General features: G+C 38.4%; 7 protein-coding genes across 16 annotated transcripts; 4 read left to right on the top strand and 3 right to left on the bottom strand.

The window, feature by feature from the left end:
- The first annotated feature begins 1,780 nt into the window (after positions 1-1,780).
- LOC125233139 (phospholipid-transporting ATPase ABCA3-like) lies at positions 1,781-48,288 on the top strand. Of its 2 annotated transcripts, XR_007177829.1 has the most exons (34): positions 1,781-2,462; positions 5,392-5,636; positions 6,336-6,688; positions 6,773-6,946; positions 7,404-7,651; positions 9,148-9,258; positions 9,984-10,128; positions 15,955-16,128; positions 19,387-19,602; positions 19,916-19,995; positions 20,074-20,203; positions 20,625-20,854; positions 22,415-22,580; positions 23,414-23,647; positions 25,684-25,825; positions 26,428-26,534; positions 28,341-28,456; positions 29,864-29,967; positions 30,541-30,706; positions 31,322-31,537; positions 32,424-32,528; positions 32,885-33,056; positions 39,440-39,565; positions 39,945-40,068; positions 40,569-40,696; positions 41,497-41,621; positions 41,974-42,154; positions 42,863-43,024; positions 43,335-43,492; positions 43,818-43,940; positions 44,507-44,672; positions 45,258-45,378; positions 45,491-45,749; positions 48,114-48,288. XR_007177829.1 is itself a non-coding variant. In XM_048139012.1 (33 exons), exons 2-33 carry the CDS (start codon positions 5,398-5,400, stop codon positions 45,678-45,680), a joined length of 5,232 nt encoding a protein of 1,743 aa, XP_047994969.1. In that variant the 5' UTR covers positions 1,781-2,462; positions 5,392-5,397; the 3' UTR covers positions 45,681-48,288. The 2 variants fall into 2 exon arrangements, 1 of the variants encoding a protein (XP_047994969.1); XM_048139012.1 differs by having other exon boundaries at positions 45,491-48,288.
- A 13,109-nt stretch (positions 48,289-61,397) lies between these two features.
- Positions 61,398-112,815, bottom strand: LOC125233697 (phospholipid-transporting ATPase ABCA1-like). 7 transcript variants are annotated; one of them, XM_048139794.1, is made up of 32 exons: positions 112,737-112,755; positions 112,568-112,621; positions 107,386-107,615; positions 105,626-105,885; positions 104,078-104,251; positions 101,215-101,459; positions 99,617-99,727; positions 98,630-98,771; positions 97,968-98,147; positions 93,690-93,902; positions 92,669-92,763; positions 87,848-87,980; positions 87,064-87,293; positions 85,899-86,064; positions 85,373-85,606; positions 80,277-80,418; positions 79,481-79,587; positions 78,679-79,070; positions 77,630-77,839; positions 77,122-77,226; positions 76,751-76,922; positions 75,643-75,768; positions 75,204-75,327; positions 74,720-74,841; positions 74,205-74,329; positions 73,561-73,732; positions 72,042-72,203; positions 71,497-71,654; positions 63,039-63,135; positions 62,374-62,565; positions 62,003-62,105; positions 61,398-61,597 (listed from the first exon to the last, which is right to left on the bottom strand). In XM_048139794.1, the coding sequence occupies exons 3-32, from the start codon at positions 107,595-107,597 to the stop codon at positions 61,405-61,407; spliced, it is 5,097 nt and encodes a 1,698-aa protein (XP_047995751.1). In that variant the 5' UTR covers positions 107,598-107,615; positions 112,568-112,621; positions 112,737-112,755; the 3' UTR covers positions 61,398-61,404. The 7 variants fall into 7 exon arrangements, with proteins under 7 accessions (XP_047995751.1, XP_047995749.1, XP_047995748.1 ...); XM_048139792.1 differs by having other exon boundaries at positions 112,568-112,815; XM_048139791.1 differs by having other exon boundaries at positions 112,608-112,815.
- A 2,451-nt stretch (positions 112,816-115,266) lies between these two features.
- LOC125233283 (ubiquitin carboxyl-terminal hydrolase 31) lies at positions 115,267-136,828 on the top strand. Its single transcript, XM_048139237.1, has 14 exons — positions 115,267-115,714; positions 115,806-115,997; positions 116,545-116,679; positions 117,928-118,062; positions 119,129-119,232; positions 120,514-120,634; positions 121,117-121,264; positions 121,861-122,007; positions 122,863-123,047; positions 123,667-123,773; positions 124,372-124,503; positions 127,277-127,372; positions 133,481-134,502; positions 135,091-136,828. Exons 1-14 carry the CDS (start codon positions 115,379-115,381, stop codon positions 135,129-135,131), a joined length of 2,901 nt encoding a protein of 966 aa, XP_047995194.1. The 5' UTR covers positions 115,267-115,378; the 3' UTR covers positions 135,132-136,828.
- Positions 136,829-137,589: 761 nt separating this feature from the next.
- LOC125233127 lies at positions 137,590-173,048 on the bottom strand. Of its 2 annotated transcripts, none has more exons than XM_048138996.1 (5): positions 172,993-173,048; positions 148,744-148,891; positions 147,349-147,542; positions 138,771-138,994; positions 137,590-138,168 (listed from the first exon to the last, which is right to left on the bottom strand). In XM_048138996.1, the coding sequence occupies exons 2-5, from the start codon at positions 148,888-148,890 to the stop codon at positions 137,885-137,887; spliced, it is 849 nt and encodes a 282-aa protein (XP_047994953.1). In that variant the 5' UTR covers position 148,891; positions 172,993-173,048; the 3' UTR covers positions 137,590-137,884. The 2 variants fall into 2 exon arrangements, with proteins under 2 accessions (XP_047994953.1, XP_047994952.1); XM_048138995.1 differs by lacking the exon at positions 172,993-173,048 and adding an exon at positions 153,134-153,205.
- LOC125233126 (protein yellow) lies at positions 157,149-214,101 on the top strand. The gene is made up of 8 exons (XM_048138994.1): positions 157,149-157,249; positions 183,177-183,449; positions 196,534-196,731; positions 203,113-203,257; positions 209,011-209,197; positions 210,014-210,208; positions 210,685-210,817; positions 213,614-214,101. The coding sequence occupies exons 2-8, from the start codon at positions 183,180-183,182 to the stop codon at positions 213,722-213,724; spliced, it is 1,239 nt and encodes a 412-aa protein (XP_047994951.1). The 5' UTR covers positions 157,149-157,249; positions 183,177-183,179; the 3' UTR covers positions 213,725-214,101.
- Positions 214,102-230,365: 16,264 nt separating this feature from the next.
- Positions 230,366-251,271, top strand: LOC125233125 (protein yellow-like). 2 transcript variants are annotated; one of them, XM_048138993.1, is made up of 7 exons: positions 230,366-230,520; positions 242,834-243,091; positions 244,267-244,436; positions 247,556-247,720; positions 248,099-248,270; positions 249,105-249,286; positions 250,705-251,271. In XM_048138993.1, exons 2-7 carry the CDS (start codon positions 242,866-242,868, stop codon positions 251,140-251,142), a joined length of 1,353 nt encoding a protein of 450 aa, XP_047994950.1. In that variant the 5' UTR covers positions 230,366-230,520; positions 242,834-242,865; the 3' UTR covers positions 251,143-251,271. The 2 variants fall into 2 exon arrangements, with proteins under 2 accessions (XP_047994950.1, XP_047994949.1); XM_048138992.1 differs by lacking the exon at positions 230,366-230,520 and adding an exon at positions 241,228-241,368.
- Positions 251,272-251,315: 44 nt separating this feature from the next.
- Positions 251,316-252,204, bottom strand: LOC125233067 (ATP synthase subunit O, mitochondrial-like). Its single transcript, XM_048138921.1, has one exon. The coding sequence runs from the start codon at positions 251,851-251,853 to the stop codon at positions 251,491-251,493; it is 363 nt and encodes a 120-aa protein (XP_047994878.1). The 5' UTR covers positions 251,854-252,204; the 3' UTR covers positions 251,316-251,490.
- Between the last annotated feature and the right edge of the window lie 1,488 nt (positions 252,205-253,692).

Genomic DNA, 253,692 nt, shown 5'->3' with positions numbered 1-253,692 from the left:
ATGAACCTATACATATAAAGTACGAGTGAAAAGTAAATTTAACTTTAAAATAGGTTACAGTTACGGTATTAACGTTGAATTTGTGGTCGGCAGAAAAACAAATACAAACATAATACGCTCTATATTTATTATGAATAAAAATAACTCTAAAAATGTGTTAATGGTTAATTATATTTATATATTACTAAAAGTTGTAACAAATAACATGAGGATAATGAAGTGAGTACATGGTCGATTTTCTTAAAAATATTACGAAATATTAACTAGTATTAATACCTACCTACTAAAATCTTTGTTCCTGGCCTTAGGCAAATTATATACCTACTAGTGAATTGTTTGTCATCACACGAATACAGTTATATACTTACTTCATTTCACAACGAAGATGAACATCCGATATTTTTAACTTCGGTGGGCATCCCGCAAGCAACCTCCACAATCGATCGAATGGGTTACGCGGCGACAACGTTCCCATCACTAAAGTACACTCGTGACGTCATATATAGGCTCGACACAAAATCGTTACACGCTCGGTTTCGCTGTTAATCGCCGAGCATTTCATACTCTATTATGTTTACAGCCTATCTTGATATAGTTCTGTGATTCTAGATAAGAGCTTTCAATGAAATACCATATTCATATCACAGATTTTACTGGACGAAACTGATTACACACCATAGAATACATTCAGCCGCTCAGGCGGTTACTCCAAGCAAACTGCCGGCTTTGGTTCAGGAACCCACTAACACCATATCGCCTCCCACCATCTCCCCTGCAGCTCGAATGACAGCCTTCCGCAATCAGTTCTTTTAGACAGCAGCGTCATCTATGCCATTTTGATAGTCCGAATCGAATACCAGCTAGGTTGTACCAAGTCGTAAAACCCTTGTTTGTTCTATTTGTAAAATATTGCGTGCTAAAAGTGTCTTAGACCATATTCTCGTTTTCCGACACATAATATTATAGGATTCTGATTGACGAAGCCCCACGGCAAGCTCTAGAAGGCTTGTGTTGTGGGGTGAGTAAGTACCTACTCAGACTACGATACACAGTATAATATAATAAAATTAAAATAAATAAAATTAAATTTGTTTATTTCCGAGAAAATACAGTCAAGTAACTCAAGTATACAATTAAACTGACCTCCACACTAGGCAGATGCCTGTCCCGTGGAGGAGATGATTCAGGCTTAGATATCAATTAAAATAATATTATAACTTCTTACATATAAAAAGAAAGACAAAAAAACAATAGAGGTAAAAATTACTAAGTGGTAACCAGCACTTAATAGTTATTTGTTTTACAAGGGGGCAAAGTAGTTGTTTAACCGCACCTGCCAATATTGATACCTGAGCAAGCGAAAGATTCCAATATTGAACCGCGAGCGTAGCGAGTGGTTCAAAAAGTGGAATCTTGAACGTTGCGAGGGTATCAAGGCACGAAGGTTAAACAAACTTTGCCACCGAGTGAAACACAAAATTTTTCACCACACCAACACGAACAAAATACTAACTATAAAACATCAAACTAAATTAAATCCATCAATTTATTCAATATTTATGATTCAAAATCATCATTTACAGGTAAAATCTAGCAGCCAGATTAAGAAATCGAGTTAAAATTTGTATGAAATGACTTTGCCTCCTTGTGGATAAAATGCAATTTTGCTATCTGTTTTCGAATAGCAAAGAAAGCCTTTACCAGTTGGTGCGGTGAAAAGTTTATTATATAATACTTAACTACATATAATATATAATACTTAACTATAGGTACCTACATAGAAAACATCCACGCCGCAGGAACAAAATATCTGTGCTCATCACGAAAATCAATGTTTTACGTTGCATCGATTTTTTTTTCGCAGCCGGCGCCCGACATGCTTAAAACAACCCTGACTGAGAAGCAAAAGATTGTATATTGATCTCCTTGTTCGTTTAGATAAAGTTGTACTAAGTTGATTGATATTTATTTTGACTGCATAAGATGCAACGTAATCAGATAAAATGTTATTGTTATTACAGTACTTAGATGCAAACAATATGGTTATATGTGTATACGCAACATCTCTAAAGTGCAAATACTTCTGTTTACTTTAGAATCTGCAACGGAATTGTTAGATACATAGGTACGAGCTAGATATTTTACTATTGAAGAGCATCTATTTGCGACGGTGTTTAATCACAGGTTAAGGTAGATAACGGGTGGATATTTGAAATAATCGTCATAGACATTAATCAGTCGTTATCACTACGGGAATTTATCAGCGAAGCCGCGAATAGTCCTTTCCTAGCCATTGTTCGCTTTAGTTCGCATTCACGCACCGACATTACTATAATCATTTTATTTATTTAAGTTTTAAATATGAAAAATGTTTAATTTGTGACTAATTGTAAAAGTGTATTGAAAAAGTGCAGTTGAACAAAATAGTGATACCTACATTTTTAGGGATACCCCATTAGCAGGTAAGAGCTTTTAATAAAATGCTAGATTAAAAAATGGGTAGGAGTTTTTTTTAAATTCGTTTACATATTAACATAATGTAGAAACCATCAATATAAATTAATACATAGTAGGTACCCAGTATTCGCTATCAAACGATCTAAACAACTTATTGATATGAATTGCTAATTATCAATTTATTGTGCTTTGACATCTACTTCTGTGACATAATTTAAATATATTTAGGCACAATGTATAAGAGACCCAAAATATTTTTGTCAATTTCAGATAATAAAAATATTTAATATACTATGTTACATACGTAATGTATGCTTAGCTACATAAAAAGTAGAGACGTTTAGATTGTAATAGACTAATAACTAAGTTTGATTTTGCATACAAAATTAAAGATTTATTAGATTGTATTTTATTTTGCAATACGCACTAGTGGTTGAAGCTAGGAACACACTACGCGGACGTCCGTCGTAAATCGACCGCGGACGGGAATCTGGACAATGAAATTACACATAACCGTGCAAACTATCGGTCGACGGACGTGGACGTGGCCTTGAGCGCACGGACGTCCGATCGAAATCTGGCTCTCTGGATGTTTTGTTCCGTGCACACTGATAGGTCGCGGTCGCGGTCGTTTTACGACGGACGTCCGCGTAGTGTGTTCCTAGCTTGACCCTAGTCTAGTGGTTGCCTGTTGACAGTTGCCTGAGCTCCGACTAACGTAACAAAAGATGCCAAATTCGGAACCCACTTCTTATAACCGTCCTAAAAGGGGGCTTAAAATATTATCGCTGCTTACGACATGATTGATTATCGCAAGTTGCAATCAGGGCACAGGCACTTTGTCTCCAAGGTTATAGAAGTTATTATTTATTTTCACCACACCGACTGGTCAAGGCTCTCTAAACTATATGAGAAATTTGTATTTTATCAACAAGTTGGAAAACAGTTAAATAGTTATTATACAAGGTTATTATACAACTTTGCCCAAGTTGTATTTTAACGCCGAGTGTGGAATTGAAAAACGAGCAAGGGAAAGGATTCTATAGTTGAACCACGAGCGAAGCGAGTGGTTCGAGAATAGAATCCTGAACTTGCGAGTTTTTTAACACACGAGAAGTAAAATACTTTTGCACCCGAGTGTAACACAAAACTTTTCCCCTTACTATAGCGAGGAAACTACAACGCAAAAAATGCGTTTATAACTGCTTCCACAAGTGGTAAATCATCTTTATTACTAGATTCACCTACTTATATCAATTTTAAAGCAGTTAATTTGACTTTATTCAAGGTCAAATTACTTTACCCACTTGTGGATAAAATGCGTTTTTACCCGCTGGTATTAAAGGACAAAACACGTGTTTCCGAGCTAGTGACGGGAAAATAATGTTAATTAATCGCGTTCGACCTGTGTGTGACTTTAAATATGTGTACAAAGCGCGAGAACTTAAAGTGGTTTATACCTAGTTAGCATTTTCTTCGTGTTGGTGTGGTAAAAATGTTTGTGTTTTATTCGGTGGCAGAATTTGTTTAATCTTCGTGCCTTGAGAGCCTCGCAACGCTCAAGATTCCGCTTTTTGGAATCTCTCGCTTGCTCGGATATCAATATTCAATTCAAATTTAATTCAATAATTTTTATTTCGAAAAAAATCCATAGTGTTAGTGTACATTCCCTTAAACCTATGTTAGTTACATTTACATATTATTTATTACATCTAAAAAACTATAATAAATTATACCCCACCTCTCCCTCTCCTCTCTCGGCCTCTGGATTCCATATGTACACTATCCCAGTGTCTCCAGATAGCACAAGCAGGCGATTCCAACACTAGGCGCACAAGGCTGTTGGAGCTGTCTCGCACGCGACGCATCAGGGAGGCAGTTCTTTTGCGTATTATAGCTCCGAAACTGTCAGTGCGGGACTCAGCGAACATGCCTGACGCACTGCAATAACGAGGCAGTCCCAACAGCATCCTGAACCCATTGTTGTACTGGATACGCAGGGCACTGAGGGCCTTTTTAGTATAATTTGTCCACAGGCTACACGTGTAAAAGGATTGGCAAAATGCTTTAAATAGCGTTATTTTGACATTCCCATTACACCGCGCAAACCTGCGGGACAGCATATTACAACGTACCGCCAATGCCCTGCGTTCCCTCTCTATATCTGTGTCGTCCTGAAGAGTATCAGTCACCCAGTGTCCGAGATACTTAAAACGCGTCCCCCTTTTATATTGGCACGTGCAGTTAAACAACAACTTTGGCCCCTTGTAAAACAAATAGGTAACTATTCAACTTAGGTAGATTATAAGATTACAGTTTAGGATCGAACTGAAAATCTATACATGTAAATACCCCTAGCGAAAGAGATTCTAAGTAGAATTTGAAAAGGGAACAGGTATATAAATTGTATGTACCAGTAATAAATATCGGTCTTGTTTAAATTAGATTCCATTGAAGTCTTAGGGCTTACTTTATATTCACCCTGGACACTTCGGTCATACGTAAGTATAATAAGTATTAACCAGTAAAAGAATTGGAAGAATCCGTTACGAATATGAAGTAAGTATACGAAGTCGTTCATGTTTTATGGATTGATGCTTATATTTTATTTTTCACGCATGACTAATATTAATACCTATCTATGTTCCGCCTTCTAATACAGGTGAGTGCGTATGAACCTGTCGACTGCATGAGATAATAGGAAAAGATAAAGAGTATATTGATTTTCGATAATAGAACAATAGATACGGTAGTAGAAAAAAATCTATCCAATGTAGACTTATTCCTAATAAGCTTTCAACAAAAATAGTTTGTTGCTCAAGCTGAAATAACTCGTTAATTGCTAAAAACAACAAGACTTTCTGCATGCATAGCCACCCTGCGCTTTGATTCATTCATTATTTTAGATGTTATCATTCGCTGTTGCATGTGTAGTAAGCAATGAAAGGACGAAGCAGAGCGCGCGTGACCGGCGCCGGCACCAAGTTCCGGTTGCTGATGTGGAAGAACTTCCTGCAGCAGTGGCGGCGCCGCGTCCAGACCTTCGTGGAGGTGTTACTGCCTGTGCTGACGTTGGCGCTGGTCCTCATCCTGCGCTCGCAGATCGAACCCACGGTGGAGAGCGTCATGACCTACCCGTCCTTGCCTGCGTGGACGTTGAATTATTCATTAAACGTTCTGTAAGTAACATTTAACACATAGGTAGAGTAAAACCGATCAGAATATAGAGAATAGAGAATATAACTGACACAATAACACTCGTACTTGAGCGGGTTTGCAATCTACAACAAAATTGTTTGAAAGAGTGAAGATTAATTAGAAAGAATGGCGATCAGAGATTCCACACTAGTTGGCAATGTAAGTGTGTAGTGGGTAATGTATGTATGTGTGTGTATTGCAAATGTTGCAAATACTACTCATAGTGTTGTGTTCCTGCCGGTGAGTAAGGCTGCCAGAGCTCAACGAGGGTGCGGGGTGCTGACGACGGGAGGATTTACGGAACTAATTTGTTCCGTCTATTGTTCTTTGAGTCGTCGACAGCCCAAACCCTCCTTTGAACTTGTACACTCCTTTTTGCTGTGTACTTATACTTAACACAGCAAAGGGGAGTGTACATGTTTCTAATGGGGTGGCAACGCGCATGTGACACTCTTTGAGTTGCAGGCGTCCATAGGTTACGGTGACCGCTTTCCATCAGGCGGACCGTATACTTGTTTGCCACCGACGTAGTATTAAAAAAAATAATTCTATCTTCCAGTTCCACTAATCAGAAGCGTATCTAATAGTCTGAGGGTCGTTCGTTCTAGAATTTGTAGAAGTTTATATTGCTTGCCTAATAGCTTGGGACCAATATCTCAAAAAGTTTTCTTATATTTCAGCGGAGGCATGGATTTCGGTCAGCTGTCCGTCGCATACTCGCCTGAGAGCCCTGTTCTAGAAAAAGTGATGAGAAGAGCGACCGCTAAATTAATAACTCGAAACCTACGAGACCTGACACGGTTCATATTAGATCAATATCCGGACTATGCAGATATGATACCACCAGATCTAGAATTACCCGATTTATCAGAACTTCCTATTAACGGAACACTTATTACTGAAATTATTGAAAGAATCGTCGGGTTAAGAGTGTATGCTTATAATAGCAGTGAGAGTTTGAGAGGGTTATATACGTCAGAAAACGTAACAAGGCATGTTATAGCTGGGGTAGAGTTTGATGACGAGCTTACGGGTGCGTATAAATTACTTTAACCAATATTTTTCATAAAACCATTATAAATAGTTATGTAGTGGTAAACCCTATAATGTTGAACAGGCGCCACGCAGCTCGGCAGTAACTTGCGGTATTCCCTGAGGTTCCCGGAAAGACCGCGGCAGTACGCGTTCTACTCGCAAGGGTCTCGGTCGTGGCAGACTGACTTGACGTTTCCTTCTTTTCAAGTTCCTGGGCCGAGGAATCCGTATTCTTGGGAAGGCGGCAATGCGCCAGGTAATTTAGATCGGTAACCTATTTCGTATATTTCTTTGATATATTTTAAAACCTAAATTCACGTTTAGAATGGAGAAACTATGGAACGTTAAAAATGAAAGCCTTTTTAAGAAACTCTGTATCTCGCATAACTTGGGAAACACATGCGATACAGTCACAGCGAATATGGTAGCGTAGATTAAGTATAATTAGGAGTTACTTTAAACGAAAATATTTTATGAAGTTATTACATCTATGATATGCTATTGAAATCGAACGTTGCTAACTTATCTTAGGAATGTGCACTTTGGCGGGTGACAATAAAAGTCACTAAGCTACCGTAAGTTCAGAGCCATTGTGAACCGAACTAGTATCAAAACAAAGTTGATTTTTCTTAATATTTTTAGTACGTAATTAGTGGCTTTTGCTTGTCATCCGACGATTTAATTAGCCCTAATAATAGTTTGATTTATTTTAGGATACGTAAACGAAATGTTCATAGCGCTCCAGCATATGATATCCATGGAGCTCGTAGCTGAAGTCACTGGACAAGACTTCTCCAATTTCAGCGTGGCTATACGGAGATACCCACACCCTCCTTACGTGCTTGATTTGGCCGTAGAAGCCTTGCAGTTCCTTATGCCCATGTTTATAATGATCAGCTTTAGCTACACGGCTATAAATATCGTCCGGGCGGTCACGGTTGAAAAAGAACTGCAACTTAAGGTAACGCTTCAAATATTGAACCTTTTAACCGTTTAGAATTTTACATCGAAAGTTCTTTTGTCGTTGGCGGTAGGACGAATTTATATGATTTGTCTTATTTATCAGATTTCGGATTTGAGCTGGATATATGTTTTTTTTTATACCTGATTACGACGGTTAAAAGGTTGAAACTTAATTAACGAAAAATACTTTAATATTTTCAATCATTAACGTTACTTTTGATACTGACAGTTCGCTATTGCATCGGAATGACATTTTCAGTATTTTATTTACGTTACAAAGATAAATACATTGTTTATCTAATAAAGATAATTAGTTTTCGGTAATTCTGAGAATAGAACTAATCTATATATATGTCGCAGGGAAATGGCCAAAACAGAGATTTGATCAAATCTCTAAGGGATTTGATCAAATCACGCAGGATGTCAAAATGGCGAATCCATTTCATCATTTCTCTAGAAAATTTCAGTCATTTGACTAAATCCCTGACTCTGTTTAGTGAGATCACAAAATCGGTCAATAGACACGCCACGTTTTGTCATTTCACTAGATTTGTTTAGGGATTTGATAAAATCCCTGAACCACGACAGTGAGTTGACGAAACGAACTCAAAAAGTCAACTAGTTATAACATTTCTCTAAACAAATTTAGGGAAATGATAAAGTCTCAACTGGTGATTTGATCAAATGTCTGAACTGGTTTCGTGAAATGACAAAACCAAGAATCTAATATATCCAATTAGATTTATTAGACTCTTGCCTTTGTCACTTAATAATAAAAATAGAATAAGTGAAGAAACAAAGCTAAAAATGTTTCATTTTAAATTATTTTCATATTTATTAAAAAATTTTGTCTTTTCACTGAACTTGTTTAGCGAAATGATAAAACTAGTTGACTTTATAAGCTCGTTTCGTCAACTTACTGACGTGGTTCAGGGATTTTATCAAATCCCTAAACAAATCTAGTGAAATGACAAAACGTGGCGTGTCTGTTGGTCGATTTTGTGATCTCACTAAACAGAGTCAGGGATTTAGTCTAATGACTGAAATTTTCTAGAAAAATGATGAAATGGATTCGCCATTTTGACATCCTGCGTGATTTGATCAAATCCCTTAGAGATTTGATGAAATCTCTGTTTTGGCCATTTCCCTGCGACATATATAATACGATATCTTTACATACTACAAGCATTTAAATATAAATAGCCTTGGACTTTGTGTTCTTATATATTTTTTGCTAAAATTTTCCTAGGATATGTGATTTTAGAAAAAAAAATTGAATTAGGTATTTACTATACCTATTGTCGGTCTTCAAGATTTTAGTTATTGAGGTACTTTCACGCACGCACGACGTTGACTGAAGTATCATGACTAATTCGTTCGTTACAAACAATGTGAGGTGTGCATTGTATTGTTTCCGAGAAAATTCTAAGGATAACTATTATGCACCACATCTGTATTTATATGAAGTAAAATTGAAGTAATTTTGTATTTTAGGAAACGATGAAGATCATGGGACTTCCCACTTGGTTACACTGGACAGCGTGGTTTTGTAAACAATTTATTTATCTCCTGATCATAGCGATTCTAGTTGTGATTCTTGTTAAGGTGAGACAACTATGAATATGTAAGATAGATGTATTCTGGTTGGAATAACCAATTGGACTTGTCAATTTGATTTAAGTTTGTTATGGGTGCTTAAGCTGTGACTTTCCATGTCTGTAGGGTCTTCGGGCAACAGGAGGATACTTTATCATAAGCGTTAAAAAGCCTTAAAACGAAAATTCTGATGAAAAAGTCGCTTTTTGCACACAAATATTTTTTACGCACCTTTAGGTATGGAACGCCACATATTCTGATGCCCATAACATAACGATCCTGCTTATTATAATCAAAAAGTGCTTATTATTCGGTGCGTACTTAAAATGGCATAATATTTACCCTTAGAACTCGTAGCGTTGCTACGAAGTGCTACGCCGTAACCCGTAGCAAGTCAATCGCGAGTAATACTATTATGGAAAATTTTCCTTACCTTAATTCAGCTGCACATCGTTGTTTTTTTTTCATAAGGCTATTGGTTTCATTGTATATGTATGTAGTACGGTAGCGTACATTATACATAATACATATTTGTGCTGACAAATTGCTACGCGCTACGAACGTAGTCGAAGACATGAGAAAATGATTATATAGCGATATCGGGTCATTTGGCTCCGAATGTGTTAAAGTTTGGCGTTCTGATGCATGACGACAAACAAAATGTGAATTGGGTTTAAACATTAAATTGTAAATATATTCAAATATTAATATAATAAAATTAATAATATTTTTAGGTAAACTGGTTCACGAACGAAGCAGGTTTCAGCGACTACGCTGTGCTTACAAACACGCCGTGGACGGTGCTTTTCTTCTTCTTACTTTTGTACTTCGCCTGCACGATATTCTTTTGTTTTATGATCAGCGGATTCTTCTCTAAAGGTAAGCTTATTTGGATATATAGCCTAGGAACCATCCGGTCTTGCTACTACTGGGAAAATAACTTAATTCTATAACAGTACTTTTTATGTCACCAAAAATTAAGTCTGGTAATTTGAAATAGTTTTTTTAGTTAAGCCACCAAAATTTGTGACAAAAAACGTATAATAGAATAAAAATAATATTATTTTAATTCACTAAAAATCAGGCGAAAATGGAATCAGGACTTTTGTTTTAAATTCGACTACTTTAATTTATGACCTTTATAACACATTAAGAAACCACCTATTTTTGTGAATGATACTTCGTAGTAGCAAAAAGCGGACTAATTAAATCAGTTATGACACAAGCAATAAAAGGACAAGTGAAGTTATGGTTGTTTTGTATATACATTATGTGTTGAAACACTATGAAAACTGAAACCACCCCAAAAACAAGACGGATGTTCAATATTTTACTAGCTCGGAATAACATTCACGGCAAAAATTACATAAGCAAAAAAATTGGAACAGACTTTTCGTTAGGATCATAATAAAGAAGAATAAAAATTAATCCACCTTTAAATGCTCGCCAAGAAGCGCTAAAACCACATACGTACGTACTGAAATAAGTATTTTCATATTCTTCTTACCTAAAAACTCTCTACCATTGACGATGTAATTTCCTGCATTATTTCAAAAGTGACTCATGTGTTCAACCGCATTTTCATTACATCATGGTATAATAATATATTTCGTCGCTACTACTATCGCTTAAATAGCTCAGGTTGTACTAGCGTAACGTAAAATGACGGACGGTCCTGATGTCGTGGGTTCGATCCCCAGCAGTCGAAATGAACTTTTTTTTTGTTTTTATTTTTATTTTTCTTTTACCGCCTTTTTACCCCCTTTATTTAAAATATTGTTTTTTTTGTTGTATATAACATTTTATTTAATTCTGTGAGTAATTTTGGGTACAGTCAAGATATTTAATTCCCTAGCCATTTTAAAATGTTATTAGACACATGTACCTAATGCAATAAGGTCGAAAACTGTATTTCAGTATTAGTATTGATTGAAGGTAACCTAAGGTTCAACATCGTTCCTCCCCGCAACCGCAATACTCTGTCTTAGCTAACCATCGCTAGACGTTATGCCCTTGTAATAAGGATTACAAATGTACAGTGACAGTTGTCCGGTATGACTCATAGATTTATATATTATTAAGCTAGATTGAGTTGTTAGGCCAAAAAGTGTGTCCACATGAGAGGGTAAAGTTGGGGCTGGTGTCCCTCTCGCACTTATTGCCACTGTCAAAATTATTTGAATGACGTCATCACTGTCATTATTTGGGGATACCAGTCAATATTCAAAGTTACTACCAAATCTACTAATACCGAATTAAAGGTTTTTTTTAATTGCGCAAATCTTTGGTTTTATGGCTTCATAATAATGACTTACCAATTCGCTACAAGGTATTAATATCCTTGCCTCGATATAATACAAAAACATTTAAGAAGTTTATTAACTTAGTTATCATACAGGTAAAAACACTACTACTATAGTAATCTCTTTAACACTGGTCACACGTGCGAGAGGGACACCAGCCCCAACTTTGACCCTCTCATGTGGATACACTTTTACTATCCTAATAAGAACGTTTTTCTGCACCGGTGATAAAGTTCAATTTATTATAGCAAAAAAAGTGTGAGCTCAGTCCCTATTGAAAGTCCATGGTACTTATGACTCAATGAAAAATTGGCTAAATAGTAATCGGAAAACAAGCAAAAAGGGTAGAATATATTTCTATAAGTTATTTCGTTGGATTACATTACAAAATGAATGTATAATACATTATAATACTCGTTGTAATTGTATAGATTTAAATAAATAATTTTATTAGTTCAAATTAATGACCGTCAGGGAACAAAAACTAATTGAGTCGCTATTAGACCGTTTTCACATTATCCGATCCGATAACGGATGTCGGAAGGATATCAATAGATGAATCCAAGATTCCGCCTGTAATGTATGGGATATCGGTCCGACATCCGATATCGGATCGGATAATGCAAAAACGCACTTAGGTCTACATTTTACACTTTTGAAAACCAAGATTAATTAGAGTCAGTTGTATGGTCGGTATGTAGTGTAAATAAAAAGTCGAAAAGTAGTAGGTTCTTTCTATACTTTTTGCTTTGTATTTTATATTTCAATAGGCAGGCTTCTGTACCCATATTACAGTACTTTCAATATGTGCTATCCTATAATTAAATTCGGACACTCGCGTAGACACTTCTAATATTATTTGAATGGCATTACCAACATTAATTCTCCTTTTGAAAATAAATTTTAAAGAATATCCCACTATCAGATCAGAGCCACTGGTATTTAATTTAAAACAAATGCCTATAATAAATAAATCCGATTAACCTTTGGGTTGTCTGCTGTCGAATTTAATTATTTTCATAGAAAATATTTTAATTTGTATCCTTCCAGCTCGAGATTCTTGGAAGCCCTGTAAATTTTTCTTTGTGACAAGATATGACATGTCAGGCCCCGTAGCCGAATGGCATTTCTCCGACGCCAAACGAAAGCGATACGCCGCTGGCTCTGTCGCGCCAATACGCAAGCGCGATAGAGATAGATATCTACTAGCGCTTCGTTTCGTGAGCGTTTCGTGAGCGTTTGTGCCATTCGGCTAGCCACCCAGGAAATTTACACATACATACATTTATTGTAATAAACGTAGTACAAGTGACCAAGATAAAGATGATACAGTAGGGTATTTTTAAAGTTTATGTAATGAAGAAGTAAAATTGCGGCCTTTTTTAGGTATTTCTATTTATGGAATAAATTGGAAATATCTAATACCTACATACTTATTATATATTAGTAGCGGCTCCATTCGTTCAATATTCGTTCGCAATTCATTTTGACATTTAAGTCATTTGAGCATATTATGACAAAAGGTATTTTGATAAAGAGTTTTTAGTGTGTCACAGTTCCATTTGCAATTTTGATACTTAGGTCTTTATACACTAAGTTGGTTATGGCATGAACGATTTTTTTCCTAAGCAGATAAGAAGTTAACGTTATTAGCATCAACAAGAATGTCATAAATGCAATTTAGACCCAGATTTTTAAAACATTTAATGTCATTGCAGTAGCTTGTACTTATCAACTTATAATATAAATAAAACATAAAAAAAATAATTAAAAAAGCTGTAACATCTACGACCTACGTATGCGACGACTGAGATTTGAACCCGTGACCTGTGGCTTGTAAGTCTAACGATAATCGCCGGGGCTATACCTGGCCGTGACAAATGGGTCGAAATTAGACTTTGCATAGCTTTCGCGTGTTTGTAACAAGCGTTGCTTCAACGATTCTGAAGAATGGAAGAATACATTTCACAAGATGACGGAAATCTGTCAAATGGTAGAAGAGAAAAACGTGAGATAGATGTATGTACTGACAAGTATATACTCTTTTCGACGACTGTCAAATCGCATGCCTAAAATAAATATGTAATTTTTTAAATTACTTTGGACTTTATTATCGGTGGGAAACGTCTGTTTTTAATCTACCTAAAATATTACTTATGTAGAAATAGGCATGTAATGAGGAGGAACACTCAAAGGATACGACAAATGGCGCCACCCTATTAGTCCGTGAGACGTGAGAGCGAGAAGCTGATAATTATGTTTTTTTCTCTCTTTCTCACATATGAATGACAGTGACATGCCTAGACTCTTGCATAGGCGCCGCCTGGCGGGATAAAATGTCAGTGTGCCTCCTCATTTACGTTAATGTGTAATAGAAGAACAGAATAAAAAGCATGCGACACGGCTCATCACCTACTCTCGGCCCAGCTCCACTGGCGTGGTGGTTTGCCATATGGATTCCTAAATGTAAGACACTAAGGTCCAAACCAAACCACGCAAAAAATGTAAATATATTATTAAATAAAGGTCAAACTTGTTTGGTGGATTATCATGCTGTTAATATTGTTAAATAGGGACAATTAAAGTCAACCTCGTAGTATTATCTGTTCCTAATTTGCCCGGTCAAATATTTAGATTTTTTTATTTCCATATAAATATATTGGTGGTTTTTATATGCTAAATATCTGAAATATTATGTGCTATTCATTTCTGCTTAAAAATATCTGTTGTTATATTTGCTCTAGAGCACGTTAGAAAAAATTCAAAAATTCTATATCATTAAAAAAAGACTTATTTCCCGTCATATATTTAGGTGGCTTCGGGTTGTAAACCTTAAAACTGATTTTTTTTTATATGTGTCCACCATTAAATTACTGTGAGGTATTTTGCTGAAAGAAAACGCTTATTTTTTGGGCGTAGTTTTTTTTAATATCTTCCATTCCAAACTATTGGTGGATTCGAAAATATAGGTTTTTTAAATTGCGATTAAACGCTGTATATGAAAAAAAACTACTGTTGTAGAATTATTTTCAAAAATATCGCACCGTTCTTAGGCTAATAATTAAGTTGCTACTATTGAAGATTTTTTTTTTAAATTAATTCTATCTGTAAGGTCTGTTTGATATTGATGGACTCTTAACGCACTTAATAGGGTGTTATAACAAATAATACAACATAGTTTGATTTGTTCTTTGTTGGAAGTTTATGTACAATCATTATTTTGAAATGTAGGGGGTCTGCGTCCATAATAAAAACTCAAGATTCGAGGAATTACATACTGAATATTTATTAAGAAAACGTATGGCTTATCTATTAAGGTTATACATCTTTATAAACTTAGCTTAATGTGTGAAAACTTTGGAAGTTATGGCAATGGGTAATAACCCATGCATACGAGTTTGTCAAGGTTTATGACTGTAATTAATAGCATCGTTAAATTATGATCTGTAAAAAGTATGTTATCGATTAAAATAGTTATTACAATTTGTCTACGTGTGCGTGTATCACATTAGCATGGTAAGCATAAAATCATAATTTTAATTTCACTAATTCTGCACACTCACAACGAACATTAAGTAATTGATTTTATAAACACCGACTTTACTATTTTATTTGAATACAGAAGAAAACCGTTAAATAAAATTATAATTATTTCCCGTGCCCCGTGGCTAGGATACACTTTAACCCACGGAGTAAGCAATTCAATTCAAGAGCTTCTCGATCATCTCTCTTGTATGTTAGGTAGCCAAAGACCATAACTCCGTATAGACAGATAACGTCTAAGAAAACGGTATACTCTTGGGACGTCTCGATCGTTTTTCGTCACGTTCCTAAATTTGTCTGATTCTGCTTTCGTTAGCCATTCTTTATTCGTCACGATCGTCGATGGTCTTTCTCAACTACGGTCAATTTCGCTGTTCATCTTTATTTTAATCCGTCTCGTTCTTAGTCGTCATAATCTTCTTTCGGCATGTTCGCTGTTAAATCAATTTGAATATGACCAAATACGAAATGACGAAAAACGACGGAGTCGAAATAAGAAAGAGGCCAACAACTCATTATGGTCAAAGACGATAATGACGGCAGATTATTTTGACGAATGAAGAATGGCTGACGAAAGCAGAATCGGACAAATTTAGGAACGTGACGAAAAACGAACGAGTTGACCCAAGAGTATACACAAGAAAACACGTACATCGGAACCATCAAGAGAAATGTATGGTCGCCTATATAGCGCTACACCTTTTGTTGATTTTCGACTAGATGGCGTTAATATTATTTTAACACATATCCGGGTTAACAAAACTGACAAAACTGCAGTAAGAGTGGCAGTCTATGCGCTGTGACTAGTTGACTACACATTTCACTTTGACAGTAATTCTATACTCAATCCTGTTTGTAGCTAGCACAGCAGCGTTGTTTTCCGGGGTGATCTGGTTCATCACCTACCTGCCGGCGTTTATGCTGCTCATGGACGTCCAGGTGTCGTCGGCCGTGCAGGCGGTTTTCTGCCTCAGCATCAACACCGCCATGGCGTTTGGGTTCCAGCTGATACTTGCTAAGGAGAGCGCTGGAGGTAATTCTCTATATACTTGGTCCTCTAGGCAGCACAGCAGCGTTGTTCTTCGGAGTGATCTGGTTCATCACCTACCTGCCGGCGTTTATGGTGCTCATGGACGTCCAGGTGTCGTCGGCTGTGCAGGCGGTTTTCTGCCTCAGCATCAACACCGCTATGGCGTTTGGGTTCCAGCTGATACTTGCTAAGGAGAGCGCTGGAGGTAATTCTCTATATACTTGGTCCTCTAGGCAGCACAGCAGCGTTGTTCTTCGGAGTGATCTGGTTCATCACCTACCTGCCGGCGTTTATCCTGCTCATGGACGTCCAGGTGTCGTCGGCCGTGCAGGCGGTTTTCTGCCTCAGCATCAACACCGCCATGGCGTTTGGGCTCCAGCTGATACTTGCTAAGGAGAGCGCTGGAGGTAATTCTCTATATACTCGGTCCTCTAGGCAGCACAGCAGCGTTGTTCTTCGGAGTGATCTGGTTCATCACTTACCTGACGGCGTTTATGCTGCTCGTGGACGTCCAGCGGACATAATTATACTTCCAATTTTATCACTTTTGTATGTGGATAAAGTATCCGTCACGCTTTGGGAAGTATGTCAGTGTGAAAGAGACAGAGTCTTATCCACGTGGATAAGTGATAAAAATGGAAGCATAATACGGCGGCAGTTGTCGTAGGCCATGCAGGCGATCTTTTGAGGCCAGTATCAACACCGCCATGGCGTTTGGGTTCCAGCTTATACTTGCGAAGGAGAGCGCTGGAGGTATTGATTCTCGAAGCTTATAAGCTCATAAGCTCTGACTTTCTAAGATAGCGGTACAGTCACCCGAAATACTATTCGTAGTACGATGTATTTATGTACGAGTGAGTACATGGCCGCCATATGACGGCACCGCTTTCCTTATCAGCTACTTAAATAAATTATTTGAAATAAATGTTAAATGTTAATAGTGTTTAAAACAACCACTGCGTTGTACGTTGTACCTTATGTACCTACTTATTATATTTGTCTGTTACATTTTTAAATTGTTGTGGTGAGATGTTTCGAAACTAGTTCTTTTCGGTTTCATTATGAAAATACAGTACGTAATTATATAAATATTATTGCAGTATCTACGACGTATATTATATTGATACAAGTTTTGTAAATGTCTACTTCGTGCTATTTTCGCAATATAGCCTTTAAGCCCTGATTATCAATCGACCGATAACCTAGAAAGGGCATGTCAACAAATATACATACCTATCATTTATTGATTTTTTTATCTACTTCCTACTAAATAATTATATTGCCTAATAAAATGTAACTTCATTATTGTCTTCGGTTAGCGCGATAGTTACCTATATTCCCATTACGAATTGAACGGAATAAACGTAAACAAACTGCTGTCACTGTCAAAGTAACACGTGCAGCTCAAGTCAGGGGTTCTCAAAGTAAGGGCCGAGAGAAAATTAAATTACTTTTAAGTTTTAACCAGTTATTAACGATCACTCTATTACATACTTAAAATCGTGAAGCGATCGAACACAATGACTGTTATATTATGTTATGATCCCATGCAAGATGTAAGTCAATATAAAAATCGGTCCAAAATTGACGAAGTTCTGCCATATCAGATACTTACAAAACCAATAATAATATTTATAACCACCTTATTATCACCATCGCATTTGAAGACGGTTTTAATTAGCTATTAAAATTCACTACCACCTAGTCTCAAAAGTTGCTGAAAAATAATGTTTAGCGGCCCGCTACTTAGTCGCCCAGGTACATTTCCACAGTAATACCAGTGAAATAAACGAACTACCCGACAAAAACGGCTTTTTAATTTCAATAAATATACCAAAACGTTTAGTGTTGAAATTTATTTTCGTTTAAACCGAGTCATTATTTGTGTAATGGAATATGTAAAGATTTTTAATAAACCTGTAAAATATCGGCAATTTTGATACCTCGAATGGTGCAATTTTTTTATAGCACTGGCCACACTTTTGTTTACAATAATTCCGGCTAGTTCAAAATAGATTCATGAATAAAATTATGGAAAACTTAGGTATCTTTAGAACCTTTCAGTGTCCGGTGTTCATTTATTTCTTGCATCTATGTTACATTTCTAATGTAGTTAGTATAGTTCGACATGAAATAAAGCACACAACCTTTTTTCCGCACAGAATGGTTACCGCTTGCTTGTTCAGCGACTTACAACAGAATAATGACAGATACGAAAAAACTATAAGGGTTCCGTTTTTGCCATTTTGGCTACGGAACCCTAAAAACCGGCCAAGAGCGTGTCGGGCCACGCTCAGTGTAGGGTTCCGTAGTTTTCCGTATTTTTCTCAAAAACTACTGAACCTATAAAGTTCAAAACAATTTTCCTAGTAAGTCTTAAAAAGTTCTACTTTTGTGATTTTTTTCATATTTTTTAAACATATGGTTCAAAAGTTAGAGGGGGGGGGACGCACTTTTTTTTCCTTTAGGAGCGATTATTTCCGAAAATATTAATATTATCAAAAAACGATCTTAGTAAACCCTTATTCATTTTTAAATACCTATCCAACAATATATCACACGTTGGGGTTGGAATGAAAAAAATATCAGCCCCCACTTTACATGTAGGGGGGGTACCCTAATAAAACATTTTTTTCCATTTTTTATTTTTGCACTTTGTTGGCGTTATTGATATACATATTGGTACCAAATTTCAGCTTTCTAGTGCTAACGGTTACTGAGATTATCCGCGGACGGACGGACGGACGGACGGACGGACGGACGGACGGACGGACGGACAGACAGACAGACATGGCGAAACTATAAGGGTTCCTAGTTGACTACGGAACCCTAAAAAGGGGCGCTCTCATTTGTACTATTTTATGTCGACCGGTCTGGCGACCGGTCTGGCGACCGGTCTGGCGCAGTCGGTGGTGACCCTGCCTGCTACGCCACGGTCCCGGGTTCGAATCCCGGTAAGGGCATTTATTTGTGTGATGAGCACAGAAATTTGTTCCTGAGTCATGGATGTTTTCTATGTATATTATTATTTATATATTATATATATCGTTGTCTGAGTACCCACAGCACAGGCCTTCTTGAGCTTACCGTGGGCCTCAGTTAATTTTTGTAAGAATGTCCTATAATATTTATTTATTTATTTATTATGTCGAACTTGTATTTATATATCTTGTTGTATCACGTGTAACCTAAATAAGAGGTAACAAATACCTACAGAAAATTTATCAATCAGGCTCTCCAATCTTCCCAATTTTTTTCTAGGCATGCAATGGGGCCAATTTTGGGAGGTGACGGATCTGGACTCAAACCGCTTCGAGTTCGGAACCGTGGTGGTGATGCTAGTTATAGACTGCGTGTTGTACATGCTGATCGCTCTCTACCTGGAGCAGGTGCTGCCCGGGCCGCACGCTGCACCCAAGCCTTGGTATTTCATGTTCCAGAAAAGCTTTTGGCTCCCTAACAGAAAAATTACCGCAGGTGAGTGGAAGGAAAACCGTAACAAGAACTCGACTCCCTCAAGTTGTTATGAGATCTCTTAGAATACGATAATTTTACGGTTAAAATTTACAAGTATTTCGTGAACATATTTCGGAGAGCCTATGTCTCCATTTCTAAGCTCAATGACATAAGTGAGAAGCGGTCACGATGTTCGTAAGTCGTAAACACACGAGTGGCTAACATGAAATGAAACATATAACTATCTTTAGAGGGAGATTGAGGCAGTTGGATTCTGTACAAAGTTTTAGTAGCTATAATATATTCTTAATTGCACTTCTGTACTCCATTTCAGTTGATATCACAAATGGTTCCAACGATGGTATCGTAATGGAAAAAGTCGCCGACGACTACCCCATCGGAGTTAAAATGACGGTACATATTTTTTTACTTCAAAATATGGGTTTTTAATGTATACTGTTATAACAGATAAAATCCTTCGTTATTTTACAGAATTTAACGAAAGTTTACGCGAAGAACGTGGCGGTCAATAATTTGTGTCTAGATATATATGATGGACAAATCACCGTGTTACTTGGACACAATGGCGCCGGGAAATCCACAACAATTTCCATGCTTACGGGTTAGTTTCCAAATTTTAACAATATTATAGGTATTTGAATTTATAATTTTCCAGTTTCATTAAAAAAAAAGTTTGAAATGAAGCTACTCATTTGTAAATACACTCGAGAACTTTCATCGATTTTATAATCTTACTGATAATGTTGATTATAGGCGATAGTGTTATTCACAATGACGCGCAGATTTGTAGCCCGTATTGACCCTGTCTGCTAAGCCGCGGTTCCGGGTTCGAATCCCTGTAACGGATTTATTTGTGTGATGAACACAGATATTTGTTCCTATGGATGATTTTTTAATTATATATATATATTATATATTATGTGTGTTTGCGTACCCACAATACAAACCTTCTTGAGCTTACCGTGGGCTGAGGCGTTGACTGAGGTCAATCTGTGTAAGAAGTCCTATATACCTTGCTTCAGGTAACACAGAAGTAACCAGCGGATCAGTATGGATGGCGGGATACGACATATCCCAGCAAACTGCCGCGGCCCGCGCCAATCTCGGCTTCTGTCCGCAACACAACGTACTGTTCAACGAGCTGACCGTCAGGGAACATCTGGAGTTCTTCGCCAGACTCAAGGGTTTCACGGGCCAAGACCTGCAAGACGATATCGATACTTTGATTACAAAGCTCGAGTTGGATGATAAGGTAGGCTGTTTCTTATACCCAAATACGATATTAATAATAAAATATATAACTTTGGACTTTAAGGGCAGGTAACGCAGAGCCTTTGTATTACTATAACGTACAAAACAAAGCGGTAAAATAGGTTTGTATGTATTTCAAATTTGAACACAAACGTTTTCTTATTACATCATGTATCAGCTCCATATTAACATTCTGTGCGAATGTGGCGCTTGTAAAGCCTACTTAAATAACTAGGTACTTCATTAATCAGTTGAAGTATTGAAGCTTAGGCACAGTATAATAAAGAGTACTATCGTACAGTATGGCCACTCCCGCTCCTCGCTGAAAGTGACGCCCACCCCTCGGTTCTCGGTTACCCCACAGTTACCGCCTGTCAAAACGCGAACAGTCGACCTGTCATATCTCACTCATACAAGCATGGTACGCGTTCACCTACACGAGCTTAGAATGTGTGCTAGGAACGCGCCTCTTTCATATATTTGATCGCCAGTGTCCGAGATGTGGCTTAGGTGTACTTACGAGTAGGTACGATTTCAAAGTATTGCAACACGGAAGGTGTTAGTCAGCATTATTGACGATTTTCTTGATAATTGATTACAAAACGTGACTGTATTAATAAACATTTTAAAATTAAGCTGCGTATCTTTTAAATTTGAAAATTATCTCGTCTGAAAAGTGAAAATCAGCTACACACTGTCTTCCATATTCATATCATATCACAATGTCATTTGAGCTGGTAACATCAATTAATTTAGGTAGAATATTATTGTTACACTGAGTGACCTTGGGATAAGATTGTTGATTGAAAATGGCTTAGGTATGTACGATAAGGTACCCATAGATTTTTTTTATTAACTACGGTTTTAAATCATACGTTGTATTATTTTATGGTTCCGTACCTCAAACAAATCAGGTAACCTTTATTGAATCACTCGGTTTCTATAAGGGTTCCGCTTGTCTGTCCGATTTATATTTCTCTATATCGGATCTATACCAGTAGTAGAGGAGATATAGCGTTTGGGGTCATAATAATTCCCACAGAACCGAAGTTTGGTTTTTTTAGTTCTTCGTGTGTGTCTTTTTGACATACTAAAAATATAGTAAAATATATTTCTGCAAAATGCGTTTTTTCGACCTCCAAGAGTTGTATGAAAAATTACTATGAAAAAAAAATCCTAAAATTTAAAAATCGTCTCTTGTATCAACTTATGGGGAATAAGACGGCAAAAAAAATTATAGCGTTAATGTTTAGTAAAAATATAACACTTTTCCTCTATTTTAATAAAATAAAAACTGATAAAACTCATAAATTAGTTATGAAAACTAGTTGCAAAAACTCACTTGAATTGAACACGTCTAATTATGTACTTAGTAGTAGTAGTAGTAATCACTTTATTGTGTACAACAGTTTATATACAATTTGTAGGAATAGAGATACAAAGGCGAGCTTATCCCTATAAGGGATCTCTTCCAGCTAACCTTGGAGTAGATGATGTTGCTGTCCGAGTTTTCACAACAAGCCTTCTTGAGCTTATCATTTATTCAATGTATTGTTTGCAGCGTGATTACCAGTCAGCCGGGCTGTCTGGAGGGCAAAAGCGGAGGCTGTCAGTGGGTATAGCCCTGAGCGGCGCGCCGCGGGTAGTGCTACTCGATGAACCCACCTCCGGTATGGACCCCGCGTCCCGGCGCGCTCTGTGGGATCTACTGCAGAAGGAGAAAGCGGGTTAGTTATCCACAATATTAAGATTACTCATGTCACAAAAATTGTATTCTACTTAAATTCATGAAGTTTTTCATGTGACAACGAAAACAGTGCCCCTTGCTTTTAACTATCGCGACATCTGAATAATGAAAAATCCATATTTTTAATATTATGAATGGGAAAATGTGTGTGTCTGTTTGTTTGTCCGTCTTTCACGGCAAAACGGAGCGACGACTTAACTTGATTTTTAAGTGGAGATGACCGGTCTGGCCTAGCGCGTAGTGACCCTGCCTGCAATGCCGCGGTCCCGGGTTCGAATCCCGGTAAGGGCATTTCGTCACTACTTTTAAAAAAACTTGTATCTTCGTCTGCCAATGAAAAGAAAATTGTAGTAAGTATGTATGGAATGCATATAGACTTACTGCGTTTTAAATTTGAGGAACAGCGTGAGATACGAGATTTTTTAATTAAAAGTAGTGACGATTTATTTGTGCGATGAGCACAGATATTTGTTCCTGAGTCATGGATGTTTTCTATGTATATAAGTATTTGTATATTATATATATAGTTGTCTGAGTACCTGCAACACAAGCCTTCTTGAGCTTACCGTGGGACTCGGTCAATCTGTGTAAGAATGTCCCATAACATTTTTTTTTTAATTTTTTATAGGCAGTTGAAGGGATGGAGAGTGACATATGCTACTTTTTGTCTCTTTCTAACTCCCCACATTCCTAAAATGGGGGATGGAATTTTGTATGGAGCATTCCGGTATTTTCGAATTTAACACGAGCGAAGCCGCTGGCAAAATGTAGTAAGTTATAAATATTAAATGAATTATTATTTGTTATTTATAGGGCGTTCCATGATCCTCACAACTCATTTCATGGACGAGGCGGACATACTTGGAGACAGAGTCGCTATAATGTCGAGCGGGCGTCTCCAGTGTGTCGGTTCACCATACTTCCTGAAGAAGCACTATGGCGTGGGATACACGCTTGTGGTTGTCAAGAGAAAAGGTTTCCAACTTGAATCTTGTACGGAGATCATTGGACGACATATACCGGGAATAGCAATAAAAGAAGATAGAGGTAGGAAGGTTTTCTATATTTTTGAATTTAAGAGGATACGGTAGCGAAAATGCTAACATGGAAAGGAGCCCCCCTTTCAACTTGGGGATTTTAGTTAAATATACAAGTGTTATTAACTAGATTTATCGAAAAAAAATTGTCCATTAAGAACAACTCAGTCAAAAGTATTTCAAAAAAATCTTTAAAATCGAGGTTCCACACTCTGAATAACAATGAAATAATCTATGTCGGACCGTTTAGCTTTTTTGGTTAATTGTTCCCAATCTTGAGTATCACACCTTTTTTTGCGCCACAATGAAAAAGGCTGTTTTTGGAAATTTTTGATTGGCTCTAGAATCTTTAAAAAAACCGGCCAAGAGCGTGTCGGGCCACGCTCAGTGTAGGGTTCCGTAGTTTTCCGTATTTTTCTCAAAAACTACTGAACCTATCAAGTTCAAAACAATTTTCCTAGAAAGTCTTTATAAAGTTCTACTTTTGTGATTTTTTTCATATTTTTTAAACATATGGTTCAAAAGTTAGAGGGGGGGGGACGCACTTTTTTTTTCTTTAGGAGCGATTATTTCCGAAAATATTAATATTATCAAAAAACGATCTTAGTAAACCCTTATTCATTTTTAAATACCTATCCAACAATATATCACACGTTGGGTTTAGAATGAAAAAAAATATCAGCCCCCACTTTACATGTAGGGGGGGTACCCTAATAAAACATTTTTTTCCATTTTTTATTTTTGCACTTTGTCGGCGTGATTTAAATACATATTGGTACCAAATTTCAGCTTTCTAGTGCTAACGGTTACTGAGATTATCCGCGGACGGACGGACGGACGGACGGACGGACGGACGGACGGACGGACGGACGGACGGACAGACAGACATGGCGAAACTATAAGGGTTCCTAGTTGACTACGGAACCCTAAAAACAGAATATCAAAAAAATCAAAACGGTCCGACACAGATAAAAATAATAACAATCTGTGTTGAAAAAATCATTGCTCTATCTTCAAAAACCAGGGAGGAAATAGTCGAGAGCGTTTGTATGGAGAATTGACCCCTACCGTATCGTCTTAAGCGCGTTGCCAGTATGTATGTATGACTTGTAACTACAAGAGTAGGTATTTCAATAAAAACGCGAGCGAGTGGAGCGCCCGCCTGGCGGGTTCCCGTCAACAAATGTAAATAGATAATCCTGTTTTGTATGGGCGAAAAAGAATCGCTATAATATTCTAATGTATCTCCGTATCCACTTATTTCGAACTAAATTGGTTTACATGTGACAAACAAAATTGTTTGCGCATTTTATAAGTATCTGCAATCTGATAAAATTATCTAGGTATGTAAATTAAATAGACCAAGCTTACTAACACTTGTTTGGTGCCATTGCACTTACCTATTAAATTTATGATTCTACTTTAGATATAGATACTCGATATCTATGTTTATCTAATATAAGTACTACTAACATACTTAGGATTGATCGATAACGAGTATGTGGATAGGCCAGCTGTATCATTCAAACAACAACATTTCTAATCTCTTGAAACTTGTGATCAGTATTATCTTGAAATCAGTATTATCATTATGATCATGTTGAAATAGTACATTACGATACAAATGCGTAAAAAAGGAAGTTCGAAACGAGTGGCGATCAATTAAAACACGACCGAAGGGAGTGTTTTAAATCGACACGAGTTTCGAATTTCATCTGTACTGAAAAACGTCGTACGATACACGTGCGAAAAGGAAATTCGAAACTCGTGTCGATTTAAAACACTCCCTTCGGTCGTGTTTTAATTTATCGCCACTCGTTTCGAACTTCCTTTTTTTCGCACTAGTATCGTAATGTACTAATCTATAATACTGAGTACCTATAATTGTAACAAGAGAGATACAACTCGTATTTATAGTTGTAACATATATAGTGCTTATCCCTTAATTTGGTACTTATTGGGTTTTAAAAATACATATTCGATTAGAAAAAAGTAAAAAAATATTTGATATACCTATGGATAATTATACAGTATAATTAATTTCAGGAACTGAAGTTACATACGGTTTAACAAACGACCAGTCGCATTTATTTGAAGCAATGCTAAACGATTTGGAGGCGAATATCGATACCGTAAAATTTAAAAACTATGGTCTGACGGCTACTACCCTTGAAGACGTTTTTATGTCGTAAGTATATTTGTAATAAGTACCTAATATAGGAAATTATAATTTCAGTTCAATTAAATGTATTTATTAAATTTAATTAAGACAGCAGCGATAATGCCGTGATGCCTTAATTAACCTTACGTCGGTGGTCTAAAAACGCGGATTAAAACTTCATTATAAGTACTTCAACGCATTGTGAACCGTTCCTAGAAATATGAAATACTAATTTTTGCCCGCGGCTTCGCTCGCGTTAGAAAGAGACAAAAATAGCCTATGTCACATTCCATCCCTTCAAATATCTCCACTTAAAAAATCACGTCAATTCGTCGCTCCGTTTTTCCGTGAAAAACGGACAAACAAACAGACACACACACTTTCCCATTTATAATATTAGTATGGATTATGGAATTATGGATGCTAGGACTACCAAAGAGTCGTTATCATTTAGTATTAAATGTGATGTGATGTGACACCAACCCACGATTATCCTTGTATGCATTATAGTAGTGCACTCAAAGATAAGCTTATACTCGTAATTTACTAAAATTAAGGACCTGGCTGGGCTGTTGAGTAAATCCTATTCTACCTTCAAAAATTGTAAACAATATTTGCTTACTTTACAGTGTTGGCTCTGATGTGGGCCCCACCGCGTTTGATGATGTGGAAACCAATACGTCTGGAGGGACTGACGATATGATAGCGGACATGGACATATTATCGATGGATCAAAGTAAGAGAACAGCCATACCTGAATAGCGACCTTCGCGCGTTTTGGTGCTTCCATACTGGCGGTTATAAATGTTACATTATATAACACGGTGTGAAAGGGACAGTGCGATGGCATTGACATTACGCTGTCCCTGTCAGCTATAACAGCCAGTGTCGGAGCACCATTTCCGTCGTTAGAGCGTGTTGCCTCGTTCGAGGCACGTTTACAATGGCCACTGGCGTTGTTCGCCCTGTGTGGACCCTCTGTGAGCTCTATGCTTAGAGTTTGCGCCCATGGGCGACATTGTCGCCGCAACTTTTTTGTTTCTTGGATGTGTTTCTATGAAAAGTTGCGTCGCTACGTGGGCTCAGCCACGACATTGGTCTAAGCGCGACAGCGGTGAGCGGCGGCCATACATACGAGCGAGACACAGCGATGGGACTTTTCATTCGCACGTATGGCTGTCGCTCACCGCTGTCGCGCTTAGACCAATGTCGTGGCTGGGCCGTGAGTGGCAAAAAAAGTTGCCCGTGAGCGCATACCCTTAGACTTGTAAAATACGCATCTCGAAAAGACTGATCGAAACTTTTATTGCGTTGACTACCTGACCTACCTGTTCAGTATCGAGAGCCACCATTCTATTGGTTAGTGTGATACACAAATCGGTATTTTAATTCTCTCCTTCAATCCAATCAAGCCTTTTTGTATATCGACCTGTACCTACCTATTTTCAACCTTCTTCTAACTACACTAGCACAGTATAATAAAGAGTACTATCGTACAGTATGGCCACCTCCGCTCCCCGCTAAAAGCGCCGCCCACCCCCTCTCGGTTACCTCACAGTTACCGCCTGTCAAAAACGCGGACAGTCAACCTGTCATATCTCACTCATACAATCATGGTACGCGTTCACCTACACGAGCTTAGAATGTGTGCTAGGAACGCGTCTCTTTCACATATTTGATCGCCAGTGTCCGAGATGTGACACTAGTCTATACATATTACAACGTGTTTCCGGTATCACTCAAAACCTCAGACACCCCAACTGATTTTCATTTTTTTAAACTCATCTAGAGTATTCATCTTTTAATCTGATGATTACTTTTTTTTAAATTGAACTTTTAATTTTCTGTACAGCTCTACTTGACTTTTAGCTCTACACTCGATAAAATAATTGCTAACTACCATCACAAACCATAAAACTATTTATTTGTGTACGTTACTCCAACGACATAAGGTTTACTAATAGACAGCTAAGATGTCACTGTAAAACACTTTAAAGCTTTGTCACAGTAAACTTCAAATTGGACAGGTAGTAGTAGTAAGCAAATTTAAACTCAATATTCAAAATGACAAGCTTGTAATTAGGTACGAGTTCAATTTGTTATGACTTATGATAAACCGTGTGATAAACATTAAGATTAAACTGACAAACAACGTCAAACTCGTAGCGAAAAAAAATCGTCCAAGTAACCAGCCAGTATTAATACCCCTAAATACTGAAAAAGGTAAACAACCTCTAGCAATGCGATATACACAATGTTGTATTAGGAATACAATAGAATAGGCACGTAAAAAATAACTAATAACACTAATTTAAATAAAAATATTACCCCCATCAAGATATAGCTCAATCGATTCTACTCTCGATTCTGAACAAACTGTTTTCAGGTTTTTAGTGTTAAGTGAAACACGGTGTATATTTATTACTATAAACTGAAAGTTTCCAAATAGCATGAAAAACAAATAGAGATAAGTAAAGTGAAAACGTATTCACAATTCTAATGTTTGCAAATAGATAATCACTAAATCAGCTATGTTTTTCAGTGGACAAGGAACAAGACATGCTAAGCGGGTTCCGACTCTTTGTGCAGCACGTCCTGGCCGTCTGGTATAAGCTGTGGCTGGTGTGGTCCCGTTCGTGGATGCTACTTCTGATGCAGGTACGAAAACTAAATTTTGTTACAATGCGAAAATTAAATATATAGCATTATCAAGAAATGATCCAATATTGTTGTTTGGCAAAAGAACACTCTGACAGATTATTCAAAGGTATCGTCTTTATTTAGGTTTCTAAACTTCTAAAGGGTCGGCAACGCTCACTTCTGGAGTTGTAAGTGCCCGTATACTTGAATGCCACCAACGTGGTATATAAAAAGCGACCATGTGGCACTTTTTCTAGAGAAAGTCGTTATGTAACCGACCGGTTTGACGACCGGTCTGGCGCAGTCGGTAGTGACCCTATCTGCTACGCCGCGGTCCCGGGTTCGAATCCCGGTAAGGGCATTTATTTGTGTGATGAGCACAGATATTTGTTCCTGAGTCATGGATGTTTTCTATGTATATAAGTATTTATATATTATATATATCGTTGTCTGAGTACCTGCAACACAAGCCTTCTTGAGCTTACCGTGGGACTCAGTCAATCTGTGTAAGAATGTCCTATAATATTTATTTATTTTATTTATTTATTTATTTATAAAGACTGTACACGATAAAATTCGGCCATGGATGACATGGAATATTTTTTCCCGAATCCACATTTTAAAGTAATTTTTGTATTTTTATTAACCAGTATATCTTAAACTATATCATAATAGTAGCTATTCGTTGTAATGCACGAGTAAGTGTGAGTTTTCGACGAATATAGTCCATAGTACATTTCATTTTTTGTCCAGCGTTTTTTGACAATCTTCACAGGCTTCCTATCCCACTTTTCACAATTGTAGTTATATTTTTAAAAGCCGTTTTACACGCATTAGAATGTCATCTTACCAAAAAAATTGTTATTGTAACTCATTTCGACATTTGGGAGTCAGGAACACTTTCTACTCCAAGCACTGAATGTTGTTTTTGTATGGAGAGCCAAAAAGTCGAATTCAGCAAAGTTAGAAAACTTCAGAACTTTCTTAATCTGATTACAATCTGAAAAATGTTTACTATTGTGAAATCAGTATGTAATCAGGTATATTTTGGCTAATATAATTAAACATTTTACAAAACTTTCCTGTTAAAAAGATTTTTTAGACTGCCAGAAGACAGTGGACAAAAAAATATTGGTACCATGAGATATACACTGCTAAAATTCATAGACCAACTAACGTTATGGTATGTTTATATCTTTAATTTGTAGGTTGATATCCACAAATTATATGGAAACGGTCCTGCTTGAAAATTAACTTTCTATTAAAAGATTTGCCATATTATGTATGGCCGGATTTTATCGTGTACAGTCTTTACATTCGGAGTCCAAGCATACTGTTAGTTTAAGATCTTTTTACTTATATCTCCCATGCGAATTTTTACTCAACTTATACTTTAACAAATACATTTACCATATATTTCTGCAGGTGCTAGTCCCACTGCTAATGATCAACATCACGCTTGGGATTCTCCAGTGGGTCATGTCGGTGCAGCCAAAAGTCATACCAAGAGCGCTGACACTTGGACAAGGGTAAATCTCAATAATTTCGTTCGAACCTTGTTTAATGTGTTTTACCTCCTTAAAACTCAATATGTGTCTATTTACACTTTTCAATTTGCAACTTTCAAAATTACATTATATTTTATACTTTTTAAAGGAACTTGGGTCTTAGGCGGTTAAACAGTGCCAGTTACCCGATAGCCAGTTACACTTTTCGCTACATACTTACTCGTATTTTCCTATGCTATTGGCTACGCTCGTAGCGTGTAGCACGTACTAGCACTGAAAGAGGCTAATTAACTTTTTGACCTACCTTTGAGCACCTCTGACGTTTCTTAAAAAGTCTCTAGAGGTTTTTTACCCCCTTATTCATAAACGTACTCTAAAGTTATCAAGCCGATTTTAGAGTACGTTTATGAATTAGGGGGTTAATGTTTAACAATTAAGGCTTCGATTAAAGAGAAATATAGAAATGCTATTGTTTAGTGATCAAATTTTATAATGAAGTTTAAAAGTTGCGGCTAGATTTGAGTCGGTCAAAAAGATGATTCACCCAAGTACGTACGAGTACATTGTGATTTAATGATTTGTTTACATTTACAGCTTCGTAGAAACGGAAACGGTACTATCTTACAATGGTACTTCAGAGAACTCGATTGGTGCACTCGCCAAGGTCGCTTACGAACACATGTTCAACTCGAGTAACGTTGAAACTATGAAGATTACCGTCGTGGAGAATCAAGCTGTCGATGACTACTATTTGTATAGGGTAAACACTTTAAATTTTGTTTACGCAGTTTAGATTAGCTAAAGAAAACAGAATCAAGTGTATCACCGATAGTACAGTCGAGTTCATAAATATGTGTACCTTAACTCGTTGCAATACGGTGAAAAAATGTACACATATTTATGAATTCGACTGTACATACTATCTGCGATACCTAGCCTAAGACAATCTTAATGAATTTCTATCGCTCAGTATGTTTCAGGTCCTGTAATTAGAAAAATAGATAAATGCAATGTCCGTAAACATGTACTATCAGCTGCAAAAGTGCATGAAGAAATTATGAATGAATTCATTGATAAATTCGCCATGCACTTTTGCAGCTGATAATACCTACAAATTTCTTAATGCCTGTATGCTATCCTCTTTCTAGCATAATTGTGGACGCTATGTCAATGTTCATATTCCCTTTCTGAGTGATTTTGACTGATCGTCCCGTTGAGCTCGCCAGAAAGTGAGATGAATCAGACGAACATAAAGCTCGGCTGCCAACCTCGATGTCATATAACTGCCTACTTCAGAACGTACAAGTCGCTATGGCCGAAATATGTCAGCAGATATGTAATAATCCCCTTATAAACATTTTTTTCCATTATGTAGACTAATGAAGCCTCACAAATGGCGTTTCTCCGAGGCCGAATGCTGACCGGGGTCACATTCGATGAAGACTCAGCCACAGCTTGGTTCAGTAACTTCGGGTTCCACGACGTGGCGATCTCTCTAAGCGCCGTGCATCAGGCCTTGCTCAAGGCTTGGCACCCGAACGCTACGCTTAGCGTGTTTAACTACCCGCTTGAAGTTAATTATATGGATCAGGTAAGTTGTTTTTGTGTACCTTTTCTGCATAAATCCGTAGAGCAATTAGTCATCTACGAAGGGCCACGTTCGACGAAGACTCGGTCACCGCCTGGTTCAGCAACTTCGGGTTCCACGACGTGGCGATCTCTCTAAGCGCCGTGCATCAGGCCTTGCTCAAGGCCTCGGACCTGAACGCTGCGCTTAGCGTGTTTAACTACCCGCTTGAAGTTAATTATATGGATCAGGTAAGTAGTTTTCGTGCGTTTTTTCTGCATAAAGCCTTAGGGCAATGGCGTATCTCCGAAGCCGGATGCTGACCAGGGCCACATTCGACGAAGACTCGGCCAGTCGGCTGCCACCTGGTTTACTAAGCCCTGCTCAAGGCCTTGGACGCGAACGCCACCCTTGACGTGTTTAACTACCTGCTTGAATAATTATATGTATCAGGTAAATTGTTTTTCTGCGTCCTCTCTGCAAGCCTTAGGACAATTTGGGTGGCCCAAATTATTAAAAAGCTAGCATGGATGCGACATTTACAAATGATGAACAATTTGCGCAAAAAACGTTAAAATGTATTAGTACTTAAATAGATTTAGGAACGGTAATCAATCATCATGGTAACTGATGAATTTCTAATATGCTTTGGAACATCGATAGACGTCTTAAAACGTAGCACTCTGACGGGAGATCGCTGTAGGTCTTCATATAGGCCCATAATTCTTGAAAAGAACTGAGATGAACGCTGGGCTAACGATCGAGTATCGAGGTACGATGTCTATGAATTCAAATATCATCCAATACAGTATATTTTTACACTTTTAAATTTATTCTACGTAATAGCATCGTTCGCACGTTCCTGCTTGTTAAACTATCATAATATGTTTAAGATTCCCATTTTTTTCAGAGCAACATGCAGTCCTACGTCGCATATCTCTCCACGCAACTCTCCTCAGGCATAGCAAGCAGTTTTGGCATCGTGAGCGCAGTTTACGTTATGTTTTATATAAAGGTAAGAGTCCGCATTTAATAACGATATCTGATTAAACTTATCTGATGAATTGGGTTTATTACTCGTAAATATCTAACGAAATCATATGCTTAATGAAGCTCGGGCGAATTCATATGTAAACAAAGTATTCTTTCAATAGTCAATACTATACTAATGTATGGGTGGGTAATAAAAATATCTATCGACTTTTTGTAAATAAACATGTACCTAAAAATGAATGGGCAACCTTACCTTCCTGTTGCCATTTTTATAATCAGCCCACAATTAGGTACAGGTAAAGTTACATAGTTTGTTCGGAAAGAGAAGTATTTAGAGCTTCTCTCTCCGCATAGATTCTAATAGTTTTTTCCTACCAGGAACGCATACTTCGAGCGAAGCTCCTGCAGAAGGCGGCCGGTATCCAGCCGATAGTGATGTGGGCCAGCGCGGCCGTCGTCGACTGGGCGTGGTACTGCGTTATATCCGTCACCATCGTCATCTCCTGTGTAGCCTTCCAGGTTATCGGCCTCAGCACGGCTACCGAATTAGGTAAATGTTGCACAATGTACTATTCCTACCAGGAGCGCATACTCCGCGCCAAAATCCTGCAGAAAGTCGCCGGCATCCAACCGGTGGTGTCACCCTACTTCTATTTACATGCATGAGCTTCGTAAGAAGTGGACAGAATTTGCAAGAGTTGACCGGTACAAACATATATAGCACTTACGTTACATTGCAAGTTAAACAAAAGCTTGTGGAAATGAGATCCACACCCTGGCTTTCAGTGATGTAAGTGACCACTGTAATGTAAGTGACCACTTCATTGCATGTTTTTTTATTTATGATGCAAATTGAAGTCTTAATTTATCTCTAGATAAGCCTACTTTTAATCCTTAGATATATTGATATTTAAATTAGCACCATGAATAAAAAAACATGCAAATAATTGGTCACTTACATTACTCTGTTACAATTCAATTTTCAATTCAAAATATCTTTATTCATGTAGGCCTAGTTACAAGCTCTTATGAATAGTTCATTACATATATATTATGATCTTAATCTAACCTAATTATCAGAGCAATTTATTGTTGTAAATTATTGTTCATAATAATATTGAGTCTATAATATACAATTTCATATAAAAATAATCGTTAAACAAAAAATATATAATTAGGTATATGTATATATAAAAATACATGTCTAGAATATTTCTAGGAAAAATCCAATGTCCAAAAAAATACAATATTAATTTCATCAACAATAATAATAATAAAAAAACGTAAAAATAAGAAACCATTTCGAATAACAATTAATCCCACGTTGTTTTATCATTCATGTAGTCTTGTGTTGTATAATAAGCTTTGGAAATGAGTACACGCTTTACATGATTCTTAAATTTATTAATTGACAAGTCAGTAATATGATTCGGAAGTTTATTATAAAATCGAACACAATTACCCATGAATGATTTTTTAATTTTACAGAGCCGTGTGAAGGGCACCGCGAGTTTATGTTTATTTCTAGTATTTATATTATGTACATCACAGTTTTTCTTAAAATTACAAATGTTTTTATGTACATACATAATATTCTCATAAATATATTGACAATGCACTGTCATTATATTAATGTCCTTAAATTTATCTCTAAGTGAGTCTCTATGGTTCATTTTATATATTGCTCGAATAGCCCTCTTCTGCAGAATAAATATGGTATTTATCTCTGAAGCACTGCCCCAAAGTAAAATACCATATGACATAATGCTGTGAAAGTAACTAAAATAAACTAATCGAGCTGTTTTCACGTCTGTTAACTGACGGATCTTGCTCACTGCAAAAGCTGCAGAACTAAGTCTATTCGAGAGGTTAACAATATGGGGACCCCACTGAAGTTTAGAATCTAAAGTTATACCAAGAAAAACTGTACTATCTACCAGTTCTAATTCCTCATCCTTCACAACGACACTTGTTTGCTCATTCCTTACGTTACTATTAGTGACAAACTTAATACATTTAGTCTTTTTTTCATTTAATAATAAATTATTAGCATTGAACCAGTTCACTACTTTAGAGATAGCATTGTTTACATCACTGTGAGCTTGTTGCTGTCGTTTGAGTTTGAAAATAAGTGAGGTGTCGTCTGCAAACAATACTATATCATGGTGGGTCTTTACAAGGAATGGCAAGTCATTTATGTAGATAAGGAACAGGAAAGGCCCCAATATTGATCCCTGTGGTACACCCATAGAGACCAATGACCCAGTTGATCTCTGTCCATTGACATCTACCCTTTGTATTCTACCATTTAAGTAGGACTTGAGTAAATCTAGTGCTGATCCTCTGACTCCATAATAATGTAGTTTCCTGATCAATGTTTCATGACAAACACAGTCGAAGGCCTTAGATAAATCACAAAAGATACCTAAAGCATCTTGTGACTCCTCCCAGGCATCGAAAATATGCTTAATTAGCTCAACACCAGCATCGGTTGTCGAGCGACCCCGTGTGAAGCCAAATTGCTTATTATGCATTAAATTATTAACGTTAAAATGTCGTACTAATTGAGAAAGAACTAATTTTTCAAATATTTTACTGAAAGTTGGCAGCACAGATATTGGTCTAAAGTTAGTGGGGTCAGAGTGGCTGCCGGATTTAAATAAAGGAGTTATTTTGCTATGTTTCATTAGATCAGGAAACTCGCCGCAGTCAACACTGTTGTTGAATATAACTGCTAAGTCAGGCGCTACAATCTCAACTAAGGATTTTACGGCATGGACGGAGACCCCCAGAGGTCACTAGTTTTTTTGACATTAATTGATTTAAATGCCTTTACTATATCTGAGGTACAAACATGTTCAAAATAAAGGTCTCTACAACACTCAGGAACGTTTTCCTCTAATAATGTGACGGCAGATAAGGGTGATGAATTTAAACCCTTAGTTGTGAATGCTGGTATCTCGGTGAAAAATTTTTCGAACTCTGTTGCTACTTCAAAATTGGAATCTATAATTTTGTTATCAATATTCAGTTTAATATCTTTTACTGCGTGTTTCGAGCGACCAGTTTCCACATTAATTACTTTCCACGTTGCTTTAATAATGTCAGAGCTATTTTTTATTTTATTACTAAGATAATTTCGCTTAGCGATATGACAATCTATCTTGAACTTCTTCGAATATTGCTTAACATGTTCTTTAAATTCATCACTCGTATTAAACCGCCGTTCTTCATACAAGGCATACAATGCACGTCTTCGTTGATGTAACTCTGCAGTAGCCCACTCACTAAAAACTGATGCACCACTAACTACGACCGATTTTGAAGTAAATATTGCATTATAATGTTGCAGAAAAGTGTGAAAGAATGAATTATACATACTATTAGGACTCATATCGGAAGACAGGGAGGGTAGCGCCTGAACCAAACTTTGCTTCATTCGTTCCACGCGGTCGGAGGTTACTGGTACAAAAGTTATTTGTTTTCTCAAAGTATTTTTCCTTAATGTCTCAAATACTATCAATTGGCCTAAATGGTCTGATTCTAAGTTGCTAATTACATCTTTAGTAGTAGGAAAAATATCAGTGAAAATATTATCTATACAGGTGGCACTAGTGGCAGTCACTCTAGTAGGCTCCATAAAAATATGATTGAGATTACATGATTTGAAAAGATTCAACAATCTGATACTTATTGTTGAATTTTCCAAGATATTTACATTAAAGTCGCCGCATATAAGTATTTTTTTACTAGAAGATGATATTTTAAGTAGCACAGATTCCATAATTTTTTCAAAAGTTTCAAAATTACTTAATGGCGGCCTATACACACAGACAACAATAAATTGCTCCAATTCTACAGCACTTAGTTCTATAGTCCGTTCAACAGACATGGAAACAATATCCTTACGTTCCTTAAATTTTAACTGGCTATTTATTATAATTAACGACCCACCATGTATGGAACTATGTCTGGTGAACGAACTTGCCACCTGGTGATTATTAAATTGAGGCATTAATTCATTGTTTTTTAACCAGTGTTCAGTAATACATAAAATGTCTACATAAAATTCGTTCATGAATAGTTCAATTTGTAAATCTTTTCCTCTAATACATTGAATATTTTGATGCACCAGGTGGATATACTTTCCTTGCTCACAGTATTGATTCTTATAGTTACTTAAAATTAAATTGCCAGAGACAGAATCTTTTGTCTTAGAAGCTAGTTTAAATCATTGGTTATGACTGGAACCAATTCCAAGTTCATACTTTGCTGCTCAATAGGAGCAGAGTTGTCTGCCAAATTCTTGGCAGAAATGTCAAATAAATAGGATAGCGATAAAGCTATTTGTCTTTTATAATAATTTGAAAGGTAACATTTACCTTTAGTCAAAAACACCATAGGCATATGGTATTTACTAACAAATTTGTTAGTGTCAATTATGCTAACCTTACTACTATATGTACAAAGATTATATAAAGCTACATTCAACTTATGTCTAGTGTTATTTTCTTTTTTTTCTGCCTCTGACATCTGGTTACAATAGGGGAATGTAAAGAAATGGAATTACCCAGTGCATGGTTTCAATGTGGGTCATATTATTTATATACCTGTCGGTGTTCGATTGTCCGTGGATCATAGAGTTGTGCCTGCTCGTTCACTGAAAAGATCGCTTCCAACTAGTACGATGTACTAGAGAGCAGAATCATTTGGGAGTAGTTCGGTCTAGTACAGTGCAGGGAATCGTGTCTTTTGTACTATTAGTTACATGTACTAATACCTACACTACAAGTATAATACTACACAAGCCTAGTGGATCACATTATTTATATAACTAGCTTTTACCCGCGGCTTCGCCCGCGTAATAAAAGTATTCATTAAGATTTTCATTTGGATCCGTAGGGACCGTAGGTTTCTCTGTAGGTATATTTATCTGCGATTATTTCGATTGCACATAATACTTTTGCTTGCAATGATTGTAGAAATATTACACATCGACCACAGCGTAGGTAATTCTATATACGCTGGGGAAACCTTTATAAACATCCCACATAGCCCGTATTTCGACACTATGATCGGTGGGTAAAAAGTACTTTTTTCTATTATCCCTTATAATTTTTTACATTTTGCTTATACTTATCGCAAACGTAATCTTCAAGCAAGCAAACAACGATCGTCTTAGAGCACATTGATTGTAAGAGACCGCCGACCGATTATCCGTATCCCGCTAACGATACCCATATTATCCGTATCCGTATCCGTATCCGTATCGCTATCGCTATCGCTATCGCTATCGCTATCGCTATCGCTATCCCTATAGCTATCCCTATCGCTATCCCTATCGCTATCCCTATCGCTTTCCCTATCGCTATCCCTATCGCTATCCCTATCCCTATCCCTATCCCTTATCAAGATGTTTAATGATATAACACTTTAAGTTATCGCGCTTTGTACACATATTTAAAGTCACATTCAGGTCGAACGCGATTAATTAACATTATTTTTACCTTTTTTAACCGCCTTCCAAATCTCAAAGGAAGGGGTTATCAAGTCGTCTGTATGTTTTTTTTTTTATTTATTTTTTTATTTTTTTTAATGTTTGTTCCTCGATATCTCCGTCGTTACTAGACCGATTTTGAAAATTTTTTTTTGATTGAATGTATATGCATACAGATTGGTCCCATTTTTCTCAGAACCCAGTTCTGATGATGGGATCCTGGAGAAATCGAGGGAACTCCTCAAATCTGAAAGGCATACATATGGTGATTTTTGTGTTTTTAAAGGAACAGCATGCATTTACGTACGGAACAGTGACATTTGGTGCAGTGGAACTCCTGATGATGGTCAGAATGGAACTCCTCAAATCTGAACGGCACACTTTTAGTGACTTTGGTATTTTTATAAGAACAGCATGCACTTACGTCCAGAACAGTGATATTTGGTGCAGTGGAATTGCTGATGATGGTCAGAACGGAACTCCTCAAATCTGAACGGCACACTTATAGTGACTTTGGTATTTTTATAAGAACAGCATGCACTTACGTCCAGAACAGTGACATTTGGTGCAGTGGAACTGCTGATGAAGAGTGAGCCGCCCCTGGTTAGAGTTCCGTTCTGATAATCATTCTCATCTGTAAGTACTTCAGAATCATCCAGATTTCAAAATTGGTTCAGAAATGACGGAGATATCGAATAACAAACATTAAAAAATATACAGACGAATTGATAACATAATCCAACATTTGAAAGTATTTATCACCAGAACCCCAAAGGAAAGCGGTTTTTTTTTTCTTAAAAATTATTCCCAACGTTTCGGCCAGGTTGCACTGGCCGTGGTCGCGGAAGACTGACGTCCCAGCAAAATGTCACCGGAGATGTAAACAACACAAAACTACCCGATATTAATTTATATAAATGTTCGGGGTAGACAAATAAATATAATCTACCCGCTTTTAGTTAATGTTTATTTCCCACCATGTTTATTTTAAAGGTAAAAATAATGTTAATTAATCGCGTTCGACCTGTATGTGACTTTAAATATATGTTTAATGATTTCTTATCAAGTGCTAAAATATAAAGTTTCATGGTTTTATCATTTAAAATTAAGAAATCTCATACAAACTTTCAACCTCTTTTTCAACCCCTTCATCCCTTTTTTTCGAAATAAAAAGTAGTCTATGTTCTGTCTCAGGGTCTAAAGATTGTCTGTTCCAAATTTCATCAAAATCGGTTGCGTGGTTTAAGCGGGAAAGCGTAACAGACAGACAGACAGACAGACAGAGTTACTTTCGCATTTATAATATTAGTATGGATTTTATTTAGAAGTGATTATTTTTCTAAAATTGTCAAAGTGTACTCCAGGCTCTCATGAGCCATGGCGAATGCCAGGATAACGCAAGGAGGATGATAATGATATTTTTCTAAAATTGCCAGGTCGGATGTACCTAGCTCTCATGGTGTACGGCGCGTCCATGCTGCCGCTGCACTACCTCCTGTCGTTCCTGTTCAAAGGCCCTGCGACGGGCTTCGTCGCCGTATTCTTCATTAATGTGTTGTTTGGTGAGTGTACTTTGCTATTGCTACAAGCCTAACCTTTTCGTGCCCTACAGTTTCTGTATTAATAAATACCAATTTAAGGTTTTGTAGGTACGATTTGGGTATGTCCGTAGGTGTTGGTCCGGCTCTAGTAAGCCAACTTATATGTATATGTGCAATACAATTTGGACTTAGTTACGCCAAATCGTTCCAATCCTCATGAAACTGTCGTTATGTTTCAAACTAGGCAGGCAAGTATGTTCGCGCGATAAATGATAAAACATCTGGCCGTCCCTATGGCACTTACAAATAGTGCGATAGGGATGGCCTGATGCCTTGCCTTGATTGCCTGCCTGGAATGGGTAACGGAAGTGTAGCATAAGTATGACGTGTCTCATTTTAGGTCAAATGGGAGCACAAATCGTAGAGGCGCTGCTCTCCCCTGCGCTGGGCACAGAGGACGTGGCGCAGATCCTCGACTCCATACTGCAGCTGTTCCCGCTCTACAGCCTCGTCAGGTCCATCACGTGAGTATATGCTCGACGAATTAGATCGGTGATTTGAGTCAAATCAAGCTTAAAATTGGGCGGAAGTGTAGATACTTGCAAAGTGCCAGAGAAAGCGGGGTAGGTATGTATGTAGCAAGGAGGATTGACTATTCCGTTAATGGTCGCATGTTTCATGAGTATGACAGGAGTCTTGGTAACACGTCATGGCCAATAAATGATATGGACAATTTGTATGTATGAATAATACCTGCGGGAAACATCTGTCCAAGTACTTTTACAAGTGATTGAGTGAATGATAATATCTATGCGTGAAAATGTAAATGTGGCCTACTGTAAACCTGTAAGTGTTACTCAAACAGTTAAAATTTTCTTCATTCCATTGTGTCAGCTTTCATGAAATGCTCCTCTTGCACTGATACAATTCATTTTTTCATTAAGGACGTGTGCTGACATAAAATGTGTAATTTTCCAAGGTATTATGTAGTTTGGATTACTTTAAAGGTAAAACTTTGTTCCAGGTTTCTAAGCCACATCGGTTTAACCGAATGGTCGTGCTTGCAAGCGTGCGACTACCTATCGGCCGTTTTGCCCGTCGGCGAGTGCACCGTACAAACCATGTGCGATCGTAACTTCACGGCTTGCTGTGGTACGTACCTTTAATTTAATACAGTATATAGAATAGAACAGAATAGAAAGAATAGAAAAACGTTTATTGCAGAAACCATCATACAGCATCACATACATTTAAAAAAAAGAGAGAAACAAAAAGAGATCTTATGAACTAAATACTTATATGGACATTGGACCTTCATCTACCCGCAAAATGAATTAGTGCAATTGGCTTCATGCATGAAATTTTTGAAAGATGGCAATCGAATCTGCTTCCCATGAAATTCAAATGTTTATAAAAACCTGACATCTACATATAGTAGGCACACCAGAAATTTTCAAATCCCGGACTGAAAACGTTCCATATAGAATATCTTTACAAAATGTTGAAAAAATATCGCGAATACATTCGTAGAATAGTTTTAGTACTCTGTAACAGTATAATAAAGAGTACTATCGTACAGTATGGCCACTCCCGCTCCCCGCTGAAAGTGCCGCCCACCTCCTCTCGGTTACCTCACAGTTACCGCCTGTCAAAAACGCGAACAGTCAACCTGTCATATTTCACTCATACAAGCATAGTACGCGTTCACCTACACCAGCTTTAGATTGTGTGCGTTCCTAACGCGGTTCTTTCATATATTTGATCGTCAGTGTCAGAGGTGTGACTCTGTAAGCAACACGCTGAGATGAGGCCATTTCGTGGCACTTCATTATTTTCTGTCTTATTGTTATTATGTGTATTTTCTCTTGCCTGTGTTCACGAATAAATGTTATTCTATTCTATTCTATTCTATAAGTATTTGGCCAGTCGTACATTGTATGAAATGATTGCAGTGCGCGACGATCCGTTCTTCGAGTGGGAAGAGCCCGGGATCTTGCGCTACCTGACCTGCATGTTGGTCTCCGGCGCTGTCTTCTGGATTGTGCTTCTGGTTATTGAGTACGATGTCTACCACAAGGTAATAATCTCTAAATATGTTTAATCACACATCAAACATGTGGCTCGCAATCTGTGTAAGAATGTCCTATAATATTTATATTTATTAAAAAAAAAAAAACATTTTAGCCCGAACATAGTAAACCGAACTAATTCCAACAAGGCCTATAGGTTGGAAGGTCAAATAGCAGTCGCTTATTATAGTTGCTAAGGCGGACCCCAGGCTCCAGTATACAAGCATAACAATATATAAAAGTTGTTAAATAAACTTATCTTCTACCTCGAAAAAAAAAACAAAATCAGAATAACGCGAAGCCAGGACGTTGATGATGCCTAGATGATGATGATGATGCTACAACTGTTGTTTTTTATAGATCTTTAACTGGACGAAAACCCCACCACCTCTCGATGAGAGCTCTATAGATCCAGATGTTGTAGCCGAGATGAAACACGTCGAGCAAATCAGCAAGGCCAACCTAGCGCAGCAGAGCCTCGTGGCAAAGGGCCTATCGAAATACTATGGGAAACATCTGGCTGTCAACCAAGTTTCATTTAGTAAGTGGCTGTAAAAGTGTATAAAATTAAATGAATATGTGCGAAAGGCGTGGTCAAATGTCGCGTCATGAAAAATACGTAGAAAACGTAGAGATGATATAGTACCTAAAACACTCATGTGTTCAATGTACCTTAGAATTCAGACTATCGCCAATCAAGCGAGTTATTCTCTAAGAATATAATTGCACTCTAATTTAGATGCAATCTAACTCGTAATAGTCGTAATTGACATGACTTTTTTCATACTTTTTGTGTAAGACAAGGTAAATAGCCCGGAGATATATTATATTTTGAGAATGAGTAGAATGACCATGATGATAAAAGATATCGCTGGTGACCTAGCGTTAAAAGCGCGCGACTTTCAATCCCGAGGTCGCGGTTCGAACCCCGGCTCATACCAATGAGTTTTGCGGAACTTATGTCATTTCATTTGATATTTGCCAGTCGCTTTTCGGTGAAGGAAAACATCGTGAGGAAACCGGACTAATTCCAATGAGGCCTAGTTACCCTATGGGTGGAAGGTCAGATGCTTTCATAAAACTAGTACGCCAAATCTTGGGATTCATTTTCACAGCAGACCCGAGGCTCCCATGAGCCGAGAACGCAAGAAGGACGATGAATGAGTAGAATGACAAAAGTATCGCATGTCAAGTCGATAATCAATAAATGCACACAAAGATGCCTTTCATTCGAGAATTTGTATTGCAGCGGTGGCAGATGGCGAGGTGTTTGGTCTGCTCGGCGTGAATGGCGCTGGCAAGACGACCACCTTCAAAATGCTGATGGGCGACGAAATCATCTCCAGCGGAGATGCCTTTGTCAGTGGCTACTCTGTGAAAACGGATATCAATTCTGTTCATGAGAATATAGGTGAGTTTTGGACTGCGTGAATAAGGATCTCTAGCGGTTAGGTACAAGTTACTCGAATATTATTATATACTAAAATCATGCCATACTTTCTGCTTCAATCGGTCAATCGTCGATCTTAGGACGACGACGGCGGTCTAACGCGAGACCACGTATTAAGGGACCTAAGTGGTATCGAAACCGAGTAACAGAATTCAAAGTCTAATCGAATGCGTATCATGTCAAATTATTTTATCAGAATCGGCACTCTAGATAGTAATGTGCTGCTAAATATATGTATCAGTCTAAAAGCTAACTTTATTTTTCGTCTCAGGGTACTGCCCGCAGTTTGACGCAGTGTTCGGTGAGCTGACGGGCCGCGAGACTCTTCGGTTGTTCACGATGCTGCGCGGGCTGCCGACACAGTACGCCTCCATGCGAGCGGACTTGCTCGCTGACTCGCTTGGCTTCACCAAGCATTTGGACAAGCGGGTACGTATCCATTGATTGTTTATTTGCAGATGGATTGCCTGATGGTATGAGACTATCGCCACCCATGGACACACCAGACATACGGTATTTTCTTTAAGTTTGAAAGCCATGTCGTTCTCGATACTCCGTAGGCGACAGCTTAGCTGTGTGAAGCAGAATTTTTTAAAGAAACGCAGTGGCGAAAATCGAAATATTATCGTGTTTTGTTCTGCACACTTCATTTTACTACACTTTTTATGAGGCGATTGCCGAGATATGATTATTCAAACTGAAGTGATATGGAGATGGTTATGTATTATGTTTGATTTATTGTATCGAATTACAGGTAGAACAGTATTCCGGAGGCAATAAACGAAAGCTAAGCACGGCTATAGCGTTGCTTGGATTCACACGGCTTGTATTCGTCGACGAACCTACTACGGGAGTAGACCCAGCCGCTAAGCGACAGGTTTGTGATTTCTTTTTATATTTTATTTAATACCTAGGTATATTTTTCCTTTTGGGGTTTAATGGCCTAAGACCCATGTAAATATTGTAAAAATTGTACATTTAATTAGATTATAAGAAATTATTTCATACGCCAAAAGGCACATAGCTGTTCTATGTATTATGTTACCACCTATTTATTATGTACCTGTGATGAACGAATAAATAAATTGAAATTGAACACTAGTAAAAATGATCTCAAAAGTAAATTAAATCTTAACTAAATATATAGCTGCTATTAATTTGACACATTTGTTTTTAAAATATGTAATATTTAACTCGTTTTTATAAAACCATTGTTCGAAACAAAAAAATCCTTGTGTCGCCGCTATAGGTTAAAACAAGCATGACATTATAATAACTGCTTACGGTTTGGATGTAGTCGCCAAATATCGTAATACAAAAAAAAATAAGTTTTGAATTTTGAGCATATCTCCGATTGTATGGTGACGAATTGACGATTAAGTTTTTGTGACATAAATTCTTCCCCTATAATCACCTAGTAATAATGATATTATTCCCTGGCAGGTATGGCGTGCCATTCGCGGCGCGCGGCGCGCGGGTCGCGGCGTGGTGCTGACGTCACACAGCATGGAGGAGTGTGAGGCGCTCTGCTCCCGTCTCACCATCATGGTCAACGGAAACTTCCAGTGTCTCGGCACCCCGCAGCACTTGAAGAACAAGTTCTCTGAAGGTGAGTGTGATGCTATCCAGAATGGTGACGTCACTGTATGATGTGTAGGTAGGTAGTACGATGACACATAATGGGGGAGTGAGAGGCGCTCTGATCGCGTCTCACAATCATGGTCAATGGCAACTTCCAGTGTCTCGGCACGCCTCAGCACTTGAAAAACATGTTCTCCGAAGTTAATGTTGGCTGGATTTAATGATAACGTCACAGTATAGACGATTGCAAGGCGCTTTGCCTATTCCCTTCTGTATATATTTATCTTTATCTTTGTGTATTTTTGCCCGTGTGGTGACGAGTTAAGAATTTCACCACCCCCTTTCTTCCCGTGGGTGTCGTAGAAGGCGACTGCGGGATATGGGTTAAATTGTGGCATAGGCGAGAGGCTGGCAACCTGTCACTGCAATGTCACAGTTTCGTTTTCTTTCAACCCCTTATTTGCCAAGAGTGGCACTGAAACTTGAGTAGTTTAATGTGCTCTACCTACCCCTTCATGGCACACAGGCGTGATTGTATGTATGTATATATTTTACAATTTCTTATTAGGATTGTTCACTTATAAGCATTTGCTTACATTTGTCTCTTTTACAGGATTCACATTAACGATAAAAATGAAAATAGACGAAGAAAGTGCGGATTCTATAGCTGGAGCACGCGGCATTGCGGCGGTCAAACGTTACGTAGAAAACAATTTTACTACTCCCAAGCTGATGTAAGTATTTTAATTATTCAGTCACATGCTTTTGACCCTAAAATTCGCAATTTCATATAATATGCTACTGTAATTTATTTTGTAATTGAACTTTTATTTAAATGTTCTACAGGGAAGAGTACCAAGGCCTTCTCACCTACTACTTACCAGACAGAAGCGTGGCGTGGTCCAGAATGTTCGGCACGATGGAACGCTGCCGGCAAGACCATGACGTAGAGGACTATACAATCTCACAGACTACGCTGGAACAAATCTTCCTACAGTTCACCAAGTACCAGAGAGAAATGTCCGAAAGGTTATAGTATTAGACTTGACATATAAAGAGAAATATACACACAATGCCAAAGATATGCTCAAAAAAACTATGACAGTTATGATCCATTGAAATCGTATGTTTCAGGGGGGGTTGATTTGCATCAAATGAGGTAGTTCTAATTTTTTATACATATTGTTAGGGATGAAATAGTGATGTCGAATCCGAGTTTTCCACCTCGAAAGCCCACCGGGTCATTATTAAATACTTGAAAAACCACCAAACCTTTTTTTGGTTTTTCTCATATTTCACCATCAAAAACTTTCTTAAGGGCTAAAGTCATTATGAACAATTTTAAGAATAATAAATTACCAATAAAATAGTATAAAAAGGATCTTTGTGGCCCCAGTAGTTTCTGAAATACACTTAGTTAAAGTTTTCACAATTTCATAAAAACACAGTGTATAGTCATATACTGGAGGGTGAGTTAATGTTATGTCCTTAAACTACTTAATAGGACACGGGCATGTCCTTAAACTACGACAACCAACGTTAGTAGGTCCCGCAAGGGGCCATCTGGTCTGCTACCACCCTCCCGCCGAAATCCAGGCACCAAACAGCCTTGCTGCGTTTCATCTATGTACAGTGCCAGTGCCTTTGGACGATGATTGGGTATCAGTTATGTTGCTTACAGCTAGTCATTTTGGATCCTAAAGTTTGCCGGACCTAGTAGCTCACGCTGGAAGGTAGTGAGATCCGAGGCACGGTCTTTTCGGTGGCCGACCGCAGGAAGTTGAGGTCCAGTTGTACGGCAGCCACATGCAAAAGGCTGCCCCGCCACCTAGTGAAAAATCCGCGAATAGCTCCACCGTGTCAAGATATGGCGACTGGATGGGAGGAGGAGGCAATCTCTGAGTGAGCTCCTCATTGTCCTGATTAGTTCAAGTGATCCAAGCAGTAAACGCAACACCTCGACAACCAGTTTTCACCCACCCCGTACCCTTCAACAACATGAAACAAAAAGAAAAAATAATACGAGTAAGTGTAAACACCAACGGCACTTTCTCTCATTGAAAGTGCACCTCACCAACGTGCACTATATCGATCCGGTTCTCCACCATCCTGAAATTGAAAAGCCGCACATATTCTTTTTGACGAACACGCAAATGAAAAACCCAGCGGACGCGGCGTACATCAACTACCCAGGCTACTCACTGGAGGACAAGTTCAGAGCAGATGCTGGGGTCTGTGTGTACATCCGCGACGGCATTTTCTACAACGCCTCTGTTTCTTTGAGGTGACCGGGTCCGCTTTGTGGATAATAATTTACTTGGGCTCTGAGAAAGCGATCGTATGCCTGTGTTTACCGACGTACAGCGGAAACCAGGAAAGTGACCTTCTGCTAACAACTGATCCAAATAGGCACTCGGTTTCGGTCTCAGCTCCACTGGGATCCGGCCACTGTCTGGTGAAATCCATGTCGATCCACTCTCCATGCTCTACAAAGCTCAACTCCGATCATATACGTAGTATTGCAGCCACCTGCGGGACGGCTCAGCTAAATACCAAATCGCCGCTTTGGATACATTGCAGAGCCAGGAGGATGATGTTTTGATGAGCTTTTCGATTTCAGGATGGTGGAGAAACAGATCGATATAGTGCACGTTGGTGAGGTGCACTTTCAATAAGAGGAAGTGCCGCTGGTGTTTACACTTACTTGTATTCTTTTTTCTTTTTCGTTTCATGTTGTTGAAGTCTACGGGGTGGGTGAAAACTAGTTGTCAAGGTGCTGCATGCGTTTACTGCTTTGGCCCCCAACTTCCTGTGGTCGGTCACCGACAAGACCGTGCCTCGGATCTCGCTACCTTCCAGCGTGAGCTACTGGGTCCGGTAAACTTTAGGATCCAAAATGACTAGCTGTAAGCAACATAACTGATACCCAATCATCGTCCAAAGGCACTGGCACTGTACATAGATGAAGCGCAGCAAGGCTATTCGGTGCCTGGATTTCGGCGGGAGGGGGGTGGTAGCAGACCAGATGGCCCCTTGCCGGACCTACTAACGTTGGTTGTCGTAGTTTAAGGACATGCCCGTGTCCTATTAAGTAGTTTAAGGACATAACATTAACTCACCCTCAGTATATGACTAATACACACTGTGTTTTTATGAAATTGTGAAAACTTTAACTAAGCGTATCTCAGAAACTACTGGGGCCACAAAGATCCTTTTTATATTATTTTATTGGTAATTTATTATTCTTAAAATTGTTCATAATGACTTTAGCCCTTAAGAAAGTTTTTGATGGTGAAATATGAGAAAAACCAAAAAAAGTCATGGTTTTTCAAGTATTTAATAATGACCCGGTGGGCTTTCGAAGTGGAAAACTCGGATTTGACATCACTATTTCATCCCTAACAATATGTATAAAAAATTAGAACTACCTCATTTGATGCAAGCCTAAATGTACGATTTCAATGGATCATTATAGACTAAACTGGCTTTAAGTAGTGAACACACGACCGCGCCGTCCTTGAAAGTTTTCACGTAAGAGCTAGAGTAAAATAACTCTTTCTCGCTCTCACTTACAGCATAGTATGTGGATGATCTTGGTGCGGTGCGGTCGTTTGTTAGCTCAACACAACAAGATGTGATTTCTATGACTTGTGATAATATAATTTGTTTACTCGATGCCACACATATGGTGCTATATTTCAGTGATTCTGGGTCTAAGTCTCATGGCCTAGTAGTGTTAAAGTTCTCTTGTACTTAATTATATCATAGAAAGGATAGATTCCTTAATGTAAGACATTCACTGCTAGCGACTCATTTGGAAGATTCTCTGTTCGTAGGCACTACAAACAGAAAACTGTGTCAGTTGTCGTTTTCGAGGTTTCAAACGCATTCACTGCCACTGAGGGCGTGGCCTAGGGACAAACTTGTATGACGGTGAACGCATATACGCTTCGGTGGCAGTGAATGCGTGGTTAAAATTCCATTGGATTAAATGTCGTTGCCAGATGCCTGGGAGCTCATAGCGAGTAGCTTGCGCTGGCAGTGGTATCTTGTAATTAGTCAATTGTGTTCAAAAATACCAACATTTTGTTATAGGCGCTAATTTTAGAAAATATTTATAGCAATCATGACAGCAAAGTACAAAATATTCAATATTTATTATTTATAAATAGATATATATAAAATGCCGCATATAAGCGACATAGTCAGTGCCAAGTTTACTTATAGTTAAATAATTTTGATTATAATCTATAATATTAGGTAAATTTTATTTTTATATCATGACGCATGACATTTATACTCAGATTAAGGCTATTATAATAAAATATTGCATTAAAATATAAATATTTTATTTTACGTCTATCAATACACATAAATAAATATACGGTTTTCCCCAAATAATCCAAATATCCTAATTAATCCATTTTAGGCAAGTCACACTTCTGGACAGGGTACGTAGCCAAATGGACAAACGCTCACGATAATATCAGTGCGTATTGGCGCGACAGAGCCAGACTGCATTTCTGTCGGCGTCTGGCGTCGACGATTGCCATTCGGCTACGCCGGCAGTACAATTTTATTTGAACCTTCAGATTGCTAAAGTTGAAATTCTATTGGCGGGGATGTAGTAGAACAGTCACGGCAAAATATTGAATAAATTAGTACTCTGCTACGGATATCGATCAGAGCAGTAACCCGGGAAATCGAGAGGTTTTAATAGAACTTGTCGCGATTGCAGAGTACACTGGTTCGATTCCAGCCTCGGGCACTGGAGAACTTGGTTATGCAGAACAAGTTCTCTGCAGGTTAGTGTGATTGGCTGGTTTTAAATGATAACGTCACAGTATGGAAGAGTGCCAGGCCCTCTGTTATTGTTCCACCATCATGGTTTCCAGTGTCTCGGCACTCCACGGCACTTGAAGAACAAGTTCTCAGGTGAGTGTAATTGGCTATACAGAATGATGACTTCACTTCACAGTATGATGAGTACTATGATGGCGTCACATCATGGAGAGTGAGAGCCGTTCTGATCTTGTCTCACCGTCATGGTCAACTGCAACATCCAGTGTTTCGGTATGCAACAACACAAGATCTCTGAAGGTAATGTGTAGTGGGTGGATTAAACGACGTGTGACGTCACAGTAAGAAGTGCGAAGTGCTCTTATCCTCTCACAATCAAGGTCAATGGAAACTTCCAGTGTCCCGGCACGCCGCAGCAGTTAAAAAATGGGAATGATTGGCTAGATCGAATGATGATGTCACAGTATTGAGAAGTACGAGGCGCTCTGCTCCCGTCTCACCAAACTTCAAACCCAAGTACCTAACTGAATAGTCTTGTAAAAATACCTACATATTCGTGAAAAATCCATCTAGGCATCTCCATGTACCTACGTGTTCCTTTTCGCGATCATTTGATCAAGGCGTTAATTAATTCATTAAAATGACCATCCATCAGTTAGTCACTTCGAGCCGAGCATCGATGTGATGCTCTCCAGCAACCCCACTTAGCATTTTGGGGTTTTTTATGATACGAGGATTTAGTACACAATAGGTGGTGAATTTGTACTTACTTGAAATAATTTGTACCCCTTTAGTTTAGGAGTAAAAACCAAATGAAGTTGGGGTTGCTGGAGAGAATCCTCCCAGCAACTCCTACTCAATTTCCTAAACTAAAGGGGTACAAATTATTTTAAGTAAGTACAAATTCAGCACCTATTGTGTGCTATTCCTCGTATATTAAAAAAAACCAAGACGCTAAGTGGGGTTGCTGGAGAGCATCACATGACCATCGTATATTATGTTTTACAGTTTTTTATTAGGATTGATTACTTACATATTTGTTCCTTTTGCAGGATTCTGAACATTAACAATTAAAATGAAAATGGACGAAGTACGGATTCTACGTATTAGCTTGGTCCTTTTATGCCATTTTTCGCTAAATGTTACGTACCTATTTTTACAGGCGCTAATTTTAAAAAATATAGCAATCGTGACAGCGAAGTAAAATTCGTTAATATTTATTATTTGTAAATAGATAGTAAGGTACAGCGGGACAAATCTCGACTGGGGGGCAATTGTAACTAATCCATTTTTTCCATTATTAACTATGATGTTGAGTTCTGCATGTATGCCGCATATGAGCGACATAGCCAGTGCCAAAAGTAGACCTATTATCAAATAATTTTGTTTATAATTTATAATTTTTAGTCTTATAATGACTCACATGATATATTATTTATACTTAAATTAAGGTTATTTAATGAAATAATAAAATATTGTATTAAAATATAAATATTTTATTTTACATCTATCACTACACACAAAGATAATACAAAATACATTCACATCGGTGTACATAAAGCTACCACTGATAATACTAAGTTTTAGTAGCAGTGGGTCTTATTTTTATCCCTCTTGGCTGAAAATATCTGGAAAGAGGACAGCTGCAGTAACTTTTCAACCTTTTTTCTAGGCAGCACCAATAGGTTTTCCCAAAAAAATCCAAATACCTTTACTTTAATTAATCCAGCTTTTACATGACACATTTTAAGACAAGTAAAATTTCACGACAGTGCAAATTAATTTGAAACTATTATCGGGGATGTAGTAAATAGTATCTTGCCTAGAAAAGGTTACCACATAGCGAGACGGTTCGACGAACTGACGAGGACGCACTTATGAGAGATGTTTGTTTTTATCTCGTTCTAACATACAGCGACCATTGGGACAGTCACGTCAAAATATTGAAAACAATGTAATGTCTTTAGCACACTGTATTGCCTTTCGTTATAGACTTAGGTTTTATATCTTAAATGAAAAAGAATGCAGGTGGGGAATAAATGTGCGATTTCCATCCCAAAGTTATATCGTAAGTCGTTGAAAAGGTAATTAACCCTTATTTAATAAAACCAGCACATAAATTTGCCAGAAACGTGAAATAGTGTATAAAAAACCTCTAAGACGACAGGAAATTAAATCTTATATCTATTCCATAAAGTAATGAATTCATGTACTTTGCTATGGATATCGATCAGAGCCCCAGTGACTCGGGAGGCCGAGAGGTTTTAATAGGAAACTCTGGTTCGATTCCAGCCTCAGGCACTGGAGACCTTGGTCGGTTTTTTGCATTATATCAGCTATCATTATAACTTAATAAATAAGAAAACATCTATGATCATATCGTCGAGATTATGCGAGGGATTCCATTTCCGAACATTTCATCTGAAATTCCAATCAGCAATCCTTCCTAATTTTAGATAGCCGGGTCGACACAGAGTTAGGCTCGCCGCGAGGCAATTTCGTAGCCCGGCAAACGTGCTATTAAGACGTGCCTCGGCCGAGGCAGTGCGCGCGTTTTCGTGGTCGACCAAGACGCGACGTGCCGCGCTCTGTATGGACTCAACTGATGAAGAATTTTGCACAAGCAAAATTGGAACCCCACATATTTGTACCTGATCGTTAGATCAATTTCATCAGAGCAAGAACGATACTTTTATGACAAAATTTCCGTAAAATAAAATAATTTATACCGAGGTATATGTATGGTTAATAAATAGATCGATGTACTTAAATAAATTTTAAAGTAACCACTGGTAAAAATTAAGTAACATTGGTAAATTATGGCTAATACATGGCAGTACCTAAAACTTACTTTAAAAAATACTTTAATTCGTTTCACAGATCAAATTGCATTAATCACATTATAAAAATATTGTGTAAATATAACAAAAAGGAACTGGACATTAGATTTTAACGGTGACCTTGTCACTTTTTTTTAAAACAAGTAGGTACAATCGATAGAGATTCTGCATTATTATTTCAAATTTGGTCTCCAAATACGTACATAAAAAAGTTGGTTAATTAAGTTAGATCAGGTAAAATAACCATTTGGATAAGAACAGCTCTTGTACCTAGCGAACTTCATACAACTTCATGCCCCGAGCAAGATGAAATTTATTTCTCTTATCCAACATAACCATAAAAATTTAAATATTTTATATTTGTACATGTAGATCTACGGATAACTACATTTTAAGTACAAGTTTAAGTACTGTAAGCTTTTTTCGGGTAAATATCACATTTATTACAAAGTCCCGTTAGATAAGTCAGACTTAATCTTTGTGACATATCCTGGGGATATTTAATAATGTTGTAAAAAAGTATTTTTCTCGGTTCTTTCCGAGGTCGTTAAAATGAATATTAAATTATAACTAGTGAAAACCAAGCACAAACGTCAATTGCCAGGTCCACACAGCGATCAGCGTCGCAAGGCATTTTCCTCGCGCGAAAAGCATGTCATATATATGTGCCTCGGCCGAGGCAGGTTGCTGTTGAACGCGCGCGCAGCCTCGGCAGGAGCACGTCTACTTTGGCCGTTACTACCTGGCTAGGAAGCCTGAAAATATCGTTCACGTCTATTCCTGTGAGAAAAGAATGCGTCTACATTTTGTACTTGCACCACTCTCTCACAAAAGGATTCGTTATGGTGCTTTTGAAGTTTGTGCTCAGTCCGTATTCATAGGACATAATTATATTATGTGTTTGGACATCAAAAATATTTCTTAATGTAAAAATAGAATAATAAAAATGTTCATCACAATAAATCACACGTGTACTCGTAGTTGAAGTGAATAATCGTAATTTTAAAAGATCACGAGATATTCTAAATCTAAGTTATAAGCGAAGAGAAGGATTAAATAATAAAATCTGCTAATCAACAAACAATTGTTTCCCCTTTTATACTAGTCTAAAAAACGTCTCAGTCGCACACTTAATTTGTATAATGTGGTTTTTATTTCTTATCGAGAAAACGAGAATATTTATTCATTTACACATTCATTTGACAGAATTATCAAATTTCTCGATGCCATTTCAAATAGGCATGTCTATACATTTTTAAACTGGGACGCATCTTTGTGGAGCCACAAACTATATTTTTGTCTCACTTTTATTGAATAAAATGTCGTCATCTATAACGAAGAGGAACGCCACTCTGACCAGATTGAGATCTACTGTATCGTCTCTGGTCCACTAGCCAAGCGTGCAATCGCTGACGCTTCGTATTGTTTCATTATCTCTCTATCGCTCTTCTGTACTGAGCTACAGAGCCAATTGCTTATCATTCGCCAAGTAGCGTCAACTATTGTTGTACGTTTGGCTAGAGGCCTTGGTATATAGAATAGAACACTTGTAAGGCAATATAAAACAACAACGATAACGCTACGATCGTCTAAACACTCACAAACATTTATACACGTATATGGTTATAAATACTGAATACAAAGTTTTACTTCTAGCTTGTATAAGGCGAGATGAAATTCACTCAGAACGATTTCTGGTATTTTCGATTCGAATTGTAGCTTTTTCTATTTCATTTGAATACGCTGGATTGGATAAAATATCAAATCGAAAATACCTTACTTGGGTCTGGTTAAAGCCATTTTAAGCAATCATCTTTAATTTTAGTACATTTAATAGGTAACTCGAAAATTTATCAATATCCTATGCTATACATATATAAATATCTTAATTCTTAATCTATGTTTCTTGGTATTAATCACTATATGACCACTTTTGTTTTGAACTTTGTATGCAAAAAGTTGGTCATAAAAATTAGTTATTATCAAGGTATACAGTTATCGGCAAGAATTGTGGTTTAGATATAAAAAACGCCTTTAACAGTGTAGAGAGAGACACAATTCTGAATGAAGTCCTAGATCAAATTCCACTCCTTTATCCCTTTATCTACCAATGCTACGCCTTGCCGAGTAATCTCTTCTACTCGGGTAACCTCATCCAGTCACAAGTCGGCGCTCAACAAGGTGACCCCTTAGGACCTCTTTTATTCTGTTTGGCCATACACAAAATTATTTCCGCAGTAAGCGCGCCATTGAACGTATGGTACCTTGATGATGGTGTCATCGGGGGTAGCCCAGAAGTTGTAATTGAAAACTTAAAAACTCTATTACCGGCCTTAAAAACAATAGGATTAGAAATAAATTCTACAAAATGTGAATTGTTCGCCTGCGGTAATGTAACTCCCGAAACACTCACCAATCTGGAAACAGTTCTGCCGGGATTGAGACAGATTGATAAATCCTCTTTCCAACTCTTAGGTGCTCCCATATTTTCCGAGGGTGTCAGCTCTGTATTACAAAGTAAAAGGCAGGCACTCGCGGGGGTACGTGAGCATCTGAATCACCTGTCGAGACACGTCTCTCTCATTCTTCTGCGGAACTGTTTCTCAGTACCTCGCACTACCTACACCCTTCGAACATCCCCAACCTGGCTATATATACAAGACCTACAAGCCTACGACGACACTCTAAAACTCATCCTGGAATCAGTGCTGAACGTAAGCTTGAGCGAAGATCAGTGGCTTCAGGCAAGTTTACCCGTGCGTTACGGTGGTCTAGGTGTCCGTCGAGTCCAGGATATCGGCCTGGTGGCCTTTTTGGCCTCAGCATTCGGTTCAGCTAATCTCGTCTCACGTATACTAGCTATAGATAGCACCGATACCTGTATACCATTCGCATCCGATGCTTTAGCCAAATGGGCCACATTATGCCCTTCCAACGACCGGCCGGAAAACCCGGCTGTTCAGAGGGGCTGGGACGATATCCTGTGCAGGCTCCGTCAAACTAACCTACAGGCTGGTGCCTCGGGATACGATCTAGCGCGACTCAAGGCGGTTTCCAAGCCTGAGTCGGGTGCGTGGCTGCATGCCTTGCCTTCTCCTCAACTGGGGACACTGCTGGACAACGATTCCCTAAGAATCGCAGTGGCCTTAAGGCTAGGGAGCAAGGTGTGCAATGTTCACCGATGCATTTGTGGGGCGTCAGTTGAGGAGAACGGCCACCACGGACTCAGCTGCCTACGTTGCGCCGGTCGTTTCCCCAGGCACCACTCGATAAACGAAATAATTCGTCGTGCGATGCTCTCGGTAGGTGTTCCGTGCCTCCTGGAACCGCCAGGTTTGTCTCGAACCGATGGCAAACGTCCCGACGGGCTGACGCTGGTTCCTTGGCAGAGAGGGCGGTGTCTTATATGGGATGCAACGTGTGTGAGTACATTTGCTGCATCCCATATCAGACACACAGTTAAGACGGCAGGCTCAGCAGCAGAGACTGCCGCCAAAAACAAACGCCTGAAGTACTCTGCCTTGGAAGCCACTTATGACTTCGTGCCCTTCGCGGTTGAGACAGCCGGGCCCTGGGGAAGGGAGGCGCGTGAACTCTTCCGAGAGATCGGAAAGCGCCTCAGGGAGAAAACAAAAGATCCCCGTTCTGAGTCATGGCTTGTCCAACAGGTCTCCATCGCCATACAGCGGGGTAACGCTGCTAGCGTGATGGGGACCTTTGGACCCGGCATGGCCCAGAACGGGTTCCTTTAGGTATCCTTCCTACCTTTTTTTTTTTATATATATATATGTAGTTATAAAAAGCGCTTTAATATAATTAATAATTATTAGGTTTACACCATAATATAAGTGCTATATGTATAGTATATATTCCGCCGAAATTTCGTAATGCTACCAATTAAATTATTTACAAGAAAATCAATGTAATGTACATAAATATTATGTTATTTATAAAATGTATATTGTCTCTTAAAGTATTCTTTTTGTATACTGACGTGTAATAATCCGTTGATGAAATAAACGAAAATTGTGGTTTTACCCGTAAAATCAGTATAAACACTTAAGGTGGCTCGCTTTCCATACAAAAAACATCTACCATTTATTTAGTCACCGCACACTACAACTAAATAAAAATATGCGCATACATCTACTATACATTATCCGTCGTCGCGGTAGTGAATGAAATACATTGTTTCATACAGAAATCATGGACAAATCCTTGTGAATTTTTTATTAATTTTACGTAAATGTGCGTGCCAAATTTTGTGTACAGACACAGAGCCGTCATATTTCGCGCATTTTTAGTTGACATTGTCATCAGTGACATTTGGCTCTTGACAGTAATTATTTAAAGATATTGGTTTAGTTAACTCAAGCAGACTCAGAAATAATGACGCATTTTGTCAACAAAGATACATATCGTGTATTTCGACACTGCTAATGTAAATCGAAATGGCGTCTCGGTCAAACGACCGACTATGATGCAGAAGATCGTGGGTTCGAGTCCGAAGTTTTTTTTAATCATTTGAACTTTTATGGATTTATTAAGTATTTTTTTTTTTTTTAATGGAATATTTGACTATTACTATATTGCTTTCCTATTTTTTATTTTCATACAAAAATACAATACAATCCTTTATTATGCCTTTGTTGATAAAATAAAATATTACACGTCTGGTATAATACATTATACATAGGTCATAGTGTGGGCATAGTATTAGTAAAGTATTGCATTTACTGAGCTGGTTGACCTATGTTATTGTTGTGTGAATGTTTTTCTTCAACAACTAAATGGTTATATACAAGAATATGGGTAGCTTTTGCACATTGTAATTTTTCCTCAGTCACCCGTTGACCACGAACGCTGTAAAGTGTTTGAAACATCGGGATGAATTTTAAACTCATTATACGCGATTTAATCCGTTTTCATAGTTTTTATTTCATGAGTAACTATCGCGGTAACTGAAGACAATATTAACTAAATGGTTACAAATAATAATTATCATCAATATAATCTGGTCCAGGCAGGCAATTATGGTCGCGCGATAAATGATAAAACATCTGGCCGTCCCTATAATCGCACTTACTAATAGTGCGACAGGGACGGCCTGATATTTTATCGTCTATCGCGCGACCATGCTACCCGTGCTGTACTAGCTTTTGCCCGCGGCTTCGCTTGCGTTAGAAAGAGACAAAAGTAGCATATGTCACTCTCCATCCCTTCAACTAAATCCCCTTAAATAATCACGTCAATTCGTCGCTCCGGTTTTGCCGTGAAAGACGGACAAACAAACAGACACACACCCTTTCCCATTTGTAATATTAGTATATTTAGTATGGATTTGACATTATTATTTATATTTAAATAATTATATATGTATAGCCCAATTTCGTCGGGAACAGCGTGTTATGTAATGGCGTCGTTGGTGTACAGTCGTCTGTCACGCCGTGAAGGTGCGTTCGATTCCCAGGATTCTATAAACTTTTTGTATTTTTTTGGATATAAATTTCGTATTTTTTATTGACCGAGCAAGAATGGAGAGCCGAAGGTATCAATTTTATCTTAGAGAACCTATTGATATTTTTATTGTCATTTTGATTTTCTATTTATTAAGTTGAGATATAAAACACAACTTTTAATACCCTCGCTAAATATAATATTTTATCGAAATTACTCCTTAGATAAAAAAAGTCCACTTGAGTTTTTAAAGCATTACGTTACTCAGTTAACTATTGCATTTTCATTTACTAATTTAAGGTTTCAAAAGCGATTTGAATACCCTTGCTCCATCGAAAATAAACAATTAGAAAAAAAAATCATTCGAATCGTAGTTTAGAAACGAAAATTTATCTATACTTTTTTGGAATTTTTTAAAATATCAGATTAGGATAATTATGTTAGAAATTCTGAGTTCGACGAACCCAAAAATTATTACCATGTAAGAGAATAGGTTTTTAATCTTTTTTGTGGAAAACGCTCAGTAACTACTGTACGAGTACATATGTATACATTTATGTATAATAATAAAACAAAAAATAGTGTCTCATAGTGTTGTGTTCCTGCCGGTGAGTAAGGCTGCCAGAGCTCAACGAGCGTGATACTCTGCAGCCGGACCACCACGCTTTATTTTGCTCAGATTACCATGGTGGAATGTACCTCTGACATACCCCTTGTACCTCGTCGAAAATTGCATGTACCTCAGTAGTTTGCCAGAAATATGCATTTAAAAGGGGTCCGGCTGGGGAGTAGTACTCCCCAGCCGGACCACGGCTGTACCCGCTCATATCACTGACTTCAAGATATAATTTAACTATCACAAGAATGTACCTGTTACATACCCGTGAATAAGTTGTTTATTCCTTTTAAAAAGTGGCCTTATACATTATTTTTCACACATTAAAATTTTTGGTTATCGCGGTTAGTACGCGATTTCGTTAGCGCCTGAAATATGTGAATAGCAATGTTTTGCGTTTATATGAAATTGCGGAAAAATCTCATAAGGTATTACATCGACTTAAATTCAATTGTATATTTAGTATACATAATATATGTAATATTTATTACAGTATAATCTTTGTGTTATAACTTTCACATCATAAATATGTATATTATAATTCCGAAAAACTCATCGGTACGAGCCGGGGTTTGAACCCGAGACCTCCGTATTGAAAGTCGCACGCTCTTACCGCTAGGCCACCGTTAGGTATCTTTATTTATTTTTTTCAAGTTTAAAGATGATACAGATGTAGTGTGAAAAGGTTTTCCTTCGTATTTTTCCGGAAACGTTCGTAAGGTGCATTAGGGTAATTCCGAATGATAGAAATGCTCGGATAATTCCGAAAGGGAAATGTAGATATGATGGAAATAATGGCGATTTTTATGCGACTTTCGTAATTAGATGACTTTCGGAATTACCCTAATGCACCTTACCTACGTTAGTACGTTTTATCACTCCTCGGACTATGGCGATGAAATATATGAAAGAGGCGTGTTCCTGATATCCATACAGTTGGTAAATGCGCACCATGCTTGTGTAAGTGAGATATGACAGATCGACTAGTCGCGTTTGTGACAGGCGGTACCTAACTTTGAGGTAGAACCGAAAGCGGGTGGGCGGCACTTTCAGCGGGAAGCGGGATTAGCCATACCTACTTTAAATATTATACTGTTGTTTCTGACACTGACCGAAATAGCATAACACGTTCGTACAGTCAGCAACACACCTATGAATACTTACTATGTTTTTTTTTTCCTGTCTATCTCCAACATGATCAGAGGTTTGCTACAGTTCTTCACTGTATGGATATTAGGAACACGCCTCTTTCATATATTTCATCGCCATAGTCAGAGGAGTGATAAAACGTACTAACGTAGGTAAGGTGCATTAGGGTAATTCCGAAAGTCATCTAATTACGAAAGTCGCATAAAAATCGCCATTATTTCCATCATATCTACATTTCCCTTTCGGAATTATCCGAGCATTTCTATCATTCGGAATTACCCTAATGCACCTTACGAACGTTTCCGGAAAAATACGAAGGAAAACCTTTTCACACTACATCTGTATCATCTTTAAACTTGAAAAAAATAAATAAAGATACCTAACGGTGGCCTAGCGGTAAGAGCGTGCGACTTTCAATACGGAGGTCTCGGGTTCAAACCCCGGCTCGTACCGATGTGTTTTTCGGAATTATAATATACATATTTATGATGTGAAAGTTATAACACAAAGATTATACTGTAATAAATATTACATATATTATGTATACTAAATATACAATTGAATTTAAGTCGATGTAATACCTTATGAGATTTTTCCGCAATTTCATATAAACGCAAAACATTGCTATTCACATATTTCAGGCGCTAACGAAATCGCGTACTAACCGCGATAACCAAAAATTTTAATGTGTGAAAAATAATGTATAAGGCCACTTTTTAAAAGGAATAAACAACTTATTCACGGGTATGTAACAGGTACATTCTTGTGATAGTTAAATTATATCTTGAAGTCAGTGATATGAGCGGGTACAGCCGTGGTCCGGCTGGGGAGTACTACTCCCCAGCCGGACCCCTTTTAAATGCATATTTCTGGCAAACTACTGAGGTACATGCAATTTCCGACGAGGTACAAGGGGTATGTCAGAGGTACATTCCACCATGGTAATCTGAGCACAATAAAGCGTGGTGGTCCGGCTGCAGAGTATCACGCGCTCAACGAGGGTGTGGGGTGCTGACGACGGGAGGACTTACGGAACTAATTTGTTCCGTCTATTGTCCTTTGAGTCGTCGGCAACCCAAACCCTCCTTTGAACTTGTACACTCCTTTTTGCTGTGCACACGCAGGAAAGGGGAGTGTACAAGTTTCTAATGGGGCGGCAACGCGCATGCGACACTCTTTGAGTTGCAGGCGTCCATAGGTTACGGTAACCGCTTTCCATCAGGCGGACCGTATGCTTGTTTGCCACCGACGTAGTATTAAAAAAAAAAAAGAGAAAAAGTCCTGGATTCGAACCCAGTACTTCCATGCAAATCATGCGATGGCACGTATTTACCGCAAGGCTATTTAAACAAGCTGTCGCCGCGTGAAATTATCGACTAGAAGGGATACAAAAACACTGTTTGTATGTGTGAGTGGTACTTAAAAATACTGTAAAATAGTAAATTTATTTACATTGATGGGATTAACGTTACAATGAGAAGTTGAATGTTTGTTGTAATACGTCAATTTTAATATTAAATGTTCGCGAAGCATAATTGAAAGTATATAAATGCCTGTACGACTCCACAAAAAAAATAAGACTGGTAATTTGCAGATTAACGCCATCTAACGCAGCCTGAGCTTCGGGTAACCTAAGCGAGCCACCTTAAGTAAAATATCGTAAAACGAACTGCTCGTGAGTAGTTAAGAGATTCATTCACCAATGGACTTTGTACTGAGTTGAGTTGACCCTACATGGGATTTTATTTAGCATTAGACTCAGACCTAGTGAAGCTAAGGACCACATGTTGAAGTCCTCCATAGACCAGCGAGCGTAGACCTTCACGTAGAATACTTGCCACCACGGCAGCGAAGGGTCTTTTACGTATAACGCTGTATTATTACATAGAACTACGCTGTTACCCTGGTGTTTGTTTAGCACTGGATTCAGACCTAGTGAACCTAAGGAACACCTGTTCGAGAGAGGTCTGCGTGACGGAGTAGTCCTCCATAGGGAGCTGCGAGCGTAGACCTTCCATCACGTGGAACACTTGCCACCACGGCAGCGAAGGGTCCTTTATGTAGTAAGTGTTGATGCCTAGGTAGGACTCTCTGGGAACATAAAAAAATAAGATGTAACGAATAATGTCAGTAATTCAGGCCTGCAAAGAAACATCATAAAATAAATATATATCCTAAATAAAATGATACATTAAGGCCCACTTGCACCAACCACTTAACTCAAGGTTAGTGGGCTGTCATCTGTCAAATTCCATATAAAATGGAGGCTCAACCCGAGGGTTAACCTTCCATTTTCGTTGGTGTAAGTGGCTCTAAAGGGTAGGAGAGCTGTAATTAGGAAAATACGGCATAGTCCAGTGATAATCTAGTTTAACCAAGCTATACATTTGTAAGTTGAACTTGAACAAGTATGACGCTTGATATATGGATGTATGGAATTGGGATAATTGCATAGTTTGTCAAGACTGGGATATGTTATACATGCTATATACTTACACAAGTGTTATTTCGTTGAAACGTTCTAATATTGCAGCGTTAATATTTTCCAAGTCTGTTTTTCTTTGTTGCCCACCTTGACACTTTACTACTAGAGTATATCCTGTTAACAAAATACATCATTATCTGAGTCAGAATTTAATAAAATTATATTACGCATATCTAAAAATCCACCACGGATACAAAAGCCAAGAGGATGGACAACCATACTAGGTTTTTCAAGGGATGTAGAATAGCGCCTCGCACTCCTCCATACTGTGTGACGTCAGCACCACGCTACGCCCAGAGCTTACTGCTGAGCTGATAGTCAACCAAACTAGTCGTCTGGAGAGATGTTCATCAAATGTAGACCTCAACTAAGTATATTTTACCTTGCGAGAATTTGCTCTTAAGATGCTGTAGTGATCCTAAACAATGCAAACTGCCGTTGACCATGACAGTGAGCCGCGAACAGAGCGCCTCGCACTCCTCCATACTGTGTGACGTCAGCACCACGCTACGCCCAGAGCTCACTGTTGAGCTGATGGACGACCAAACTAGGCGCTTTGAAGCTGGGTCCATGCCTGGCAATAATAGCTAGTGTTAATAATCTTAATTAATAAGAATTTATTTATTTATTTAAACTTTATTGCACAGTAAAAAAAATGTACAAAAGGCGAACTTAATACCAGATGGCATTCTCTACCAGCTAACCTTTGGGCCAAACAGAGATCAATAAGAGCTAATAGGTGCAAGAAATATAACAAGACGAGAAATTGAATATCTACTTAGTAAAACTAAATGGTTACGTATATATTGTTATACATCATACAAACGTTTATAAAAAGAAATCAAAAATCAATTAAGAATCTAAATTAGCTAGAAAAAAAACGACCTTAAGGACCCATTTAAGTACGTCCGGAATGTAACTAAAATCGTATGTGAGTTCGCACGTCGTGTAAATGGACTTTTAAACGTTAAATTTTCTTTTGATAAATGTAGGAAAGTGAGTATGTATCTATAAAAAAAAATGATATAAAAACTTGAAATGTCTTACCTGTGGTCGGTTCGTCTAAGAAAAGAAGCTGTGAGTCGCCCATGAGTGCCACTGCAGTGCTGATCTTTCTTTTTGTGCCCCCACTGCACTGATATACCTGATAAATAAATAAATATTATAGGACATTCTTACACAGATTGACTGAGGCCCACGGTAAGCTCAAGAAGGCTTGTGTTGTAAAATGTGTGTGATAAAAGTAAAATGAGGGGTTATTATGAGGCGGCACAGAGGTAGATACAATTATTAGGGCCACTTGCACCAACGAAAATGGAGGGTTAGCCTACAATTTTATATAGAATTTGACAGATGACAGCCCACTAACCCTGAGTTAAGTAATTGGTGCAAGTGGGCCTTAAAGCTATAGTAACCAGCAGGGACCGGCCCGCTATCCCTTATACGGGGTTTTGTATGGGTATTTCGTTAGGCTTAACTTACCCTACCCTTTTGACGCGATACCCTTTCATTTTGCTTTTAAAGCCCTAACGAAAGCGCTTACCTAAAATAGCCCAATACCCTTTCAAAACCCTTATCATCGGCTCAGCCTAACGCCATAAGGGTGAGCCTTATATTGGGTTTTATTTGCTTTCCCTTATAGATCATATCGTGCGAGTTTAAATCCTGTACCTCGCTCATAAAGCACACATTACTCCGAACGAAATAACATACGATCGTTACCTATGGCGGCACTGTGTGTGATATTTGCGCGTTTCTGTTTAATGGAAACGGCTGTAGATAAAATAAGGTTCAATTTTCAATACCAAATACTTATAGTTATGATAGGCTCCTGCTTTGCTCGGGTGTAACACAGGCAAACGCTGCTTTTTAGGGTTCCGTAGTCAACTAGGAACCCTTATAGTTTCGCCATGTCTGTCTGTCCGTCCGTCCGTCAGCGGATAATCTCAGTAACCGTTAGCACTAGAAAGCTGAAATTTGGTCCCAATATGTATATCAAATCAATCACGCCAACAAAGTTCAAAAATAAAAAATGGCAAAAATGTTTTATTAGGGTACCCCCCATGTAAAGTGGGGGCTGATTTTTTTTTCATTCCAACCACAACGTGTGATATATTGTTGGATAGGTATTTAAAAATGAATAAGGGTTTACTAAGATTGTTTTTTGATAATATTGATATTTTCGGAAATAATCGCTCCTAAAGGAAAAAAAAAGTGCGTCCCCCCCCCCTCTAACTTTTAAACCATAAGTTTAAAAAATATGAAAAAAATCACAAAACTAGAACTTTATAACGACTTTCTAGGAAAATTGTTTTGAACTTGATAGGTTCTGACCGTAGCCCGACACGCTCTTGGCCGGTTTTTTTTATCGGACTTGTCTTGATGAGTACCCGAAGTCTAGCTGATGCTGAACCCTGGCTGCACCTAGGAGAACTCGGGTTTAGTGTAACACAGGCAAACGCTGTTTTCGTCATCGGACTTGTCTTGATGAGTACTCGAGTGAGCAGTACCCGAAGTGCAGTTGATGCTGAACCCTGGCTGCACCTAGGGGAACTCGGATTTAGTGTTACACAGGCAAACGCTGTTTTCGTCATCGGACTTGTCTTGATGAGTACTCGAGTGAGCAGTACCCGAAGTCCAGCTGATGCTGAACCCTGGCTGCACCTAGGGGAACTCGGGTTTAGTGTAACCCAGGCAAACGCTGTTTTCGTCATCGGACTTGTCTTGATGAGTAATCGAGCGAGCAGTACCCAAAGTCCAGCTGATGCTGAACTCTGGCTGCACCTATGGGAACTCGGGTTTAGTGTAACACAGGCAAACGCTGTTTTCGTCATCGGACTTGTCTTGATGAGTACTCGAGTAAGCAGTACCCGAAGTCCAGCTGATGCTGAACCCTGGCTGCATCTAGGAGAACTCGGGTTTAGTGTAACACAGGCAAACGCTGTTTTCGTCATCGGACTTGTCTTGATGAGTACTCGAGTGAGCAGTACCCAAAGTCCAGCTGATGCAGAACCCTGGCTGCACCTATGGGAACTCGGGTTTAGTGTAACACAGGCAAAAGCTGTTTTCGTCATCGGACTTGTCTTGATGAGTACTCGAGTGAGCAGTACCCGAAGTGCAGTTGATGCTGAACCCTGGCTGCACCTAGGGGAACTCGGGTTTAGTGTTACACAGGCAAACGCTGTTTTCGTCATCGGACTTGTCTTGATGAGTACTCGAGTGAGCAGTACCCGAAATCCAGCTGATGCTAAACCCTGGCTGCAGCTAGGGGAACTCGGGTTTAGTGTAACCCAGGCAAACGCTGTTTTCGTCATCGGACTTGTCTTGATGAGTACTCGAGCGAGCAGTACCCAAAGTCCAGCTGATGCTGAACTCTGGCTGCACCTATGGGAACTCGGGTTTAGTGTTACACAGGCAAACGCTGTTTTCGTCATCGGACTTGTCTTGATGAGTACTCGAGTGAGCAGTACCCGAAGTCCAGCTGATGCTGAACCCTGGCTGCATCTAGGAGAACTCGGGTTTAGTGTAACACAGGCAAACGCTGTTTTCGTCATCGGACTTGTCTTGATGAGTACTCGAGTGAGCAGTACCCGAAGTCCAGCTGATGCTGAACCCTGGCTGCACCTAGGGAACTCGGGTTTAGTGTTACACAGGCAAACGCTGTTTTCGTCATCGGACTTGTCTTGATGAGTACTCGAGTGAGCAGTACCCGAAATCCAGCTGATGCTGAACCCTGGCTGCACCTAGGGGAACTCGGGTTTAGTGTAACCCAGGCAAACGCTGTTTTCGTCATCGGACTTGTCTTGATGAGTACTCGAGCAAGCAGTACCCAAAGTCCAGCTGATGCTGAACTCTGGCTGCACCTAAGGGAACTCGGGTTTAGTGTAACACAGGCAAACGCTGTTTTCGTTATCGGACTTGTCTTGACGAGTACTCAAGTGAGCAGTACCCGAAGTCCAGCTGATGCTGAACCCTGGCTGCATCTAGAGGAACTCGGGTTTAGTGTAACACAGGCAAACGCTGTTTTCGGCATCGGACTTGTCTTGATGAGTACTCGAGTGAGCAGTACCCAAAGTCCAGCTGATGCTGAACTCTGGCTGCACCTAGTTGAACTCGGGTTTAGTGTAACACAACACAGGCAAACGCTGTTTTCGTCATCGGACTTGTCTTGAGTACTCGAGTGAGCAGTACCCAGTACCCAAAGTCCAGCTGATGCTGAACTCTGTTTGCACCTAGAGGAACTCGAGTTTAGTGTAACACAGGCAAACGCTGTTTTCGTCATCGGACTTGTCTTAATGAGTATTTGGGTGAGCTGTACCCAAGATAGAGCTGATGCTGAAACCTAGCTGTACCTAGGGGAACTCGGGTTTGGTGTAACATAGGCAAACGCTGTTTGCGTCATCGGACATGTCTTGACGAGGACTTGGGTGCGCAGTAGCGCAAGACAGCGCTGTAGCTGAGCCCTGGCGGTATCTAGGGCAACTCTGGTTTCGGTACATTATAATATAGAAATATTTCATGCAATCTCAAGTTAGGCATAAAAACATAATATTAATTGAACAAAAATCTTACCAGAAGTGAATATTAACATCAAGTAGTTAGAACACATTTATTAATTTGCCATACATGAAACAATTTATTTGTGTCTAAAAAAATACGTATGTATATCCATTTGAATATCAAAATTAAGTACAGTCGATTTCACTAATAGTAACACAGGGAATAAAGAGAATACTGGAGTTCCAAGCGTCCATAGACTACGGTAACTACTTACTATCAGACGCGCTGTATGCTTGATTTCCACCAGAAAAGTATTTCTGTTTCAAACGATCTTCATAGAATTCACAACAATCAACAGAAATAGTTTGACAGATTCTATGGTACTACTCAACTCAACCAAGTACCAGTCATAAAGACGAGTCTCAGATATTTCACGATGACGAAAACAGCGTTTGCCTATGTTCCACCAAACCCGCGTTCCCTTGGGAATAGCCAGGGTTCAGCATCAGCTCTACCTTGGTTACTGCTCACACAAGTACTCATCAAGACAAGTCCGATGACGAAAACAGCGCTTGCCTATGTTACTCCAAACCCGCGTTCCCCTGGGAAAAGCCAGGGTTCAGCATCAGCTCTCTACTTTGGTTACTGCTCACTCAAGTACTCATCAAGACAAGTCCGATGACGAAAACAGCGCTTGCCTATGTTACTCCAAACCCGCGTTCCCCTGGGAAAAGCCAGGGTTCAGCATCAGCTCTACCTTGGTTACTGCTCACTCAAGTACTCATCAAGACAAGTCCGATGACGAAAACAGCGTTTGCCTATGTTGCACGAAACCCGAGTTCCCTTAGGAATAGCCAGGGTTCAGCATCAGCTCTACCTTGGTTACTGCTCACTCAAGTACTCATCAATACAAATCCGATGACGAAAACAGCGTTTGCCTATGTTGCACGAAACCCGAGTTCCCCTAGGAATAGCCAGGGTTCAGCATCAGCTCTGCCCTGGTTACTCCTCACTCAAGTACTCACCAAAACAAGTCCGATGACGAAAACAGCGCTTGCCTATGTTACTCCAAACCCGCGTTCCCCTAGGAATAGCCAGGGTTCAGGATCAGCTCTACCTTGGTTACTGCTCACACAAGTACTCATCAAGACAAGTCCGATGACGAAAACAGCGCTTGCCTATGTTGCACGAAACCCGAGTTCCTCTAGAAATAGCCAGGGTTCAGCATCAGCTCTACCTTGGTTACTGCTCACTCAAGTACTCATCAAAACAAGTCCGATAACGAAAACAGCGCTTGCCTATGTTAAACCAAACCCGCGTTCCCCTGGGAAAAGCCAGGGTTCAGCATCAGCTCTACCTTGGTTACTGCTCACACAAGTACTCATCAAGACAAGTCCGATGACGAAAACAGCGCTTGCCTATGTTACTCCAAACCCGCGTTCCCCTGGGAAAAGCCAGGGTTCAGCATCAGCTCTACCTTGGTTACTGCTCACTCAAGTACTCATCAATACAAGTCCGATGACGAAAACAGCGTTTGCCTATGTTGCACGAAACCCGAGTTCCCCTAGAAATAGCCAGGGTTCAGCATCAGCTCTACCTTGGTTACTGCTCACTCAAGTACTCATCAAAACAAGTCCGATGACGAAAACAGCGCTTGCCTATGTTAAACCAAACCCGCGTTCCCCTGGGAAAAGCCAGGGTTCAGCATCAGCTCTATCTTAGGAACTGCTCACCCAATTAACTCATCAAGGCGAGTTGGATGACGAAAACGGCTTATTTTTATGTTGGCAATTAACGTTTTCAATGTGTAATGATAATGGTTAATTGTATTGATTTTCGGCCAACACTGTATGCATGTAAATATACATGTATATTTACATGCATACATACATATTTACATATTTATATATTTATATTCATACATACATACCTACATACATTCATACATACCTACCAGTGGCGGCGCGTGAAAATTTTCGTTGGTAAAGCCGGAGGGGTTTTTGGCATCTGTTTTGTATGGACTTCTACAGATACTAGAGAATTTTAGGGAACCCGTTGGGAATCGAGTTGTATCGACGCTCCGCCACTGATACCTACATACATTCATACGTACGAACATACATACTGATCTATGGGCGACGATGATCATTTACCATCAGGCGATCCTCAGTCCCTTGTCTCCCAGTTCATTAAAAATAATTTCTAGCCGTGTTCTACTTCTATCCAACGAAAACATGTTTCGTTGCAAAATTAAAAATGGGGCGCATAGTGCGGAGTGGCAACAGCGCATTTTCCTTCCGCCTCTTACACTAGCTTAGATTCATAATCCTGTCTCTTTCACGCAAGGCTCGACTACGCTTCAACAAAAGGGAAAGCCTTATAAATAGCGCTTAAAATAAGGGTAACCCTTATTAAAGGCTTGCAAGCCGTATCGGATAGCGGTAAGCCAATGCACAGGGCTAGCTTTATTGTTTTGCTAAGTTTTTTGTAAGGGCTAGTTAAATGAATGGGCTTGCAGTTCGAAAGGGAGAGTCTCTCGATTGGGTCGTCCTTACGTTAGGGATTCCCAATGAAAGGCTTGTAGCGCGGAAGGGGTTGTCCGGTCCCTGGTAACCAGCCACGATTACTATGGAGTTATTCATGAACATGGATTTCTTTCAACCCCTTTTTAGGGTTCCGTAGTCAACTAGGAACCCTTATAGTTTCGCCATGTCTGTCTGTCCGTCCGTCCGTCCGTCCGTCCGTCCGTCCGTCCGCGGATAATCTCAGTAACCGTAAGCACTAGAAAGCTGAAATTTGGTACCAATATGTATATCAATCACGCCAACAAAGTGCAAAAATAAAAAATGAAAAAAAAATGTTTTATTAGGGTACCCCCCCTACATGTAAAGTAGGGGCTGATATTTTTTTCCCTTCCAACCCCAACGTGTGATATATTGATGGATAGGTATTTAAAAATGAATAAGGGTTTATTAAGATCATTTTTTGATAATATTAATATTTTCGGAAATAATCGCTCCTAAAGGAAAAAAAAGTGCGTCCCCCCCCATCTAACTTTTGAACCATATGTTTAAAAAATATGAAAAAAATCACAAAAGTATAACTTTATAAAGACTTTCTAGGAAAATTATTTTGAACTTGATAGGTTCCGTAGTTTTTGAGAAAAATACGAAAAACTACGGAACCCTACACTGAGCGTGGCCCGACACGCTCTTGGCCGGTTTTTTGGTAAGAGTGTCACTGAAACTTGAGTAGTTCATGTGCTTTGCCTACCCCTTTATGAGATACAGGCGTGATTATATGTATGTATGTATTATTTTGCTGATAACCGTTAGTACATTTGGGCCATTTTTTTCAAAGTTGTCCACCCCGTTTTTGGCTTGTCCCATACTTTTGATATAATATTTAGCGTATTTAAAGAGTCTAAACTAATGAAGACTATTTTTTATTCGAACCCAAATTTAGTTGACAGTAATTTACAATATTCATTTAAATTTTTATTATAGTTATGTATTTGTTAAAAATTATAATGTGATAAAAAATGGGCAATTTTTTGCTGTCCCACGTCAAATATCGTTTTTGTTATGGATTTTATTCTATAACTAATTGTACTAAATATTGATGACGGCATAATTTGAAAAGATTGAGTTATACGCTATTATGTTATAAAATATTTCATGTTAATAAATAAACGTACTATTTAAAATTAAGTATAATTTGCCGAGACGGAATCTGGTAATTGTGGAATTTTCCATTCCGAAACCGCAGAATGACTGTTAAAATTAAAAGAAAGTTCCTAACATTTGGTAGCATTTTATTCAGCTTGGCAAAATTAATTTAAAACTACTCAATACCGCTATCTTGCATTTGCCAGTTGCCGCCAAACACGCATCAAAGTAGCTCGTACTCAGGGGTAACTTTTTCTCATTCCACCTTCCGAAACCAAATTTGCGGGTAAATACGTAATATGCAACCTTTTAACATCGATTCCTAAAACAAAGCACTAATACTGAAACCAAATAAGCCAATTAAAAGCAAGATTTGTGATTATTTAATAAATAATTAAGTAAAATATCGCCGGAGGTAGCGTTCCGTTACTTCCGATCCGATACTAGATCGTTGGTTTCGTATAGGCGGAAAGAAAAACGTATCGGAATGGAAGTATAAAGCGGTATTCATGTGGTTTTAATGTGATGTTTTAGTTTAATTTTATTGCGGGAAATAAAAGAAAAACGTATGGAATTAAAACTAATTCATCTAAAATATGGTAATCAATCACGGATTACACACTCCGGTTGTTTTAGTCATTATGCGCGATATGCTTTGGAGGTCTTAGGTACTCACGTTCAAGTGTAGACGAGACCTTAGCTTTCATCCGTTACCAATACAGTCAGATCCGTTACTGTCCCATGTTTCAAATAGTTTTATTTGCAAAAATTAAATACAATTTGTTATTAAACTACGTTTCTGTTATTTTATATTGAAATAGTAACGTTTAAACTATTGATTACAAGTGATGGCATCCTATAAACTTTTGAAACAGTATAGTAATCTTAAAAATTCTCCTCTACTTTGTACTGAAAGTAACGGAACGGATATATATATGGGTTTAAAAAAATAGTAGTCCGCATTTATGTGAAAATAAAAGTGTAATTTCTTCATTTGTTATTTTAGAATGAATAATAAACATATTGTAAAATTCCCAAACCTTTTATATTTACATTATCTGCGACTAAATTTGGTTGCGGAACGGAACACTCGCTTTTCCTCAACTCAACAAAAACATATTTTTTTCATTAATTACTTAAAATTCAAGTAAACCTTCTATATTTTATATAAATTTATTTATTAAAGAATCTATAAAAATAGCTTTTAATAAATTTCTATCGGTTTCATTTTCATATCAATTTTTTTCGGGGTGGACAACTTTGAATAAAATGGCCCATTTACGACATGGGATTTCTGTTTGTCCTGACAAGAGGTAAATTGAAATATGTATACAAACCTGTTTGTCGTAATGTTTAGCGAACCCTAGCGCGTTGGCGAGTTGCCAGGCGCGCTTGGACCCGAGCTTCGTGGGTATGCCGCGGAGGAGGCAGAATATTCGCAGGTTTTCCCGCGCGGTCAGGTTGTCTAGGAGCGCGTCGAACTGAGGGCAGTATCCTGGGAAATAATAAAATGGATAACTTTAGATTTATACCATGTGTTTTCGGTGCGTGCCACAGTGTCAACATTGAACACTTGTGTGTAAACTAAACTGACCTCGAAAACACAAACACAAGTACCAAAATTACTTACTTGAAGAAAAACATGTTAGAGGGATGAAAATACGAGTATGACCTACATCTTCCATAATAAACATATGCGTCTCATACATTTTGGCAACGTCAAGTTTTCTTGAGAAATTTTCATGCGCATTTTTGACACATTTTCATTGACTCAAAATATTAACTTTAAGTACGGTCGTTACGCTACTCGAACATAATAAAATAAACCTGCATATGTATAACAACTATATTATAATGAATATCTTTAAATATAAATACCTACCTATCTGCCTGTAGACTTGCTGCAACTGAGTCTTGATGGATAGCCCAAGTACGAAGGCGTCTCCACTGGATATTCTCACGTCTCCGGTCAGCATTCGAAACGTGGTGGTTTTGCCCGCGCCGTTGTTACCGAGTAGCCCGAAGCATTCTGCTTTGTGTACAGCTGAAATAGAGAAACAGAATAAGTTATAATAGTGGCTCTGGGAGCTGTCGACCATCGCGATATGCTTAGAAAACGCAAAAGTGAAAAATACATAGTTTTTTTTAATACTTAGTCATTTTAGTTTAGTCATTATCACAGTCAAGTCACGATAGCCTTAAGCGCTATATATCCACACTGGCCACTCGCCCACACTTCTCATGCGTCACTGCTCGCCCGAGCAAACCCTTGCTCGGCAAGATGGCGGCTAGGTTGTTGCATATTTTATCAAAGTTAAAAAGTGCTATGTCTCACCCCCTCAAATTGTTCTCTGGTACTAAAAAGTTAATTGTAATTTTTTTTTAGAATTTTTCGATAAATTTTAGAGGTCGCTACTACACAATGAAAATTTTTATTTTTCATACAAAATGATTTTTTTAATATATTTTTTTTTTCGTTTTTTCTGTCTAAAACAATGTTTTAAGGTATTTAAAGCTATTTTTAAGGATATTTGATATTAAGAATAATTTCGTTTGATTTTTAATAATTTTTATTCCTGTACTGTTGGTACAAGTCAATAAAATCTACTAAAATCAGTGTTTAATACACCTAAAACACGAATTTTATGCGTAAAAAAAAATTAAGCTGTAATGTTATATCAAATTTTAGGTACATGAATACAATGATTCGTCATAAGTATCATAAAAAAAAGAAAAAAAAAGTAATAAAAAATCATTTTGTATGAAGAATCAAAATTTTCAACGTCCGACCCCTAAAATGTAACGAAAAATTCTGAAAAAAAATTACAATTATTTTTTAGTACCAGAGAACAATCTGAGGGGGTGAGACATAGAACATTTTAACATTGATAAAATAAGAATCACCCTAATAGCGGCCCTCGGTCAGCTGTTCAACATAGTTCTGCACATAATTGCCATGAATCGTGAAAAAAATTACTTTTCTCAAACATGCAATGAAATATTGTCTTTACGTTCCTTAAAATGGGCTGGGAAGTATCGCTTTTTGGGCGCAACAACTCGAGAGGACTGTAAAGGGATTTCATATTATTTTTTAGGCCTAGGCCTGCAAAGTAACTTTTTTTTATAAAATATTGTCCTTTAGAGCATTTTTTTTTATTTCATTGTATGTTTGAGAAAAGCACTATACATGCCTCGGCGTGAAAACGGATTCCCGGCCTCGTATCCCTATCCGTATATACCCACTTGGCCGGAAATCCTCATTTTTCCGGCCTCTGATGTAATGTACTATTTCATTTTAATCCTTATTAAAACAAAAATGCGAAAACCACAAACTCCGTGCCACGCAGGGCTGATTCCTTACAAATTACAACTGTAAACCCTTCTCTACAAATGTTACTTACAAAGGCAAAGTCTATTGACAGCGAGAAAGTCGCCGTAGTATTTAGTGAGGTCTCTGCAGATGAGACTGTCCCGCCCTGGGATGGGAGAGTGCACGTAGTCCCGCTCGCGGTACACGTCCTGATCTTCGTCGTCCGGGGGAGGCGGCGGAGGAGGGCTCGACTTGTAGAATACCTATGAAATATGCATCAATTTACAGATTGATCTCGCATATATAGGTATGAAACCAACATATCGCCAAAACACAAGAAAATTTTATTAGTGGAAAATACCATTGGTGACTTTGGTGAGAAGGTATTTTTAATTTAGATTTACTCCAAGCCTAGGGGCATTGATTACAGACATATCTACCTGTCAAAAAGTTAAACTAAGAAAATACTTAGAAACTTGGGACGCAACATTTTCAATAAAGGAGATAAATAACTATTGCATTCTTATGATTTCCCGCATGATTTTCTGTGGGATGGATGTATCTGAAGGTTAAACCAACTGTTGAGAGGATAAAACAAGTTTCACGCTACAACGGTGGCGGGTACTAATTTCTATAGAAAATGTCACGAAGTACCCAAAAATATGCGACAATTCTGTAAAAAAATGCACGTCGCCCCTTTGCAGTGTGAGTTATGCTTAATCGTAATGCACTGACCTTATTCATAACTTCGTATTCCATGAGAAGCATGATGGTGAAGACGAATACTCCCACGAAGGCCATCATGAACAGATACCGGCCGACTCCGGGCTCTTCCCAATTCAAAAACGGGTAGTCTTCGACTGAAATAAAGTAATACTACTTGGAGTTGTACCTTGAATAATCAAGTGTGATAAAATGCATTTACGTATCATCAGAGCATAGGTATGTAAACAGGGTAACCTTAAGTACCTACATTTTGGGCATTTGGTTTTACATTTGGTGTCGCCAGTGCGTATTATTAAGGCGTGCTTTGTCGTCAAACATGTCGTTCAAAAGTCCGCCATAGTCGTGTTAAGTCAAGAACGTTATGTGTGTCGTCAATAAAGATTAGTTATTTGTTATTTTATGAGTGAGAACCGGTAGTGAGTACTTGTCCCCCCCGCAAAAAAATGGACGAATGATTTATACAGTAATATAGCCTAGGGTCCTCATTTCCAACATTTATCCTTTAGTGTGGATTAAGAACTTACTGCAACACACGCTGATGTTCAACTTGCTGCACAAGGTATGTCGCGTGCAGTTGTTTATGTTCACGAATTGGTTGCAGAGCGCATCGCACGCTGTGAGCGCGAACCCTGACACGCTCATGTCTCTGAAAATAAAAAAATGCGGTGACTGTTGTGTCGTAATGAATACGATACGAATGTTTGGGCAAATCGTGATAGATAACCAACCACGAAATGAATTGGGGCCTTTATACAATTTTTTTTGAAAAAAAAAAAAGGTGTAGCAAGGGTAAATAAGATGGGTAAAGACAATAAATAAGTGAACAAAGACGTACACCTACTTGGCTGAATATCCAACACATTTCAAAAGTTTGGCTAACTTTGGCTAAAGGTTGGCTACCTTGGCCGCGATTCTGAATATTTATCTATAGTGTTAAATATTCCATTTGAGGGACACCGGTCTAATTAAAGTAGCGAAATATTATAAAACTATATAGGTGATGCTTACCTCAAGCTCCTACTTAAGCAGTAAAGTGGCAGTACGGAGAATATCCAATCGAACAAGTGCGCGTAGAACGGGCTGCCCACTTCTGGCAGTCGCAGCACCTCCGTTATTAGGAAAGGCATGCATCCTGAAATAATGGTTATAATATAATAAGAGGTCGATTTGTAGAGACTGGGAGATACCCCCTAAAATAGGCCATGTAATTGAACAAAATTTTAGTCATCTTTGACATACAGTAATTTGACTTATTTAAATATAAGTGCAAAACTCTGAAAGCAAGTCGGCGTAAATGAAATCAAGTTTCAAGCACGCCCAGAATAAAGTTTAAACAGCTCAAGTAGTATAACTCTTAGACTCAGCAACAATGAACTGCAACCGTAATTATGGATCCTCTCAAAACAGAGTTCTATTAAAATAAAGTAATAAACATTGAAACATTTACCCGTGAACACATTGAAGAAGCACATTTTTGAAAACCCTGTAGCGGCCGCTTCGAAGCAGAATGACGCTGCATAGTGAATAGGTATTATTCCTAAAGAAAATACCACCAGGACTAACAGAACTCTTCCTGCAAGTGAATAAAAAAACATTAAAGGTGTAGATGAAATCAACCATTTTAAATAGGTTTTTTTTTTCTAACACAATATATCAACAAAACTACATTTTCTCAAACATGGGGTAGGCAGAACACATGAAACTACTAAAGCTTCAGTGCCACTCTTGGCAAATAAGGGGTTGAAAGAAAACGAAACCGTGACATTGCAGTGACAGGTTGCCAGCCTCTCGCCTACGCCACAATTTAACCCAATTTAATTTAATTTAATTTTTTTTTATTCATGTTTTATTTTTTAATAACCCGATAATGTCTTTCACCGCTATTAATAATACATATTTAATTTACGTTACGTAGATCAGTTGCCGAAATAACTTAGATAACTGGTAGTGACTGAATGCAAAAAGTACGATACTACCGACTGCGCCATGTAAAGTGCATACTAGGAATCATAGAGTAAAAACACCTCAGCTGATTACAAACTGACTTATTACTTGTCGCTACTACCTAACTTAATCTACCCATCACATGCAAAATATAAACGTTTATTCGTGAACACAGGCAAGACAAAATACACATAATAATCCCTTCATCCACTTACTCACACACTCACATAAACACACATGACACATGAATACCTCTCACACATTCAACACACTCTCACCTTTTTGCGCGAGCTAGTTGTCAGTTTTTGGTTTTAGCTTCTCTTGCTGTTTATGGTTAAATATATTGTTATATTTACTTTTCCTTCCACCTAGTATTAAGTATTCAGTATATTCTTGTGGACATCTTTCATTGGCTTACTGTATTGTATTCTAATATGTTAAGCATTTGTTTGTTTGTATCGCTGTTGATGCCCCAAATATATATAAAATAAATAAAATAAAATAAAATAACAACAAGACAGAATATACATACAGTAATATACAGTGGCGAGTTAGTTTTTCTGGTGTGGAAAGTGCGAATCAGCTATATTACATAATAGAAGATCACTTGCCTAGTTCATCAGGTGTCGATAACGTGACCTCCTGGAAGCACGCCAGAGTGATGATGATGGTAAGATGGATGGAGAGTAGCCAGATCCACTCCCACACCAGAGCGCAGAACCACAGCACTGCAGGCCGCACGCCTGACACCCGCTGGAGGAGCTTCGCGCCACTTATGCGCTCCTAGTACATGATATTCGTATTCAATAAGTAGTCACACCAAAAATATATCAACACTACAACATATAAAAATATGTAAACATAAAGATGAAATTAGATGTAACTTACTACGTCAAATGGGACTTCTTTGCTTCATAATAATAGTTATAAGGATTATTTTAAATTAATGTCAAAAATCAATCCCACTATGCGACTTACCTACCTTAATCACAAAGAGCACCAGAAATGATGAAACGAACGCCATGCAAAATCCCATGTTGAAAGCGAATTGAAAACCCATAGTCCCACCAGTGGCCATTACTCTCAGCTGCAACAATTCAAACAAATATACATTAATACGATCTTCATTTAATTCTTTTATTTTTTGTCGAGTAGCCCTCTAACTAAGCATAAATCGTTATAAATGAAGACGCGCGCCTTGACTCGTATTACTAGTCGTAATAATGTCAGCGGTTCATTTAAAAAATCTGCGTGTACGAGTAGCAGGTGGGTTCACACAGAGCCTGCAGCGAGACGATTTCCTCGGGCAGCACACGACCAATGTAGACATGTCTCGGCCGAGGCAAAGCACGCGTTTTAATCTTCCGGGCAACCTGCCTCGATCGAGGCACGTCCAGTACACATTGTCCGTTAGCCACGCGAGGAAGTCGCGAGACTGCTTGCTTTGTGTGGATGTGTAACACGAACGAAATACGGTGGCGTCTACTTACAAGATTCTCAATGCTATACGGTAGCGGATGGTTAACGATCTTCAGAGAGCTCCCGGGTACAGCAGCGCGCATCATAGCATCGTCCACGTGTGCGAGCGAGATGGCAGAGTCGTGGTACCCGTAGTTGCTGAACCAGCAGGTAACAGAGCTGGGCTCGAATGTGGCGCCTATGACGTTCTCGTAGTGAACGCGCGTGGGGTCCTCTCTACTCTGAAAAATGGTAACCCTTAATACCTTAGACCCGAATTGTCAATGTTTAATTAGCCCAGGGGCCCATTTCTCAAAGCCGAAAGTTACAAACTACAAGCGGAAGTCTCTTTCCAACTTGTCAAATTAGACATTGACTACCACTTGTAAATTGTAACTAGTAGCTTCGAGAAATGGGCCCCAGGTGTGTTGAGTCACAACTGTATATGATAGGAATATGTAATGATGCATGCATTAGGCACTGGTCCCACCGCGAGCTAGTAAACTATCAATATCGCCGTGTCTCTTTTATTTGCACGGGAGTGCTTATCTTTTGTTCGTTTTATAGCCGATAGCTTACTAGCTCGCAGTGGGACCAGTGCCTTAAGTATAATAATAAATAATAAGAAGGAAAATAAATACTGAGGATAATAATAATAAGAATTTAACTGGTAGGTATGCAAAGGATCATCCTTAAGTATAAGTATTTATTGACAATTACTTAGAAAATGCACGCGATTTTAATATAGTTTACTTAACTATAACCAAAGACTTATGTAACTCCGTATAGACCGATAAAGTCTAAGAAAAAAACGCACTCAAAACCATACAGAAAAAGGTACGGTGAGCTAGATGGCGATACACCTTTGGGGAACGCTCGGCTAGATGGCGCTAATATTAATATTTGACATTTTAACACATATCAAGCTAAGAATATGGACCAAATTGTCAAAATGGAGGTTCAAAAGTTTTAAGCCAGTGTCGAGAGATGGCAGTCTATGCACTGTGATTACACATTTTACTTTGACAGTAATTCTCTATAATACTCGATCCTCTTTGACTATAACAATAAGACGACGTACCAGTTTCAGATAGTGATGTCCCATATCCATCGTCGCGATGTCATTATACGACATCCCAGGATACTTCGACTGCTTGAAGTAGTCTTTATACGCCTTGAAAACCTTCTCACCCATACTACCAGCTTCTATGTCTGGACTATAGGATATCAGCGTCTGTGTTCTCTTAAAACCGCTTTCTAAACTAAGCGTCAAAGGAGGTAACGAGCGTATGAAGTTCCATGACCTCGCTATAACCACAGATAAACAAATATTGATGATTGGCGATATTACTTGTATGAACATCACTAGTTTGTTCCTGGTGGAATTGTACGCTAGCTTAAGGAACATGGCCTTTATGTGGTTTTTGAGTAGTTTGAATCCTCTTTCTTTCTGTATCGGTTCCGTATCTAAATCTGAAATGATGGGTGTAGGTTAAAGCTATTTTACCAACTAATATTAATTAAAATAAGCTGAAATAAGTATAGACAGTCAGATGGGCCATTTTTTTCAAAGTTGTCCCCCTATTTTATTTGGATTTGGAAATTTTTATGTGGTTTCCACTCAGAATCGCGAGTTCTTTCAATCCTAATAGGATAAAAAGTGTCCCAAGGTTTTTTTTTTCCGTTCCGTTACCATGTTTTCATATATTTTGTAGGGCGGTAACGGAATGGAAGGTTTGGAAAGTGTATGGAAATCTTGGGATATTTTTTTTCTCCTATCAGGATCGACAGACCTTGCGATTCTGAGTATGAAATTGCGGGGACAACTTTGAAAAAAAAATTGGTCCAGATTACTGGTTAGGTGCGTGATTTTGCAGACTCACTATTTTGATAGTGTTGGTCCAAAGGAACTATAGCGTGGTCATTATGTGAGTTCATCAGATTTATAGCTGAACCTCCATTTTCTCCATCTACTTTTTCTGCTCCCACTCTGCAATAATTGCAATAGATTTATAATGTTTTGCTATAGGCATACAATAAAGTAAGAAATGGCCTGACTGTGGACTTATTAATTCAAATTAAAATAGCATTAAAATTACGAAGGTCTTAAACTCCTTTCAATTTCCAACTTATAAATGCACTCATCAGTATTTCTTTTTCTGACACAGTATACAGGGTGATTTTGTAAGTATTTTATTATGGGACCAATGCAAGAAACGCGCAATTTTTTTTCCTGTTTCATACATTTCAACTGGTGTGATGCCGGTCATTTCTATAGAACAGCCAAGTTTTTTGTCGATTTCAGTGATGGTCTCATACTTAGTAAACGTTGTTCATTATGGCCTCAAAAGTCACTATGCAGTTTGGCTAGTACTTACAAAATTACCCTGTACTTTTTACATTAGATCCAGTTGTCAAGTAGACTTCAGTGTTCATGCCTTATAGAACGGAGCAGTCACAAGCGCCAATGGTTGACTGTATATTTACTCCCTAATTCCAATGGTCCAATAAGTATTACATCGTCCTCCTTGCGTTATTCCGGCATTTGCCACGGCTCATGGGAGCCTGGGGCCCGCTTTGACAACTAATCCCAAGATTTGACGTAGGCAATAGTTTTAAGAAAGTCCAATAAATATTACAACTGTGTCGAATTGATTCTAATTTTTCTTTGCGACTTACTTCATAAAAACTTCTTCAAGACTGGTGACGGACAGACCGTAGCTAGAAACATGCAAAGCATCTCTTCTCTCTTCAAACTGTTTCAGCATTTCAGGGAACTTGCTAACGTTTTCATTTGGTAAGATGTATGTTAACTCGGAACCTGCAATGTTTATATGATACAATAAAAAAACACTATGTTCTCACGTTTTGAACACATATTTTTTAATGTTATTCATGGGCCGAAGGCGATTGAGCGATCGGTATCGGTACAACTTGGTCGAAACGTTATAAAAAAGGTTGTTATATAATCGTGTTCAACCCGTGAGTGAAAATGACAAACAATTAAATAGACCCCTAACGATCTTTGTTAACAGTCCGAAAAACAAATTTCTTAGAAGAGTAAGAATAAAAAGTGTAGGTATATTAAATAACATTTACGCATTCTTCAGAAAAAATGTACAGTCACTTTGATTACTCTGCACTCTGAGACGGAGTCAGTAAAACGGTACTTGTTTTCAAGGCCACGGGTGTATTTACTTAGGAATAAGTCACAGAAATCCGTTTTTGTGCCGTATATTTAGCAAAAGCAAATCGTCACTACTTTGAAAAAATCTCGTATCTCACACTGCTCCTCAAAGTTAAAACGCAGTAAGTCTGTATGCATTTCATACATACTAACTACAATTTTCTTTTCATTAACAGAAGAAGATACAAGTTTTTTTCAAAGTAGTGACGAAATGAATTACCTACATATTTTTAAATTAAAAAAAACCGGCCAAGTGCGAGTCGGACTCGCCCACCGAGGGTTCCGTACCTACAAAACTATTAGGTACTTTTACGTTACTCACATAAGTCTAAAGACTGGGCTAGGCTAGAAGTATAGGTTCTCTAATGAGCATAATTGTGTTTAGCGCCACCTCTCGACGAATTCGCGAACTAATTAGCACAGCTTGCGTGAGGTCTTTTATAATGTTAACCAAATTCAACATTTTTTATTTTATTTTAAAGTAGGTGTTTTATGTAAAATTTCGTAGCTATAAATTTTAACACCTTTATTCATAAACGTACACTAAAGTTATCCAGCCGATAAAGTTCGTTTATCCCTTTCTATCACACCAATACGTCGGAAAGGGACAACCGAACTTTATCGGCTTGATAACTTAGTGTACGTTTATGAATAACGGGGTGAGTATTACCGTACTGTAAAAATGTAATGTATAGTTGTATACGGATTAATGAATTTAATATAGATAGGTAATTATTGATATGTGGCAAAACGAAGGAAATTGTTTACACCTTCGCAATAAGTATCTAATGATATTTTTTTAATTTACCATGTTACTTCACGTACCTACTTAGGTACTTATTTTAAAAACTCTGAAAATGTCTATTGAGTTTCTGTCGCAGACCACCATGTGGCTTCTGCATATTCTGCGCTGTGATAGAGTTGCCATAGTAGGTAAGTATACCTATATTGTATAATAGGCAATAAGAGGCAAAAAACATATTGTGCTAAAATATTTAAAATACCTACAGTCATTTCCGAAACGTGTGAATTCATGTCAATACTTTCTTTTATCAGTATTACACGGAGTAGGTAAACGTTTCGTGGCAGCGGCAGCGCACACTGCAGAGAGCGCACGTGGACACCGGCGCGGCGCCACAGAATATATAATAGCACAAGTAAAGAAGGCCCACTGCTTTGATATTTCCGAAATGCCGCCTTTTTAAATACCTACAACATTCTTACAAAGAAACGAGCCGCACGTGCGCGGCGTCCGGTGATAGGGTTACCAATGGATCCAAACGAATTAATACTCACATTAAATGTTATATTATTATATTCAAGTCTTGAGTACTTTCTAGGTATATACGCTGTATTTATATATTTTTGTTCAAGGTTCCAACATCACAAGCCTTATTGAACTTTTCCGTGGGACTTAATCAGTAGTAGATCTGTATAAGAATATCGTTTGGTATTTATTTTATTCAATATGTCTATTTAATTTAGTATTATTAGCCATTCCACCCGCGGACATCGCTTAAAAAACCTCGCGACGTAAAGTAACAATAGAAAGTGCGAACGTGCATTTCGTGAGAATGTGCGCCACCCCTGAGTAAGCCGCGAACTCGCGGCCACAGCTCGCGGCCGCCAGGATATACTTGTAGCGCGGCGATAGGATAGCGGAGTGAGCCGCCCCTGGCGGCGCCAGCGGAGGCGTCTGTGTGCGTGAGCTAGGTATGCATACAACTACAACTGCTGTAGGCACCGCCCCCCCCTCAGCGCGTCCTCTGCGGCGCGGCGATAATCACCTAGCCCTAAGGCCCTGGTTTCTCTGGCCCGTCACACGCTCCCGGCGGCGTTTGGAATGTTTGGATGTGAGCCGCTGTACCACACGCTGTCGGTCGCGGGTGCGTGGGTTTTCTGACCCTTGGTCACCCGTCGTCGGCGACGGAACTCAGAAGCTCTGGTAGACTGATTTTTGAACTGTTGTGTTGTGCTCTGATCAAAATGAATGCAAAAATACTTACATTGTAATTCTTAGAGGAAGAAGATTATACGCGACTTAATCCGTTTCCATATAAATATTGATATTACCCAAAAAAAGAGACAGTCAAACGATATTTTTGTATGAAACCGGCAAAAAGAAAGTGAAATTTTTAACTTGGTACTCAAACACTTTCATTGTAGTAAAGAAAATTTTACATCATATATTCGATTAAGTATATCGAAAACAGATCACAGAAGTACAATTCATCCATTGAATTACTATGTACTAACATACTAGAAATTACACCCCAAACAAAGTCTGTGCTCCGGCCGGCAGCGCGCGGCGCATGCGTGGGGAGGTACCGTGTCATAGAGTAAGACTTGACCAATGACCACCTAGACGCGACACTCTTAGTGTAGACCTTTTTTATACTTTTTGTAAAATACTAACCCCTTATTCATAAACGCACACTAAATTTATCAAGCCGATAAAGTTCGTTTGTCCCTTTTCGGCGTATTGGTGTGATAGAAAGGGACAAACGAACTTTATCGGCTTGATAACTTTAGTGAATGTTTATGAATAAGGGGGTAAGTAGTTTAATTTTAGCACTATCATACATTGTGCTATGTTTAAGTTCTACTAAGTGAAACAAAAATACATTATTGATTTTTTTCATATACCTACTTTAATTGCCCTTGAAGAAAATCATAGGTTATTATTGTATGAAAATATCGATTACAACTCGTGCTAGAACTGTGTAGTATTCATAAGTATAACGTGAAATAAATTTAACATTTCTCTTTTATATATTACAAACAGAATATAATCACAATTACTATACTTCATTACCTACATGTCAAGTCTGTGCGATTATGATGCGATTAATCTATGATTTCGTTCAACAAAATGGCAGCGATAGCTTCGCGTTTGAGGAGCGCGTCCCTTCATTGAAATAATTACTTAAATAAAGATCGATTAACATAGCGTGTATACTAACCGATGAAATGTGACACGTCAGTTTTATTCGATTTTCTCGTATGGCTTAAACAGCATCTTGTTGCGCAGGAAGGCATTTTTACATTTTATTTGTGTGCAGGCAGAAACATAAGTCCAATGGACTTATGTTTGTAGCGCAAACGTTTTGCTCGCACTGTCCTCTCTAGTATTACCTCAATGAGTTCATCATTATCTTTAGTGAAGTCAGTCATTTTCCATATCAAGACGCCACCCGCCGTCCGTTGCTATTGTACAAAACGAATACAGACCGTCACGTGCGGCGTGTGACCTTCGCCCGTCGAACCACCCGCCACCGGCGACGTTTCAAAGAAACCACCCTCAAACATTTCCGAACAAAACATTCGAACGTCGTCAGTCGCGGACCCGCGTAAAAAACCACAACACGTTCTATGAACATTGGTCAAGTGCGAGTCGGTTTTCGACTTTTCCATACAAAGAACTCATGAGCGCCTGAACGACTATGATGGCAAAGTTAACTTTTCGCACTTTCAAGACTTTACGTATATATCTCGGAAACGATAAGAGATAGAGCAAAATGGACTTCAGATTTGGGCTGTCGTTGCCACAAATTCTATGTTTTCGTCAACAGAGACCTTTTTTTGGACCGATTTGAACAAAATTTTGCTCAGTCCACTTACAAACGGTCTTAAGCGCCTCCTTTTTAGTAGGAACTTAAGTCATTTTGGCAAATGAAAAAAAAAATTGAAAAATTTCTAAAAAGAAAAAGACAGAAATGAATTTCTTTCTACCTGTCCATCACGCTTACAAAATTTTAAGACGTTTAGTAACTGCTTGCAGCGTCAGTGAGTGAAAATCTTAATTTGAGTTTTTTTCTCGTAAGTCCGACTTACGCTTGACTGTAGATTTCTAATAGGTTTTCCTGTAATCTACAGGTAGAGGGCTATCTCGTGTATTTTTTTGAAAATTTTACGCTAAGTAGTTTCGGAGATAAGGGGGGGGAATGGTCATTTTTTGTCTATTTTCTTAAATTACTCCTAAAGTACAAAAATTAAAAATTAAAAAAATATATATTTCAAATGCTCATAAAATGCTCTTTCATTTGATATATAACACAATATAGTTTTAATAACTTTGATTTTTAATTTTCAAGTTTACCCCCCAAAAGTGACCCCTATGATTAAATTTCATTTAATTAAATTACATGTCCGTCTTTGGACCACAGGTTTACATATGTGTACCAAATTTCAAGTAAATCGGTCCAGTAGTTTCGGAGAAATCGGCTGTAACAGAGGGACAGACAGACACACGAGTGATCCTATAAGGGTTCCGTTTTTCCTCTTTGAGGTACGGAACCCTAAAAAAAGGAAAAAATTCACACCTCCGGCAGGACTTCAACCTGCCTTAGGCCCTAAGGCGTTTAAAGATTGAGGGAAAGGCATGGATAAATTCGCACACATAACCGGAAAAAGGAGTGTATAAGTTTCTAATGGGTTGGCAACGCGCACGTGACACTCCTTGAGTTGCAGGCGTCCATAGGTGACGGTGACCGCTTTGCTGTGAAATTTTCGGTTTTTCCTTTAATTTAAAAATATGCAGTATCGCTTGCAGACGTTTTTGCAAGATAAAAATCAAATTTTGAATTACCTATGTTAGAATTTTCCTTAATATCCGGTATATACTGCTTGAAGAACCTCGTCACATCGTCGACGTGGCAGTTCTCGGCCTTCACAATGGTGAGCTTGTACCCGATGCCGTAATGTTTCTTGAGGAAGTAGGGCGTGCCGTTGCACTGTAGTTTACCACCGGCCATGATGGCGATTCGGTCGCCGAGGACATCCGCCTCGTCCATGAAATGCGTTGTCAGGATTATGGTGCGTCCTTAAGGAAATATATCATTAACTTTATTGAGTTATCTATACGCACCATAATTTCGCGCAAGTAAAAAATAAATTCATTGTAACAAATATACACACGGGGGTATATTCAAGTGTCTTTTGAGTTTACCCTTTATTCTATATTTAGTTGTTTTCCGTAGCTAAGTTTTGAACATGTTTCTAAGATTAAAGGAACTAGGAATACTAGGAACATACTCGTATTTCTAATAAGGATTGACAAAATCAAGACAAATTTAGGCAGGCTGTCTTTCTCTTGATAATAGGAAAATACTGACCTTTCTTTTCTTTAAGCAAGAGGTCCCACAGACCCCGCCTGGCAGCCGGGTCAAGGCCTGAAGTAGGCTCGTCCAGTAGGACTACCCGCGATTTCCCACACATGGCGGCCCCGACAGACAGTCGACGCTTCTGCCCGCCTGATAGATTGCTTGAGAGTGTGTTTCTCTGTTGAAAAAAGTTCATTAATTATGTTTTCCCCTCACTAGCTCGGAAACACGAGTTTTGTCCTTTAATACCAGCGAGTAAAAACGCATTTTATCCACTAGTGGGTAAAGTAATTTGACCTTGAATAAAGTCAAATTAACTGCTTTAAAACTGATAAAAGTAGGTGAATCTAGTAATAAAGATGATTTACCACCTGTGGAACTACTGGAAGCAGTGATAAACACATTTTTGCGTTGTAGTTTCCTCGCTACAGTGAGGGGAAAAGTTTTGTGTTACACTCGGGTGCAAATGTATTTTACTTCTCGTGTGTTAAAAAACTCGCAAGTTCAGGATTCTATTCTCGAACCACTCGCTTCGCTCGTGGTTCAATTATAGAATCCCTTCACTTGCTCGTTTTTCAATTCCACACTCGGCGTTAAAATACAACTTTGCCCCCTTGTATAACAAATAACTATTTCCCCTCACTAGCTCGGAAACACGTGTTTTGTCCTTTAATACCAGCGGGTAAAAACGCATTTTATCCACTAGTGGGTAAAGTAATTTGACCTTGAATAAAGTCAAATTAACTGCTTTAAAATTGATAAAAGTAGGTGAATCTAGTAATAAAGATGATTTACCACCTGTGGAACTACTGGAAGCAGTGATAAACGCATTTTTTGCGTTGTAGTTTCCTCGCTATAGTCAGGGGAAAAGTTTTGTGTTATACTCGGGTGACTCTCTCTCTAACTCTCGAGAACTCAATTTTTCGACAAACAAACTTTATTATAAAACATACGCCGTACGCTTGATTGGTAAAAGCATAAGGAACACTTACGAATAGATCGAAACTCCGAGCTTTAATCGACTTAGGGCCACTTGCACCAACGAAAATGGAGGGTTAACCCACCATTTTATATGGAATTTGACAGATGACATGGGCTGTCATCTGAGTTAAGTGGTTGGTGCAAGTGGGCCTAAGTTGTACTAGACTCGAGGTTTTAAACTTCATGTTTAACCAACCTTGTCTTCCAACTCCAACAGCTTAACAAAATGCTCCACTTCGCTATCCAACTGGCTAGGCGACACTCCTTTTAGCCTCGAGTAGAATATGAGGTGTTCTTCCACCGTGAGGTCCGGGAACAGAACGTTGTGTTGCGGACAGATGCCGAGCGATTTGCGCGCTTGCTCAGTTTCCGTTACGATGTTGAAGCCGCTTACAGTGGCTACTCCTGACGTTGGTGGTACGGTACCTGTTCATTTTAAAGATTTGATTGACAAATAAGACTGGATCAAGGCCTGGATGCCTGCCTGTCCATTAATTATTTCAGTTATAAAGCTGCATACACCCTTGTCAAAAAATGCGTCGTACAAATGACTAAATACTTTGCTCGTTGCAATAAAGTTTGCGAATGGTAAAACTAAAATAGAAATAGTTTTATTCGTGAACACAAACGAGAGAATTTATGTATCAGAAAACGTTGCAGTATACTGCAGCGCTAAGGAAGATCACAGGTAAAATGACATAAAAAGTTGAGAAATGGCTAAATAAGGAGAAACTCTTAACAAAAATGTATTCAAAAGATCATACGTATGATCATAAATAAGTACGGAGGTTTTTTAAACTAAAGTGAAGCTACCTAGGCTAGAAAGTGAGGCTATCTTATACAATCACTCTAACTTAACATATTTGATGTGTACATAATATGTGATTGTGTACAAGTTCTATACTTTGTTTCATGCCCTTTGTTGTTACTGGATACGAGGAAAGTTTGTAATGTTTGAAGAGATTCTAATATTTACCTACCTGTCAGCATAGATATCGTTGTTGTTTTCCCGGCGCCATTATGTCCTAATAATACAGTGATTTCATTATCATATATTCGTAAGTTTAAATTGTCTACTGCTTTTTTTCGTCCTTTGTAAATTTTTGTAAGATTCTGAAAAAAAAAATTGACGCTGTGATGTGGTTGCGTTCAGATTGCATGGAAAATAATATATTTCTTGTCAAAAAATCTCGTAAAAAATAACAGAGTTTATGTGTTAACTCGATTCTTCATAGCTTATTTACATTTTTATAAAGTACTTTTTATTTCAATGTGTTCTAAATTTATTATACACCGTGTTTTTTTTGTTTTCCGTTAAATTCGACACGTTGTTAGGTTCATTATGAGGAACCACTCCGTATAAAAAAATATTTCATCATTTTCATACATAATAAATTAATTAATCAGTGTGAGAGACCCTTAAGGATAACATTCAATTTAGTGCCAAGTGATTGACGGCACATGTCAAAACAAATAATATTAGGAAGTGGTAAAGGCTGTCACACAAATTACATATTGCACCATAAGGACAACCGCCGAAGCTACTAAGCCCCTTACTATTTGCCTAAAGAAAGGAAACAAGATTACTCTTAACTCTGACTATGTTAGCTGTTTTGAAAAATGCAAAACTCTCCTTACAAATGATCCTGTGCTACAATACCCCGATTTTACCAGAGAATTTATCCTGACAACAGACGCCTCTAATGTCGCTTTGGGCGCTGTCTTATCCCAAGGCCCAATAGGGTCTGATAGACCAGTATGTTACGCTTCCCGAACCCTTAACGAGAGTGAGCTTAACTATAGTACGGTTGAAAAGGAGTTACTCGCTATAGTTTGGGCCACAAAGTACTTCCGACCCTACCTTTTTGGACGTAAATTCAAAATTCTAACTGATCACAAGCCCTTGCAGTGGATCATGAATATAAAGGAACCAAACTCACGTCTCACCAGATGGAGACTGAGGCTAAGTGAATATGATTACACAGTCGTATATAAAAAAGGTAAATCCAACACAAACGCCGATGCCCTATCCAGAGTGGAAATCCACAATGAGGAAATCGAATCCATCGTAGCCGACGAGCTTTGCTCAATACTACCCAACCCTAGAGAAATACCGGAGACGTTAGGCAATTCTTCCACAGAAACTGTGCATACCAGCGAAGAGAGCCCCATATTGGAAGTACCAATTACCGATGAGCCACTCAACAAGTTTCACAGACAGATCGTGCTTACAGTCGTAGATGATGTAAAAAGGAAACCGACCGTGACTAAACCTTTCGACACTCACACCCGCGCATCCGTCCAAGTATCAAATTTCAATTTAGAGACAGACGTTGTTAACGCTATCAAAGAGTACGTCAACCCGAAGGTCAAAACCGCCCTGCTTATACAGCCCCCACTCGCCATGTATAAAATCATCCCCATCATCCAGAGCAGTTTCAAAAGCTCCGCTATGAATATTGTGCTTTCCAAAGTAGAATTGGAAAATGTAAAGGATTATCTTAGACAACAGGAAATCATTAATAACTACCACGATGGGAAAACCAATCACCGTGGCATTGCCGAATGCTACCTAGCACTCTCCCGAAAATTCTATTGGCCTAAAATGAAAGATCAAATCACGAAATTCATTAACGAATGCACTACTTGCGGTCAGGCTAAATATGACCGAAATCCGGTAAGACCTAAATTCAATATCGTACCCCCGCGACTAAGCCTTTTGAGACAGTTCATATGGACCTATTTACAGTTCACAATGAAAAATACGTAACTTTCATGGATGTTTTCACCAAGTATGGTCAAGCATATCATTTACGGGACGGAACCGCAGTTAGTATTCTTCAAGCCCTTTTGAAATATTGCACGCATCATGGAGTTCCCATCACTATAATTACTGACAACGGAACTGAGTTCACTAACCAGCTCTTTGCCGAATTTGTCAGGTTCCACAAGATAAATCACCATAAAATTTTGGCTCATTCCCCAAATGATAACGGCATCATAGAACGTTACCATTCTACGATCCTCGAACATCTCCGTATACTAAAATTAAAACAGAAAGATGAACCTATTATCAACCTTATGCCCTATGCTATCATAGCCTATAATAGTTCTATTCACAGCTTCACTAAGTGCAGACCATTCGACTTATTGACAGGTCATTTAGACCCCAGAAACCCTCTCGACACTGACATAACCGAACGGCTCTTGCAACAGTACGTCCAAAACCATAAGATGCAAATGAAACAAGTTTATGATATAATTAATGATACATCCCTTTCAAATCGAACCTCCCTAATAGAGAGTAGAAATAAAAGCCGCGAACCCGAACCAGAATATACCCCGCAGCAACAAGTATTTATAAAAAACCCTCTAGCAAGCCGACAGAAAACCGCCCCTCGTTATACCCAAGATACAGTACTAGCCGATCTCCCAATACACATTTATACCTCGAAAAAACGAGGACCCGTAGCTAAATCACGCATAAAACGCGTCCCTAAAGGAGATCATCCCTTGTTACAGAGTTCTTTTGCTGCTGACAATTCCCCTGATGCAAGGCTCGGAGATAAAACTTGAGAGCCTAGATGATGGACCCGGAGTTCTGCCCTACAAACTTGGACCCATGCGACTTACGACTCATTACCATACCTACCTGCAATATATACAACTTGACGAAATAAAAGATAAAATTAGTTTAACCTTTGGACAGCTACAGATATGCAAAGCTAGACTAGTTAACGACACGTACCTTTTATATGAAAATCAAATAATATATCTAGTAAATAAATTACAAAAAGTGGCAAGTCAGCTTGAAACCTTAGAACCGGCACGAGTTAAGAGAGGTCTCGTGAACGGACTGGGGACAGTAATTAAAAGCATCAGCGGAAACCTAGACCAGTCGGATGCCATTAACTATAATAACCTTATCAAAAACTTACAACTAAACCAGAATAAAATAGTTTCAGAGTTAAATAGTCACGTGAGCCTAAGCAAGGATTGGGCAAGTCGCCAAGGCAGTATATTAGACACCCTGGTGGAAAATCAAAAGAAAATTAACGCCACCTTAGAGGTAATTTTAGATAGTAATGCTTACAGAGAAAATAGTTTAATTAAATATGCAAAATTTGCCCAACTTTTAATAATTTTAAGCGAAAACGTGGAAGATTTGAGCCAGGAGCTTTTAAGAATAGAAAATAGTTTAGCATTTATCCGTAGTTCTAGTGCTCATCATTCTATGATAGAGATTAGCGTTCTAAGAAGCATGTTAGACAAGTTAAAATTATTATACGGTAGCGATAGAGTCCTAGACTTAGAGTTGCGAGAATATTATGACATAATACGCCCGGGATCCTATTACACCGATAGCGAAATAGTTATTACATTTCAATTTCCTATAATAGCGTCGGAGGTTTTCGACCTATTTAAACTGTCCATTGTACCCAATCGAAACCAAAAAGTCCTCATCCCACCATATCCCTTCCTAGCAACACATGAGGATTCATTCATGTACATGGAGGCAGAATGCCCGAAGTTCAACCACCACTATGTCTGCGAGAAAGGAGCTAGCCTTCAACTTCGGACATCACCGGACTGCATCAACAGATTGATCAAGAACGAAGACACGGAAGGATCTTGCCAACCCGCTACAGTATCCCTATCAAGGCCAGCCATGGAGGAACTGGATGGTCAACATTATATCATCTCACTTCCGCGACCAACGAAAATACAATTATCCTGCAACAGAGAAGATTTCACTACACTACAAGGAAGCTATCTAGTTACTATCCCACTGAAATGTTATCTACGAACAGCGGAGTTCACAATCACCAACGACAAGGATGTAATAAAAGGACATCCTATAAAACTAGCCGACATCCCCCGCGAAGCTAACGATCAAGCTAATACGGTACGCCCTCACATCAGTCTGAAATCCATGGACCTCAAAGGACTACACAACGCCGAGAGTAACCTCATATTCGAGACCCCTCTCCAGTTGGATGCGAGTCCGTCAAACACGTTATACCACACAACTATACCGCTGTACGTCACCCTAATACTAGGTGCAGGCGCACTTACGTTCGCAATCTTAAGAAGATTCTACAGGCACCGTTCAACTGAAATCTCACCAAAACCAGAGCCAAGTAGCAGATCACTCAACGACGGAGCCTCAGTAAACTTAGAGACACACCGGACCCAGGATAAACTCCCGTCGATATTTTCACTAAACGTGGGAAAATAATCGCCGATCTGAGGATGGAGGAATTACATATTGCACCATAAGGACAACCGCCGAGTCAGCTGCGCACGTTCACCGACCTGCCGCACGAGGCGCAAGATCAGCATAACACGACTTTACCTAACTAATACAATTCTATTAGCACGCACTCTTGATTCAGACTTCGAACAATTGTCATCGCACTTAGGCTATAATTTTTGTATCTTTGATTTTAATTAAATTAGTAATAAAAGTTTTTGGTTTTTTTTCGGACCTCCGATTGTAGCTATCGTAATTCACACGTGTTCAGTAATTATTATTATTATTTTAAATAACTCGGTAACCGTAAGAGTTAAGACGCTAGGTTTCTTAGAGAAATTAATTGTATTTGATCTTTAAAGAACCTTCCCTTAAAGTTAACGGAATTCAATAAAAACAGGTTGTATAGGTATTTCTATTACGATAAGACTGGCAATAAAATAGTAAATAATATGTTGAGACACCAGAAATATATGCACAGTATGTTTTTTTTTCATTATGCTATTTCGCATTCATTGTTTAAAAAATACACAAAAGGATCGCTTACTTTAATATTAACAGCAGGTACTGCATCAGGTTCTTCATCGTGAACCACTTTCAGCAACGCATTCTTATATTCTGCATCCGCACTATTAGAAATATCTGAAAATACACATTTTATGCACAATAATGAACATTATCATTATCAACGGTTCTCAACGACGGCGACGGTTATAATTTGACTGTACTGAGCGTGACATCTCATGGAAAAATGTCAGTACAAGATGTACTGACATTGACTGAACTAGCATGACAAATACGAACGTTTCCTAAGGAAACCCTTTTCGCACTACATATGTATGTATGTAGGATATGCTGAAAAACCCCTTAAAATATTAAAGTTGACTACATAAACATTCAATGATCATTTATAGATTGTAATGATTATTTTAAATAATTTACGAATAAGCCGCGGGTTGACACATGTTTCGGTATTCAATGTACGTCACGTAATTGAACTCTGATTTATTATTGAAAGGATAAATCATGAACTTGAAGACTGACATTTTTGTATAAGTTAGTTTATTATAAAGGGTTCATTAAACTCGTGCGTGGATCACTATGTCCCATTTAGAGAGCAGGGAATTAAATTTAAATAAAATAAATATTATAGGACATTCTTACACAGATTGACTGAGCCCCACGGTAAGCTCAAGAAGGCTTGTGTTGTGGGTACCCAGACAACGATATATATAATATACAAATACTTATATACATAGAAAACACCCATGACTCAGAAACTAATATCTGTGCTCATCATACAAATAAATGCCCTTACCGGGATTCGAACCCGGGACCGCGGCGTAGCAGGCAGGGTCAAAGGGTCAAAATGGAAAGTATGCAAAATAATAGAAAATTTTGGGACCATTTTTTTGTCTCTCGTTTTTTATCCTAGATCGAAGGGGCTCGTGATTCTGAGTAGGGAAAACATAAAATTTACCTATCTTAAAAAAATTTTTTTGGTGATCCTTCTCGCGAAAATGCCCAACTATGAAAAACTTTACACAAGTTAGTATGTATGTTCTTACCTGCAATTTTAAATTTATTTGGCACCCAAAAACTTTTCGTAAAAGGAAAATACCAAGGCAGGGGCACTCCGTAGCGTCCCGGAATGATTTTCTCCACATACATGGCAACTAGCATGTACAATATTGTATCGACGACCAACATGATGGCCACATGTCCCGGCATGAAGTCATCGTGGTACGATATAGGTTTGAAGAATTCGCCCCATCGTAAACCTGGATAAAGAAAATGTAAATATTCATAAAAGGTATTTAAAAAATATCAAGTATTTTTCTGACCGTTTATCTATTACGAAGAAGCGCATGAGTGGCATGTGCATACGGTAGGAACTTTAGCATTTTTCTGTTCACAATGAAATATGTGATGGAGTGCATAAAAATTACGTACGTATACGTAGAAGTATTTATAGAATCCAGTACATGGAATAGCGATGTGTTGTCATTAATTTTGGAAACTATAGGTATAAGTAGTTAGATAAATAGATATCCATGTCACACGAAAAAGTTTCTTTAAAATAATTTTCTGACAACACAAATCAACATTTATAATTTACTAATAAAATAAGTAGTAAATAATCTCTTTCTCAAAAAAAATTATACTTATGAGATAAGGACGAACTGACGAAATAAAACTATTAAGGTTCCGTTTTTGCCGTAGGTATTGTTTAAGTAGTTGTTTACGCAGCTCTACATTCGATAACAAGCGAAACTTTGGTCATGTGTTGGATTGAGGAAATTGAGTATTCATATGACGATTTTTAGTAAACATAACGTAATTCCTAAACGCCAATTTATTTAGTTGCTTAGTAACAAAGCAACAACAAAAACGCGAAGCAAGGCCACTTAATATTTAGAACATAAATCGTTGACCTGAAGAAGATCCGGCAGACAGGGTGATTCGAACGTATACTCGTACATATAAGAACGATACTGAATTATGTTACTTGTGGATGTGGAGTTTCGTTCAAGCATAAATGTCCATTTTTTCGCTAGCCATATGGACGCTTGGACAGGCTCTATTCTTATAAGTTATAGAGACTCAAGGAAATGTCCTTATAGGAAGTAACAACCTTTGACTATATAGACTTTGAGTACTTTGACTTAACGGTCGTCTCGTAGAATTCATAATTCATTTATTTCTTGCTTTATAACTATTAGATATTAGTGCTTTTACCACAAACCCTGTTAGTGCGTTTTCACATTATCCGATCCGATATCGGATGTAGGACCGATAATTAGTTAGATGATGTTCTAGTAATCTCCGTGTACCGCGATAATTTTTTTCATTTGATTTTCTCGTACGCGGATCTGCGTTCCGGCATGAGTTATTAATAGCGTATATCTCATTCCATTGAATAATAAAATAAACTATTATATAGCGAAGTAACATTCATTATTCCTCAGGGGTACTATGCATAGAATTCACAATAAACCGATTCGTTGCTGATACACTGAATGTGGGTGTATCAAAGAATGACACAACATATTGAGGCTATCAACTCATCGTTATTGAGCGGTTCACAGGACAAAGAGTTTCTGATTGTAGAAGAAATATAATGTTAAATCTTGTTAGTTACATCTGAAATAAATAAATAAAACGTACTGTGGTGTGTGACAAAATCGTTGTCAACTTATCTTGGACTGACTAGATAAATGAAATGATGCACATTTTACAAAAAATGTTTAGTAACAGCTCATCATGGTGAATTACAAAGTTGTCTGTTTCATTATTGTATCATAAATATAAATATATATAAATTGTTTAATTTTATTTTTATTGTTCTCCCTATTATTATTGTTCTGTTTATTTTCTCTCTTTTTTGTTATCTAAGTTTCGTGACGCTGGTTTTACTGTAATGTCATGTAAACATGTTTTTTTCTAATAAATAAATCAATCAATCATAGAGCGGTAAAAAAACCTTACGATTGAAATGAGTGTCAAGAAAGTTGACTCGTCAACGTTCGTTTAATACGATCGATGAATCTTTGGCTGGCTGGCAGTGTGATAATGAGTGTCAATCGGGGGGTAAAATTTGATTAGTCACGTCCATCATAACACCATATCACGTGTTGTAGCACAGAAGTCAGCAAACCGCAACTCATTACCTGGGGGCGTAGCTACAATAAAAAGCTTTCGCGTTTTGTTTACGTTTTGGCAACTTGGTTAGGGCTCCAGGTGCATCTAAGTGTATAGACAGTAGTACCGAAACAATATTCGATTATTAATTGACACTTTTTTACGCGAAATGTTTTTCGATCTCAGAACCAGCGTAGTCATGTATAGAAAGGTGCTTTTCTTATTGCCCTATGGTATTATATGTATGTATATTTGTATTATATATTTGTGTATAAGTATATATGTATTGATATGATATTCTATGTATTATATATGTATCATATTGATTGGATTGTAAATAATAGTGTTAATAGTTGTCGTAAATTGCCTATACCTAGTTGTCATGCTCTCTAAATTATTTTTCTTACTGCACCCACATTCGCGAATTTCTGTTTTGCCCTATGGTTGACTGGTAGAGAATGCCTTAAGGCATTAAGTCCGCCATTTGTATTTCTTTTTTTATTGTGCAATAAAGTTTAAATAAATAAATAAATATCTTATGGCAATTATAAAATTAAATGTTATTAGCTAGCTATTAAAATTCATAAACAAAGTTGCCAAGTATAATTATTGTTAGCCTTATTGCATTCGGACCCCTCAGTAGGTTATACTATTCAACTCTATTGCAAGCTATTAAAGTACAATTTAAACAAATATAATCTTAAGTTGAAACATTGAACCAGTTAAATTAGGAATACAGAGGACCTACATTTCCTACATCAAACAATGTCTAAAGTTTGGCCTCTCTGTCGAACTTATACATTTGTACGTAAGTGTGATAAAGAGGTGGAACTTCGTTCGTGGTTCGCAGTAAGTGGAATTACTTAATGACCATGAGAATTCAGGCCAGATGGACTTCGGTCGTAGAGTAATTATGCCTATAAAGTGTCAATGACTTCAGTTTGAGTGTAAATTATACTTTACTGCAATGGGATAAGGTTGATTTTTATTTTTATTTGTTCCCTATCACATGATAAATATTAAGATGACGGGAAAATGCAAAAAACTGCGTCACAGGCGTATTATCCATTAATATTATAAATGGGAAAGTGTGTGTGTCTGTTTGTTTGTCCGTCTTTCACGGCAAAACGGAGCGACGAATTGACGTGATTTTTCAGGTGGAGATAGTTGAAGGGATGGAGAGTGCATAGGCTACTTTTTGTCTCTTTCTAACGCGAGCGAAGCCGCGGGCAAAAGCTAGTGGTATATACGTATCTAAATTTTATTATTTCTTCAAATTTTTGAGTTTTTTTATGTGAGCCAATCTTCTTTATTTGATAATTTTGTATAAGTATTTACATTTGATGTGTGTAGATAATATAATGGCTACATAAGATGATGTGAATAATGAAAGTATACATAGATCAGTGATAGTATACATCCAGAGGTTAAAGGTAAACATACGAATAATTTTAAATGTCATGGTCAACAATTAAATGTTAACTTGCGTGGCTTAACGTCACCTCGGAAATACCCTATTACTTTTTTGTTTGTTAACATCAAAATATTAGAGAGAGGTATCCCTATCATTTGAAGTTGAGGGTGAGATACAACAAATTTGAGCAGATATACTACATTTAATACAGATTTAAAAAATAGTTATTTGTTATACAAGGGGGCAAAGTTGTATTTTAACGCCGAGTGTGGAATTGAAAAACGAGCAAGTGAAAGGATTCTATAGTTGAACCACGAGCGAAGCGAGTGGTTCGAGAATAGAATATACGTACTTTATTCAAGGTCAAATTACTTTACCCACTAGTGGATAAAATGCGTTTTTACGCGCTGGGATTAAAAGACAAAACACGTGTTTCCGAGCTAGTGAGGGGAAAAGAATATTAAGATACAAGTGCCGCAAAGAAGAAGTACGAAAACAGTGGCGATAAATCAAAACTCGACTCGACCGAAGGGAGTGTTTTAAATCGACACCGGTTAGGAACTTCTTCTTCGCTCGTGTATTATACGACATTTTCCAGTACATATGGCTATTTAAAGTTTAGGGATATAAAGTTAAAAGTACCACTTCTCGCACGAGTGCGAGAAAGTAGCACCATCTGTACTGAATGTAATAGCATAGGATTTTAAACTCGTTTTTACAGTTTTGCTGGTGACTGTACTAAGTATACCTATACTATAATGGTAATGTTTACAAAAAAGCGATACTTTACCTCTCGAAGTACCTTCGCAAGTAACCAGCATCTGAAAGGCAAAGCCCATCGCCGCATTGGACACTAAACTCAGCATCATCTTTTTCATCCAATGAACGTCCTCATAAATGATTTGCGTCAGCATATAGACCGAGTATGTGGTGAACCAAGCCAGTCCCATGAATGAGGCGGCGGTATTTGCTGCAACATAATGACTCGTATAAAATCATTGGCGACTAATGAGCGAGTATGAAGAAAAGTACAAGGTCCATCGATTTAGTAATTAGTCTATGGAGTTGAGGTATTTCTAGGTCTTGATATTATAGGTACGGGTGGAAATATTAGTGTCTAAGTAGTTTAAAATATGACGAATATATTACGATATTGATTTCCAAGTCCTCGTTCTATTTTATTAAAATTACGATACTCAAAACTTTTCCCACTTATTCACAATAACTTAGAGGCGTGAATAAATTAATTTATATTTTATCCTTTTCTTACAAATAATTAAAATAGATCGAGACAAACGATAATCAACAAATTCATTGCCATTTGTCAATTACTGGCAACGTGACTTTACTCCGTGTACCTGTTTTACTTACACCTAAAATGGATAACTTATAGATATAGTTACCAGTTTTTATACTAAACTAGGTAGGTACTTAAACTAAAGTGCATTTTACCTCTAGTGAAGAACACGCTGACCATAAAAGAAAACGCTAACGAAGCTATGACGAATAGCACCATGAAAAATAAAAGCACCGACCAAGGCGTGAATGTGAGCACCGCGTATCGCACTCCAGTTTCGGTGGAGTTAAATGGAATCTAGAAACAAAATATTAATGGTTACCAGTTCAATTAATTGTGCATTATGCTTTTGCAAGAGCGACACGAATATAGTACCGTAAGTAAATATTAATAAGTTCGACACCAAGAACCCGTCTGGTGGGCACTCGTAAACTTTGCTCAGATGCCGGAGAACCCGCCGGGCGGGTTCTCGCCATACAAGCGGGGGGGTTATAAATTACGATCTGTTTCTGACATATACTGCACCATTTTTTGTCTGGTATTAAATGTGTTAAGTGACGGACATGGTATAAGGTACAGCGGGGCAAATATCGACTGGGGGGGCAAATGTAACTAGTCCATTTTTTCCATGTTTTACAATGTTTGCATTATTAAATAATGTCCACCGATTATATAAGGTAGGAGTGTTCAGTGGATACATGTAGAACTCATCATCATAGTGTAATATAATAATGAAAAAAATGGATCAGTTACAATTGTCCCCCAGTCGAGATTTGCCCCACTGTACCTTAGATAGTGTCATTCACGAGGAAGCATTCCTTCGCATTATCATGAAATCAAATGTTTCATTTGACAAATCGTTAGTTGACAGGTTAGTACAGTTATTTACTCATTTAAAGAAATACGCGGTCGCGGTACCTACAAAAGGGGGTGGGTCGCGATGTTAGCTTTCTTTAGTATAAATACAATCCCTTAATCCCAATCATTATGGTTAGTTACATTTAAAGAAGTGTAGGTAAACTCCATTCACTCAGTCAAATAACAATATTAATACCTTTAATTATTAACATTTACTGTATGTATTTCATAATTTGATATAAGTATCCGTGTCACCCTTAAGTTGTCTACTAGTATCTACGTACCTTTAATAAGATGGCCATAAGAATGACGGAAATGAGTACGAATGAAAATTGCTTGATGAACCATGCCAGCCAATGCAGCCAAGACGGCAAGCCCATTATTGTCATTGTTTCCTGAATAAAACATGTTCAAATAAAATTTCCAATATTTCTACTAAGTCATACTAAGCTAAGTGGACAGCTCAGCGTACACATGTCAAAATTTTTTGAAATTATGATGTTTACCTAACGATTGCAAGCGATTGCAGGCGGCGCTAGTTATCAAATTGGTTGTCAATTTAGCTTGGTACGACTCTAAATCTAGGTACTGATTTTTAAATTTAACGGGTTTTAGCATAACGAATACGTTTGCTCAAAAATATGACAATCGAATTAAATATTAAAGTGGTTAAGGTACAGCGGGGCAAACCTCGACTGGGAGGCAAATGTAACTTATCCATTTTTTCCATGTTTTGCCATGTTTGCATTATTAAATAGAGTGACCACCGGTTATATATGGTAGGCGTTTTCAGTGGAGACATGTAGAACTCAACGTTATAGTGTAATAATGGAAAAAAATGGATCAGTTACAATTGTCCCCCAGTCGAGATTTGCCCCGCTGTACCTTATAGCAATTACCGCGCAATTGAAATTGCGTGCAAAAAAACTACTAACCCTGAAAATTGCATGATATGAAGCTGTTGGTGCTTATTAGAAATTAAATAAATACTTGTATAATATTCAGCAGTCATTCGCGTTAACACTCGTCAATTGAGTCAGACATAATTAAGTGCTACGATTAATTTCTTGCGGTTTCAATCTTGTGAATTACGCACGCTTTGTACAGTCGCGTTCAGGGTACGTAAATAGTACGTAGTCAAATGCACAAACGCTTAGGGCCACCCCACATCTAACATCTCGCGAGCGTAGCGTCGGGCCAACTGTATGGCAAAGCCCACCATACAGTTGGCCCGACGGCGCGACGTCGACGCGGGGTCTTTTTCCATACAATACAATACAATAGTTTATTGATAACGCCAAGTTACATGTCAGTTGATGTCAGGTATAAACATTTGATTATAATTGTTTAAAAATACATTGGACATTACATTAATGAAGTATTTGATTCACATACACAGTAATAATTGTAATAATTGAATAGAAATTATACAGTAGGCAGTTCGTAAAACTCATTTACGGAATAAAAACTATGACAGAGAAGCCACTTCCGTAATCTAGCTTTGAAGACCACCGTAGAAGTTGCATTATTTGTTATTTGGCCCGATAATATTTTTACCATGACTTACTTACTATGTATCTGTATCGCTTTTCCGTATTGGCGCGACTGAGCCAGACTGTTTCGATCGGCATCTAGCGTCAACAATTGTCATTTCGGCTAGGCCGGCCGGTGCATCTACACTTACAGAAACCAAAATATCACCTCATTGTGAGCATAAATGCCGCCTGTTTAGATAATTTTGTTCGCGTATAATAACTGAACTTCCATGCTGATTATACTTTGCGGTTCTAAATCCGCAAGAAATTAATTGGATAACACGAGTGACATAACTTAATTAATTTGTAGATATGAGTGATATGACTGAAACTAAATGAATGCTTACCTTTAGTTGCAGCTCCTTTTCAGCAGTCACGACCCTCACAGTATTTACAAATGTATACGCAAAGCACAACATTATTATCATAGATATGAACTTCTCAAGGGCGACCAACAGCGGGTCGTCTCTGTACGCTAACTGGGGAAACCTCTGCAGTGATACTTTTGTGTCCAAGGACTTTCCTAACTTTTCCTTTATGACGGCTTGTGACACTGCGTGTTGGACTGCTAGGAACATCTCTAGGGAATAGCCTGTTGAAAAGTTTATATGGTTTAGTTGACTTAACGAAACACGCGACTGTAACTCTGTGGGTATTCAAAAGTGTGCAATATTTTACCTATATGTAGGTATAGTGTGGACTAGCTGTTATTACTCCTTTAGGTACTAAGGATAATACTCTTGGACCACGCTGTTTTCCTGCCAATTGCATCAAGTAGCCTATGGTGTGTAGGACATCTATTTATGTAGGTATGCCAATTTAGGGTGATCGTAGTGTACTTGTGACATTAATTTTCAAAAAATTGAGGCATAGCAAGACGACATTACATAATGTACTTACACAAATAATTAAAAATAACCTTGAAAGTAGTAGAGTAGAGTGGGGTATTTTGGAACAACATAATATGCACTTAAAGGACTTTGTTTATTATAAAGGGTGCAGCTAAAGCATCACTTTCTCATTTTCCTTATAAGTTCAATACAACAAATATTTTACCTACTTTCTATTACACCGAATTCTCTCGTCAACTCGAATTAATTGGAAAAATCATGTCCACATTAATTATTAATTAATAATTACTTATTCGTTACTTCATGTCATTATTAACAAAAAAATGATTCGTATCATTAATGTAGATTGTACTGTACTCACGTTATTATATCGCTATTGTTGCGACATGTTTCGGGCCAATTTGGAGGGCCCTCTTCAGGCATATAGGAGTTCACGCGGCGACTAAACTCCGGGGACTCCTCCGCCCGAACGTGAGTAGATTCATTAATTATTTGAATATTTCTCACGAAAGTTTAACGTGTAAAATAATTCGTTTTTACTTATTGCGCTCGACTATCATGTCTTATGTCACTATTGAAACTTTTAATAAAGACACAGTAAAAAATAAACAGGAACGTATTTTCGATTTCAGCACAGAATATATAATAGTACAAGTACAGAAGGCCCACTGCTTTGATGTTCACGAAATGCCGCCTTTTTAAATGCCTACAAAATTCTAACAAAGAAACGAGCCGCACGTGCGCAGCGTCGGATGATAGGGTTGCAAGGATTAAAACGAATTAATTCTCAGATACAATGTTATACTATATATTCAAGTCTTGGGTACTTTCTAGGTATATAATACAGTATTTATATATTTTTGTTCAAGCCTTCAGCATCACAAGCCTTATTGAACTTTTCCGTGGGACTTAATCAATAAGATCTGTGTATGATTGTCCTATTTTATCAATGATGTCTATTTAACTATGCATTATTAGCCATTCCACACGTGGACATCGTATATATGAACCTTAAAAAAACTCGCGACGTAAAGTAACAATAGAAAGTGCGAACGTGCGTTCCGTGAGAACGCTCGCCACCCCTGATTAGGCCGCGAACTCGCGGCCGCCAGCATGTACTTGTAGCGCGGCGATACAATCGCGGAGTGAGCCGCCCCTGATTTCAGTAAAATCTTATGTGAAGACGTTAATTTATTTTATAGATACAAAATACGCAGATAACCATAGCATTGATGGTGGCAAAATGATTCAATTTATATCACCTATAATTTGTGGGTAATTAAAAGTACCCCACTTTCCCCTATGCGATGCGTAACCTGATAGCTTTAATAAGATACTGGTATTTAGGGCAGCTCTAGACTACTACTAGAATGGTAATCCCACCAAAACAACACACGTAAAATGTTGTCAAGACGAACACTATAATTATCAGATCATATGTAGAGCCAAGCTTTTAACTCTACAAGCTCTATCTAAAACTGTGAGTACACCTTAGCTAAATTATAACGGCTTAACCGTTTCGGTACTACAAGGACTGTTGTAGAAAAATAAAAACGCTAAAAATAATGATAGTAACAACATTTTTTACCTGTCGACTATGCCTTATTAATTAAATACTTTCGCGTAAAAATATGCATAAGAAAATCTAGGTAGCTACCTACAAGACTTTTTATTTTAATTGATTTTTGTTTGATACTTAGCTAAAATATTCACATATGGTTTCGTCAATCTTGGCTTGTTATAATACTCAAAATCAAGATTCATAAATAGCTCGTAACATGTCCTATTCGACTTTAGCGAGTGACCTTTAATAAATATTATAAATAAATTGGCCACGTATTGTCTACGCCCAGAATACTTTTTTTTAATGTATAAGCTTGTTTCATAATTAATACTTGTAACGCGCGAACCGAACGTGTGAACCGAAGTCTATTATCGAGCGCGTAGGTCATTTTTTATAACAATTGCATAATGTGGCTCTAGTGCAAAGAGCTACAAGTGAAGCTCTGGTTTCAAAGGGCGTAAGGGTTATGCGAAATGTTTTGACTTTTAAATCAGAGCTAGCCCTACATATACTATCCATTCCATGCTAATATTATAAATAGAAAAGTGTTTGTGTCTGTTTGTCCGTCTTTCACGGCAAAACGGAGCGACGAATTGACGTGATTTTTTAAGTGGAGATCGTTGAAGAGATGGAGCGTGACACAAGCTACTTTTTGTCTCTTTCTAAAGCGAGCAAAGCCGCGGGCAAGTTCAAAATTATGGATAAAAAGGATCCAGATTCGATTGTTGTAGGACGTGTAGGTAAAGAAAGAGTGAGAAAACTGTAAGTAATTAATTACTTCACAAAGCCACATACCTGGTGTTTTCCCGCCATATTTGTCGTCAGGCTCTCGCGGGCCAGGTTTCGAGATCAAGGGGAATAAGAGATTCGTCCTCCAACTGAGCCTGATAGGGTTGTCGACCATCGGTGTCCTCATAGTGGCGGGGAATCGTATCGTGATCACTACATTGTCGGGCCATTTAGTGGCGTCTGAAAGATACATTTTAATTAAACGCCAGTTTCAGCCTGTTGTTCAATTAAGCTAGGAACATATTACGCGGAAGTCCGCCGTCGCGCGACCGCGGACGCGGATCTAAACAATGAATATACACTTAACTGTGCAAATGCAAACTATCGGTCGTCGGTCGTGGACGTGGCCATGAGCGCACGGACGTCTGATCGAAATCTGGCTCGCTGGATGTTTTGGTCAGCCGAAGCCACGTCCCGAAGACCGTGCACACTGATCGGTAGCGGTCGCGGTCGCGCGACCGCGGACTTCCGCGTAGTATGTTTCTAGCTTTATTGTGAACGGATTTTAATAGGACGTGACAAACGTGAAATAAATGTCTATTGTTTTTGACTTAGAGTTTATAATAGAATGACTTGTGGGTTTGTTGTTTGTGCATGAACTTAATGATGTCTTATTGTCTAATAATAATGACAGTTTTGATGCTTCATACAAAAACAGCAATTCTAAAGCGGTTGTCATTGGACCGCGTGAGTCGAAATCGCGGCCTAGTAGTTCTGATTTGTGAAACAAGGAGCTAGTTTATTTAAAATGTAAACGGTACGCCGGCACACATTCGCCGAGACACCCCGAGTGAGCTACAAAAGTGCCTGCAGAATTTATCAATGAATTCATCCATAATGTCTCCATGCAATTTCACAGTTCACTGTACTCTGAGAACGAATGTGCACCGCTCCATTCTCGTCTCGCGCTCTCTGATTGGATTGGAGCAATGCATACTTGTGGCGAGAGGCTCTCGACGAGTGTGAACCTACGGTTTACAACCTGCAATAAACCTGTATGCCAAGTAACAAGATTCAGGTCCAGATTTGTTTTATTTTGACGTATCATACCTCCAATTCGTATTGTGGTCGAGATCGTGGACGCAAAAATGCATGTCGTTTTTCTTATACTCTTACGAGTACCATCACGATTGCTGTCTTATAGTGTCTACACTACGTTATGTAAATGATACAGATATGGACCTAGCTTAAGATAGCAATTTTCGATATGTACATACACTCATGCCTGTTTCCTAGAGGGGTAAGCAGAGATCAAGGACTTCGGATTGCTACGATCCTGGCAAACCACTATCGCGTCAATCACTTTCATAACGTTCCTCATACACGCTCGTCGGTTTCGAGTGCCCTGGCCTATGTGCGTAGCTGAATGCGCAAACGCTCACGATAATATCTCTTTCGTAGCTATCTATCTCTATCGCTCTTGCGTATCGGCGCGACAGAGCCAGACTACATTTTCTGCGGCGTTTCGGTGGCGTTTCGCGTGGCAGAAATGCCATTCGGCTACGGGGCCTGTCTGCAATATTTGAGAGAATAAAATAAGATATGTAAACTTACTGGCCATATTATCTTCAAATTGCACTCCAGTAAGAATAGATTTCATGGCATTTGGCTGTGTCAGGGCCATCTCCATACTTTGAGCATCCTTAAATCCCTTAGGTTCTGGCAGCATTTTAGGATCAAACAGGAGCGCAAGTAGACCACTGAGGTTGTCCATGGCTACGAATTCTAGGGCATCTTTCAGCGCTTTCCTCGGTAATGCGCCGTCTGGTGAAAATGCTAAGGTACCTTGTTGTTTTACTGTTGTGATGTTACCACTGTGGAAATATATTGTTACTGTTACTTTGAACAATGCACATGCTTTTTTAAGTGACACAAAAAGCATGACACATATGTGTATCACTTACAAATCAAGTACCAAAATGTAAAAAGGTAAGAGATTGTTTAGAAGAACTTGTTCCTTATGTTTTTTTTTTTAATTTAGCTTTATATGTATGAATGATTATACTCAACACATACAGGTTATGTCAATATTAAAATGAATTCCATCAGTTATTTTTTTTTTGTAAAAATAAGAAACAAAAAAATTGACAAAACTGTTGTTTTTTATTACTAATAATATTTTTTATTACTAATAATATTTTTTATTAGTATATGCAATACTAGTGCTATTTCTAAAAAAAATATTTCTTTTGAATTGAAGAGCATTGAAACCATCTGCCAGTTCACAACCACTCATAATTAATTCATCTAAATCATTATACTTAGGTATAAATGATTCATGTTTATATGAAATTGTATCTAATTCAGTTACTATAAGGTTTCTTTTAACAATGAATGCCACTTAGGATATTCTCAAACTAAAGTATAATAATCAGAAAATAAAGATAATCCTGTATAAGTATGAATAGAATTACTCATGATTTAATATTTATATAGTAATTAGTATCTTTTTATCTCCTTTTTAGGGTTCCGTAGTCAACTAGGAACCCTTATAGTTTCGCCATGTCTGTCTGTCTGTCCGTCCGTCCGTCCGTCCGTCCGTCCGTCCGTCCGTCCGTCCGTCCGTCCGTCCGCGGATAATCTCAGTAACTGTAAGCACTAGAAAGCTGAAATTTGGTACCAATATGTATATCAATCACGCCAACAAAGTGCAAAAATAAAAAATGTAAAAATATGTTTTATTAGGGTACCCCCTATACAAGTAAAGTGGGGGCTGATATTTTTTTTCATTCCAACCCCAACATGTGATATATTGTTGGATAGGTATTTAAAAATGAATAAGGATTTACTAAGATCATATTTTGATAATATTAATATTTTCGGAAATAATCGCTCCTAAAGGAAAAAAAAGTGCGTCCCCCCCCCTCTAACTTTTGAACCATATGTTTAAAAAATATGAAAAAAATCACAAAAGTAGAACTTTATTAAGACTTTCTAGGAAAATTGTTTTGAACTTGATAGGTTTAGTAGTTTTTGAGAAAAATACGAAAAACTACGGAACCCTACATTGAGCGTGGCCCGACACGCTCTTGGCCGGTTTTTGTGAATAATGTATGTGGCTTTCCACACAGAAGACAGAAGTGTCCTTCAATTAATCAATGTTTTAGATCAGAATGAAAAATATATTATGGTTATGGTTGACTGGTAGAGAATGCCTTTTGGCATTAAGTCCGCCATTTGTAAATTTTCGTGTATTTTTGTGCAATAAAGTTAATAAAAATGAGAATTTTATCAGAATTTCAGATTAAAAATACACTTGGAGCATATGAACCATTCTGGATGAAAAGCTTAAAAAAATTTCATTGTATACTTACATGTCCCTTCCACTAGAATTATAAAACATTGGTTGAAATGGTGGATAAGCAATTTCCGGTTTTTCTTTTGGATCCACAAGACATCTTATTAAAATTAAAAATAATGAAAATATCACAGGTGAAGCAATTTCAAACAGAGTTTGAAATTTATGTCTTTTCTGAAGGAGGAAGTTCTTCCACACCAAAAGCTTTAATTTTTCAAATGCACCCATTTCCTCTGATTTCTGTGCCTTAAATAAAGCGGGAGAAATAAATTATGAAAGTTATCAAAACAATTCTGGTGAATTATTCTTGTTTCAAGATATATAAATGAAATTTCTAAGTCAGGTGCACTCATGTAAAAAATTAACCCAATCTTGTGTCTACAGGGATAGGAAAAAGTATTATAATAAATTTTAATAGAAATAATAGTCAATATTTGTTTCAAGTGGGAAACAGCCCATAGTTTCCAACTTTTACCTAAATAATTTTTAAGTTGCAGACTTGTGGCGCATCACTACTACGACGCGCACATCACTAGTCGGATCTGCGCGCGCATGCGCGCTCCTGCTCCGCTGGGTCGCCAGACGCAGCCTCCGTGAGCAACAGACCGCTACCAGCTGCCTACCGAGCCACACCTTCCCGTCTCTCCGCCCGAGTCTTGTTTATCCGTTGCTATGACGATTTTCTTGTAAAACAATATAATTAATATATCTAAAATATTCTGTTTAAGTGGAGTTCGCATTTGATTTATCATCCGTATAGGAACACCACATTGGTGACCACATTGGTGACCCGATTGTACTGATTTATTTATTATTTTTTTTCGCGTTTTTTGTTCATTATGGCGGACGAGAACGGTGGCGGTGGCGGTGCGATAGCGCCGGCGGCCGCGCCCGGCGCGGCGCCGCCGCGGTCGGCTGAAGATTTCGCCGACGCCCAGGAAGGCGCACCGCTGACAATCAGCCGTGTTGCAGTGCGGCTGCCACCTTTTTGGCCCGACGATCCCGAAGTTTGGTTCGGTCAAGCGGAGGCGCAATTTCACGTGTCAGGTATTAAGGACGACGCCACAAAATTTTATTGCGTCGTCGCGCAACTGGATCACAGGTACGCTAAAGAAATTAAAGGTATTATTAAAAACCCCCCAGCTACTGATAAGTACAAGAAGCTAAAAGCTGAATTAATTAAATGCCTGTGCGTTTCTCGTCAGCAACAGATTACCCAGGTGCTGTCTAATGAGGAACTGGGGGATCGCAAGCCCTCACAATTTCTACACCATTTGCAACATTTGGCTGACGGTGGCATGAATGATGACTTTATGAAAAGCATGTGGATGAAAAGGTTACCGACACACGTTCAACCTATTTTAATTTCACAGGCCTCAGCCAGTATGGAGGAGCTAGCGGACCTAGCCGATAGAATTTGCGAGGCTACGTCACCGTCGCCGCCATTACACGTTGCGGCTGCAACGTCTGATGTGACCGGTTTGTTGAAACGCATCGATGACCTGACACGTGTTCAGTCCGAGATGACTAAACAACTTGCGCAGATGTCCACGCATGAAGGCCGAAGGCGCTCAACATCTCGTCGAAGAGGCAACGCGAGATCGAAGAGCAGGGGTCGGAGCCGTTATAGAACTGCAGGTACGTGCTGGTATCATTCTATTTTTGGTGAAAAAGCGAAGAAATGCACTACGCCCTGCAACTACTCATCGGGAAATGCCAGCGGCTCTCAGTAAATGCGGCGACTGACTGCCGCGCCACAAGCCGCCTCTTCATAACCGACAAAAGGTCAAAATTGCAGTTTTTAATTGATACCGGTTCCGACCTCTGCGTGGTGCCACGTGGAAATTGGCCCGTTGGCAAACCGACTGAGTACCGACTCACCGCTGCCAACGGCTCTCCTATTCAAACGTACGGGACCGTCACGCTGCACCTTGACCTAGGCCTACGGCGAGACTTCGTGTGGAATGTCGTGGTAGCTAGCGTTGGCAAACCAATCATCGGAGCGGATTTCCTTGCACACTATGGACTGCTTGTGGACTGTCAGGATGGTAGACTGGTAGACAAGCTTACCTCTCTTTCCACAGCGGCGATCCGAATGAAATGTGACATCTCTAGTATCAAGACGATTTCCGGCGACAGCGAGTACCACACTCTGCTTTCAAAGTATTCGCAACTTACCAAACCGTCTGGAATTACACGTCAAGTGAAGCATAATACTGTTCATTTCATTCGTACCTCACCAGGGTCTCCAGTATTTGCCAGGCCACGCCGCCTAGCTCCTGATAGACTGAAGGTGGCTAAGGAGCAGTTTGCAGAGATGTTGCGGGATGGCACCGCTCGCCCTTCCGATTCACCATGGGCTTCTGCACTCCACCTCGCCCCAAAGAAGGACGGCTGGAGACCTTGTGGGGATTACCGCGCGCTCAATGCGCGAACGATCCCGGACAGGTACCCTATAAGGCATATCGAAGATTACGCTCATAGCCTGGCAGGCTGCAGTATTTTCTCCAAAATTGACTTGGTTAAAGCTTATAATCAGATTCCGGTTTTTCACGAGGATATTGCCAAGACTGCCATAACTACGCCGTTCGGACTATTTGAATTTCCTTTCATGTCTTTTGGCCTCAGGAATGCTGGGCAAACCTTCCAGCGTTTCCTTGACGAGGTTCTCCGTGACTTGGATTTCTGTTTTTCTTACATAGATGACATTTTGATATATTCCAGAAGTCACAGCGAGCACTTAGAGCACCTCGAGCAAGTTTTCAAACGCCTGGCGGAATACGGCCTGCTTATCAACGAGGGGAAGTGCGCGTTCGGTCAACGCGAGGTAACATTCCTGGGTTTTTACATATCGGAGCAAGGCACGAGTCCTTTGGATACCAAGATCGAAGTTATCCGAGATTTCCCTCCTCCGAAGACTGTAAGCGGCCTACGCAGATTCCTAGGCATTTTAAACTTTTATAGGCGTTTCATTCCGCACGCTGCTGAAGAACAAGCACGGCTGCATGACCTGCTGGCCGGTCCTAAGGTGAAGGGATCACATCCCATCAGTTGGACTCCTGAGCTTCTCGAAGTCTTCGCCAACTGCAAAGCAAGTATTATTAGATGTACCCTTCTCGCTCACCCTGTAATGAATGCACCGCTGGCTCTCGTCTGTGACGCTTCGAACTCAGCCTTGGGTTCGGTACTTCAGCAACTTGTGGACGAGGAATGGCAGCCCCTCGCATTTTTCTCAAAGAAAATGAACAAGGCTCAGTCCCGATACAGCGCTTACGACAGGGAACTACTAGCAGTGTACGAAAGTGTCAAACACTTCAGGTTCATGGTTGAAGGCAGACATTTTGTGATCTACACCGACCATAAACCAATCACATACGCTTTCCAGCAGAAGGACCGCCACTGTTCACCTCGTCAGTTAAACCAGCTCGATTTCATCTCGCAATTCACCACCGATATCAGACACATATCTGGTAAGGATAACATTACAGCAGATGCCCTTTCTCGTATCGAAGCCATTTCGAAACCACCAGACGTGGAGACCCTGGCTCGCTTGCAGAAAGCAGATCCGGAGACGCGAGAACTGATGAGCTCGAACAACACCTCCATTGTCCTTCGGGAAGTTCCAGTACCAGGGACCCTCATCACGTTAGTCTGTGACGTCTCGCAGCCCAGACCTCGTCCTTTCGTGCCACAGGAACTTCGACGTCAGATTTTCGACTCTATTCATTGCCTTAGTCATCCAGGTGTGAGGCCTACAACCAAGCTGGTCACGGAAAGGTATATCTGGCCCAACGCACGGAAGGATTGCCGTGCCTGGACCCAAGCCTGCGTCGCGTGCCAAACGTCGAAAGTACAGCGTCACACTTCTTCGCCACTCAGCCACTTCGCACTTCCTGGCGAGAGATTTAGTCACGTGCACATCGACCTAATAGGACCTCTTCCACCTTCTAACGACTACAGATACTGTTTCACAGCAGTGGACAGATTCACACGCTGGCCCGAAGTGCTGCCTCTTCACAACATCACCGCCGAGTCAGTGGCAAGGGCACTGTGTGAGACATGGGTTTCGAGATTTGGTTGCCCTCAGGTAGTAACAACTGATCAAGGACGCCAGTTTAACTCCGAACTTTTCCAGGCGTTGACGCGCCTCTGCGGCGTACACCTGCGCCATACAACGGCGTATCATCCGGCGGCTAACGGGATGGTCGAGCGCCTCCATCGGAGCTTGAAGACCGCCATCATGGCGCACGACGCGGAGAGCTGGACCGACGTGCTCCCCGTCGTGCTGCTGGGGCTACGGACGGCCTGGAAGGAGGACCTGCGGTGCTCGGCTGCAGAAATGGTTTATGGTGAGCCTCTACGGATCCCGGGTGAGTTTTTCACTTCTAACACACACCCTCATGACATGTTGCAGCCATCTGACTTCGTGTCACGGCTTAGAGAGCACATCGCTCACCTTAAACCGCAGCCAGCATCCCATCATACACCAAAGCCTGTTTTCGTTCATGACGACCTCAAAACAGCAGCATATGTTTTCCTTCGCAAGGACGCCCTCCGCCGTTCCTTGGAAAAACCATATACTGGACCTCACAAAGTACTGTCAAGAACCGAAAAAACTATTACGGTCGAGTCTAGTAGAGGGCCTTTGACAGTCTCTATAGACAGGGTGAAGCCAGCTTACACATTAGCCGAGCGAGACGCTCGCCTACAAGTTAATGTCCCATCTTCAGAAGCTAAACAGGAAGACAACGTCAAGAAAACACGTTCTGGTCGCATTGTCAGATTTCCTAATTTGTTTTCCCCAGATGGACCTTAACTCTCCCAGGGGGGTGATGTGGCGCATCACTACTACGACGCGCACATCACTAGTCGGATCTGCGCGCGCATGCGCGCTCCTGCTCCGCTGGGTCGCCAGACGCAGCCTCCGTGAGCAACAGACCGCTACCAGCTGCCTACCGAGCCACACCTTCCCGTCTCTCCGCCCGAGTCTTGTTTATCCGTTGCTATGACGATTTTCTTGTAAAACAATATAATTAATATATCTAAAATATTCTGTTTAAGTGGAGTTCGCATTTGATTTATCATCCGTATAGGAACACCACAGACTAAATCTTATAATTGGGTTGTAGAAGTACCTAGTAATTTGTGTCGGAAATAATTACAGATGAACATAACACCCAAATACTATATTTACTTACCTCTCAAATAAATAAATAGAGATTCATTATTTAGGTTTACCTAGACTGCAGTTTCTGTAAAAAAATCCTTTAATTGAGGAGAACACATTTTAATAACTTAAACGCACGCACTTTAATCATCGTAATCCCGCAATATAAACGCACTACGCCTACACCTTTCTGCACTTACGTACTAACTAATCTAGCAATTTTCCGCAATTTAATTTTCCTTCTCATGTTCCACTTCCACCACTCCCATGACATCACACGACTAGCTCCGTTTTGACAATGACATTGACACTACAGTGACAGCCGCTGTCACCTAGTTCCCATATTTAAATAAGGCCTGCCCATATGGTTAAATTAGGGGCTACTACATCTACCCTTTGAGGAACTGTGCAGACAGTAAGACAAAAAAATTGGTTGTCTGTAAAGGCGTTTTACGGACGGTAGTTTAACGTGATAACGTCAAACATTACAGTAGTATAGACAGGGGCGGTCAGAGTATAGCAAAAGGGGCCCGATTCTGGGACTTTTTTCACGTTTATTTATTTATTTATTAAAAATACACAAAAGTTAACAGTATTTCACCAAAGCACTTATGTGGTAATATAATTATGTACATGTTAAATTGACATAAATAAAAGCAAACACACTTAAAAGTTAAACTATGGTTATTACATTAATCACCTAAGGAGTGTAGAGTCTATGAACCTTAAGAGTTTTCTGTAAAACACACCAACACTATCAGCAAATATGTCAATATCGTCTGTCTCCAACATGATGCGGTTAAGAGCAGCTCGGGCCCGAGCGGTGCGCCGGCCGCCGCGAACAGGCGCCGCCGCCGCCGCGCCGGCACCGCGCCCGGCATGCCAACCACCACATTCGCTCTTGGCACTTGCAGCCCCATTCTCTCAAGCGCGGATGCGTCATCTACTCTATGGTGAAACAGTTGGCGGTAATGCATAATATGCAGCAGTTTCCGTCTGGTTTCTAGAGTTTGAAGACCAACCATTCCTGTTACGAATAGAGATGGATACATATATGGGTAATATCCGTACAGTCGTTTGTAAATGTGCCTACAGAACTTCCTCTGCACTCTTTCTAGCATAGTGTTTTGTTCTTATTAGAAATAATGCATTAAAATAAGCATCTTTTATAAATTAAAGTTTTTTTTAAAACCTACTAATTTAGGAGTTAGAGTGGTGCAAAGTTGCAAAATTTTCCCGTAGCATTACTAAGGCGCCAGAGACAGAAAGCGATATCGACGGAGCCCCGCTTATTACAGAAACTGCACAGAATAGGAGCCTTCGGCCGTTTGAAGATACCTAACGAACCTAACCTATACCTATATAAAAGTCGTCATTTTGTATCCTAGACCGTTTGCGAGACACGCGTTAATTTTATTAAAGTGCTAGTGCCATTTACTAATCTTAGAACCCTAATATCTCAGTAAATATTAATGGAGAAGAAAAAGTTTATATAACAAAACATCCTTATTTAAACGTGTTCTATATGATTTATCAATATTAACATAGGTTATATTGGTAAAAAAAAATCATCGTAAATTTATTAAGTCTCTGGCGCCTTAGTAAATACTATGGGAAAATTCGCAACTTCGTACTGCTCTAACTCCTAAATAAGTAGGTTTTTCAAACAACTTCATTCTATAAAAGATGCTTATTTTAATGCAATCTTTCATGTTTTTAAATTACAAACACTCAAAAATAATAAACATGGGCGCGCCATCTGTCGCAGCTATGGTGCTTTACTCAGGCCACACGCTACAACCATACCGAGCGCATCGATCAGCCGCTTAGTTCCAACGCGCGCCAATAGATGGCGCTTAAGCTATATTGGGAAACGGGACAATGACGTCATCTTTTTCGTGCATGCTGCCCGTAGTAACGAGTTATTAGACGTTATCACGTCAAAAAAGCCAACTTTATCGTTTTAAAACGAATCGCGTGCTTGCCTCCTTAGTAGCTCTAGGCCCCGTAGTCGAATGGCATTTCTGCGATGCGAAACGCCGCAGAAAGGTAGTCTAGCTCTGTCTCGCCAATATGCAAGAGCGATAGAGATAGATAGCTACGAAAGAGATATTATCCTGAGCGTTTGTGTATTCGGCTACGCACACAGGTTTGGTTCAGGTCTGTTCAATCGTATCCAAGGTAGCCTGCTGCACGCCTGTCGCTGGACGTAGCTGTAAGCAAATACTATATACTATAATACGTGCAGCTTCTGACGTTTCCCATACAATTGAGCGGCAACAATTTTACTAGCGCCATCTAGCGGTTCGAGTTGATCAAAGTAGTTGTTCAGACTTTTATTTGAGTAAATTAAAATAGAAAATGCTATTACTTGATCTACTTTAACATTTTTAGACGGAATAAAACAAAAAAATAAGAATTTGTAATTTTTTTTTAATTTTATGCTGTATGAAACTAAACTATTTTGATCAACTCATGCCGCTAGGAGCGCTAGTGTGCCTGTTGCCAACTTTGGCACCGAGCTGCACGTATTAACTCGTAGAGTTTACATAGTATTTGCTGTAAGTCTGTTTATTCTCTGAAAAATAAATTAAAACACCTATTTTTTAAAAAGGTATATGTAGCCCCGCCATAAAAATACAGACTAAACATTTCATGAACACGAAGTTTTATCTGTGGACGAGCACTCACCATTCACTCATTCATTCCTTTACATTCGATCGAATCAAAATGGCGCTTATGTCAGTGACATATCTATTGCAATTGCAATGCAATGTTTTATAATCAGATTTCTTTTTGTTATAGCCCTTTTCAAGTATAATTATAGAATAAAACAGTGATTATGTCGTCTAATAATTTGTCATCAGTTTTAAAATCATGTTCGGAGAGTGAATTAATAAACGAAGTTGCGGATAATAACATGACACCAAAACAGGTGGAAGGATCCCGACTAAAAAGGACCTTTACGTTGCCTCGCAATCCCTTTGGTACCTCTAAACCAGGATCCAGCAAAAGTAAGAGCAATGATAGCGACAATAAGCAAGTCAGTGCCAGCTCTACAATCGCAGAATCCGCGAAGGACGACGGTGTAATAGAGAGGAAGTTGTTTAGAAGGCCATCATGGAAGCGATTTCTGAACAAAATAGCTCAACATATGAGCACCGTTAATGTGTCCGGGGTAAGAAGTTCTAATTAGTTTCTGAGCGTAATTCTATTATGCTCATTTTATTAACTATTGACTAAATTATTAATGATATGTTTCTTTACAGGTAAAATCAGCCCCAGCAGTATTGAATGGAGAGAGAGTTCCATGCAGCGGTGACCCTCCATGGCCCCCAGGCTCCACTCCAGCTGCTACAGGCATCAAAAACCATGGCAACACTTGTTACATGAATGCTGTACTGCAGTGCCTTTCACATACTGATGTTATTGCGGAATATTTTGTGCTAGATCATTACAAGGTATTTTTAATTATGATTACGAACCATTATGAGGGACTATGCAGGTTTAGTTTAGTAATTATTTTAATTTTATTATTATTATCTGAACATTATATTCCAATAGGAATATTATTAGATTGTTTAAGACAGGGATGTCGACAAACATTGGTAACATGCATGGACTTCCACTAAATTTGCAATTTGACAGTGACTTTGTGGCTGGTTAAGATCATGCTTGTTGCATGTTTGTTTGCTGTTGTTAAAAAAATACTTGAATAATTTAATATCCAGTTTTGAGATAGCTCAATTTCATTGAAGATTTGTTTACATAGTCACTTTGTCTTTTTGAGTGACAAAGGTTATAAGGTTACCCTTTGCTTAGGAAAAACCTTCAATTTTAATTGATTTTCAGAAAATTATTATCTCAATAACTCTAAATGATGTATTTCACACAAAGGGCTATAATCAACATAACAAAGGCAGATTTGCATCTCATAATAAATAAATAACATATTCATAACAATGCACTACTTCTAATACTAACTATATTTATTTGTATTGTTTACAGGTAGACTTACAAAAAAGGAATAAAATTAATTCTAAAAAATATGGCACAAAGGGTGAGGTAACAGAACAACTGGCAACTCTTCTGAAAGCTCTCTGGGCTTGTAGGTACACGCCTGACATGAGTACTGCATTCAAGGTGAGTTATTGTATCAGCAATTTAAGTTCATTAAAACATGTTTTACTTGTTACTGTTTATCAATGCATGACATCACACTGATGTTAAGCTTCCATGGATTGACACACGCACATCAGACATGGGAGAATGATGTCTATAGGTGTCTTGCATGCCTAGACATACAGAACAATGTCAACCTTTTGATTTTTAATTAACATACTAGACCAGTGGTGGGCAAAGAGCTTAATTTTCCGGCAAAGGATTATGTCTGGACCACTACCAGTCCTTCAAAATAGTGGGTGATATGGCCAGCACTGTAGTTAAAACGCATTTTTGGGTGTAAACCTAACCCGTCTCTAAAATTCCTTCAAATTTTGGCCCATAATTAAAAAAAAAATCCCTACCACTGTACTAGGCTCTCAGGTATGCCAAGACATCTTCAGTCATGCTGAGGTGTTCTAAGAGTATGCTGACCTAACAAGATAATTATGCCTGAAAATACTAGAGACCTCTCAGGCATACAAACATACTAAGCTGTATTAGCTATGCCTAAGGAAGTCTTAGACAGTATGATAAAGGACCACTTGTCATGGCATGCCAATAGTGTGTGCAAGGCCTTAGCACAAGGTCACAGAGCAATTTATATTTATGTTGATAAATTAATGCTAATGGTGATCTAGTTAAATCCATAATGGTATATAAATTGCTTTTAATTACCTTGACAGTAATATACAGTTTTCCAAACAATGAATCATTGTGGTAAATGACATTATCAGAGATAGCAGTTATGTTGTTCTGGTGAATGAATTTAAAATTGTGTTTAGCCATGGACATTTAAAATGATTATTATAATTTTAATTTTAAAGGATGATGTCAACCATTGTCAACAATAATTACATTCAGTTTGTGTAAGAATTAAAATATATAATGGAAACAAAATAAATGAAACAGGAATATAGTTACACTCTTCCCATAAAAGGTTCAAAAACTACAAGAGAAAGCACCACCATCTGTTTGCCTTAATTTTAACTATACTTTGGCACAGCCACCGTGTCAGCTGTCAGCGGAAACAGGAAGCAAATTAGAAGAATGTAGAGAGAACAGTTGTCTTCCCATAAAATATAGAATTTCTTACTATTTTTCCTACTATTAAGTTCTGGGTTATGTTTCAGTATAGATTTCATGTGGTTGCAGAAGCTTTTCTTTAAGATTTTGTGTCAATTGGTGAAAATATGACAATTATTAATACGATTTTTCATTTTTTGACAGGGTGCAGTGGAGAGGCATGGCATGCAGTATAGAGGGAACAGCCAACATGATGCACAAGAGTTTCTTTTTTGGTTGCTAGATAAGGTTCATGAAGATCTAAACACTGCCACTAAAAAGAAATATAAAACCATTAAGGTAATAAAATCTACAATACTACATTTGTATGATTTGGAGAATTCATAATTTGTGATTTAGTATATCATTTCAAAAACATTTTGTCTTAAACATATTTACTATCAGGGTTTCCTTATGCAATGTTCATAGACAATCACAGCAATATATACATAATCATAGGATACCTAGGTATCCCACCTAAAGGGGTAGGCAGAGCACATGAACTTGCACATGACTTCTATGACACCCATGGGAAGAAAGGGGGTGGTGAAATTCTTAACCCGTCACCACATGGGTAATCACAGCAATACATTTTATAAAACAGAACTTCTTTAAAAAATGAGTAATAAAATTTAAGTAGGAAATTGAACGAGTCCGTTTTTTTATCACATACTTGGCGTAAGTGCGTTTTCACATTATCCGATCCGATATCGGATGTCGGAAGGATTTCAAAGGCAAAAATCTAAGATGGCGGCTCACAGACCAACCCCTATAGACATCCATTACAAGACGACTCGCGGTCACCAGCCTTACTTTTATTTGCCATGATATAAGCGCGGGCGCTCGCCGTGCCCGATCAGTAACGACCAAGTAACCGACCCGAAAGCAGCTCGTGTTTTTCGCAATAAAAAAATTGAAAAAGGGTATTTTGATGCCTTAAAGATGTCCACCTGTAGTGTGAAATGGTGTGAAAAGGTAACAAGAAGATCAAATTTAAAAACAGACGGTATTACATTCCACAAATAAGTCATATTTATAATTTATTCAGAGCCGGCATAGGTCAACTTACACTGGCTACTTACGCGACCCTTTTCATCTGGCGCGACTACCTGCCGTCCTTGAAACGACCAATCGCAGCGCGCTAAACACATTCCCCTCCCGCTCCTCGCGCCTCAAGCACTGGTGATTTGTAGCGCGCACAAAATTTACAATATTGGCACTATAGGAGGTTCTCTGTGTGGCGGCTTAAATGTATGGGATATCGGTCCTACATCCGATATCTGATCGGATAATGTGAAAACGCACTAATTTACACTGTCAGTTCATGATTTAACACATGTTTTAATATGTATGTTGTATATTCCAGAACACGTGTGGTAAACCTGACGAGGTGGTAGCTGCGGAAACATTAGCTAATCATGCTAGACGAAATAGTTCATTTGTCCAGGCAGTATTTCAAGCTCAATACCGGTAATCATTTATTCATATTCATTCATATAGTGTCCATGCACTTTCACAGGTTCTAAATCATGGTAATGGTACCGAATTTCCTATGAAGGTGCTAGTGATAAATAGAAAAGAAACTATGGTAGAATTATGCAGGCTCTGCGTACCCCGTGTGTGTATGGAGCCCCGTCCATCCGCCGAGCAAAGGGTGTATAACCGCCCGGCTCATAGAAACCATTCCAAAAAAAAGGTAGAATTATGCTAGTCACTATTAATAGTAACCAACAATGTGGTACTTTTTGCCTGAAAATGTCACATACATCATATCGTAAACGCGTACCTTAATTCGTATTGTCAAGACAAATTTGCTCGTCATCATGAAATGACACGGCCCATACCAGAAATGGGCAGGCCAGTAAAAATCGAGTTATAGGAATGCCCTAATGTGTGCTAAAAAAATATTAATGAAAGCCAGTCATATGCTGCCCGCATTTAGTAGCACTATTTATAGCACATGTGAGATAAAGATCAAGGCCACAGCAATCTGATACAGATGAGTCACAGCAGTAATTTGTTTTGTACAGTTTTAACTCACAATGCATATGCATATAGGCTTAGGGTGAATGGCTTTGATTTGATGTTTGTTTTATTTAATGAAGCCCCCAAATAAATTATTCTCATTAATTTTAAAACGTTCTGGTCGTTTTGAACAACGGAATTTTGAATATAATGCCACTCATTAGCATTGTAACAAGTTATTTTCTTTAGGATAAAATTAGTGTTAGTGCTCTTACTTGAACACATTCAGTGCTGACAACCTGGGTCGCTCCCAGGTTCCGATAGTCTGCCGGAGGGCGCCGTGGTGAATGACATACATCGATCCCAGCGCGCCCTCACGAACGGCAAAGAGGATGAAACGCTGGAGTGGGTTTAGTTGGTAGGGCCAAGTTTCCCCCCTCTCGCTAGGGGAGGGGAAAGAAACGGCGAGTCCCATACAACTGCATTCCCACTCCGTCAAAAATAAATGGTCCCGATAGTCGTCTTTGGTACTTGCTTGGTAAAGGGCACATCAGCAGTCTTGATATTGGGCACTGTTTTAGACGAGCCATATACACTACCAAAGACATATGTATATAATACTCAATCCTCTTTGACACTACTGTGTATGCGACTGGCGTGTAGTATCGACTCGTTTGAAAAGTGTGCAAAAGAATCCCAGGCTGTAGGTTGCAGTAAAATCTTGTATTCGAAACAGCATATGTATAGTGTGATAAAAAGCCATATTGATGTGAAATATGTTGACAGGTCGGCATTGACATGCGCGAAGTGTGAACGGACATCGTGTACATTCGACCCTTTCCATTGCGTGAGCGTTCAGCTACCTCCCAGGCCGGCCGCTGCACAAATCTCCCCCTTACCTGTTAATGTGAGTATATAATATTTTAACGATTCGCGACCTCGTCCATATATAAAAGTATTAGTATTTTTATATTTTATTTGCCCATGGCTTCGCTCGCGTTAAATTCGAAAATTGGGGTATTATCCATACAAACGTCCCCCCGCCCCCATTTTAGGGTGTGGGGGGGGGGGGGGGGAACTAAGGGGCTAGAAAGAGACAAAAAGTAGCCTATGTCACTCTCCATTCGTTCAACTATCTCCACTTAAAAAATCACGTCAATACGTCGCTCTGTTCTGCCGTGGAAGACGGGCAAATAAACTGACAAACACTTTTCCATTTTTAATATTAGTAGGGATACATATATAAATAATTCAGGCTTTATAATAATTATGTTTCACTGCTGAGCACTGACCTCTGAGCGAGAGTCTCTCGAGATGTTGTTCGAGACTCTTCGCTATGAGACCGTTAATGTTTATTATTATTATTTTATTATTATATGTTATTTTCAGGTTGTATATGTGAACCAACAACCCCGCCAAGTCCGCATCGGCATAGAACTAAAGCCCAACTCCACAATGGAAGACCTGCGAACAACCCTACACACTGATACTGGCATCGAACGTGATAACATAATTCTGGCTGAAATCAATGAAACTGGTATGAAAACCCGTGTATTGCTATGGTACACTGATTTAAACTTTCATGATTTTTACACATATTCAAAATTGCAAACGGGATTAAGTCCCGTGTAAGTAGTAATACGCGATTAAGTCTCATTTGCAATTTTAAATATTGCTATGGTATTTCATGCTCAATAGGGCGCGAATCCGCAATGTTATGTTCTGAGACGATTGTCAACAGGAAATTGGTTTAAGATAATTTGTACAGATTTGTTTATCCTTTTCTATTTTGTTACTTACTTCAGATTTCATGGACTTACGAGTAACTATACAGGGTTGACACTCTTATAGTTCAAGCGTCATAGGACAGACTAACCCATATATGCCCATAGGGTCGTTTTCGACCCACTGCTGAAAACACACTACTACTCATTAAAATAAGTAAAAGAATAAGGTCACCTCAAAAAATAGGGGAAAAAAATGTGTTGGGCACATATGGGCTAAGCTAAGTTAGCAGCAATTTCGGAAGAGCATCCTGAACAATCAAAGTTACAGTCAACTTATATGACTCTAATATGACAGTTTCAACCCTCTACTATTAAAAACTGAGTCATAATTATATTTGTGTGTCAGGCTGGTGCGTCGCGCGCGCGGGGTGGGAGCCGGCGGGCTTGGATTTTGGCGCGCTGTATTGTATGGAGGCGCCGCCACTACTTCAAACACCGACCACGCCTTATCTGCTCATACTCTGGGTCAACTTACTCGACGGGGAGCGTTTCGGTAAGTGATTCAATGTATTTTTCTACTCGTCTACTGTAATCTGTCAATTAGGACACCACAGACTAAACTATAAGTGCTAACTTTTCAGTGTTGGATACTCTATGGCAGTTCCGACTCAACTATAATAATCTCATTATAGTTGACTTTAGTTAACTTTAATAATTTCAAAAATAGAACTTCATACAATTTCTATACTAATTTGCGATACCTGGCAATTTTTTTTTTATCTGTCGCGTTATCGGCCAATCAGAGACGGTTATTATAAATAATTGGTTGCTAGGTAATTCGATGTTGATACAACGGTGAACGACGCTATTAACATTAATTTTAACTTGCATAAATGATGATATTTCCGTCCATTGATGATGAAGATGATGACTCGTAGAAAAAGTATTGTATAAAATAGTGATATAATTAAGCTTTTCACTCTCGTACCGTACTATTAGGCCACTCAGCAAGCTTCGTGGCCTAAACATGGTACTCGACTGAAAAGCTTTGTATTATATCACGATTGTATAAAATACTATTAGGGCTGCACCTATTAGAGTATATTCGTTTGTCTTCGTACTCGCTTCGCACACTGAGCGTAGATAATGAACTGTGAGCCGTAGGAATGAGCAGGAACGAGGCCGAGACGGTAGGTAGGAGGAGGCTCTATGCACTTCTGGGTGTCTTAGGACGAGCAACAAATTAGCTCAGATTTTACACTTTTCGATGATAATCTGGAAGTTTGACTTCTACTAGACGGCCAAATACATTACCCAAACTCAGTCTCCGGCCAAATACAAACTCAGTTTTATTTTTTTGCGTCCACACCGCCGTAATTATGATTTACACCAGTTTGTATTACCACAGGGTCACCATACGCGATGCAAGTGCCCCGCGAGACGTCATACGAAGACCTACAGAAGTTGCTACTTAAGGAAATGAGCGCGGTGGTGGCCGAGCGCGTGCTGGAAGGTGCGCAGGGCGCCGACATTTTCCGCGCGCGCATTGCGGAGGCGCACCGACCCAGGGACCCCGCCTACTTGCAACCCGAGGTACCAACACATTCATTCTTAAACAGTCAATGACGTCACTGAGGCACGCTATATTCTACAGTCTCGACTAGAAGCCGGAGATACTACTGGAGATGAGCGCGGTGGTGGCCGAGCGCGTGCTCGAGGGTGCGCAGGGCACCGACATTTTCCGCGCGCGCATTGCGGAGGCGCACCGACCCAGGGACCCCGCCTACTTGCAACCCGAGGTACCTACATATAAACTCTTAAACACCTGATGACGTCACTGAGGCACGCTACAGTCCAATGTTAATCTACATTCCAATATACGAAGACTAGTAGCGGAGCGTTATAGCTCTTCTTTTCTGACGCGATGCTGGTCAAGCCGAACTTGTTTCAGCCGAAAATCACTCCGAAGTTTTCTTCGCCGGCATCGCAGGCAGTGAGGCAATAATGTGTATCTTACGTAACGATTACCGCCCTAAAAATACTCATGGTGGCAATCGTTTACGCTCCGCAGCGAAAGAAACTCCAATTCACTTCGTCCCAATAATACGGGAGAATGATAGAGAGAGACTACCATACGCTACGAAGCGGAGCGATGTTATCCTTTACATTTACCTAAATGAATGTAACGTTTAAAGCGAATGTTTTGTTCCAGCTTCCCCACCCCTTGTTCGCGCTGGACGTGGAGCAGGCGCTGTGTGCGCACGACAAGCACCCGCACCTCCGACTCGAACTGTTGTGGGACCCGGCGCACAGAGACAGGTACAGACACGATAATATTATTACAGTAAACGGCGATAAAGAATGCACATCGGTCTTTGGAAAGAGATAATTAACGTCACATAAGCAAGAAAGAGACAACGCTCTACGAAGACGAAAAACCGATGTGCAATCATTACCGCCGGGTAGGTACTGTATATTATATTAGCAATGTACACTATAATAAAGCAGATAAAACTGCAAAAATGTTAGCAAATGACAATGGGATATCGGACTCTGACCTTCATTCCTTTTAAAAACTACCCAGTCCTTTGCCAGTAGTTGGACACCGTAGACTAACAATAATAAAAACAATAATTTCTGCCCCTAATAATCCTTTTTTGTGCTATCCAACATTCGTGTAATTTTAAAAACCCTTACAAGCAAATTGCTTTTTTGTGTTCTTCAACATTCGTGTGATTTTAAAAACCCTTCCAAGCATATTCACTTGACGCTGACATGTCATTGAGGACAACGAAAAGTCGTGCTACCATTTGCAATGAACATTACGATGTATTATTTTCGTGGGTCTCTAAGCACGGTCAGTTGTCCAGTGGAAACCAAGTAACAAGCAGTCTTAAACATCTCAATGTCGTTACAGTATAATCCGGGACCCACTAGAAGCGTGCGAGGTGCACGTGTCGGCGCACAACTCGGCCGCGCCGCTGACGCTGCACGCGTGCCTCGCGCACTACACGCGCGCTGAACAGCTGGCCCAGGAGGACGCTTGGCGGTGAGTGTTACTCCAGCATAGTTTACGGGATACCCTAGAGGCGTGTGCACGTGCACGCGTTGGCAATAACTTTGCATGTTTCACGCGTGCCTCACGAACTACACGCGCGCTTATAAACTGGCGCAGGACGGCGACGGATCATTTTTCCTTTTGAAATCTTGGAAAATATTTATTGAAATAAAAGTAGGTTGATTGAAACCAAGGCTGCACGATACCGCTAGCGTTTATTTTCAACGAGACCATACACGTAATATAATCGTAGCCCTTACTCTTTCTAGTTTATTTTAGAATTCAGTGATATCAGAAGACTGATTAGAAGGTTTCTGAAAAGTGCATGGCGAATTTATCAATGAATTCGTTCATAATTTCTCCAATTTCGCAGCTCACCGTACATTCGAGTATCAAAGTTCTTGTAAAAATCAATAATTCTGTAAATAACAACACATTTTCAAGTTATAGTTATAGCTTGGCGGCTGTCTTTGTATTCATTCCAGTGGTCTCTGTGACGTCGTAAAGACAAGAAACTTATGTGACCCACACCAAAGAATACTAAACATATTATCTGACCAATACTGTATGCAAAATCACTCGACTGAACCATTTCTAGTGTGAAAATTAAACACATTGATATAAGATCTAAAGGGACACTCAAGCCATAATTACATAAGATTATTTGCTTGCATATAGTCGTCCAAGTTGCCTTATGCGCTAGCATTAATTTAGCAATACTACGTAATACTGTACAATATAAAATGAACGCTATTAGCAGTATTAACATGTTCAGTCCACAATTCAAATTCACAAAACTTATCTTACAGAAATATTCGATAGCCTTAAATATTAGCAATTCAAATAATGATAGTATCCAACAAAATGTACTGGCCTTTAAATATTTCCGCCTTATTTCAACATTATATACCATTAGAATTTTAAAGTAAAACATTCCAGTGGCCACAAGTAACCAATGGCTCATTATGAGATAAGGCAACATTAATAAAACTGCTACAAAATCAGCAGTAACATCATGTACACTTATATTAAAACATATCATAATTATAACACTAGTGATAATAAGATTCATACACACATAGTTCTGGAACAGTCTCGATTTTGGTATTAGAGTCCATGATATTCCTCCAAAGCTAAGACAGATGACGCTGAGTAGTAAGTCCACAATGAACAAGGTTTGGTGTACTGAAGGCAACACTTCGTCTAATGGACTGTATGTTAATGTCATATTCACACAAAGTTCAGTTATAGCGTTCGAAGCTTCGGTATTATTTTGAATCATTGTTTTGTAGTCTTTTTTCTTAACTTCTGCACTTTAGGTTTTGTCCTACTGTTATGAAATCTTTAATTTTATAATTTGGTATATTTTCATATTTGTAATGTAGGTATTTATTCTAATGTTTTTATTTTACTGTTTTGTTTCTGTAGTTTCTAACACGGGCGTGTTTGCAACTAAGACAAGACATAAATAAGCGTATCTTATTTAAAACACAAGTGCAAATAAATCACTATCCACGGTTACACTAATTACTCCTTAGCAATTGCCCACAAAGAGGGTAATAACCGCAACTGCCTCAATTTTCCTTAAGCACTTGAAATATTTTTGTAGTCTATTTATACATTAGCGTATTTGCAATGTAATAATTTTATTGCAGACAGACATTGACCAGTCATAAATAATTAAACGTTATCGTGGTAATGAGCCCTCTCGGCAATATTTTTGTTATCAACTCCATTGTTGCAAAAGTAGTTTGTATATTTATGAAGTTCTTACAGTTTCCTTCCCACTGTTAAGTGGTCAATAATGACGTAGATGAGATGCTAAAAACTTCACAAGAAAGACACTTGAATTTTATTACAAATTTTCATGATTTTTTTGTTCCGGTGTATGTCTGTAATCAAATACTGAAGCGACTATGACTCATCTCGCTCTAAACGCACTTTCGATGACACTGAAATCTTACATAATATAATATAGTAAACCCAGTCAGAGTACTGATTTCAACTCAATAGAGGTTCACGGCTTTGTTCCACTATTGAAGTCACTGTATTGTAAATATACTAGTACGATCACTGATATAAAGTAAACATAGCGTACTACTGCGTAGTAATTCTAGTACGTATACTAGACGGGCAATCCAGAACGAATGGAGGCCGTTATTTTCGGCGTTTGACGTCAGTCGCCGAATGAAAGAATACGTATAGTAATTAGAGACGAAACTGCTATGCAACAATTTTTCGCATTTGCTGCTATTTATACATATGTGAGTGTGCACGGGAAAACGTCCCACTTTGTCGATTGCTATAAAGCCGCTTTGTCAGTTTATTCATATAAAGATACAAGTAAATCTCGCCTTAATTGTAACCGACAAAGTGGGACGTTTTACTATAAGTAAACACACTCACAATTATTATAATTCAATAGTTGTTATTAATACATTATATGTATTTAAATTGCGATAAAAAAATAATAAGTTAAAAGTAGTGCAATGACGGAATCTACTACTAATATTATAAATACTATAATATTATGGGAAAGTGTGTGTGTCTGTTTGTTTGTCCGTCTTTCACGGCAAAACGGAGCGACAAATTGACGTGTTTTTTTAAGTGGAGATAGTTGAAGGGATGTAGAGTGACATAGGCTACTTTTAGTCTCTTTCTAACGCGAGCGAAGCCGCGGGCAAAAGCTAGTCCTTTATAAATGAACGGATATCAGATACGACATTACGCTAATTATCCATTATGACTTTTGTTTCGGTTGCAGGTGCCCCCAATGCCAAAGGTATATGCCAGTCGTTAAGACGCTCGGCCTCTGGTCGCTGCCTGATATCTTGGTCATTCATCTCAAACGGTTTCGGCAGTAAGTACCTACCCTACCCACAGAAATATATTTGATAACCACTTGACAGTCCTACGATAGCATAGTATCCAAAAAAAAATTCCCGTAGACAGTCCTACGATACCTTACTATCCAAAAGAGGGGATGGAGACACAGTTGATTAAAGTGACATCTAGCGAAATATTGCGGCATTATTTACTTATTTTCTTGATACAATAACGTAGCCTAACTACATAGTTTGCTACAAAAAGTATAGATGGCAGTGTACGCTCGTTACTTAGTGAATGAAAAAATAAATTCGGCAGTGCCTTGTCAAACTCCGCGTGTTTGTGTTTGATTTTGAATTTGTTTAATTTTTTTTGGATATCTTCATGAGAACTGTATGCGTTGGTTGTGGTATCATTATAAAGGTAAAATAGTATATTTCTCTAATACGTAATAAAAAAAGGGGGTCATCGCTCAAAATTTCCTGTAATTTAAGTAATAGTCAAATAAAAAATTTCTTCATTTTTTTCGATTAGATAAGTTTAACCTTGATTTATAGTATATAATCATACATATTTTACTATCACTATAATTTTATTTCAAGTACTGTACGTTCATTTATACCGAAGTATTTTTTTTTGAACTATACCTTGTGTAGTTTAGAAGATACAGACGTTTTTGTAAAAAGTTGTGAATGCGCAGCGCGCTGCGCGCGTCGCTTTAAAAACCAGGACGGTTGACCGGAATATGGTCGCGCGGGCTGGACTGTCAAGTGGTTAAGACACTTATTTTATTGATTTTTGTTGTATAAATAGACCCAGAGCCCAGGCCCGCCAGACCTTCCTCAAATTCTCAAGGATGAAACTTTGGGACAATGTAGAGTTCATATCGGCGGTTAATGTGTGCATATTTTCTAGTTCGGCCCATCGGCCAATTTTTTGCTATCAAGTGATGAAGGTGAAAAAAAAAAGTGCTTACTTTCCTTAAATTCTCAAGGCTGATTTTTATATATGTGTTAGAGCACGTTGTTAGAAATTGGTTATCATCAATGCCAGACCGTTTCCGCCGGCCATAACTTTTGCCAGACGCGACAAAGTTGGCAAAAAACGACTCTAACTTACCTCATTTTCTCAAGCCTGATTTTGATATATGATACGCAGGGACCTATAACTAGACCGTTTGTAAGCAGCCAGACCAATCGGATGGACCCAACCATCCGCCAGACCGACTTAAAGTTTCGATATGAGCATTAGTAGAATTGAAATATTCCGGGTCTATAAAAGCTAAAAACTTGAATTTTCTACATTAAGCTACGTGTATATTGTATACTTGACGTTATAAGCGACTTTCAAAAATTTTACTTCTAAGGAAATAAAAAAATGAAAGTTTATATGTGGTGCAAGATTAATTTTAAGCTATGAATTTTATTTACACTGCGTAAGTACATGTGTATTTTATCATAAATATAACTTTTACCAGACGCGACAAAGTTGGCAAAAAACGACTCTAACTTACCTCATTTTCTCAAGCCTGATTTTGGTATATGATACGCAGGGACCTGTAACCAGACCGTTTGTAAGCAGCCAGACCAATCGGATGGACCCAACCATCCGCCAGACCGACTTAAAGTTTCGATATGAGCATTAGTAGAATTGAAATATTCTGGGTCTATAAAAGCTAAAAACTTGAATTTTCTACATTAAGCTACGTGTATATTGTATACTTGACGTTATAAGCGACTTTCAAAAATTTTACTTCTAAGAAAATAAAAAAATGAAAGTTTATATGTGGTGCAAGATTAATTTTAAGCTATGAATTTTATTTACACTGCGTAAGTACATGTGTATTTTATCATAAATATAACTTTTACCAGACGCGACAAAGTTGGCAAAAAACGACTCTAACTTAGGGTAAGGTGGGCAACAGAGAACCAGTGGTACACAAGGAACCAACGGTTTTATTCGAAAATGCGACGTTGCCAAACTACACTGCGAACATAGGCACGCGCCGCTAAGGTTCCCCCGCTCGCTCCCCAGTCGGCGGCCGGTCCGCGTTGAAATTGCACGTGTAGTGAAGTATTTTGTGATTTTGGACAAGAAAACAGAAAAAAATTAAGTATTCAGTTTTTTTATTTTCTCAGAATGTAGTTATGTTTGATTTATCTAATTAATCAGTTGTGCGGAGTGACTATTTCTCTATCTTTTAGACATTCACTGATGCGGCTTTCTTGTGCCGTTTATTTTTTACCGAATTTAAAAAGTGAAAATGTATATCTAGCACACATTGAACCACAAGGCTAGAGTACTCAATGAACCAGGAGGTTCTCTAGGTAATTCTCTAGTTAGCCTTTGGAAGGTCTATTTTGTACAACTTTTGCCATGTTTAAGAGTTAATATAAATATATCTAATATAACGTTACTATATAGTACAAAAATATATGATAATACATATATTATTTAAGTTTTTTGAAGTGCAAGACTTTATTTTTCATATAACGAAGAATATTATGACGATTACATTAGTAAACTACTCTTAGTTTAAATAAATAAGCATTTTTGACATTGTAAATGTTGTATTTATTAAATTGCCCCATATTTACCTAAATCAGTTTGTATATTTTGCAATTATTTATCAAAAATTATGCAATTATATAATGGTAGGTTCATTGTGTACTAGGCCGGTTCATTGAATACATAGTACCGGTTCAGTCTGTACCAGAGATTGTACACAATGAGCCATTGTTCATCTTTTAAAAAAACTAAAATATCTCGACTTCTATTCAGTTTTATTAAAAAATAATGATGAAAATTTAGAGCTAGATAAATAACAAATGCACTGAATAAAAAAAATTGAATTTGGACCTATTATGACTGACTTATTAAGATTTAAATTTTTGGTGGCTCATTGTTGGCAACCTCACCCTACCTCATTTTCTCAAGCCTGATTTTTTTATATGATACGCAGGGACCTGTAACCAGACCGTTTGTAAGCAGCCAGACCAATCGGATGGACCCAACCATCCGCCAGACCGACTTAAAGTTTCGATATGAGCATTAGTAGAATTGAAATATTCTGGGTCTATAAAAGCTAAAAACTTGAATTTTCTACATTAAGCTACGTGTATATTGTATACTTGACGTAATAAGCGACTTTAAAAAATTTTACTTCTAAGGAAATAAAAAAATGAAAGTTTATATGTGGTGCAAGATTAATTTTAAGCTATGAATTTTATTTACACTGCGTAAGTACATGTGTATTTTATCATAAATATAACTTTTACCAGACGCGACAAAGTTGGCAAAAAACGACTCGAACTTACCTCATTTTCTCAAGCCTGATTTTGGTATATGATACGCAGGGACCTGTAACCAGACCGTTTGTAAGCAGCCAGACCAATCGGATGGACCCAACCATCCGCCAGACCGACTTAAAGTTTCGATATGAGCATTAGTAGAATTGAAATATTCCGGGTCTATAAAAGCTAAAAACTTGAATTTTCTACATTAAGCTACGTGTATATTGTATACTTGACGTAATAAGCGACTTTCAAAAATTTTACTTCTAAGGAAATAAAAAAATGAAAGTTTATATGTGGTGCAAGATTAATTTTAAGCTATGAATTTTATTTACACTGCGTAAGTACATGTGTATTTTATTATAAATTTAAAGAAGAAAAGTAAATTAAACTTTTTTTTCGGTCGTCGAACAAGGTGGTTTAAAATTAGTTTTAAGATCGATCCTTTTTAATTTGTGGGCGAGGGACCTCACACTATGTATAAAGGCACTATGTGTATGTTGCATATAATGTCAAATCCCTCGCATACTACAAAAGTTATTTAAGCATTTATATAAGTTCAGTTAAAATGAGGTGGAAAGTATAAGTGTATATGTTGTGTACACACGTAAAGTATTCTAAACTTTTTATAACGGCATACATGTATTTGAAGAATGCCAAAAATTTATTCGTGTCTGAAAATTCAGCATCTCCGACATGGGTTATAACGGGGTTGATGATGTTCGTATGTTTAACACTTTCGCTACCAAGAACCCGACTGTCGGGCACACCGCTCGTAGAAGCGTAGCCGATTACATGGGTTTCCCCGTATGTAGCGAAAATGTCGTAGCGCCGCGTAGAGCCCGGTTTAGAAAGTGTTAAATGTTTAAACTTCCTAAACTTGTAATTCTAAAGTTCGTCACTTAGGTATGTTACCATGTTTTGTAGGAGAAAGGAAATTCGTTTAGTTATATACCGTTGTAACATTGATTGTTTACTTCTTTGAATTGAATATTTAATTTATAATGCACTGCACCAATTTGTTTTTTCCTTGTTTACGTTATTTATAATATAAAATTCAATTCGTTATTCAAGTTTTTAGCTTTTATAGACCCGGAATATTTCAATTCTACTAATGCTCATATCGAAACTTTAAGTCGGTCTGGCGGATGGTTGGGTCCATCCGATTGGTCTCGCTGCTTACAAATGGTCTAGTTACAGGTCCCTGCGTATCATATATCAAAATCAGGCTTGAGAAAATGAGGTAAGTTAGAGTCGTTTTTTTGCCAACTTTGTCGCGTCTGGTAAAAGTTATATTTATAATAAAATACACATGTAGTTACGCAGTGTAAATAAAATTCATAGCTTAAAATTAATCTTGTACCACATATAAACTTTCATATTTTTATTTCCTTAGAAGTAAAATTTTTGAAAGTCGCTTATTACGTCAAGTATACAATATACACGTAGTTTAATGTAGAAAATTCAAGTTTTTAGCTTTTATAGACCCGGAATATTTCAATTCTACTAATGCTCATATCGAAACTTTAAGTCGGTCTGGCGGATGGTTGGGTCCATCCGATTGGTCTGGCTGCTTACAAACGGTCTAGTTACAGGTCCCTGCGTATCATATATCAAAATCAGGCTTGAGAAAATGAGGTAAGTTAGAGTCGTTTTTTGCCAACTTTGTCGCGTCTGGTAAAAGTTATATTTATAATAAAATACACATGTACTTACGCAGTGTAAATAAAATTCATAGCTTAAAATTAATCTTGCACCACATATAAACTTTCATTTTTTTATTTCCTTAGAAGTAAAATTTTTGAAAGTCGCTTATCACGTCAAGTATACAATATACACGTAGCTTAATGTAGAAAATTCAAGTTTTTAGCTTTTATAGACCCGGAATATTTCAATTCTACTAATGCTCATATCGAAACTTTAAGTCGGTCTGGCGGATGGTTGGGTCCATCCGATTGGTCTGGCTGCTTACAAACGGTCTAGTTACAGGTCCCTGCGTATCATATATCAAAATCAGGCTTGAGAAAATGAGGTAAGTTAGAGTCGTTTTTTGCCAACTTTGTCGCGTCTGGTAAAAGTTATATTTATAATAAAATACACATGTACTTACGCAGTGTAAATAAAATTCATAGCTTAAAATTAATCTTGCACCACATATAAACTTTCATTTTTTTATTTCCTTAGAAGTAAAATTTTTGAAAGTCGCTTATTACGTCAAGTATACAATATACACGTAGCTTAATGTAGAAAATTCAAGTTTTTAGCTTTTATAGACCCGGAATATTTCAATTCTACTAATGCTCATATCGAAACTTTAAGTCGGTCTGGCGGATGGTTGGGTCCATCCGATTGGTCTGGCTGCTTACAAACGGTCTAGTTATAGGTCCCTGCGTATCATATATCAAAATCAGGCTTGAGAAAATGAGGTAAGTTAGAGTCGTTTTTTGCCAACTTTGTCGCGTCTGGCAAAAGTTATGGCCGGCGGAAACGGTCTGGCATTGATGATAACCAATTTCTAACAACGTGCTCTAACACATATATAAAAATCAGCCTTGAGAATTTAAGGAAAGTAAGCACTTTTTTTTTTCACCTTCATCACTTGATAGCAAAAAATTGGCCGATGGGCCGAACTAGAAAATATGCGCACATTAAACGCCGATGTGAACTCTACATTGTCCCAAAGTTTCATCCTTGAGAATTTGAGGAAGGTCTGGCGGGCCTGGGCTCTTGATCTAAAAAAATCGACAGTTTCAATTTCAATGAAAATAATACAAAATAAGAAGTAAAATAAAATCAAAATATGCTCTCGTTTCTTGAATCGGCACTGAACGTCGCATCGTTTGTCGCAGGCAAGCCAAGTGTCGCACGAGTACAAAGTTGACGACGATGGTGGAGTTTCCCCTCAGCGAGCTGGACATGACGCCGCACCTGGCGGCGCGCGGTGGGGGCGGCGCGGGGGACTCGGCCGGACACTCGCGCTCGCCCCGCCGCCGCGCCTCGCGGCCCAGCGCGCCCGCCGACAACACCTACGACCTGTACGCCGTCTGCTACCACCACGGCGACGACCTCGAGACCGGCCACTACACCGCCGCCTGCCGCAACCCCTACGACGACACCTGGTACAAGTTCGACGACTCGCGCGTCACGCCCGTCGACCGCGACGACGCGCAGGCCGAGCTCGTCAACAACACCGCCTACATGCTCTTCTACCGGCGCAGGAAGCCCACCGTCGCGCACGCGCGCGTCTCCGACGACGGCGGCCACTGGGCGCTCCGGATGCCGAGATACGTGAAGCGCCCGAGCGAGACCTTGAACGAGATCCCCGAGGTCCGGGACGAAGTCGCCGACGACGCGAAGATCGAGGCCCCCGGCGACGAGCCCGAGTCCGAGTCGGAGGTGACGCCGCCGACGCGCAGCCCCTCGGCGCGCAGCGTCGCGAGCCTGCCGGACGACGCCGCGGAGCCGCGCCCGGCCGACCCCGCTCCCGTCGCACACGACACCCCCGGCGTCCGGTCCCCGACCCTGCAGCGCCCGCTGATAGTCGAAGTGAACGGCAACCGGCCGAGCGGCAGCGCGAGCGAGTGCGACAACGAACCTAGCGCGTCCGCCGAGCCGTACATCCACAAGGACGTGCACGTGAACCCGAAGATGACGCCCGTGGACGGGCGGCGGCCGCGCTCGGTGGACTACCCGGGCGGCGCGCGCGCGGCGCGCGACGCCAACCGCAACTACGACAGCTCGCCGCTCGTGGCCAGCATCAACGGCGTCGAGTACCACCCCACCACCGAGGACCTCGTGCTCACCATGTTCCAGGACTCCAAGTACATCGTCCCGCGCCACGCCAACATCGCCGGGGAATCTCATAGAACAGGTTAGTATTCTACTATTCAAACTGATATATTCCTCTCTGAAATTGGAGGTCTCGGGTAACGTTATAGTACCAAAGCTGAACACTATACGATTTCGTAGGATTGTAAAGTGAGAGAATTGTAAATCATGCACAAAAGCATGATCATAATATTTGTGTCATATTGACAGCTTTTGAATGAATATTGATTATTTCAAATGTTTACAATAATTCTATATAGGTATATTTACAATGACCTATTCATGTTACGTGAAAACATAAATGCTCTTACGTGAATACATCAGTTGAATGCACTATTTTGTGGAAAAACAATCCTAGAAGAAAGACAATTCAACGCGTCAACGTGAAATATTTGTAACGTGATATCATGATGTGTTCATTACTTACACCTAAACATGGAAATGTGTTCATAATATTTTTGATAGAAAATGACCAATTAGGAACTTAGTACTGTTTAGATTTGTTATTACTGATTTGTTTGTTATGCCGTTCATACATTTACATAGCGATATTTTTACACAAAATAATTAAAGACCCTTAGTGTATCATTTTATTACTCGTATTTGAACTGTAATTTTCGCATTCTTGCAGGTGAAAAGTCTTCCGTTTGGAAAACTCGAATATCCACATGAGAGCAACAGGTACCACTGAAGGGTCAAATGCGGTCCTACCCATTATTTATTTCCTATTTAACCATAGATCTGATTGTTTTTTGTAGTTGACAGTTAATTTATTATGTTTTATAGAGTTTGCTGTAAGAATATGTAACGAGACATTAAATATTGATTACGAATTACTCTGCAGCAAAGTTTGTTCAGTAAATCTGGTCGTTAATTACATACTAGCCAACTCTATAAATTATACAAGACTACAAGATTATAGAAGAATACAAGACTTTATAAATTGGAGCAAGGCTCAAATCTTGCCGGAGAACAGATATTGCTGCAGAGCACTTTTAGGTCTATTTGGCGAAACTACAATTTGACCAGAAGGAAGACCAACTTTTCTAAGCTCTTGTTGAACGTACTAACTTTGCCAATTGAGGCTAAAAAGATCATGTAGTTTCGTAAAACGGACCAATGAACTTTTTATTATATTTAATTTTTGAATAACGATATACAATTTGGAATCTTTAATTCGTTGATTACACATGCCAAAGATTTACTAAAACCGCATAATATTGGACCAGTTTCGATAATTACATAACGTAAAGCATTGTTGTGGTGTAGTGTCGTGTATAGGCTGTAGTTAACAGTAATACCGTAGGTAGCGGGCGTTATCAAATTTTCATAACAAATACCACACTAGTGCCTTGGCCCTTGGGATGTTGTGATTTTAAAAATATAAAACACCATATTTGCTGATTTACAATAGGTATCTAGTAGGAGTTAATAGTTCTATATGGGTCTCACCACATGTGTCAACACGGAGATTCTTTCGGCACGTTTCGGCTTTCCTCTTACCAGTATGGGGTTTTGACGAATCCGCGTCGACATATATGGGGAGGCCCAGGTCGTTTAGCATACGACCGGTACTATCCAAGTGATATAATAGTGGAATTGCAGCAGGTTTCGGTCGGTAAAGGGAATATTATTTGGGCAGCAGCCTCCACCGGGAACGACTTGCAAGGTATCATGTGATTTATCAATAATTATAATTTATTTACGAAATATTGTATATATTGGCTTTTATACTTTGTTTCTACAGATCACAAATTACTTATTGAGTTAAAAATGTAAATACTGAAAATAATATTTTCATATTTGCACATAGGTTAGATTATGTAAGCTGCACTTGATTGTGAAGGTTTTGTTTATAATTTATGTTGAAATTGATTTATTTAAAAGACATTGTTATAAGCGTACAAGTATCAGACTTAATGGCCTAAACGGTACCTGTGATCATCTTGTCAGGGATGCATTGTGCTTCATTTAATCATTAAAAGTAAATCTAATAATATATTTGACCCAATACTCTGGAAAGTGATTCTTGCTGTGTAAGGCTGGCTCTCATTATTAAATATTATAATTTTATTTTTAAATGATTCGAAGGTATACGACCAGTGTCATAAATATATACCCATTCAAGGTTTGTTATACAATAGCAGCTATTGATATTAGGAATTGTTTAATCAAATCTGCATTACATATAAATATTGCGATAAATATAAAAACATCACATACATTCATCAAAATTGAAGATTCATTCTCAATCCATGCGATGGTCGTACAATCTCCGAATATGTATTGTGTTATTTGTTTTAATTTAAAGATGTTTATTTTACTTTCACAACGTTATTTAAAATATAAGTGTTATGTACCTACACGAATATCTGGTTTCATTATTTCTAAATCCTTCCCACAGAAATAAATACCAAAACTAGTTATTTTAATCGATATCAGTTACACCATTTAGTTTATGGTCTTCTCTGCTAAGTATATTACGTAATATATTCACCACTTAAACAACACACGTACATGCCGTACATCTTTAATGTGAGGTCAATTTAGAGTTGGATTTTCTAAACTTTCTTTGGCTATTTTATTACTCCATTCACCTAAGGCTTGCTGATGTAAAAAATATGTTTGAGTAAATAGGTATGCTAAATTACTACAATTTCAACATCCCACGTTCAGTTCAGCCAAGGAGCAGTTAATTATACCAATGCCATCAGCACACGGCCTAATTTATCCAAACATGTATTCGATCTAATTCCTCAACCCCGCAAATCTTTAAGAACGCAAAAACCATTCAAGTACTTACCTTAGAGAAAATCAAATTAGGCAGGCAAAATACGCCTACTCCTTTATTTAAAATTGAAGTTTGTTTTTGTGACTCTGGTGTGAGAACAACTTTTGTTCGTTACATTGTGTTTCGGTACTTCAAGTAATTTCGAAAATTTTATAATCAAGGGGGAAACTGGGAAAAGCCGGGAAACTAATAAATAAACCGATTATCAATTCATACAGTTATTGGTGACAAAAGATGGCAATATTTCAAAGGGCCTTCCTAAATCGAAGTAGGTAAGTATTAACGGAGGTTTGTAGTACAAAATGGACATAATTAAAGAAGAAACTAGCTACAGCGATTTTATCTCATTTATTCACACTCAGTGGTATAAGTAACATCACAATTGACCCACACAAGATAACATCGGTACAGCGGTGTAGTTAGAGTCTAGTAGCTAGGAGCGAGTTTCAAAGCGGTAGGAGCGAAGGTCAAAAACCGAGGTAGGTAATAAATAAGCTTGTGCCTCGGAAATGAATGCTGCTGAGTAAGGATTTGTAGAACCCCCATAGAATTAACAAGATATAAGAAGGGATGTGTTAATTAAAAAAAAACATAGGATAATTGTACTTATGATCAATGTTACAAGCGATATTAGTTACAACTGTCCTACGAAAGAAATCCTCTGATAAGCCGGCGTATTACTATTAATCACATCGCCATAGTTCGAGTCTAATATAAGAAGCGAGTGTTTCAAAGGGTCCGCGAAGACTGAGGTAGGAATGAGCCTAGGTCCTGGGGAGTGGATGCTGATGAGTTGGGTCATGTTGTAGCCCTCACGGAGGTCCCAGGAGAGAACGTCGGCGCCGTCGGCGTGGCGAAGGTAAATGTGGTGCGAGTCGGAACCGAGGATGAAAACTGGTCGAGTGTGCTCGCCAAATGCTGGAAATAGAAAAGGTATGATTCGTTTAGTTTACACGTTTTACGACGTAAGAAGAAGACCTCTCACATGAAGAACGGAATTAATTTCCTTTTGTTTATTTTTCATTCGGCACTTAGACTTTTTGTTTAATATATGACGCCTTATTTTCACCACGACTTTGCGTAGATATCGCCAGTCTTTTTTTTTATTCGTCTCTCCTTAGAAAGGTTAAGGTCTGACGGGATTTATAAAGCAACTTGCTGTTTGCTAGAACTAATTAGTGTGACAACGACACATGTTATAATGAGACAATCATTCACGTCGCATAGTTGCGACTGCGTCACTAAATGAATGCAAGGTAAAGTTGGTAGTAAATGCTTTTCTCTGTGTATGAAATTAGTGCTGCCCTTTTGTATTAGGTATGTACCTACTTAGGTATAATTGGATACCGGAGGTCAGATAACGTGTACCTTAATTAGCGTTCTAACCGCATAACTTTTATGATAGAAACCTATAATAGGGTTTTATGAATAAAAGTTTTGTAAGTTCTAACAAAAAAAAGTTAACCTTGCTTTGGGTTGTTTATATTGGATTAGGTAGGTATACTTTTGACTCTACTCACCTCGAAGTGGTAAAGCCGAGTTCCGTCTCCGTAAAGCCGCACATTCTATTTCTATCAACCCCGGCTGGTGAGCCCTGACTGCCATGAGCACATTGTGCGCGGGACCTCGCTTCCCGAGCGTGATCTGTAGGCCGGTGCCCGGGGGGCTGAACAAGACTGTCCACTCGGTGTTTGATGTGGCGTCGCGAACGAGAATCGCTCCTCGAGATGCGTCAGAAATGTATCTGTGAGAAAAACAAGTCTTACAGATATTTCCTACTTATTAGGCTCATAGCATAAACTTCGCTTGAAATGACACAAGCATCGCGTACCCATCTGGAAATACTCTTACCATATTGCGGCATGCTCTGAACCATGTTAAGAGGCAACAGGAGCCAAAATGCTAAAATGGAGAGGAGCCTCCTACCAATTTGGTGGTTTTAGATATACTCGTGTTATTACCTAGATTTATAGAAAAAAATGTCCATTAAGGACAATTCAGTTAAAAAATATTGCGAATAAATCTTTAAAATCAAGGTTCCACTCTCGACTGTTTCCTCCTCCAAAACTTAATCAATCGTAACGAAATTTGAGAATCTGAATAACAAAGAAATAATCTGTGTCGGACCGTTAAGTTTTTTTGGTTAATATTAGTTAGGTACCAATTTTGAATACCACACCTTTTTTGCGCCATAATCGAAAAGGCCATTTCTGGAAATTTTCATTGGCTCTAGCGCCTTTAAAAATAATAATAAAAATATTTAAAAAATCAAAACGGTTAAATAAATCATTGTTCTAGCTTCAAAAACCAGGGAGGAAGTAGTCGAGAATGTTTGTATGGAGTAGATATTGACCCCTCCTGTTGCATCTTAAGCTAAATAAAATAGGCAGTGTTTTTGACAGCCTCGACGCTTAGGTGATTAAGTAGGTACATATATACCTAAACGTCACAATTTGCAACGTCACGTCGCAACTTGCACGGCCAGGGCTATCAAAATTGCTGCCAACTTACCTTGGTCCGGCTAATATTTCATTACAGTTAGATTGATTCCCAAGAATTTAAGTAAAGCTCCCGTACTAAGGCGACTTACCTAGCCTTCAATTATCTTAACTGTACTTGTAGATTTATTGATTTAATTGATACACATATTTAAACATTTTGCAATATTATAGTGTACGAGTAATTTGTCTCGCGACCTTACTAAGTTTATATTATCCGCATGTAAATTGCATAAAACCAGTTAATGGTCATGTCTATATTTAACTGCACTGAGAGATATCGATCTGCAGTGAATAGATATTGACTTTGGGAATGCCTGCAATTTGAAATGTGCATATGAATTCAACAGGCATGGCCTTGTTTTATGCGTTCAAACATTTTATTTATTGTGAGCTAAGATTGTTTTCCCCTCACTAGCTCGGAAACACGTGTTTTGTCCTTTAATACCAGCGGGCAAAAACGCATTTTATCCACTAGTGGGTAAAGTAATTTGACCTTGAATAAAGTCAAATTAACTGCTTTAAAATTGATAAAAGTAGGTGAATCTAGTAATAAAGATGATTTACCACCTGTGGAACTACTGGAAGCAGTGATAAACGCATTTTTTTGCGTTGTAGTTTCCTCGCTATAGTGAGGGGAAAAGTTTTGTGTTACACTCGGGTGCAAATGTATTTTACTTCTCGTGTGTTAAAAAACTCGCAAGTTCAGGATTCTATTCTCGAACCACTCGCTTCGCTCGTGGTTCAACTATAGAATCCTTTCACTTGCTCGTTTTTCAATTCCACACTCGGCGTTAAAATACAACTTTGCCCCCTTGTATAACAAATAACTATTAAAGGTACAATCGGATTTAGAAAACGTCACATTAACGGCTATGTAGGTATTTATCGTATTTTTCTTATTTGAGTTTCAAGTAGGTAGAAACATGTATTCGGCCTGTTAAAAAAGCCCAAAGATTTACTTTACATTTCGTTAACTTTTGTCATGTCCACAGGAGAGATATAACCAATAACCGTACAATAAATTCTCATATTTAAGCGAATAGTATAATGGCCTACCCATTATACTATTCGCTTAAATATGAGGAAATACGGGAGCTATTTTACTACTCGTCATTTCACTTTTAAATTAGGTAGGTACCTAATCTATGAAGAAATGTGGACATAATTAATGGTAAGTGCATGCTAGGTACCTAAATATTTATGTACAATTAGTTAATTACAATAGTCTTCAGAGATAATTGACCGCAGTGAGCTGCAGACAAGTTTTTACGCGGCTTGGAGTTCGTTAAATTAAAAATAATACCTTAAGTAGTTTCCAGGACGGGACGTTGGCTTAAATATTTATGTATTATATTTATCCCTACTTTGCCAAAGACATTGAGATGCTAGAGAAAGTCCAATGTAGCTTCACCAAACTGCCAAGACAACTTAAAAACAAGCCATGTTGGGAAAGGCTGAAAGAACTAAAGCTTACTACTCTAAAAGACCGCAGAGGACGCGAGGATTTAATAAAGATATTCAAAATACTAATTAAGTGGAAATTATGACCTCAACGAATTTCAAGAGATGTTCAAGCGTAATTTTTGAAGTAGCCAGGTGATTTTATTGGGCAAGTATTATAATATGTATCACATGGTGGTACACAACCAGTCTCGATTACGCAAGGTAATCGCTATTGGCGCCTCCGTCCGTCTTTGGTAATGTTTCCTTCGCATAATTGATGCGTTAATGTGTAGTTTTTAAAGTACCTATTCAAATTTTTGCATAAATTGGGAGTGCAGTAAGGAAACTGTGGCATCTATCGACCATATCTAATTATAATAGAGACGATTTTTCGCCGGTCCTATTAGTAGTTATATTTGTACGTTTAACGTTTAGAAAACTTTTCCATTTGCGAGTCAGATTCGCCAACTAAGACTCCGTAGTATAATAAAGAGTAGTATCGTACAGTATGGCCACTCCCGCTCCCCGCTGAAAGTGCCGCCCACCCCCCTCTCGGTTACCTAACAGTTACCGCCTGTCAAAAAGTCGAACAGTCGACCTGTCATATCTCACTCATACAAGCATAGTACGCGTTTACCTACACGTGCTTAGACTGTGTGCTAGGAACGCGCCTCTTTCATATATTTGATCGCCAGTGACCGAGATGTCTTATCTTATCTTAAATCTGCGGGGGCCCTTACGGATACACTTCGACCCATCGGGATCTTTTGTGCAATTACCCCCTACGATCCTAAGATCCTTCAGCTATTCAGGAGCTTCTCGACCATCTCCACGTATCGGATGATGAGGCTCATGGGTAGCTCTCTGAAGTCCTTCGGTGCCAGGTAGCCTGCTCCAAAGTTCTTCATTCTTTGTCTGGCGAGGGCGTGACATTCACACATTAAATGTCTGACGGTCTCTTCCTCTTCGCCACACATGCGACAATCAGTGTTGTCGGCGTGTCCCATCTTGGCCAAAATTCCTTTGACCCCGTAATGGCCTGTGAACACCCCCGTTATAATTTGGAGTTGTCTTTTGCCTAGCTTCCCTAGCTTTTTGCTCCATCCAGAGTCTACCCTCTGCATAAAGAGCTTTGAATGCTTCAGACCAACCAGGGCATCCCACTCTTTTTGGTGACTAGCCTTTGTTTGGTCTTTCATAGCCATTCTGATGGTTCCTTGTGAAAGGCCCACATAAGGTTCCGGACCTATGAAGTTGTCTTCAGATCCGGCCTTGGCAAGTTCATCAGCGTTTTCATTGCCAATGAAGCCTTCGTGTCCCGGTATCCATACCAGTTGCACCTTGTTTTGCCTTCCAAGCTTGTTAAGAGCTTGGATGCCGTTTAATACCAGTCTAGAGGTAACTCTGGGCGATGTGAAGGCTTTGAGTGCCGCTTGACTGTCGCTGAGTATATAGATAGTCTTACCTTGGATTTGTCTAACTATATTCTCATGTACACAGGCAATTATTGCATATGTCTCGGCTTGGAAGACCGTGGCATAATTACCCATGCTGATACTACCACTGTAGTCATTTGCATAAATGCCTGCGCCCGTACCAGATGCCATCTTGGACCCGTCTGTATACCAGATGATGGTGTTGTCATCAGGGGTGGGTGTCTCCAGACCCTCCTTCCATTCGGCTCTAGTATGGACTTTGGTTTTGAAGTTTTTGTGGAAGATGAATTTCGGTTGCATTTTGTCGCAGCCCATACTCATCAGCCTTCCCATAGAATTGTTGTATTCCATGCTTGTGTGTTTAGTCTTCGGCATGCTATCGCTCCAGAGGCCTGTTAAAGCCAGCCGGTGTAGCGATTTCAGTGCCTCAGACTGTATCACTAGATGTAGCGGCGGGAGATCCAATAGTACCTCCAATGCTGCTGTTGGCGTCGTTCTGAACGCACCCGTTATAGCCATGCATGCTGTCCTTTGTACCTTCATGAGGACATCCTTGCATGTGCTCAGTAATGTCCTTGGCCACCAGGCCAGGCTTCCGTACAGGATTATAGGTCTCACCATCATGGTGTAGATCCACCTTAGTACCTTTGGGTTTAAACCCCATGTTTTGCCGTAAGCTGACCTACACATTCCAAACACTCTAAGTGCCTTGGCTGTGGTCAGTTCGACGTGTCTTTTCCAGTTCAGTTCTTTGTCTAGTGTTACCCCTAGATATTTCACTTCATTGGAAAGTTCAAGTACCCTTCCATAGAGCCTTAGTTGCTCCATGCCAGTAAGGGCCCTTTTCCTGGTAAACGGTACTACCACTGTTTTGCCTGGATTGATGGAGAGTTGTTGGTGGTTACACCACCTCTCCACTTGCCTCAGTGCTGTATTCATGATTTCTGACACCGTTCCCGGGAATTTCCCGTTTATGAGTATCACTAAATCATCTGCATAACCCACTGTATATACTGGGCCCCTATTTAGTTCTTCCAAAAGTGAGTTCACTACCAGGCTCCATAGAGTCGGAGAGAGAACCCCACCTTGTGGACAACCTTTTGTTGCTGTGGCTAGTAATTCTTCCCCCATGAGGGAGGACTTAATTAGCCGGCTGTTCAACATATTACCTATCCAGCGGCAGATGGTAGGTTCTATGCCATGTTTGAGTGCAGCATTATTGATTGCACCATATGTGGTGCGATCAAAGGCACCTTCGACATCCAGAAATGCAGCAAGACATAGTTCTTTGTTTTCTATGGCCTGCTCCGCTCTAGTTGTCACCAGGTGTAGTGCTGTCTCCGTGGACTTGCCCGGCTGGTATGCACATTGCAAGCGGTGTAGTGGATGTCTCTTGAGCGGACCATCCCTGATGTGTCTGTCCACCAGTTTCTCCAAAGTTTTAAGGAGAAATGATGATAGACTTATGGGCCTATATGATTTGGCTTCTGTGTAATCCTCTTTGCCTGGTTTGGGCAAGTATGTTACCTTTACTAACCTCCATGCACGTGGTACATGTCCGAAGGCAATACACGCTTTGTACAGTCTACTCAAGTGGGGTATAAGTACGTTAGCGCCTTCTCGTAGTAGTATGGGGTAGATTCCATCTGGCCCCGGGGCTTTATATGGCTGAAATGTCGATAATGCCCATTGTATTTTGTTGTGGTCTACTACCTTTTTCGACGTGTCCCAATTATGCCTGGTCGTGCGAGTGCACTGTTCCGTAACACTAATTGGTTCATCGTCTGGTACACTCTGATTTATTATCGAGCCTGGAAAATGTGTGGCACACATCACCTTGAGGGTCTCTAGCCCCGTTTCAGTCATTCCACCATCACTCCTTCTAATAGAGGTGAGTGGGACTGACTTCGTTGTGGCTAGTGCCTTCGTGAGTCTCATGCCTTCCGGAATGGAACCGATTTGATCGCAGTGGTTTTTCCACGCTTTCCTTTTCGCTTTCCTCACTGCCTTGCTATACTCTGTGAGTTTTCGCGCGTAGAGCTCAAAATCATTACTTCTTTTGGCATCGTTGAAGACAGCCCTAGTTTCTTTCCTGAGTTTTGCTATCTCCGGATTCCACCAGGGTACCTTCTTCGCCAGGATTTTCTTTTCCGGGCAGTTATTTGTCCAAGCCGTATGGACGGCTTGCCCTATTTTGTCAGCTTCAAGTTCTATGTCAATAATAGAGTTTAGCTTACCATTGGGGTTTCCCAGGTCCGCCTTAAGGTCATCCTTGAACGATAACCAGTTGGTATTCCTGGGATTCCGTTTTAGTATAACTTCTACTTTGATTTTAGTGGTATACCTAAAGCATATATATCTATGGTCCGATAAAGAAATCTCCCCAGAGACATGCCATGAACTAACTTTATTACTTGCGTTGTTGGACGCTAGCGTTATATCAATGACCTCACCTCGCCTAGCATTGACGAATGTCGGCTCATTGCCTTTATTTAAGAGTTGTAGTGAAGAGCTTACCAGGAATTCCAGTACCTTCTCTCCTCTTCTGTTGACATCCGAGCTTCCCCAGATGACGTGGTGTGCGTTCGCATCGCAGCCGATGATCAGGTCAGTGTTCGCCCGGCTGCCGTAGTCAGCAAGATCCCGCAGTTGTGTGGTGATGGGATCCGCCGCCTCGTAGGGAAGGTAGGCTGATGAGATGACTAGTGCCTTACCCCCTTTATTCAGGATCTTGACCGTGGTCAGATCCCTGGAACAGAAAGCATTTAGAAGCATAGCATCAATGCCGGTTTTAACATAAATACATGTCCTCATATTACTCTCGGGGCAGATATACAGTATCGTCCCGCCAGTACCATTTAAGCCTCTTATCTCTCCCTTGTAAATATATGGTTCTTGAATAAGAGCAATGTCGAACTTGTCGCTTTTTAGCTGCCTAGCCAGAAGGGCAGTGGCGGCCTTATTGTGTTGTAAGTTTATTTGTACACACCTTAGCCCCTCCATTACGGCGGTTAGTGTTTGGCGGTGCTGAGATCAGCGGCCGCCTCCTGGACCGTGTTGTCGCAGGACATGGGCGAAGTGGTGCCCTCCAGGTAGAGTTCCTCCAGACCGCGCAGGTCCTCCGAGCCCGCCACCGATAGGATCGGTGACGACTCTCGGGTCCAGCGCAGCCCGGCGAAACTCTCCCCGACTAGCACCACTTCCCCCGCCTCTGACCGGTCCCGAGCCACCTCCGCAGGAGCGCCAGGCGGCGCGTCCCGCTCCGGGGCCTCCCCCGTCGCCGCCCCCGCGGCGCCCGCAGCCTCATTGGCCACCGAGTCCCCCTCCCCCCCGTCCGCGCCGGGCTCCACCCCAGCCTCTTCATGCTCACGCTCCTTCCCCGTCTCCAGGAGCTTGAAGTGGCTGGTGTCGAGCCCCGAGTGAAGAACGTAGCCGGCCTCCCTGATGACGTCAGCTGACACCTGGTCCATCAGAACGATGCGCCTGGTGTTCAGCTCCGACATCACGGTGTCGACCACCTTCCACTCGTCGGTGCGGAGTTTAGGGTTGCGCCTCTGCATCACCCGCAGAGCCAGCGACACGTCCTGGCTGCCATCGATCGCCGTACGCCAGGCCATCTTGACCGGCTTCGGCAGATCTTTAGCAGCCACGACTTTCAGGCGCCGCCCGCCGATCTCTCCTCTTCCGATCACCGAGCGGAGCCATCCCACTGCGTCGCTTCCTCCGCAGGTGATGTGAAGCGCACCCCCGTGACAGCACCTAGTGTGATGTCGGGCATAGGATCGGCCGCCTCGTCCAAAGCTACGAGCAGGACGCTCACTATGGCCGACCTATGCTCCAACATCACCTTTTCCCCAGGAAAGGCCACTGGGACGATAGCCATCTTCTCGCTCGCCGCTACCTCAGCAAACGTCCCCCCACCCTCGTTCGCTTGTGGTCGCCAGCGAGCAGAGAAGAGTCGCCACTGGCCCCCAGTGACCTCTTGTTAGGCTGCCTCCCCGCCCCACTAGTGGAGGGTCCGGCCCCCACTTGCGCGTCCCTATTCTCCCGCGCCTTCGCACGCCTCTTCTGCCTCCTGGTTGGGGCTACTCCTCCACCCGACTGCGCATCCGCACCCTGGGGTGCAGTAGCGTCGTCTATGGCGCCCGGAGCCGCCCCACCAGAATTTGGAAGCGGTGCGTCCCTCCCGCAGTTGGCCGTTGCTCCGCGGCCAATCCCCCCAGCACCAGCGCTAGTCGGCTCCCCGAGGGGTGCTTGCTTTGCGCCCCCACTCTTCAACCCTAAGGGAAGAGACGGGTTGGTGCTGTTGGGATGGCCAGCTCCGCCGTGGCCCCTACGCTTCGCCCCCGTCCTTGCGGACGTCCACGTGTTGCCGCTGCCAACGCTCGTGGATCTGTCACAGACAGCCCCACTATTCGACCGAGATGTGGTAGCGTTTAGATATTTTTTTTGTGTATATGAAGTATGTACCTATAAAATAATAATATTATTATTAACCACCCTATACGATATTTATTATTAGACAGAACTCAAAATATTAGTTTCTTCATACCAATATCTCATACAAATACCTGCAGGCATAATAAAAATTTAAATAAAAACCATTAGAAATCGGCACGAATATATTTTTGTGATTTTTGTAATGGAAAGGTATCGCAGTCTTTTACACATATGGCGTCTAAACTACAGGTGCTACTGGTAAGTATTTTAAAACTCACACAAAAGGTTTCCCGGCCAGCCCATAATCGACGGCCAGGTTCTGAAGCAGCGAGGAGGGTTCCGCGGTCGTCAGGTCGAGGAGTTTGGTCACCGTGCGGAGCAGCGTGCTTATCACGACCACTTTGGGCTTGCACGTGCAGCGTGGCGCTTCGAGCGTGTCCACTATACCACTGTCCAGTATCCAGAGATTACCCTGCGAAATGGAAGACTTTTTTATGAATGTTCGATGTTATACAGGCTGTTTATGAATTTATAAGCAAGTAAGTATCATATAAATCATACTGAGGAACTTACAATGGAGTCAACCACGATATGGCAAAAAAAAAACAATTTCTCATTTTCTGTAGGAGAGTAATTTTTAACCCCCGACGCAAAATCGACGGAGTGTTATAAGTTTGACGTGTCTGTCTATCTGTTTGTCTGTGTGTCTGTCTGTGGCATCGTAGGTCCCGAACGGATAAACCGATATAGATTTTTTTTGTTTGAAAGCTGAGTTAGTAGGGAGTTCTTAACCATGTTTCATGAAAATCGTTCCACTACAACGGCGGTTTTTTCAAAATTTTAATTTTGTGGTTAGGTTAGTATTCAGATATCGGGGTTAGTCCCATAGTGTCACCTATATTATTCGATCCGTTAATTAAGGATTTTTATTATACATGTATTTTGTATATAACTCTAGTAGCGTCATTATTATATTTCCCTACATTATATGCTATACATATACTTCCCATTGCACACGAAAAACACGGTGTATATTACTTCCCGAGTGAGGCCTTCATCAGTTTTACATAAATTTACCGTTCTCTTGAGAAAAGAGTGGTTACCCATCTTAAAGGCTCGCAATTAAAGCACCTCCGTCGCCAAAGCATCGCTTACCATCAGTTGCCTCCTATCGCACTAAAAAACGAACATGATAGGTAGCGATATTTCAAAATCGGTGCAAGGCGTGAAGAACTTGTTAAATCTCTCGTAAGGACGGAACAAAATCCACGCCATGCACCTAAATGTGAAAAGCTTCAAATACTTATAAAAGTCTTACAATATACTTAGTCGAGATGATAATCGACGGCATTCTGTATGCTGCCGCGTCAGCCATTGCCTGTGTTGGCAGGCTGGGCCCTGCCGTCCGGAAACCAACAGCCATACCGTGGCCAGCACACCGTGCTTCATTCTGTTAGTATTTCTTACAACCTACATAATATATCTAATCACAATGGGGCTTTTGCCTTGTGGGGCAGCTATATATCAATCAAATCCGTAATGCTCGAGAATATACTGCCTATTGGTTGTCAGACACAACTTCGCTTTCTTAGCGTCTTCAGAAGTATTTGAAGAATTGCATGTCGTAAGCGACATTCTCGTGGAATGCCCTCAATAACTTAAATCTGTCTTACAATATAGTCCAGGTGGAAGTCAACGGCGTTCTGTATGCTGCCGCAGTCAGCAAGTGCGTGCGCCGGCAGGCTGGGGAAAGGCTCCAGTGCTGGGCCCTGCCGTCCCGAAACCAACAGCCATACTGTGGCCAGCACCCCGCGCTTCATTCTGTCAGGAAAATATGTAAGTTTCATTTCTATTTTTAACTCTTGATTACCTATATATAAGATAAAAAAATGCACCTAAAACAAATTATGTAATGATATAGATAACATTTATTTAAAATTATAATAACTATATCGACGTGCCTTGTGGCATAATCTACTATTTCCTCAAATTCTCACTTTTTAGGGTTCCGTACCAAAAAGGTACAACAGGAACCCTTATGGTGCGACTCTGTCCGTCTGTCACATTGTTAAATATCTCGAGAATTACTTATGCTATGGATATGAAATTTGGAATAGTTATAAACATTGTGAACCTCTACAAGTTGAAAGATTTTTTTTTTTAAATTAATTAATATAAATGATAGAAAATGGCCAAAATGAAAGGGGGTCAAACTGAAAATTTCAAGTAACTAGGTGAAGTGGGGTATCGTTAGAAAGAGCTCAAACTGTACATATCAAAACAATTTTTTATAATTTTTTGGTTGTGGAAAAAAAATGTTTTTTGAAGGAAAATGTAAAAAAAATACCGTCCCCCCCCCCCCCCCCCCTTATCTCCGAAGTTTACCAACATAAATTTATGAAATTTTCACCAAACATGGCTATTATAATGAATATTACAGGAAAAATAAAATCGTACACGTATCTTGAAAACTTTTTTTTTTAATTTATAAAAAACCTTTCAGATTTACATTTTCAATTTCAACACCCTTGCGGGTGTTTATTGTACCTGTATTTTTTAAAAAAATAACAATGAAATTACCTGCTCACGCTATCGGTTCACGAAATAAACAATTATTCTATAAATACTAGCTAATATACTAATAATAATATACTAGCTCGCGCGCATTAGTTTACTCAATTTGCCGATAGATGTCGCTGTACGTGGAACGCTCATTTCCTACATCGCGTTTTTCCTGATATAATGAGGTCGGTTCAGGAGCGTCCTTGCGACATGTCGTAAGTCGTAAACTATTGAAGTCGAATAGTCTTGATTTTATTTGGACGTTGTCTAACAATAAAATTGTATATTAAAATATTACTTGTTATGTGGGAAATTGAGTCTTGAGGGATTTAGTTAAATCTGTAGAGTTCTATGAATAACATTTTGATGATTCAACTATTGAAAGTTTGTACGGAACCCTCGATGAGCGAGTCCGACTCGCACTTGACCGGTTTTTTTTTATGAACTTTCAATAATCAATGTCAAATTGTCGATCTATGTAGTCTAGTCATAGCTCGTAGGAAGCCTAAGCTAAAAACTAGTTAATTAAGCACATAGCCTGCAGCCCCGTCTACACTTGAATTTACAATTTATCTAGATACAACTGGTTTTGTACATTAACTATTGTGTAAGACTGGTTTTTTGGATTCTTTTGGGATTTGATATACCTACAATATTTGTTTTACAAGGGGGCAAAGTTTTTGTTTAACAGCATGTGCCAATATTGATACCCTAGCAAGCGAAAGAATCCAATATTGAACCGCGATCGCAGCGAGTAGTTCATATTTTGTAATTTGAGCGTTGTGAGGGAAAACGAGGAATATATTAACAATGAAACATCAAAGTAAATCAAGTTCATATTTTTTTAAACATTTATGATTTGAAAACATCATTTAAACTTCAATTCTACCGACCGATATATCTCATCACAATACACCAATAACTTAAATTTTCTTTCAACAGCTGCTCTAAAGCCTAAACAATGGTTATCCTAGATTCTGTTATCCTATATCCTAGATGTAAGCAGTGAATGGTGAAGATGCACTTTTTTTTCGGCAACGCGCACGTGACACCCTTTGAGTTGCAGGCGTCCCTAGGTTACGGTGACCGTTTTTCATCAGGCGGACCGTATACCTGTTTGCCACCGACGTGGTATAAAAAAAATGTACTTATGCGATTTCTAAGTATATTGCAACCTTTTTTAAGAAATCCTGGGACTTTTTTCCTCGTAATTAATAACATGTACTATAACGAAGCCTGCGCTATGGATTTATTTTGTATGTAACTTGATACGTTTAAAAAAAATATATATTTCACCACACCAAATGGTAAAGGCTTACTTTGCTATTCGAAAACAGATAGCAAAATTGCATTTTATCCACAAGAGTGCAAAGTAATTTCATACAAATTTTAACTTTATGTCTTAAGCTGGCTGGTAGAATTCACCTATAAATGATGATTTTGAATCATAAATATTGAGTAGATTGATGGATTTGATTTAGTTTCATGTTTTATAGTCAGTAGTTCGTGTTGGTGCGGTGAATTTTTTTGTGTTTCACTCGGTGGCAAAGTTTGTTTAACCTTCGTGCCTTGAAACCCTCGCAAAGCTCAAGATTCCACTTTTTGAACCACTCGCTGCGCTCGCGGTTCAATATTGGAATCTTTCGCTTGCTCGGGTATCAATATAGGCACGTGCGGTTAAACAACAACTTTGCTCCCTTGTAAAACAAATAACTATAATATTTTAAATATGACATACCTACCTATACATATTTTAGTGCAAAATAATTTGATGCGGAACCTTTGTATGTACTCGTAGCATAAAATATATCAATATAATTATACCTAAGTCTAGTTTCAGGCAAACACGTTTCAGCATTATGCAGCAGGCATGTTAGGAATTATGATTTATGACATGCCAATCTAGTCTAGACTACATTTAAAATGTGGTTGTCTATTGAATTAGAGACTTGAATAATTGTTCTGGCACAATTATATTATTATTTAATTTTACATTTAATTTTAATTTTATTTGTTTGTGTTCTTTGTTGTATTTTAATATGGGCCCCCAAGGTCTGAAATAAATTATGTTTTTTATTTTATTTATTATATAGATCCATAGGTACTAATATTATAAATGGGAAAGTGTGTGTGTCTGTTTGTTTGTCCGTCTTTCACGGCAAAACGGAGCGACGAATTGACGCGATTTTTTAAATGGAGATATTTGAAGGGATGTAGAGTGACATGAGCTATTTTTTTGTCTCTTTCTGACCCTCCACTTCCCTATAATGGGGAGTTGAAGTTTGTATGGAGAATTCCGCAATTTTCGAATTGAACGTGAGCGAAGCTGCGGGAAAAAGCTAGTACCTACATATATGTGTAAAGGAATACGGCGAATCTAACACAATCAGTCTGAAGGTATAACACCATACTAGACTATTGTGTTATCATAATTGATTAATACATCAAACCGTTTAGATTTATTGAGATGTGTCACACGTGCTTACCGAACAGATCATAAACAAGATCACTAACTGGTAATATTAGATCAAATATAAACTCACTCCTCTATTTCCTAAAGGGGCAGACAGAAGACATGAAGGTGCTCAAGTTTCAGTGCTACTTTTAGCAATTAAGGGGGTTGGAAGAAAACGAAATTGTGATCTTATAATGACAGGTTGTCATCCCATCGTGCACCCCACAATTGAAACCATATCCCACAGTCGATTTCTACTGCATCCATGGGAAGAAAGAACGTGGTGAAATTCTTAACCCGTCAACATACGGTATATATATTTAGTACAAAATTAGTTATAAAGATACACCTCTTCTCACATATTGCTCGGTATGGGAAATTACTTACCTAGGAGTCATAACGTACACGTCATCGTTAATCGACACAGCTTTAGTGGCAATCACATTTTCTTTTACATACTGTCCACTGCCAGTGAAAAGGGTCAACGCGTGTTCACACTCTACGTGCATTGGCCCACCGTACCACGCCACATTGTTAGGGTGCGCAAGAGCATAACAGAGAAATGGTAAACTGATCACGATCGGAAATTGAATCATTGTGTTCGCTTCTAAGAGAATGATGGTACTGTAATCGGTAGGAAAATTTGTCGTGACAGTTTATTCTAAAAATTAACAGTAAGCGCGAGCGTACTTAGAAATGTTGCATTGCATTATACTTATAATGCTTATGAAGTAGTTATGTGCAGTTGTAATGCAGTTTAAAAGAAATTACAAATATTTTAAGCATAGGTATATGACAAATTATGGAATATGAGTTAGGTAAAACTAATTTTTTTTTTACTTATTTAAAAATGTTGTCTCGAGAGAAATCTATAAGATGAAAAAATGCAAACTCAAATTTTTCATAAAACTGCTTTTCCAGGTCAGTCTCTACAATATGCATCCAAGTTTTCTTCTCTATTTTTTCCGTGTCAAAGACCACCTGATTATACTTGTACGGTGGATTTTAAAGTGATCCAGATTGATTGGTCATTTTTATATACTTACACATTTTCTGGTACTTTCACATTACGCAAAATATAGATCGATCATCGCCATAAATTGTCACAAAAATTGAAATAGTTATTTGTTATACAAGGGGGCAAAGTTGTATTTTAACGCCGAGTGTGGAATTGAAAAACGAGCAAGTGAAAGGATTCTATAGTTGAACCACGAGCGAAGCGAGTGGTTCGAGAATAGAATCCTGAACTTGCGAGTTTTTTAACACACGAGAAGTAAAATACATTTGCACCCGAGTGTAACACAAAACTTTTCCCCTCACTATAGCGAGGAAACTGCAACGCAAAAAATGCGTTTATCACTGCTTCCAGTAGTTCCACAGGTGGTAAATCATCTTTATAACTAGATTCACCTACTTTCATCAATTTTAAAGCAGTTAATTTGACTTTATTCAAGGTCAAATTACATTACCTACTAGTGGATAAAATGCGTTTTTACCCGCTGGTATTAAAGGACAAAACACGTGTTTCCGAGCTAGTGAGGGGAAAATAAATGTAGTCACCCAATTGGAACCCTAGGCTACTCTACAACCATGTCAAAATGACAATTGGTAAGAGATTTCTTACAATCTGATTCATAACGTCACTATGACATAGTTCTACAGTAGCCTAGGGTTCCAATTGGTTGACGTACATCATTTGAAAAATATTTAAAACTAGCTTTTGCCCGCGGCTTCGCTCGCGTTAGAAAGAGACAAAAAGTAGCCTCTCCATCCCTTCAACTATCTCCACTTAAAAAATCACGTCAATACGTAGCTCTGTTTTGCCACACCTTGGACACTGGCGATCAAATATATGAAAGTGGCGCGTTCCCATAGCTGGGCACCGTTAATCAAATAGTTAACTTCGTTAATCGCTAATCCGTTACTAAAAAAGTTAACTTCGTTAATCGTTAATGCGATACATTTCGACAAATTTAACGTAAGTTAAAGTTAATCGTTAATCCGTTAACACGTGAAAAAAAATTAACTTTTCTTTAAATATTTAGTTGCATCAGTATCCACTATATTTATAACGTATTATATTTCTGTAAAAGGCCGAAGTACAGCTAGCCTATTGAACTGTAGGCTGCACGTGGAAGGCAGTGATCGTCTGAGCTACTGCCAAGAGCTGTGTCAGGAGAGATGCTGGCGGTGACGGGACTGTTGTGGCACTTTGGGCGGTAGAGGCTAGGGAAGCGAGTGTGGTCGTAAATAGCGCTCGAATTTGCTGCCCTATCACTACAACAGTCGCCATGGTAAAGCTTAGGATCCACCGAATCAAAGTTAGTAAAAGCACATCCACGTGAAGAATACTTTTTTAGGTAATATTTCGGACTTTTAGCAATCGACATCGGTAAAACCTAGGATTTACCGTACTTCGGGCTTTTATAGTAGCGTTCAGAACGTGTTTTTCGCAGCGCAGATGGCGCCTGTGCCCTACTAGATTAACGATTAACGGGCTCGGAGAAATTTAACGGAAGTTAACGAGTCCGTTAACATTTTTTCAAGTTAACTTAAAAGTTAATCCGTTAATCGAAATGTTAACTTCGTTAATTAACGATTAACGGGTTAACGAGTTAATGCCCAGCTATGCGCGTTCCTAGCACACAGTCTCAGCTCGTGTAGGTGAACGCGTACTATGCTTGTATGAGTGAAATATGACAGGTCGAATGTTCGCGTTTTTGACAGGCGGTAACTGTTAGGTAACCGAGAGGGGGTGGGCGGCGCTTTCAGAGGGGAGCGGGAGTGGCCATACTGTACGATAGTACTCTTTATTATACTGTAGTTTTGCCGTGAAAGACGGACACACTCACTTTCCCATTCATAATATTATGTAGTATGAATACAACAGATTGTCAAAGTTATGATATGAGAATGAAAGGTGTTAGTATGAAAATGACGGCTGATAGAGAGGAATGGAGGAGGAAAATCTGCTGCGCCGACCCCAAATAATAGGAAGAGGACAGAGAATGACGATGACAACACATTGTCAAAGTTCATGACGTTCATGTTTAGGTTATACTCTTCATTCAGTTGAAATGATATCGTTTCTACATGCAATGCAATTTTGAAATCAGAGTAACACAATACCATTACAAGTTAGCAAGTAAACAAATCAGTGTACGAAATAAAGGATCAGAATACCGTTTCGGTCTGATTGTTTCAGGAACCCGAGCTCTTCCGACATCGGGGATCGGCTCACGTTTCCTCTCGGCGGGTCCCACCATTCATTCACATTGAGGACAAAAATCGATCGTTCAATGGCTGGGAATGGCATCTGGCTATTCATGAAGTACCATGTTTAATGCAGGTAAACCAGTGTAAGTGCGTTTTGACATTCTCCGATCAGATAAATGTAGGACCGATATCCTAAATATTTAAGACACCATATTAGACATTAATTTGCCTTTGTCATCTTTCCTACATCCGATATCAGGTCGAATAACGTGAAAACGCTCTGTGATGCAACGAACTTGAATATCTATAGAAGTATACATAAATTGTTTATTGTACATAACACAGATAAAGAGAGTTTATTCGTACTTCTATAGCTGTTTATTCTTAAATGTTTGATTAGAATTCATAAATAGGTAGTCCCATCTCATACCAATAAAATTGTGCCTAGAGCGTAAAAGTTCAACAAACATTCTCTGAATACCAAACATACACACTTCACTTTGAGTACTACGTCAGCAATCTCCGTAGCCTATGGAAGTCTACAATTATACTTTATATTACACTTCGCACGCCTCGTTGAGCTCTGGCAATAATGGGTGAAAACTGCATGAAAAGCTGTGAGTAGTTTTTGAGTTTACCGTGAATACACACACACGGACGCGGCGGGTAACTTTGTTTCATGAGGTGTAGTGATTTACAATTGTTTGTGAATAACATTACATTACTGATCGAGTGGCCTAGCGCCCTGGGTAAATTATAGTGGCGCTGTGAACTAGGCAGGTATACTACAAAAAGTAGTGTTTACGTAGTTACTTATGAGTAAATCTACTCTCAATACGGCAGCTACCGTGAGACCTATTTGATGCCAGTGGTTAATTGCGATTTCAATGAAATTGTTATTGATAGTCAATTAAGTATGATCAGGTAAAAATGGGTTCACGCAACTTTATCAAAAATATGTCCCAAAGCTCTAAATCCATCAAAGAGCAACGTCGTGCGTACCTATTTTTTACGCTTACCTATTATAAGTATTTAACTATTTAAAATACCTATATAGGCTATATACTTAGGTAGTATAATATTGTATTTTTTTAAAGACCGCAAAAGTATGCTGTATAACCGTGGATGAATGTATGTAATAATTATGTCTATAAATATCTTCGAATTTACCGAATACCAATTAATAACTCGACGTAAATGGAAGCATCCTGTTACTCGTACGTAAGAAAATAATTATCAATCTTCAAATTCGCAATTACTTAATAGTTCAGATACGTTGAATTTCATAGCACTTTATTGGAATTTAGACTTGAGACTCGTCATATCGATCTACGAACTGGACATGAGTAGATATATATAATTACATTATTATTGTAGAGCAGGATTTCTTGAATTCTATGTAGTCATTTTCCTTTCTTGTGAAATGTTTTAGGAAAATAATTACTTTTAGTTCTCATCAAGTCCAGTAACTGACCTACTGCAGACCCCCGAAATACATGCTATCAGCTTGAGAATCGCCGTCAACATGACAAGTTCAAAAGATCTTCGCATACGCTTTGAGATATGTAACTGACCTGCGCACGCTTGCCTAATTAACTTTCTAATCTTGGCTGAAAAGGCGCCCTTGTCAAAATCAAAAGTCGACCTTGAGACAGAAGTTCCGGACTAACGTGACGTGAGTTATCTATGAATTGGGGCCACGCACCTTGATAATAAGGCGTCGTTTGGCGTAATAATCGAGTCACGGCTGTTGTTGCCACGCCTCCGGGATCAACCACTTTTACTTTTAAGAGGGGCGAGTGGCGAGTGTTCTGTGGCGTAGTGTTTTGTTCTTCCAGTGTAGTTTGACCGTCGGTACGTAACGAACGCCGGTGCTCGTTCGGTTTCGCGCGAAATTCAATATTGGATCAATCTCACCGGTGACTTGTCTCGTGCTTGCCGAACAGGTAGGATATTTATTTGTTTAGTTGAGAACTCGTTTTTTTTTTAACTAGCTTGTTTAGATTGAAACTAGTGCCTTTTAACCGACTTCTTTAGCCAGGAGGAGGAGGTTCTGTATTTATTCGGTTGAGGCTGTGTTTTTTTAATGTATATTGATCGTTTAACCTGTGATCGGATTTCAACAATAAATTTTTGTTTGTAAGAAGATACCTCGATGGTGGTTTGGTTACATATAAGTTTGATGCTGTTCTGATGATGGGATCCATGAAAAATTCAAGGAATTTTTAAATTTTTTAAATGCGAATTTATGGTGATTCGTGTGTTTTTTCAAGCAACTCGAGCTTTTTCTCTCTAAAACTATTTATTCGATATAGTGAGTATAGTGACCCCGATGAGGATGAAGGTATTTATTTCCCTAATGTTTTTGATTCTGATGATGGCATGGCATGATACAACTATGAGGACTTGAGGGAGCTCTTTTTTTAATTTGTATTGGTAGACGTGTACAGTGGTTTTGGTGTTTTTAAAGCAACTTAAGCATTTCCAAATCCACCACCACATATTGATGAAATTCGACTGTAGCCTTTACCATGTACTCTCACGTCTTTGTGGGTGGGTTTGTTAGGTTAGGGGGTTGAGAAGGCGGTGAGTTCATAGGTTGGGGACTGAGGAGTTGGGTGTTGAGGGGTCGAGGGTAATAGGGTTCGGTTAGGGGAAGAGGATCTGGGGTTGTAGTGTCGGGGAATGGCCATTGAAGGATTGGTGGTTCAGTGTCTAGGAGTTCAGTGATCAGGGTACCTAGCTAACCTCACAATCACTTACGCTTCGTTAGCGTAACGTAGCTTTATGTATCTCTCTTCCGTATTGGCGCGACAGAGAGAGCTAGACGATGCTATACATTGCAGAATTTTTGGGCCAAACCGCACCAATATCATAGGTATGTCTTAAAATTTTACTTGGCACCGACTTCAAATAGGTATATTGACTGAACTACGTGATAAAATATAAAAATAATCACGAGTTAACTACCGTTTCATTTTTATTAAAAAAACAGCGTAAGAAGAGTCTCTACAAATACCTATATTAGTTGTTTGATGTCACTTATATTATACACCGTGCTTTTTTATTTCCGTTGAATTCTACAGGATGTTATTAGGCTCATTAACAGGATGTAACCGGTATATTCATTTTTATTAAACTCGAAATATCTTGGGTTCATACGTAATAAATGAATGAATAAGTGTGAGTGAACCTTAAGAATAATATAAACTTATATGCTATTCTTAAGGTTCACTCACACTTATTGTGTGATTGTGATTATTGATGTTAAGCATAGGTATCTGACGGTACATGTCAAATTAAATAACATTAGGAAGTAGTAAAGGTTGTGATTCACTTGTTCTGTAATTACATTTATTTATAGAATAACTCATTAGAATAACAGTTAAGACCCTTAGTTTCTTAGATAATTCAATTGTATTTGACCTAAATAACCTTCCCTTAATGTGAACTTAAGAAGGAGTGTACAAGTTTGTAATGGGTTGGCAACGCGCATGTGACACCCCTTGAGTTGCAGGCGTCCATAGGTTACGGTGACCGCTTTCCATCAGGCGGACCGTATACCTGTTTGCCATCGACGTGGTATAAAAAAAAACTGATATCAGTAAAATCAGGTATCTCAAAATTTTGAAAAAAAAAACGCCCCTTAGTAAATGAATAAAACAATCAACTCATTTTCATAGAATGTACTATCAGCTGCAAAATTGCATGGAGAAATTATGAATGAACATACATACATGTATATAGGGTAGGCAGAACACATGAAACTACTAAAGCTTCAGTGCCACTCTTGGCAAATAAGGGGTTGAAAGAAAACGAATGAATTCATTGATAAATTCGCCATGCACTTTTGCAGCTGATAGTACTTTTCTTCAGCTTCAGCTTCTACTGGTTACAACCCGGTTTGTGGAATTTCACACAAACGCGCCAACAAGTATTTTTAAACAATACCTACTTTGGAACAGTGACCAACATTTTTGGTTTCAGCTATGCGGTGTTTACAAAATATAACAACACTTAATGAAACAAAATATTACAATACTTAAAATGCATTCATAATCAACATAAGATTTTATAGGAAATTACCTACTAAGAAAACGCTAAGATTAAAAACCGACTTTCAAAGAAGTTCTTTTCTTGGACATTATCAGTACCGTCATTTGGGGTGAGTTGGACCCAAACTGACTTTCAAACCTCGACAGTATTTTATTTTTGCATATGCAAACTAAACCTAGATATCCCTAAATATCATATGCAAACTAAACCTATCCCTAATCTATGCATAAGTCCCATCTCACCCCCTATTCATCCCTTCTCTACCCTTTCATAACCCAATTTCCCCCGTGAACCCTACTCAAGTACTCACTCACCCCAAATTACGGTACCCTATACTTTAATTTACTCCACCTTACTTATGCTGAGTTTACACGAGCTTAGTAGCTAATGCTTAATGTGTCTCACTAATACTTGTCACATGTGTGTAAACACATTATACAAGTGCTTAGTATTAGTGCAACTGCGAGTGCAAGTGAATAAAAGTCAGTTCTATTTACTAAGCGACAAGTATGTATCGTCGTAATAAAAACTACTAATACTTGTCACTTTTCTAGTGGTGTAAACATTAGTGACAAGTGAAGTTCAACTACTCCAGTTCGTTACCATGGCAATATCTTGTAACTAATACTATTCTCTAATACCCATGTGTAGACGGCTACGTGCTACTTGTCACTTTGCTGACCAGCCCCTAATCGCTAATACTAATGACAAATAACTAAGCCCGTGTAAACCTAGCATTAGTTATATTAAAGTCAAAGTCTAGAGCCTATACATATAACCTAATTTTGTTTGTTGGTTTTATTTGCATAACTAAGAAATCTAAACATTTTCGCTACTTTTAACTGTTTTTATCATAGGAAATTAACCTTAACATAAGTTATCAGTGCATGAACATTTCGAAAAGGTCTTAGGTTTGTTTTACCTTTGTAATTTGGTACTTGACACACATTGAATGACTATTGTGGTAAAATTGAGCCACCAAAATGAATACAAAATTAACCATATTTAAAGGTAATTTTAAAAGATATAATTATTAAGATTACATATAAGAAAGTAAAAGACCTAAAAGCTAAAATAAATTATACTATAAACTATAACGTAGCGTACATTTCAGTGAATAAATCGTATGACAAACGGACTTTCAGGGTACCAAAATAGCAATACACCATGTAGTGCGAAAAGGGTTTCCTTCGTATTTTTCCGGAAACGTTCGTATTTGTCATACTAGTTCAGTCAATGTTAGTACATCTTGTACTGAGACTAACTGAAATAGCATGACACGTTTGTACGTTTCCGTAACAGTTACGAAGGCAAATCTTTTTGCACTACATCTGTACTCATATTGGTCCTTTATACATTTAATTAGGCCATATCGATGTAGTGGGACGTCACAAAACAATAACATCGCACTTTTTGAATATTCTATGAATTTATGATGACCATTTGGCTATCAAACATATAATTATTGTCGTAATTGAAAATCGGTGACACGATGACGTCACGTACGCTACGCGCACATAGGGGTATTTGTCGTATTTGACAAAAAAAGCTGGCCAAAATTATTTATATACATTTTCATAAGTAGTTCCATTGTGTCAATCCAAATATGCTATTTTAATTTATTTTTATTTTTACTTATTTATATCGACTAATGGCCAGCTTTTTTACTGAAATGCTCCTATGTGGTACGAGTATACGTCATCATGGGGTTTTATACAATCTATAACTTATCCTTATACTCGTAGTTATTCGATTTTCCGAAAAAACTTGACCGATTAACATTATTTATTTACGGAAAACTGCCATCATACCTAATTTGGTTGTTTTTGTTACTGTTAACCCAAGATTTGCCTTCAGTTTCGGTTTCGACAGGCCTTGTTAGTAAACATAGATTATTGTTAATTGGAGAATACTCATCATGCCATGTAAACAATAGTGCATTGTGTGCCGGCTTTACTCGCGAGTTTACTAACACGGCCACAATACCAGTACATCGCAGGGCAGGAAGCCAAGGATTATACACCTGCATTTCATTTGAATTAAGAGACATAATTCCGAGATAATGGATTATGTATTTAGTGGTTCGAGTGATGCCAAATTCACAAAAACACATTTTTTTAAATCTTATTAAGTCACTTGAACCTCCGATCGCACAGAAAGTGGCTCAGCGGAAATGGAGATGGGTCGGTCATACCCTTAACCACAACAGCGCCAGTATCGCGTTTGAGTGGCAGCCTCAAGGAGGAAAGCGAGCCCGCAAACGCCCCGTACACACCTGGAGGCGGGGCGTAGAGAACGAGCTGCGGGAGTTCGGACTGAGTTGGAACGAGGCCAAGGCGGTGGCTCAAGATAGAAAGGCGTGGAAGGATCTTGTGGAGGCCCTATGCACCTATGGGGGAATCAACAACAACAACACATCATGAATCAATTAGGAAAGAATTAAAAAAGCTCGGAAACCCTTCGAAAACCTCAAATACGTTTTGAGCCCATGCAACCAAAGAAAGAAAGCTTCGTAAGTGTTACGAGTATAATGTACGCCACTCTGAGTACAGTCAGCATCAAAAGTATGAAACAATGCACCAAAATCTTCATCCTCACTAAGTTTTCTAAATATAGAAAGATACAGAAAACTGTAGCACATGAAACTGCTCAAATTTCAGTATCACTCTCAACAAATAGCGGTTAGAAAGATACCAAAATCGTGGGATTGCAGTGATAGGTCGCCAGCACATCGCCCATACAATTGAACTCAAATCCCGCATTTGACTTGGTGAAATTCTTAGCTCGTCACCAACCGGGCACACCGACGGGAGGAAAGGGATTTCCTTTTCCATCCGAAGCCAACAAGTCCCTTTTGACAGTAACTAATAAAATGAGAGCCAGTGAGAAGGGTACCTTCACAATCAGATGTACCTCTATATCGGAGCTGCCAAAGCCCTCACAAATATTTGAACACGCTCTTCTAACGTCTTGACAATAGTTAGAGCTGTGTTCCGATGCTTGTGAGGGCTTAGGCAGCTCCGATTCCGATATATTTGATGGCGACTGCATCTTATGGTTTATTTTTAGTTTGGGTGAATACTCTTTTTGTGTTCATGACATTTGTATGCGGATATTATGTATTGAGACAATCATGTTACCGTAAATGGAAGCAATAAAATTCGGTTGGTTGAGTTGAGATGGTCGACGCTCGACATAATCGTCAGTTGTAAACTTTACGACTTTGAATCAACCTGTATAGTTACGTTGAATTAATACTTCATGTAGGTTGTGTATGTCTTCGGTTGACATGAGTATCTATTTACGATGTACATTCTTTGAATGCATATTAGAGATGGGCCGAATATTCGGTAAATATTCGGCATATTCGGCAATTTTTTCAATGTTCGTATTCGGCCGAATAATTCGGTTGCATTGCCGAATATTTACCGAATAAAAAAAGTAAAATAACTAATGAAGATCTTACGTATTCCATTGGATACCTTAATAAGCTCCTATTTTAGTAGCTTCCTAAGGAACTACTAAAAAGAGATAATTACCTATGAGTCAAAATATAAATATAATTGTTTTGTAAAAAAGTTAAATAACCGTAGTTTAAGAGTTGAGAAAAGTTCAGAGTTGCTTTAACTAAGTTTTAGTTAGCCACTAAATCATAAAAACATAGTTGTAGTAACATAATATGTAACCATGATCAATCATTTAATAGTTTTAATTTTATGAACATCCCCTTTAAAAAATGGCGTAACCGAATATTCGGCCGAATGTTCGGTTCGGTAAGAGCTGAACCGAATGTTCGGCCGAATATTCGTATTCGACAAAGTCCATATTCGGCCCATCTCTAATGCATATTGAAGTTCAATGTTATTTCGTAATTCCTGAACGTAATCCCATGTTTTACAGAAGTAAGGTGTACTTAATGTGAACCATAGGAAGTTCACATGTAGCCGACTTAAAAAAGTGATGATCGCTTGCGCTTTGTTGCGATCGAAATGCAACTGTTAACGCCGCACGAATATGGAAGAGTGATAGAGACACACAAAGCGTTTACTTTCGTTATCGAAAGCGATTGTGACTTTGGCTAGGCCAGCTGTAAAGTAGTACGTGTATAAACGAAGTCTACTCGTTTTTTGAGTAGAAAGAGATTTATGAGAAATGAAATGAAATATATAAGGTGACTAAAATTTGGTCAATATCACTATCGTCTATCACCAACCGAAAAGAGGTTATAGTTTTTTGTTTTACAAAGGGGAAAGGTGTTGTTTAACGTTTCACGTGACAATATTGATACCCGAGCAAGCGAAAGATTCCAATATATAGGGGTTCAAATTGTGGAAACTTGAGCGTTGCGAGGGTTTTAAAGTTTCAATGCATGTAGGTCAAACAAAGTTTTTTCACCACTCCAACACGGTGAAAATACAATATATAACTGTAAAACATCAAACTAAATCAAATTCAGATCAATTTTTGTTAACTTATATGATTCAAAACCATTATTTAAATAAAATAATAATAAAAATTTGCTTGAAATTGCTTTACACTCTTGTGGATAAAATGCAACTATGTCATTTGTTTTTGCAATATGAAGAGAGCCTATACCATGCAGTCGGTGTGGTGAAAAGCATTTCACATTACCTCTATTATGTGTAACAACAATTTAAATGCATTGATCATAAACAATAATGCGGTGCTGAATAATGCATGTCAGTAGGATATTATCGGCTTCCGATTAAAAAAAAATACAAATAAACGTATTAGCATAACATGAATAAACTGATTAACAGTGATTATTGGAACTTACGTAAAACAACAGAGGTTAATGTTTACATTTAGAGAAAAATGCGCTGCTTTTAAAAACAATGAAAGGGTAAAAAAACAATCTATCCTGAATACAAGATCAAACTCAGATAAGGTGGAAGTACTAATGCTTAAAATGACAACAGAAAATATTTATTGTCATGTGTTTTGGGACAGGAGTTTGTGTTTATTTAAATAGTATTTATTTTATAGGATGACAATATCGAAATTTCTCAAAATTATAAATTTTCTTAGGCAATCCGATTGTACGAGTAGATGAGTGTGCTTTTTCTGGCAGTCCCAATTTTAGATGTCATCTTAGTACAAATTTCAATGTCACATGTTGGGACTCTAAAATATTAACTGTCAGTCTTAATAAATGTCAGACTATATTAAAAATGGTATGCACATAATTTAAAAATAAGCTATTTAATTTGAAATTGGGAAATGAAGTATTAAAGGAACCCACATTTTTCATCGTTTAAATGTGCTAATACTTGATTTTATCTTATCAATGGCAATTCAAGCTATGAGGACGAGTATTGGTTTAGCGCCGGGTTCTAGTGCTTCCACCTGACAGCAAATATAACATTTCTTAAAGGCTAAGGCTCATGTATTATGCATCAGAAAATTGTTACTAGCGCAACAGGTATTCATGGATCAAAGCAAGTCTAAGTATAGTGTAGACGACATGCTTGATACATTTCGACTGGTCGTGTCTGTGTCGTGCTGTCGTGATGGCTCATTAACATGCCGACATTAGGTCACAAAGTTAGGTAATGTACCTACTTGATTAAGTTTTGAATCGATTAATCAATGCCATGTTATATAGAGATTCTATATCAGCACGGGAAGCATGGTCGCGCGATAGACGATAAAATAGCAGGCCGTCCCTATCGCACTATTTGTAAGTGCGATAGGGACGGCCTGATATTTTATCGTCTATCGCGCGACCATGCTTCCCGTGCTGATCCGCATAAAGCAGCTTTTTCTTACACTTTCATGACCCTATAAGTAATACTCACGTGAAACGATAATTACCTATTACTCGTTCATACAGTACTAGCTTTTGGCCGCGGTTTCGCTCGCGTTAAATTCCTAAATTGCGGAATGCTTCATACAAACTTCCACCCTCCAGTTTAGGGAAGTGGGGGTTAGAAAAAAAAATAGCCTATGTCACTCTCCATCCCTTCAACTATCCACATCTCTCCGTTTTGCCGTGCAAGACGGACGAACAAACAGTCATTCACACTTTCCCATTTATAACATAAAACAATAAATTAGTTGGATAAGACTATATCTAAGACTATATATGTTAATTCGCTTCTACTCATTTCCTCAAAGGTTGACTGGAAGAGATCCCATTAAGGGATAAGTCCGCCTACATTGTTTATTACTGACTCTGTAACTGTGTCTCTTTTGTTTCCTTTATGTACAATAAAGCTTATACATACATACATACATACTATCGAAATAAGGTTGTTTTAAACATTGGCTGATACCTTCACTGTTCATCATTAAAAAGGCTAAGAAAGAGATAAAAAGACAATAAAAGTTAAAGAGATAATTATGTACAATGCCATATTACTACGAGTAGTAATAATAGTTACTACTAAAAGACACAACTTACCTAAACAGCTTATCGTTAACAATTCTCATACATAGAATCGCCTATTGTTCGCCCGTTGTTTCCAAAACTTGTCTATTTCTTACTACATCGCATACCAAGATAATGTCTATTGCATAGGGCTATTGAATTTAACCAGGGATAATTATGAGGTAGGTCGTGTGTTGGCAGTGCCTAGCGGAGTGTGAGAAGCTAATTATTGGGTCATGTGGTTGAACCGAGGAGTGGGAATTTATGAGTGAAATCAGAACATTATTTGTCATTGATAATAGTGGCTTGTTTCTACACAGTGACAATTGTCGCCCGACACTGGCACTTCGCCTTTATTTGCCTATTAAACAAGGAAATACAATACAATACAATACTCTTTATTGCACACCTCACATAGTTTACAAGTAATACACAAGAAACAAAACAAATTAAACAGAGGTAACAACAGGCGGTCTTATCGCTAAATATTGACGATAAACTTGTCAATCCAGAACTAAACACAAAATTGTCAGTGTCAATGTCACTGTAGTGAAATAGGCCACTGTAGCCATTGATTTCTATAACACTATATAAGCGTTTGATTTAAATATGTACTAGTAAATAGCTATCGCGGATTTTGAGGCTAAAATCTACATAGTAATGCTCCCCTGCCTCATCCTATTTGCGTTATATGCCATAGTTCATGGGAACCTGGGATCCACATTGACAACTAATCCCAAGATTTCGCGTAAGTACTAGTTTTACGAAAGCTACTGCCACCTGAACTTCCAACTCTTCACGATATTTTCTATCACTGAAAAGTGACTGGCAAATATCACATGATTTTTGGCACATAAGTTCCGAATAACAAATGAGTTCATTGGTGCGAGTCGGGATTTGAACCCGCGACCTTCGGATTGAAAGTCGCACGCTCTTATTGCTACCCTACCAGCGCTTCTAGTAATGTTCACCTCTTATTTAACCTACTGTCCACAAATACTACAAATTACACCTATGTAGACACCTCAAAATACATCGTAAAATAGTTGTTTGTTTTACAAGGGGGCAAAGTTGTTGTTTGAACGCACGTGCTAATATTGATACACGAGCAAGCGAAAGATTCCAATATTGAACCGCGAGCGTAGCGAATGGTTCAGAAAGTGGAATATTGAGCGTTGCGATGGTTTCAAGGCACGTAGGTTAAACAAACTTTGCCACCGAGTGAAATACAAAATTTTTCACCACACCAACACGAACAAAATGCTGACTATAAAACGTCAAACTAAATTAGTCAAATCCAGAAATCTACTCAATATTTATGATTCAAAATGATTATTTTTAGGTAAATTCTACCAGCCAGCTCAAGGCATCAAGTTAAAATTTGTATGAAATTACTTTGCACTTTTGTGGATAAAATGCAATTTGGCTATCCGTTTCCGAATAGCAAAATTGATCTTTACTAGTTGGGTGGTGAAAAATAATTGTACAAGTCACTAAAACCCGATAAAAATCAAGATACAAAGATAGGTAAATCGTTTCTCGTTACTCCCTCAAGTAGGGCGTACTTATCACATCAACAAACGAGTATTTAGATCAAATCTAAAGTACCTGTTACGTTAGCACCATTAGTGCAGCCGCGAATAATGACGGGTGCGTTTACAAATTACATACTTGTGGTTGGATGCAAGTACAATACTAAGTGGGTATTTTTGTGTTTCCACGTGTTGCGCGTTAAAGTCTTTTATATGAAGAATGCGAACCCTAGGCTGTAGAAAGCCAAAATTTCGATAATATGATTTGTGTATGAGATTATCTATAATTTTGAAGCTCCAAAAATATATGCTACTCTAAAATATAGTCCTGGCAAATTTTTCATAAAATGTTAAGAGCATAAAAAGTTAAGTATCCCGAATGGTTGGATGTAATGATATGATACTGATGATAGAGACGTACCCCCTTATTCATAAACGTACTCTAAAGTTATCAAACCGATAAAGTTCGTTTGTCCCTTTCCAACGTATTGGTGAGATAGAAAAGGACAAACGAACTTTATCGGCTTGATTACTTTAGAGTACGTTTATGAATAAGGGGAATAGTATCCAGAGAAAAATACGAATTCTGTAAAATAGGGATTATTATTTGGGGATGTAATTATTAATATACTATCTCCAATGAGGGCGCCACTTGACACTTGACGTAAGTTGCCTCTTAAAATCCTCAAACTTGCTGAATTCGAACTGACGTTTATTAAAAATATTTGTTACAAAACGTGTTAATTGTTTAGTAATCTAGGCTTGGTTTGTTTTCCATTTCATTAATTATTTACTAAATATAACATAGGTATTTCATGCATTTAAGTACACGATTCCTTTGTCACAGTTATCAGTTACGCATTCGTACATGATAACTTGATAAGAAGTCGACGACCTTCGCCGTGTTGTTTTGTTTTTATGCAACAAATATCTGGACAAAACAACTTTTAAAAATATAAAGGTCAGGTTACCTGAGATGAATGCCCTTTCACGAACTGCTATAATCGAAAAGGAGCAAGATATTTCAGACTATAGACCTGTTGCACTAGTAAGTATTAACAAAGAAACAAATAATGAGTAGGTATAAATACACTAATTATGCTTTACTTGGTCATACATACTGCATGGTGGAATAATAAATGAAAAATGTATTGTTGTTATTTTGTAGTTTTTGGGCCGTTTTCGTATTTTGTATTATGGGGATGTCTACCGTCTCAAACTCTCCCTCAAGTGCTCAAAGGTTAACTGGAAGAGATCCCTTAAAGGGATAAGTTCGTCTTTGTATTGAAACTTTTTATTTTAATTATTACGTGTTGTATTCTTTACTGTTAGCTACAATAGTGTTTACATACATACATACATTATATCAGATACAGGCTATTAATGCGTTTTCACATTATTCGATCCGATATCGGATGTCCGACCGATACCCCATACACAACGGATCGGATAATGTGAAAACGGACTCACGAGTATAATATATAATCGATATTTATTAAAATCACTTAAAAAATGTGGTACTTAAACTAAAAAAGCGTAAAAACGAGGGCTGTGTTTTGTACGTGTTGTGTACGTGTACCGTACACGTACATTTTTTTGAAGGACAGGAATCTGCATTTGCATATTTAGGTTTCTATCTTTAGCTAAAAATAAACTGCTTATCGTGAAGGTTTTGACATTCAGATCGAATTCCAAAGGTTTTGTAAATAAAACATATTGGCTGTATAATAAATAAATATTTACATGAACAAATTTACATAACTATCTATGTTAACCCCCTTATTCTGAAGTATTAGTGTGATAGAAAAGGACAAACGAACTTTATCGGCTAGATCACTTTAGAGTACGTTTATGAATTAGGGGTAAGACTAGGTATAAAACTTAAAAGCTGTATATTTCTATTCGCAAGGTGCAAGACTAGTGCTGCCCTCCCTTTGTGGGTAACCTTAATATACTTATAAATCTTATGAAGTCAAATTAGTCTCAAGTTTCAACGGCCGCCATTAATAATGTTGGTAATGTTTGACACAATATATCTATAAAATTTACGTGTATTTGTGACAATCAGCACCACTTCTTCATGCATGTTGGCAATACACGTTTTACGATCCGCATCACATCACGAGTTCACGACATCTTGCAAACCGCGACTTGCATCTAGCGTCCACCGCGCACGCACCGGCAACTTTCGGTTTCATTGCCAAGCTAATGCCGGCTCGTGTTTCCGTTATCATTTGGAAAATATACACGCTAATGATGTCTGTTAATGCTCCTACGTCACCAGGATTCATTGTATCAAGTACGCGGTTTGGTCTTTTCAACAAAGAGAATTGTAGTTTATTTAATCAAGGTAATAAAAATTAAATAACACATAAATAATAAGCTAACTCTAAAATAATAAAACAACTTAAAATTATATTAAAAACGAATCTAAATGAAAATACATCTAAATAGGGCCCCCGCGGCATTGTGCCAAAGAGAATTTAGTTATGTCAATACTGGGTAACATTACGGCAACATATATTAGCAACCACGCGACTCGGCTCGCATCTCGCATGCACCGCGCACTTAGCGGCAACTTTCGATTTCATTGCCAAGCTAATGCCGGCTCGCGTTGACTTGATGAGTTGCCGGAACGTTTCCGTTACTATCCGGACCACACGGAAGCTATACATGCTAATGAATGTCTGTTAATGCTCTTACGTTACCTGGTTTCATTGTATCGAGTACGCTGTTTAATGTTTTCAGCAAAAATAATTGAGTAAGGCCAGCTGTCAATACGCGTAAGTGGGCCTTACGAGAGTGTGTGAGATTTATTGTCAAAGTCAATTTGTATCACAGTACATTTGTTGCCACACAAAATTGATTGAAACAAAGTATTTATAAAAATATCTTGTTGACATAAAACATAGTGCAATATTGAAGTTACAGTACGTTTGTACACAAATTTTTTGTGGCGTTGTACATAGTTATTTGTTTTACAAGGGGGCAAAGTTGTTGTTTAACCGCACGTGCCAATATTGATACCCGAGCGAGCGAAAGATTCCAATATTGAACCGCGAGCGTAGCGAGTGGTTCAAAATGTGGAATCTTGAGCGTTGCGAGGGTTTCAAGGCACGAAGGTTAAACAAACTTTGCCACCGAGTGAAACACAAAATTTTTCAGCACACCAACACGAACAAAATGCTGACTATAAAACGTCAAACTAAATTAGTCAAATCCAGAAATCTACTCAATATTTATGATTCAAAATCATCATTAATATGTAAAATCTACCAGCCAGCTTAAGACATCAAGTTAAAATTTGTATGAAATTACTTTGCACTCTTGTGGATAAAATGCAATTTTGCTATCTGTTTTCGAATAGCAAAGAAAGTCTTTATCAATTGGTGTGGTGAAAAATAATTTACGTCAACGTTCGTTTCTGTAACTAGTGTAAAAACACACGAATAGACATATAACATTATGTATCGACAGTTAATGTGCCTGTAAACAAATGTGCCCTGTCAAATGTGATAAAGTACATACGTAAATTTATGGCACAAATTATGATCGATAGCGTTGAAGGTGTTAGCTTGTCACTTGTCACTCTATACATCTTATTCTCAAGTACTCAGTAATCAGTGTCAAACATAGTTAGCAGTCGTCTATGGTAATATACGTGCTATTGTTTTATATATCAACGACAAGGCCAATTTAGGTAGATACATATTAATTTAACCTTGTTTGCGATTGTTACAGTTATTTTCGCAAGCTTATGATAGGTGCCGATTACCAAATTAACTATTAACGCGTAAAGACGCTCAAGGATAAATGGTTTAAAGAGTTTTAAGTTAAATATGAGATACGGCACATTTATTTAGTCACCTGCAGTAAAGAAGGAGGCGAAAACAATTGCTTCTCCCATAGAGAATGTCAAGGTCAATTCCATGGTAAAAGTTGGTCAGTAGGTAGCCTATCCCTAATTTTTTTCTGTATTAAGGATCTACATTAAAAAACCACTTTAAAAAACCAATAGAGCAATGCATTTTTTCTAAAAAACCGGCCAAGAACGTGTCGAGCCACGCTCAGTGTAGGGTTCCGTAGGTTAGATACAATAAACACCTGCTTGATACGGTGAAATCACAAACTTACTTCAGAAATAGTTATATACATATTTTTTATAACTTTTGGAGCGTTTATTCCGACAATATGAGTAACTAATATTTATCTCCTCTAATTAAATTAATTATAATTGTATCCGATCGTAGTAAAGAAAATGTATTTAGTATTTAGTCTAATGACTGTAAAATTTCTTAAATATTACCTACTGTTCATGATTTCTTTTGCTTACCTATTAGCTTACATACCTAATTTTGTTTGTATGTTAACAATCTTTATATTCAGTAATGAACCTCCAGGTCTTTTTTTATCCAAATTACTTAGTACCTACATTGTAGTACACCAACTCATTTTGTTTATGTGACTGTTTGTGTTCTAAATAAATTAAAAAAAAAAAAAATATTAAACATTATCAAAAAATGATTTTAGTAAACCCCTATTCATTTTTAAATACCTATCCAACAATGTATCACACGTTAAGATTGAAAGGAAAAAAAAACCCTCCCCACTTTACATGTATCCTAATAAAACATTTTTTCTCACTTTTTATTTTTACACTTTGTTGGCGTGATTGATATACCTACATATTGGTACCAAATTTCAGCTTCCTGGTGCTTACGGTCACTGAGATTATCCGCGGACATACAGAGGTTGCGAAACTATAAAGGTTCCTATTCCTAGTCGACTACGGAACCCTAAAAACAAACATTCAATACTGCAAAAACTGTTCTAACTTAAATAAAACTGGATAACTGTAAGCGTGCGGATCAATTATGTTAAACACATCGGCATTACGTAATGGACTATTAAGTAAATCGATTTCCATCTCATTGCCATAAAAAAAACAAGATTATGATATGCAAGGAAGACGCTTTTTTAGTCTCATCATACACGCATGCACGTTGCTGTTGCATAGATCTGGTACGTGGTGGTCTAGGCTACGAAATGAGGAATTTCTACCCTCATACGTTATTTACTTAGATATAATAAGATATTCATTATTGCTTAGAAAAATTACATCAGAGAATAAATAAAAAAACAACATTTTTTATGATGTTTTTGTTGCGTTATGTCATAATATACATACTAGGTTTAACAAATGAGATATCCTTAGTTATATATGTATTTTTGTATAGTTGAACGAGTTCAAACAAACTTTTGAATAACGCAACCTAATATAACTTTTTAATTTGACAAATTAAATAATAAAAGTAAGAACAAAAATACCTTCCAAAATTGTATATATGGAATTATTTGTATATATGAAAATATTTTACATGACAACCTGTAAAGTGCCAATGTAAAATATTTTCTATCAATTGATTTCTTATCACAAATAAAGTACGAGGTTAAAAATTCCCTACTCCGTATCTCCTACTATACGCGACCACTTCCATTCTTTACGACCTTGCTCGTCGCGTGTGATTCCACAAGATGCCATTATGTAAATAGTTGTGAACAATAATGCAATGAAATGCGTGCCCTAGTTACACTATGTTTAAATAAGCAGGTACATTGGAACTGTCAGCATTAAAAGTTGGAACTGTCACATAAATAACTATTTCTACACGGACTTATTTGCCAAAAAGATGACAATAATACAACTTACAATTTAATTACATGTAATTAACCATAGAATGTCGCTCGTCGCTCGCTAGTTGCAGGTGGTACAGCGAGATCTAAAGAAAAATTTGGACATCAAAAAAAACTTATACATTTTACAACAAGTCATTACCCAGTTTGCGGGGGTAACAGTGACATCTAGCGAACAACTTGCACTACGGCATAAAATTGTTTTTCACGCCCTGTATCGTTAATTTTCCTAAACATATCCAAAGTACATCTGATTTACTATTTCCTTTGACTGAAAACACCGTGACTGTTCCTACAGACTTACCTATATTTAGAAAAGTTATTCAGTATGTCAGATACCTTTAGTGCGTTGTTTCATCCACTACTATTGATGCTGACTGTAAGTATAGGCAATATCACAATTTCGTGGATTGAACGTGTATGCACGCCTGTATTCCTAAAAAGAGTAGGCAGAACATATGAAACTGCTCAAGTTTCAATTTGAAACTTGAGCAGTTTCATATGTTCTGCCTACTCTTTTTAGGAATACAGGCGTGCATACACGCGGACATACTTGCACAGATTTAATTTTTAAATCCCAACGCTAAGGCCTGTGTTGCGGACACTTAAACACGATACAAATACTTATCAGAGTGGTTATCACACAAATAAATACCCTTACCGAGATTCCCGTTCCGTTGCCTTAAGCAAGGAACATACTACGCGGACGTCCGTCGTAAAGCTAGGAACACACTACGCGGACGTCCGTCGTAAATCGACCGCGGACGGGAATCTGGACAATGGAAATACACATAACCGTGCAAACTATCGGTCGACGGACGCGGACGTGGCCTTGAGCGCACGGACGTCCGATCGAAATCTGGCTCGCTGGATGTTTTGTTCCGTGCACACTGTTCGGTCGCGGTCGCGGTCGTTTTACGACGGACGTCCGCGTAGTATGTTCCTAGCTTAAATCGACCGCGACCGCGACCGATCAGTGTGCACGGAACAAAACATCCAGCGAGCCAGATTTCAACGGACGTCCATGCGCTCAAGGCCACGTCCACGTCCGTCGACCGATAGTTTGCACGGTTATGTGTATTTCCATTGTCCAGATTCCCGTCCGCGGTCGATTTACGACGGATGTCCGCGTAGTATGTTCCTAGCTTCAGCACCCACTAGGTCAGACCGGTTTAAATATGTTAAGGATTGATTCTAAAACTAGCTCTACATACGATAAGAACCAGATATATATATGTGTCAAAAATTCTGTTATTGTTTGAAAATTGCGGAATTTGTTACCCTCTTCAAGTTTTCTCTCTCATTTACTCAAAGGTTAACTGGAAGAGATCCCTCAAAGGGTTAAGTTCTTTGTACTTCACATCTCAATGTATGCTATTTTTTTTATTGTGTTTTTGTACAATAATAATAATAATAATAAAGCAAAGCTGATCTGCTTCAGAGGGGGTAATAATCGCCCTCGAGTAATGCGTTTTGTGAACCAGGCATTCGCGGGGACGGACATCAGGCCCCGCGACTATTTGGCCAATGTCACAGAGCGCATCGACTTCCTGAAGCAGAAAGTCTATGCATGGGCAAGCCGTATTCGCCGCTACAGAAAGCGTGTGGACCGATTCCAGCAGAATCGTCTTTTTCAAAGCGACCAAAGGAAAGTATACCGAAGGTGGGAGGAAACCGACCCTCGTGTGTCTGACGTGCAGCTGCCGGATGCTACTGCCATGTCTGATTTCTGGCGTAGCATCTGGTCGGTGCCCGTCGAACACACGGAGAGTGAGTGGATGACCGTTGTCGAACGCGAGTGCGAGAACATCGAACCTATGGGGGCTATCACCATCAGCCCCGACGACGTAAGTTGTGCTACCCGTACGACCCAGAACTGGAAAAGTCCTGGACCGGACGGATTGCACAACTTCTGGCTAAAATGGTTTCGATGCTCGCACTCGCGTTTGGCAACGCAATTTCAACAAGCCCTCGATCTTGGTTCTCTCCCACCTTCCCTAACAACTGGTGTTACTTTCCTGCTCTATAAGTCCGGTAGTACCACGGAAGCAAAAAACTACAGACCCATTACGTGCTTGCCTACACTTTACAAGCTCCTTACATCCATTTTGAGAGCAAAAATTAACGCGCATATTGTCGCTAACAACATTCTGGCTCCCGCTCAAAATGGATGTAGGGTTGGGTCCCGTGGTACTAAAGAGCTCCTCCTCATAGACATGACCATCTGCCAACAAGTTCGGCGGAACAAGGGAGCCATCTCGGCCGCTTGGATTGACTATAAGAAGGCCTATGATTCGGTGCCTCATTCATGGCTGAGAAGGGTATTGGAGCTGTATAAACTTGATGCAGCTTTAATATCCTTCCTGGCTGCATGTATGAGGCAGTGGATCACAGTCCTTCGTCAACCAGGAGGCAGGGATGGCCCCCTGGCCCGCAGGACTTCATAAGGATTGAGCGAGGAATATTCCAGGGTGACAGTTTGAGTCCATTATGGTTCTGCCTAGCTCTGAATCCCCTCAGCACGCTGCTGAAGGATTCTGGGCTAGGTTGCCGGCTTCGGAGAGAGGGTGAAGTCATCTCTCACCTTCTGTACATGGACGATCTCAAACTATTTGCACCGAACACCCAAGACCTGATGGTGCTATTGAAAACCACAGAAGTTTTCAGTACCGCCATCAGAATGGAGTTTGGTGTCGATAAGTGTGCGGTCATGCATGTACAGCGGGGGGAGGTTGTAAATTCAGAAAATTTACAACTTTCTGAGACGATGTCGTTCAGATCTATCTCTGAATCAGAAACCTATAAGTACCTTGGTATGTCACAGTCGTTGGGTATTGAGGATGTTGGCATTAGACGGTCGGTGAAGGAGCGCTTTTTCAGTCGGCTCACAAAAGTCCTTAACAGTCTTTTGTCAGGAGGCAACAAAGTGCGCGCCTTTAACGCCTGGGTAATGCCTCTACTCACATACTCCTTTGGCATACTACGGTGGACCCAGACTGAGCTGGACGCCCTGGATCGGAGGGTCCGTTCACTGCTTACCACACATCGTATGTTACACCCGCGCTCGTCTGTTATGAGATTGTACATCCCACGGAAGTGCGGAGGTCGAGGCTTCCTAAACGCCAAAGATCTCCACAACCGTGAGGTGTACAATCTCAGGAATTACTTCCTTAACAACGAGTGTGGGATGCATCGTGATGTGGTGGCAGTTGACGGAAACCTCACGCCGCTCTCCTTGGCGAAAGAGAACTGGCGCAAACCTGTGGTACTAAGTACTGCGGACCGCAAGGCGGTATGGGAGAGCAAGCAGCTACACGGGCGGTTCTACAAGGCCCTCACGGGACCCGATGTAGACCTGCTCGCATCGGTGAACTGGTTACGATTCGGGGACCTCTTCGGAGAAACCGAGGGTTTTGCCTGTGCAATTGCGGACGAAGTTATGATGACGAACAACTACCGGAAATATATCCTGAAGGACGGTACGGTCGACATTTGTCGGGCATGCCGCCGTCCCGGAGAGTCACTCAGGCATATCATTTCCGGTTGTTCTCATCTTGCTAACGGCGAGTACTTGCACAGACATAATCTCGTAGCCAGGATTATTCACCAGCAACTTGCTCTTCAATACGGCCTTGTGGACCGCGAAGTACCGTACTACAAGTACTTGCCTGCGCCAGTTCTTGAAAATGGTCGTGCCACGCTCTATTGGGATCGATCTATTATCACTGACAGGACTATTGTAGCCAATAAGCCTGACATTGTGATAATAGATCGACCGCAACGCCGGGCCGTGCTCGTTGACATCACCATCCCCCATGATGAGAATCTCGTGAAAGCCGAGAAGGACAAGTCCAGTAAGTACCTAGACTTGGCTCACGAGATAACCGCCATGTGGGATGTTGATTCAACGATCATTGTTCCGATAGTCGTTTCAGCGAACGGTCTCATAGCGAAGAGTCTCGATCAACATCTTAAGAGACTCTCGCTAGGTGGCTGGATCAAGGGCCAGATGCAGAAGGCGGTGATCTTGGACACGGCGCGGATAGTCCGACGGTTCCTCTCTCTGCAGCCCTAACCACCGGCAGCTTGGGCCCTGCCCCGCTGCTGGCGGCACCCTAGGTTAGGTTTTTTATAATGTGTTTATATGTTTTTTATATTGTTTTGTATGTGTTTTTGTATTTTACTTTTATATTCATATTATAAAAAGCTTAACCTAAGAAGCAAAATAAATAAAGGAAATAATAATAATAAAATACTTTATTGCACTACTACAACGACAACAGCTAAACAAACAAATAAAGAACTTAAATAGTAGGTAACAACAGGCGGTCTTATCGCAAAGACAACAAACAATAAAGAGTTACTACTGCTACTACTAAAATTCGAATCAACCAGTTGGAATTTCTAATAAATAAGTAGGTTATAAGTATATCAGTTTCACTAAAATGCCTTTTATACAATTTGGCATGCTTCAGTTGAAGCATACTCGTAGCTATAATTAGGTAGTTGTAAATATTTATCATGGATTTGCAAGTTTATGGAATGCTGTAAGCGAAAGGCAAAATGCGGAAATGATATTTACGAGTATAATACCATGTGCCGTAGCCGAATGGCAGTTCTGCGACGCGAAACGAAAACAAAACGCCGCAAAAGGTAGTCTGGCTCTGTCTCGCTAATACACAAAAGAGCGATAGAGATAAATATCTACGAGCGTTTCGTTTCGTGAGCGTTTCGTGAGCGTTTGATTGTGCCATTCGGCTACGCATCCTGGCAGTTTTAGTAGTTACGAAGTCTAATACATTAGTGTGGCACTGAAATTTGAGATTCGTCTTAGTAGTTATTTTTAAGCTATTGTTGTTGCAACAGAATTATTTTCAAAAATATCGTACCGGTCTCGGGGTACATTCTGAGCATAAAATTATTTATTTTTGTAGGTCTAATAGGAAACAAATGTGACGTTCGTTAACTAATATTCTCGCTTTCCAAAAGGGAAAAATTTGCTCATATTGATACGAATAACCTGTTAGAGCGTCCTTAAACGACAATGTGGTATCTTTTGCTTGAGAACGGCATAAATTAACACCAACTAAACGTTTTCTTTGCGACCGAGGAAATGACGTAATACATCTTAACCAATATTATGATACATTAACATTATATAATCGTGTTCACATGCGATTAAAAATTCCAAAACAGAACGACTGCACGTGAGAAGAAATTACTTTTTTGCACACTTTATAATATTTAATTGTTTATAATCAGGAGGGCGATTTTTGAATCTCGCATACGGGATTTTGTCACTAAAATACCGGTTGAAAACGGACTTGCCTATTATTTTCAGTGACAATTTTCTGAATTCGAACGCGTGAGAGTCAAAAATCGGCCCGTAGGGCCCGTAATTTTCATGCCGATGACTTAAATTTGACGTCACGCTGCATATAGGTGATTCAAGAGTTTTATTTAAAAATTAATCATTATTCGTTAATCATTTTAATCATGACTTCAAAACTAGGCTATTCATACGTGAAATAATTAATACCTACTTGATACGTCAAAAGGAAATTAAATTATTTGTTTATTTTTTATACATACATTATTAATATATAGTTTTGTTACCACATTTCAATAATTTATAAAACAAAACAAATTGTTTCCTTTTGCGTTTCACGTATCAAGTAGGTATTAATTATTCCACGTATGAATAGCTTTACCATTGAAGTCATTGCACATGATTAAATTGATTAATGAATAATGATTAATTATTACAATAAAACTATTTGAATCATCCTATATGCAGCGTGGCGTCAAATTGATGTCATCGGCATGAAAGTTACGGGCCCTGTTTGTAATAAATAATAAATATAAGTCTCGTAATTATTATCATTTATAATTATTTATATATTTATTAACTATTATAAAATATATATGTAGTTACCTATATTGGATAGAATAATGAGCAAAGTAAAAGAGTGAATGATGTCTAAAATGCAAACTTTGTTCAGCTTGATTCCATACTTGTGTGTCTTGTTTATAAATATTTACCTCTTTAGATACGTGTGATTGTGCTGGCGTAGCCGAATGCACAAACGCTCACGAAACGCTCACGATAATATCTCTTTCGTAGCTATCTATCTGTATCTCTCTTACGTTGCGTACACTACATTTATGCGGCGTTTCGCATCGCAGAAATGCCATTTGGCTATACGGGGCCTGATCTTGGCAAAATTGCAGTCGATCGGTGTCTTGATCGGTGTTAATACTTTTCGTCAGTTTTATTTCATTAAGTAAACATTATCAATATAGGTAATTATCTAATTTTCAAAATTGTTTGATTGAATAAATTCCCCCGAGGGTCGGTAGGAGGTTGGCCTTCAAATTGCAAATACATATCGACATTATGCAATTCGTATTTGCCACCTGCGGCGCTTTCTGGTATTTTAATAATAATTAGCATCGGCCTACAATTGGATTTTGTTCTATTTACTTATGGTCGGACATACATACACATACATATAGTCACGTCTGTTTCCCTGAGGGTGAGATCACGGATTCTCACTTGCTAGGATCTTGACATAGTGACCTCTTTTGCTTCTTTCAGTCATACATGCTCGTTGGTTTAAGATGATCCTGACATGACCTTTTTAGCTTACGGACATTACTTACAAGTTACTGCTTTTTAAATCATATTTAAACATAACCAACCATGAAAGAGACCGCTCAATTTTAAATTCTAGCTGGGGCATACTGTATGTAAGTGGTTTACTTTTTACTTGGTATAATTGGTATGTACATACCTTCTTGTAACGATAATTGTATTAATAATTAGTCGTAAATTATTCAACACAACATCTGTATTTTTAAAGACAATAAGATAAGATAAAATAGACATGAATATAATAATTTTATGGTCCTGTGTTCTCTGAATAAAGGTACCTACCGACTTGCTTAACTTGACGTTAACCTGGTTGGAGTTGACATGTTGACAGACAAATTGGCCATTCTTCTCGTATTGCGTAGGTACTACGTAGTAGGGATTGCAGCCCGGTCCGGCGGATCCGGCTCTTTTTATTAAATACCGGATCTGGACCGGATCCGGGTAAATAAAAACATACCTACATTTAAACACAGCACGATCAATTGCGATTTAGATGACACAATGGCGACAAATTAAAGCCTACATTTAACATTTAAATCATTTAACCTACACCGTGTCCAATAAGTCCGAATACTCACATTTTACCTCAGTTCTAAAGATATAGGGATCACAGGCCATCAAATTCTTATTTAAACTAAAGAGTATATTCCTCTTAATAAAATACAAGCACAAAGTACATGAAATTTCCGAAGTGTCTAAGAAAAACAAAGAGGTAAAGTGCCAACAAAATACTTGCTCGGCACGCAGGTGACGAGTTATTTTTTATAAGGAGAATCTGTATGTGATAAAACAGACGCCACGTGTCCAAAATAAACTATTATGGGTACCGAGGATAGATAACGTTCCGGGCAACTAGAAAAATGTGCCTAGGTTCCAGAGCTCACCATCGGCCCAGGTGTGGGATGCAGTATGTAAGCGAGGTAAACTACCTTCAGTACTTACAGATAAAAGCGTTAAAATCAACGTTTTTTTCTTTAAAACCAAAGTTTTGGAGAAAAAAATGCCTTAAAGTTAAAAAGGATGCTTGGGAATGAGTATCATGTGTCCCAACAAGACGCACCTCCAGCACATTCGGCAAATGGTATTCTAGCGTAGTTTCAGACTAATTTGGCAGTTTTTTATCCGAAACATGAGTGGCCACCCAGGCCTCCAGGTTTAGGCGTATTAGACTATTTTGTATGGTCATACATGCTTTGAAGACTAAATTTTTATAAAATCATAAACCTAGATCATTTCAAAAAGGTTATCGAGAGTATTTGGGATGAAATGTGAAGAAAACGGTGCGTGCCGCGTGTGATCCGTTTGAGAAGCGTTTGAGGCTGGTAAACAAGTTAATGCTGGAGTTATTCCAAAACATTTGTTGTGAATGTAGTAAATAAGAGTGCCATTCATAAAATATAATAATAATGTAGTAACTATTTGTTCATTTTGTTTTATTGGCTATTTGCGCTGTATTCAAACTTATTGGACACGGTGTATATCTCTTTTTTATTTTAAATCTAGTTGAGTCTTATTTTACTAATTAGAATTACAGTCGTAAAGTGTGTTGGTAATCAAATTAAGTCTCAGGTGTAAATTATCTGTTACTTCGCAGTTTATTGAATTTATTTACTAGAATAAGCCAAGCCTAGCAATTGTGACACTGGAATTATAAAGCAATGCAATAATAGTAAAAGGCCAGACCAGGAAATCACAGTTGGCAAAAACGTAAGACCTACATAATTATTACCTAGATATTTGCATATCAAGTGCATGGAGATTAAGTTTAAAAGAATAAAAAACCAGATCACGTGTTTAAAAATACATTCTTGATATGGTAGTTGAGATGAAAAAGTTGGTACTACACGACATCGATTTTTTATTGGCACGTTAAGGTTGAGTAAGTTCCTTTTTTTAGATTTACATGGTATTTTTATAGCATTTAAGACGTAGAATCTACGCAATTCAAACTGTTGACTACGCGACTTGACTTAAAGAAATTTCAGTGAATTTGGATGTACACCAAAAATTAAAATTTTAATACATTGATGGCTATCCATACTTATTAATATTATAAATGGGAAAGTGTGTGTATCTGTTTGTTTGTCCGTCCTTCACGGTAAAACGAAGCGACAATTTGTCGTGGTTTTTCAAGTGGAGATAGTTGAAGGGATGGAGAGTGACATAGGCTACTTTTTGTCTCTTTCTAACGCGAGTGAAGCCGCGGGCAAAAGCTAGTATGTGGGTACATACTATTAAAAAAATTCCACACGAATAATAATCAATAAGCGCAGTGTTCTAAATTGATGTTTATTTTCTCTCTAGGTCAGCAACATTATACGGGCACCTTATAAACAGTTTGTAATCACCATAATAAGATGATTCTAATGACTTAATGAGACATGGTCTTGTAGCCACAATTACAACCGTTGAAGCTCCGTGGCGAACGATACGCAACTGACTCTGTCGAACCAACATGGAAGAGCGATAGAGGGAAAGATAAATAACTACGATACGCTACAGAACGTCATCGTCAGTACTCTTGGCTAAAGGCCCTGTGTCTTCATCGCGGTCACTTTGACATTCATATTTACGCACTTCCGGTTTCTAACATTTGTAGATCAGCATGTTAACTTATAAGAATCAGGCCTGTGATATAATGAAGAACTGGTTTACACCACTTATGTAATCAATGTTGGTGCGTACGACACATTTTGGAACACAGCCATATGATTGATCGTTAGAAAACGAAAATTAATAATCCAGTTTAAAGATTGGTAGTTACGCCTATCTACACAATAGTTTTACGTAAGCTAAAAGATACAGAATACGAAATGGTTAAATAAAGAGCTGTGGCCATAGTTATTATTGATTAATTAAAGTTTATAATTTTATTGCGAAGACATTGCGAACGAAACGCCTAGGTAGATATTTTTTGTTTTTCTGTTATAAATCTCCGTTGACTGCATGGTAACATAGGAAATTATAAATACCTAACTAAATTAAAATAGGAGTATCTAGTTCATCATCACTATCAAAAAAAGTTGGTTGTGTTGGCCTGACATCAACTTTTTATGTCTGAAATAAATTGATTTGATATTAGATTTGGGGGACCAAGCTGATTGGCAGCGATTTTGATAAGTCTGTGCCATGGACTTAAATGTTAAATATTTTAAACGTGATATTTCTATGATTATAAGCCTGCGTCTAAGCCTCTTTCGGAACAGTTAAGTACCTGTAAGCCTGAGTCTGAGCCTGTGCTATCAAAATCGTTATTAACTAGGTCTTATTCTATTTGGTTGTAACATTGTTAATGACATAAGTAGTACTATTCTACAATATCTATTTTCAAACTGCTCATAACGTCATGACTGTGTTTCTAAATTTGGAAAATTTATACATAAAAGATAGAAAGCGATTTACCTACATCTTAACATCTCTACACTTCCCTATGCATTATAGCATCTCGTGGCCGGTCGGAAGCGTCCTTGAACTATGAGTAAAAGTCGGTCGTGAGGCGCGTCTGGGTCATTGCCGCAAAAACTTATATAATCTTTTGTTTTCAGAATATGGGGTACCGCGTGTTGTTGCTCTGCGCGTGGCTAGGCTCAGCCACCGCGATGCTGGAAGTCATCAACCAATGGAACGTGCTGCAGTTCGACTTCCCGCCGGATCCGGTGTTGCTAGAAAAGTTCCAGCCGGAGAATACGGTGGCCACGGGTCTGGAGATCGGGTGGGATAGGATCTATCTGGGTATACCGCGGTTGCGCGCTGGTGTGCCCGCCACACTTGCTTGGATACCTAGGAGCTTGCCGCTTGGTGTCAGCCCCGTTCTTCAGGTAAATAATTCTGTACTACGATACAAGTGGGGGGAAGAGAAAAGTACATAATATTCGGATATGTAGTATAGGGACACGGTTGCAGTAAGATAATTATGGCTGTTCAAAATTTCGACATAGTCAAGTAAAGTACTCCTTTGCGTCCCTACTGTGACGGTTAAATAGCGCCACAATTATGTACTATAAAAGCGTCTTATTATTACAATCTTAATCCAAATGGGGACATCGAATAAATTTAAATTGGTTTACATTCCTATGCGTTTATAGTTTCTATCGTACTTTACGATTTTATTATATCTATTGACTATATTAGGCGATTTTATTATCAATTGCGTTTGCTTGACCAGTTACCTAATCGTAATTCTGTCCTGAAACCTTGAAGTAAGTATATACCTATTGATAACATAAAAGTTCTTCATTTTGAATATAGTTAACAAATTTCTTGTTAAATCTTTTTGGTTTATTCATTTAGTCAGAAAACGTGTTTAATATGAGTGCATGTGGACTCCTAAGAAGGAAAGTCTGCAGCTATCTAAGATATTTACAATTTAAATTCTATGTTGAAACGTTTAACGTTCGCGACTCGATGCGCAATTTTTAACAGCGAAATGTTTATGGGGTCAAAGGAGTTGTGACTTTTATTAGTATAATTTCAATTAGCTTAAAATTAGGAAATTCGCATTACTGTTTTAAAATTCCATGTAAAAAGTGTTCTAGGTGGCTAAATTAATTCATTTATATTTGGAAATATTATTCATGATGGTATTTAAATATGTCACTAAGGTTCCAAAAACTAGTACTTACATAAATAAAATAAATCGTACATAACCCACCACATCATATAATATTGGTTCTAAAATAGAGTAATTAATCCAAATTTCCTCCATCTCAGATTTTGTGGATAATTTTTGGGACCAGAAAAATATACATTTGTGTCGATGTATACGAAAGAAGTGTGGCTCCCTTGTTTTGACATGTTTTTCAGAGACCATAGAGCAAACCAATCTAAAAAGTTCTTCTTCTGACCTTCAAACCGTTTAATATGTATTATCTGTCCATTAGGTATTTAATGTCATTGATTTTGTTTATTTACCTAAGCAAATAAGGCGCTAGTTAATGAGAGCCATTTTTATGTTCTGGTTCACCTAGTATCGAAAAAATATACGTTCAAGTCTTATTTAGCTGAATCGCTCCATCGTTAAGAAAATTGACTAGAATTAGCACATTGATTAGGTGTACCTATGTTAATTTTCTGATTGATTTATATTGAGTATTAAATTAATCCGAGATAAGAACACGACTGAGGGCATAAGTATGGGTATGTTGCTTTTGAAATAATGTTCTCAATGGCTAGATGGGTAGAGCTTGCAGATAAATGAAAATAAATATTTCAGTAGGTACGAACAAGTTTGTGTTTCCGTGATTCAAATAAATTATTTAGTTAAAGTTAAAGAAAATAATTTCCCCGCACCTACCTACTGATTAAAGATTTTCCAGAATGTATTTTTTTTGAGGAGATATTTTAGGCAGGCATAGCAAATATTGCGAAACCTAACATAAGAGAGGCAGTAATCAATAAATCTTCCCTATATGCCAACAACGCATACTCTTACAATTCTGACACACATTGATTGATTCTGACAAGCGGCGACGAAAGGTTGAAAAACGAAAAGTAGTTGGAAATACAGAGGGGAGAAGATCACACTATCGTATTACCAATAAGATGCGGTGTGGTCAAGTCAAAGACTCATCGTCCTGTTTTTCTATATGGTTATAAAAGACGCGCTGTACAGCAAACGGTAAAGGCAGATCATTCGAAGCGAAATGTTTCATGACTGACCACGATCTTCAGATATGAGGATCTGAGCAGTGAGAAACAAAGTTCTCCGTGATCTTTCTATGTTGATTCCATTCAGTGACGCTTGTCGTTAACTACGTACATTAGCTATTATAATGTAATTCTTAATACCGACTATTGAGGCATATCAATTTGTCGCAGTATAAAACCAATGGCGTTGTGTGCACAAAGCGTTATCGCGAAAACGGTCGAATTACAACAGCCCCAGATTGCTCAACTTACCTACGAGCCTGACGCACGCTTAAGGTCCATTTGTGTCCGACTGGTTTGCACTGAACCCGCGGGGACCCTATTCCATATTGACACCGAAAACTTCTCACACCACAAACGAATGAAGTCCTAATTACTTGTCATATTATCCACATATTCCACATTCTACACATGGCGATGATTACATTTTTGAACGCCAATAAAAGTGCAGCCTTATGAGTACGTAGCCGAATGGCACAAACGCTCATGAAATGAAACGCTGGTAGATATATATCTCTATCGCTCTTGTGTATTGGCGCGACAGACTACCTTTCGCGGCGTTTCGCTTTCGTTTCGCGTCGGAGAAATGCCATTCGGCTACAGCACATGGTTTCTATGTCACGAGTTACCAGTAAACAAAATGGAATTCACCCTACCTTCAGATACCGTTTAGATACCTTGCCGATAAGAAGTTCGTTGGCTGCTGGCACCACGAGCGGCTTGAGTTGAAGTGTGCCTAAGAACTTAACTTCAGAATTCCATTGCCATGTTAGGACAACGTTAGCGTAAATGATTGAGTACTTGAAGTAAGTGCCAATTTAGTAATTTCCTGTTACAGTTGGGCAGAGTTATAAAATGCCAGCTTAGAATTAAATGCCATTTGTGAAGTGTTTAATTCTAATCGAGCTCTTAAAGGTCGAGCTATAAATGTCGTCTGTCTAATGGAACATAATGACCCGGCTCCGGTGTAAACTCAGAGGCAATGTCACATTCAGTTTTCAAAAGATTGTTATAAGTACATATTTAATTGTACATTTGATCGTATTAATTGTATGTGTAAATAAGGAAATGCTATTTTAATACTAATTACTTATTTACTTAAGTTTAATTATGAAAAGTCAGTTTTTATGAAGAAAAGTCCAGGATATAAATATTTGCTTGATTTATATACAGAGACAGTGCCGATGCTTATTCGGCATATATCGAAACTAAAGTACGTAAATAATGTAACGTGATACAAACTACATTACTGCAAGGAAGTAAATGTTAAGGACACTTTTTACAACAGTTCCATGCTCGTCAGAGATTGTTTTCCTCGCAATTACACTGATGCCCTCTTTTCGAGCGGCCTGCCTTCGTTTACTTACAAATTGGATGGGCTTAGCAATCTTACATGCTTAAAGTTGTAACATCAACAATGTACCTACTCGTGTATTTGCTCGCGTTTCTTGTGAAAGCTCTAACAAACGGCGATTTCACTGTTACGCAATTTATTTACAGTCGAGCCTGTACGTGTAGGTTGCTATAGTTTACGTACTCAGGAAAAGCTATTTAAAGGATCCGAGAAGGCAGAATCGTGACACGGCCTTGGCAGAACGGGCTCGCAGGCAGGCCATGGCATTCTCAATCGAAATATGTGCGAGTTACTGTCAAGTGCCCGTTCCCCTCTCTTATTTTGACACAGTCGACGTGCGCATTCTTTGTTGATTTTTTGCACGATTATTTTTATTGGTTTATTTTTGGAGGTGTGAAGTTGTGAACGCAACACGCCGTGTATCGAATTCTGTTGCGCTCGGGCTTTTCATAGTACTTTTGCGATTTTGTGGTTACTGCGCATTGTATCGTGAACGTTGAACATATATCGGTATTAATACGTAATAATTGATCACTTTATGATTTGTTTTAAGTTTCTTATACGTGCTTTGTAAATTCCATATTCATTATTTAGGTACATAATATATTTATTTTATGAAACATACAACACAGATACTGCAATCAATGTGCAAAATCAACGGCAAACTAATTTGCTGACATTGTAAGTGCGTTTTCATATTATCCGATCCGATATCGGATGTAGAACCGATATCCTATACATTTATGCCGCCATCTTTGATTTTTGCCTTTGAAATCCTTCCTACATCCGATATCGGATCGGATAATGTGAAAACGCACTAATAAAGACCGACAGCAAAAAAGTGCTACAAATAAGCCTGGTAATATAGGTACAACCCTCTAGATATATCTTGTCTTGTTGAAGTTCCCAAGCTGCAAGGGTAATTAATACAGAACTACATATGTAGCGTTATAGAGTTAGTTACTTCATGTGGAGTCAAGTTATTGATACTTGTAGGCGAAACAAAATAAAGTCGCTCAGCAAAATATCGATATCAAGCAGTATTTTTCAATTTCATTTATTTAAAGATCGATTGAGATATTACTGTTAGTATAAAAAAACCGGCCAAGAGCGTGTCGGGCCACGCTCAGTGTAGGGTTCCGTAGTTTTCCGTATTTTTCTCAAAAACTACTGAACCTATCAAGTTCAAAACAATTTTCCTAGAAAGTCTTTATAAAGTTCTACTTTTGTGATTTTTTTCATTTTTTTTAAACTTATGGTTCAAAAGTTAGAGGGGGGGGGACGCACTTTTTTTTCCTTTAGGAGCGATTATTTCCAAAACTATTCATATTATCAAAAAACGATCTTAGTAAACCTTTATTCATTTTTAAATACCTATCCAACAATATATCACACGTTGGGGTTGGAATGAAAAAAAATATCAGCCCCCACTTTACATGTAGGGGGGGTACCCTAATAAAACATTTTCTTCCATTTTTTATTTTTGCACTTTGTTGGCGTGATTGATATACATATTGGTACCAAATTTCAGCTTTCTAGTGCTAACGGTTACTGAGATTATCCGCGGACGGACGGACGGACGGACGGACGGACGGACGGACGGACGGACGGACGGACGGACGGACGGACGGACAGACAGACATGGCGAAACTATAAGGGTTCCTAGTTGACTACGGAACCCTAAAAAGCTTGTAAAAGTACATAATAAAGCGTAAAATGAAATACTTATTAATACAAAAAACATAAATTTATTAACTAAATATGTAGGCAGGTAGACAGGTATATCTGTCTACCTATAAATTACATGTATTCACCAGGAAAGGGGTTTAAAGCTAATTTAAAAACTCCCATACACCGATATTTTATATCCCATATAAAAACCGATATCCCATACATTTATATATCCCATACAAAAACCGATATCCCATACATTTATATATCCCATACAAAAACCGATATCCCATACATTTATATATCCCATACAAAAACCGATATCCCATACATTTATGCCGGCATCTTTGATTTTTACCTTTGAAATCCTTCCTACATCCAATTTCGGATCGGATAATGTGAAAACGCACTAATTAAGACCAACAGCAAAATAGTGCTACAAATAAGGCTGGTAATATGTTATGACCGCTACCACTTTAATTATTCAGTAACGCAGCTGATCGTGACCTATTGTGTTAGGCTGCCACGCTCGTGCGCAGTTAATTGGTATTTAATTACTCTAATCAGATATGCGTATTCGATTACGGTAGATCTACCGCTTTCATGGGTGAAAACATTAATCGTGTTCCTTGAACATGAAGTATTTGCATATAACTTGAAGACTATATAACTAGTCGAATGTTTTTACGAGTAATAAGTCATTGTATTGTACCTATCGGTTTTTATAGAGTAAAACTTCATTGCACAAAAAACACACATACATATAATGGTAAATCATTTTATTTAAATAATCGATTTTGATTTATTGATATGAAAATTACGAGGTGTTTTAAGTCTCTTATTACTCGTAGGTACATGTAAGTTGGCAATCTTTAAAAAACTGCGATTCAAAGTTTCAAACTGAAAAAGTATTAAGAATAACACATGTTTAAGAAATAATAAAATGAGTAGTCATCCAATCTTGATAAAAAAATATTTTTATAAATTATGATTTATATTGACTTTAAAAGTACGAACGGGAAAATCCATTCTTTGTTTTATTTTGCGTCTCTGCACTTTGTATGCAGACTTCGCACCACGGGGTCTACGGGCGATATTCTCTAATGCAATCACGTCGGAATGTTTTCACGCACATCCATATTTAATAAATATGTCTTTGTCATTTATGACGACTGATTTGTACGGGTATTTGTCTGGATGCGGTTATTCCTAAATAATTTAACCTTGCATACCAACTTCAATTTTTAAATTTGTAGCTAGCTATCGAGGGCGGCAAAACACCTTTCCTACTGAATACATGTAATTTGTAGACAGACATACGTATCTACATGCCTACATATTTAGTTAATAAATTACCTAATAGTTTTTATATAATAGGTATTTTATTTTATGTACATACTTTTACAAGGTTTTTTATACTAACAGTAGTATCTCGGTCGATCTATAAATAAATGAAATTGAAAAAATAGACTGCTTGATATATTTGGCTTAGCGACTTTATTTTGCTTCGCCTACAAATATTAGTAACTTGACTCCACAATACTCCACATGGAGTATTAACTAACTCTAAAGCTACTTAATTCTATATTAATTACCCTTGAAAGAAGTTCTCAAACTGTTCTATACAATACAACAGCTTGAGAACTTCAACACGACAAGACATATTATTATCTAGAGGGTTGTACTGTGAAGGCCCAGTTTGCAGCCACATTGGTCATCGCAGCAACGAATTGTTACGCTCTAGTAACACACGAAATGCAAAATTACCCGCGAATGCACTTTTAATCAGTTTTGACATCAAACTGGCCAATTTGCATACTTACTGTTTAAATATTGGGTGAAATAGCCTGCCAGATTGGTTTAAAGTTATGCCCGCGGCTTCGCTCGCGTTGAATCGAAAATTGCTGAATACTCCATACAAACCACCCTCCATTTTAGGGAAGTGAGAGATTAGAAAGCTACAAAAAGTAGCCTATGCCACTCTCCATTTCTTCAACTATCGCCACTTAAAAAATTACGCCAATTCGTCATTCGTGCCGTTAAAGACGGACAGACAGACACACACACTTTCCCATTTATAGGTAAATATATAGTAAAGTATAGTATGGATATTCAGAAGCCGTATTAGGTAAGTAGGGTCAAGTCGGACCAACACTTTGTAAATATTATGTTACTCTTTCGTAGTTAGTGAAATTGAGGTTAGATAGAAAGCAGAGGCAGCTCCCGCGAGGGTGCAAGGACTGCCGAATTTAACTAACTAAACGATGGACATTACCACAATTTAAAATTTTAATTTTGACAAAAAAAAACTCCGACGGCCTCGACATAATTTGTGAACCGATTTCTATCAGAAGTGGCTAAGAACACTCCCGACTAATTCAGCTGTCAAGCAAAAATAATTAAAACTGAATTGTTTGAACTGAGCCGTTCGGGAGCCAACGATGCCACAGACCTACACACACACACAGACAGACATCCAGACAGACAGACAAACACGTCAAACAAAGTGGTCAAACCAAAATAGCCTAGTATACTAAACCCACAAAAGTACAAATTTCTAATATTGGGTACTGAGAAACAAAGGCGAAAAATTTTAAGTCACAACCCTACGATTGAAATCGGAGGTCAGCGTATTGAGCAGGTAGCAGAAGCAAGAAACTTAGGTGTGCTCATGGATGGTAACCTTAAGTTTCACAACCATGTAGTGGAGACTTCTAGAGTATGCTTTTATAGACTCAAAATATTGTATAGAGTACGTAGGTATTTGAGTACTGATGTGAGAGTATCATTGTGAGAATCATTAATATTGTCAAAACTCAATTATGCAGACACTGTTGTAGGTGGCTGTCTGTTGTCAAAAACCAAAAAGTTAATACAACGTGTACAGAATGCATGTGCACGTTTTTGTTTTTACATTCCATCTCGGACTCATGTCACTCCTTACCTAAATAGTCACGGTTTATTGAATATGGAGTCACGACGTTCAATGCATTTTGCCTGTATGCTTTTTGGTATTGTCAAGACAATGAGGCCACAATATCTATATGAGAAATTAACTTTTTCACAGAGACATATTAGGGGAGCTGCTCGTTTGCTTTGTCCACGGCACAGCACCGCCGCATTTCGTGGCAGCTTTAAATACTCTGCCACGAAGTGCTGGAACAATATACCGCCTCCTATCAGGAACTCATTATCAGTGTATTCGTTCAAGGTTAATTTTAGAAAATATATTTTGAATTTACAGAAAAACTGTAATTAAGTCTGTGCTAAGGATAGGGTAACAAAAATAATTAATTGTATATTTTATGTCCAGGTTACGCCAATCATTTGGATCTAATCATATCATTTCTATGCGATTATTTTGTAAAAAAAAATTCAGTATGACTATTACAGGTGAATAGTTCATAGCATTAAAATATTATTAAAATTATAATTATATTAAAATTTATATAAATTTAGATACAAAAACTATAAAATGATTTGTTTTGTATAGTTTGTAGCTGCGCTCTCTCGGAAGGGTCTCCACGGAAGACCAGCGTCAGGGTCCTCCAGGGTCCCTTGGCATGAAGCTGAGAGGAGAGTAGGAGACCTTTTCAGTTACGCTTTAATACAATAATATTTATTATGTTAGTGTTATTAGTTAAGTTTAAATTAAGCGTTTTTGAATAAAGTTCTTCTATTCTATTCTATTCTATTCTAAACTTATAACACCCCGTCGTTTTTGCGTCGGGGGTTAAAAGTAGAGAAAGTCCGATTCTCTCTTTATTGTTGATTCTATCTCTGATGTCCTAATAAAAATGTATGTTGAGGGGTGAAGGGTAGATACGTCACTAAACTGTAAAACATGAAACCGATGTGCCTCATAATGTTTCTACATTCCACACCAACCCTGAAGAACGATCAATGATAATCGTTTAAAATCAGTCTTGTTTTGTAATCGATGTCGACTGTGATTTCAAAGAAAACGACTGCGTGCAATTAGTGGGTAATTAAGCAGATTATACCCCCTTTCCCATACGTCGGCATACGTTATAAGTTACAAGATACATTGTGTTTCTACTACTATGTCGGCATACGCCATCACCATTACGTAGCGCGATAAACGGGATCAATGGAGCGATAAATACATCACACACTGTCGAAACTGTCACGGTTACATATAAGCTGTTAACATCACAAATACTTGATTATAAAAAGTCGTGAGTCATATTCATATGTTTATTTACTTAAGCATATGGCGTTACATTGAAGTAGGTAACTTGTAAAGTCCTATAATTTATCTACTACACCCAGGTCACGCTCACGCAGTCAGGAAGTCACGTTAGGCATTTATTTGTCACTCTCGCGATATGTTTCGTATAACCAACCCCATAATAGTACATTGTGCAACAAGGGGAGGAAGTTGAATATTACTAACGTGAGTAACGCCGTGTCTTGCGTGGGCGACGCGCCGTCGCGTCTCATACTTCCATATCGATAAGGTTTGATTTCGTATGCGTCGCATCGCCGTCGGGCGACCATCGCGCGACCGTCGCCCACGCAAGCCACGGTGCCGGTGTAAGTTAAATCGCGACGGCTTGGTACTGAAGATTAAGCAGTTTCCTGGGATCTGCCTACCCCTGTTGGAAAAAAACAGGTGTGAATTGTTGTATTATGTATTTAAGTACTTACAGATCGTTTCATTCACGATGACGCACAGATTCGTTAAATCTAACCTTCAATTACATGACTATACGAGCCAAAGCACGCGTCATCGTAAATGAAACAATCGATATTTTATTGAGTATAAAGACTATAAAGCATATTAGCAAGTAACAAGGACCATAACATTCTGATGACCATAAATGTTACTTATATGTGTGAGACTATAGGCGTGTCCATACAAGATATTTCATAGACAGGCCGATACGTCTAAATGACTGACATTACTTATAGCCAATTCTGTGGTTACTCGATTACATAAGCTCGATGGAAAATCGAATCGAAAATAGATATATCGGCTTTGATATATAACTAACCTTAATTGTTGGTTACATCCTACCTTAAATGAGTTATAGCTGACGGAAACTACATCGAGTTATGAATTTAATTGAGTACTTTTAATCTGTCAATCTAGGGAAACAATTTCGAACGGTGGGTTAGTTTAACTACCTACTTAATAGATTTTTTTGCGTTGTAGTTTCCTCGCTATAATTAGGGGATAAGTTTTGTGTTACACTCTGGTGCAAATGTATTTTACTTCTCGTGTGTTAAAAAACTCGCAAGTTCAGGATTCTATTCGCTTCGCTCGTGGTTCAACTATAGAATCCTTTCACTTGCTCGTTTTTCAATTCCACACTCGGCGTTAAAATACAACTTTGCCCCCTTGTATAACAAATAACTATTTTCATATTTTACAATTGTACCATTATATAGTGTCCACCGGCACCGGCCCGGTGTTAAGTGGATACACTATGTAAGTGTAAAACCACAGAATATATAATAGTACAAGTATAGAAGGCTCACTCCTTTGATGTTCACAAAATGCCGCCATTCTAAATTCTTACCTACATTAACAAACGGACCGCACGCGAGCAGCCAACATTGAATTTTATTGCGCCGCGCGAAGGCCGTCGCCAATGAATGGGCCGCGAACTCGCGGCCGCTGACATGTACTTGTAGCGCTGCGATAGAATCGCGGAGTGAGCCGCTCCTGGTAAAACATGGAAAATATCTCGACTATTTATTACCGTCCCTTGCGGACTAGCGGGCCTAGTAGGTCACTAGTGAGCTTTTTGCGTCGGTGCGTCCCTTTCGACTTACTAAACGTGCGTAAAGATCACGAGACCGTACTTCGCCCGGAAAATTCGTCTTATGGTGCTCCCTTACTGGCTAACTATAACTGCCAGTGTAGGAGCACCATATTATCATAATATGTAATAACTCTTACTTATTCTATGACATGGTGCAACATGAGTTAGTCGTCATAATAAAACAAATCAATTAATTTGCAAAATGTTTTCAAGTTTATAATAGTTCTTCACGCTACACATTGAGTATTAATTGCTACCTTTAGATCTACAGAGTGGGGCCTGTAACAAAGGCGAATATTTGAACTGTAGGCTATTCTCCTTATACTGATCAACATTTGTTCAGTGACTTTTAAAAATTATGAAGTCTTTAAATTTTTAATTTTTCATACAAAATAAATATTAGCTTCAATGTACGCCATTATTGTTGTCATTGACGTTGTCTGTCACACTTTAGATTTAACAGAATTCGCAATACATTACCTCTTAGAAAAAACTTTCAGGGGTGATAAAAATCAAAATACAATTTATTTTTAAAAGTCGCCGAACAAATGTTGATCAGTATAAGGAGAATAGCCTAGAGTTCAATTCTTCGCCTTTGTTACAGGCCCCACTCTGTATAACAACCGACTACTTATTTGCAAGTTGTAAATTAGACCAGTAACTAGACCGATCATTGATTTATCATCGAGGCACACGGCATCATCGGAAGGATGTAAACCGTTAAGTACATTTAGGGTAAGTATCTATTTTTAACTTACGGTTTATTTTGTGTTGGATATTGTTCTTACATTATATGTACATTATATGTGTATAAGGTCTAAGTCGTTAAGGTCTAATCTATATGCTGGAAGCTGGAAAGTCTCGTTGGATATGACTGAGGTCTTGGTGGTTCAAACGACAGAAAGCTCGAGTAATCTAGTGGCCGTGAGTCCAAAGTCTCATCCAGGGCAGTAATTGTCCACTTTTCAATTTATTCTAAGCCTATAGTGGCATCAATTTTTAACATTTTGATATGCTGCTAAGTTGCGTTGGCGCTTATTCAAAAATTAAAATTTACTAGTAATTATGTTTGTTTAGAAAGTCGTAAAATATTTTTTCAGAGACATAATTGCCAGTCTTCTATTCTTATCGGGTTCACTGACTATAAGCTTGTCGGATGGCAACTGTCAGCTACTCGGCGGCGGCGCTGTCACTTTTTCCAACCGACTGGCCGTTACCGTCCGGTGAACTGTTAGTTAGTGAGCCCCTGTCTATTTGTTCAACAATCCTTATAAATAATTATTTTTAAATCGGGACTTTATCACGGGAGTTTATGACCTCCAACGTTTCAGGGACGGCTTTGTTCCCGTGGTCTCGGAGAAGACTGGCTTGAAATGACATCAACACTTTCTGTAGGGCAATCATGGTCGCGCGATAGATGATAAAACATCGGGCCGTCCCTATCGAACTTACAAATAGTGCGATAGGGACGGCCTGCTATTTTATCATTTATCGCGCGACCATAATTGCCTGCCTGACAAAAAAAAATGTGTTTGTGTAATAATCGTGAAAGTTTATGTAAATCAGTGAATCCTTATTAACTTTCCTGTCTTTGTAGTTACGTGATTTTTTTTCTTATTTGCTGTTTCAAGTTAATTATACTCGTAGCATTGATCAATACAAATCGATATATTGCATGTACGTAGTATATTTGTATTATAGGTGCATAACTATGTAGATTAAGCAAGTAATTATGTTGGACAGTTGATTAGTACCTACCGTTGTTTCGCGCATGCATTCTCTAATTCTGTTATGTATTAAAGAAAGTATTTTCACAACTAACTAATAAATTGAATCTAATAGGCCTGAAAAAACTAGGTAGCGACAAACTTATTCTGGCACCATCTATTTTTTTTAAAGTTATGCCCACATGTGGCATTGGCTTACTACAGTGTGCGTAGCATTCGCACAAACGCTTCACGAAACGCTCACAAATCGTGAGCGAATCGTGAACGAATCGTGAGCGAATCCTGAAGCGTTTGGGCATTGCTATGCACGCAGGACTACTCACCCGGTCTAGTGACCCATTTCAGACTCTGATATCATCTTTGAAGGACTAGGCGTCTTTGAGCAACTCTAATGGTCTGGCTACATTGGCTATCGGCGGTGGTGGTAGCGATATCCATAGGTTGAAACGAGAGAGACGCTCGCCAGTCCCCTTAAACCTGTGAGTGTAAGGCCTGAGTGGACGCTCGGTGCGGAATTTTCGCCAGGCGTGCGGCGAGGCGGGCGAGCATGCATATAATCTATGAAGCATCGCCTCAGGACACTTGCATGAACTTCCATTGTTTGATATTCACGCCGCACGCCCCGCCCCGCTGCACGCCTAATATGAGCGTGCACTAAGGCCTAACACTAACGGCAAGCAATGTGTGCTTAATATATGTTTTCTATCCACAGGCCTACCCCGACTGGTCGTGGCACACAGCCGGCCGCGGTGACATCAACTGCACGGGGCTGGTCTCCGTGTACCGCATCAGGGCCGACCGCTGCAACCGGCTGTGGGTGCTGGACGCTGGCGTCGTCACCAGCCTCGACGACTTCCGCCGCGTCTGCCCGCCCAAGATACTCATCTTTGATATGGCTACCGACCGGCTGGTGAGTGATACAACGTTGATAACAATGACATAATGGTATCAACTGAACCGGGGTGGTCTGTGTGTACCGTACCAGGTTGATGCAACCTTTGATGGGTCTGTAATAGACAGTATAGCGCCCCATACAGACCACGACTCTTCTTCTTCTCTTCTGCTGCGTGTGTCTGTGTCCCCCCGCTTCTCTCCCTCAAATACTCATCTTCGACATAGCCGCCGACCGCCTGGTGAGTGACGCAACGTTTGATAACAATGAACCAGTTATTTTGAAGGGCGTTGTTAGAAAGCTGCGAAATTACTGTGGTTTTATGTTGGTGCGCGAACTTACACGGTGTTATGCTGGTTTGCAATAAGTTCAATATTTAACCTATAAACTAATAGACTTTGATGAATAGGTACCTAGTAAACATTATTTTTTCAAACACTGATAGGTATCGATATGTTAAAATGACGTAGAATAAATGTTTATTAAATCTTGATTATAAATACTATAGTATAGGGTGTTACCAAATTAGTCACGGATATTTTAAGGGACGTTAATTAACATCAAACAATTAACTTTCAGTAGAAATTAAAACAAAATTTTCATATGATTTTTTGTTTTCATTTCCTTAGCAAAAAAAATATTTTAATTGATTTTCTTAATAACCATCCCCTATAATGTACTTGCCTGTTAGGATGTTTAACACTGTCTCTCATGTCACGTTAACAGTGTCTACAGAGATCTCGTTTAATTATTTTATTAATAGGGTGTTTAAACACAGCACATTTGTTTCCTAGTTTTCTCCAAAAAAACATAACAAAATCTATGATGTTTCATACATAAATATACTCCAGGAGCGGACTACTATCAGTCGTAAAAACATCCGTGACTAATTTGGTTACGCCTTATAGACAGGAATGGTTTTCGCGATTTCAGCATTGGTCTCATAATAAAAAAACCGGCCAAGAGCGTGTCGGGCCACGCTCAGTGTAGGGTTCCGTAGTTTTCCGTATTTTTCTCAAAAACTACTAAACGTATCAAGTTGAAAACAATTTTCCTAGGAAGTCTTTATAAAGTTCTACTTTTGTAATTTTTTTCATATTTTTTAAACATACGGTTCAAAAGTTAGAGGGGGGGGACGCACTTTTTTTTCTTTAGGAGCGATTATTTCCAAAAATACTAATATTATCAAAAAACCATCTTAGTAAACCCTTATTCATTTTTAAATACCTATCCAACAATGTATCACACGTTGGGGTTGGAATGAAAAAAAATATCAGCCCCCACTTTACATGTAGGGGGGGTACCCTAATAAAACATTTTTTTCCATTTTTTATTTTTGCACTTTGTCGGTGTGATTGAAATACATATTTGTACCAAATTTCAGCTTTCTAGTGCTAACGGTTACTGAGATTATCCGCGGACGGACGGACGGACGGACGGACGGACGGACGGACGGACGGACAGACAGACATGGCGAAACTATAAGGGTTCCTAGTTGACTACGGAACCCTAAAAAATGTTTATCATAACCTCCAACGTCATTAAGGAAAGTAATACCTATTTCAACCTACATACTTATTTCACCAAAAGTGTATGAAATGCGACACTATTTTCTGTCACGACGCGATGTTATCAAACGGCTAACCAACATGTTGCATTTGCACCTTTGCGTATCTCGTTCAAGATCAAATGCGAGTTCAGTACTGCCAAGGTCGCACTCGTTTCGTTCGCACTGTTACGCATCACGCACAATAGATTCGTCGCTCTAATTTAATGCCTTTAATGACCATTATGTTATTGCTTCATTATGTTAGCCTTCAGCTTCACTATCAGGAACCACCTGTTAGGTATATTATCACTTTTTATGAAAAAAAAAAAACATCGTTTTAGAGATAATAATAAATTCATTAATAAGTGTCAGTGACCCTTAAGAATAAAAAATACTATTATCATTAAAGTTACTAATATTGTTCCTCATTTCTCTACTGATTCTTATATCAATGTATTCATAATACTTACACACGTTTCAGTTTCATGTCGGAAAAAATGAATGGTTATTTCGTGACAATCGTGACCAAACAATTCCGTCTTGAAGCAAGATTAATTTTGACCGTGATTCATGTAAGTAATTGCATAAACAGTTTATCATTAATTTGATCTGTGGAGTGTTATGAGATTCTGAAAGTGGTCTATATTTAAGACAATGCAGTCTTTGGGGTGTCCTTGGTAACATAATAAGCAGTAACAGTGTAACCAAAAACCGGCCAAGAGCGTGTCGGGCCACGCTCAGTGTAGGGTTCCGTGGGTTTCCGTATTTTTCTCAAAAACTACTGAACCTATCAAGTTTAAAACAATTTTCCTAGAAAGTCTTTATAAAGTTCTATTTTTGTGATTTTTTTCATATTTTTTAAACATATGGTTCAAAAATTAGAGGGGGGGACACACTTTTTTTTCCTTTAGGAGCGATTATTTCCGAAAAATATTATCAAAAAACGATTTTAGTAAACCCTTATTCATTTTAAAATACCTATCCAACAATATATCACACGTTGGCGTTGGAATGAAAAAAAAAAATCAGTACCTTAACAAAATATACATATTGGTACCAACTTCAGCTTTCTAGTGCTAACGGTTAGGCGTCATCCATATATTACGTCACAGTGTAAGGGGGGGGGCATACTAAATGTGACAATCCCTGTTAAAGGGATACAAAAAAGCGTGACATGGGGGGGGGGGGTCCAAAAACCTAACGGTTACTGAGATTATCCGCGGACGGACGGACGGACGGACAGACGGACGGACGGACGGACATGCATGGAAACTATAAGGGTTCCTAGTTGACTACGGAACCCTAAAAAGGTACGGTTTTTTAAATAGGTTAGGATTGCAACATAATACGTCAGCGAATCGGAAATAGTGGAAATGCAACATTAATAAAGTAAATTTGTGGTTTATTATAAAATACAATCCCGCCAAAAAGAGCGCCACCGAAATGTCTATTACAGACTAATCAAACAGTGTTGAATTTGACCTATGTAAAGAATCTTCCTCTGAACTTAACGGCAATCAATAAAAGCAGGTTGTAGGTACTTTGTATATACATATATAACATAACAAGAAACTTAAAAGGGTCCGCTAAAGCGTGGTGAAAGGCACCGCTCGCGACGTTGGAATCCTGTTCCTATTAGGTATCTATTAATCATTCATTGTCCAACTACTTCTGGTAAGAGTGGACCTAAAAACAGGAAAAGGAAACATCGTGACTGTAACTGTTACAACCGACGCGGTAAAAGATAATATCGCGTTTGAATATCTCTGGTTATCTATATACCTTGTAAAACAATTGTAAAACAATTCTTCTAAGCACCGCTGGCCTTGGTGTGCCTGGTGTAATACTTACGAGTATATATTGCCATTTGCCTGGCTCATTAATACAAATTTAAACTATTCAGGCGACTTTATTCTAGTACTTAAATTTGGAATTCCTTTATATCATTAATTAATTAAAGCAGTGTGCTCATTAAAGTTACTTAAGACCTACTTAAGGCCTTTTATTTTAAAATACATCACATATTAGGTGAAAATAGTATGAAAATAGTATTAATGAGACATGCCATTGTCAAATGTTACATTTTTGTTGAAACGTCATTCATTGTTAACAAACGTATCCGATCCGCATCATATTTAGCATACCATAAAGAGCTAATCAAGTCGTTAGTTTTGTAAACCTATGCTGTTAGTAAATAAATAAAAAATCTGATTACACGTAGCTTATTGAACGTCCGTGTTTTCGAAATTGTCGGCAGAAGTTTCCGTAAAAAGAAATTAGTTATTAAAACGAATACAATGGATAATAAAATAAAATAGGTTTACCTTCAAATTCGAGCCTAATATTTCCTCTATGACTGTAGGTATTAGCTAAGTTTGTTATATCGGTACAAACTAAGCAATTGTGCAATTTCTTCAGTGCTCAAAGTAGATCATAATCATTCGTGACTTTGCCATTGAATGGTCTCCTCAACTTCAAACAATTGGTACCCGGTACGAGTAAGGTCAGTTAATGGCAGATTGTTTCAATGTCGCTGACATTGCTCCGTAATAATTACATATTTTTTTGTAGTGCCACATTGTTAATTAATGGGTAACCTGATCAGACATCGTAACTTTTCCAGTAATTTCAGTGCAACATGGTATAAATAAAGGAATTCATTTTATACATGTGTTTCCTAGGTAGATGATTAATTAAGGCTCATTTTACTGCTATTAATCCTAATTAAATAACTATTACAACTGGCTTCGGGCATATATGTATATTCCTTTAACGCGATAATACTGCACCAAAATTACTGGAAAAAGTTACGATGTCTGATCATGATATATGAAGACCATACAAAATGAAGACCAGATTCTTTGATTCAGTAAATGCTTTTTTTCGTGTTTGGAAAAATTTGCGGAATTTGCAACTAATAAGGATGGAGGAGGGAGGACTGAGCGTTAATGGCATGAGTACCTACCTAACAGTTTAACTATTATAGAGAGTTACTGTCGAAGTAAAATGTGTAATCACAGTGCATAGACTGCCATCTCTTGACACAGGCTTAAAGCTTTTGGACCTCAGTTTTGACAATTTGGCCCATATTCTTAGCTTGATATGTGTTAAAATGTCAAATATTAATATAAGCGCCATCTAGCTGAGCGTACCCTAAAGGCGTAATGCCATCTAGGCCACCGTACTTTTTTCTGTATAGTACTGAGGTTTTTCTTAGACAAATCTGTCTATACGGAGTTATATATGTCTTTGGTTAAACTTAAATGTGATAATGACTGGAAGAACCGTTTTTCACACCACATTTTCTAAGCATATCCTGAGGTCTACAGCTCACACAGAGCAACTAGTGATAAAAATGTTCTAAATAGCCTGTGGTTATTGCCTTTACTGTATCGACATACATAGTTGATGAAGGTGATTACTGTCAATTCGGATCTAGCACAGGACACGCATTGCTGGCATACTTGAAGGTGATCGCAATATCACGCGTGGTGCCGCCGGCAATCATTCCTAATCATTATTTTTTGCGAACGTAAGATAATGAGCAGGGCTCGGACTTTACATATAATTAAGTATGATTAAATTGTCAAGTATACAAGTTTGCACAATTAAGTAGTTAGCCAACCATTAACATCCTAAAGCTTATAGGAACTTTTCAGTTATTGTATGATCATCAGCCCCTCTAGCACCACTTGCGTTGTCGCGCGCGAGTCCATTCTTGAAGTCGCGCTTGATGTAGGTATGGACTCGCGCGCGACAAGGCAATTTGTGCTAAAGGGTCAGAAATGGTTTTGTTCAGCTGAGGTGTCAAATTTCATTTTTTGTTTCAGTTAGGTAGGTATTGAATTAACTTAAGTAATTCTTTATTTTGTAAATGAAAACTAAATAAAGACAATATTTAAAAGCTGACTGCACAGTTTACTTTCAAGTTAAGTCGGATTAGACCGTCTGTATGTAGAAATCGTACTACACTATTTAAATTTATTTATAACAATACAATTTCAAGAGCAACTAACTAAAACATAGATTATACCTAGGTACAGTCAGATAAAACGACCTTATGTGTAAGTAGAGTCGAAAAGTGTAAAACCACTTTCCTGGCTGACCCTGTACTCTTCCAGTCTCTAATTTTGTTCACAAAATCAATCGTTATTTACAAAGCCATTCGCTATTCATTGCCTAAAATAAAACTAGTGGTGATAACTATTTATGTCGATACCTATTTAATTACAATACGGATGTAAAAATGTGTTGACTGAAAGTGCTGGTCAGTCCGTCCCACGATCGACAGCTCACGGCCGCCGAGGCCGTATTCTCATTATATGCAGGGCGTGGCATCGGATCGCATTGCAGTGACCGATAGCCGTGATTACACGGTGTGGATTGTGGCTGCTTTGATTGGGCCCTGTGCCCGGACGATTAGTGGCTATGGAGTAGTTTTGGTTACAACAGGTGCAGTATTGGAAAATAATTGCGGTTGCGGTGCGAACATATATCTATTCAAAATTATCATCAGCATCATGTATCAAAACTGTCTCAACTGTCATAATTAAGTTTTTTTTTCATAGCAATTCCCTTGAGCTTAAAGTAATATTTAATTTTACTTGCCGTCTGATAAACGTCAATAATTAATCTAGCAAACAGAACTATAATTTACACCATTATAGTCCGTAGTAGTAGTAGTAGGTAGTCCGATTTACTTAATAATTACAATAATCCCAGTTTTGTGAAAACATTAGTTGATTTAGGTTCATTTGCTTACCACAAAAAGAACCATCACAACATTATGAAAACGTAACATATTCCTATGTTTTGAATTTGTTTCTCAATGACTGTTTCATCGGTTGCAGGTGCGAAGCGTGTACTTCCCCCGTGAGCTGTTGAGGCCGAGCTCCCTGCTGACCAATCTGGTGCTCGATGAGACTCGCTCCAGCTCTCGGCTTGCCTCCAACTGCGATAACATCTTCGCTTACATTAGTGACACTGTCGCACCAGGTATGTTGTCTTCTTAATGCAGAGTTTCATTTGTTTCGTGAGCTGCTGACCAAGTTCTCCGCTGACCAACCTGGTGCTCGATGAGACTCGCTCCAGCTCTCGCCTCGCATCCAACTGCGATAACATCTTCGCTTACATTAGTGACACTGTCGCACCAGGTAGGTATGTTGTCTTCTTAATACAGAGTTTCATTTGTTTCGTGAGCTGCTGACCACTCTGGTGTTTTAGGAGCTGCACTGCAGCGCTCGCTTCCTTTTTTTATCAAATTACAGTAACATCTTTATCTACATGATATTAGTCACACTATCACGCCAGGTTGCCCCTTTTGTAGGAGAATGTAGAGCTTCTTCCTGTTCAAGAGCTGTTGATCAACGTCGTTGCTATCTTATCTGTGTGCGTAGCCGAAATGAAATGAAATGAAATGAAATGAAATGAAATGAAATGAAATGAAATGAAATGCATTTATTTGCTTAACATTATGTACAGATAAGTTGGTAATATCATTAGTGTTATGTCCAGATAATGTCAATACCTTATACTAGTAGGCATGCAAATGTTATTAATTAAAGTTATTTACATTATATTACATATTTATACCATTCATTAAAGTTAAACTATTGATTCATAATAATTTCCGAATGCACAAACGCTCACGATAATATCTCTTTCGTAACTATCTATCTCTATCGCTCTTGCATATTGGTGCGACAGAGCCAGACTACATTTCTGCGGCGTTTGGCGTAGCAGAAATGTCATTCGGCTACGGAGCCAGGTGCCGGTTCACTTCCCATTTATCTTATGCAGCAAATATGATGGCATTGCATTGCACCAGATAAGTATCTAAAGAAATGTTATTTAATAGATAGGCAACTTTTTGCTAGAATCGTGATTGAGTATAAACATACATACAACATACATACAGTCACGCCTGTTTCCCATATAGGGGTAGGCAGAGCACATGAAACTGCTAAAGTTACAGTGCCACTCTTGGCAAATAAGGGGTTGAAAGAAAACGAAACTGTGACATTGCAGTGACAGGTTGCCAGCCTCTCGCCTACGCCACAATTTACCCCATATCCCATAGTCGCCTTCTACGACACCCACGGGAAGAAAGGGGGTGGTGAAATTCTTAACCCGTCACCACACGGGTTGAGTATAAAACACATTAAAAATAGGTATAGGTACTAATAATCATGATTATTAATCTGAGCGCCTGCCATTTAAACAGGGCTTCAAAATCTTCATTGTGGTTTTGCGCAATGATTTTATTCTAAACGTTCTAACAGTGCAAACATAACTGCAAAAATAAAATCATTGAACGCGACATGTGTTTCTTGTTTTATCATTATTTATCTGATCAAGTTGTATTAAGATTACTCTATTTAAGAAGTACTTACCATGATCATAAGTGATTAAAGAGAAACGATGCTAAGGTTAACGTTTATATGCGTGCCATAAGCAATAACGGCGATCATTTTGAACTAACTTAATGATTGATTACATATAGTTTCGATAACAATCATTGCATAAATATCGATTAATCTTAATATAGGATTATTGAACTGGGTACGTAGCCGAATGGCACAAACGCTCAGGCGACACGCAACGAAACGAAACGAAACGCTCGTAGATATCTATCTCTATCGCTCTTGCGTATTGGCGCGACAGAGCCAGGCTACCTTTCGCGGCGTTTCGTTTTCGTTTCGCGTCGCAGAAATGCCATTCGGCTACGGGGCCTGAGCTTCTAACATGAGTTTTAGATGTTTATAATTCGTTACCCGGAAGCGTAAACGTCATCTTCACTCGCTACCCTCACTTAGTGGTTAAACTTAATCTTTCGCTTGCTCGGGCTCAATATCATATTAATAATCAATATTGGCGGTTATACAATTTTATTTGCTCCCTTGTAAAAAAACGTTGTTGTTGTTGTATGAAAAACAACGCCTTTAAACAGTTACATACTTTTTTTATTAGCCTCTTTTAGTATAATATAATATAGTATGGAATCAACCTGTATGAGCAATAATTGGCTTGAAATAAATGATTTTTTTTTTTTAGTGTCCCACCTGGGCAAACCCTCCCTTCGTTTTTTCCACTCGACCCTGTCGTCAGCGTTGTCCCACCATTTTGGGTAGAATGCGTCCAGGTCGTCCCGCCATCTCCTTTTTGGTCTGCCCGAACCCCGGCCTGCATCGGCTATGGTATTCCGCCGGTCCCAGTCTGTTACCGTTTTAGCTCACCTTTCCGGGTGCATACGGCAGGCATGTCCAGTAGGGCAATCATGGTCGCGTGATAGATAATAAAACATCGGGCCATCCCTATCGCACTTACAAATAGTGCGGTAGGGACGGCCTGCTATTTTATCATTTATCGCGCGACCATAATTGCCTGCCTGATTGTCCAGCCCAGTCCCATTTTAATTTAGCGGTCTAATACATACTAGAACCAAAAAAATGACATTACCTTTCCGTGTGACGTAATTTCGATAATTTCGAAAGTCGTCTAATTTCGAAAGTCACATAAAAATTATTATTATTTCCATCATATCAAGATTCCCCTATTCGAAATTACCAGAGCATTTCTGTGATTCGAAATTACCCCAATGCACCTTATATACTAAAACGTCAAAAATTCTTAGGGCACTGTTGTCTATTCAATCTATCAATTGACTGTTATCTTTTAATCCATATGATTTTTTTGTCATACTTTTCTCTGATGTAACACCGTAGTCTGTAAAAGTAATAAGTTCCCACAGTAATAATGGGGGTACACAATACACATTCGTGTCACCTGAGGTGATGTAACGATTGTTTAGGTATCAAGCAAACGATATCATTAAAGATTATGGTTGCTCCATAGACCCAAAGACACACTTTATACAAATCAAGTGGATTTAGCATTTACCCATGCATCTACATATACTGTAGTAGTAACTTGATAAGTTCAGTAGTTTTTGAGAAAATTACGGAAAACTACGGAACCCTACACTGAGCGTGGCCCGACACGCTCTTGGCCGGTTTTTTTTAATTTGTGCAATAAAGTTTAAATAAATAAATAAATATACGATACATAATATTTCCTTAAATTAGCTGAAGGTACTTTTAATTTAACACATTTATTGAACATGAACACTACCTATCTTTTAGTGTTTCACATGTGTTCATTAAAATCTAACCAACACAACGTGGTTCGTGTCAGATTTGACACATTCAACTTTTAATGTCTCATATATATCATATCATATGATATCACGAAAATAGACGGAATTTTTGTCCACCCGGCTATGTATACGGTAGTCACGATATTGTGCACCACAGTATAAGTATGATACTCAGAATATTGACTATCTATTACACATTAGCACATTACTATAAAGTGTACGAATATAAATACGACCACGGTCAGATACCTACGGCTAGACATTATTGGCCCTGAATCGTTTGGAACCAATGCAGAATACGGGACGGACCGAGATTTGTCGCATATTTGAATAATGGTGATTGGTGAAGTTCCAATAACCCGATATTGACAAATAAAGAACGTACACCCATAGAAGAAGAAGAGCGTACACCCATCTTAAAGGCCGGCATCGCACCTGGAGGTTCTGCCTGTTTCGGGTGTCCATGGGCGGCAGATCATCGTTTACCATCAGGTGACCTGTCTGCTCATTTGCCTCCTATCCCATAAAAACAGAACAATTTTTTCTGGTCCATTTCATCTTATACCTTTGGTGACGGAACGATTTTTTTTGTTACAAATTGTTTATTTGCATTTTAATTATATTTAAAATTTGTATTTTAGACATCAATGTACTGTATGTTACTAAAAGTACTGTGTAACTCGGAAAGCACAAAAAGTTAATAACAAGAGGTGTGAGGTCACGGCTCGCGATCAAATAATTTTCATTCTATCAATGCACCGATTGAAAAAATGGAGTGTTAAGAAACTTTTCGCAGGTTTGCATAATAATAATAAAAAAATATCATTTGCGACATTAGGTACATCGCAGAAGGGTCCTTTTGGTTTGCTTCAAGTGCAATAAGGCCATTTTTCAATTTCAACAGAAAACCATAGTTGAATTAGGTTTCATCGTGTAGGTAATATGTAGGTACTTACCTAGACAATCTAGTATAGAAACAGATAAATCAACTTCGAAAATTAAGCGTGATATTCTTTATTTATCTTGTACCTAAGTATACATTCGCAAGTTGTTTCATGCTAAATTGGCAATTCATATTCATATGAATATTTGTTAACGGTAAATACAGACTTATTTTTAAGAAATATAATGTGACAAATTTGTTCCGGTGTATCGTATTGAAATTCTGGAAAAATACTGACTAGCGACATAATTAACTTTTGATAACATAAGTAGCACGAGTCTAAAGTTTAGAGAGTTCAATAAATAATAGGCAGGTACTTCATTCCATGGTAGACCTAAAGCTAGGAACATACTACGCGGACGTCCGTCGTAAATCGACCGCGACCGCGACCAATCAGTGTGCACGGTCACCAAAACATCCAGCGAGCCAGATTTCGATCGGACGTCCATGCGCTCAAGGCCAAGTCCACGTCCGTCGACCGATAGTTTGCACGGTTACTTAAAAGTATTTTACTTAGGTATATTCATTGTCCAGATTCCCGTCCGCGGTCGATTTACGACGGACGTCCGCGTAGTATGTTCCTAGCTTTATGAATGAAATGTTTCGTCCAAGGGTAAACGTGCTTTGGTGGTAACTACTCAATACTTGCCTACGTGACTTGAGCATAGGCATAGGTACCTCTTGAGGTGCTTTTCTCGCTTTGTTTAACCTTGTTTGTACCAATATCCAATACAACACCACTGAGAGTTCAGATTTATTTAATCAAAAGAAGATAGGTACTTACTAGTAACAGTAGTAACTATTGTTATCGTCGTCGCGATTGCATTTAACTAATAGGCAATTAAGAAGGTATTGTATTGTATTAATGCAGGTAGGTATTCAAATAATGTTGTTAAATTTTTTACTGACAATGAAGTAGGTGACTCCGTGAAGTTGACATCGTAGTATTTATTGGTTTTATTAGTCTACTTACGAATAGTAATCGAGTACCTAAGTAACGCGAGTACATTCTTCCTACAGAAAACGTCTACTTTTAGGCCGCTGTTCTAAGTTGCCATTTTCCAGTTCCATCGAACAATAGTTATTTGTTATACAAGGGGGCAAAGTTGTATTTTAACGCCGAGTGTGGAATTGAAAAACGAGCAAGTGAAAGGATTCTATAGTTGAACCACGAGCGAAGCGAGTGGTTCGAGAATATTATAGAATCCTGAACTAGCGAGTTTTTTAACACACGAGAAGTAAAATACATTTGCACCCGAGTGTAACACAAAACTTTTCCCCTCACTATAGCGAGGAAACTACAGCGCAAAAAACGCGTTTATCACTGCTTCCAGTAGTTCCATAGGTGGTAAATCATCTTTATTACTAGATTCACCTACTTTTATCAATTTTAAAGCAGTTAATTTGACTTTATTCAAGGTCAAATTACTTTACCCACTAGTGGATAAAATGCGTTTTTACCCGCTGGTATTAAAGAACAAAACACGTGTTTCCGAGCTAGTGAGGGGAAAAAAATATGCACATCTTGAGTACTAAATCGGAAAGTATTGTCACATGGAATGGTCGACCGATTAGGATTTCTTACTTTACTGGAAACAAGTAGGTATACTATTGAACCAAAAATCTTATGTTTCTCACCCTTATTTCTAGGTATCATCGTATACGACGGGCACCGCGACAACGCCTGGCGCGTGACCCACGCCTCCATGTACCCCGACCCCGACATGGGCGAATACGACATCAACGGAGAGAAGTTCACGCTTATGGACGGCGTCGTCGGGCTTGCCCACTCACCAGCACAGGGGCTGCTCTATTACCAGCCGTTGGCCACTGACAGGTGAATTTGACATTTTGGCTGTAAGCAATGTACCCCAACATGGGTGTCTGAGTAGGTATGATATCAACGGAGAAAAGTCTACGCTGAAGGACGGCGTATTACCAGCCGTCGGCCATCACTGACAGGTGAATAAGCAGCTAAATGTGTAAGCTAAAATGCAGAGTAACACATGGGGGGTTACCATGACGTGCTAAAGCCGTGCAGTTTAGGTTGAGAGAGAGGGACGGAGCTATGTAACTGCTATAGCTGTGTCCCTTTCTCTCAACCTAAACTGAACGGCTTTAGTACGTCATGGTAACCCCCCTGATGTGCCTTGATATCGGTGAGAACACATCAACGAAGAAAAGCTCGCGCTGATGGAGGGGGCTCCGGCCTAGCGGACTCACCGGAGCCACAGTATAATAAAGAGTAATATCGTACAGTTTGGCCACTCCCGCTCCCCGCCGAAAGTGCCGCCCACCCCCTCTCGGCTACCTCACAGTTACCGCCTGCCAAAAACGCGAACAGTCGACCTGTCATAGCTCACTCATACAAGCATGGTACGCGTTCACCTACACGAGCTTAGACTGTGTGCTAGGAACGCGCCTCTTTCATATATTTGATCGCCAGTGTCCGAGGTGTGCCGGAGCAAGGAATATTCTATTATTTATTAACTGTTGGCTACTGACAGATGAATATGCTTTTTAACTGTAAGCTATAAAACATACCTAGAGTGACAATTTCATACTGTAGCCCATCATGGAAATCTGAGTACCTACGTCATCATTATACCAAGTATTATTTGCCGATATTAAATTTTGAACGGTTACTTTTCAGATTGTTCAGCGTGTCAACGGCAGTCCTGGCGGCCGGTCCCCCTGCCGAGGGCACCGACCTGCCCGTGAACCTCGTGGGCCGCAAGTCTTCCCAAGGTCTAGGAATTGCCGTCGACCCTCGCGACGACACCATCATCTTCAGCCCCATCGTCGAGACGGCCATCGCTGCTTGGAATCCTATTAGCAACTCGCATAGGTTAGTTCGGAACTTTTATTAAAGGCTAATCCAAAGTAGTAGAAAAAATATAGCTATTATGAATAAGAAATCAACCACTGAAACACAACTACTGTAGCTGACGCTAGCCTAGTTCCCTGTACCTATTTGTTCTTTGATAAAATGAATTAGCATTCATAGCGATGCTGGTTTGATTACCATTATCAAGATTTTATTACAATTTTATACCTCACTAAGTCACTACTGACATTACTTGAGGTAAATCAAGCAAATAACGTAATTACCTAAGATCATTTTTGTGTTTAGTCGTGTCTTGTACAGGGCCGGATTTCCCCTTAAGTCCAAAAGGCCCGGATCTAGAGATGGTTTTAAGGTGGAGAAGGGGGCCCTAATAAATTTAGGGAGGGCCCTGGAACTCCATATGCCCAGTCTTTAACTCCAGGCCTGGCTGTGTGATGGTTATTTCTATAGATTGAATAAGTTATTCAATATTTCAGAGTGCTCGCGCAAGACCCAGAGAAGCTGCAATTTTGCGCGGAAGTGCGATGGGCGGAGCGAGACAACGGTGCCGTGTGGGCCCTCTCCACGCGCTTCCACAAGTACTTCAAGAGACAAGTCAACAAACATGAGGTACTAATATATGTATGCCTATTAATATGAAAAATGATACTTGTTACTTGTAGAGATAGATCGAGGAACAATTGGAATATAAAACAAGGTTGGGGGATAATTTTAATTAAGTAGGTAGGTACTCAAATACATAAACTGCAACAACCAACCGTCGAATGTAAGCCTAATGTATTAAACCATGGGCCTTATTCGAACCGTTGCCTAACTGTCAAGTCGCATCATTTCAAAATCAACTGTGGACAATGGTCGCATGTGAGATCGGGTCGCATGTTGATTTTGATCCAACCAAAACGCATTAATTAAAAAAAAAATGAATCTAAAATCAGCTTTATCTTAGTACAATATTAGGGTTTATAGTTTTTTACATTAAGCAAAACGGTACATGCTTCTTATGTCCTTTTTACCGTTGATCGCTTTTGGTACGTATGGATATGGTTACTAAGACTTTTTGTCTATGGACATGCTGTGTACGATGCGGCGGCGAGTAGCGGAACTAAACATGACATTTACCATCTATCAAAAAGAGGTTACACTGCTGATGGTCGATAAAGGAGCAATGAAGCTTTATTGACAAGCGTTATTTTTGTGAAACCGACATCTACACGTCACATAATGCTTGCTCCACACATTATGCTATAAACGCTACAAATTAAAAACAAATAGGAGGTATATACACGTCACCCAGTCTCAAGTTGCTTCTAAACCACGCTCACGGATCAAGTCGTAATTGAATTTTTTTTGTTTCCTACAGAGAGCGCCAATCATAGATCAGAAAGTGAAGACTCGTGAAATGTATGGGGCTAATACATTCCACGACTCTTCACTTCTCTTCATAATCATGTCAAACATGTTAACAATTGCTTCACGTAACGGACATATTTCTGGATTGCCACAATGGCTCGAATATTTGTGCCATTATTACTTCATATTTATTTTTTCGGCTTCTTATTAAAATAAGGTAATTTTAATAACAAAAGTTACTCTTCAATTTTACATGGAATAAATATTAAATATGACTGGAAAATATTGATTTTATTATTTTTATTATGCTTATTTTTTTTTATATTCTTTATTCAAATAGGCTTACAATAAGCACTTTTAAATTGTCAACAATGTACAAAATTCATCTTATTCTAAATATCAGAGCAATTTATTGGTGCAATAAACAATATACAATTATAAAAGTTATAAAGATTGTCTTCTTGTTATTTCTGCAATCGAACTAATTTCTAAATACCAAACTGAGCACATATTTGATGCAGCTAATAGGTCACGGGTCAAAGTTTATGATTACAAGTCAAGGCGTAACTATTATCATTATGAATAACTACCGAGCTTAATATTATCTTTATCAATTAATATTGATGTTATACATATTACAATGATTATTCTCCAATGACAAAGCGCGTACTATCAAGAACTGCAAGTGTATGCAAATTGCAAACCATTAATTATCTACTGTATATTAATTTGGTTGAAAGAACGAACGGGCCAATTAATGAATAGAAGTAAACACGCAATTACCAGATTCTATGTATTTCACTCACAATGAATGCCTGAGGAATAAGGACTGTATCGTTAATTATAGGGACAAAACAACCAAAATGTTGACATGTGCATAATTTTGTATTATTATGGTCCGAGAGTATGATCTGAAGGTATTGGTAAGTACTATTTGATATAAGAAGGTCTGATATTTTTTTTATTTTAGGGACTTTATGGTACTTTCATTAAGGTCTAGCAAATAAATTTCGGACAACCCTTAATCTGGCTTAATTTGAGAATATCTCAAAGACTCTTTGTACGATTAATATGCTGCCAAACAAAGGTTAATATGCTGCCAAAATATATTTTTTAAGAGTCCTCTTCATGGTTGTTCAATTGGGTACTTGCTGAATAAATGCGGTGAATTTATATAATTTTAAAAAACGCATTTCTGAGCAACGTTCCGGATTGCCGTAAATTTTTGATACAAGCAGGATGAGAAAAATAGATAAAAAAAATTAGGCATAGGCCAATGTCCAATAGACATTCATGGTGTTTGAACAGTGCCTAAACCAGATCGATATAAACAGTGTATGATAGTTAAATTCGACATCAAAGTCGGAGTTAGCGTAAGCGCCATGCCACATTCTCTAAATGACCGCCATACACAGATCATGAACTTTATTTTTTAAAAATAACAGTGGCTAGACTATGTCTAGATATTCTGCTTTGTGGATCATGTGTCGTTGAGGTTCGCACTGTACAATTTTTTTCGCAATTGTGTCGTCTTGTACGCACTTTGTGAATTTTCTAGTAGCATTTGTCCGAAATCGTAATTGGTACTCGGGAGGATTAAGTCAATGCTGTCTAAACCACATGCTTTACGTCGAGTTTCTAGGACAAAATGCGTACCTTATTATGTGCCTTATTAAGCCCATGTCTTCTTATAAGAAAAAAATATAATAGCAAATAAATACGGCTACTCAAAGTTGTCTCCATATTTAACGATACAGTCTTTAAAAGTATAGTCAACCGTAAAAGCTTTTAAATTTGAACTTTAAAAACAGTTAATAAGTCGCGTGAATGAAACGGAACGGCGTCTAACAAAGCAGAAACGCCTAATAAAGTCAATTTAGGTTCGAATATAGTTAGAATGTTTATGAATCTTCAATAGTTTTCGTTCGTTATTTGTTCTTTTTTTATCGCCACTGTGTCGTTTGTTCCTCGTGCGGGAGTGTCATTATTCACTCGTCCCGAGGCGAGTAATATGGGTATACCATAAAACTTATTTGGTCTTTTGCTTTTTTTCAGATACACATACGTATCGTCCGCGTCGTGGAAGGGGGTTTCCCCGTTCTGCAGCCGCACGTCCTGCGCCGCTCCGCCCGGCTTCACAGAAACCTCAACACCACGCTGCACTAATAAAAATCCCAACTGTATAACTAATATAAGTATACTAAATTATTTCAATACTGCGCGCAGCAGAATACTCATCGGAAGTATAAACAGAGAATTATATAAGTAAGGAAAGAGTAGTACTCCATACGTCACTTTTCTTGCCGAAATACGACTTATTTCGTAGTCGACATCTAGCGTTGAGTAGCGGAATTATCAATAGGTACCACTAATCGACAATAAGACGTATCAAGGGTGTTGAGTCAAGCAAAAACATTAATATTAAAACAGTTTAGAACTTATAGTACAAGTAAGTTGGTTGAAAATATAATACCGATTAATCCGATTGTAATATTAGCTGAAAATTGTTGAGCATTAGGCTTTTCGTTCACTGTGACATCTTTTGACAATATATTGATTTAAACTAACACGATCTTCACTCATATTATTAAATTAAAACGGGACTTAATCGCGTAAAACTTACGTTTTATATTTATATTTAACCCGACGTTTCGGACATGACATTACGTCCGTGGTCACGGGTAGACTGGCTGGGAGTTGTATCAACATCTTCTAGCTGTACGAGTTTTTCGAACTACCCGCACTTGATTGTCATCAGTCACTTTTACGCTAGGGTTGCCACTCTGCCTACATACAACACTCACGACATCCGATGGTATGGGACGGGAAGTTTTCTCACGTTTACACTTGCCAATCACTGGATTCCACGAAGATGAAATAACTTGCCCTTCATTTTGATTGAAATTACGATGTTTCCTGATTTCAATCGCTTCACGTACTTTCCTGCTATAGTAAAGACGTTCAGTTGAAAGGACTTTGGGATTATGCAGTTCAATCCAGTGGTTCGGTCCTGACTCTAGCAAATGCTCGGCAACCGCAGACTTATTTATTTGTCGTTTTTTGACCTTTTCTTCTTTTGACAAGTACTAGTACTGATAATTCACGCTACTTGACGCTAGATGTCGGCTACGAAATAACTCGTATTTACTTATGTACGGAGTTAACACTCTTTCTTTAATTATATTTCTCTGTGGTATAAAGTACCTAATGGTACTTTTCGTAACAAGAGACGTAGGTTTAACGTCAGCGATAACATAATTTGCTGCACGAAAGAAGACCAATGTACAACAAAACGTACACTTGCATATTTGAAGGTGAGCCGACTAAGTAACTCGGAGCTGACCGTTTAAATATGCACTACAGATTTTCATTTGTAAACGGTAAACTTTGAGTCAGTAGCATAACCGCAAAGTAAGTCGTTACAGTTTCATCGCCACAATTTGATCCTCATAAGTTAGGCACTGTGTGCGTAGCCGAATGCCCAAACGCTCACGAAACGCTCACGATAATATCTCTTTCGTAGCTATCGCTCTTGCGTGTTAGCGCGACAGAGCCAGACTACCTTTCTGTGGCGTTTCGATTTCGTTTCACGTCGCAGAAATGCCATTCGGCTACGGGGCCTGGTCCCACCTAAATAAAAGAGAGAGCTAGCGATTTAATAGTTCATTTGCTCGGCGACAAACTAATTATAACTTGTTCGCGCTATCATCGCGTCTCTTTTATTTACACGGGAGCGACAATCTTTTGTTCTTTTCTATCGCCGATAACTCATCATTTATTCGCTTTTGGTGGAACCAGTGCCTTAAAACAAATATAAATACTGAACAGAGAAAGAGATCAAACCAAAGTATTAAATCTGGGGTCAAATAAGCGATGAATGACATAGTACCTACTTAGGGCTTAGCGCAAGAGTGATCATGATGTACAAGAAAGATTGTGACAAAAATCCAAACTGTATTGAATCAAGATTATTTTATTGGACATATAATTCGATAGACCAATTTACCACTGACGTTGTTTTTCCGCAGAGGCTCTTTGACAAATTAGAATATTGAAATGCTATATTTCAGCTTGGATTAAGTAAGACTCGGCTAGTTTTTTTTTATATGGAGGATGTAGTTATTTATATAGAAAATATTATTAAATTATATATTGTTTTAATTTGTAAAAAAATAGGAGCTTTAAAATTTCATGAGAGCATATAAATTAAAACCGAAATAAATTACACATATGAAAGAAAAGGTGACCAAGGCCTCCAGTGCCTCAGGCTGGAATCGAACCAGCGTACTCTGCAATCACGGCAGATGCCTGTTTCCGCTCGGCCACCCAGGTCACATCTCTCATATGAGTACCTAATTTATACAAGGACTCGTAGCGCCCTCTGATCATCCCTAGGGTAGAACGGTATGGTTCTTGCCCCCCATGTGAACCAAACTCAGTATATAACTTTATAAAAATAAACTCATAATAGGTTCTTGATAATACGAAAAGAACGCGAATGCGAAAAGAATCCATGGATTTCATATCTTTTACAATGACTTTCAATGTTAAAAATGAATATTCGACTACAGCCTTTTGTCATTGTATTGTCATTATTGTATAAATAAACAGCCGACCCTTATTTAATGCAACCAGGAATGTAACAAGGTATAAATATAGTCGTAAATGTTCTTAGTATTTTCGACCTACTGACCCAGAATTAAGCAAATGAGGGCTATTTATTTGGAACTAACTATTTCAGTACTTTAAGGTATCCGTTACACTTATTTCTGATTTAATTTGTTTGGGGATATTTTGTTTTGGGATGTATGCAAAATGTCATATACTTAAGTGTGTTTTTGTGTGGCAGCGTATTTGAGGCGCGATTGACAGTAAAAATGATAACTACGTGTAAATATACTCATAACGATACCATTTATTTATATCGAATCATAGCGAAAAACGAAAAGTGATATTATACACAAAATAAATAGTTTTGATAAACTATACCTAGATAAAAATCAGTATTTATTGTCACAAGTATCTATACTAGGTACTCGTAGGTACATTACCTTATTTCATTGTACCTCAACATTAAAACTTATGTTTTTTTTTATATCACCATTTCAAAATTGATACCATTGTAATTGATAAGTTCTATTATTTTTAAGTTTTCCAGTGTCATTTCTTTATTCAGCTAGCTACTTATTTTTGAAATCTACGTTTACTTTTCTTTTATATTACCTACGTAAGTATTTTGTAATATGTATTTAAAGTTTTTTAACTTACTTTTTTCATACCAGACATACTTGTAAATTCACTATGTAGGGTTTGAAAAGACATCATATATAACTTTTAACACATTAAAAAAAACAAAAGTTAATCTTATCCACCAGTAGCGCCTAGTCTATCTTATTATATGTTTTCGCTTTTACTATAACTTTAGCCAATAAGAAATAATTAATTAGGTATACAAAAATACAAAACCTTGTGTGTCTTCTAAAAGGCGCACGTAGTGAAGATGGGCAGAGAATTTTGTGCCATTCGTAATCTATACCTAAATTGGACTAACTTAAGTTCTTTTAACAAAACACTTCAGTTTTTCTTGTCATAGTATTATTTTAATGCTTAAACTATGTATCTATTTTTTGTAAATATCCATTAGGTACCTAGTACCTAATAGTATAGCCAGATTCTCAACCAATTTTATATACGGAAACAACTCCCGATTGAAGGGTCAATTATTGGTTAGTTTACCATGTATTTTTATTGTAAGTTTAATAACTTATCACCGACATTATCTACCCGCAAACTGTGATGTGACTAACCACGGGTGAAATTGTTACCATAAAATTACGATTTGTGATCAATCAGGTTACCTTATTTATAATATGGAAAACGGGGTGACTTTAGCAAAATCATAATTCTTTTAAATAATAATTAATAAGTCATAAAAATACCTAGCTATTAAGGAAAATAGATAGTTACAATCTATGCGAATATGATTCAAATTGATTTTTACTCTCTTGGAGATCCGCTAAAATTATTCGATAGATATATGTACATCAAATTAAAATTTCAGACCCTGGGTTATTATTTTAAGTGGATATTATATATAAATTTCTTAACAGCTTCAGCATTTTCTATATTTTTATATAATAAAATACTGATTGAAATCATACAAACTGTTTTATTTTACATCTTTAATATGTATGCCTACTTGTAATCGCTGAGCATAACAAAAAACGTGGCAAAATTAATTAAAACTTGCATGCTTGTAAGTATAGTGTATATTCTAAACTCTTTATTCATAATAATAGCGTTTATAGGTTAGGTTAGTACACATACGTGGCGTTCCATACCTAAAAGGTGCTTTTTCTGCAACAAGCGGGAACTTCTGTTTGAACCATTAGGCCATTCAGTGCGGGAAAAACACCGCTGACCTATTTAACAATATTGAAAATTGTCCGACAGTGACACTTCGCCGTACATTGCCTGTTCAACAAGGAAATATTGACGCTGAGTAACAATGTTACTTATAAACTTCCAAATAGGTACAGAATTGTCAGTGTCAAGCTTTGAGTAATTATGTTAACTAGAGACGGCACCTCAACTTGATTTTGTGTAACAACACTTAGAGCCGATCGGCACAAACGCGCTTAGTCTGTGCCGAACGGCTGTGGTAGATTGACGTATCGCAATGAAAAATATTTCGTCTAAATAATGTCGTCATGTGTAGTGAGGTACTGTACAAACTGCTCAGGAAAATCTAACAAAAGCCAAGGAGTGACTTTTCATACGTAGGTTTACTGCATTTTTGTTTAAACACGCTTACTTTTGAAAAAATGTATCAATATAAACTCATGCCGAAGCGCCATGTTGCGGCGGCCATGTTTCGTTGAAACCAAAGAGTAAAAAAAATGCAACAAAAGCAGACGTGACACGCAAGTTACTTCAAGTTTCCTATCATACATTAAATTATAACTATCGACGCAAAAAAGGTTATTTAATTATTATTGTCAGAATTGCACAGTTTTCCGACATGTCATAACAGATTCTCAATACGCGTGTCGATTTTCATGTGAGTATGTAAATGTAAGTGCAGTACCTAACCTGCCTGAATGAATTTGGGTAGATAGACGGTCAAGCAAATTATGAGAGTATAAAAACGCGCGAAATTCAAATTTTCTATGGGACGATAAACCCGCGCCCATACATACATGGATGTAGATAAAGTTATGTATGCGACTATACATAATTAGGCATTAAAACACTCATGTTATCTTATTAACACAACAAAAACAACACTCATGTTTTAATGCCTAACATTATGCAACAGTCACATTAATAACTAATATCCAGTTGCGGCTACGTGTACACATGTACGCTCAGTCCATATGCAGCTTTCTATGTGAGCATTTAAAAAAATTGGGACTCACAGAGGTGTTAAGAAAAAGTTAAATCGCTGTCAGTTTTGCAACGATAATTAAGCATGGAATTTCAATAATCACATCGTTTTTGTTTTAATTATGTAAATTATACTAAGCTATAATCTAAATTCAGAACGTGAAAAAAGTTTAGTTTTAAATACAGATTTCAAGCTTGATTGTCGTTACAAAAATAACAGCGATTTATGTTTTTTGTTAACAACTCACGCTAATTGAGAGTCATAAATTAAAAAATGCCCATGTAAACCCATGTCACTTCTATACTACGACTTCTAATCTATGCACTCTATGCAGGGCTTATCATCGCGACCGAAACGTCGTAAGCGCCGAGTAAAATCGTAGCGCTTGTGACGTTACGGAAGCAGGCCATTAGTTCACACCCCGCCCCCTGTGTCAAGTGTCAATGTCACTATGGTGAAATAGCCTAGGTACATGTCGTCACTACTTTAAAAAAAACTTGTATCTTCGTCTGTCAATGAAAAGAAAATTGTAGTAAGTATGTATGGAATGCATATAGACTTACTGCGTTCTAACTTTGAGGAGAAGCATGAGATACGAGATTTTTTCAAAGTAGTGACGATGTGTAGGTACTGAAAATGTTATTATTTATTATTATTTTTATTATCTATTATTTATTATTTGGAGAACCAACAGCTTACAATTCAGAATAAATTATATAAATAATATAACCCTAGTAACAAACAGCCAATTATAGGTTCCCACCAGTAGTAACAGGTTATCAAACAAATGGTGGCTAGTACTAAATTACTATCTATGTACGTGTATCTCACTAACACGTAATGATTATTACATGTCTTGGAAAAGCAAAACTTAGAACTAAACTAATATATAAGTACATCAACAAGTTATACCTATATAGTATTCTACATTAACAATCTATATAATATGTTGTCGCTCGTGGCTTGCTCACTTAAGTAACTCGTCTGTCAAGATCCGTCTTATGGTAGTTATGTTGCTATTAAAAACGTCAATATCACGCTTCCTCAATAATTCATTTAAGCCTTTACCAGCCCGTAATAGAAAGCTATTTTTCCTATAATTACGTGAAGTAAGTGGGATTGATAAGGGAGGGAAGTGTCTTTTAGATCTAGATGGAGTATTGAAGGAAAGCTTAGCGAGCAATTCGGGACAATCAATGTTGCCATTTGAAATGCTAAGTAAATAGGTAATATCAGCAATATGACGACGTTTATGTAATGGAATAAGGTGATGTTTTTTGCAAATATTTTCATAATTTGATGAATTATAATAGTACATTACGATACAAGTGCGTAAAAAAGGAAGTTCGAAACGAGTGGCGATAAATTAAAACACGACCGAAGGGAGTGTTTTAAATCGACACGAGTTACGAATTTCCTTTTCGCACGTGTATCGTACGTCGTTTTTCAGTACAGATGAGCCTCCGAAGTTTCGACCTGGCATATAATGAACCACTTCTCGCACTAGTGCGTAAAGAAAACACCATCTGTACTGAAAACGGTGTTTAGTTTAAAGCAGAGATATTTAACAAACTTTTTCTGTATACGTTCTATTCTGTACTACTATAAAATATGCTCTAAAAAGTATATTTAAATTGGGAATGCGGTTAATGCGGCACAATGCCATCTTAATACAAACGGGATGCTCGATACATGTGGTCGACTCGCTCTTGGCAGCTTTTTACGTATTGCTACCTATCAGTTTTGATGAGTTTTAAAATCCACCTTCGTCATGCCGATTCGACTCATGACTGGTATAAATCAGTCATTGGAACATTTGACAATACCCGGTACCGCTGCCAATCGTTAGGTACACGAGAAAATGATATTCTGTTACATATGTACCCACAACAGGAAGGTATATATTTTTGTGAGGGCATTTTGTTATGCTCTTTCAGAGTATTCTTTAAAGAAATATATAAATCTATTAAAAAATCAGACCCCACCATTCTACGTACAGGGGGCGCTTTTTTAATCTCACATACGAGGTTTGTCACTAAAATACCGTCAATAAATCAAAATATATTCCAATCAATTTAGCTTCGACACTGATGATTAATTTGAATGAAATTTCACATTATCCGAAAGTGTTGATTTAATTAGAATATTAACTAGCTCTTGCCTTCTTAGGGCCAGTTGCATCAACCACATTTGACAGACACATCATCGTCACGCAGCAGACGTCTATGGAACTTCCCGATTCCCATATAATAAAAATAAGTTCAAAAACTAAAACCCGACTACTATAAAATGTGCTCTAAAAAGTATGAAACAAGATAGAATTACTGAATTAGTTTATGAAATTATCATGCATGATATTCACAGATGTGTATTATTTTCAATACGTTAATTCATACTTGCAGAGGTTCCGAAGATAACCGTGGTCGTATGCCACAATTATAAAGGTAAGTACATAAGTGGCATACGACCACATCATGCATGATAATTTCATAAACTAATTCAGTAATTCTATCTTGTTTCATACTTTTTAGAGCACATTTTATAGTAGTCGGGTTTTAGTTTTTGAACTTATTTTTTATTTTACTTACTTTGGGGTTACAATTTATTTATCAAATATAAGGGCGCTGAAGGCGCCCGGCTTAAGACCGCCTTGGGGTTACATTTTTTTTTATTAAATATAAGGGCGCTGAAGGCGCCCGGCTTAAGACCGCGTGCGTCGGGCTTCGCCCGACTCTTTAAGTTAGTGGGCGCCAAAGGCGCCCGGCTTAGGACCGCGTGCGTCGGGCTTCGCCCGACAATTTAAGTTCGAGGGCGCCTTCGGCGCCCGGCTTAGGACCGAGTGACTTTAAGTTAGAGGGCGCCGAAGGCGCCCTGCTTAGGACCGCGTGCGTCGGGCTTCACCCGACTCTTTAAGTTAGAGGGCGCCGAAGGCGCCCGGATTAGGACCGCGTGCGTCGTGCTTCGCCCGACACTAAGTTCGAGGACGCCTTCGGCGCTCGATTTAGGACCGAGTGCGTCGGGCTTCGCCCGACTCTTTAAGTTAGAGGGCGCCGAAGGCGTCCGGCTTAAGACCGCATGCGTCGGGCTTCGCCCGTCACTTTAAGTTAGCAGGCGTCGAAGGCTCCCGTCTTAGGACCGCGTGCGTCGAGATTCGCCCGACACTTTAAGTTAGAGGGTGCCCGGCTTAGGACCGAGTGCGTCGGGCTTCAACCGCCACTTTAAGTTAGTGGGCGCCTTAGGACCGCGTGCGTCGGGCTTCGCCCGACTCTTTAAGTTAGAGGGCGCCCGGCTTAGAATCGAGTTCGTCGGGCTTCACCCGCCACTTTAAGTTAGTGGGCGCCGAAAGCGCCCGGCTTAGAACCGTGTGCGTCGAGATTCGCCCGACACTTTAAGTTAGAGGGCGCCCGGCTCAGTACCGCGTGCGTCGGGCTTCACCCGACACTTTAAGTTCGAGGGCGCCTTTGGCGCCCGGCTTAGGACCGGGTGCGACGGACTTCGCCCGACACTTTAAGTTTGAGGGCGCCTTCGGCGCCCGCCTTAGGACCGCGTGCGTCGAGATTCGCCCGACACTTTAAGTTAGAGGGCGCCGAAGGCGCCCGGCTTAGGACCGCGTGACACTTTAAATATGAGCCTATGAGGGCGCCGAAAGCCTCTTTAAGTTGGTTTAGGACGTGACTCTGTAAGGACTCTTTAAGTAGATTTAGGACCGCGTCTACGGTGTGTACACCCTCATGAAGCATATTACCGTATACTGAAAGAGACAGGTATAGCTGGCAATCAGTATCGTGGTACCGCATTTTCTCTCTCTTTATGAAAATTATAATAACTATAGATGATTAACTAGCTTTCAATAATAATTATATTGTCGTAGTAGAAAGTCATTCTGGCACGATGACGTAACATACCCTTCATATAGGGTTTCCTGCAATCTATGATACATGTCAGAATGTCAAAACAGCGTCAAACTTCATCTAGTTCTTATTATGACAATTTGCTGTACGAAATTGAACTTTAGGTCGAAAAAATATTGCAAATCTTTAATAAAATTATTATATAAAGCAGCCAAATTTGTTTCTTTGGCAAAAGCCTTCTTGTGTAACCGCATTCGGATAATGCGTGGATCTATGTCAGAGCGCTTGCGGATTTGCAAATACTAAATTTTTTCGAGAAATCAAGAATTATCCGGTGTAATCAAGTAAGGCACTGGTCTGACTGGTCCCACCGCGAGCTAGTAAGCTATGAGCAATCGGCTATAAAAACGAACAAAAGATAACCCCCTCCTTGCGAATAAAAGAGACACGGCGATATTTACAGCTCACCGCTGGGCGAGTAACTATAAACATCGCCGTGTCTCTTTTATTTACACGGGAGTGATTATCTTTTGTTCGTTTTTATAGCCGATAGCTCATAGCTTACTAGCTCGCGGTGGGACCAGTGCCTAAAGCTGGGAATAAAAGCTAACAATATATACATATTTAAAATATGCTAATCAAGCCCTTTCAAATGATATACAATATGTCTTTCTAACTTCATTTTATTTTTTTGCTTCGTTACTTTATGACCTCTAGAGGGCGCCATGTTTCGTTTGCGGTGACGTTGTATAGCCTATAACCAGCGGACGATTAAGACGATTCGAATGACATATCGTTTGTCAAATTCTAATAAGTACTTTAGAAGTTATGAGGGAACAGATGAACATACATACATACATACATACATACCGGTCAAAATCATAACCCTCCTTTTGCGTTGCCGTAGTCGGGTAAAAATTTAACGAACGCTTTAACGATGACAGACGATTTGATGCAACCGAACCATATGTAGAGGTCTTAAAGACTGTATCGTTAAGTATAAGGACAAAAAAAACCTGGTCTAAATGTTGACATGTGCATAATTTTGTATTATTATGTTCCGAGAGTATGATCTGAAGGTATTGGTAAGCAACTAAGCACTATTTGATATAAGAAGGTCTGATATTGATTTTATTTTAGGGAGTTTATGGTACTTTCATTAAGGTCTAGCAAATACATTTGGGACAACCCCTATCTGGCTTAATTTGAGAATATTTCAATGACTCATTAGTACGATTTCAAAAAACAAAGGTTAATATGCTGCCAAAACATATTATTTAAGAGTCCTCTTCATGGTTGTTCAATAGGGCACTTGCAGAATAAATGCGGTGAATTTATATAATTAAAAAAAACGCATTTTTGAGCAACGTTTCGGATTGCCGTAAATTTTTGATGCAAGCAGGATAAGAAAAACAGATAAAAAAATTAGCCATAGGCCAAAATCTACTAGACATTCATGGTGTTTGAACAGTCCCTAAACCAGATCGACATAAACACTGTATGATAGATAAATTCGACATCAAAGTCGAAGTTAGCGTAAGCGTCATGCCACATTCTCTAAATGGCCGCCATACACAGATCCGAAACTTTATTTTTTTAAAATAACAGTGGCTAGACTATGTCCAGATATTCTGCTTTGTGGATCATGTGTAGTTGAGGTTCGCACCGTACAATTTTTTTTCGCAATCGTATCGTCTTGTACGCAGTTTGTGAATTTTCTAGTAGCATTTGTCCGAAATCGTAATTGGTACTCGGGAAGATTAAGTCAATACTGTCTAAACCACATGCTTCACGTCGAATTTCTAGGACAAAATGCGCACCTTATTATGTGACTTATTAAGCCCATGTCTTGTTATAAGAAAAAAATATAATAGAAAATAAATACGGCTACTCAAAGTTGTGTTTATACTTAACGATACAGTCTTTATTAGCCAGCTAGGTAACTACGATAACGATATACCCTGGGATTACCTCGCTCCCTGTGGCGTGATCGATGCACGCCTTACCCGCATTTTTTCTATCATGCCGTGTGGTTTAGGAAAATCCGTTTCCCAATGAAGGTTAAATTGATTATTAGAAATCGTTATTAGTAAGTCGTAATCGTAAATCTTTTCACGAGCCCATTTAAATAACGTACCATCATCAGACCCTCTAGCACAACTTGCCTTGTCGCGCGCGAGTCCATACTTGAAGTCGCGCTTGATGTATGGACTCACGCGCGACAAGGCAAGTTGTGCTAAAGGGTCAAGTATTAAATTAAGCGACACTTACTTAATTGGGGAATCCCAAAAAAAATTTATGCACGATGTTTACGACGTGCCCGAAACGTTAAATAAAAAGAAATTAAACTAAGTTTATTTAGATACCAATTCGAGCCGGCTCCGACAAATTATTACTGGCAGGTACATTGACACGAAGCTATAATGAGTTTGAAGTTTTAAGCGCGAAACACACAGACCGCGGGCGCGGGTCGGGCGCGGGACCTAGCAGGCGGGCGCGTTTTTCAAACCCTTCACACCATCGCCATCGACCGTCGGCAGGAAATGCACGCGCCCGCCCGACCCGCGCACGCCCGCTGTGTGTGAGCTGATACGCAAACCAAGGAATAACGAAAAAAGCGACCGCCCGTTACCCGCGTCACCCGCTCTCGGTCTGTGGCGCGGGCGCGTGCGCCGACGGGCGCGTGTGGCTGATACTCTGTGTGCATTTTAAACTGGCTCACAACGAGCGGCGGACCCGCAGACGCCCGCAGACGCACGCACCCGCCCGCGCCCGCGGTCTGTGTGTTTCGCGCTTTATCTAAGCTTCATTTACATTGACGCACAGGACGATTAATCCATACACAAAAACAGCACCAAAGGTTCTGGTTTGGTGGCCACGAGAACAATCTGTTTCATTAGTATTATCTAACAGTGTCCATTTTAAATTCAGTTTTTTTTTTTTATTTATTTATCTAAAAACACTTACATACTATTTTTTTACATTGGAACAGCGAGCGAAAACCGCTAACGGTTTATCTGCCGCTGTTGTCGCTCGTTTACACTGTAGGTATTTTTTATTCGAAAGAGGTAAATTTATATCTAAGTAGGTAATTAAACAGTTCTTATCTAATTAATAAGGAAATAAGCATTCAGTTTAGCTGGTCGTTTGCAAACAACCCGAGTGCGCAAGGTGGCTAGCCGAATGGCACAATCGCTCACGAAACGCTCACGAAACGAAGCGCTAGTAGATATCTATCTCTATCGCGCTTGCGTATTGGCGCGACAGAGCCAGCGGCGTATCGCTTTCGTTTGGCGTCGGAGAAATGCCATTCGGCTACGGGGCCTGTACTTGGCAACAATAGGTTTTTTATAATTGTTTTTGTCTTGTGTATATTATTAATTATGTTACGATTTACATCATTAGGCCATGAGTTTAGAGTATTAGGTAACATGAATTGCCATATTCTTTTCCCATAGGTATTCTGGTAAGTAGGTAATACATACATTGGTATATTGATATTCCTTAATGTTTGTGACCTAGTTCTATTTTTAAGGTTAGTCAGGTTAGATATTTCGTCACATACTAGCATCATCTTAAACTTATCGTATACATTAATTATTTTACAGTACTCAAATAGCTTACGTTCATCTTTTTTATACATTTTCCTTATCGAGTTAGGTACAATTGTTTTTACTAATCTTAGCTGCGTACTTAGATGCGTACTCGCATCTGTTTGTTATTTATAATCTTGTTTATCTAGGTTATTCGCACAACCTTGCTTTGTCAAGGTGATAAAGGGAATAGGGTATTGGAAAATTTCTACATGACGAATAGCAGTTAGATGACGCACGCTGCAAGTGTGTGAGCAATTGAACATCTTCATGGCAAATGAATCGTTAGTGAAACCAGGAAAATAGCGTCATTAAAAACAAGTTTGATGCGCAAAGTACTCACTGAATCTTGTTGGTATACAGATAAATCAGGTTTAATTAACGTAAGTTCACTTTGAAACTTCAAAGAGTTTGGGGTCAAAATTAAGTTTGCACACTACACCTTTCGGCTGACATTGAACCAATTTTTATTTTATTATAAATTGGACATTTTAGTGCTGTTGACCCTTATTAGTTTGGCAGACAAATCAAGTGCCAATGGGAATTTGTGGTTTCATAAGGCCTACATCCGGTCATTGTCGACAATGTCGACGCACTTGATCGGTTCAGCCGGGACCAGTCAATCAGTTTGTGGACACCCGTGGCCCGTGGCCATTGATATTGTGTGCCAATATTTAGAGGATCTTGTTAGCATTTTAAAAATCAAATTATGATATCTGTTAGCTGGTAGAGAATGCCTTTCGGTATTAAGTTCGCCTTTTGTGCATTTTTTTTACTGTGCAATAAAGTTTAAATAAATAAATATATATATAAATAAATAATAGTGGTATAAAAACATAATTATATATATTTTAAATGTATCTTTGATTGGTAAAACATACTGTTTATTCGGCAAGACGTAAAACGGAACGTTATAATTATTGTAATCTGTGGGTGGATAGAGAAACGACAACTGTGGAGTGAACGGACGTTAGCGATTAATTATCATAAAAACATATATAAAGATTCTGATTACATGTTGTTATCTTCAGTAAGTGTTTTATTGTATGTGCTAACAATCTGTTTTAAAATGTGTAAAAACTTTTGAAATATTAGTGTATCCGCCAAATTTTTTAATTAGGTTATCGTGAGTGAAGGATGTATCCTTTAGGAACTATGAAGAGAGCGCTAAAACTGAGGACATAGTCGTAATCTCGGATTTGATTGTAGTCTTTGAGCGGAAAGTGGCTATGTAAAGTAGTAGTCCTTAGTGATCGAAAGGTTTGCTAAACCTTTGCCTTTTTCTCTTGCAGATCTGTAAAAAGAGCCACTGTTAGGTAGATGAGGCTATATACCTACCTACATAAATTTAAGTATTGAGAACGCGGTAATATTATGTTAAAACTCAAAATAATGATAACGTAGGTGTTTAAACCAAGTGAAAATGGCATCACAATTATTGAAAACTACTGTTGGCATAAAAGGATATGTTGTGATTAAATACGTGTTTTACAAGTTGTCGATTAAAATGCGCATTTCGATAAGAAACGCAGCCGCCCTAGCCGAAATGACAATCGTTGATGCTAGACGCCGATCCAAATGTAGTCTGGTTCTGTCGCGCCAACAAGGACGAGCAATAGAGATAGCTAGCTACGATAACGATATTATCGTAAGCGTTTGTGCATTTGGCTACGTACCCTACCCAGGTCTATTAATAAACACAAAGGTTAAATAAGTATTAATTTTAAATTCATTAGATGCCATAAGGACTCATTTTACTGTATATATCGCATATAATTATGTCGCTATCAGAGACAATCAAAGGTAATAAATGCATGAAGGTTAAGGGACATAATTATTTTAGAAATATGTGCATGTGAGATATTCAATAGAAAATAAATTATAAGTAGGTACTTAATGCTCGCAAGCGATATTTAAGTGGTTAAACTGGTTAACTGTAATCATAAAATTGTTAGTACGTTGCTATACTACAGGGTGTTCCAATACAAACAAACAGGGTGTTCAATAGGAACGTAATACAAAATAAGTGATTCCGGCTCTATTTACGACGAAGAATATATTGAGGGCGATTTTTGAATCTCGCATACGGGATTTTGTCACTAAAATACCGGTTGAAAACGGTGAATTGCTTATTATTTATAGTGACAATTTTCTGAATTCGAACGCGTGAGACTCAAAAATTGGCCCGGTCTTAAAAAATAAATTCTACGTGTCTAATTAAATTTTTCTAATTTTCTAACAAAATAAATAAATCCAATTCTTGAAGTGTGGTCACTCATTGTGTGATAGGTGTCTTATCAGTTATCAAGGTGTTGATTATTGTGACAGGTACGAGTAACATGTCAGAATGCATTTTATTCATAAAATGTCAGTCTAGATAAACAAAAAGGTGAGTTTATACTACAAAACTAGGCTGAAACACCCTGTATTAAAGCCGTGTTACTATGCAGCAGTCGTTAGCTTAATTTTATAACAATTATAACTGACGATTGAAGTGTAAATGCGACAGGTTATTATAATTGTAACCATATGTATTTAATAAATGAATGTATTATACATACATTTATAAAAATCAATTAAAAAAAAATATTTCCACGCAGAGCAAATATGAGAAGAGTACACATCCAGTAGAAATCTTTATTAACCATTACTTTAATTTCGTCGCTAATTCTAGTTGTTTGTCGCTAGTTGTGAATTAAGGGGTTGTGTTCCATTTCCATTTTACTAATACATTATTTTTTTGTATTGTGGTTCATAATAATAATTTCATTCGTTTACTCTTTTTCTTCGTTTACTATCCTACGTTTTTGTCACTTCGGGGCTCACATATTATAAATTCATGTTGTTACTTAGGTAACTCAAAAGCTCAATCAAATTCAACAAGTGCGAGTCGGACTCGCCCACCGAGGGTTCCGTACAAACTTTCTTTTAAACTACCTAGTTAAAATAATCTCATATTTTCATATAACTCTAATGACTTGACTAGAAGACAAAAGTATAGGCACTAATGAGTATTATTGTGTATAGCGCCATCTCCCGGTCAATTTGATAACTAATTTGCGCGACCTGGATTTTCAGGGATAATTCTTTATAATGTTAACCGATTTAAACAGTTTTTACTTTATTGGACAGAAGATGGTTTACGTAACATCTCGTATTAATTTGAAGTACGATGTTTTTTGTGAATGAAAAAAAAGTATTCAAAATACAAACACGATTATATTTTTCCTGTAATATTTAGCATAAAACCAATGTTTATTAAAATTTTCATAATTTTTCGTTGGTAAACTTCGGAGATAAGGGGGGGACGGACGGTATTTTTTTTTACATTATCCTTCAAATTTCTTTTTTTTTCACAACAAAAAAATTATAAAAAATAGTTTATTTACGTTCAATTTGAGCTCTTTCCAACGATACCCCACTTGACCTAGTAACTTGAAATTTACAGTTTGCCCCCCTTTCATTTTGGCCATTTTCTACAATTCAAATTAATATATTTAAAAAAAATATACTTTCTATTTGTAGAGGTTTACAATGTTCACAACTATTCCAAATTTCAAGTTGATGGCATTAGTAGTTCTCGAGATATTTAGGAATGTGACAGACGGACAGACAGACGGACAGAATCGCACCATAAGGGTTCCTGTTGTACCTTTTTGGTACGGAACCCTAAACATAGGTAGGTAATGTTGGTAAGCTTTGCTTTTTATTTAAATAAAAGTCATTATTACAAAAATAGTACATTACGATACAAGTGGGAAATAGTGGAAATTCGAAACGAGAAACTACTTTGCGAACTAGTGCGGAAAAAAGCACCATATACTCATGTACTTAGAGGTACATACTGTAACAATAAATTACATAACCGGGTCGTTTTTCTATGAATACCATTTACTCGTATCTATTATTATAAAAATAATACGATTAGTTACCAATCCATCATTTTAAACACATTGTTGATGCCGCTACGGTAAATAAATCGAGAATGATAAGAGGATGGTGCCGGGTTGCACAAGCAGTGTGACCGCGGGCCTCCGACCGGCTACGCGTAGTACCACCGCTGCCAAAAATATTCACGGACTTGTGTCAAAGAAAAAATAATCAAGTAGTTCTGAGGGAACATTCTTGAAGGTATGTTTTTTTCCTGATTTGAAACAAGGCATAATTATGCCTGTGTATGTATGTGTATCGTACATGCAGATGCAAATTAATTACTTAATTTAAAATTTGGCGAAACCGGTAGTTCCGTTCGGAGGAACTTTTGTTTTAGTTTTTCTAATTTATTTACCGAACACAATAAAAAGTACATAGTATTCTTAGGTCCACTTTGTAGAGGGTGTATATTTTTTAATAACACTAATATTATAAATGTGAAAGTGTGTGTGTCTGTTTGTTTGTCCGTCTTTCACGGCAAAACGGAGCGACGAATTGACGTGTTTTTTTAAGTGGAGATAAGTAGTTGAAGGGTTAGAAAGTGACATATGCTACTTTTTCTAACGCGAGGGAAGCCGCGGGCAAAAGCTAGTTTTTTAATAAAACAAACGTTAGGTATGTCCCTATGTTTAATGTGAAGTGTTTCAAATTCATTAGTTAATTTATAGTTTCGCCAAAACCGGTAATACCGTTCATATTGAGGTGCTGACGTTTACGTTGTTGGACTATATTATCAAACATATTGCTGAATGTCTGGCTCTAATTTTTAAAAATAAATTACCTACCCCCCTTTCAACGAAAAACAAATAAATACAGGGTGATCCAGGAAACGCGAGCAGAATAAACACAGCATTATGCATGTACCTAATAAATTATGCGCAACTGCTTAGTTTGTCAATTTGCGTCTACTTATTTTCAAATAGAAATAAAACCGGCCAAGTGCGAGGTGTACTCGCGTTGCATGGGTTAATTACTCGTAGATCACAAGAAGGGCTTAAGCGCCTCCTGTTTTGAAGGCACTTAAGTAATTTTTGCGAATAATCGATATTTATTTCAAGAGGTTTGGTAACGCCTTGCAGCGGCAGTGAGTAAAATTCGTAATTTGAGTTTTCTCTTTAATGCCGACTTACGCTTAACTGTAGATTTCTAATAGGTTTTCCTGTAACCTATATGTAGATTAAAGGCTATCTTGTGCATTTTTTTTAATTTTACACTCAGTAGTTTCGAAGATAAGGGGGGAATGGTAATTTTTTGCCTATTTACTTAAATTACTTGACTAAAAATTATTTAAAACTTTTTGAAATACTTATTAAAAGCTCTTTCATTCACGATATAGTTCAAAAAACTATGATTTTCAATTTTACTTCCCAAAAGTGGCCCCTATAATTAAATTTTCTTAATTTAAATTAGTAGGTGCATGTCCGTCTTTGGGTCACAAGTTTTAACACAATTATGTGTGCCAAATTTCAAGTTAATCGGTTCAGTAGTTTTGGAGAAAATTGGCTCTGACAGACGGACAGACAGACGCACGAGTGATCCTATAAGGGTTCCGTTTTTCCTTTTTGAGGCACGGAACCCTAAAAATAAAATTTTCTTTATGTATGATCACCCTGTACTTGGAATACCTTCATCAATTACTGTGTAGTTGCGCACTTCAGTTAATGGCTTATTCTTTCCGTTAAAATATTTTTGGGAATGAAACAACGAGAGTATGTGAAATGGTGACTGTATAGTGATTGTGATGGATGACGAGGATTGTGTTCATAGTTGTTGTAGCATAGTTCTCTCGAGAAAGCTTGTATTGCCGATACTCAGGCAACGACATAATTATGAATACATATATAGATGACTAGCTTTGTCCCACGGCTTCGCTCGCGTTAGAAAGAAACAAAAAGTAGCCTGTCACTCTCCGTCCCTTCAACTATCTCCACTTAAAAAATCACGTCAATTCGTTCCGTTTTGCCGTGAAAGACGGACAAACAAACAGACACACACTTTCCAATTTATAATTTTAGTATGGATGTAATCAAAACTTTTAAATCGCGCTAAACTACATTCTACGGATCCATAGGATTATATGTGAATGAGATCTTTTAAACCTTCGTCCCCATTTAAACTGCGATGTATTTTGAAATCAATGGATCCTCGTACCTATACTTACTTACGTTTATACTGCCCGCTCCTCTTCCTAATGGCATTTCGTGGAAAGAACTTTAGGTTCATGCAATTCTTGGAAGGTCTGGTCTTCACTCTAATAAATGTTCAGCCACGGCAGACTTGTTCACCTGACGATTTTTGATTCCGCGATGTACAGTACGATTAACATCATTTAACGATTCGGGTTTTATATCTATCGTGCTCGCATTTATGCGATCCCGATAAGAGCAGCTGAAGCCGAAGGGTAAAAGCCAAATCGTTAACTGATTTTAATCGCACTGTACTAGAAATATGAGCCAGAAAGCGTGCAATAGTCATTGAAATCAAAAACATCGCAATTTTAATGTGGACGAAGGTTTTAGGACCTCAGCCACATGGAATCCTGTCTTAAATAAATGTAAGCGGAAAAGAATATACACAGTCGATAAATGAAATATCGGTAGTGTTGTCTGTCGACAGAGTAACGTCCCTATTCCCTAGTGTGAAAACAGTTAAAGTTGATAGACAGGATACCAAGAGCGGGTTGTTCGGAAAACTCGCGCGGATGTCAGAAGGTACTGACGAAGGATGTCATTTCTAGCTAGTATTCTCCGAAACCACGGGGAGGGACAACGTCCCCCCCAAAACGTGGAGGTTAGTTTCAATGTATTTTTACACGAGTAAAACACCTGTTACCAAAGAAAAGTCACCCAAAGTAAGGAGTGTTTTTCCAAAGCAGTTAGTATAAAGGAAAAACAATTTCAATGAAGGAACGTTACAACACAGAGATTTAGCAGAGAAGTAGCATTACTTTTTGTATTATTTTTATATGTATTACATATAGGTGATCCATCTTGTGTATTTTTTTTTTCTGTATGGTGCACAATAAAGAATATTATTATTATTGTATGTCTTTCCCATCACGGAACAATGGTATTCCGGACCTTTGGGAGGCGTGCGCGGGGCCGAAGCCAACGCGTAGAGGCCCTTTCGACACTTTAATGAAATGTAAGGGGTACACCGAGCGGATGTTGCCCTTGCCCATATCATGGGACACACGCAGAGGCAACACCCGCCAGGGTGTAAGGACTATTTGAGAGTTAATGGAATCTAAAATGAACTGGTCTATTTTGATGAAAGTGATGGACTAAATACTGGGCTATGGATAAAAAACCGGACGTCTGCCTAATAAAACGGTATCCAATTTTATTTCCGGCAGACGGTGACTCGTCCCCACAAGATGGGCCCCCACAAAAAGCGACATCCAAGATGGCTCAAGGGCAACACCGGTGTGAGAACTCAAGGGTGTCGAGAGGTGTACACCGCTTTCTGCCCAGTGGATGTTAAGCCACTGTACCAACTCGCGTCTTATGCAAATTTTCACTTCCACCCCTGGGGCATGTAGCCCTAACGACTCCACTCTGGACGGCCAGCCAAGGCAAGCCAGAGGTAGAGAGTACTGTCCCACCCACCCGCCTTACGGGTAACAGAACTCCCCAGGAGCACTCGGGTACGTGGGGTCGCTGTTCCCCAACAGCTCGCCACAAGCTGCCCTGCGTTGACTGATTGCACATTGCGTCGTCACATCCCTATTATTATTATTATAGGTACCTATTCGCCAGATGTAGAATTATATCTGGATATCCAATAAGTATCCATAAGTATCCATAAATCTAATTTGTACTGTAATCATGTTGTGAAATAAATATATCTAATCTAATCTAAGATAATTGTTCATTTTGTTTAGTTACTTGTATTAATGACGACATTATTAATGTGTTTAAAAATAACTAACATTATTTACTGAACGGGTCCCAGTGTGCGTTACTGCTTCTTAGCAAACGAGACAATCGTTTTCGATCCATAGCGAACGAAATGCAACTGTCCCTGTCACAAAAAAACCGGCCAAGAGCGTGTCGGACCACGCTCAGTGTAGGGTTCCGTAGTTTTCCGTATTTTTCTCAAAAACTACTGAACCTATCAAGTTCAAAACAATTTTCCTAGAAAGTACTTATAAAGTTCTACTTTTGTGATTTTTTTCATATTTTTTAAACATATGGTTCAAAAGTTAGAGGGGGGGGACGCACTTTTTTTTCATTTAGGAGCGATTATTTCCGAAAATATTAATATTATCAAAAAACGATCTTAGAAAACCCTTATTCATTTTTAAATACCTATCCAACAATATATCACACGTTGGGGTTGGAACGAAAAAAAATATCAGCCCCCACTTTACATGTAGGGGGGGTACCCTAATAAAACATATTTTTCCATTTTTTATTTTTGCACTTTGTTGGCGTGATTGATATACATATTGGTACCAAATTTAAGCTTTCTAGTGCTAACGGTTACTGAGATTATCCGCGGACGGACGGACGGACGGACAGACAGACATGGCGAAACTATAAGGGTTCCTAGTTGACTACGGAACCCTAAAAAACGGTAGCGTAATAGATAGAACAAGAGATATGACTAAGATATGCTATGGGGCGTGGGCCAAAAACGGCCTTTTTCATTGTGGCGCAAAAAAAGGTGTGATACTCAAGATTGGTAACAATTAACCAAAAAAGCTAAACGGTCCGACATAGATTATTTCATTGTTATTCAGATTCTCAAATTTCGTTCCGATTGATTAAGTTTTGAAGGAGGAAAGAGTCGAGAGCGGAACCTTGGTTTTAAAGATTTTTTTGAAATATCTTTTGACTGAGTTGTTCTTAATGGACATTTTTTTTTTCTCTAAGTCTAGTTAATAACACTTGTATATTTAACTAAAATTCCCAAGTTGAAAGGGGGGGCTCCTTTCCATTTTAGCATTTTCGCTACCGTATCCTCTTAAAATATTTGTATTACGCACTTTAAAGTACAATTAAACTTAATGTTTCAGTCATAGTCGTTTTATTTAAAAATATTTATATTTAAATTTTGATCACGCTTATATGCCAAAAACGTATTGTTACATATAGTTATTTTATGGAGTAGGTCTGAACTAGTGGTTGTGAGCTGTTGACCTTGCGATGAGCTTCATAAGCTTAAAAGATGTAAAAATAAGAACATAACTTCTACTAATGGTCTCTACAAAACAGGATGGCTTTTGTAAAAAGTAAAAATAAACTATTAAGAATCAACGCATTTGGTCCAAAAAATCGGTAAATTAACTATCAGGAAAATATATGTATTGAGAGGTTACCCACTTTTCGATATTTCAAATACTTTAAAGAAAAATCTGGATTTCTGGACTCGCTCACAAAAAAATACGAGAATTGGTTGACAAATGCAACAGGCAGAAACATCCGGACCAACCAACATTGTACAAGCAATCCGAAACAGAGACCTTCGCTAATGCCAGATGTCAGATGTTTAATATCGTCTGAATTTTCAGCACGGTCATTGAGGCCGCATTTATAAATGTAGAACTCACGTCCTAAGCAATATAAAGGGACCGCAAGGTTACCTAGTGCGTTACGCAAAACACTGATAAAATGATTTTTTTAGTTAGTATCTGTAAGTGATTATTAGTACCTTAATATTTGAGCCAAATTTATTCTCATCATTTTATATCGTTACTTAGATCATAGATTTTAGTTATTTCGTGATACCTGAATGAACTATTACGTTAGATTAGGAATTAATAAAAGGTGAAAGTCTAATTATAGCCGGCCTTGCGATTTTTTACGAGAAGTGAGTGAACGCGGATCTCACGGATTCCATACCTTCGGTCTCTTTTTAGAAAGCCCTATAGCACAAGTAAATCGAGTTTTTGCCACGAAATGCTCTGATAAGCATAATGGATTAGTTACAACGTCATTTTCTTTTTCTGACTTTAATTTCGATTTGCATAGATGTTGTTCAAAACTTTCTAGATTTTAGAGACAGATCAAATTGATCTTAGAAAAAATTAAGTACTTAAATGGATTGTTGGCTCCTAATAATTACTTAGGCTTTTAATTTACCGTCAATGGTTTTTCTTTTTAAGTCACACCTCTGACTTGAAATATAGTTTAACGAAGCTTAAATATCTGTATTAACAATTTACGGCTTGCAATGCGGTGCGTTCCACAATAAAAATAGAAAAAATCTGTACGTTTAAGTATAATTAAACATTGTAAGATAATGTATTAATTATACAAACTAACTGCCACTAACTTAATACTGAGGTAGGTAAATTATTTAAATATGCACAATATCAAATATTTTTTGCACATACGTTATACAAAAAAAATGCTCACAACTGGACATAGGTAAGATGGATGTATGTAAATTGTAGATGTTCTGATGTTACGAGGATTCAGTTCTATTATAATTGTCAGTCACGACCGGTCTCTCTATTCACGACGTAAACATCGGGTTGTATTGTAATTGGTTTGTAATTATTGTTTGATGACGAACACAATACAGACGAACGAACTAAACAAGTATTAGGTACCTACATATTAACATAATACCTACAATGATATGTAAATAGTCTTATTTTAATCACTTTATTATACATAATAATAATATGAGTACTGGATATCTAAACCAAAATATATAGGTACCTAGTATCTACTATATATCTCTTATGGACCGACTGTTCTACGTAAGCAGATTTATTCTAACATTTCCAATCGTTTACCCTCATTCCTCTTGTCACCAAAAGCAAGCAAAACTCTAACCACCACCACATTCTACATACTGACGTAAACATTATGACATTAATCTATGAATGTACTCATAATGTCTTTTTTTTAATTTGCCATTTGTGTAAAAAATAAGTAACTACGGATGACGTAATCATCCTCTAGACCCCCCCAAACCCCCCATGTCATCAATAATAGGCAAAGCAAAGATCCCACCGCTCCCCCCGACCTTCCTATAGAGCCTTTACCCACGCGGGGAATTTTTAGCCAGATTTGGCTTGTTTTGTATCTACTGAAATAAAATATGTTTTATCCCGATTTCCTGTTTGCTATTACAGTATCAAATACAATGGAGATTAAAATACTTAGTTTGAATAAACATATATGTTCTCATTTGACTGAGTTTAGAAAAACAGGGTCATCAAAAATGCATGGTCACGATCAGTGTCGAACACGGCGAAGGTCAATGTCAGCTTATCTCGAGTACTGATTGGACATCTGTAGTTTATTATACTTAATTTATGTTATTGTTCATCTGTCATTGTTCGCCAGGAGTCACGCACAGCTAATAGCCACAAAAAGTGCGATAATGGATTTGGAAATCGGGCATTCATTGAAGTGGCTGATGTAAGTTAAGTGTTAAGAAGAAATCAAGTACCTAATATTGTCTTCGGTTACCGCGATAGTTACTCATGAAATAAAACTATGGAAACGGATTATATCCCGTATAATGAATTTACAATTCATCCCGACGTTTCGAACACTTTACAGTATTCGTGGTCAACGGGTGACTGAGAAAAAATTACAATGTGCAAAAACTCCCCACATACAAGAAATATTAATGAACAAAAACCATAAATAATATAGATTTTTAAGGCAGCTTCACACACGTAATAAAGTTAATAGTTATACAATATTTAAAAAAAAAATACAATTACTATGTTAAAATAGTTATTTGTTATACAAGGGGGCAAAGTTGTATTTTAACGCCGAGTGTGGAATTGAAAAACGAGCAAGTGAAAGGATTCTATAGTTGAACCACGAGCGAAGCGAGTGGTTCGAGAATAGAATCCTGAGCTTGCGAGTTTTTTAACACACGAGAAGTAAAATACATTTGCACCCGAGTGTAACACAAAACTTTTCCCCTCACTATAGCGAGGAAACTACAACGCAAAAAATGCGTTTATCACTGCTTCCAGTAGTTCCACAGGTGGTAAATCATCTTTAGTACTAGATTCACCTACTTTTATCAATTTTAAAACAGTTAGTTTGACTTTATTCAAGGTCAAATTACTTTATCCACTAGTGGATAAAATGCGTTTTTACCCGCTGGTATTAAAGGACAAAACACGTGTTTCCGAGCTAGTGAGGGGAAAAACAATTAATGAATCTACATAAAATTGACAAAAACAAACTGCAAATGTCCAACACCATACAACACAAATGCCTCACAGTCTTCATCGTGCTTGTTTCATCATCAGATGTACTACTGGATCCCAAGCCGGTGGTAAAGTAAAGCCATCTTCTCTATTAAAGTTTGGATACTACGAATTCCGTAAAGTGTTCGAAACGTCGGGATGAATTGTAAATTCATTGCGATATAATCCGTTTGCTTAGTTTTATTTTATGATTAAATCAACAATTTAAATGAAATACAGCTTAAATCATCAAGTTTAACAAAGTGAAATGAGAAACAGCTGTATTAAGACATAAGCAATGAAATAAAATAAAGAAGAATGAGACAGATTTTTAAAATGATCCGTATTCAATTACTTGAAAGTCTTGAAACCATCGATTTATCGATGCTTGAAACGTCCCACTACCGTTTAGCTCCTATTGGTTTTGCGTTAGAAATAACGTTTTCTACCAGTAAATTAAAAATTAAGCAAAATATACTAGGTTTTCTGCAAAACCGCTGACTTACTGGTTTGTCTGTAACATAGGATATTGTAATCTTTGGAATTGTTTCACAGTGCCTTTGACAAGATTTTCCTCCTATTGAAAATGCGTGGCCCTAAAGGACTACTTAGTTTCTGTCATTCGTTGCGTTTGCTAGTGCTTATCTAAGGATCATTTGTGGTGATTTTAGTTTTAAGTGTTTTACGACTATGTCGTGTTGAAAGACATTTGTTAACTTGTGCTTCTTCATTTGGTTATTATCTTGTCAAACGTGATTATGATAAAATAGGCATCGCGTTTGGAGACTACAAAAACTTAAACGTATAATTACCTACAGGTTTTAAGACAATATTAATAGTTATATACTAAAAAGTTTATTTGTTGCGTAAAAAATTCAAATCACCTACTAGTTTATCAGATTTTACAATACTTAGCAGCAAAATTTTGAGCCATTTCGTGGCTCTTCATATTTTATCTGTATGTCTCGAAAATTGTTTATTGTCTGTGAGCCTACGAATAAACCACAGAACTTAATTTAGATAGAAGAAACAAATTCATATATTTGTATAGGGGCCGAGCGTGTCAAATTTTGTACTGAAGTTGATTCTTGCCTGTAATTTTAAATATGTCTCAGGCTCTTGATTGTTCATAATTTTTGTGTTGTTGCAATTGAATATCACGTAACGAGGCATTTTTTATGTTTTGGTTGACTTCAACTTACAAAAATTGACGCCCGAAAGCTGCAAGCTGCGAGTAAAGACGGACAACTCAGTGGATTTCACTGAGTTCATTTGACACGCTAAGTAGAGTAGATACGTTTGCTTGATCTATGGTATATATGACATCTGTGGAATAAACCATTATTCTATTATATTCTATTCAAAACACCGCAATATAGGTATATTTGAACATCGCATTTACCGGTTTTTTATCGTCTTTGTTGTCCTAAAATAAGTGGTACTTAATTCAGGTCTGGAATTATTTGCTACGACTACTCAAAACAATAGGCGCTACAAGTAGGCTAAGTACATCGGAAATTCAATAGGGATACTATACCATCGACTAGGGTTACCTTCTTAATGCGCATTAGGTATAGGTACCAATTGAGACAATTATAGAAGACTTATAAGAGAGACAATTATCATGACAACAATGATAGAGGGAGCAAACGATTTTGTTATAAAAACAGAGACTCATCAAGTATCTACATAATATTATTATTTATTACAGATAATCTCTATCGCAGTATCCGGTGCGTCAAAACGTGACCGGTTTTTATAAATAACTAAAATTGAGTACATATGTTTTTTTTTAAACAGACTCAGTAATGAAACACAAGGAATCTACCTATAATAGAGGTATAACACTCGAAATATGTACATAGGTACACCGTAACCCTCTTTTGACCAGGCGGCTTAATATAAAATGATGTCATTATCGAACGCATGCTATCCCTTTTTATCGCGACCCACGATTTCAACCCAGAATATTTTTATCTTTAACATGTACAGGTAATTTACATACTAAAGTGATAAATATGGTCAGGTACCGTTAGTAAATATTGGGCCAGAGTAAAAACACACATGTATAAGTGCAGAAAGGAACTCGATCGGTTTAGTCTTCCATTGGAGTTCGCACTGACCAATATTGTCAACGTTTTTAAAGAACTATACCTATATACCTATACCTATACTTTTTTTAATTTTCCAAGTTTGTCCTTATGTGGTTATCAACTTACCGTAGTTGTATCGTGTGGATATTACGAATTTAAAAAATATTTTCTCATAGGTAATCAATTACGTGCCTTATTAGCGATCATATAACGCGTGGAAAAATTATTAATTCAAATATAATCTCACTCAAGACATGTTAAAACGAGAAAAATTACTATTTAATATGGTAAAGTCGTCTCAATTGAAAACATGGTAAACATATATGGTATCCACGAATGTTGTAGCCATTACTTAGGTTCTAAGAAGTGTTTACCTTCAGCACGTATGTGATCTAATTCCCAGCAAATTTTTGATTGTTGTATTTTTATTTTTATATGCGGCGTATTAAATTTAATTTGTAATGCTTATGCGACCTAAATATTTACACTTGGACGTATGCACGGTATGTGTTTGACATATCGATATAAAGCTGTGGCTCAGGAGATTTCCGTTACTTCTGATATGTTGCCAACTGTCATAGGCGCGCGGTTAACACAAACTTTATTTAGGTATCATAGGCATCATAACAAATAAAACCCGTAGTGATAAAAAACTAGTTTTGACAAAAACACGGACTGGTTTTAAGTGATATTATAGACGTTTTTTGTGATATTGATAAACGATGGTGATGGTGATGGAGGATCAACAGGCCCGGTTTTGTGGACCGCTGCTCAGTCAATATGGTAATAGATTAATTATTATTCATTATTAAAAAAACCTATTAAAAAACAAACGTTTGCGAACGATGATTTTAATCTTAAAGTAATTTTAAAAGTGAATAAAATAATGTTTTGGGCTAGATTTGAACGCACGGAAATTGTAAAGTAAAAAAAAACTGTCGCTCATTGCATATTTTCTTCACTTTTATGTTGTAAAAAAATGCACTGCAAGCTTGTATAAGTTGTGCCTTTATTTATTAGTTTTATTACTTAATAAGAAAATTATTCTATCCTTATAAATAAAACTCGATGATGAAGCGTTTGAATCTGTGTTGCGCTGAAATTTCAGTTTATGCAAATTCTAGGTGTAATTAGTGAACCACATTCTCACATTTATCAAGTTTAAATTATTTAATAACAAATGGGTTTAAGGTAAACATTATAATGATGAATCTACTGTATTAATTGTTGCTATTACAATGGGAATTTTATTTACATTTTATAACATCTATAGTGACATGAATTAAGTAATTGCCATACTATTTATATTTTCTTCTTTAGGGAGGTATAAACTTGAGTAACTATCTTATCAAGTGACAACAAAGTAAATTTTTACGGCACGGTTGTTAAGGCGCTTTAATTGTTTTAAATAGTTTTCAGTACAAATGGTGTTTTTTTACGCTCTGCTCTAGTGCGAGAAGTGGTTCATTATATGCCAGGTCGAAACTTCGGAGAGCCATCTGTACTGAAAAACGTCGTACGATACACGTGCGAAAAGGAAATTCGTAACTCGTGTTGATTTAAAACACTCCCTTTGGTCGTGTTTTAATTTATCGCCACTCGTTTCGAACTTCCTTTTTTTCGCACTAGTATCATAATTTTAGTGTATTTTAGTTGTCACTTGCATAAACTTGATTTTGACTTGCAATATTTGGTAGCGAATGCATAAAATAACTTTCGTTACATCTCTTCTCGTTCGCACATTAGTGCAAATGAATTGCACTGCGGTTTAAGTATTACAATCGCTATCGAATAATTAAATCAAGTCACACACAACGTACGGATCCACATGGCAAACGTTTAGTACATTAGACATTGTTAAATAAACACTGGGACAGGACTAACACCTATAGTGAATACATACTGGTGTTCCTGACCCCCTGACCCGAGTACCTATAATAAAATTTGTTTACTCAGCGACCTCGCCATAAGCACAGTATAATAAGGAGTACTATCGTACAATATGGCCACTCCCGCTCCTCGCTGAAAGTGCCGCAAACCCCTTCTCGATTACCTCACAGTTACCGCCTGTCAAAAACGTGAACAGTCGACCTGTCCTATTTCACTCATACAAGCATAGTACGCGTTCACCTACACGAGCTTAGACGGTGTGCTAGGAACGCGCCTCTTTCATATATTTGATCGCCAGTGTCCGAGGTGTGCCATAAGTGTTACCTACTTGTTTTGAAATATATTTTTCTTTTACCAGACCCAGCACTGCTCGACGTATTCAAAGTAGAAATGGCGTACGGCATAGAGCGGTTCTTCTTCCTGTCGTACTGCCTGGCGTGCTGCTGGCCGCAACTGCAGGTGTCCGGACAAGGACGGGGGCTCCGCACAGTTCGCCAGTGGGCTGAGCTGGACTTCCAGTTCCCTTCAGAGTCCGTGCGGTTAGCCGCCATGGCCAACCGGTTCTATGTTCCTGGGAACTCGGTGCCTATCGATGTTGATGTTCAACACAGACGAGGTTGGTAGTTCTTATGAAAGTCTAGGAATATTTGTTCATTAAAACAAATGCTAGCTGCTGGATATAGCTGCAGGTGTCGAAGCAGGGACGGGGCTCCGCGCAATTCAACAGTGGACTGAACTGGACTTCCAATTTCCTTCAGAGTCCATGCAGTTATCAGCCATGGCCAATCGGTTCTATGTTCCTGGGAACTCAGTGCCTGTTTATGTCGTTTTTTGGCTACGGTTTTGTCTAGAATAATGTGCCTCAAAGTATCACCTTGGAAATACAAATTATCTGTTTCGCAATTGATCTATTAAGAAGTCAAAAATAGTTATTTTATTGTTGCATAATTCTTCGAATGTCATCAACGTAAAATATGTATTATTGAGAATTGAGATCAACTAGGTACCTATGTAAATCTCCACCCTCTCTTAATATGCTAATATCAATTTATTTGCATACCGAGGTAACATCACACAGATGTTGAGTTGTTCTAACATACCTACCACTTAATCTCATAAAAAACCGGCCAAGAGCGTGTCGGGCCACGCTCAGTGTAGGGTTCCGTAGTTTTCCGTATTTTTCTCAAAAACTACTATAAACCTATCATTTTCAAAATAATTTTCCTAGAAAGTATTTATAAAGTTCTACTTTTGTGATTTTTTTTATATTTTTTAAACATATGGTTCAAAAGTTAGAGGGAGGAGGGAGCGATTATTTCCGAAAATATTAATATTATCAAAAAACGATTTTAGTAAACCGTTATTCATTTTTAAATACCTATCCAACAATATATCACACGTTGGGGTTGGAATGAAAAAAAAATCAGTCCCCACTTTACATGTAGGGGGGGGGGGGGTGTACCCAAACAAAACATTTTTTTCCACTTTTTATTTTACCACTTTGTCGCCGTGATTGATATACATATTGGTACCAAATTTCATCTTTCTAGTGCTAACGGTCACTGAGATTATCCGCGAACGGACGGTTAGACAGACATGGCGAAACTATAAGGGTTCCTAGTTGACTACGGAACAATATGCATACAAATTGGTATATATTATCAAGGACGTTTTTTACCTACTTGTATTCTTGACCTCTTTCTTTCTTCAACCAAAAGTGTGGTGCCATCTGTACCAGAATAAATGTTTCTTGGAGTTTTTTTTATAGAGTTTATGTTTTTTTGTTACTAGGTAATTTGCAATCGCGCATCTTCGTGACGATCCCGCGTTTCGACGAGGGGCGGCCGATTACGCTGGGCACAGTGGACGAGAACGCGCGGATTTACCCCTACCCTGACTACACTTGGCACGACAATCAGGGGAGCAACTGCGATGGCATGACCTCCGTCTTCAGAGTAGCTGTGAGTATCAAGTACCAACTTATTGTGATGCAGTTTGACAAACGACGCACATTTTCGTGATAAACTTTGATTCTATCCCTAATTCTCTTCTTCTTCCTCGGTTGCTAACGGCTGAGGGTTGCGGTCTTTATTTTCTGCACTAAAACTGTCCATTCAGCACGGTATTTTGCAGTCCTAATAAAAGGCGCCTAAGCTTTGATTAGGAATAGCTAAAGACACTGGACACAATTAAAAACGCGAAATTTACCCCGACCACTCCTTATTAGCACATCAACATCGAAAAGAACTGCTTGCGAAGCTGATGGTCCTGAGTTCGAAGCCAAGTAAAGGCACTCATGTAATTATTTGTAACATGTAATGAGCAATTTGTCATATGTGGGTATAAAAGTAAGTATATATATTTATCTATACTACAGCCTGTATTTTGATAATTGGCAGAGGCGTGATTAACCTTCCCTCGATTTCAAATATGAAACATCACTCATAGGCGAAATAACTTTACCTACTAGGTATTATCAATCTATTAGTTTATTTGAAGTAAGCATTTATGGACAATTCAAAGTCTAATTTAATAACTACAATTAACTCAGTAAGAAAAGTGATAATATTGAACACTTTATCATTAAGCGTACTTTGCTTGTCCTGGATAACATTTAATCATAGTTTGTTGTCCCATTACTTAAGTCAATACTTAGAATAAACGGAACTACGTGTGGACCTTTTAAGGTAAAGTAATTTGAGCAATTAGTGTAGTTTTGTAATTTGTACCTATTAGTGTTGCTCCGAATATTCGGCAAATATACGGAGCGCGACTACTTTTGCTGAATATCCGGCCAGACATTGGCTACTATTAGGCCGAATACCGAACAGTTTACGCTTAGCTAAAAAGAAAACGATACAAAAAAAATTTGCACAAAAATATCAAATTTCCAATTCAAAAAGTTGTAAAAGACAATTAACAGACCATTTTTTGGACATTTTTGTAGATTAAATAAAATATTTTCATCACGGTCTATTTGTTTATCTACCAGCGTCCAGGCTATTTTGATGGATCGGAAGCAAAACGCCACTCACGAAAACATTAGATTGTTTTTTTTAATTAAAATAGCACTCTATTATTGTTTTTAACCGCCTTCCAAATCTCAAGGGAAGGGGTTCTCAATTCGTCTGTATTTTTTTTTGTTTTTATTTTTTATTTTTTTTAATGTTTGTTCCTCGATATCTCCGTCGTTACTGAACCGATTTTGAATTTTTTTTTTGATTGACTGTATATGCATACAGATTGGTTGCATTTTTCTCAGAAACCAGTTCTGATGATGGGATCCTGGACAAATCGAGGGAACTCCTCAAATTTGAAAGGCATACATATGGTGATTTTTGTGTTTTTAAAGGAACAGCATGCATTTACGTACGGAACAGTAACATTTGGTGCAGTGGAACTCCTGATGATGGTCAGAATGGAACTCCTCAAATCTGAACGGCACACTTATAGTGACTTTGGTATTTTTATAAGAACAGCATGCACTTACCTCCAGAACAGTGACATTTGGTGCAGTGGAACTGCTGATGATGGTCAGAACGGAACTCCTCAAATCTGAACGGCACACTTATAGTGACTTTGGTATTTTTATAAGAACAGCATGCACTTACGTCCAGAACAGTGACATTTGATGCAGTGGATCTGCTGATGGAGAGTGAGCCGCCCCTGGTTAGAGTTCCGTTCTGATAATCATTCTCATCTGTAAGTACTTCAGAATCATCCAATTTTCAAAATTGGTTCAGAAATGACGGAGATATCGAATAACAAACATTAAAAAATATACAGACGAATTGATAACATAATCCAACATTTGAAAGTATTTATCACCAGAAGCCCAAAGGAAGGCGGTTTTTTTTTTCTTAAAAAATATTTTTAAATGTAAAATGTTAAAGTTTCTTTAAACAAGCTATTTGATTGTAACTTTTCAAGCAAGTAAGTGACCCCAATATACGGCGAAATTCGCTTTACGCGATTTTTCCTGGAACGCATTACTCGCGTTAAGCGGGGTATTACTGTATATAATACACGGTGCTCGTGAGAGAAAAAAAGTAAATGAAGATGAGAATATTTTGCAATTTTTTTTTTACTGGATGTGAGACTATTGTCCCTAGTAGCATCAACGTTGTTAAAAAAACATTTGTAATGAGTAACAGTAAGATTTTTGTTTTCAATTAATAACTCTGAAACTAGGCGAAATCCAGAAATTAGTCTTAAAATCGGTTCAGGAATATGATGTGAAATATGATGTTAAAATCTCTCGCAATGCTCACGAGCACTGTGTATAACCAAATGTGAGCAACAAAATTTAAATGTTATTAAACATTGCGCTTTCGAACAGTTTTTATAAAAAATGTGACTAAGGGCCGGTTGCATCAAACCGTCTGTCACCGTTAAAGCGTTCGTTAGATTGTATTGTTTGGAAAGTTCCATATACGTCTGCTGCGTGACGATGATGTGTCTGTCAAATGTGATTGATACAACTGGCCCTAAAATGTATAAATGCATATCCAATATTAAGCTGAGAGAGTGACGGGCCGAATATCCGGTATTCGGCCAAAACAACCATTCGGGGCACCTCTAGTTTGTACAACATTGCATTCAGTTGCGTCAGAGCATAGCGCGGACAACTGGGCATGGATGATGTGTAACAAATCACATTTGTTCCTGTCACAGACTACTTTACAAACGACTGAATGTATTTTTTTACGTTTTGCCCAGTTTTTCCTCAATTCGAAAGTAGGAAGTGAATCAACATTGTCATGGTTGTAAGCTTTTCATGCAGACTCCGACTATTCAAAGACAAATAGTCTAGAATAAGTAGGTATACATTTTCCCTTAAAAAAAGTGGGTTTATCCGAGTTTGTAGTATAGGATCCACTTAGGTAACTAATGATTACCTAGCCTACGTATAAATATGTGTAGGTACAATTTCAACATAATCTCAGGTTATACCTTATTTGTTTGCTTTTCAGGATCCATCCCGTATATCGCTAATTATTTGTTTAAAAACAATTGACCCAGAAGCTGTCGACCAAAATGATATATTTTGTTAATATAATTCATGATCTATTTGTTAAAGATCGACGAGTGCAACCGGCTGTGGGTGATGGACGCAGGCAAAATCGGGGATAACCAGGTCTGCCCGCCGCAGCTCCTCGCTTTCGACCTGAGCACCGACAACCTCATCTACCGGCACAGGGTCAATGCCTCGAGCTACGTGGCGTCTTCGCTGTTTATTACTCCCGTAAGTACTGTCAGCTTGTGGTGATGAATGTGACGTGATCAGGTTTCACCCTGATCCCTAATCATATTGCTCCATCCCACGCTAGCGTCTTTTCAGCTCCGGCATCTAGTCAGCGCTATTGAAAATGACGGCACTGCGTAGCTTCTTCAAAGTTGCATCGAGTTACTTAGACGATAAAGTGTAGGATGACCCTTGCGACAATGGTCGTAAAAGTAGAGAAAATTAGCAAAAAGCTATGTTGGTTTTTATTCTGTACCTACTATGTTCATAATTTATGTATGTAAGAAACCATGACGTCACGTCTATTTGTTTATGATATTTCGGAACAGGCCGACACTTCTGTATGTTAGTTTTAGTAACTATCCTGTATTTTTCCAGGTTGTAGACATCCGCAAATCCCACCCCGAGGACTGCGGGGATACGTACGTGTACGTGGCTGACGTCACCGGCTTTGGCATACTGGTCGTGGATGTAGCCCGTGACCGCTCCTGGCGCGTCACTCATCGGCTCATGTTCCCCTTCCCGTCGCGCGGGAGCTTCACTATCGATGGTACTGGTCTCTAGTTACTCCAGGAGCCAAATGAAGGGGATAGTCACCGGGAGACAGGTTTCTAACGTTCGTATACGTGGCTGACTTCACCGGTTTTGGCATACTGGTCGTAGATGTAGCTCGAGATCGATCCTGGCGCGTCACTCAACGGCTCATGCGGAGACAGGTTACTAAAGGTCGTGTTTTACGTAGCTGAAGTGACCAGCTTCGGCATACTGGTCGAGTATGAGTCCTTGATGGCTCCTGGCGGGTCACGCATCGTTCCCCTTCCCATCGCACGCATAGGAGCTTCACTATCGATGGTACTGGCTTTTATTTCCGGAATAATGGGACAGTCCCCGGGAGACGGAGGGAAGTTTGTGGATGTTCTCTAGTTGAACGAAGCAGACGGTCTCGAAATACTCGAGGATAGCCTCGTGACCAACGGTACCTTGTTCCTTAGAGTAGCGGCAAAGTTTCATCAACGACAGTTTATCTAAAACATTACCTCTCTTCTAACTTTCCACTATGTCACTGCCGTGACATCGTATGTAAGTAATAAGTATATTGATGAATTTATCAATAGAAGTGTCCTGTTAGTCCTGTGAAATAAAATCTAGCCTGTGACTGTGATACTATCCAACTCGGTATTTACTGGATCTTCGATACCAATTTTCCTGTTAATGGTATTTCATCTTGAGTTCAAGTCAGAATTAACGAGGGCCACTTTTTTCCTTAGAGGCCGCATAACACGCAGGACAAAAAAAAGAAAATAACAACTATTAGAATTGTATGATTACCAGCCTCGACCGGTTTATACGGTTACCTTAACAATTTTCCTGCTATTGTTTCCAGGTGAGAGCTTCGACCTGATGGATGGCGTGCTAGGGATGGCGCTGTCGCCGTGGCGGCGAGGGCGCGATCGCTACCTGTACTTCCACTCGCTAGCCTCCACTACTGAGAATGTCGTTCGGACTGGCGTGCTGCGGAATGACTCCTTCATAGAAGACTCCAACGCTGACCCCCGCTCTATGAACGTGAGTGTACCTACATTCTAGTCATATTCTAGTTGTAGTAGTAGTAAGACAGTTATGTAGAAGAAAAGTAGGTAATTTTGAAAGAAAATTCTTGTCATTTATATTGTAGAAAAGTGAAGTTGTGTCAGTGTCAGCTCATTAGACGTGATAATCTATCTAATCTAACAGGAGTAATATAATTATGCTGAATGATGAATGATTGATGCTTTCAATTAAAAGGGGGGTATTATTAGTAAGATACCGAGAATAAACAAAGTTCTAAGCTCCTAATAGTATTTTATGCATATAAGTATGTACATATCTATCTATTTAAGTAAGTATATCGTCGCCTAGCACCCATAGTACAATCTTTGCTTAGTTTGGAGATAGGTTGATCTGTGTAAGGTGTCCCCCAATATTTATTATTTTATGCAACTGGCGTTTAAAAGAGGTCAAAAAAGGCGAGTGGCGTGGGTACAAGTATTTTTTGACTCGGTTAAACACCGATGCATACCTACAATACTTTTTCTACGAACATGCACTTAGTTTATAATCGTTTTCTAGAATAACTTTCGTGAAATTCCCACTGTTTCATGTATTTTGAAGCGTCTGCCTCCCCTCTGTTCCTTCTCCCGACGCTGTCGCTCGCACTTCCCGCCCCGCCGCCCGCCCTGGCCAGCACCCACGCTGTATATCCATAAGGCACTGGTCCCATCGCGAGCTAGTAAGCTATGAGCTATTGGCTATAAAAACGAACAAAAGATAAGCACTCCCGTGCAAATAAAAGAGACACGGCGATTTTGATAGCTCACCGCTGGGCGAGTAACTATAAACATCGCCGTGTCTCTTTTATTTGCACGGGAGCGACTATCTTTTGTTCGTTTTTATAGCCGATAGCTCATAGCTTACTAGCTCGCGGTGGGACCAGTGCCTTAAAGGCTTCGTCACAATACGTAAAAGGCTATAACGTATGCGTGGGTGCACGGGGTGTCGGCCGGGGCTGGCATCTTTTATGTAGGGCTTTAAAGATCTATGCACGCGACTGTAAATGACGAATTACGGGAGTAGAAAAAAATAATTAAGTGGTACTATGCAGTATGAACCTATGGCGAATGCCGAGATAAAACATGTACATATTGAAGTAATTAGTGACGCGAGTTGTAATCAAATAAATAAGTACCATCTTAAAATAAATAGACACACCGTACAAATGTCCGGCCAAGTTTGAAGAAAAACCGCGCGACATTACAGTTTGCATATTTACATAGCTATTATCGTTAACAGTCGGAAACGTGACGTTGCTGCGTTGTTTTAGAAAAATGAGTCATTGACCTATTCATATTCAACAAAGTATTTACTCCTAATTGCTTTTTAACTAGAGTCGATACCGGTTTTTAAGTTGGAATGTGAATGTACCTAAACGAGTTAATAATTTGCAGGTTTTCCCTGAGGAGCGCACGTCGCAGTCCGCAGCCGAGGCCATGGACCGCGATGGCGTCCTTTTCTTCGGACTCATGGACCCTCCAAGCATCTGGTGCTGGAACTCCGCTACCGAATACACCCCACGAAACTTCCACCAAATCGCCATCGACAGAGAGACCCTACAGTTCGCCAGTGGCATGAAAATTGTTAACAACCTCAAGGGTGACCAAGAACTCTGGATCTTGACTTCCAGCTTCCAAAGAGTTATGACCGGATCTCTCAACTCTAACAGAGTAAATTTCAGAATCCATGCCCAAAGTGTCTCTCGGCTTCTGGAAGGTTCCGCGTGCAAGACTCCCCCAAAGGATCGGAACCATGGCTACCATGCGAATCTTATTACGCCGACGGGGTACAAACATATTACGTTCAGATATGGCGCTGTATCACATCTTTAGAAATTAGTTCATTTTATGAACATTTGCTCAATACTGTAATGTGGTACAACTGGCCATATAGGGGCGATTATTTTTAATGTTGTTTTGTAACTACTATTTAATAAATTATTAAAGATAATAATAAAATAAGACATTGTTTTAATTAAAATACAATAACTACATTTACTTATTAATTCACAAAGAAATAACAACACTTTCCAACTAGAACGGATTAGTTGCCTAATTTAGGCACCGAAACTACACACTTTTTAATTTGATCATCATTCGAGACATAATATATAAATAGTTAAAAGTATAAGCGAAGAATTATTTTGCGCCTGGTTTTTCTAACAAGCGCAAAAACCAAAGTTAGACTGCCTGCTTCAGTATATCGGTATACATCTGAATTTTTCTAGAAATGCTCATATCGATATGCTTGTCCTCCACACCCACTATCATCCCTCCGATTATGGAGGGATCCACCTTCTCTGTAAGCTCAATCTTCTTACCTCCTTTGACAAACTTCCCAAGAGCGTCCATGAGGGATTGGCGGGTACTATCATCGAGAGGTGAGGCGGTGATGACCTCACAGAGGGCCTTGTTGTTGTGCGCGACCATCACCGCCAGAAACATATTTACCATGCGTTTCAGTTTTTTGAGTCGACCGTTTTCGGCAACCAATCCTAGGAAGTTGGCTGCGGTGTCAGGCATACCTAAAGCGTCGACACGCATTAAGTTGCTATAAGAATATGTTTTTTTTTAACCCTATATATTATTATTATTATACAATGCCTGTTAGTAGTGTTTATTAAATATAATACATTCTCAAGGTGTGCCCAGTGTACCTATTATCTTAATGGACTTTCTAATTTGTTGGGTTTAAGCCTTTGATTAAAGTAAAATAGCGGAAGATACGGCACGTCAATACTAATACTAATTGTCAGCTAATAAATGGCACTACACACTACTACATACAAGAAGACCCACACAGCTATGTAAATTTACGCTATTGAACGACAGAGACACACCGATTTATTACGACGGTAGTGCGAACGAGACAAACGCGCGCATCGAGATGAGCCTCTTTCCACGTGTCATGTCAAAGCTCTTTAATAAAGATTTAAAAAAAATGTCATTGCAAAGAATCAAGAAGCGTCAGCAGACAAATTGGAGTATAAGAATTATGAAACATATTTTTTATGAAAACAAAATAAATTACTTATTATTTATTACTTTACTATTTTGCACTGTGGTTTGGTGTAAGTAGGGTTTGGTGTAAGTAGGGTTACCAAAAAAAAACATAATTATTAGTATATTTTTTTTATTTTTAAACTAAATTATGAACTTATTAACCAAAATTTAGATGAGGCACTTTTTGCCACAACTGTCAACAATATCTTATTTGATACAGACATTAGAAAAAAGCGCGTGGAGTTCCTCCGCGCGAAAGAAGTGAAACTTCGTAAAATTGAAATGAAAATATAAGAGCTTGATGACATGTATCTCACTTAGGGTTGCAAAAAATACGGTTTTTTCTGGCTTAAAAAAACATGAAAAAAAAACGTGAAGAAAAAACCAGTTTTTTTTTTCTGGAGTATGTTTTTTTCTAAAGTACGAAATCTCAAAATTTGCAAAGCAGTTTTAGACTTAATGTTAACTATTAAACGAATAACTTAAAGTTTTGGTCTTATAAAAGTAACATTTTACGAAATGTGTAGTTGGTAGTTATCACTATTTACTGTTGGCAACACGGCCGCCTCTCCACGCTGCACGTAGCATCGGGGATTCCCCAATAAACGTTTGTATACTGAATGTTAATCGTATTAAAATGTACGTTATTGTTATTGAAACACGTTACAATACAAGTCACGAAAAACCGTTATTGTCGAATTATTTATTCATGTGAAAAAAAAACATATTTAGAAAAAAAAACCATGGTGCTCGGTTTTTTTTTTCATAATTCTGAAAAAAAAACATTTGTTTTTTTTTTCTATTTGCAACCCTAATCTCACTCACAACACAACACACTATTACTTTTTGAAAATATGAAGTGGCTGAAATTGATGGAACTAAAATAGTGACCTCATATTTTTTCTTTAAGAAAAACCTTATTAAAATTGCTTACGATAGGGTACTTTCCTATACAGAATAATAGTTATTTACAAAACTTTTCCCCTCACTATAGCGAGAAAAGTCGAGGCGTCCAGTCTGGCTCTTGTCGTTGTTTACGCACTACAATAAGCCTTTTGTGTCTGACAAGTTCATCTCCAGGAAAACTATAAAACAAATAAACATATTTGGTGCGAGTGAATTAAAAAAAATCTTGTTGATAAGGCAAGCATTTTTGCAACAAACTTTAGTTGATCATTATTTTATTATTTGTAAATAAAAATAACAAAATAATGTACTACTAAAGATTGTTGCAAAAATGAGGTCAAATATCATTATATAATATATCAAAAAATTATATAATCAATCAACAATCAATACCAGGTAAAAGTTTTATTATATAAATTATTTATTATGATCAACATTTTATGCTAACGCTACCACGAATGCAAATCTCAAAAG

Source organism: Leguminivora glycinivorella, chromosome 14 (assembly GCF_023078275.1).
Source record: "Leguminivora glycinivorella isolate SPB_JAAS2020 chromosome 14, LegGlyc_1.1, whole genome shotgun sequence".
NCBI lineage: Eukaryota > Metazoa > Arthropoda > Insecta > Lepidoptera > Tortricidae > Leguminivora > Leguminivora glycinivorella.
The sequence above is the reverse complement of the archived record's forward strand: the minus strand, read 5'-3'. Positions and strand labels throughout refer to the sequence as shown.

Excerpts from the sequence above, each read along its gene's own strand:
- LOC125233126 (XM_048138994.1), top strand. The coding sequence starts at position 183,180 with ATGGGGTACCGCGTGTTGTTGCTCTGCGCGTGGCTAGGCTCAGCCACC. Across the intron at positions 183,450-196,533 it reads GTGTCAGCCCCGTTCTTCAG|GCCTACCCCGACTGGTCGTG; the intron begins GTAAATAATTCT and ends TTCTATCCACAG. Across the intron at positions 210,818-213,613 it reads GACAAGTCAACAAACATGAG|ATACACATACGTATCGTCCG; the intron begins GTACTAATATAT and ends GCTTTTTTTCAG.
- LOC125233139 (XM_048139012.1), top strand. The coding sequence starts at position 5,398 with ATGAAAGGACGAAGCAGAGCGCGCGTGACCGGCGCCGGCACCAAGTTC. Across the intron at positions 20,855-22,414 it reads AGCTCGAGTTGGATGATAAG|CGTGATTACCAGTCAGCCGG; the intron begins GTAGGCTGTTTC and ends TATTGTTTGCAG. Across the intron at positions 26,535-28,340 it reads CATATTATCGATGGATCAAA|TGGACAAGGAACAAGACATG; the intron begins GTAAGAGAACAG and ends TATGTTTTTCAG.
- LOC125233283 (XM_048139237.1), top strand. The coding sequence starts at position 115,379 with ATGTCGTCTAATAATTTGTCATCAGTTTTAAAATCATGTTCGGAGAGT. Across the intron at positions 118,063-119,128 it reads AGAAATATAAAACCATTAAG|AACACGTGTGGTAAACCTGA; the intron begins GTAATAAAATCT and ends TGTATATTCCAG. Across the intron at positions 122,008-122,862 it reads ACTCGACGGGGAGCGTTTCG|GGTCACCATACGCGATGCAA; the intron begins GTAAGTGATTCA and ends GTATTACCACAG.
- LOC125233067 (XM_048138921.1), bottom strand. The coding sequence starts at position 251,853 with ATGCGTGTCGACGCTTTAGGTATGCCTGACACCGCAGCCAACTTCCTA.
- LOC125233125 (XM_048138992.1), top strand. The coding sequence starts at position 241,308 with ATGGTGATGGTGATGGAGGATCAACAGGCCCGGTTTTGTGGACCGCTG. Across the intron at positions 241,369-242,833 it reads ACCGCTGCTCAGTCAATATG|ACCCAGCACTGCTCGACGTA; the intron begins GTAATAGATTAA and ends TTCTTTTACCAG. Across the intron at positions 249,287-250,704 it reads CTGACCCCCGCTCTATGAAC|GTTTTCCCTGAGGAGCGCAC; the intron begins GTGAGTGTACCT and ends AATAATTTGCAG.
- LOC125233127 (XM_048138996.1), bottom strand. The coding sequence starts at position 148,890 with ATGAAGCGCGGGGTGCTGGCCACAGTATGGCTGTTGGTTTCGGGACGG. Across the intron at positions 138,995-147,348 it reads CTGGCCGGGAAACCTTTTGT|ATACATTTCTGACGCATCTC; the intron begins GTGAGTTTTAAA and ends TTTTTCTCACAG. Across the intron at positions 138,169-138,770 it reads CTCGGCTTTACCACTTCGAG|CATTTGGCGAGCACACTCGA; the intron begins GTGAGTAGAGTC and ends TTCTATTTCCAG.
- LOC125233697 (XM_048139790.1), bottom strand. Across the intron at positions 101,460-104,077 it reads ATATGGCGGGAAAACACCAG|GCTATTCCCTAGAGATGTTC; the intron begins GTATGTGGCTTT and ends ACTTTTCAACAG. Across the intron at positions 75,328-75,642 it reads CTTCTTCAATGTGTTCACGG|GATGCATGCCTTTCCTAATA; the intron begins GTAAATGTTTCA and ends CCATTATTTCAG.